General features: G+C 37.1%; 6 protein-coding genes and 2 pseudogenes across 15 annotated transcripts; 5 read left to right on the top strand and 3 right to left on the bottom strand.

Annotated features, from left to right (window-relative positions):
* Positions 1-9441: 9441 nt before the first annotated feature.
* Positions 9442-14734, bottom strand: LOC148823666 (uncharacterized; annotated as a pseudogene).
* A 19328-nt stretch (positions 14735-34062) lies between these two features.
* Positions 34063-40490, top strand: LOC148823665 (cytochrome P450 2J2-like). The gene is made up of 9 exons (XM_088928305.1): positions 34063-34363; positions 34657-34819; positions 35694-35843; positions 36475-36635; positions 37174-37350; positions 38645-38786; positions 39206-39393; positions 39558-39699; positions 39984-40490. Exons 1-9 carry the CDS (start codon positions 34181-34183, stop codon positions 40157-40159), a joined length of 1482 nt encoding a protein of 493 aa, XP_088784431.1. The 5' UTR covers positions 34063-34180; the 3' UTR covers positions 40160-40490.
* Positions 40491-44141: 3651 nt separating this feature from the next.
* Positions 44142-51243, top strand: LOC148823664 (cytochrome P450 2J2-like). Of its 5 annotated transcripts, none has more exons than XM_088928312.1 (10): positions 44142-44333; positions 44582-44744; positions 45046-45195; positions 45299-45459; positions 45782-45799; positions 47258-47404; positions 48984-49125; positions 49853-50040; positions 50378-50519; positions 51068-51243. In XM_088928312.1, exons 1-10 carry the CDS (start codon positions 44142-44144, stop codon positions 51241-51243), a joined length of 1479 nt encoding a protein of 492 aa, XP_088784438.1. The 5 variants fall into 5 exon arrangements, with proteins under 5 accessions (XP_088784438.1, XP_088784436.1, XP_088784437.1 ...); XM_088928310.1 differs by having other exon boundaries at positions 45782-45801; positions 47230-47404; XM_088928311.1 differs by lacking the exon at positions 45782-45799 and adding an exon at positions 45686-45687 and having other exon boundaries at positions 47230-47404.
* hook1 (hook microtubule-tethering protein 1) lies at positions 50429-80443 on the bottom strand. Of its 2 annotated transcripts, none has more exons than XM_088928298.1 (22): positions 80319-80443; positions 77398-77483; positions 75632-75704; positions 75224-75274; positions 74900-75032; positions 73274-73341; positions 73099-73161; positions 72363-72446; positions 69804-69967; positions 67681-67821; positions 67021-67222; positions 66052-66162; positions 65652-65739; positions 64734-64800; positions 64187-64327; positions 63883-63970; positions 63627-63658; positions 62968-63050; positions 62397-62497; positions 60794-60895; positions 60459-60527; positions 50429-50525 (listed from the first exon to the last, which is right to left on the bottom strand). In XM_088928298.1, exons 1-22 carry the CDS (start codon positions 80361-80363, stop codon positions 50487-50489), a joined length of 2031 nt encoding a protein of 676 aa, XP_088784424.1. In that variant the 5' UTR covers positions 80364-80443; the 3' UTR covers positions 50429-50486. The 2 variants fall into 2 exon arrangements, with proteins under 2 accessions (XP_088784424.1, XP_088784423.1); XM_088928297.1 differs by lacking the exon at positions 50429-50525 and adding an exon at positions 56332-59149.
* Positions 80444-86907: 6464 nt separating this feature from the next.
* On the top strand, positions 86908-94331 carry LOC148823662 (E3 ubiquitin-protein ligase RNF170). Of its 2 annotated transcripts, none has more exons than XM_088928313.1 (6): positions 86908-87049; positions 88476-88560; positions 89137-89245; positions 91481-91554; positions 91915-92025; positions 92708-94331. In XM_088928313.1, exons 1-6 carry the CDS (start codon positions 87018-87020, stop codon positions 93014-93016), a joined length of 720 nt encoding a protein of 239 aa, XP_088784439.1. In that variant the 5' UTR covers positions 86908-87017; the 3' UTR covers positions 93017-94331. The 2 variants fall into 2 exon arrangements, with proteins under 2 accessions (XP_088784439.1, XP_088784441.1); XM_088928315.1 differs by lacking the exon at positions 86908-87049 and adding an exon at positions 88339-88377.
* A 96-nt stretch (positions 94332-94427) lies between these two features.
* Positions 94428-194889, bottom strand: fggy (FGGY carbohydrate kinase domain containing). Of its 4 annotated transcripts, none has more exons than XM_088928299.1 (16): positions 194774-194889; positions 193405-193615; positions 189434-189545; positions 181910-182061; positions 178337-178425; positions 159298-159413; positions 148529-148657; positions 132629-132732; positions 121011-121118; positions 120068-120129; positions 116729-116876; positions 111567-111641; positions 110858-110978; positions 103499-103593; positions 95654-95715; positions 94428-95069 (listed from the first exon to the last, which is right to left on the bottom strand). In XM_088928299.1, exons 2-16 carry the CDS (start codon positions 193603-193605, stop codon positions 94991-94993), a joined length of 1653 nt encoding a protein of 550 aa, XP_088784425.1. In that variant the 5' UTR covers positions 193606-193615; positions 194774-194889; the 3' UTR covers positions 94428-94990. The 4 variants fall into 4 exon arrangements, with proteins under 4 accessions (XP_088784425.1, XP_088784426.1, XP_088784427.1 ...); XM_088928300.1 differs by having other exon boundaries at positions 194756-194853; XM_088928301.1 differs by lacking the exon at positions 103499-103593.
* Positions 194890-227790: 32901 nt separating this feature from the next.
* On the top strand, positions 227791-228418 carry LOC148823660 (guanine nucleotide-binding protein subunit beta-like protein 1; annotated as a pseudogene).
* A 53162-nt stretch (positions 228419-281580) lies between these two features.
* Positions 281581-283836, top strand: jun (Jun proto-oncogene, AP-1 transcription factor subunit). The gene has a single exon (XM_088927037.1). The coding sequence runs from the start codon at positions 282123-282125 to the stop codon at positions 283089-283091; it is 969 nt and encodes a 322-aa protein (XP_088783163.1). The 5' UTR covers positions 281581-282122; the 3' UTR covers positions 283092-283836.
* The last annotated feature ends 2856 nt before the right edge of the window (positions 283837-286692 follow it).

The raw sequence follows: 286692 nt of genomic DNA, 5'->3' as shown, positions 1-286692 counted from the left end.
ATTATGAAACGCTCTGTTAAAAGCAAGGGAGTTTTTATGTCCGTTACAGTAAAAGAAAATGCCTGACAAAGTAGGGCTTGGACAGATTCCAAGTGCATTTTTGCAATTTACGTTGCATTGTGCATTGTGCTGCTGTAATACAGTTTAAAATAATTAAAAGTCTAAACAGTATCAGCTTTATTTATGGGTTGCAATTTAAAAAAAGCCAAAAACCGCACTCAAAATGCAATTTAGAGCTTTCTGGCAAGAGGAGACACCCAAATTAATAATGTAACATGCCACTGTTTGTGCATGAATAAGGTTATACTGCTATTTGAATCACGTATAGATACGAAGAAGAAAGAAAACACATTCCATAAGAATCAGTGCTTTTATATATCGCCTTTAAAGGTAGCTTCTCAAAACGCTTTACAGGATAAAAACAACAATAACAACAACAACAATATTGTATTTCATTGCACTTTGACAGATCGTCCTTAAATCAATTGTTGACTCTTCTCTCTTTACTACTTGTTTGGAGTGACTGAGCTCCGCTCTGTACCACACAATGATCCCCCCAGAGTCTCTGCCCCGAGTGATTTGGGGTTTTTTGACAGAGGGCAAAAAACTCTCTCTCGCTTGCCCTCCCCCCTGTGTATTGTCTATTTTTTTTGTGCTGTCCTTTGACAAAACAAGGCTCGCCAGATAATGTGAATCGAAACCTGTTTTTCTAGCTTTTAAAGTCGTGCGATGAGTAAGCAGGAACACATCATTATATCTTACATATGAAAAATACATAATATAGCTCCCAAACAAATGCAAATGTGTTTTTAATAAAATGCTTTTATTCACTCATAATCTGACAATTTCAGGAAGACTAAGGAAGGACTAAGGAAATTGTCATCTGTTGTTGAAGCTCTGTGAGCTCGGTGACTTTGAGACCACTTGTTATCCCAAGTTGTTTGAATCTCCACAATTCAAATAGAGAAAAAAGAGCTGACTGACAAGATTTAAGATGTGGCTGTCAATGTTGGATTAAAAAAAACATGTTGCCCGACGTTAGTTGCATTGCTTGAAAAATAATTTTATTTCGAGAGACTGGATAAGTAATTCAAGTGTTTTTTTAACTTCCTGAAAAACAAGTAATAATTTAACAATATGTGCAAACGTTTTATGATATGTCGCTGTTGTGAATGTCTGTGGAGTGTATCTTATTTGCCTGTCCATCCTGGCTGTGCTCTCTCGCTCGCCCTCCCCCCCCCCCTCTCAATATAATTCAATTCAAGGTGCTTTATTAGCATGACAGATGGGTACAATCAGTGTTGGGTATTTACTTTGCTTTGAGATGCCACTTTTAAAGGTAATATATAAAATCAAGGCTTTAACTTGCTTTAACTCCGCAAGTCTGAGTTCTTGTGTCTGTCCTATCCGAACCCGAAAGTATTACAATATGTATCTTTATAGCAGGTGGTGTACAGCTTTTTAGTATAGATTACACTTTTCTAAAATGTATTTAAAAAATAAAAACGATTACAATCTAATCCTTCCACGTTTGATCCCAAGATCCCAAGAAAAATAAATCTAAACAGGGAGAAAACTATGCTGAAAGTTTATTGAGATACTTAGAAGACAAAGATATCAATTTATGTTGCATTGATTGTGAATCAAAAAACACATATATTTAAACACACGTTTGCGATTTAAATCAAAACGCGATTTAAATCAATATAAATGTTTATATTGTAACCCATAGGTGACTATTTATTGTTATTAAAATGACTTAAATTCAATCATGTTGTGATATTTAGAAATATACATTTGTTTGGTGCGAGTGAAGTTTTATTTAATCTCTGACCCAGAGAAAAGTTTTATTTTTTCAAAGAAATGTTTGTTAAAAAAAAAAGTCATGGTTCTGGCTGGATTCGAACACCCAACATGTGACATGGGAGTCAGGAACCTAACCCACAGCGCCACCAGCAAGGTCACATGAGGAGTGCTGAAAAAGCCCTACAGAAACATTATCAACAGACAATGTACAGCATGTACTATTCTTGTGTTGCGGTACATGAATATAATTATATCGTTATTAATTTCTTTAGATACGCGATTCCATATTATATTCCCTTTTAATCAAATTCTAAAAGTATGCTTGTTGACTCCGGTATCATGTTAGTTAAAGACTTCGATGCTTAAAATGTTTAGGGAGAAATGGAATACTGGTGTGTATTTTTTCTTTAAAGTACCGAGACCAGCCATATACTGTATGTCTATGTTCCAAAATTAATATCGTTTATGGCCTCGCCACGCGTTACAGTATGCTCCTATTCTTTTTATGCTCAGCTACTATGAGTTCCCTTCAGTGGTAAAATTCCATATAAATATTCAATACTAAAACGGGCACAGTAAAGACATTTAAATCTTTCTACGACCGACCAACGGACCACGAGTGCCCCTGTCGGTCAACCAATCACGTACCGCGGTATTTTGCGTCAACGCGCGTCATGATGCGCGAGGCCGTAGCCAATTACCTCCGGTACGTGTCTGTGCCGCGCATTTTGAATGGCTGCATCTGTACCTACCTACCGCGATTTTTTGCAGTGAAACATGGAAAAGAACGTCTCAAATAGCACAGAAACTGAATGTTTTCCAACAGTGGTGCCTGCGAAAAATACTTAACATCACCCACTGCAACCATGTTAAAAATGAAGAAATCATACTGTACAAAGAGCCAACTTACAGAGGTTGCAAGATTTAGTGACAGAACGCATACTCTGGCTGGCAGGCCATATTCTATGCCTATCACACCACCGGCATCCAAAGATCGTAATGAGATGGACTCCACTGGGCTGTAAAAGGAAAAGAGGAAGGCCAATGCAGACTTGACATACAGATGATCTATTCAAAACACATGGGGTATTTCGCGGTACACTGCGGTGGGCGTGTCGCATGAAAACGCAGTATCACGCGGTATATCGCATCATTTGACGTCATGCCGGAAAGTATCCGGAATCACCTTGTAAAACCGCCAGGAGAAGCCAATAAAACTTAACCTCTCATGTACAGCATTTGAGCTTTTACATTTAAACTGTGTATTACAGCATGTTAATCATCAGTCATTAAAAAGTTGGTATATTTTATGAAAGCAAGATTGCTCAGTTGGACAAAAGTACACAACCTACCTTTATCATAAATATTTTAATTATGCAAAAATGACTTTGGACAAGCTGTAAACTCAAAGTATAACGCTGGTCCACATTCTTTCTAACTGTCATTTTAAACGAAAATACTTTTATTTTTTTGTTTGACAAACACCACAGCATTTCGTTGATCTAACTAACGAGGACAGGACATTAGCTAGCCAATATGATAAAGGAATAAATGACTTTTTTTGCTCATTTCTTTAGCACATTTGTACAAGCACTTGGAATCTGTCCAAGCCCTACTTTGTCAGGCATTTTCTTTTACTGTAACGGACATAAAAACTCCCTTGCTTTTAACAGAGCGTTTCATAATTTCTAACAACGAAAATTATTTAAACTGCGACACTTTTATCATTCAACGAGAGCTCAAAATATCACAAGGATCCTCAAGAGATCAACAAAGACAACAGAAAAAGATATGTGTATAAGATACTGTCCATGGGAATCCAAGCTTTTTTATCTACGCTAAGAAGTAGTCTTTAAAATTTCTTCATTACACAGTGAAGTCAAAATTCTGGGATGTGCCTATATTAGTACACTGGGCAAACATTCTTCCAGCACGGGGGTACCTTTAGAGCGGAGACGACTGCACCAACATTTTTTGGCACGCAAAAAAAACAGCAATTCTGTCAGTGAGCCCTAAATGAATTAATAGCAAACATGGTTTCATGGAGGGCTTCTCGGATAGTTGGGCATTCAGGTAGATTGCCAGGTGAAAGGATTTGTAAATATATTTTGTTAAAGCAAGTCAGTTTTTCCGCAACACATAAAATACGTTTTTCCAAGAAAGTTTAGCCTTTGTCACTAATGAAACCACTAAATAAAGACATAAATATACAAAATCTTAAGATTTTTTTTATTCAATGTTGGTAGCAGGATGAACTGTCAGGTTGAGCTAAGTGTATATTTTGTTGCAGAGTTGCTGCAAGATGTTAACAGTGAAAAAAGGTATTTAGAAATGAGTTATTTCAAGAAGAAAATTTTCAGAATAATTGCAAATCTAGCAGGATAGAGAAAGCACAGAAAATAGGCACTTAGATTGATCAGATTAGTATGAAAAGCCATTTAGCAAAGAGGGAATGAGAAGAGTGACAAACTAGTATACTTTAGATCTTTTTTTTCTGAACCAGGGAAAATCTGATCATGTTTCTCTATAACAATAATAAAAAACTTTATTTTATATATCACCTTTAAAAGTGGCATCTCAAAGCAATACAGTAGATATAAAAACAGTTAAAAGGACCACAGATTACAAAGTAAATACATATAAGAAAGACAAGCAGTTAGAGGTGCTACCAAAATTAGAAAATGAAGCAGATACAGACACTAAGTCTTCTGAAAAGAAAGGTTTTGAGGTTAGATTTAAATATACTCAGGGTACATGACTGATATCACTGGGGATACAAATTGAGAGCTCTGGGGTGCAGCTAGAGAAGGTCCTGTCACCCACAGAATGTAGATGTTCTTGAGGACAGCTAGAAGACCAGAGTCAGACGGACAGAGGTGGGGAGTAGACAGATAATAAGCCATATACGGCAGGTACTGAACGAGGATGAGGATTTTGAAGTTGACTCGAAACCTGATAGGAAGCCAGTGCAAGGACTTGAAGACAGGTGTAATGCATCCTTGTTAGGATTCTCGCTGTCATATTCTGAACATATTGAAGATTGCTCAGTGTGGATTTAATTTCCCCAGTGAACAGGATGTGCATTTATTAATTCTAGAAAAAAAGCCTTTCTTGATTTCTCTAGTTCCTAGTTTCTCTAGTTCCCTTTAAAATAAACTATTATTCCACAATGCAGAGTATTACATGGCCAGTATTCACATATGATATTTGTGATTTAAAGAAATTAACACAAGCAGCTTTTGGGGATTTAAGTGTTGGCTGAGTTATTGCAGGATAAAAGACTAGAGATGTTGGTAAGAAAAAGATAATTTTGGGAAAGTTGAGGAATACACTGATAACAAGAACACTTCCTAATGGGGTTAGGCATACTTTTGATGAAGATGATGAAGTTAACAGACTGTATGTTTACATAGATACTGAAATGAGGATTGTATTTTAGATTTTGTGTAGTTGCTAGCATTGAACTGTGTGTTGGATGCACATGAATTGAAGGAATGGGCAAATATAGCTGATGCTTATACACAGCCAGCATATTAAGATATTTATAATTAGAGGCAATTTGTTTAAATAACTAGGTATGGATACTGATGTGCAAGAGAGGTGGAAAGGCTGTTTCCTTAAGCCAGCACTATAAAATATTTTATTCTCAGTGAGATGCTGCCATTTCATAGTGGGTTTCTAACACTGTGTATAGTTCCATCCACACAGTGCCTTTACTTCCATCCATTTTCTAATCTCTTTATCCAGTACAAAGGATTTGGAGCCTATCCCAGTAAGCAATGGACACAAGGCACATTGTTAGCAAAATATTTTGAATTATATTTTACCCTATTTTTTCTTTAGTTTTGTATTTAACTTATTATATGATAGTCAGATTTAATGTATATTTGAACAATGAAAAGATATTTTTACAAGATGCGGGGGAAAGTGCAACAACTTATTACAGTGCTAAATTTAATATTATTGATTACTAATAGTTTATGCTAACACCTAACTTTCTTAATTAGATGTATTTAAAACAGTGAACTAAGTGTAACATAACATTCAGAAATACAATCAAGAATACTTTTGTGGTGTTTGTATAGATGAAACGTTTCTAAAATGTATAACGTAACTAAATTAAAGACGATTAAAATCTGTAATCTTTCCACTTGTAATGTTATTAGAAAGTACAAGAAGTTTCTGCTTTGTCTAAGGTTGGTATCAAAAAGTAGTCTAAGTGGTGAGAAAGCTGTGCTTAATGATAATTAAGTGACTTAAAAGTAAAAAGAGATGCTTCATATTGCTTGATTAATTTTAAAAACTAAGTTATAAATGCAGACGCGATTGGTGCCATTAAGCGCTCCAGGCAGCAGAACGTTCGTTCTGTACTGCTGAGCTCCGCACCTCCTCCCTCTCTCGGTGCTGCGCTGGGTCTAAATATCTAAACATATGTATCTATATAGCAGGTAGTATCACTGTATTCCACTTTCTTTGTAAACACGGAAAAACAGATTCACAACGCGACGCTGTGTCACTGTGTAAAAAAAACGGTTTGAACACCCTATATTGTAATGAGCTGCTGAGCTAAGAATAGGAGTTCCTGCTGTCAGAGGGGGTAGAAAGTGCCCGAAGTCATTTAATTAGTATTACAATTCGCACTGATTCCCTTGCAAAGATATGGACATAAGAATATTCATGTATGGTCAAAAAATGGCATTAAGCACTTAAAATTAATATGGTTAATAATAGTAAACTGTAACATGCTGTAACAAGATCGGCTAAACTGGGAAGAAAATGCTTTCAGAGAAAATGTTTCAGGTGTGAAGAACATAGATCTCCAATGCAATTTCAACCAAACCTGTTCCCACACACCCTGCCCCCACTGCCATTAGAATATATACAAAGCACTCCCCAGACTGTCCGCCTTTTTCACTGTTACCTGGATACCTCTTTATTTAGAACTCACTCTCTCTCACTTCTTTTAATCCTTCTGTGCCCGGATTGCAACTGGTAAGATGTTTTTCCAAGAAAAAAAGAGAAATTAAAAAAAGAGAAATTTCAGCAGAGCCTCTTCTCTTCTTGTGTCTAATTTTTAGTTTAGAAGGATTCAAGCAGGATTTTAGATGAAAGGAAGTGACCTTAATCAAGCCCAAATCATAATTGAACCCATTCAGAGCCAACATTACATTTTAGCGTTTCATTCTGAGCAGAAACCCTCACACCTGAAGAAGGCTTGCGTTTTCTCTCTTCTCTTTTAAGCATGTGTACAATGCTGTAATACAATTTAAAATAAAAGTTTAAACAGTATCAACTAAACTCCATTAATATAAGTATCAAGTGGTATTAAATAAATACAGCTTTTTAGTATAGATTACACTTTTCTAAAATGTATTTAAAAAATAAAAACGATTACAATCTAATCTTTCCACGTTTGATCCCAAAATCTCAAAAAAAATAAATCTAAACGGGGAGAAAGCTATGCTGAAAGTTTATTAAGATAACAATTTATGTTGCATTTGTCTGATTGTGAATCAAAAAATACATACAATTAAACACACGTTTGCGATTTAAATCAAAATGCAATTTAAATCAGTATAAATGTTTATATTGTAACGCATACTGTACAGCCTCCATTTCTCTATAAAAATTTAAAAGATCGTTTGCACAGCCTAAGAGGGGGGGTCTGCTCTCAGTGACAGCTGACAATCCTCCATACACTCAAGTGAAAAATTAATAATGCCAGTGTAAGCGTCGTATTTACAATTTGTTGATAATAGAAATGTTAAGTTCTCTAAAGCTTTGTGATAGTTTACCCAGGCAGCAAAAGATCAGCTACACTGGGAAGATGTGACACCGAAGATATGATTAATAACCTTTTAAATCTGAATTAATAACCCCTCCCCACCCAGAAGCAGGAAGCAGAAGCAGGGACCATTGTCAGAAGGAAAGAAGGTGACTATTCATTGTTATTAAAAATAACTTCAATTTGAACATGTTGTGATATTTAGAAATATAAAAAGTCAATTAATTGTTCATAATATTGCTATTTTATTTTTTTAAAGAAATGTCTGTTAAAAGAAAACTCATGGCACCAGCTAGATTTGAACACACAACCTCTGGTTTACGAGTTGGGAACGTATACCACAGTACCACCCACAAGGTCACATGAGGGGAGGTGAAACAGCCCTACACATACAGAATCAACAGACATTGTAGAGCATGTACTACTGTGTTGCAGTATATGAATATAATTATATCGTTATTAATTTCTTCAGATACGCGATTCCATATTATATTAGCAGAATAGCTTAAAACTACCACTTTTTATACACGCTACTTCACGTTAGTTAAAGACTTCGATGCTTAAAATGTTTAGGGAGAAATGTAATACTGGTGTGTATTTTTTCTTTAAAGTACCGAGACCAGCCATATACTGTAATACTGTATGTTTATGTTCCAAAATTAATATCGTTTATGGCCTTCACACGCGTTATGCTTCTATTCTTTTTATGCTCAGCTACTAAGATTTCCCTTCAGTGGTAAAATTCCATATAAATATTCAATACTAAAACGGGCACAGTAAAAACTTTTAAATCTTTCTACGACGGACCAACGCACCACGAGTGCCCCTGTTGGTCAACCAATCACGTACTGCGGTATTGCGCGTCATTGCGCGAGGACGTAGCCAATTACCCGCGGTACGTGTCTGTGCCACGCACTTTGAATGGCTGCATCTGTAGCATGCTCCGAGAACATCTACAACATGTCAGCATCACGTGGGAAGGGGTAGAAGATGCCGCAGCTAATTGTACACGCTGGCAACAAATCGCTGCCCGCTGTGCTTAGTAGCACAGGAGGACCTAAGCTAAGCCTAAGACCACAAACATTTTGCCACATGTTTATAGTATGATATAGGTACTTTATTACAAACCCCATGCAGGATTGAGATGCATTCTTTACAGTTCCATACAAATCCCCTTTTTGGAGAAAAAATTGAGATACTTGTCACCCATCTCTTTCAAAGTTGCTGTTGTCCTCAAGGTGGCATTCCTAACCAATTATCTCCTTGCCCGGCTGCTCAGTTTGATCTAAGCAGTGTCTGGGTGCCTTCCATTTCTTAATGATTGATTTCACTATGTTCAAAGACATATTAAGGGTATAGTAAAGGGTAGGGTTTAAGGGTATATATTAAGGTCATAGTGAAGTGTTTTTATACCCCTCTCGTGATCTATAACTTTATACATACAACTGTATCTCTAAGGTATTTTGAAAGCTCCTTTATTTTCAGGATTCAGTCATTACTTTCATTACTTTCTGTCTGAGGGACCTAACAGAAGAGTATTTATTCTGAAATAATGTGAAACACTATTATTGCCAACTAATTGTGTAGTTTGTTTTAATAATTTAGTAACTGCCACAGCAGAGTTTGAATATTTGTTTAATCATTCCTTTTCCACTTTTCTTTCATATTGTTGCCTCTGTATCCAACTACGTAAGTATCTCTAGGAATCTAGACATAATGGGTAACACCTGGCTATTGTCAACTTTTCCAGCTTCAAACCAAAGGGGTGTTTGGCTGAAGATGTAGAGGTTGAGATTCAGTGATCAAATCAATGATGAAGTTAAACTTAGTTCAGAGTAGATGATTAAGAATCAATTAACAGTCTAGGAAAAAAAAAGGTAAGACAAGGTTTAAAAAACAAAGAAAATTCTGTAATTTCAGCATTATCCTAACTGTTTAGAATTGTTAACCATTTTTTCTTGTTTCATGTAGGAAGACTTTTTGATCCTCATTTAAAAAATAACATGGCTGTCTTCAACATCATCTGCTCCATGAATCTTGTCTGTAGATTTGAATACAATGATTCACGCTTTCAAGAGCTTCTATGTTTAATTTTGTATGCTTTTTATTTGCAAGGAAGTATTTGGGACAAGGTATAGAAAACTGTTCCTGTACATTCCTTAAACAGCAAAAGCTTCATAAGTAGTTCAGGTGGGTAGCTGCGTCAGCATGCGTAGGCTGCAAAGGAACAAGTAATAAGTTTATTCGATGCTGAAAAAAAGAAGAAAGAAAACACAACGTTTCGGCTGTGGAGCCTTCATCAGGTGTGAGAAAGACAAGGCAGTAAGCAAAGGTAATGTAGCGGGAGAACAAAGGCTGGGAGAGAGGAGGAGCGAGAGGCGGGAGCAGGGGACAGAAAGAGAGGCCAATTAAGGTGTGAAGTCAGAACAGGTGTAGAGAGGTGTGAAATGAAACCTCCAATGAATGGAGAAAATGTAGAAGAAAAGTAGTCTGTCGTTAAGAGAAGGGGGAAGGTGTGATCCTAGCTGCAGGATAATTTTGGTTTCTGTAGTCTTTCTGATGTATGAGTTCGGAAAACCGTCTTTGAGAACACAGACGGAGAGATTAGAGTCGCCATGGCCATCAGAGGTGAAATGGGAAACAATGGGCTTGGAGAGATCTTTAATTTTAACAGCCCTAACATGTTCTCTGAAGCGGTCTCCGAGTCTCCTTCCTGTTTCTCCAATGTAGATGGCTGGGCATTTACTATAAGAGATACAGTGAATAAGGTTGCTGGAGGTAGAAGATGCCATCTGGGTGATCTAGTAGCAGGAATTGTCCTGAGGGGCCTTGAATGAGTGTGGTGTTAGATGTGTACTTGCAGGTGATACAGCGAGTTCTGTTGCAAGGGAAAGTGCCTGGTGTGGATGGTTGCTGAGGGCGGTCAAGGGAGCTGTGAACAAGAAGGTTGTGCAGACTAGGTGGTCGGCGATATGAGACGATGGGCCAGTCAGAAAAGAGGGTCCCAATGGAGGGATCATCCTGTAGGATGGGAAAGTTGTCGTTAATAGTCCTGGGGATAGGAAGCGTGTTGGGGTGGTAGGGAAGCACCAAAGGAATGCGGTTGGTACAGCGGAGGTTCCTGATTGAGTTCATGGTCTGAGGGGTGTTTTTGGCTTGGGCAAGGGCCCTGTCAATAACACTGCTGGGGTATCCTCTGTTGATGAAAAACATCAAAGTACATCTTGAGGGCTTAGTTCTAGAAGTCGATGTTGTCGCTGTATAATCGTCGTAGCTGAAGGAACTGTGAACAAAGGAGAGAGTTTTTAGTGTTTTGGGGTGAAATGAGCTATACAGGAGATAGCTGTGTGAATCTGTGGGTTTGTAATAAACCGAAGTGGAGAGTCGGGGGTAGTTGATGGAGAAGTTGATGTCTAGAAACGGAAGAGTAGTGGAAGTTATGTTAACCGTACATTTGAGAGGAGGGTGGAAGTTAGTGAAATGATGCAGAAAGCACTCAAGCTGGTCGTTGGAGCATGTAGTGGCACCAACGCAGTCGTCAATGCATCGCTTGCAGAGGTCAGGGACATAGCCAGTGTAGGAAGCGATGAAGCGTTCTTCTACCCAGCCAACAAAAATATTGGCATAGCTGGGTCCCATTCTGGTGCCCATGGCATCTCCACTCACCTGTTGGTAAAAGAGGTTATTGAATGAGAATGCATTCGGTGTGAGGACCAATTCTGCAAGGCTTACCAGGGTGTGGGTGGGTGGATCAAGCACTGTGCGTTTGTCCAGCGTGTACTTGAGGGCTGTAAGATCGTCATTATGGGGAATGACGGTGTAAAGAGATGTGATGTCCACAGTAAAAATGTAGCAATCGGGGCCCTGAAATTGGAGATCATTAAAAAGTTGGAGTGCGTGGTTGGTGTCCTTGATGTATGAGTGAAGACCTTTAACCAGCAGTCTCATGAGGCTGTCGAGAAAGGCCAAGATGTAAGTAGTTGGACAGTTGCATGCTGATACGATGGGGCATCCAGGGGTGTCTGGTTTGTGGATTTTGGGGAGGAGGTAAAATTGAGATACCTGCGGATGTTCAATGATGAACCGGTTCGCCTCCTGGGGGAGCTCCTTCCTGCTGATAAGAAGGGAGATGGTGGATACCACATCCTTTTGGTAGTCAGTGGTAGGGTCATGCTGGAGAAGAACGTAGGCAGAAGTGTCAGTTAGTTTTCTAGAGGCTTCAAAGATATATAGGTCCTTACACCACACCACAACAGCGCCTCCTTTGTTTGATGACAATATCATTTCTGTTGCGGAGAGACTGGAGTGCCTGAAATTCTCCTTGGGTGAGGTTGGACCAGTGTTTACTGTGTATAGAGTGTGTCTTGGGAGCTTGATTGTTGCATTGGTTAATGAAATAATCGACTGGTGGAAAACAGCCAGAGGGGGGAGTCCAACAGCTCTGTTTGGGATTAATGTTGTTAATGACATCAATAACCGGATTGTTGTCAGCTGCCTGTGAAGAGGAATTGTCAGCAAAATGTGCTCAGAGACAGATCCTGCGGTAAAAGTTGTTAAGGTCGACATTGGTCTGGGGGATGTGCAGCTTCCTGGGAATTGGTACAAAACTAAGGCCTTTGCTGAGGAGGGGATCGCTCATCCTGTGAAAGGGAAAGGTCAGAAGGTATAGTGACTACAAGATTAGGATTTGTGAAGGTGTTTGGGATGTTGATGGTTTTCTTCTGTAGAAGATGACCGAGTTTTTTTGTCCTTCTCTGTAGTGAGAAACTGGTAGGGTTTAGAGTTGAGAGATCTAATGAGGTTAGTTATAAAGGGAAGACAATGTGGAGCTGTGTGCCGTAGAAATTCCTTAGCCATTTTGATGATGTTGTCGGAAAGGATAATCTGTTTTTTGAGGGAGAAAATGCATTCGTTTCCTAGAAATTTGTTTTATAAGTCTCTGAATGTTACTCTGGGTGGTATCAGAATCTAAAGAAAAGGTATTAAATTTCAGGTGAAATCCTTTAAGGATGATATTAATGTCAACGACATCTGTAAAGGAATAGAAGGTGGTTAGAAAGCCTGGTCTTGGAACAGATTGCTGCGAAGAGACGGAATTATGGTTTAGTGAGAGAAGTGGGCAAGTGGCCCAGGGAGGAAGAAAAGGTATGACAAAGATCTAGAAAAAGATTTGGAGGAAGACATAATGGGTCACAGCAGAAGATTTAATTCAGCTGAGCTTTCTTGTGGATTCCTGAATGGATCAGAGAAGGCAATCTTCTCTGGAGACCAACGTCTCTGGAGAGGACGTCCTGACCATGAGGGGTACTAGCTGGTCAGAAATTCTCAGAGCCCTCCAGCACAAGTATGTGCTGGCACACTCTCACTGGCACCAGCACTACAGTTTCCATGTCCGGGACATCTGCTGTTCAATCAGTGCCGTACCAGGGGAGAAGGGCAGACTGAATATTATTCACACATTTCCCCTAAAGGCACAGCTGCTGCACAGGCAGTGGTCTGCTCTCAGCCATCTTGCACCAACACACCAAGAGACCTGCAAGATGCTGCTGTGGACAAGCACTCCTGGGTTGGGCCACTGATCTTGATCTCTCTCCATTTGTAGACTGACAATGGAGATGTTGATTCTCCAGTCCAGAGCAATAATTTTGCAATCCTTTCCAGAGCAAGGAGCTACACTAACTCTTTCAGGTGGCCTCAGTCATGTTCTTCACTCATGGCATGAGTTGTTTCCACACAACAGGATAGTAAAGACTAATCTCATTTCTTTTCTGCTCTTCATAAAGAGTAGGTCCTTCCAAACTTAGCCCCCACCAGCTAGTCAGCCACTTCATTATTTGCTTAATTGACCTAATAAAACCAGGGGTTCAATTTCTCACATCCACTATACCTTAGTAACACACTGTTTTTCTAAAGACAGGGGTATGGTTACTGGACACTAAAGCGATTACTGGGTGGAATCCTGGTCTGTGCACCAGCACAGACCTGTGTAATGATAGTACCAGTAGGGAAACCTATGAAGAAGGGTGCAGTCCTAAGCTTTAGGAAGGTGGTTCCCAATCCTGGGCCTGGGGGCCCCACACACCCACCTCTCGATTTTTGTTCCAGCCAAGCCCTCAGTTACACAAATCCCTTCATTGATCTAAGAAGGGGAATTGGAACAGTTTGTTCCCAACTCTTAAACATGTAGAAGTTTTAACCATCCCATTTTGCAAGTGAAATAAAACCCTAAACTTGTGACTGGAATCAAATAATGCAAATATTCAATTGAAACCTTACTTGATCTGGTTAAGCTGTGGTGGAATGAAAACCAACAGGTATGTGGGTTGCCAGGAGCAGTGGTTCCCACTCCTGGATTACATGCTGCACCAGACCACCCCTTTCAGATGCCTGCAGGAGGGCAAGCACTTGCAGATCTGGAGTGCAAGTTTCCATCAACCTGGTGTCTGCTCCTGCTTTATGAGCACATATGGTGGCTCAACCTCTCTGCCCAATATGGCTGCACTCCTACCCCTCTGCACTTCTGGCAGATCAAAGCACTGGAAGGTAAGAATTGTAGGGCCTGTGGCAAGGGGGAGTCCACAAGCAAGTACAGAGCTATTTCTAAATGGTCACCATGAGGTAGGTGAGCACACAAAGCTGAACACATTGAATTGGCATCTCAAAGCAATCCAAGACCAGGGATTCACACACAGTCCTTCAGTCACTCCAAGCATTAGAGCAGGAACAGATCACCAGGCCCCTGCAAGAAAGACACAGAATGTTAGGTTATGGCAAGAGAATACAAGTAACAGTGCCACACAAAAATGGAACAATAGTAGAGACGTTCTCAATATTTTCACCTTCCGGATCACCAACATCCCCTTCAGCAGCACAGGGGTCTCCTTCCAGGTCACTAACATCCCCTTCCAGGTATGAAGGGTTTCCTTCCAGGTCACCAACATCCCCTTCCATGGATGAAGGGTTTCCTTCCAGGTCACCAATGTTCCCTTCAGAAGCAGTGGGGTCTCCTTCCAGGTCACCAACGTCCCCTTCCAGGGCAGAGGTGTCTCCTTCCAGGTCACCAACATCCCCTTCCAGGGCTGGATAAGATTCTTCAATCAGTAAAGTAGTAACGTCCAGATAGATACAGCGGGTGACCAGCATGGTAAGGATTCCTTTATTTTTAAATACTTAATCTGTTAGTTTTTCTCTAATAAAAGGTACCTTTGCCTTACACTTTATAAAAACTGAATCAGAAGAAAAAACAAAGATGTAGCATGTAACATGAAAAAATCAGTCACTAACAGAACCATTAATCTGTTTAATCTGTTCAGTAGACGTACAATCAAATAACAATAGTAAATATGTAAATAAATCAATATTTGTTCTGTCAATTATATAGCTGTATGATGCATTTCCAGCTCTGTTGACCACACCAGTTTATTATTTCTAAATACAATTAGTTAACAGAAAAGAGGTTTTTAGAAAAGAGATAGAGAAACACCAACGAGAGAGAGATCCATTAGCCCTGAAGAAAGATACAAGATGCGAAAAAGGGGTTAACTTAAGTCCTTTCTGCCTGAAGATTAGACTTCTAAGCAACAGGAGTTCATGGCAGGAAAGGGAGAACTGATAAGGGTTCCAGATGCTAGCCATGAAACCCCAGAGAGTAACTTAAATCCCTGACCATTTGGCCAAAAGGCTGTAAACTGGCCAAACACCATGACCTCCCCCCTTTACCATATTAATGAGTGACAGCTGCAGGAAAACCCTATATAAACTGAAAGTTTGTACCGGCACTTTGAACAATACTTCGGTTTTGTTGTTTCTTGCGGGAAACAAGACTTCGGCTTTATTGTTCCTTGCATGCAATAAACTCATCTGTTTAACTTCATCTCGGGATTCAGAACTTATTCTTTCTGTTACAACAGCCTCAAGGGACTACATTTACTGCTGCCTTAACAAGATAAATAAGGTTGGCACATGCAATGCACAATGTTGCCAATTAAGCTTATTAATTTGAAACAAATGCGCAAACACCATTACAAGGCATGTCTTCCAGTTTTCATTCCAACTCAGCACTTAGTTGTTTATATCCTTATTTCATCAAGATTAATGTACTATTTCATCAGTTACTTGTAATATCTATAAATCCGTAAGGACTGGGACTGTTCAGGCCCAGGGTCTAATCCTTTAATAAGTTTGACCAATTTAACTCTTGTTTCCAGAATGTAAGCAGACAATGATTTACAGAAGTGAACAAAACTTTTTAGATCATGGCCAAAAATATCCTATACAGTACATAGCTGTTTCAAAGAAAATACAATTTTGCATTATACTTTAGAGGGCCATATACAGTAAACATGTTATACTGTATATACATACTAATGGGCCATTCATGATTGAACAAGGTGAGTTAAAGGTCTCATTAAATAACATCACTTTATTAACCCTTTACAATTTCTTGCATTAGGAATTGTCTTTTCACATACCCCAGCTTGCTCTCCATGAGACACACAGACAGGGAGAGAGCCTGGGGTCAGAACACAGGGTCAGCCATTGTACAGCGCCCCTGGAGCAGTTGGGGTTAAGGGCCTTGCTCAGGAGCCCAACAGAGTAGGATTCCTCTGCCGGCTGTGGGATTTGAACCGGCAGACTTCCAGCCACAGGCACAGATCCTTAGCCACAGAGCCACCACTCTGCCCAATGTGAGCTTGCAGAGCAAAGATGATGCCAAACTTTGTTTTATTAGGAAAATGCTTAATTTTCAAACTGGTACATAATATTGAGATCTTAACATTGAACATTAAAATGAGAATCCCCCCAAAATACATTTCATGGAGTTTAGAACGAAAGTCCGGGAGGGATGACAACAACCAAGTTCAATCAGACTCAGCCGTCAGTAATTAGCAATCGCTCCTGACATCCATTCCTCTCCCAAAATGCTATAAATATCTACGAGATCCCTGTCTCTCTCTCTTGCATGAATCTCACTGTCTCGTGTGCATCCTTGCATAGACTATAACACTGCCTAAATCATACAATTAATATTCCCGTTTGCAGCCCCGATGCACGGTTTGATCTTAGCCAGGAACTGCGGATTTCTTCATTTTCCGCGTACAAGCTAGCCATTGATCTGACTCTTTATCACTTTTCAACATCTGCAGGTCATGCCTTTCCCAAGACCGAGACCCACTGTTGTCAACCCGTCCTTTCGAAACACCTAGCGTTTGACTATCCTGTTACCTCTCCTGTTTTTTTAAAAAAATGGGCTGCTCTCGGCAAGCGCACATTCGCCGCCACGTTCGTAAATCTCCCATTCGAAACCTTTCCTCCCAATATCACCTGGACAGTAGCATGTCACTAAACTACGTTAAAACAGCTTTTATTCAGGACGTACATCTACAGTTGGAATGTTACTCTTTTTCCTATCAAAGATATACTTAACGTATCCTGCGCTCCCAGTAAAATTCCGCATCTCCCAACAACGTCATCAGAAACACTAAACTCCAGTCCGGCTCTAACCCTGAGCTGCCAATGCAGTCAACCTATGGATCTTACCCTCATGCTGTCTAAACCCACCCCTCTGAATCTCAGGCCCTTCTGTTCTTCCTCCGTGTCCTTTTAATCTTGCTTTTCTCCTACGCATTTAACTGCGTCTTGTGTCCCTATCACTGGCATTCAATTCAGCCCTGGATTCATTCATCATGTTTCCGCTGCTACTGAGGCCATCTCCTCAGCCCCAAGTCTGTCTGACGTCCTACCTCCGGCCCAGTCAGCAGTTGTCCTGTGTCTTGTGTCCCTTTCCCCAGCATTCAATTCAGCCCTGGAATCATTCATCCTGTCTCCACTGCTACTGAGGCCATCTCCTCAGCCCCAGGTCTGTCCAGAGTCCTACTTCCACCTCAGTCAGCAGTTGTCCCTTGTCTTGTGTCCCTGTCTCATTCGGACTCCAATCCGGCCCCAGGTTCTTTCTTCTCGTCCTCTGCTGCTACTAACGCCATGTCCTCAGGCACCGGTCTGTCCAGCGTCCTACCTCTGGCTACTCAGCGGTCGTCCTACGACTTAAGTCTCTATCCCCAGCGTCCAATTCGGCCCCGGGTTCATTCCTCTCATTCTGCGCTGCTACTGATGCAAACATCTCAGCTCCAGTTCTGCTCTTGCTTCACTTTCCAAGCCACATCTGCTTCTGGGTCAGTCCAGCATCTTCTCAGTTACAGTACTACAGGGCTGAGTCATACTCCAGAAAATGGTTAGCTGCCTGGAGGGGGGGGGGGCATCCATTTGGGCCAGGACCCCCAGAGGTTTGTTTTTGTTTTCCTCTCCACAGTGCCCATATGGATTCGTTGAGTGGTCAACAGCGCTTTCAGTCCTGTTCCAGAGTCCATAAGAATCCAAGCAGTTAGTCCCTTATACTTAAATCCGATACCAAGAGGTTACACATCAACAGGTTTACATGACTCAGCATTTCCTTTGATCTGGCCTCTCCATTTGCCCAGGAAACCCTTATCAAATTAAATGGTTATAGAAGGCCAAGACGTTGCCGTTTACCTCCATCCCTCATTTTAATCACCGTATGACAAAAGTGAAAGATTCTCCAATTTGCATTGCTGCTTTTGGGGGTACGGTTGGAAACTTGGGCCCTTATCGATTCAGATAGCACCGCCATTTATAGTCAATTTAATAATACCAGTGACTTCCTTTCCTGTTTACAAAGTTCTCACAATTGCAGATGTTTCTTCCAGCTCAAAGCTGCCTCCTTGCTGCTCAATGCAGATTTATTTTAATAAGCAACTTACCCAGGTCATCGGCACTCCCCTCCTTCCTTACATACAGTAAGGCTATACAGCTAACCCTAAACAAACACTTCCCCAGCTGCTATACAACTTCTGCAATGACCAACTGTTCACACCATGAATTATTCTTCTCACCTCCTCCATGCTTTCATAGTACTGCATTGGTGATTTGGGGTCCTGGCCTTTTTGTCCTATGGTCGGGAGGTCAGCCCTCAGCCAAGCGGGTTAAGCCTTTAATCTTGGGTGTTGTCATTCCTAGTGAATACACTTTCTCCCAAGGCCAAGCTCTCAGATCCATTAGTATTGTGCCTTCTGCTTCACAATCTGTATAGGACCCTACATAGCATCCAAGGAAAAGTTAGTGTTTTGTTGCAGTTACCTAGCTTTCATGTTAGCTCTAGTTTCTGCTAATATGGAAAGAATCTTCATATTCTGTTGCTTGTATTACAGAAAGAGTTCATAGTACCTTACAGAGAAGATGGTACATTACAAATTTTAGGCAGGAGAATGTGTCTGGTATCAGTATCCTGTGCCTTGAAGCTTAGTTATTTGCCTTTTTCTCTTGTAGTGTAACAATGTCTATTTTGTAGGCAATTATTATTTTGACAAGATTTTGGCAATGGTAAGTGTGTCTTTTCTCTTAACTTTCCTTGTGTGTAGTTGGTAAATACAAAGAAATGGAACATATTGCTCTCATCACTTTAACATTGCTAATGCCTGTATTACAACAAAATTGCATATATACTTTACTGCAGGTTGGTGCACATTTGCGTCTGGGTGAATTCAGCAACTTCACACTGTTTCTTCCTGTTAGGTGGTGAGCTTTCTATATTCAGTAGAGCCTGATGTATTTAGGTCCCCCAGATGACCATGCAGATCACTTTTAATCTTATTAAACTACTGTTTAATTTAAAAAAGTTTAAGATAAGTTTATGTTTTAGTCTTTGCTTAATCATTTATTTTATTTGGCATCACAGAATCTGAGATCTGAGTCTTGAAAGCATCAGCACAGTGCACATTTAGACGTTTGGTGTTCAATTGGTTGAACGTTGATTTTCAAGTGGAACATAAACATTGCACAAAGGTTGTCATGCAAGAGAAAAACTTTACCCTAATGCTGTAAATCTATCCTCTCCACCACAAGATTTACTGTTCATCAGACTATTATCAATGTATGAAGAAGTAGTGTTAAATTACAAAAAGCAGATAAAAACTACAACCTGATCTCTACCCATTATTATGTCCTTAGCTATATGATGTCATCCCTTCGATTATGAAGTATCTACCTGGACCGCACCAACAGCTTTTTACATACCATAGTGAAGTAAAAGACTTTATCAGAGAAGAGATTAAGAAGTACAAGGAAGATAGTAACCCATCAGTACCCAGAGACTACATTGACAGCTACTTGGCACACATAGAAAAGCTTTGCTTTCCTATACTGTTTACCCTTACTGGGTTCTTAATTGAATATTTTGTTACTGAGATATATTAGTTAGCCATCTCTAGCTATGTTAGCTACAGATGCAGCCATTCAAAATGCGCGGGCGATACCGCATTATTTTCCGGTACGCTGTACGCAGTCTACCACAAGTTACCGTTAAATACCGCAAGTTACCGGTAAATACCGCTAGCAAAATAATAGTATCCGGAATTTCCGCAAGGTGGAGCTAATAAAGCTCAACCTCTCATGTTTGAGCTGTAGCCATCAAAGTCTTTAACGAAGATATTACTAATAGTATTAATAATAAATGACCTTGGACAAGCTGTAAACTCAAAGTATTGCCCTGGTCCACATTCTTTTTTTCATTGACCGTCTTTGTAAAAGTAACACCACAGCATTTCGCAATCACGCATTTTTTTCCAATCATGCAAAGTACAGTAATTTTTGAGAATCGATTCACCATGCCTTACACATGCTCATAAAAGAGATTGATTTAGGAACATAAACATATTACCGTATGCAAACTGTACTGTATACAGTATGTATATGTATATTTAATGTCTTAACTGTGCCCGTTTAAGTATTGAATATTTATATGGAATTTTACCACTGAAGGGAAATCTTAGTGCCTGAGCATAAAAAGAATAGGAGCATACTGCAACGCGTGTGAAGGCCATAAACAATATTAATTTTGGAACATAAACATACAGTATATGGCTGGTCTCGGTACTTTAAAGAAAACATACACGAAACATGGTTTCATTATGACCAGAATCGGTCTTGAGATATTTTTAACTTGATTTACAGTATTTGAGATGTATGTCTTGACACCGATACTACGTAAGTACTGATCACGTACTGTATATGTTTCTAGGTTTATATTATGCATTTCATACGGTCAAATTACTTTTGAGCAACTGATAAGAAGCGCGAAACGGTATGCCCAGGGCGTTTTAGTTTCGTTTTGTGCGGGGACTGCTTTAACTATATCGCCGTGGATTGATTAGAGATATCAAGTACATACAAGTCATTTTTTAAATGTTGTAGTTTGTCTTGTAAAAATGTTACGAGAACATCATCTGTCAACAATTACACAGGTTCTGTTTCCATATTGCGGATTTTGGTTCCGTAATATTATTTTCTAATTTAACGTTGTGAATATATGATTTGGGCAAACAGAGCCGCAAAGAAGTACATTATGGGTTGTTGTTTTTTTTTGCAGTTTTATCTAGAACAAGCGATGCTTAAACCTTTGTCTGATTCTTGTGAAACTATCCACACGACAGTTACCCACAGTAGGAGTTGACTTCAGTGATGTCACTGATGGGATGTTTCTAAAAATCCATCCTCTGTAAAACGTCTTCTCTAGTTGTCCTGCATATGTATTCGCTAATGAAGCTGTGTGTTCTGAGCCTGGATCTCTACATTTCTGTATGAACCAGCTTAGAGGGCTAAAGACAGCTTGTGTTTAAATTGAGTGTAAGGTAATTTATGCTTCTAAAGTCATGGTCAGCATTTATTATTGTACTGTGCTGTAAACTTGTTCTGTGCCTAGTCACATTATTTTATAGCGTTTTTATAGCGTTATCAAATCTGGTGGCACTGTGTGTTAGTTTCCTGACTCCCATGTCACATGGTCTGTGATTGAATCCCGTGGAACTACTGTACAGTATCACTTTATTTTTTAACAAACATTTCTTTGAAAAAATGAAACGTTTCCCTTGGTCAGAGATTAAATAAAACCTCACTCGCACCAAACAAATTTATATTTCTAAATATCACAACATGATCGAATTTAAGTCTTTTTAATAACAATGAATAGTCACCTATGCCTTACAAAATAAACATTTATATTGATTTGAATCGCGTTTTGATTTAAATCGTAAACGCGTGTTTAAATATATGTGTTTAAAGGCGATATACTGTATAAAAGCGCTGATTCTTATGGAGTGTGTTCCGCCGGGGATTAAAAAAAAATATTTTTTTTAATCGCATATCTAAGGAAAATTGCAGTATAACTTTGTTAATGCACAAACAGTGGCATGTTACATTATAATTGGGTGTCTCCCCTTGCCAGAAAGCTCTAAATTGCATTTTGAGTGCGGTTTTTGACTTTTTCTAAATTGCAACCCATAAATAAAGCTGATAAAGCTTAGAGTAACTGTATTCTAAACTGTATTACAACGTAAATTGCAAAAATGCACTTGGAATCTGTCCAAGCCCTCCTACGAAAATTATTTAAACTGCGACACTGATCATTCATCTCTAAATAAACTTTATTTTATATAGCGTTTTAGGCGAATAGGTAATTAGATTGCTCATAAACCTAATCGCTTTTTCTACATAAACACAGCGTGATTGCTCTCTGAAAATGCTTTTCCTTTATATTTAGGCTCAGATTTCAACTATAGATCGCATTATTATAAACTTTCTTGGAAAAATGTATTTTATGTAAACCATGTTTGCTATTAATTCATTTAGGGCTAAAATACGTTCATTGTCTTCCAATCGAGTCGAGTTGACATTAGAAGCTTGCCACTCCCGGACTGTTACACCAACGCATTAGCATGTTAAAGCGACTTAATTGAGGTGCCCAGCTACCAGTTAACACTGTACTTCCTACTTTAAAAATACTTGTGAAACCGGTTTAATTCGTCACAGCCAGCACTCCTGCAGAGAGGGGGTTGTACTCGTAAAGTAGAAGCAGGCGAGATTTCCAGCGAAAGACACCTCCCCCCCTCAAAAACCCAGTAAGCAGCAAGGCTTTATGTTGAAAATTGAGGTGGATTTTGTTTATGATAAAGAGGAGAAACTGGGATGGGAGGAGGGTTTGGTTTTGCATAAGGGGCGGGATTATGATAATTGGAGGAATTTGCGAGAGTATAATGGTTTGATATATTTGATTTTGTATTGTGGTCGTTATCTATGTTTTTGGTTGGTATTATGTTTATATGGTTGTTTTTGTTGGTTGGTTGTTATTATGGTTATTAATAATCCAATCTATAGTTGAAATCTGAGCCTGAATAAAAAGAAAAAGCAAGTGATTAGGTTTATGAGCAATCTAATTACTTATTCGTTTAAAACGCTATATAAAATAAAGTTTATTATTAATTTGCTGGACAGAGCGGTGAACATTATTATGCATAAGACAAAGATAACGATCCTGATCAGTTTAGAAATCTGTGTACGCTGTAAGGTTTTTATTTCTTAAACTTTTAAAATACACGTTTCGAATAGAAAGAAATCCTCTTTCTGGTACAGTCGCATGAAGAGACAGGCGAAACAGCCCTACACAGCCGTCGCAGTACACGAATATAATCATATCGTTATTAAATTCTTTAGATACGCGATTCCATATTATATTAGCAGAAAAGCTTAAACTACCACTTTTTCACACGCTATTTCACGTTAGTTAAATTTAATTTATTTATATATTATATATTTATATCTCTGACCAAGGGAAACGTCTCATTTTTTCAAAGAAATGTTTGTTCACAACGGCGACTGTCAGAAGATAGGACACAGCGGCTCAGGCACCCGCTGAATGGAAAAGGGGCACTTTAATGTTCTGTATGGCTAATACTAAAGCCAATACTAATATTCAATACTTTAATATCCTTTTCTGTATGTTTAACAATAGTGGGTACTGGCCTAATTCGTCCCTGCTCCCGTTGTTAGGTGTTAATGTGTTGTTAAGTGTGAATTTGTAGCTTTTTCCTTGGGGTCTGGCTTTTTTTCTGGAAAACCATAACTGGTCTTGTCCAGATTGACTGTCGGCGCCCAGGTCTGACAGTGCTGCTCCAGCAGTGCCAGGTTCTGGCGCAGCCTCTGTTCTGTGGGCGACAGCGGGACCAGGTCGTCTGCACAGAGCAGGAACTCGATTTCCATAATTAATGCAGATCAGTAAATCAAGGGACAAAACAATTATTGCGCCCGAGTCCTCAATGGGCTTTGACGTGCTAATGCGTTGGTTTAACAGTCCGGGTGTGACAAGCCTCTAATGTCTCCCGACTTTGAAAACCAAGTAATAACTTAACTATATGTGCAAACGTTTCATATGTTGCTGTTGTGGATGCCTGTGGAGTGTATCTTATTTGCCGCGCGCCCTAACCCCCTCTTTCCCTCAATTCAATTCAATTCAAGGTGTTTTATTAGCATGGCAGATGGGTTCAATCAGTGTTGGGTATTTACTTTGCTTTGAGATTCCACTTTTAAAGGTGATATATACATTTTTGACTAAAATAAATTGATATCTTTGTCTTCTAAGCTCTCTGTGTACAGTGGAGCCTCCTGTCCAGCCAGCATATGTCCACAGACATTCACAACAGCGACATATCATAAAACGTTTGCACATATAGTGTGCAAAAATGCACTTTATTTACTAAAAATAAGACAGAGATACTGTATCAATTTATGTTGCATTAGCCTGATTATGATTTAAAAAAACACGTATAATTAAACACGCGTTTGCGATTTAAATCAAAACACGATTTAAATCAATATAAATGTTTATATTGTATCGCATACTGTCCAGCCTCCATTTCTCTATAAAAATTTACTCTATTACACACACACACACAATAGAAGCAGGAAGCAGAAGCAGGGACCGTTGTCAGAAGGGAAGAAGGTGACTATTCATTGTTATCAAAAATGACTTAGAATCGATCATGTTGCGATATTTTGAAATATAAAAGTCAATTGATTGTCCATAATATCGCTATTCTATTTTTTCGAAGAAATGTTTGTTAAAAGAAAAGTCCAGCACCAACTGGATTTGAACACACAACCTGCAAGTTGTTAATCAGGCACGTAGACCAGTAGGCTACAAGACAACTCACATGAACAGGGAGGCGAAACAGCCCTACACAGCCCTGTCGCAGTACACGAATATAATCATATCGTTATTAAATTCTTTAGATACGCGATTATTATGCGATCCATATTATATTAGCGGAAAAGCTTAAAACTACCACTTTTTCACACGCTATTTCACATGCTAGTTAAATACTTCGATGCTTGAAATGTTTAGGGAGAAATGGAATACCGGTGTGTATTTTTCCTTTAAAGTACCGATTCCTGGAATCTGACTGGCTGACACCCTTCTGAAGTGGTTCCATAAAATCTGGTATACGGAAAAGAAAGCATTGATAAAAAAAGCCTGGATTCTCATGTATCTGATACAAGTATCTTTTAATACAGTCTTTGCTGTGCTCTTGAGGATCCTTGTGATGTTTTGAGCTCTAGTTGAATGATAAGTGTCGCATTTTAAATCATTTTCGTAGTTAGAAATTATGAAACGCCCTGTTAAAAGCAAGGGAGTTTTTATGCCCGTTGAAGTAAAACAAAATGCCTGACAAAGTATGGCTTGGACAGATTCCAAGTGCTTGTACAAATGTGCTAAAGAAATTATACTTTGAGTATACAGCTTGTCCAAAGTCATTCATTATTAATACTATTAGTAATATCTTCGGTAAAGGCTTTGATGCATAAATATTTCTGATAAAGGTAGGTTGTGTACTTTTGTCCAGCTGAGCAATCTTGCTTTCATAAAATATATACGCGATTCAATATTATATTCCCTTTTAATCAAATTCTAAAAGTATGCCTGTTGACTCCGGTATCTCTTTAGTTAAAGACTTCGATGCTTAAAATGTTTAGGGAGAAATGGAATACTGGTGTGTATTTTTTCTTTAAAGTACCAAGACCAGCCATATACTGTATGTTTATGTTCCAAAATTAATATCGTTTATGGCCTTCACACGCGTTACAGTATGCTCCTATTCTTTTTATGCTCAGCTACTAAGATTTCCTTTCAGTGGTAAAATTCAATATCTACAACGGGCACAGCAAAGACGTTTACTGTAAGTCTTTCTACGACAGACCAACGGACCACGAGTGCCCCTGTCGGTCAACCAATCACGTACTGCGGTGCCTCGCGTCATCTTGCGTCACAATGCGCGACGCCACCTACAGTACGTGTCTGTAACGCGCACTTTGAATGGCTGCATCTGTAGGTTGAATACCTGCTTGGGGGAAACATACACATTTTATTCTAATTTGTTGGGAGATGTCCTATTACTAATTGGTCCAATTGGATGGGAGACGTTGTCCATGATGGCCTCTAGTTTGGTCAACATTCTCCTCTCAGCCACTACCTCCAGGGGGTCCAGGCCAGACCCAATGACAGAGCTTGCTCTCTTAATGAGCTTGTTCAGCCTGTTAGAATCCACTGCTCTAATCCCAGAGCCCCAGCATACCACCGCGTAGAAAATGGCGCTCGCCACCACCGACTGATAGAACATATGTAGCATCTTACTACACACATTGAAGGACCTGAGCCTCCTAAAGAAGTTAAGTCGGCTCTGACCCTTCTTGTAAATGGCCTCGATGTTCTTAGACCATTCCAGTCTATCGTCGATGTGCACTCCCAGGTACTTGTACGAGTCCACCATCTCCACGCCACTCCCATGGATGTAGACAGGAGTAGGTTTGACCTTTTTCCTCCTGATATCTACCACCAGTTCCTTCATCTTTGTTACATTCAATTGCAGGTGGTTCTCCCCACACCACTCCATAAAGCTGCTGACCAGTCCTCTGTATTCTTCCTCCTGCCCACCCTTGATACATCCCACAATTGCAGAGTCATCGGAGAACTTCTGCAGGTGGCATGACTTTGAGTTGTATCCGAGGTATAGAGGGTGAAGAGGAACGGAGAAAGAACCGTTCCCTGAGGAGCCCCTGTGTTACTTATCTGTTCAGACACACAGTTCTGAAGTCTCACAGACTGTGGTCTGCCTGTCAGGTAGTCAGTGATCCACGAGATCATGGAGGCATCGACTTGCATCTCCTCCAGCTTCCTCCTTAGAAGTAAGGGCTGGATGGTATTGAAGGCACTGGAGAAGTCGAAAAACATAATCCTTACGGTGTTGCCAGCCTTGTCCAGGTGTGAGTAGGCCCTTTACAGCATGTAGATGATTGGATCCTCCACACCAACACTGGGCTGGTAGGCGAACTGTAGGGTGTCCAGTGATGAGCTAACCAGGGGTCTCAGGTGGGATAAGACCAGCCTCTCCAGTGTCTTCATGACGTGAGAAGTCAGTGCAACTGGTCTGTAGTCATTGAGGACAGAGGGGCACCCTTTCTTTGGTACCGGGACCAGGCATGATGTCTTCCAGAGCACAGGGACTTTCTCCAAGCGCAGGCTCAGGTTGAACAGTCACTGGAGCACTCCACTCAGCTGATTAGCACAAGCCCTCAGAACTCTGGGATAGACGTCATCTGGTCCTGTGGCCTTACCCTGGTGCAGCCTCTTCAGCTCCCTCTTCACCTGGTCAACCGTGATGGTCAGCCTGGCCTGGGTGATGGTGCTCATAGTGCTTTCAGTGTTGCAGCTGTTAATGGCGGAGGTGTTGGAGAGTGGCAGCTGTGAGGGATGGGGGGGTGAGTAGCTGTTGGGGTTGTAGCAGTAGGCGGCCATGATTGTGGGGGGATGGAGGAGGTGTTGGGCAGTTGGGCAGTTGGTGGGGATGGTGTCTACGCAGAAGTTAATGTAGTCAGTGACACAGTCCACCATGTTGTCTATGTCGTCCCTATGTGGTTCGCACAGCACATCCCAGTCTGTAGCCTCCATCCCAGTCGGTTATATAGTTATATACATTACAATATACAATATATACAATTTAATGACTATTTTGGGAAGGAAATACTAAACCAATGTCATCAGATCACAATGATGACAAACTTGACCTCAGTGCTCTTTGACAAGACTGAGTGGCAGACACCAAACACTTTCAACCCTGGACAATTCCTGGACTCTGAAGGTAAGTTTGTGAGACGAGAAGCATTCATACCCTTTTCAGCAGGTAAAACACTTTTTTTAAATGATTGATAATTATAAGAGTGGCATGCAGGTCAGTGGTTAGCATTGCTGCCTCACAGCACTCAGGCTCTGGGTTAAATTCTGGATTTGGAGTTCTATCTGCGTGGAGTTTGTATGTTCTCCCCATGTTTGCATGGGTTTCCTGCAGTTGCTCTGGTTTCCTCCCACAGTCCAAAGACATACTGGTACTGTAAGTTAATTGGCTTCTGGAAAAATTGGCCCTGATGTGAGTGTAAGCATGTCTGAGTTTGTGTTTGTCTCCCCTGTGACGGACTAGCACCCTGCCTTGCTCCCATTACTGAAGAAATCCATACGTTCCAGTTCCAGTTCCCATACTGTACAACCCTGAATTGGAAGATAAAGTCGAAGGTACAGTAGCAGCAGCAAACAGCTTTTTGTCCTTATTAGGGCAATAATTACTGTAAGAGGACCAGGGGAAGGGTCATTTATAACCGGTATTTTCGTAACGAAACACTTAAGATACTCGATATAGACCTAGGCAAGATGGCCGCCAAGGATAACCAGCTGACCTGCTGTTGGAAAAGACCTATGCAACGAAACAATGAGACACAGGAGAACTGCATCAGGAAACAGAATATAAATGCCCCAGAAGCAGTGAGCCAGGGCGGAAGCCGATAAGGTGAATGCATTTTGGAGGAAGAAGAGGATTAGGATTGTGCTTGAAAGAAATAAGGAATAATGGACTACGGTTTACGACTACGATTTACGGATTCCGACTTGGTTACGGTACGGATTGGTGTGGACATATTGACTTTGGAATTTGGATTGTTTAAGGGTATTGGAAACAGACTACGGATCGGACTTGGAAAACATACGAACGAAGAACGGAGAAGATCAGTGTGGTGTGAGTAACATCCCTTTTACACCGCTTTTCCCACGGCGACACCACATTACCATGATGCATCATTTCTACCACATTCAATGTGTTATTAGCAAGACATGTAGTAAAACCTATAGTATGCAACCACAAACATGGGTTTGGGATCACCAGAAAAATATATTAGCTTTACTGAAAAACACTTTCCATGCATTACTGCTCTTGATGAACCTCCTTTCCTCAGCTTCTCCTTTTTTCAGTCAATTGAATCTGAACATTACTGTGACTGTTTTGTGTGTGGATGAATGATTATAGAACTAGCTTTTACAGTACTATAGTATAGCTGTCTCTAGGGATAAAACAGCTAAATCACACATATTTAATTGTAAGGTAATGTACGTTGCTATAGATAGCACTCTTGTAGAGGGAACAGGTGAACTGAAGCAGTTTAGGAACAAAAATAGTATTTTCGGGCCTTACAAAGAGCTCTGCCTTGGCTGTTGCACATACCAGCTATATTGCCTAAAGCAAGGTATGTCTTTCAATAAATCTGAATATTAATAACAGATTAAAAGATCTGTCAATCCAAAAAGATTAACGATAATCCAGTTAGATTCATTTTATTTCTTACCCTTAAACTTCTCTTCTCTTTTGTATGCTTGACAAAAGCCTAGGCATTGCTTGCACAGAACCAGCTTGAACATACTGTATCTTTTTGCAGGAATGAGGATGTGTCTGGGAGAGCAATTGGTTCAGATGGAGCTGTTCCTGTTCTTCACTTTCCTTTTACAGAAGTTCACCTAAACTTCCCCTGATGGCAAAGAGCCCAGCGTGGAGTATAAACTTGGAGTCATGCGGAATCCACTTCCATTCAGCTGTTGTGCTGTCTCTCGCTGACCATCCTTCATTTACCTGCAACAGAATGCGTACCTTTCCCTAAACTCATTTAATTGCAAGTGTTCTGTTAATAAATATAATATAATAATATACAGTATATGTAATACAATAAAATACTCTCATAATTATTTTTTATGCTCATTAAACTTGTTTTAGAACCTGTGCCTTACATCTTGTACTTCATGTTTTGATTATTGGAGTACTGAAACAATTCAGTCACACCAGTCACATCTAAAAGTGCGGTGGGCACATGCAGTACACACTAAGGTACACTTAAAAAGAATGTTCTTAAAACACATGTAAACACCAAGTGCATCTGTGAAAGGCAATTATCATCTAGATCTACCAGTACAGTTTTCCAAGATTAAAATGTATGAACTGCTGTGCTATTGTAGGTTTTTAGATGGAGAAAGTAACTTGTAGCAGACTGCATCCCAGTTGGACATTACTGTCAAGCTTGTCTAGTTCTCTCTATGTTTAGTTGGTAAAGTATGGTGGTAAGTGAAAAAATGTTGCTATACAATCCTTAAAGTCTTGCAAGTGTGAAAATCTCAAGTCAATGTAAATATATATACAGTATATTTCTGTTTTCCACGTTTGGAATTTGTTTCTTCTCAAATTTCAAATTGGCCTTGGTCCAAAAAAACACTATGTAGTCTATATACTCAACTTGACAGATTTAGTTATGGGGGGAAAAAAAACTGATGTAACAAGAAGGTCTATGTCAATTAACAATCATTACAATCTTTTACCAGTAACTCCTAGCAATCCATAACATCAGTACTGTACATCACATTTCCTCGCCAGAGACAACAGCTTGTCACCAACAGTTCATCACCACCTTACAACTCATTACCTTGGACTGGGGACAGAATTTTCCATTTAGTGTTTAGAAAGCAGTTGCACTCATGTAATGGGTATATGATTATAATTTAGTATAACCTATTATAATTATATGTAGACTCTAGAAGGTTTTTCCTCCTTAATCACTACAGTATGTCACAGTAGTTTAGGTTCATTAGGAATGACAACACCCAAGATGAAAGCGTGATGAACTACAGTATTATGGAGCAGATATTGGCTTAACCCGCTTGGCTGAGGGCCGACCTCCTGGCCATAGGACAAGGAGGCCAGGACCCCCAAGCAGGGTAACCAAGGGGTAGCTGCAGACGTGGAGTTGGGGTGAAGATGGGATGCAAAAGTCGTACGCGAGGTAGAGTAGGAAATCACGTTGGTATTTACTGTATAGCGTTTGGTGGAGGAAGGATGGCAGAAGCGATTGGTAATTACTGACAGCTGAGTACGATTAAGCTTGGTTGTTGTCATCACTCCTGAACTTTCGTTATAAACTCCATTTATTGCTGTTGATTTTGATATTATTGTTCTACATTTGAATTTCGTTAATTGGTTATGATGATGATCTCAGACTAGGTCATTCCAGCATGAAGGAAGTTCTAAAAACAGATCAGTACAGTATATCTGCATGCATATTTCCAGCTTCCTAATATGACAAAGGAACTTTCCTTTTATGTCTCTGATTTCTGTTTTTTTTAAACATTTAGTTCTTTAAATATTTGTTATAAATGCATTCAAAAAAACTTTTCCGATGTTGAAATTATTATTCTCAGTCCCCGAAAGTGTGACTTTTTGTTATAAAGCAGCACACACAGTTACAGTGTATAAGTTGTAGCTTTTATGTTCATCATTTTCTATCTTTTTCATAATACATCAGAATTGTTTAACACCTACAAAAATGACTTTTACATACTAAAAGAGTTGGAGATAATTTGTTTTTGCACACAAATTCTTTTTTAGAAAACATAACGTGTATTTTATAGTTCCGTTTATTGATTTCATCTCCCATCACATTTACACTTTTCGAAGATTTAATTTTATGTCCTACATGATGAAAATTATAATGATTTTTTTTATTTAACCCGGAAGTCTCTTTGACATCAGGATCTCTTATTCAAGAGAGATCTGTTAAGGCAATTCAGCAGGAATACACTCACAACATATTGAATACTTGAATACTGAAATACATTAAAATAGAATTATTTCATTTTTTTATTTTAAACACATTTTTCAAGAATAAAATCACAATTAAATTATTTTAATGATCTTAAACTTTTCATATATCAAATAGCGTTTACGTGAGATTAAAACATTATAAAGATAAAAGTCTATGTGTGCCACTATAGAACTTGATTTTCTATTAAAAAAAACATTTGTCCATTGAGCACTGGATAGCATGTTAAAATGCAAGAAATATTTTACACATAAAAACACTGAAATATGTAGGGTAATATGTGAAATACATGACGTAGGGGTGTTATCCCGGCGTCCTGGCCAAATTTCCCTTTGGCCTTTATCAATCACGTCCTCGTAATAATCCCCATCTACAGTATGAATTGGCTTCATCACTGTTCTTTTCCCCACTGATAGCTGATGTGTGATGAGCGCACTGGCGCACTGTGACTGCATCATCCAGGTGGTGGTGGAGGGGAGTCTCCATTACCTGTAAAGCGCTTTGAATGGAGTGTCCAAAAAAGTGCTATATAGTGTAAGTGTTATTAATAAAATGTTAATATAATTTATTATTATTAATAATCATTTTAAAAAAGAATGTGTTTATTTTACAACATTCCAATTTATAGTTCTTTGGTTCATCTCAGCAGCAGAAGCTGATGTCATGGCAATCAATTCTCAAGCCGAAGAAGGCTTCATAGCCCTTTTCAGCATGGAATAAACGTTTACTTGTTCCTTTGCAGCCTGAGCATGCCGACACAGCTACCTACTTGGCCTACTTGTTAAAAGCAGGTCAATGTAGTAAGCATCACATGTTTTTGTTCTAATCAGTAATCATTAATCATTTTTTAATAAATGCATACATTGCTAAAAACATAGTTGAAAGGTAAAACTCATGATGCTGAAAAAATCCTTAATTGACACCAATCATTACTGTATGTGTAAAAATGAGTGTTTGCATTTTAAATCTACCTTAATTACCATACTCTTTGATAACCTAGCTATCTTTCCTGAAATGTAGCCTTATCTTTTTCATTTTGGGTTCTGATCAATACATAGTAATTAAACTACTATTGCCAGCGTTACTAACAGCTTTCTTTATAGAATAGAGAGGTTGTTGGTATTACCATAACTTCTTTTAAGGACTTCAATCTTATCTGTCTAATAGAAAACAATTTATTCAATTTGGTGGTTTTAGTACCTATATGCTGCACTAAGTCCGGTTCTTAGTACAGGTCCAGTAGGTATCGTATAAGCTTTCACTTCTACAATGATGACATCCAGATTTATAGTTACACACACCTGCTGTGTTTGTAATCAACCATTTTGGCTATTGATGGTCCTGGTATCAGGTTAGGGATTGGGTCAAAATGACCTGTATTTGGAGTACACATTTACAATGTTGTGAATGTCACGGATGTCGGAAGGGACAAACTGTGGAATGGCAGGAGAGCGGAAAAAGACCCTGTGCGAAGCGGCAGAATGGGGAGTTAGGAGTTAGCCCGGGCTCAGCAGTGCAATGAGTTCTGGAGTGCCATATAGAAACCTGTGCCCTCAGGCCACGGACAGAGCAGCGACCTGGTGCTAGGCTGGTCTCTGGACATCCGAACATCAATGCTGAGCGAAGGTGAATGAGTGACCCGGAAATATATAGCCCCAGAGAGAGAGACACCGGAAGGAGAGCAAAGCACAGGGGACAGAACAGAGTAGGAGCGCCCTCTGGCTGCAGAGGGCGTGACAGTGAAGGTGTTTTTTCATCTTTGTAACATTTCATGTACATATTGTGGCTTGATTATTGTGATGCAGTGCTTGATGGTGTATCCATACATCTTCCAAACAACTAGTGTCTAGCAGGTGTCCAGAACTCACCTGCTTTGAATTTAATCCAAACTAAAATAGTTTATATCACCTGTTTTACATCACCTTTATTGCACTGGCTCCCTGTGTATTTGCAAATAACATTTAAAACACTGCTACTTTGTTTGTTTTATTACATAGTGACTTGAGACAAACCACATTATGTAAAATAAATCTTACCTTGACTTTTGGTATTAACTTGTTGTAATGTGATTTTGATCACTGTAAGTTTAATTATGTCTATGAATCATTGCTGCCCTCTGATGAATTCCCTAACACAATTTTTGTATGTTTGACAGTTTACTAATTGACAGAAAAACTATTTCTTTCATATATGCATACCAAGTAACAGTTTTGTTTATTGATTCTAATCTGGGTGATGACATATAAGTTAATGGAGTACAAATGCAGTTCTAAACCAATAAATAACTGCTATTTATTTTTTAAAGATCTTAGGATAATTAGGTTATGATCTTAGTTTTAATCTTAGGTTATACAGTATGTACTCATGTTTTTATTAAGTCGTTTGAACACCAAGGCTAAAAGGAATTTGTTTAGAGGTACAAAAGAATCAATATAAATAAATAGTACTCAAGACAAGGATCTTATACTTTGCTCTTGAAAATTAATATTCCATTCCATAGAAATCTTATGCCACATAACTTTGCTGCATTATTTCATAACTTTTGTTTGTGCCTTATGGTTTTTCATGCTAATGAACATGCAAAAAAAGGTCTCTTACTTTCTTTCACTGACACTTCTTTAAATTCATGTTGCTACTGTAGGTGGTGCAAAACCCAGTCAGTGCAGCACTCTGACCTTCTTTCCATTTCTGCTTGCTTTGAAGAGAGTTTGAAGTATCCTAGTGACAATGCTGCTGTATTCCTTGCTGGAATATCTGGATATAAAAAGCTGCATTCTCTTCCTCATTGTGTTTCTGTTGATTATTGACATCATGACAAATAATAATTTAAAGAATTTTCCTCCAGGTCCCAAGCCTTTTCCCTTGCTGGGAAATGTTTTCACTGCTATGGACATCAGTGAAATTGATAAGGTAAGATCAGTGATCAAGTAAACTGAAAGGTTTAAATTTTCTAGATTTGCCTATTTTAAACACTTTGTGCCTCAATTGTGAAACATTGGAAAAACATTCCTAAATGTTGTCATGTGTTTCATAACTCTGTAGTTTAAATTCCTCTTCAAATAATTATTTCAGTCTACTCTGTTTACTTTGTTTGTACTTCACTGAGTTATATGAATGTTTCATTATATATATATATGAAAATTTGTTTCATTGTACGTTAGATACCATAAAGTAAATAAAGGGTTTTTAAATATATTCTCTAGCTTGCTGAAAAATACGGCTCTGTCTTCAGTTTGTGGAGGGGAAGAGAAAATACAGTTTTTGTGTCCGGTTACAAAATGGTCAAGGAAGCTCTAGTAAACCAAGCAGAGAATTTTGCAGACCGCCCTGTAGTTCCTTTGTTTGACGAAGTCTACCAAGGACTCGGTAAGGATATTTTCATTTCAAACTATGAAAAATAGCGAGACTTTTTGTCTACCTATCCACATAACTCGGGTTCTATAATACAAGTAAAATTATTGCTTTGTTCAAATCTTTTACAGCTTAAAAGGACTTCAATAAGATAAAGCAACTCAAATTAAGTAAATAAAACATACTGTAGTTAAGAGGTCACAAAGAATTAAAATAATATGAGAATAGGAGTTGTTCCAAAAGAACAACAAATAAGTAAGATAAACAAGAGAAGTTATTCAGCCTGTCTTTCTGTTTTGGTAACTGTAGTTCATTGTAAATTCATAATGTTGCTTATTATGGAAAACTGTAAGGCCATGAAGAATATCATGATTAGAGATCAAAGCGGGATATAAAAAACTTTAACACATTTTCTAGGCTTTTAAGTAAAAAATATATGGTAGTTTCATTAGTTTAAATTTTACGTTCTGAAGTTTTTATGGCCGCACAATTCTACAGACGTGCTGTACTTTTCATAAAATCATTTTACTTTTACTTTATAATAATACTGAATTACTGAATTACTCTGAATTATTTTAATAGCATTGTCCTTTACATCCACTTCTGTGACATTATTATTTCCAAAGAACTGTGTGAAGGGTGTTCCACACTACAAATCTAAGCCCCCCTGCAACTGTTTTTCCTTTCCTAACCATTTTAATTCCACTAACACATTAGACTGGCTTCCAGCAGAAATCTCTTCAAAAGATCATACAGTACAGTACAGTCCTCAGGTCCAGGAAAATAGGGTTTTGGATTATGCCTCTGTACACAAACAACACAGTTAATTAAGTGCATACTCTTTTCAGAGAACAGTTTGTTCTTAAATAAACTGTTTTTTGATGCTTAGGCCTGGCGTTAAGCAATGGGTACCAATGGAAAAAACATAGAAGGTTTGCCCTTACAACCTTAAAGAACTTTGGCATGGGCAAGAATATTCTGGAGTCATTCATCCTCGAGGAGAACAGATTCCTTTATAAGGCCTTCAAGGAAGAGCATGGTAAATATAACTATGAAACTATGAAATCTTTTGACATGGGGAATACGTACTGTACAATATAAGTGTGTACGCGTCATGTTATATCATATGCCTTCCTCAATGAGGGGTTTTGTTTTATCAAAGATTCACAAGTGTTTCTAATAAAGATATATGTCTTAACTGTGTGCCACACATTAATCACTGTGAATCTACAGAATCAGTGATATAAATAAGCAATAAAGCATATTATATTTTGTTAGGATAAAGTACATAAAAGTAATTAAGTCAATATCTATTTCTGAAAATGTATGTTTCTATTTCTGTTCTCCCTACCAGTACTTCTAAAAACAAAAATCTGAAAAGGATATACAAATATTATATTTGAATATGATATATAAATGAAAGGATTATACATATATAAAAAACAGGTTTTTCTAGCAATCCATTTTATATCTTACTTAAGAAACATAATTTTGCAGAAATTGGGATTGTTTTTAAAAACGTGTACTGAGTCGTCAGTAACGAGGGTGATTTTAAATCAGTATTATTAGTAGTGTCTTTCTCAACTTTATGTATTTTGATTTTATTCTGGTAATGACTGTTATGAAATGCTTTCTATAGCTCTGAATGGCTTGTTTCTGTTGTTGATTAGGAAGACCTTTTGACCCGCACTTCTTACTGAACAGCGCCATTTCCAATGTCATCTGCTCTATGGTGTTTGGGCACCGTTTTGAGTACAATGACCCAAGGTTTCAAGATATTCTGCGAAGGACTGATGAGACTTTCCTCCTGATAGGCTCATTAAGAGCCCAGGTATGACAAGAATATCAAAGGAAGTCAAATAAATAGCACTAGACCCACATGCTTACCACTTTAAAATTAGGACTTTGAAATGCAAAAGCATGCCTTTTGTCATACTACCTCTCAAATGATGTGTCAAAATTTCAATTACTACTAAGAAAAAAGAAAGTAGGTGCAGCTTTACACAAAATGAAGAAAAACAATCATTTTTATGGGTGCCAAACAATTTTTGCTGTTGGTCATTCAAGAGCTCAGTGCTGAAAGATTGTAAAACTAAGGACAAACACCTGTTTTCTGAGCACATATAAACTGATATCAGTTTGCAAATGAAAGGATAATGTATATACTGTATATTATAAAATCACTACATTTCAGTATCATACTCTCATGCAGGAATACACTACACTAAATACACTAAAAGAATGGAGACACAAACATCAAGGTCAAAGTGCAAAAACACAATGGAAAACTTTCATAAGGGTCAAAATATATCAAAGATATCTATATATTATTATAGATACAGTATATCTATTCATCTTTTTTTCATCAGCTCTACAATGTCTGCCCCAGTATAATGAAGTTTTTACCTGGACCTCACCAGACTGTTTTTTCAAACTATAAGAAAGTCAAAGCCTTCCTGAAGGAAGAGATCGAAAATCACAGGAAGAACTGGGACCCCTCCAATTCTCGTGATTTCATTGATACCTACTTTGAAGAGATGGAAAAGGTATGAAAGGGTAATTTATACAGGTAAAGAGCCCTAAAGTATTAGAAGGGGTGCCATCAGACCTCAGATAGAGTGCCTGACACCAATGTAGCCATGGCCTCTGGTGTAAATCGGCTTGACTGTATGGTGCACAATACTGCCACTAGCATTACAGTAGATGTTCCTAATATGCAGCAAGATGAAAAACAGCCGTGTCTGACTGAGAGCTCACAAGCAGGTCTCATGCAGCGGTGAGGCGGAGAGCACCACAAAACAACAAAGTAAAAAAAATTAAAGGCACGCAAAACAAACCCAACACTTGGGTGTGAAAAGCGGTAGCAGCTAGGAACAGGAGAAGCACAGCGACAAGGTAGCGAGCACACAGTAGCCCTGAGGAAATGGAACTGATCATGAAATCATTAAACAAATAATAAACTAACTAGAAGATGTGAAATGAAAGTCTGTCTGAATGTCGTCTAACAGCGCTGGATGGTGTGCTGTTCTGTGTGTGCATGCAGGACTGATCAGCAGTCATTCGAGTGTGACACTTCCATTTTACAAGTAGGACTCAGTTTTGGTAACCTATTGTATGTACAGTACATGGCATCCCAAATGCCATCGCCCTAGTGTTCTAGGATACCGTTTCTCAACCTTTTCCACCTACATCACTCTTACATAAATATAAAAACTTTATCACCCATGTTTCCCTTGTCATTCATGCTCACCAGCCAAAGCACATTCTTAAAAATTGTATAAACAGAACTCATGTCAATGTTTAATCTGGCACCTTTGCCACTATGAAAGGCTCAGGTTGAAGTCGCTAAATTAAACCTAAAGCAACGGTTCGTCCAACACAAACTTAAGGTACACCAATCCACAGCAAAAAAAAAAAGTCAAAGCATCATGGACTCATCATCTTCATAAAACATCTAGTTTTCTGTCAAAGTTAGTAAATGCTGTGTTTAGATTTTGAGATGATTGTTTTTTAATATGACATACAGTATGAACCAACCCTAAGATCTTATTTCATTGCTTTGTAAAAATCATTGATGATAGTTATATGCACTTTAGGTATCCCACTTTAAGCAGAATCCCAGTATTGACTGAAATGACATATTTACAGAACTTTTATTAAACATGAAGAAAATGTAATTAGTTGCTCTTTGTTGAAATATTTAATCAAGATGTGAAAAGGTTTTTGAATGAAGTTATTTAATGTAATATAATTTTGCTAGCAGTAGGCAGATTAGCTCCCTGCAAAAATAAGTTTGAAAATAAAGAGATGTTGTCCTAAGGTAATTAGTGTACCTTGCAGAAAAAGGATGACATTCCAGCAGGATTCCATGAGACGAATCTGGCCATATGTACTCTGGACCTGTTAGAAGCGGGGACAGAGACCTCTGCGACAACTCTGCGCTGGAGCCTCCTCTACATGGTCAAATACCCAGAAATTCAAAGTACGAGTTCCTTCGAGTCCCCAATACTACATTATGGAAAACTGTCCATCCACCTACATAAATATTGCAAAACACTTTTGCAGGCACACAAATCAATATTAAGAAACAAACCATGTAGTAAACTATGAGGTTATTGGGTTTTTGGTCAATTCTGTAGACTTCATAATCATAAAAAACTCTAGAAAACTATTCCAGTCTGCATGATCCTCACCACTTTTTTGGTGAAGACTTTTTTGGTAAAGTCTTTACTTTTTGGTAAAGTCACATTACTAACGTTACCAAAACACTAGTAATTAAAATAATGCAATATCTTGAAAAAAAGAAACCTATTTTTGTCAAAGACTTGGGAAGACAGACTGGGTTCCTGTTTCTTGTTTTATACCGTATATTTACATTCTTCATTTGTATTGCATTCAAAGAGAAGGTGCAGGCTGAGATAGACAGAGTGATCGGAAAGGAACGGCAACCTTCAATGGCAGACAGAGTTCATCTTCCCTACACTGATGCTGTGATCCATGAGGTCCAGAGGATGGGCAATATTGTTCCTCTGAATGTGCCCAGGATGACTACTAAAGACACTACACTGGGAGGTTATTTTATTTCTAAGGTGAGAGAAAAAGTAAAAAAATAGAGGGTTGCATCTAATGTTCCGTTTGAGGTGTTTCTCCTATCAGTTCTGTATGAAGCTGACATCATTTTGATTAAAGTTTTTAGTAAGTGCTTTTTATATTTTCTTTCTTATCACTGCTACTGTACTCTATATTTCCATAGGGTACAGCAGTGATAACCAATATATCCTCAGTGCTTTTTGACAAAAATGAGTGGGAAACACCCGACACATTTAATCCCAAGCACTTCCTGGACTCCTATGGAAAATTTCGGAAAAGAGATGCTTTTCTTCCATTTTCAGCAGGTAATGTGCTTCCTTCCCTGTTGTTTTTTTTATCATATGCAGTCTTCTTGCTTCATGCTTATCCCATTCCACTTGCCTTTTAGGCAGTGAACATTTTTTTATAGTTCAGTAATTATTTTAAATGTAAGATTACATTAAATAATACTCAACTCTCTGTTTCATAATGTCATGTGAAATCCCAAATAGACTGATATTCTTTTCAGGTTTATTCTCATAGGTCCATACATCCTTCACAATAAAGACTAGTCAAATTGTCTAAAATATTATCTAATGGTTCTTAACAGGAAAGAGGGTGTGTCTGGGGGAGCAGCTAGCTCGGATGGAGCTGTTCATGTTCTTCACTTCATTTCTGCAAAAGTTCACCTTCTGTGCTCCTCAGGGGGTAGATGTCAGTTTGGAGGCTCAAATGGGATTCACTCTGTCTCCACGACCCTTTAAAATATGTGCCATCCCTCGATAAGCCAATTAATTATTCCTCTGGAGGACAACATCTGGGAACCAATCTAAATGGAAAAACATAAAATATGGAGCCTAATTAAATAGAAGACAGCTCATGTTTTTGTGCTACTTTCTAAATGTAAATCTTTCAATCATTAGGGATCTTTAAAATTTTTTTATGAAAAGCACTATTTAGACAGGCTTACTGAATTCCTAGTTTTTGTAGTAAATGAATAATTAGAACATGAATATGCAGTATTATTTGTCTTGCAATGTTGCATGTGGTGTTACAACCTCTTACATTTGATTGCTATAATATTTCCATGCAAATTAATAAATATGTATCTTCTGAATTAAATGTTTTGTCATTATTAATTCAGTGTGACCCGTGTTGCTCCACTGGTTGACCCCAAAACACATTTTAGCGTAAACAGACACTGCACTGTGGATGAGTTGTATTAAAATACGATACATACAAACATGTTTCCTTGTACTATCACAAGACATTTTTACATGTTCAGTACTGAGAGAAATGATTTTTGAGTTAGGCAGAGTAGCATTATGGAGACATTTTTGTGCATATGATTATTATACATATATTCAGAACTGCAGATTGGTATAAAACATTTCAAATCTTTGAACAAGATTTCATTTTTAAATCTCTGTTCTGGAGGTTTACTTTGTACTACATCTTTAGTGAAAATGCAAACAAAAGGGAAAGAATATTGTACTTTTCAAAACCTATTTTTTTATTTGAAATATACAGTTTATGGTTTGTTAGTCTTTGACAAATCAAACTATTATTTTTATTAGTTATTTTCACTGCTAGCAAAAACTGCTTTAAAGTTCATTCACTCTCAACCATGTGATCATTTGATAAAGCAAGGCAAAAGATTACTTCTTTGTGACACAAATACCCCAACTGTTTTTTTTGTTAGTGTGACCAAGGTCAAAATGCAGATACTGTATATGAAGGTGTATGTCATGAAAAAATAAGAGTGATTTTAAAGTCACAATAAAACCACCCATTTTATTTGTATAGGAATTGTCTTGCTATGGGTTGTTGTAGCTAGGCTCAGTCAAGGATATTCATTTGACTTTTATAATAGTAGTACTGTATATATTCTAAATATGTATATTTATTATAGAATGTATGTAATACTTTCGCAGTAGTCTAATGGTACTTTCACAGCTGTTTTCTTCTCTCTAACTTAATGTGAAAAAAACTAGTTCAGAGTTGGAAATCCATCTATTGTACTGAGAAAGCTTTAGCAATTTCTACTATTTCATTTTCAACTATTAAAATACAGCAGGTGCTTTTTCTTCTAAATCTGAGTACAATTCAGTGCTCCCATGATAACCACTCCTTTATATGTTTCCTGTCTCTCCTATTGCATGTCTATTGTTGTTGTATTAATGACCATCACGGTCTGTTAACCACATTTCAGTGATTTCAATTGCATCATAGTCATCTATTAACACAGTCTTTTCTATTTCTGGTATTTTATTCCTGATACTCTGCATAGTATTTCTTTGGATTACCCCCCCCCCTTTCCTTCTAATCCCTTAAAACACTTAATTTTTGTAGTTTGTTGTGGCAAGCCTACTGGTAAAACCAGTTTTCATTTACTGTAGATGTAATGCACCTAAACAATTCTTGAATAGAAGGGTTGACCTACAACAAAAAATATTCCTTTTGCTTAATTTTCTGCTGTGATAAAGTCATGATTTGCTTTTACATCCTGTATGATGTACTTTTTTCACTTACTATTTTTAATATTTTATACAGAAACAATTCTATGGGGATATTCTATTGAAGATTGAGCCATTTTGTGGAATGTTGCGGGCACACAGGCCACCAGAAATCAGACACAGCCTGCATGTCACATTTTTCATGACAGCCCTTCCTTGATTTGGAACATATCAACCCCTTATCTTCCATCTCAGCCGCTCAGGACAATTCCACTAATAACCAACACTAGTGCTTTCATATTCATTCATATACACAGTTTTTTAACTGAGAAGTTTAACTCTTTATCTGTTGTCAGTGGAGAACTAACTCTAGGTGAGCCATTTGCAAATATTCGCTAAAAATAATCCCTAATTTATTCAAGGCCTCTGGGTCTGTGGACAAACCAGAGGTAATGACATATATCTCTCTCTCTTTCCTAGTGTCAATCCCTCATCAGCAGGGTTTGCTTGTCGGCACACCAGTCTCCATTTGGTGGTTTGAACCAAATCTTTGAGCTGACGTTGCCATTAAATGCAACCGAGAAATACTCCAACCGGCGCGTCGCTCCACCTGCCATCCGAGTGGGGAAGGGGGAGGGGATGGAGAACAAAGTAATGTGTAGACAGGATTAAATTATGTTAATGTTGAGGAACTGAAGAATCTCAAATTAGAATTAATTGAAATTCTAATTTAAAAAATCAGTTTGAAAAAAAATTCCCAAAAATTGTAAGCTTCTTTAGGACCTGGACAATAAGGTAGTGTGTTCATCTTTCGTGAAAACCAAAGGATAGAAATATACATTATCATACTGTAAACCTAAACCTACAACACATCATGTTATTATATACTCATGTACAAAAAAATGATGCGTAAGCAGGACTCTCTGTAGAAGAAAAACAGGATCAACTAAGCCTGGTGCTTAATTCAAAACATTTTTGAATCACCCTTGGTGCAAACAAAAAGAATCTTAGGTTTCTTTTCTAATTTCAAGGATGTGGCAGTGGTTCAATTTACAGTATAAAGAAATACCGAGTGATAAAACCATAATTGTACAGCACAAAAGCATTTGGTTTGATCAGGGTTCTAATAGCAGCTGAGTGAGAGTTTATTTTAAACAAGGACAAGTATTAAAATAAAGCAAAGGGTTTAACCTAAGTCAACTGAAAAAAGCACGCAAATATTTACTTTGTTCTATTATCAGTGTGGCAAAGGCCAATGTTCTCAGTATGAATGTGTTTTAAAATGGAGAAATATGAGACAGAGTTAGAACGAGGTGAATTCAGTTTGATCACTAATAGTGTTTTGTACAAAGCAGTTTTCTTCTTGCAGCAAGATTTACTTAAAGATATACTGTAAATAGTTCAACTTACTCAGTGCTGTAAAAATGTGTCTTTAATAATTACATCTTGGAAAATTTTAACTTGCTAGTACTGTGAAAAGACAATTTTAGGGAAACATTTTAGCATCTGAACCACCTTGGTGACATTCAGCAATGGATCAATATCTGTTAACACTGCTTTTTTTCTGCTCTTTTCTTTTAAAATTTTCACCATGCTTGACTCTCAATGGTTTACATCACCTCGTCACCTGTGCTAAATCAATCTGGCTTTCACTCATGAAGTGATTTTGTGATTATGCAACCAGAGTCATGGTGTGTATCATGATCTTCAGTAAATGATTAATTAATCAAAACGACTCTAGAAACATTTAATCATGTTCAAGTTCCATATTTCATATTTTCTTAAAATGCACATGCATAAATCAGATTATGATTATTTGAATGAAAAGTTATTTTAATGCTTGATACTAATCATGATCATGTTGAACATAAAAAATGTAAAACTGGACAGTTTATTTCTGATTGTGCTGTAATGTGGTTATATATAACATGAGGCCATATGATTTTCTCCTTTCTTTTCAAATGACAAATGAAATGTTCACCTAAATATATTCTCAGCAGTATTTATTTGACCTTCACACAAAAACACTTTTATAAAGGCAAAACCATGTTTTTCCATAATGTGACACTTGAACTAATTTAACTATACACACAGTGTAATTTTACCCATTTAATTGTTTTACCTTTGGCAGAAAAAAACAAGCCTGCCCAAATTGGCTTATTATGTACAAAGTGCATATTTCTTCCTTTTCAAAGTTCATTGAATTGCAGTACAAAACAGTAATCCAACAGGGTTTCAGAAATGAAAATTAGATATTTGTTTTACACTACAAAGTTTTGTTACAAGGACCTGCTAAGCTCACAACTTTTAAAATGTCATTGTATTCTTTTACTGAATGCCTGGATGCCCAAGGTATTCTGATTTTCCTCTTGCTATTTCTGCTGATAACCGACATTGTCAAGAACAAGAAACCCAAGAACTTTCCTCCTGGACCCTGGGGGCTACCCTTCGTGGGGAACATCTTTAATATTGACTTTAAACAGCCCCATATTTACGTGGGAAAGGTCAGTGTTACTGCGCTATTCTTATTTTAATCTTAATTACTCCTCCTGAGATTCATTGTGGTTCAAAATAACTTAAACCTACTGTAAGTCTCATGATGAAAAGACTTATATATTGTATTTATTATTTAATATTAAATTTGACAAAAAAGTACATATTTTCTACAATAGAGTTTTATATTTTGATGTTGATACCTGTTCCTAAACCTAAAACAAAGTGGTGAAAATGCTGAATGTCATTTTTTCCAAAGCTGGCAGAAATCTATGGTAATGTTTTTAGCGTGAGGTTTGGAAGAAATAAAGCTGTGTTTGTGACGGGCTATAAGATGGTGAAGGAGGCTCTGATCAATCAGGCAGAGACCTTTGCGGATCGACCCCAAAGTCCAACAATGGATAGACTTTACAGCAATTATGGTGAGAATTTCTATTCCATATTATTGAAATCTTTTCATATGACATTGCTAAAGTCAACAGAGAATGACTTTTTACATCTTATTTAAGCCAAGTGATTTTTTAACATTCTTAATATCTATTCACATTTCAGTTAAATTCGATACACTATTGAAATGATTCATAATACATATTTTCTAATGCTTTAAATGACACTTTAAAAAGTCAAATTAAAAATTATTTTTAGGTTACATTCTTTTTTTTCAGAGATACAGAATGTGCAGAACCTTTGTTTTAGTGTCTTTTTTTTCTTCCCTGTCCACAGGTTTGATCTTTAGCAATGGATATCTGTGGAAGAAACAGAGAAGATTTGCACTTTCCACCTTGCGGAACTTTGGGCTGGGTAGGAAGACTCTGGAGTCAGTGATTTCTGAGGAGAGTAGGTTTCTCCAGCAGGCTATAGAAGATGAGCAAGGTAATGACAGGAGCTCATGTCCTGAACACAGCTAATAAGTATACTGTACACTGCTCATTAGAAGCAGGGAACAGACTTAATTATGCTCTTGTTTTGCCATTAGGTAAACCTTTCAATCCCCACTTCCTTCTGAACAATGCTGTTTCAAACATCATCTGCTCCATGGTATTTGGAAGCAGATTTGATTACAGTGACAATAGCTTCCAGAGGCTGCTGCACTTACTGTCAGAAACTATACATTTGGAAGGGACGATATGGACACAGGTAGAGAATATTTTCTTACAATTGTCATATGCAGTTAAAACAAAAATAAACTATACACAACTATTTAGGATCACATCGTCTTTAATAGTGATGATGATTGGTGGTGTGATGGTGATGACTTACAAAGGCATGATGCTCATTTAGAAATTTGTTCCATTATTGAGTGAATACTAGTTACATGAAAAATGTAATTATTTCTGCATGAGCACAACATTATTCCTCTCAGCTGTGTATCAGCCTGCTTCAATTTAAGTAATATAAAACATATAAATAAGAAAAGTAATGGAGCTTAAATATCCTTAATCTCTCATTTTGGCTTTAGCTTTATGAAGCCTTCCCTGTGTAATGTTTCATAGCCGTTCAGGGATGCCAAATATGTAAATGTAGTGGCTCTCTGAAGGCACCAGTTCTGTAGGGTTTGGGCATTTACTGTGACAATTATTAATTGTAGCAGTAAATCACAAAGTTGATTCTTTTGATGGCTTTAGAGTCCAACCATGCGACATAACTCAAACAACGCACACACACAGGTACTAATACACGAGGATACATTTATTAATACATAGAATATGCCTTAAACCTAACAGATCTTATCGAGAGGGTTATCAGAATACAAAAGATATATATTCAATCAGTTACGAAGTGTTACACATATCAAGAGGACATACGTTCAGTATATCATTCATTAAGACCGTTTCATAAATGAATTTGGTTATAACTTCTACATTAGATACTCAAAACAAGTACATAACTCTTAGGAATTAAATTGATATCAACTGGTTGGGATAACAATTGAATTCTCGAGCTGTAATGCATTGAAGTTGAATACTCATCCAATTTCTGGGGATTCAGATCTCCTGCAGGCACAAACAATCAGCTGCAGGCTTGTTGCTGTCCAATCCGCGCTCTCTGGCTCCATGCCAGGCTGTGCTGTGCGGCTTGCGACGGTGCGCTGTTGATGCTCACTGACCGGCTAGTTAGTGTTGGCTTTAACTAGCAAAGTTTGTGCACAGGAGAAAAGATGACTGTGGATCCCAGCAAGTCAGGAAGGGGACCGGTTCGTTCCTGGTGAAGCGCTAGTTCTGAATAGTGATTCAGCTGTCCACAGTTCCGACCTGTTCATGAGGCCTGCTGCTGGTTACTCTCTGGCAACCTCCACTCTAGACTCTTAGAACAAAGGAAAGTTCTGGCACTCGGACACACTGGCCGTTCCGTGGTTGTCCGGGCTGAGTCTCAGGATGGTCAGGAGGCGCGCTGCGAGATGTCCTGCCCTTGGGAGCCTTCTGCTCCTGGGCCGTCCTGCCCTGGAATTCTCCTTTGAATTCCCTTTAGAAAAGTCCACAGAAGTCTCCTCCTGAATCTTACTGAATCTCCCGAATCTGAATCTGAATCTCTGTGTTGCCTGTTTTTACCTGGAGGAACTTCAGCTCGTTGATTGGCTGAAAGTTCCATGGGCATCAGAGTCCCACGTGGGTTACTCGGCCCTACCAGTCCCTGATTGGTTGATCAAGGTGAGATATGAGTCACTTACTCCTGACACTTATGCAGTCCAGATGTCCAACTGGCACTCCCTAGACAGATAGGCGCCAATGGATGACCATTGATCATGATACCCAGACTTAGCTAAGTGCATCCCCCTTTGGGAGCTGTCCTAGGACCTTAAATCACCCTGCACTAATGGTCTCTCTGTGGCTGCACCACAGAGATGAACAGAGAAATGGGGCCTCATTTGGGAAGCTCAGAAACACTTAATTCTGCCTTATTATTAAGCCTCGCCGCTACACCTGTGATATTGAAGTATTTACCAGGACCACACAACAGACTCTTTAAGAACTATGAAGAACTTGAAGCCTTTGTGGGGGAAGAAGTTAAGAGGCACAAGGAAGATTGGGACCCATCAGCACCCAGAGACTACATTGACAGCTACTTAGCAGAGATACAAAAGGTTATTGTTTCAAAATCAAATCTGAGCATTCTGAGTTTCTGCATGGGACACTGTTACAAACCCACAATTCCTACTCAAGCATCTACACTAAGTGGCATCCTGGCATTTGCACCACAATCTTGAGTGTGTGGGAGTGTGTAGTCTGCAGGAAAGCACCCCAATGCACCATCACCACCCTTCACTGGACAGAAGTCCTGAGCCTTCTTAACTTAATAGTACAAGACCTTTGATAGCTTATGTCCTTAACACAACTACAGAGTAAAGCATTTTCAGTAGCGAACGGACTCAATCATGCACTTGTATTTCTGTCCTCAGTTAAACCTTATAATACTGTTTCCAGAATTATCTGTACATCAATCCATGTTACACAATGAGGATAAGTTAGTAAAAGCTTTAGGGTTGACTAATTAAATCTACCCGATCAGAGGAAATAGTGCTAAATTTGTACATGCTTTTTGGTATAGAAAACTAAGTTACTGCACTCAGAATGATTGGGTTGAGCTGATTATTGTAAAACTCCATTTTGATTCTATTTTTACCTACAATATATCCACCTCACCTGGTATAAATATCTCTGAACAAGGCCCCAGTCTGTGCTCAGTGTTTTGTGATGTCTGTATAACCTTAAGTAAGTGACAAGACCAACGTACTATAAGGACAAGGTTATTGTTACAAATGGAGGGTTATGAAAATGAAGAATAAGCAGGAATTCACTGAGCGGATTAGTCAATAAATAGTGAAATAAATATTCACAACCCCAACTTGTAAATGATTTCTGACAGAATATACCCAAGCAGTTGGTATACTCAGAGGCACGTGAATTCTGTGTTCTCTGGCACACCTTGGTGAAAAGACTAAGAATTCAGGCACACATGGTTAAATATTTATTAACAATGACAATACAAATGCTACACTACACACAACATACAACACGCAAGTTACTATATATACAGCATGTATAGACAAGGCATTCCGGAGGCCTAACGTCTTGACCCCCAGACTGCTGCCAAGTATTTGACTCTTAAATGATGCCTACAGAGGCCAGAAATCAAACAGAAGCAATACAATCTGCAGTTACTGTAAATCTCTCTCTCTCTCTGCAAAACCAGATGCCAGTAAATGAATGGGAGACTATCTCCCTAAAGCAAGCTTTACCTACCAAGGTTCCGATACTTCAAGATTTGTTTGGATGATCATGAAGCAGGGGCTCTCACCTGGCGTAAGCTTCAAGTTCCAACTCTTCCAGACTCCTCTCTGTCTTGTGGTCTGAATTTCTTTCTCTTCTTTTTTACCTCCTCATATGATGGCATCAGGTGTGTTTCTGGACTGTTGAATGACACTTAATCAGTTTACCCACAACTTAATTAAGGTAAAACAAGGCAAACCATGATGTGGTTTGATCACAGACTCTGGACCTCCTACATGTCAGCAAACAGCCCCTTTGCTTTGAAGCTGGAAATGTTACACACTTTATCTAAACTCTTAGAGACACTTCCTAGTCACCTATACCTGTAACAATATCAAAGGACAGAACCTAATGTTATAAGATGCAACAATTTGCTTATCTTCTACCTGTCAGAATAAAGAGGATACTGAGGCAGGATTCCATGAGAAGAACCTGGTCTTGTGCACTTTGGACCTGTTTACAGCTGGGACTGAGACCACCTCTGCCTCTCTACGCTGGGCTCTTCTCTACATGATCAAACACCCAGAGATACAGAGTTAGTAACTGCATGAAACCGAAGAAGTATTACTAAAACTATTTAAAGACACTGTGGGTGGTATGTCAAAATGTAAAATGTATGATAAACCTAAGAAATATACAGGAAAAAAAACAGCTCCATTATCCTTGTCTTCCAAATTCTACATTTTGACCCCCATTGCAATAAAAACATGTTCATGTAACATTTGATGACTGCTTATGGATTTTTTAACTGTTGAAGCTGCCTCCTGAAGGTAACTGAGGTGTGTAACCCAGATCAATTTGCTTTGTGCCAACATTTTTAAACATGCCCTGACCACGCCATATAATTCATGTAATTATTGGCACAGTGATTTCTGAAAACTATAGTTACTATTCTATGACAAATACCATTGAATAAATTGTCTCCATTTTGTCTGGATAACACAGAATGTGCTGTATTTGTGATGTCCTAGTTAAACACTTTCTTTTGTCACCAGCATTCATGTGAATGTAATGTGTATGGCAGCATATAGAATCAAAGTATCGAAAATAAACTTTTTAATATACTGAATATAGATTATATTCATCATGCAGAGTTTCGTTCTGGGGGCAGTACAATCAACTAAAAAGTATACATTCCAATTGTAATACACTGTTTTTAAACTACTGTACATCTGTGTTGTTTTTACCCTTACCATTTGAGAGGCATAATAAGTGCTCTGTGATGAAGCATGTAATGCCATATCTTGCCTTGCCTCTCTCAGAGAAAGTCCAGGCTGAGATAGAGAGTGTGCTTGGACAGGGACGGCAGCCCTCCATGACAGACAAGCCCAACATGCCCTACACTGATGCTGTTATCCATGAAATCCAGAGGATGAGCAATATTGTTCCTCTGAATGCACCAAGGATGACTACTAAAGATACAACACTGGGGGGACATTTTCTTCCAAAGGTAAATCTAAAAATTGTCGAATAGCTGAAATTTTGAATGCATGTTATTTTATAATGGACAGGAGCTGAAATAAATTCATTTCTCACTCATACGGCAAAAAGCTATTTGGAATGGAATCCAAGTGTTGTCTTAGATCTAAATTATAAGCAAATCTCACCTGTATTTCTTTCAATCTTTATTTTAATATGAGGGTAAAAACATGATATTTCCGTACAATATTCTTATAGTTTTTTCTGTTGATTTTAGCCTAGTGGTATAACTTTTAAAAAATTGTGTTTTATAAATCCCTTTTGAAGAGAATATGACAGCACTGCCAGTGGAAATGTTTATTTTGTAGGGTACACCAGTGATGACAAACCTGACCTCAGTGCTGTTTGACAAGACTGAATGGCAGACACCAGACTCCTTCAATCCCGGGCATTTCTTGGACTCTGAAGGGAAGTTTGTCAGACGAGAAGCTTTTCTTCCATTTTCAGCAGGTACAACTACAATCACAAATCAAGGTCATGCTTAATATTTTCATTTACTATACTTCTGCTACTGGTTACAAAAAACAAGTTAAAATATCAAAAAATAACATGAACACATGGGACATACTGTTCAGTATATTGATATAAGATGTAATGGATCTAACACTACTTATTGGAATAAGGCTAGAAAACATCTGACTCTTCACACTTAAACTCCATTATAATGTTAAGCTTTTAGTAACATTCCCATTTAGTTTTTTTTCTGAGAAAAAGAATGTAAATACAATTATTTTTTCATGTTTTTATTTCTCCATTTTGGAGAACACATTCCTCTGCCACCTATTTCTGTCAAAGCAGTTTGCTGAATAGCATTTTGCAAGCCTGGCTTACAGGAGTGTGATCACTGAATATAGGAGTGGTGTTTCTCCCACTGACATTCCTGTATTATTAGCCACAGAATCGCATGTGCCAGTAAAGTAAGACAAGGATAAAAAAGGACAAGGAAGGAGGATGTGGTTTATAAACTAAAACTTTGTGATATCGCTCATTTCTTTCAGGAAAGAGGGCGTGTCTGGGAGAGCAGCTGGCCCGGATGGAGCTGTTCCTGTTCTTCACTTCCTTTTTACAGAACTTCACATTCAAAGCCCCTGAAGGGGAAGAACCCAGTATGGAATATCAATTAGGGGGGATCCTAACTCCTCGGCCTTTCAAGATCTGTGCCATTCCACGCTGACATCCACATCAGTGTCTTAAATCTAAAGAAAACTGGGGGGCAGGGCATTTACATTTTAGAGGACAATTTGACTGTAAAAGTAAAAGCCAGAACTTCAGAACTCTGCTTTTAAATACAGTACATTCCATGTGAGATCCCAGTTTTGTAATTGAACAAACAGCATGCTAAAATTTGCTTAGAATTTTTCCAAGTTTTAAGCAGATGGTGATTTACACAGTTTTCAGGATTGTGGCATTAAAGGCACCAGGATTTGTCCACACTGACTGTAGAGAAAGGACTGTTTTTTGTGGATTTCCAAAATAGTGGTGCAAAAATAGTAGGCTTTTTCCGTTATCACTACTGTAAATTTTCCGGAAATTTCAAAATTCCCAGTCTTCTACTTCACATGTCAAATTCAGATTCATGACATGTCTGTAACATTGGAATTTTTAATGAATACAATTTAGAGCTTTTACAACCAAAATAGTTTCTTCTAACATAACAAGAAGAGAATAAACTTGATATTATGTAAACAAAGCAATTTTATACAGAAAGAATACCTACAGTATATGCTAAGACATGGTAATACAAATGTGTTTTTTGACTTTTGCCATCCTTTCATTAGACTCTCGACATGCAGCATTCTACCCTTAAAATGGGCACTTCTTGATACTTCATTCATGCATCGCTGACTTTAATCGTTAAAATAATAATCAGGCAAAATGTGATGATTCCTGAAATTTGCAAACAAATTGTATTGCAGTTGTTTTACATTTCATACCACATTTTAATATTAATCTTGAGCACTGATACTGTATTAAAAAAATCACTCTTTTCTGGTTTTTAATGGTATTTATTGTACAGTAGTAAACATAAACAGTTTTACAACAAAATATGTTTTTGAAAATTCAGAACTAGTGCAAAAAATTGGGTCACGCCACCTTACCTCCCACATTGTTTATAACTTTACAAAATCATCGATCTAAGAAGTGTACAGCTTTACAGTAATAACATTCATAAGTTAACAGTTATAAGTTTACAAATTTAAGCTGTTAAGTGCAGAGTACAAGTTTGAAAGATGGGGAGGTTACAGTTAAAATTAACTGTTAGTCACAGTGGAATCAATTCACAGTTTATTGTTTTTTATGTCTATATGATTAATGATCAAAAAAACTTTAATTTCATCAAAGTGAAGTTCTTTAAGGAGTATAACTATTTGCCAGTTTCTCTTCTCTTGTTTTGCATAGCATCACCCTGGATCCCCTGGAAATGTCCAAACGTTCCAATTGCAAAGCCAGACTAATTCAGGAGTCCCCATCATTCAAAATGTACTCTTTAAAACAATCCCTAATCCTCCAAATTGTCTTGGAGCCAGTACAAGAGCCCTGCACTTCCAACAGAACCTTATAGAATGGATCTAGGATGGATAGGCTCTGCTTTTTAAAATAAACTGCAAAATCTTTTTTGATTGTTTTAACATTTAGTAACAAGTGAAAAATGTCAATAAATCATTTAACGTCTAGACTAAAAGACATAATTAAATTAAGAAACTACTTCCTTGAAGCATCTTCAGACAAAACAAGTATAGAAACAAAAACATCTGACCATAACATTTTAAAAAATATAAAACTTGATGAATGCTTAAAATTTTATATTCCTGCAGCTGGAAATTCCCCAGTTCCCAGTATCCTTTTTACAGTTAAATATTTATGCTTTTCAGAATTTCATTTACTGTATATGGAACAGATCTATATTTTCCTATGGAACTATTATAAGTGGAGTGCTCTTGTACAGTATTTCTTTTTGAACATATTCTTAAGCAACTAATAGCACATAAAGCACCATAACTAAATATTATATCATCCATTAAAGCAATGCAAAGAGCTAAGCATTCTGTTTTTTTAAAGTGGATGAAAAGAGCAAAGCAAATATTTTCTTTGCCATTTCACCTTGGGCAGGGGCCAGATTCTAAAAGAAAGAAGATTCATCCCTTGTGATTTGTAGAAGAATATCACTGATATTACAGAGAGAATAACCCCACACTAAATATCATACAATTTGTCCCACTTGTTGCCCCATTATTACAGTTCATTAATAATATCACTATCAGCTACAAAATCAGGCCCACCAACATACAGGCTTAAACTTGATAAACACTGAAAAAGTATATTGTCTCTACAATGTTTTGTATTTTTCCAATTTTAAAAGCATGGCTTTAACTAGAAACTCAATATTTATCTTGTACAACAAACTGATTAGATCATTTAGGTTTATTGTCTTCAGCCTGGGATGATTTATCAGAAGTGTTCTGCACTGTACAGGAAAGAGAGAGCATGGTATTCTTAATCCTCCTTCAGAGGAAATACTTAGTCATATAACAGAGATCCCCAATGCTCCACAGCATCATTGTCAACTGGAATTAAATAGAAAATTTACCAAATTCTGAGTAACTAGCTTTTTAATTAATTTAGGTTTCTGGTCTACTTGAATTTGTGTTTAACCATTAGGAAAGAAAATATTAACTTTGTCTAGTTTATAGTTTTCTGACAGCAGTTTTTCTGAGAATTTTTGTTATTTGATTTTGTTGGCCCTAACTCCACATATCTTCAAAAATGCGTGACATTTGAGAAAGAGACATTAACAGTACATAGTGTACATCAGCTGTTCTGACAAAGTGATGTCCACACATTCTGGCATACAATAAACTAAACGTGTCCGTTAAAAATTAATTTGACAGTATTTTCAAGGAAACCTGAAATAAATGCAATTTGATCCTACAATAGCTTTTGGAAGGAATTCACAAGAAAATAATCATTCAAAACCAATAACTAAGTTAAATTTATTTCAGATTTCCATCAGAACACTATACTTTCACCTTAATTTTTATTAAATAATACAGTTTGCTTATAGATATAAGTAGCATTCAGTCACCTTAACACTATGAATGAACAGTACATGACAGTTCACACTAGTCACAACGAAACAAAAGAGAAAATTATGCAATTTCAATGCTCTGCACATCTTAATGCACTCAATGTAACCATGGCAGCAAGCAAGAATGGTAACATTTACACAGCATAGCAATTTTGCTGATTAAACAGAGATTTAAAATGTTTTTAAAACAGGGATAATTTATCAGATTCTACAAAACACAAACCCAATGACCCAGTTCCATTAAAAGAATATATTTGCTTCCTTATATTTTAATTTCACTGCATTTTTTACTTTTCAATTAAAACTGTCTTACATAAAATCTGGCTGTAAATATATGGAATTAAATGATCACATTAAATAAAAATGGCAACATACTCAAAAACTACAAATGTAGGCAAAATACTTTTTAATGCCTACCTGGTACTTTCCTTCCCAAGCACCTTTAGGATACAACCTCAAACACCTAACCTTGGATAAGTGATAAGCATTATTGTACATAATAAAAAACAAGCTCTGAAACAGGGTCATGTTTAAATTCATAATAAGAGTAAACAAATAAATGAAAATTTAATAATTAACAGTAAAGGCATAATTTAATTCAATAACAGTATGGGCCTAAAAAGAAAGAAATAGGCACCATATTTTTAACAAATTCCATTTACTCTTAGTAAGAATGAAAATATATTATATTAATATAAATATTAATATTTATATTAATATTAATATATTAATATATTTATTAGTGTAAATATATTAATAATGTAAATATTAATATATTTACATTAATTTACTTATACATAACTCAATTAAGAACAGATTTATTAAATAAAGATCATTTTTATTTTCCAGATATTTCAATATTCATACTTTATTAAAAGACAATTTTATTATTTTAAAAAATAATAAATTGAAACTCTGAGGGTTTTCCAATCAGGTCTTGAATCAAAGTCTTGAAAAGAGAAACAATTTGCAATTAAGTTACTGCTGGAAGGTTTAGCTCTCTTGCGGGAGGCCTTGTTGGGTCACAGAAGTTTAGACTTGCATTGCTTTTGAAAATACAGTGTACTCAAATAACATTTACAAAGAAGAGTTCAAAGCGAAGTTTCCTTACAAGATCACAACACTGAACTGCGTGTCTACTACTCAAAAGGACTTCAGTAAAATGCAATCTGAAATTTGAGAACAACAAGCCTTTTTTTTTTCTTGGAACAAACTACTACAACTATTGTGTCATGCTAGGAAGACATTTACAATCCACAGACTGGCTTTAGAGGTAGTTAATATTATGCTTTAAAATACAAATATTTGTGGAATATTTTGACATTTTACAGGTGCTGCACAATTATTATTTAAAATGTACCAACAGTTATTTATGAAGCTCTTACAATAATGACCAGAAAAATACAGATTTAAAAGAGCAATAAAATCTGCTTAATCATTTCAGTGCATATGTTAATGATTGATATGTAGAATTGGTTAAACATTTGCTTTTACATTTCAAAGTAACTCTGAAGAATGTACTGAGGCTGGTTTCTCCCTGATTCTTCTACTACTCTCAATCCTGGATATGCACAGTATTTTATTTGACTATGCGCTGAATTGAATAACTATGAGTGGACAACTAAACCCTAGCAATTCTGGGATCAAATAAAATAATTGAGAATCAAAGAAGAATTGATATAACTTCTCTTTTTAAAACAGAATAATGTAAACAAATCATACTTTAAACTTCTGTGCTATTTCTAGAACAAAACTAAATGCAATGCAAAAAAATCCCACAAAGTTTTTTTAAGAACAGGTATCCTCAAGATTAGTAGATACGTTTTAAAAAGTAATCCAATTGCATTTGAAACCATACACTGTTAACCAGCTGTGATTCCCCAATATACAAGAAGAGTACGAAAATCAAAGTCACAGATGAGACTCTTCAGCAACTCTACCAGCACTTACTGTAGTTGCTGGCTTGCTGATCAAAGATCTCATTCTGCTGCTCTTTATAGATCCCAAATATATATCTTCATAAATCTATTTTTAGAATCAGATTTCACAACATGCAACACAACTGTAATTGAAATCATGCAAGTAGTGTTCATTAAACATAAAACAATGTGTCTGTAGCCATATATTTCTATGAATATGGGGACAAACTTTAAAAAATCACCCCAAAAATTGTAGTTAAATCTTATTTCTGAGTTTTAATTCTTGGAGATTTCGAGAAACTCAAAACACATACAAATATAAAATACAGCAAATGCAACAGAACAGGACAAAAAACATTAAATTTACTTTGTGAAGGTATAACAAAATTGTGCATTAAAAGCTTCAGTGAGAAGAGAGGTCTTTAAAGGAATTAGTAGGAGTACATTGAAAACTTTGTATTTCAATGGGGTCTAAAGCAATTTAAGGAGGACAGGCTTTGCTTTTAGTGTGCACATGAACCACACAATTCTGAAGATGCTGAAGATACAGTACTACAGTAGTTATATAACACACAGTAGTAATTACTGAGAGATGACTTAGGGACATTTTCACAATGTAAATGACTATTTTTAAAATCCTAATGGCTCCTTTGAAATCTGAGAGAGTCAAAAATATGGTTGAATCTATTACCATCGTATTGTATGTGGATTTTGGTGGAGTACAAAACAGTAATTTAACATAGAATCAAAGTCAAAAGGAAGTCCTCTCAAAAATGTCTGCTTGTCTGAGAAGCACGACCTAAAGTCTAGAAATCCTACGTACTTTACACATAAGAAGCAGGTAATTGCATTGTTCCAAATCTCCAAGTGCATGAAAAGTAATTTTTCATTTTTTTAAAAAAGGAAGAGGGTCCTGGTTTATTCTGAAACCTTGAAAAATCAAATTTAACTGAAGTGAAGAGTGTACTGTATAGTACACTGTATAGTGTTACAGAAATACAAATAGAAAATGAAAAGTAAATTATTTACAGTACATTATTTAGTAAATTTACAGTAAATTATACTGAAGACTGCAAAATCAAATATCTAACACCTAGAATGCTTGGGATTTGGTTTAATTCCTTTTTAATGGTACATCTTAGAATCAGGTAGTTAAAAGTAAGCTTCCAATATGTCCCTAGAATTTACTGTATTAGTCGACAGGCCAAATACTAAATAAGACAAAATAAATAATCTTTGTGGATTGGCTAAATTGGCTGTATTTTTGGGGTGTAAACTTTGCTAGTATTCTTTGTTTTTATTTTGCTGGTGATCATAGAAATTAGAATAAAAATACTGATTCCTCAAATCCTAAATCCTCAAATCAAATTTGGAGTATTGTTAAATATAAAAATGGATATTTTTCCTATTGCATTAAAAATAGAAAATTCAATATTGGGTTTCTGTGCGCAATTAAAATTAGGTCACCTGCTCATTATATTTCTCATTTGTGTTAATGGAACTCTAGTGGCACCTAAAGGATTCTAACGGTAATGTTTTCAATGCCTATTAAGAGTGCTATATTTTGATTTGCTTTTCTCATCCTTATCCGACAGGATCTTGAGAATCTATTTGTGAAGACACTCAATTTTAACTAAGACTAAATTATTAAAATGTTAGAGAGGAAAACGATAAAGAACTAAAATAAGCATACATGTACATTTTTATTATTTTAATGCAAGAAATCCATGTCAAATAAAAAATGTAACATTATTTTTTGTAATTTGCTTAAATCAGAAATTAAACTTAATGTTAAATCCTTAACACATTTTAACACTTCACTAACAATAGTTTTATATCTGAAACAAATTCGGAAAGCTTAACTTTATTTATGTACAAATATATATGGGTATGAATTTGAATATAGCTAAAATAGAGGAATTCATAAAAATGGATATACTGTATCGAAAGTTTTTTAAAGTGAAGAAAACAGTTTGTGGACGTACAGTAACTACCAATGGAATGCAAAGAGGCTGTGAGAAAATCACAAACCACTGCAATAATTTTGATAAAGCACAAAAGTTTTTAAACTCTTGCATGGAAGTTCCATTCCTGGTTTGTATTCAGTGTGACTAAAGAAAAAATATTTCTACCTATCTCTTATAAGATATTACATAACACTTTAGAAGACCTCTGATTGTTTTAACAGAGCATGCAGCAGTCAAGAAACATCACATATACATACAAAATAAGTCAATTAATGTTGAAATTACATTTAAGCACCTTGGCTCTGTCAGCAATAAAAGATTTTTGTCAACCATACAAGGCCAGACGATGTAATGTCAGTAACATAGCAATGATTGGTGTTTCACTTTTTCCATTTAATTAGAAGAAACATTTTTAACAGCTACAGTATACTGCATAAAAAGTGAAAGCTTTTGATGTCCAGCATCATTTTACTGTAAGACGTTATCAGTCTATTTAATCTCACAGAAGTAAGTCATGAGCCTGGCTCAGCTGATTTTAGAAACAAGAAGATTGGAGTGAATTCTTCATCACAGTCTTTATGTTACTAAAGACGTTGTTTTTTGGGGGGCTTAAGCAGAAGTCTTGATTTCAGTGACTTGGTCAAAGTTTTTGAAAAACATCACATACTGTAAATAAGCAGCTGTATCAAACTTTCTATTTCTTTTTACAACACAAAGCGTAACCATCTCAAAGTCAAGGTTGAGTCTCTATACTCTTTGAAGTTGAACATGTTTGTTTATTTCCCTGACTGCCTACTAGGACAAGTAAGTGTTAGGATTCAAGTTTTTTTAAAATCTTTCTTACTTAAAAAAACATTAGTGTATCTTTGCATGAAACCTATTTCCCTTTTGCAGGTCATACCCATGTTTAAGGTCACTTATGTGTGTTAATGTCCATGGAAGAGGCCAGGCCTACTTAGAGGGGGTGGCTGGCATGTTCATTGACAGGGTACGCCTGGCGTTGGTCACCTGACGCTGCTGGGCCAAGAAAGACTGTCCTGAAGGCACTCCACTTGCCACCCTCCCTGCCAAGCGGGACTCAATTGCCAGTTTCTGGAAATATAGACTCTGCAACAATATAACAGCCACAGAGACCTTAAATTTAACATCACACACATACAGTATGCAAACATACACACAGAAATGAACACGCCTATACACCTACATGGGGAGGAACAATCCACTTTTCCCATTGTTGTTTTCCATCTGTGACATATTGCATATACAAACCCTCCAAATGAGACACTTTACAACGAATTACAAAAGCCTTGGTACCAGATATAGTAGTTTGCTCCACTGTGAGCTCGATCTATCCAACATAGACTCATTGAAATATGGCAGAGGTTTTGTTTTTATCCATGTATGTTATGCTAAACCATTTCCAAATCTGTTACAGACGAGGTGCATTTCAAATGTCAGGAATCTGTGTCACAGATGGTCACTAATCTTTTGATATTCAATTCATATCTAAAAGAGATAATCGAGGGCAAAGCTAACCTTGGGGGAAATATGTTCAAAAATCGGAATTAAACAAGAATTTCTTTAATGTACAGTAGGCAAAATATTCAACAACTTGCTTTGAAATGCTTCAAAACGTCAACAAATTTCTTGTCCTCTCAGTGCTCTAAGGTCACTTGATTCTAGCCATCTGGCCATGAAAGAAATTAATGGGAAATGAGGTGTTTTTAGCAACAATGCTCCAAGGTGGGGTAATAGATCATAATGGGCTATTAGTGATCGGGCTCCCTTAATGTTTGTCAAGGCAAAAAATGTTTTCCAGACACAAGTTGTAAAGCGTATTCTACATCAGAAATCTGAACATGTTCATGATTATAAAAACAGCATTTTCACTCTTCTACTGCACTGTGCTCTGAGATGTTAACGTCAGAGGATAATGAAGGGCTTAAGACTGAAGATGTGCCTTTTAAAAGGTATTTACAGTATTAACCCATTATGGACAGTTAAGACTTGAAAGTCCCATTACTAAGAAAAGTTTATGAACTTTGACTCTGTGCCTCTGGCATGGCAGGACTGCCAAGTCATGTAGTAAAACAACTATATGCACTCCTTGGTTAAAACGATAATTTGACAATTTAATAACACCAGAATATTCAACATGTGTATATTCAATGGGTGCAGAAATAACTTTTGGGACTTCAAACAAATGAAACAACAAATCATTAATTCATTTAATTTGTACAACAAATGAAAAAAAAATGTTTCAGATGATGCATTCCTTGGAACACTTCCTGTGCTTTTACAAAAAAAATTAAGGCAATAAATAAGGAGTTTGGAAAATAATCAGCCTAAAATATCAGCACTTTATTAGATTTGAAGCAGGGAAGAAATTGCTCTTTCAGAGCCCATTAACACCTACCTTGTTGTACCAAGCTGTTACAATCAGTTTCTCCTCATATTCTCGCAGTTTTGCTTGTTCGCATTCTCGCTGCAGTTTAAAAGAATAGTTACAATATAAAAAATGCTGCCACAATTCTATGATTGTATGTGGCAGGCTGATGAAAATAAAAATAAAAAATGCTTAAATAAGTTTTTAGAAAAACATGAAAGAGGTCATCCCACTATAGACATTGTGCAAAAAATTACAGTGGGCATTACATTGCAAGAAATAAGAACATTTCTAAAGTGAGTGATCACAGTTATCAATCCTAAAAAACCACAAAAGCAAAAAAAGACTGGGCTAAGTAAAGTCACCTCCAAAGCAAGGATACGCTTGTCCTTTTCTGCCAACTGATTCTTCAAGGACTGGATTTCCACTGTTGCTGGGTTGAGCTTAGGATCCAGAGCCCTGATTACCTGTTGGCATAAGCAATGAACCCCACTTAACAACCAACTGGAATACCAGCCTTTTTTAAATAGTATGCAATAATATGGCAAGGTGAATTATTTTATAAATTGGCAGCCAGTGTTCCCCTTGATGATAATTATTGTTAGTCATGGGTAAAGGGATTATTTAAAGCAGGGGTCTCAAACATGCGGTCTGCAATCATTCTCTTGGACTAACAAAAAGTTACCAATAACATTTGGATGTTTTGGTCATTTGATACATTTTTGTTCTATAGTGTTACGTCCCCCTGCGTTTACGTGTTTTTGCTTCTTCCGCTTCCTGTATTCTGTATTCAGTGACCACCCATTGGTCCATCACTACACCATCATTGCAGTTGTGACATCATCATCAATCAACTCCCGACCAATCAGCAACTAGATCTACAGTTTAAATACCGAATAAGTTCCGACCTCGAGAGCTTTCGGCTTCGATCAGCCTTTCGCTCGACTTCAGTTCTGCTCTGCTTGGCTCAGCTTCGGCTTCGTCTTTCTTTGTTTTCATTCGTTTCGCTTCGTGTGTGTTTCCGTATAGCTTTGGCTTTGTTGGTTTGTGTTCGTCTCCTCCTTGTACTATCATTAGTTTGTATTATCCTTTATTTCGTCATTACCTTGCCCAAACATGTTTTATCAACCTCTGTGCTCTTTTGTACCCTATTCCTTGTGTTTACTCTCGTTTTCCCATCGCCCACTTGTGTATTTGTGTGAACTTTTGTTTAAAGGGTTAGTAAAGGTTGTCGGGTACACTTAATTGGTCTTTGTATTAGAAACGCTAGTTTAGGACGGGTGAGTGCCTTTTCTCTTGGGTAAGTGAGTACTTTTGGGTAGTCAGTGGAGGTTAGCTAGGGTGTTAGAAGATGCAGAAGACCGAGTGTTTGGGGTTTTGTTTTGTAGTTAGGTCAGCTTCACTTTATTAGCCAGCTCCATTTTGTTTGTTATTTTCGTTCATTTGGTACTGCTCAAGTTCCTTTTCCCTGTGTGTTTATTGTGTTCTGTATACGTACCAGTCACTTATTCACTTTTAAACTAAGGAAAGGGATCCATTTCAGCCACTATTTAAGTACTGCTCCCTCCTAAGTGACACATGACAGCCATTTTGATCCAGGAGCCCTAAAACATACTGTAGCAGATCAGGTGGAGACTGAGAAACATTTCAGCAATTGATTTAAGGGAGAAAATGAAGGTTGCCCAAATGTGGAAAATGGAATTGAACCCAAACACTGGTAATAACACCCCTGCTAATGTACTATTAACAGTCCCTTAGGATCTTTAATGACCAAGCGGGACCTCAGTTAAACATCTCAGTGTAATTACAAGGAATCTAACCCTATTACTGACCAAGTCCAGCTTGATTGATTACAGTATTCAAGAGTCTAGGAAGCATTTAAGACATACAGTATTTATTGCTCTATAATTAAGTGCTGCCTAAGTTTTCCCCACAACTCCCCTGCTCTAGTCATCCACCCAAACTCACGTTGCGCGCCTTCTCAAGGTACATCTTGTAGCGGTCCTCCATCGCCCGCATGTCCTCATCCTTCTTCCGCAGAGCTGAGTGCAGCTCATCAATCTTTAAAGCTGGCAAGAAATGGACATTTCAGAGTTTTTCGTGACCCAGAGAATTCCAGTTTGCCAGAAACAAATTAATGTGTTTTGCTTTTGGAAAAAAATGAGAGAGATATAACATTTATCATCTTTAAAATATATCTGCATATGCCAGATATAAGAGAGAGAGATAGAACATTTATCATCTTTATAATATATCTGCATATGCCATGATGACACATTAGGGTTTCCTTAATGTTTAAATGGAATAACATGTCTGACTACACTGGTTTCATCAAATGAATGTCTAGCCTAGTACAGTATAAACATCTCAGTATCTGCATAGAAGCCAGAGGCTTAATGGGTCATGATTTAAGCAGTGCCACTGGAAAAACTGTATACAACTAGCACAGCACAAAAAGAAACATACTGGCATCTCATTGTCTCCCATTGTGTAACACATGGTTTCCTTTGCCTTGTTCTTTAGAGATAATGATACTTACAGCTCTGTACAGTTTCTGGCTGGAGATCTTCAATCAGCTCTTTCTTCTTCATGATCTCATCCTTGGCTTCATTGAGCTGTACCCTATAAATTAAAACAAACGCTTTAAAATATCTGAAAATGAAAAGTTCTTTTCCCGTCTATCTTTTTGTTCAACAAAAAGGTGTTCAATTCAGTCAAACAGTTTAACTGTCATAAGACATTTTTCTGAAGAGACCTTTCCACCTGAAGCAAGTGTCAGATCTTAAGCAGAAGGTAAGGACACCACAAGGTCAAATGATATTTCAAACCAAAATAATTTTGTCTAAAAAGTACTGAAGCAAACATAAATATATGCCTTTAAATATATATTTTTAAAAGGCTGTTATAAACAACCATATCTGTTCCCCTGACAAATTCAAAGCTGTGTTCTGAACATGGGTAGTTTGAGCTTTTGTTTTTTCTATAATGTGCTATCAATGTGTTAATTGCTTTTCAGCACAAATGATCTGGAAAATCAATCCCAAGATGTTTTTAGCTTCTAGCAACATTATAAATTATGTTTTTATCAAGGCTTCTAAACTGATCACAAAGGAAAACAAGACTGTACTCAGCAAAGAACATACTTAATTTAATATACATTCAGCAGAAAAATGCAGAAGAAATGTAATATTTACTTACATATGAGCATCTAGTTTCTTCTTCAGATGTGACTGAAAACAAAAGTGCAATAATTAAAACATAAATGTTTTTCCACACCATCATAAATGTAAGCTTTTAAAATATTTTAAACTTTAGAAACATACCAAATCAGTTTTAGGAGGCTTTCCATCTTGTAATTTACAAACGTTAAACTACATTAATAGTGCACAAGCAAATACTGTACATCTTGATTAACATTGAGAAGCAATTTCTCTAAATCTCTAAATCCACCTACATCTTCAGTCTTGGATCCTTGTCCTTGCAAAGCTTTCTGAAGATCTTCAACTTGCAGCTGAAGCTCGCTGATCCTCTCTTGGTTCAGCCTGGAAATGGGAAACAGCACTGTAACCAGCTAACCCACCCACACTGCTGTCCTCCGTGTTCCCACAGTACTCTCCGCTCCTTCTTCACAAGACCTTCCCACCCCTGGATCTCTGACACTTCGGAGGTGTCTGTTTGTTTAAGCGGTTCCATTCCTCCACCTGTCTGCTCAGTTGTGGGGTTCGTGCTCTTGTCACCTTCGCCTATTGGAAGCTCACCTGTTTTCAGTTTCCAGCTCACTCCTGCAACGATGGGCCTCCTCCAGCTGAATCTGCAGCTCCGCAATGCGCTCGTTCTCCGACCCCTCCTGCTGGAGACGCAGCATCTTGTTCTCATGTTGCAGGCGGATAAACTTCTCCCTAAGTTGGCATACAGTAAGGTCAGTGCACAGGACACACAGCAAAAAACACACAGAGCACGTGCAGAGATCATAACACAAGGCAAACAAATAACTGACAGTATACAGGCAAGGAACTGATGATTTAATTTACATCTTAATTTACAGTACTAACGAACAGTGCTTTTTGTAAGATGTGGCCATGGTCAGGGTTTTGCTCTGAACACGTCATATACATTAGGCCAGACACCCATTTTTGTGTCTCATTAGGAAACAGAACTTACCAGAAAAAAAACATTGAGCTTTTTTCTAAAACTAATAATTAGCAATCACTGACTGACTACATACTCTAGGTAGTCAATGTACAGTACTTATGACAACATTTCTTTTAACGATAAAATCTCACAAGAAAGATGACAAAAATATACCTGTATTCAATAGGCAGGATTTCAGCAGCTAAAGTGTCATGGCTAGGACTTCCTGCAGGAAATATACCTAGAAAGCATGTTAAAGTCAGTGAAAATGTTTGAAAACCTCTGAATTTGAGGCAGCATGTTTTCTAGTTATCTCTAACCATTACAATGTACAAGATATGACCAAATGCATTAAATGAGGTATACATTTACATAATCCAAAACATAAAACATGCAATCTTTCTCTATTTTACAAGAACTATTCCTAATTCACTGTAGAAATTCAAATATAAAAGCAAAGACTTCAGAAACTTAACACAAAGAGCACAGATCAGAGATTCGCTGCATAAATAGCATAAAGCAGTCTAAGGACATTTCAGAGCTCTAATACTGCTATTCAGGAGGATACGTCATTTATTAACTCTCCTACTTTCCATGAATTGCAACACGCACATTGGATATCAACGCAATGTTGTTACAGAAGCACTGTAATTAGAAATTATTTTCAGAAATCATCCAGAGCTCTGTAAGGTTATAGAATTTACAAAATCTGTAAGGGCACGGGATGCTTCCTATCAAAAAAAGTCAAATGGTTATTATGTTTAGATGTACAGTACCTGCAATACATATACACGTTTCTATACAGGTGTATAGTATGCATATAATCTCAGGAGCAAAGGCTGAAAATGTCAGTTCAGCACAAAACTCTTCATCTTTTATTGTGTGCGTGGGAGAAAGGATTTTTTACCCTTTCTTTACAACTGGGGGGTTCAGTGTCATCAGACTTTCATTCCAGCTGTGCTTGTAGTGACTTAATTAGAACACATATTTGCATAATTAGGGCAAGTTGACATGCTTCCCAGATCTCCAGCTCCTTTTAAAATCTGGATCTCTGTGAATGCTGCAGGCTTCCTAAATAAACTGACATTTTACCTGCTTGCAGGAGCTGGTCTTGCTGAGCCTGTGTACATTTTAGTTCCTCAGTGGTCTCCTTCAGGGAATCCCGCTCAATGATCAGCCTCTGGTAGTGAAACCATGTCATTGAACTATCATTAACAGAGCATCATTACAGTTCTGTACACACAACACGGCCATTCCTGTAGTTATAACTAAACACCAGTGTGACTATATTATTTACCCTGATTTCTAAAATGGAATTGTGTAAATAAAGGTTACCAAAGATATTATGGAATCAACCTTTTTAAAATGTGTTCTGCATTAATCCTAAACAAACAGGATCCACTGTACGTTTTATGAATTTTATACTATACTTTATGAGAGCATATCTATTGTATAACACACTTGACGCTTCCAATTATGAATACCAGAATACCTCTTTTTCTTTCAGTAGAGTTTCATACTTTTCTTCAAATTTTTTCATTTCAAATGCCAAGTTGTCAGCTCTTCTGGATTCATCAGAAAGTTTCCTGTGCAGTTCTTGCACCTTTCAGACAAAAGTTATGCGTTAGTAAAAAGACCCTGGCTTCAGCTGTCCCGAGTATGTAGCTCTAAAAAACAAGCATGATAAGCAATATGGCACAAAAAACATCACATGGATTTGGTACTAGAGCTTGGTCTTGCCAAACGCAGGCTAGGAAAATTGAATGACTGTGATTTGGGGTGGAACTCTTATTTTCATTACAACATAAGAAACATCACAGAAAAGAAGTGTAACTTGTTTGGTACTTGATAGTTGATATCAGAAGTTAACTCAAAGATCTCAGCCAGCTGTTTCTTGAAAAAAGACAGGATATACAGTAGACTTTAACTACAAGCTGGGTAGTTTGTTACCAACTCCCACAACCCTATGGGAAAGAAGTGCCTCCTGTTCTCAGTTTTAAATGTGTTTCCATAGAGTTTCCACTTCCCTCTTTGTGGCTCACTGTTCATTCTATATAAATGCTCAAAGTTTTTGAGGATTCTGAATAGTGGTATCATGTACCCTTGTAGTCTTCTCTGCTCAAAAGTATAACAATTTCTTCAGTCTATCCGTACAGGATATTTTCTTAAGCCTCGCTGTGCATCTGGTTGCTTTTCTCTGGATTGATTCCAGAGCAGTAACATCTTTTCTATCACAAATGGACAAAATCGTACCTAATGTACTAAATGAGGCCTTATTAGTGCATTATACAATTTCAACATAATATCCCTTGATTTAAATTCTCTTGTTTTAACCATATATCTTTTAGATGGTAAAAGATATATCATTAAGTATTTTATTAATAATAATATCCATATATTTTTAACCTGTTGTCCCCAAGTCCTGCACAGGTGCGCCCTACATCTCTGTCACTGTACCTACCTGCCTCTTATATGTCTCCAGTTGTGCACGAGCAGCATTGGCCTTGCGCAGCTCCTCCTCCAGGCTGACAGTGTTCTGCATGTACGTCATGTTCTTCTCCTCAAGGCTCTTCACCTGTCGCCTCAGATCGCTCAGGCCCTCCAGCTTCTTCCTGTAGGTCTCCACTGAGGCCTCCAGCTTTACTGCTCGGTCAGAGCAGCTCCTGCAGACACCAGTACACACAGCCATCGTTATTCTCCATCCTTCTTCTGTCTTGTCACTTCACCATCTTTAAAATAAGAAGTGTCTCCATGTTTCTTCTTTTATGCCCTCTTTTAAGCTATTGCACTATCAGGTTCAGACTTGTGGTGTATGTGCTAGGCTGAGGAGCCAATGTAGAGAAACTATCACCTGTGGGATTATGACTGAACACTTTAAATCAGAATTACTCTTAAAATGTTGTCTAAAGGAGCAGTAGGTGCTGAAGGAATTTGACTGATGATACAGAAAATACTTTAAATTTTGCATTTAAATTAAGTAAATGCAAAACACCAGAAAGAACAAAAAAGCCATCACCAGGCATTGGTTTATGACACTTGAAATGGACCAAAGCAGCAAGAAGTCTTATCCCTCATTGCTTTCCTGAGCCTTTCCCTCTTGTTACTGAGGTCCCTGTCATACCGCAAGATGTCCAGCTCATCTTTGAGGGCTCGGGACTCCTCTGCCAGACTGGTAAGCTCATCATTACGGTGCTGCACTTCAATTAGCTGTTTCTCCAGCTCCTCGCAGTGGATACGGTAATCATCCTTCGCTGCCTCCAGCCTGCATCACCAGCACATTGACAACAGTCACACTCCCAGCTTACAGTTCTCTACTTAGTACCTCTTTGGAATGTTCTGTACTTTTTGGCATAATTACAATCAATATTATTAGACTTTATGTGTTTCTGCATGTTTTTTTTTGTTATGAGTGCTCAAAAACTGCATTATTTCTATTATAACAACAAGATCCTTTTTCTGGGATCCTTTGAATGCATAAAGTAAGATACCCCTTGCAATAACATTAAATACTGTAAGAACAAAAACAAATCGTCTGATTCCCATAGGGGAAAAAAGATCCAGTTAAGAATTTGATGAATAAAAATATTCTACAAACTTAGTCATGTAATGCATAATGAATTGTATGTGCAAAGATGCCACTTAAAATGTTTCTATTACTGATAGCTAGTCACTTGGAGGAAGATGGTAGTTTTGATAAAATAAATAAGTATTTTGTTCCATTTAGTGATTAAGACATTATTTTACATAGACATTAAAGAAGACATCTTTAATATACATAATGATTCACGGTCTTCCAATTTAGCTAAGTATTTTCTAGCTCTGTTGGGATGCTTTGAGCTAACCCAGTTCCAACAAATAACACAGGACACACCCTTGATTTCATTATTGCAAATCACTCTTTTGTTTCCAATATCTCTTCCCTTGAACTTGACCTGTCTGACCATTTAGCTATTCTTTTCAATCTGGAATTACCTGTTTCTAACACTTCCCTCTCACGCCCTGTAAATTTTCGCAACTGGCGATCAGTTGATCATCCTAGGATCACAAGTTCTGTTATGTCCTCCTTATCTTGTTTCTCTACCTCTGATCCACTAGAGGATTAAATACATTTGCTAAATAGCACTCGCTTATCTAACCTCAAAACCTTAGCCCCTTCGAAAACTTGAACCAACTCTTTTTCTCACTCTTCCCCCTGGTACACCAACCATCTTTGTTCAGTCTCCAGGAAACTTGAACGTAGGTGTCGACTTTCTGGCCTAGACATAGATTATCAGGCTTGGAAAGATTACATGTCTGAATATAAGGATACGTTAAGAGTCTTCTAGATCCAGCTACTTCTCTCACATCATTGAAAATAACTATAACAAACCTGGAGACCTTTTCTCCACCATCAACAGACAGCTAAAGCTTAACTGCCCCACAACAATTACATGCTTCATCACAACTTTGCAATACTGTAACAATACTGAAGTCATGCTTATTGGCACCCCCATCAACTTTGTAAAGCTAATGCTATAACCCTATGTGTGGATGGTACTTTACTTGAGTTTCAGTCAAAATTGAAAAACCTGGGGGTGATGTTTCATTCAAGATTGACATATTGCCAAAACATCATATTTCAAAACATCTTTCAGAAATATCCTCAGACTACATCCTGTTATCACTACCTGTTGCTGAAAAGCTGATCAACTTATTTGTCTTCTCCCAAATTGACTACTGTAATGCTCTACTCGCTGGGGTTTGTCCAAAAATTCAGCAGTCAGAATCCTAAACCAGGACTAGTGCAAGTGATCACAGTACTCCCATCCTGGAGTCCTTGCATTGGCTTCCTCTACACTCTACACACTATGGGTGACAGGGCCTTCTCCTGTTATGCCCCAAAGCTCCGGAACTATATCCCTAAGGATATCAGAGAGTCACCTTCTCTAAACTCCTTCAAATCTAGACTCAAAACCTTCTTCTTTAGAAGGGCCTTTACTTAACTGGTTCTGTTATATACCCGTTTGCTCCTAACATGTTCAGTACTCCATCTAATGTCTCCTAATTGTGTATATCATGTGTATTTTTGTTGTTGTTCTGTAAAGCACTTTGAGAAGCCACCTTTAAAGTTTGTTATTATTATTATTAGTAGTAGTATTAGTATTAATCATCATCCTATTGCAACAAAATCAAGATGAGTAAGGTTCTTGAGGAATGAACTTGTCTGGTCTTGCTAAGACATTAAGGAGTGGTGTGTGAGTTGACCTGAAGTTCTCCTCCTGCAGTTGCTCGAACTGTAGCTGCAGGTGGCAGTACTTCTTCCCTGATGGTGTGTTGGGGTCATCGAAGGAGTCCAGCTGATTGGCCCGGTCAGTCAGGACATCATTCTCGGCCAAGAGGCTGTTCCTCTCCTCTTGCAGCACTGCCACCTATGGAACAGGGGCTCGGAGATTAGAGTATTCTATGATATCCACATTATCTGGAGACTGGGAAGAGCTATCTTCTAAACCCAGCAACAGTTATTATTATACATTTACTTAGCAGACACCCTTACTCAGGGCAATTTACAATACATATATTAAACTAATTTGATTACATAAACTTAAAAAATTATTAACTAAACATTCATACTGGAAACAGAGGTCTCTAAAAAAGCATCTACCATCCCGTTAGTAACTTTCAACCAAGACTTATTTTTTAAATAAAGTTAAAGTTAAAAAAGTTAAATTGAAAAGTTTAAGTAAGTAGCTGCGTCAGCATGAGTAGGCTCCACAGCCGAAATATTGTGTTTCTTTTCTTCTCTTTTCAGCATGGAATAAACCTTTACTTGTTCCTTTAAATTGAAAAGAGTCATTTACATTTCCCCCTTTAAAATAGGACTTAAGACACTTTGTGAATTTTATGAAAAACATCTATACAAAAATGAATAATTACCAATGAAATATTTATATTAATTACTAAAACATCAGGTATGTTTTTAGAAGGAATTTATTTTAAATGTATCTCCTAACTGCTGCACAAACACCATCTCTGGATATAGAGTGCAACATTATTTTCGAATGCTGCTATTCTCCTCGTGACAAATGAAGTACGACCATAAACAATTAAAACAAATATGTTTGTTATGCGGCACGCTGGTATCATTAGCATGATGTTAATATTACAACACGACAGACACATTACTGGCTGTGCCCTTTAGTAGTGTTTCACAATGGGTAAAACCTGAAGAAAGAGCATTCTGGTTGCAGTCTTCTGTAATTTGCATTTTACAATTAAAAATCAAATAAACTATGAATAGCTATTTTAAAATTCATTTGTTCCTACTGTGTATCCAAAGGAAGAGCCAAAAGATTGTAAGGGACTTCTATATACAGTGTAAAAGTATTTGTTAGCACATGCACAGAATGCATGAGAGTTATGGGTGGGTCAAGAATTGCAGAGAACTGAGGTAGAATGTGCCCATGCAAGTTTTACAAAGCCCTGTCAGGTAAACAGCAGTGAACGACAAAGAATTTATGTTCAAAACTCTGCATGATTCTTAACCAGCTTTATCTCTCAGACAATACGGGTAATCCAAACAGGCAGCACGAACAACTGCACAAAAGCCAGTTTGAAACTCCTGGCAAAAAGCACTTCTTGGGTATGGGAGGACAAGCTACAGAATACAGTCTTCAAATTACTTAGTGACCCCTTTCTGTTCTGTATTTCTGTTTCTGATTTCTGTTCTGTAGCACACAAGTAAGGGCTAGAAAAAGGAACCCCAAATCCAAGAAAGACAAGACAATAAGAGGACTAAAACCTGTGTTATCACACAGCGTTTGTCACTCCACTCCATTATTTCAACTTGTATCTGATAAGAGGTTTACATTACAGACAATATTTTGCATACACTAAAAGTACAGCTGCACTCTGCCACCATGCAGAAAATGTACAGTACATAAGGCAAAATGAAAGAGACAAGAGTTGAACAGCCAGTCTTAGTAGTAAGAAACAAATAGTGAAAAGCAGTTCTACTTACAGCTTTTGTGATTCAATTTAAACCAGCTCAGGCATAAACAAATGTAAATGGAGAGCACTGGAAGCTTAAGAGAGAGAAAGGCTAATGTCTTGAAACTCACAGGAACATAAGCCTTACAGTACGAGTTACTCTTGCAGTTTTATTTAACAGATCCTCAAACAAGGTTAGAATTGTTAGTGGCAGGGTAATTTGAGATTAATAGTTTGTTATACTTAATTTCCATGCTGACATTTATGTTTGGGATGGAAACTTACCCTCTCTTTAATCCTGGAATTGTGAATCATTTTTTTGATTTTACAAGTGAATCTGTCAAAAATTAGTCCCAGCAAAATATCTTTTAATCAGCAGAAAAAACAAATAAAATGTAAATAGACTGGATACAAAAAGCTAAGTTTATTTAGCACCTAAATATTCAATTTCACAAACCATATTTAGGGACATCACTTATTGTAATCAAGGCTTATATGGCGATTTACTTAGTTATACAAAACAGTCTGAATCTTTTACCACTTTCCTGGATTTACACATGCTTGTCACACAAAAAAATGTAATGCATTATTTATCATTACTCAAGTTGCTCAACCCCTGACTTTGAAATCTTTTTACACCAGAGCACATTTAGATCCTGAAATTTACTGGAAATCTTTTAACGGACACATAAACGTAGAAAACAGAAACCAAAATTATTGTTTAATTCATGAAACTAACATTATGTTTGGAAATGTATAAAAAGAAGTGAAAGTAAGGAATAAAATCATTTTGAAAATAACCATGTTAGTTCTTAATCAGTAAACTCGATAACATACCTGAATGTCAAGTTCCTGACAACGCTGAGCGAGCTCCTCCTTCTCGGCCATAAGCTCTGCTAGCTCCTCCATTGCCTTCTTGAGCTGAAACCCACATCATTACCACCCACATTACACACTACACACTACAGTGGAGTCCGTTGTGTTATCTTTAGGAATATGCCTATTTTTCTCCAGTGGACTGGGCAGATCTGAGATGAACGTTCACCAGTCTTTACTATACCACTATTAGTTTGTACTGTTTAATTGCATTGTTACACATTTATGCCCAAGCTACTGCTTAGGTACAAGTCTAGAATCATCTTGCATCAACGATGACATTTAAAGAATTGATCACAGCAAGCCTGATTATTAAAATGGGTAAAGTCCCTATGTGGCAGAAATAATGCCCATATGATGTGAAGCACAAACTTCTGGAATCAAGCTGGTCAATCTCTTGCACCTTTGGTGCATACAGTAGCTAAGTAGCAAACATGATTAACACAAAGAGGTTTGTCCCTGCACAAATGAGAAAAATATCAGCCAAGAGCTTACTTTTAGAATTATTAATAAATCAGAAAAAAGACTTAAAAAAGTATACACTTGAAATAAGTTTCTACTTATTTTTTCACTGTACTGCTAAATCAGTCTTCTCTCTTTAAGGGAATAAAATGCTCTTTAAATGAAAATAAAATAAAATGTTCTTGGATTATCAAATTAGATCTTATTTTATTTTAAAAACATCCTTTGCTGTCACCTGTTGTTCAACGTCCCCAAGTGGTTCAGTTCCAAAACTTGACACAGTTTCTTTGCTCATCAGCTGCAACATAAAACATTACAAATTATCACTTTAACACATGTGGTCCACTAATCTTTTCAAATTAAGCAAAGGTGGTAAGAAACAACAGTCTGTACTGAACAAATAAAATCACCTCCTGGATAGCCGTCATCACAACGTGCTGCACCAGTTCCTCCAAGGTCATAATAATCTGAATGTATTCTGGAATTTTGAGAAAAAAAAATATGCTTAACAAATTTTAACTATTTTATGTGCACGTACTGCATACATTGCTATGATAAAGTCTTAGACATAATTAGGAGATACAATACTATAATATGCACATTTTACTCCTACTTTCTATTACTATAAGAAGTGATCACAGCCGGTCTCCCTGCTCTACACTCAGCTTTTAAGATTCCTATATAAACCACTTGTGAACAGAACTAGGTAGAAAAGAAACATAGCTGAACATACAAAGACCTTTTTTGGGATATTACTTGGATTCATTTAAAGTTAGATTTTAAAACCCTGACCGTCAGTTAATCCATTTAATTTTAGCAAAAGAACAAACTTGATTACTCTGAGACACCTGGTTCAAACCCTAGCCCAGGCATACCCAATTCTGGTCCTGGAGAGCTGGTGTGTCAGCATATTTCTCAGGTTTCTTTTAAAGCACTGGTACTGTACCTGAAGAGCTGGAAGAAGCTCCTAAACTTGTTCAATTAGCAGATCCAAGAGACCAGTAGGTCTGAAATCCTATAGACAATGGTCCTCCAGGACTAGTGGACTAGTAAAACTATTGAGGATCCCTTGTCTAGTCACATCTTGTTCCCATCGTAGGTCTTTTATCTGGGTCCATCTGGGTCCATCTGGGTCCATCTGGGTCCATCTGGGTCCATCTGGGAGGTTTATCTCTTTCCTCCCATTCAATCTCAGATTTCCTTCCAGAATTTCTGTTTCCCATTGCCATTCTCAAACTTCCAGAGCCTACTCATTCTCCTCCTTTGCTCCTCGGTAATGGAACAAACGACTCATAGAACTCAGAACTACTCAGAGCTATTTCCATGATGGCCCCAAACTTGCCCATTTTGAGACCACCTGTGGTCACTCAGCTCTCAGTATAGTCTTCAGGCACTCTTACACCATTATGCACTAATGTTCTTAACTCTCAAACTGGCAATGTGATTTGTTTGTTGTCCATATTCAATGTAAACATGATGTACAGATCCTCAGGCTGTTGACATTACTGCTTGGTATCCACAACATCTGTATCCTGTTTTCTTACTATTTCATTTTGCCTAGTGTTACATTTCCTCCTTGTGCTGGCCTTATTATTTTATCATCTTAATGCATACACAGTACATGATTGATTCTGGTATTTACCTACCAGAAATGTCACATGCCTAGTAACTTGCTCTTGATAAGGAAATCTGTTAATCAACTATTAATAAAAAGGGTACACAAAATCTAAGACTTTTCATAGCAGTGTATGAATTACATTTTCTATCAGTATTAAAAAAGGCGTTCTTGTAAACTTGTCACTTGTAAAACGTAAGTGTAGATCTTTAATTGGACTAGTAAAGCACAGACAGGCACAGAGCAAAAGGATGACAGAGAAATATTGGTAATTTCAGATAATGACGGATATTTTTCTGGCCTGTATTTTCAATTATATATTTAAACTTCATGCTGTTAAGTATACTGTAGGAAAGATGAGACATAGGTCTACTGTTTCTCTGATGAGAAGTTGAATATTTCCTGCTGGTGGTCTAGTCACCTTGTTTCCTCTCACACTTCACAGCACAGCCCAGGATGAGCTGCAGGAGTCGGCCCAGCTCCACAGGGTCCGAGTGCTCAGCCACCAGATTCAGATCCGGCAGGGTAAAATCCGAAATCTGCTGTCCCAGCACCTGACACAAAGCAAACAACACTAAACTATACTAGTTTCACAGGAACCATAACTCCCGAATAAACTATACAACAGGCCACTTCAGTCAACTGGCAGAAGAATTATATTCTTGCAGAATGAGCAAGAGATAGCAGTATCCCTCATTACATGTTTATGAACATAGTTTAAAGAAGAGGTTAGAGCAGCAATTACCTCATTGTAGTAATCTACTATCATCTGAAGGACCTTCTTAAGGTTGCTCACCTAAATTAAAAACAGAAAAGCACAACAGTCATGTTTTCTGAATTAAATTTGCTTCTGAATTGCTTCCTGGACTGCAGTTTACTGTGCTGTCTTAAAAAAAAACTGTTCAAACCCCTTACAGGAGCAGTTCATAATATCTTTCATTTTGTGCCATGGTACTGTGCGGACTATTTAAAGGAATTTTCAACTGTTGTTCAACTACAGCCAAAAACTAAGAACATTTTGCTATGAACTTCACCACAAGTGGCAAATGTATTGTACAGTGGTAAAAAGTCTACTAAAGTACCAAGTTATGAGAAAAAATGTTGGACAATGGTCCTGAGCCCATGACCCTGAATGTACAATACCATTTTGTACCTTCAGTCTCCAGTTATCACCCACATCTTCCTTAATACGACTTAACCAGCCCTCACTGAACCATGCAGGGTCTCTGAAATTTAAAACCAGAACCAATTTCAATACTTAAAAAAGGAGTACTTAATAAGTAATATCTACTTAATATACAATTGCAAGAAAAAGGTAACATTATCGACTATAACTATTACATATCACAAAAACAAATATGTCCAAAATAAGTGCATATTTTTCAAACTTCAAATTAAAATTATTCACACCCCAGCAGTCTTTAGTTTGTTGATTCTCTTTTTAGCATTGATAACATAAAGAAGGTGCTTCCTGTAGCTTTCTAATAAGTCAAGCTATTCCTCAGAGGGAATTTTCCATGCAGACAGTTCAGGTTACAGAACTTGCCTTCTTTAGTTCATACCACAACCTTTCTGCTTATTTCTATTTAATTGAGGTATGGAGGTAAGGGCCAATTGTGAATGCTGACTTTACACCCCCTCTACCATTTGGCAGTATAAAGTACATGGCGGTCTCTCTTTCCCACTAGAAAGATCATCTGCAACTAAACCTGAGGTTCTTAGAAGAGGGAAAGTGATTTCTGGATGAAATATCCTAATATATTAAAGAAACCAACTATCCTTGAATTCTAGCAAGGGGACCATAGAATACAAATCAGTATGGAAGAAAAACAGACTGACTTCCATACAAAGAGAACATTTTTTCCCAACATGAGCTTTACCTTGTTCTGTAAATCATACAGCTGTCCATTCAAATCAATTCGTTTCCTCCAACCATATCACTTCACTTCCATTTGACTTTTAGTTGATACAGTACATGACATATTTGTATTTTTATGCTGCCATCTACTGCAGACACCTGAATCGTGACACTGATCTCAAATGTTAGTCTTGGTGATATTATATACTGATGATGCCCTAGTTCTTTTCTAAAGCCTGGGAGTGACATACTGTAGCCTCCCAGATCGAATCTGACTGTATATTATATTAAAACTTTCTTGTGTCCTCTTGTTAGTGTAGTAGCAACCTTTCCTGTAAATACCTGGATGATAAACATATTGTTTCTTTTTTTGAGTGTTTTGTTTCTGTCCTCTGCTTCCTTTGATACCCAATGGCAATCAAACTTCTATAAACTTTTTAAAGCTGTTTGAAAATTAGTTGACCACTAAAAATATAAGAGGACTAATTTCTTAGCATTCATTTTCCATATATTTGCAGGCTATGAAAAAAAATGAACATCAGATATTTAGAAAAATGTACAATTACTTTGTAGACTTTTCATGATGTGCAAATACTACTAGTATTAAGATTATACAATCCATTTACAGTAGACAATAAATACCAAATGTACAACTACTCAAAAATGTAAAAAGGTGCATGCTTTTTTTCAACTTATATGAAAATGGTATTTAATGATTGCAAACTAGGCCCTTTAATTGTCGACTCATTAATCTATCAAAACAAGAACAAATGTACAAAGAAAAAAAAATATTTAAAGTATTTACAATAAATAAATGAGCAACCAAAGTCAATCCAACATTGTGACTTGTGAAGGAAACTGACCAAAAATCCCCAAATTGACCAAGAAAGCTGATGAGCTGAGGCTGTGAACTAAACTCTGCATCTTCCATAGTACAAATGCTCTACCCAACATTTTCGCACTGGAATAAGATTCAAGAAGGAAGTACCTTAATTTCACAGAAAACAATGCAGTAAAATTATACAGCATCTACCTTGATTTAGGAACAGTACAAAACTTACATCTGATGAAGAGCTTGAGACATTGTGACCCCACTGGTGAGGTCCTGCACAGTCTTACATGGGGAGGGAGTGTTAAAGGTCTGCAACTGAGAAAAAACAAAATTGAAAAAAGTGAAATATTATTTATACAGTAGTTCACTCATAGTGGAATTACAAGTTTATAAAAAAGTATTGTGAAATTAAATCTATATACAGTATATATGCAAAAACAAATGGGAAATTTGAAATTTCAACTTAGAGATTAAGCACAAATTCTTTTTTTCATAAAATCCTCTTGTCCTACACAGATAACAGAAGTCAATTTCATCACACTTCCCCTCATGGAACACTTAAAACTACAGTAAAACAGCAATACAAGAAACTTTTAAAACATTGTAAAGATACTGAAATCTTTTTCTCTAGAAACAGCTGTCTCATCCACAGGAATTTATATAAAAAGGATACAGTATAAGGATAAAGTATATGCAAAGCCATCTACAAGATGATTTTATTTAAAATTTCGATAAATATATTGCTTGCCGAGATAGGATCTGGATCTGTGATCCTGAATTGGGTGAATCAGTATAAAATGGATGGATGGGATGAAGAATCTTTTGTTTTCTCATGTAGCTTAGGACATAACCGTAGCCTGCATCTTCAAAAGCTTGTGTCCCAGATCCAAAGACATCAACTGTAATTCAAGATGGCGTCACACAAAGTGAATACACAATGCACTCACTGTGAAAAATAATCAGAGTGCGAATTCGGTTGTGACTGTGCCAAGAAGTGTTTGTAGTGAGTTTCAAGTTCAGTGTGAACTGACAGTTTTCTGCAAGACCTTTTTGACATCAGAGTTCTTTCTACAAAGCTCTCTCAATAATGGAAGATGGATTTAGCCACCAATATCTCCTGGTCTATGCCACGCAACTTTGAATCCATGACCGAAAGATCAAGAATTACAGACCACACATTATGGAGAACATATAGGGCAGTAATTTATTACGTTTATTCAATTTCATCTGACATGCATCAAAATGCATTGTTGCATTTGTTTACTTGTGGAACGTGATTGAAGGAGGGTTTGGATTTTCAGTGTCAAAGCATAATTTCCATACTAATTGGTTGTATCCTTCTGTCCCCATGTACAGTACCCATGAGATATTATAATGTCCATTCTTTGCAAATAGCGTCTAAAGGTCTACTCCATTATTGTAACTCCTGCATTACAATACATTGTTAAAAGGATTTAAGAGGAATGTATTTAATGAAAGCCCTTAATTGAATAAAGAACCTAGGCTCCTTAAAATAACCTTTCTATTTCATTTAGAGATCAATTTATCATTGAATGAAGCTTTAATATTACAGTGTAATTTAGGAGATGACTGCATTAGACATGCTTACAATGTAAGGAACTGTACTGTCTGTCACCAAACTTTTGCTATACGATATACACATTTTTATTTTGATTACACATATGTATAATTTAGACGCAGTATATCTGAGAAGAATAAATTAAAAGTGCTACAGTGTAAACCTATCACCATGCCTGAATAATACAAAAACATTATTTTGTACAAAAGACAAAAGGGGATTTAAAAATATGTAAAGGAACAAGTAAAGGTTTATTCCATGTCGAAAATAGAAGAAACGAAACACAACGTTTCGGCGGTGGAGCCTTCTTCGGGTCAAACCCCGCAATAGGTGTTTACTGGGACATAGTGGCAAAAAATATTGCCACAAAATATACAACTTTATACTATATATTTTATACTACAGAATATTACTACATATCTAAAGCTTCTTTGCGTAACCAAAAAAATAAAAAAAACATTAGAAAGAGACGGACTGACACCACACATTAATAAAATTTTACTTTAACCCTTGTAAAACCTGTTTTAGTCACTAACCCTGAAAGCCATTTAATATACACAGGCGTGGCTAAAAATTGAAATGTAACTTCTGCAGGTTTCAACATAGCTGTGAAACAAACGTATGACACGTTATAGATCTGATCAGAACATTCCCTTTGAACATGCATCAAACAAGAACAAATAGATCCATTTACAAAAAATGGGATATCTTAAAAACAAACAAGGTTTCCATGTACAGACTGGATTCAGAGTTTTTTTTAAGATTTAAGCAACACAGCTGAACTACTTGTACAATACTATACTTCAGCATTGTTCTAATACTAGTAATGCATGAGGGTAATAGACAGTAAAAGCCTTATAAAATACATTAAAAATCAAGGCTTATTAACGAAGGTAGCTTTACAAGACTAGAAATAAGAGTGGCAAATGAGACAGACACATATACAGTACATTCATGGATGGACAGACAAGTTACTTACGCTAATATTCAATTACACACAATCACAATCTGAAGGTAGAGGCCCATGTTGTATTCAAAAAATAAAAACACGAGATTTAGTATTCACTGTGCACCTGTACAAACATCGCAACTGCGGACTGAACCGGAGACGAGATTAAATCGGTTGAAGAAATGAAATCAAGACAGTGGCCATAATAATGAATCTGCGCTATAAGAGTCACCTGGCACCCTCACCAGGATTGCAACAATAAAAAAGAGTGATGAATGCATTACTGCTGCTACACGATTGATAAAATAAAGAAAAGATCCAGTTATCGAAGGAAATACGATTTTCGCTCTATAACTGATGAGATATAGGTACTTGAGGACAGCAAGAAATTAAAAAAAAATATTTAGCTATTTTGGTGTCGCCTTAATCAGCTCTAGTATGGAGAACGCTTATTTTTTCAGCTCTTTCCTAAGGGGTTCAGTCTACTGTTTCATCCTGCTACCTAAGCCAGGTGAATACTACCCACACACCACACACGGCACGGTCATAGGTTGTCACTCTGTCACAGTAACCACAAAATCACCGAGTCAAGTCCCTGCATATACATGCAGAATTAACTTACCCATTTTATAAGGCTTTCGCACAGTACTGTTTTATTTACTTCCATTTCTTCCTGTCGTTATACGACCAAAATTTTCCGTTCACCTGCCAATAGTCCCTTTCCCCTTTACACTGCCTTTGACCTCACCTGAGCGTATTTTTTCCTCAAAGAAAACAACGTAAATTCTCCTCGCTCTCTGGGTACAGGGATCCTGGACTTTCCTACATTGCTTACGGGAATGCACACTGAGCGCAATATGCGTAGTCCCCTGCGGAGAAGGAGAGGGAATGACGGGGTAAAGAACCAATTACAGGGTAAAGAAAAGACCCAATGGTGGCCTGAGTTTCAAGTGCTGAACACCACTCAGTATTTAGTTTCATGGATTGACAGCGCTGTGTTGTTTTGAAGGCCAACCGCGATTCTGTGAAGCCGGGACTGACTTTGTCATTCACGTATAATATACAGTAGGTCCTGCAATAACACAGGTGGCCTCTGGAGTCACGCAATCCGAGGAATTCTCGTTCTCTTCGTCTTCGTGAACTCACTTTAGCTGCTTCTTTGACTTGTCATGTGCGCTGGGCACAGAAATCCCCTATTATTAGTCACGTGTTGCACTGCAGTTATTAAGGTCTAATGCTTAAATCTGGGAGTGCACTTTAAAATGATGCTACGAAATGTAATGTAATTCGTACTGAACAATATTACGAAATAACTCTGAAAGTGTTGAAAAAAGCACAGGCAATTTATGATGCATTTTAGTATATTTTACTGCATTTAATAATAATAATAATAATAATAATAATAATAATAATTAAGTCTAAGGTAAATACAAATCAGAATACAAGACAATTTCATGTTATTTAGAAAGCCAGTTCAGCTGTCTAATCTCAGTTTAGAGATGCAGATCATCAGACTGTTATCACACACTAGAAGTGCTCTCTAACAGTATGGTCAGTACAATATATTACTTAGTGCTGAATACATGCCAAGCCTTTCGCTATCATTTTGGGAAACAGATTATATAAAAACTTTGACCCATACTGTCAAACTCAATACTCAACACATGATGGAAAGTTTCTATCTTATACTGTAGAAACCCAATGCTTCTCAAGAGATACATGTATACTAGGAAATAAAATTTAATTAAATTTGAGGTTTTATGTAAAGTATAAAAATGATGATTAGGTATGAGCCAGAAACCTCTACTCAACATTTGTTCAAAAGGTCTCGTACTGTGCTTTCCATTTTAATCCCTAAATGGATAAACTATAAAAATACTCAGCTGCTCACAGCATGTGGTAAATTTATAGCACTAAGAAATGATTCTAAATAACAAAGGGTCACCAAGGACATTCAAAAACTGTGGTTAGAATGGGACTAAAATGGGACTAAAATTACTGTACTTTTCTATTAAAAGGGGAATTTTTTAATTAGATATAATATTCTTGTATTCTTGTCTTTTTTAGATAAATTTGTGCATATAAGTATACAAAGGTGAGTGAAGAAATTCTCTAATTACAGTAAAAGTTCATAGAATTAAAACATGCCTGGAACTTTACTGAATGATTGACCAGACATGAAAACGTAACTGAACACCTTACTGTCACAGCTTACCAAATATTTGAGCAGCTGATTGGGAGGTACTTCATCAGCCTCTGAAAATCCAGTTAGATAGATTACTAGAACAATAGTTTTAGCCATTTTGTGTTTTTGTTTCTTGTTCTCTTTTACTATCATGCTTATGTTTGTGTTCTGTTGTACACCACGCTCTTTTAGGCTCATGTCTATCGTGTCTTTTGCCTTTTTGGTTTTTAAGGTCTGTGTCCTGTGCAGTGAAAGGAGTCTACATTATTATCTTACAACTCTTTGGACCTGCCTTCTCGTGGAGATGAATAAGTATGCCTTACATTACCATTTATATGCCTTCCCATTAAGCATTATACAACAAGACAGAAAAATGCTATACTGTACATTGAATCTCAAGCAATGAAGTAACTCTTTATTGCAGACATGGTTTGCCATTCTACATCATAAAGACGCTAAATCAGAACCAGGCTAGAATTAGGGAGCTTGACATAAACAGAATTTAGTATTTCTATTAATTACTTGTGTTGCTATATACTGCTTTTATCTCTCCCCATAATATGAAAATGCAGTGCTCAGGTTAAAAAGAGCTAAGAGGCTTAATCCTGGTTAGAGCATGTAGCACATGCATGGCAGAGTACAGGAGTCAGCACAAAGCTGTCTTTTTCATCCAATTAAAAACAGTTTGTGACCACTGATGCATGCCTGACTTTTAAGCAACTCCAAGCTAATGCGTGGCACAAAGTGACTGCTCAGACTCAGCAAAGTAAACAAGGCTTAAGTGCCAAGGCCCTAGAAACCCAGGTGTCTCTAAAAGATTTGTCTCATGTTACTTTACAGTATATATACAGTTTCAAATGGAACATTGCATGGTATAACTTTGATTATGTTGTAAAATCAAATTGCATGAATAAATATAGTTTATGTAAATCTTGCTGTCCATGGCTCATAGTTTCCTTGTACTGTATGTTTGCTATATTATCATGTAGTTGACTACCTTTCTTTTAATCTGTTTTAATCTGATGATTAAAGTAATAATTGTCCAGTTCCTCCAACAATGTGTGCAGTGCAGCAGGAAAAAAATTAAAACTGACAAATCCCTTCAACCCTCAAAGAATAAAAGTCACAATCCAATTCAGGCTTACATACTGTACTGTATAAAGAAATTAACCTGAGGTTTTTGACCAACTGTGCCTACATTAGACAGAAAAAAGAAAGCAGTATTCAAACAATTCAAATAAAAAAAGCAATACAATTACAATCAGGTTACATAATGCAAATTGAAAACCAATCATTTTTCTAAGCTTTCGTCTTAGTTTATTCAGTTTTTTACATCATGTTTCCTTGTCATCCTGTTAGAAATTATTTAACTTATGAAAAGAATGAAAGTATGTCCTTGGAAGATCCAGAAACGGATAGTAAATGTTCATGACTTAGTATATAAAGATTTACACATACTGTACTGTCAGCATGTTCAAAAGAAAGACAGACACTCAGTCACTAGGGAATATAATGACCATGTGTACATTCTTCCATATTACTGTATGTACTTTTCAAAGCTATCAGTCATATTTCAACCTATGAGAAAATTAGTTAGCTGTTAGGGGAGTGATGCAGCTTTTATTGATAACATTGCAAGCTCAAAAGTTTCTGCTGAGTAATCAGAATTACTGTTTTATAAGCCAAAATAAGCCTCAGTAGGCCTTAGGTGATTGCCAATCACTGCTATGGCAGTCTCAATCACAGTTGGTTAATGAGACATCTCATTATGGTTAATATCTAAACCATACATGTCACCCAGCAATTCATATAGGAGCCTCAGTGCTTGAAATGTGACTTGGTTGCAATCATTTAAGATTACAAAATGACAAAAACCTTTTGTCTATCATTTTTTTCAGGTTGCCAGATCTACATAGAGATAGTATATAACAGTATATATTGTGTATAAAAAACAAGTATGCCACACAGAATAGCCAGAATAGCCATCCAATAACATTTAGAAATGTAAAACAAAATTAAATATAGATCTTACTAAAAAGTAGTTTGAATAATAAGGCTAGTCACCTTAAATAGCAACATTCGTTTTAACAACATACATTTTTTATCATAATTTCCCAATTTCAGTGTTGAAGGGGGTGGCGGACCTTTATTGATTCAGGAAAGACAGCAAATTTGATAACCCATATCTTCAATGAACTGTTTATACATAACCTTGATAGTCTGGCCTTGGTTTCTTTCCTATTTTAAATCCAAGCAAAATTGCTAAAAGAAGACACTGTGTGGACATTGGATTAGGTCCATCCAAATTATGCAGTTGCCAGAAAATGCAGTCACCTAGCCTCAGTGCACTATCAGTGTATCAGAAATAGAAAGGTAGTTCATTAAACTTTCTTTCAAGGACTAAAAAGTGTACTACCTTGTACATTGATGCCAAATTTCAAGGCCATGCAAAATATCAGATTTGTATTTAGGTATTGTGACACTTGTCATATATAGTCATATAAGGTATATCATAATCCAACACATATCATAGTTTGATCAAAATATCTCCAAAGATATAAAATATAAATGAGTATTTAAATACATATTAATAGATTAATTCTGCTACAGAATTTAGCAGTTTAGGTAATTAGGAAAAATAAATTAAGCAATATACTGTAGCATTTAATGGAAAATAAATTATGAAGGATTATAAATTATGAAGTTTGTTTGTACACTTTTGCCCTATTGAGATTCTCAAGAGTTATGCTTATCCTCTTTGCTCAAACTGGGCTCTTCAGAGTGCTGTAATGTGGGATGTTTAGCTTTTCAAAGGAAACGCTTGGGGAACAACCTCTGAAATATTAATTAGTCTGAGTCACCACAAACAGCAAATCAAGATGTACAGTAGATCACTGCATTATTCCATCCATCCATCCTCACAAAATACAGTATTTAGACAGTCTAAATTCTGCTTTTCATTATTTTTTACACTGTTCCACTCATAAAACCCTGTTTGAAGAAACCCACAGCAACATTTAGGATGTTCCAAGACCCTATGTTAGCTAAACACAGTGATCTGAGAAAGGAACAAGTAAAGGTTTATTCCATGCTGAAAAGAAAACAGACACAACTTATCAGCTGTGGAGCCTTCCTCACACCATTTGTTCTCTTTGTAATAATAATTCCTTGCACTTATATAGCTCTTTTTTGGACACTCCACTCAAAGCGCTTTAATGGGGTCTCCCCTCCACCACCACCAATGTGCAGCATCCATCTGGATGATGCGACAGCAGCCATAGTGCGCCAGTACACTCCCCACACACCAGCTCTCAGTGGGGAGGAGAACAGAGTGATGAAGCCAATTCATCCAAGCCAATGGATGGGGATTATTAGGAGACCGTAATTGGTAAAGGTTGATGGGAAATTTGGCCAGGATGCCAAAGAAATGCCCTGGGATTTTTAATTACCAAAGAGAGTGAGGACCTCATCTCATCCAAAGGATAGCACCTTTTTACAGTATAGTGTCCCCATCACTATACTGGGACATTAGGATACAGACCGCATGGTGAGCATCTCCCACTGTCCCCACTAACACCTCTTCCAGTAGCAACCTTAGATTTCCCAGGAGGTGTCCCATCCAGGTACTGGCCAGGCTCATACCTGCATAGCTTGAGTGGGCTGCCAGTTGAGTTGCAGGGTGATATACAGTAGCTGCTGGTGAGCTTTACTTGTTCCTTTGTAGACTACACATGCTGACGCAGCTACAGTACCTATGTACATGACCTGAGAAAGTCTAACAATGCTAAGAGATTGGAAGTGCAGATATTTCTATTGTTGGCATTTTATTGAAGAAATGCAGAAATACAATCAAACTGAGAAGATACAAGATTAAGAGAAGTACAGGGATACACAACCTTTATACTGTTTCATTCAATACAGGTGGAGGGATGCAAGAAGGCACAGCACAGTTCAGTACTGTTTTAAGGTAAGTTTAATAAAATAATCCCATTTGGAAAACAAGGCAGAAATAGTGTCATATTCTGCTCTAAAAACTAGAATCACTTCCAGGGAATTTTATAAACCAAGCACAGCCATGGTCAATCTCTTGTGTTGCCATAAAGTTGCATTTAGGACAAGGACACTGAAAAGTTTTGCATTCTGTATTTTAACACAGATTGTAAAGGACATACAAGTACAGGAATGTTTATAACACCAACATAGAATATAAATTCTGATTGCCGGCTGTTTAAAAATGTCACACACTCTTTCTTCTCAGTTAAATAGGAACAGCCTGCTTTATCTGCCTGCATTCTTAATAGAAACAAACTAGAAAAGACTTATAAAACTCAAACACAGTAAAGTGAATTAGTTGTGCCTGACTTGAAATTAATGTATGCTTCCAGGCTTCAGGAGTCTAGCTGCAGAATGACTTTACAGTACAGCAACATATGCAGTGCAGAATATGCCTTTTTGGTATGGTTGAATAAAACTAAATCTTTTGTATAAAAATCATATACTGTACCTTTTAAAACCATAACCTCAAGTTAATGACGTTTGAGACTTTAAATTATTCTATAATCTATTTTTACTGTGCTTTTACCTACTGATTTACTATTGCACCACAAATTAAGTTTTAAAAAAACGATTTTATTTATTGAAAGGGGATAATAGTAAAGATATAAATATGGGGCTGAGAGCTCCATTGTGCAAACTCCCAGTAAATTATTGTCAAGATACATTGATTTCCTGAACCTAACCTACTTTCAAAAGCAGCCAGGTTTTCCCAATCTGATGAGGTGGCCTTGTCTGGGTCACATGACCAAAATAGAGCTTCAAAGGCTTAATGTAGCTAAGATTTGTGTTGGCAGGAGGTGCTATAGCCCTTGGTCATTCATTTACTGAGATATTAACATCATTATTGCTTATCCTCTTTATGTTCTCTTATAAATATGGCAAAATGAGCCTGGTCAGATATGGGAATGTAGAAACTTCATCTGTGTGTCACTACCTAGTTGTTTCCTTAAGAGCCACAGTTTATGAAGACTAGCTAATCATTAACTGAGTGTCAAATGAATTGTGGACAGTGATGCCGTCACTCTGCATTTCCTTGTCAGTCTTAACAGAAGCAAGAGCTCTTTTGTTTCCTCTGGAATTATGTACACCAGCTGTTCAAGTTCAAACCCAAGGTAAGAAATGGCTCACACATTGTTAATATATTGATTGATTTCATGCTTTATAAAAATTTGAGCTGTGTGACGACCACATAAGAACCTAATTCTGTGCTTGCTGGTTGATAGGCAGTAACAACAAAAGACTTTATGCTTGGCTGTTTTGTATTTATACAGTATCTTAATGAACTGTAATTTATGTTTTAATATCCATTAAATTTAGACAAGAGTAGATAAATGCTATTGGTATACTGTAAAAACAATTTTGTACTCTGATTTCGTAACTTTACGGTAAACATAAAAAGGATTAGTGTACACTCACAGGTTTTGCACTGAAGCAGGTAATAGAAACATACATCTTCTTTTTAATCTAACTGGCTCTTTTCTTTACTAAGCAAGCCTGTTCTATAATATCAGACTGAAGTTACAGTAGGTGTACAGAAATTATTTTATTTTCAGCATCTCTACTTAAGAATACGATGGTAATAGTTATAAGTAAAACATATACATTTAAAACTTGATATACTGCATGTTTTTTAAATATTCCAAGTAAAACAAAAAAGTTTTTAAAAAGTAGGTTTAAACTCTTTATAACAATAAACAGACCTCTATAAAACATTATCCATGAAGAAATGTGTATGTGTGGAATACTGGTTGGAGATTTAAAGTACCTGTAATTAAAAGCAGAGACTGTAAAAACATACAGCTGCCAGTGTCAAGTATGCTTTCACTTGTGAAGTCTAAATGAATGACAGAAAAATAGAATTTAGAGAGCTGTTTGTTTTTGGCTTGTCATCTCTTTAAAGAAAAATCAATCTTGGGAAATGGACACAATTACAAAACAGAACAATTAAGGGTTTTCAAACACAATATAATCTGAAATAAAAACATTTGGAGTGTTGATTTCCATTAAAAAATCTTTCTTACACACATTAAAAAATGTGCATGTGACACAACTGGGCTGCAATTTTGCTGCTCAGTTCATGTTATTTACACTCTACAGGTACAATTCCTTGCCAGATGTGGTCAACTCAGCTCAGCTCTGACTGAGAAGCACCAAGTATAAGTCCACACTTCAGCAGAGAATAAAACTGAATTGGCCACACCAGGCACAGTTCACATTCTCAATTACAATACATGGCACGAGAGGCCATTAAATGAATAACAAAGTATTTTAATTAAGGGTTATTATTTAACTATAGAACTCCACGCAGACACACTATGGCTGTTTTTGTTTTTAACTAATAATTCCTTGACAATACCTCTATTTTGTGTCATTATAGACATTGGTAGACAAAGGTTTTATGGTTTTCTTAAAAGGCTGTGCCAGGACCAGTTTGTCTTAGGTAAATCATACTCGTGTCAATTCTATTCTTTGTTTGACAGTAAAACAGAATCAGGATGAAAAATGGTTTTCAATCATGATCGTAACCTTGTCTTTCAGGACCAGACTGAGAGTCCAAAGCAATGCATGCCACAGTCCAGGGTTTCAGAGGGAGAGACGCTGTTTTCCGCATATGAGCTATAAGGTGAAGCAAAAGTCTCAGCCCAACCTCCATATCAATCAGCACTCCCATTTCTTATCACGTGCAGACACTTCACCCCTTTATACTGTGAACTGAAAAACATTTCGAAACTCTGATGGCAAATACGTGTTAATAAACTCTGGTCTTATCTGATTTTAGCAAATATGTGTTAGTCGGTAGGTTTGGTGTCAGACATCTGTATGTGCTCATTTTACACTAGTGCTATACACTAACATTATTTCTATACAGTTATAGCAATCTCATCACTTTTTGTTCTTGTTCTAGAACTGTGGTCACATGTCAGTATGTTTAACAATATTATTATTACTCCTGATGAAGACCGCAAAGCCAGACAGAAAATAATAATTATGGCCAAAAATAGACTACTTCATCCATGGTCAAGATATTTCTGCACAGTACTATCTGAAAGTAAATGCAAAATTAACAATGCTACTCACTAGTATATAACAATGAACATTGTGATTTCATTTTTTCAAGGAATTAGTTTTGCTTTCAAATGTCTTAGCATTATTAGTATTATGTCAACAGCTTTGATGGATTTTTCCAACTCCTATCCAGGAATCTCATGGACAGTGTCGGCCCTGCAGCACCAAAGACCGGCACTGCCCAGTGTGTCTCCAGACTGCTGCATTCCCCGTGGAGACTAACTGCGGGCATCTGTTCTGTGGTATGTCTTTCCAGACTTGAGATTTTATAGCAATAAGGAAAAAGTCAACGCAGATATGGAACTGTGTCTGAAATGTTGTTAGTACTCAAAGTTAAATAGGACAATTTTATGAAGATAAGAGATTAAATAGGAAAGTGCATCAATCATTTTTTATGAGAGCTACTGTATGACTTTGTGTCCATTAGCTTAATCTTTAACCCTTACCATGAGTTCACACGTAACCTTATTAAGAGATTTCCTCAACCTACTACTATACAGCTCAAGAAAAAAAAATAGTCTTTCTGAATCGCTGATGTTGTGTGCAAACGCAGACAATCAATTACAATGAATGGATTTTGTCTGGTTGAGTTAGCTTAGTGACTTATGTGACATTTTCCTTGCTCAAGTGCGACCATGAAGTCTTTTCCTCAGGAACAAATGAAATCAAGCAGTTTAAATGGCCTGTTTTGTAAAGGGATTACAATAGTTACCGAGGATGTTCCTCTCCCGATATAATACTCCTGTATTTGTGAGTAAGGAATCATTTTAGGATTTTAACAAAACCTGCATTGATCTCAGTCTCTTTCACAGTCCAGAATGGCCCTAATATATCTCCTAATACCTACAAGTGTTTTAATGCTTTAAAATTATTTTTACTTAACCCTTACTTGGCAACTATAGAGAGTGCATTTGAAGTTGCTGTCACTTTGAGTAGTCAAGTTTGTACACAGAAGGGTAACTGGTTTAGTACACAGCTTAAAAAAGAAACAGATTGCATTTATTACAACCAAAGACAGACCTTCAGAGTCTAACAACATTACCCTCCCTCCTAACACGCATACATCTGCACATTTTTACTTCTGAACCACCTGTGCTTCTCAATTGGATAAACATGCACAGTGCTCTTAGCTCTTGAGATGGGTGAATAATTAAGAGCTTTCCTGACCTACTTTCTGATATTCAGGGGAAAAGAACAATCACTCTTCCACTGACAGTGACCCCTTTTAAAGAAATGAAATTGCACACCCACTAAAGCTAATTTACCGCTAACCATTTGACGTCAATAGAAGTCAACACAGGAATACTAAATACAGACCCCCTGCCCCAGACATGCAGGTCCAACATGAGAGCTTAGGCAGACATTGTCACATCCACCACTAATCGGAAGCCTCCTCACAAACGAACTCATCCCGATTAAGCACCAGGTGGAGACAATCTCTGCAAACACTGCAAGTCTACCCCTCCATCCAATCCATACACCTCACCTGTTAACACACCCTCTACTTCCAGACCTAGCGCTCGGTATTGTTAGCTCGGTAACAGCGCTCGGTATTGTTAGCTTCCTTGGAACTTCGTGCCTCGCATTACTTACTTCCTTTTGCCTTCTTTGGATACTTGAACCCGGATCTCCCCTTCTGACCTCGACTTCGTCTAACTCTTCGGATTTGTCTGCTTCTCTCTCTTTTCGGATAACCTTTGGTATCGAACCCGGAATTCGCCCTCGACCACATCTCGGTCAAACGTTTTGGACTCTAGAAAGCTCTCCCGCCTTGGCTCCCCAGCTCTGCATAGGGTTCTTCATTTAAACAACAACGCGGCCTGTTACAGACATAGAAGATACACCGAAGGGAAAGGCAACATTGAACACTGAGGAGCACTGATTCTAACAAATCTCCAACTCTCAACAGGAGCACTTCAGAATTTCACCATCTCTACCCTTGAACCAATACCTTACCAATAGAAACTCACTGGCCCAAGGACAGAAGCCTGTAGCCTTGGTCCTGGCAAGCAGTGATTCTATTTTTACTATAGCTTAAAAATGTAAAATTTGCAAATTGGTACTTAAAGGTTTTCCAGGTCACTGTATTAATTATTTAAAACAACCTAAAACATGGGAAACAAACCTGCAGCTCTCCAGGACCAGAAACTGTTAATGTTTTATATGCGTGTATAATATGACTGGATGCAGGGAATGAGTCCTAAAATTACAATAGAAACTCACTGGCCTAGGGTAGGGGTCTAGTCCTCATCCTAGAGATCCCAAATGTTATTCAGTCTTACAGTAGGTGAGCACTTCATACTTGGGAATATTTACTTAAAACTCAAAATATGATTTAACTCTCATTATTTCCTGCATTCTCCACTGTCCTATTGTCATTGCTAGAAGACTATTTCAGTCACCAAAGTACTTGCAGTGATTACTGCTATCTATATCTGTAAACAAGCTCCTGATTTTTTCCATTATCCTTCTTCCAGCTCCTTGCTTGATTGCATACTGGAGACATACCTCTTGGCTTGGAGCTATCAGCTGTCCTCTCTGCAGACAAAAGGTAAAACCAATTAATCAATATATCAATTGGTTGCAATATATGTGTACACATACTGTATAAATCTAAACACCGAATAGGTGATTCAGTTATTTTATCAGTTCCCTCAGCCTCATTGAAGCTCATCAGTGCAGTGTAGTCCAGTCTTAACTGTGAAAATTTTATTTTGTCCTTCCTTTCAGGTGACACCTCCAACCACTAGTGATGGATCAGAACTAGGTTGTATATATAGTCAGAGGGGTTCATTAGTTCCACATTTAGTATGGAAATAACCATACTATGAAACTTAGTAAACTCTTAAATTTAATCTACTTTGACCTCTGGAGGGTTCTTCACAGATGTCTTTCTGTCGTTGTGCTTCAGGTGAGCCAGCTGTGTCATCTGTTCATTGAGAGTCATGCAGACAAGCAGGAACAGCAGGTGCTGCTAGACATCAGAGACTACAACAAGCGCTTCTCCGGGATGCCACGCCGGGTAAATGTTCCTTCTTCCTCACAAGATTTCATTGTCATTACAACTGCCAGTAGTGTGAACCTACGTGTTTTTTAGGATATCTACTGTAGGAGTGGAGTCTGGCATGTTTATTCTCTTAAGGGTACAGTATCTGATTAAACCAGGATATTTAATAGTAGTATCCGTGTCTCAGCAATACCTCTTGCTCAAATCTCACAATTGAGCATCTACATATTCTTCTCAGAATTCTAGCACCACACGATTTATTATAGTGCAACGCAAAGTCAACCTCTAGAAATACCACAGACAAATATACAAAGTATATGCTAGTATTTACAAAGTCAAAGTTAAACTGACTTGGTTAACTGTTTAACTGTCTACCAACAGCAGTTAATCCTTGTACATTAGGCCTTATCAGGAACCATGGATCAATCTTATTTATGGTCACTGTTTAGAGTAATACTATACGGAATGATAAGAATTATCTTTTAGGAATGTAATATATATATATACAGTATAAACTGTGTATAGTTGTATGTGAAATGCCTGTATATGTAATATAATTGTGATGCTATATAATTCAGATGCAATTGGTCAAGATGAAACATCAGTGATAGACTGACAGAGTGTCAGAGCAGAGTAGCTCAGTGCACTGATTCACCACTCTCCCTATCTCTGTGTGTTGGTGTTGTTGCTTTCCCAGGTGGCTGATTACCTGTATGACTTGCCCCTCTTCCTGCACTTGACGCTGCGTGGTCTCTGCACCATGGGTGGCCTGGTATGGGTCTTCTTCCTGAGGGTGGTCGTGTGCTGTTTCGGAGCACTCATGTCTCTAATATCCCCTTTGAAGGGCATCCATGAGCCCTTCTGTGGGGTGTTGGGGGCTCTGGATGACCTGGTGGTGATCTTCTTGCTACTAATATGTGTCATTAACATCAACCAGCAGATCAACCCAGAGAGAGGTGCTATTGCCCACAGTGCCACACAGGGTGTTCTCTCTGACTCTCTGTAGTGCAGCTGTATAGGGGAAAACAACCACACTACTGGACCACACTATTGGAAAACAAGTGATCCCTGCAGCCCAGAGCGATCAGTTGCCGTTCCACTGACTGCCACACTCAGCGCTGTTGGTCATATTACAAAACTGTCTGGAGTCAGCAGGAAATTCAAAAATAGGAATGGTTACAAATGAGAGGTGGCTCTCAGGCCTGTTTTATTAGTTTGTAGTAGCTTATTGATCCAACATCACCATGAAGCAGCTTTCTGAAGGAACACACTGAATAAGCTCTACACCGTGGTAATGTTGTTTGTCCTGAATTTGGATATGTCTCTTGGGGCAACAGAGAAGAAACGAGGACTGAAGCTAGGCACTCTGCAGTAAATGGACCTGACTCAGAGTCTAGCTGTTTTACTCCACCAATTTGTTCTTAAAATGCAGAAAAAATGTATTTCTCAGGTTGACGTTATTTCCTAAAATTTGTATTTGTTAAAAGTGAGAAAACCAACCTGAAATGCACATTGAAAGGAAAAACAATTGAAGGAATAAAGACATTGTTATCTTCATCCAAAAAACACCAATTAGCTGAGTTTCTGCTGCACACCAGCAATATAAAAAAAATCCATACACTATATACAAGGGGGTGGGGGGGGGGGGGGGGGCGGTGCTGAAGTGGTCTGAGGTCCTTTGTTGGAATTGGTCCTTGGCTCTGTCTGTGAGGAGTTTGCATGCTCTCCCCATGTCAATGTGAGTTTTTCTGGATACTCCAGTTTCACCCCACAGTCAAATGGTATTCTATTAAGGTTCACATACATCTCTAAATTACCCCCGATATGCAAGTGTGAGTGAATATGAGTGTGTGCGTCCTTCAATGGACTGCTTTGTCTGCTTTTCCTGTCAGGTTAGGCTCTGGTTCACCAGAACCTCTAAGGATAAAGTGGTGACTGAAAATGGATGGTTGTACAAACATGGGTCTAAAGTGTTTATTCATCAAAAGGGGGAGACTTTAAATTATTAATTAAGCATGCTTTAATTCAGTACTTCAGTACAATACAAAAACAGCACCAAAGGATGAGAGCTCTGAATTATGATCAAATAAATTCAGAAATATTTGAACTTGTTCCTATGATGTATTTGATGGATTTGTAAACACAGCAATACCTGCCATGGTAACTGAAAACTGTAAATATTAAACCTGAAATGTTTTGTATATGTGTAAGCACCTGTACTGTATGTACAGTATAAAAGCTAGATGTTAATACAGTTTACTCTGTGAATAAAAGTTTAAAATGTTGCATTAATGTAAATAAACTACAACTTGTATTTATTATTTCCACCTGTTGGCACTTTCTTTTGAGATTCTTTGAATATAATTCAGTGTAACTAGAATGTTGCAAAGGGGGAAGACAAAGGGAAAGATTGATGTACTTGACTAAAATAATTATTTTATTCTATTATTTGGTATTACATGGTTATATAATGGTTATAATATTGATATTTTATTTTGTTATGCAAAAGAATAATTGTTAATTGATTAATTTGATAAAATATTTAGAGTGCTTTGGGATTCATTTTGAAATACCTACCACAATATTTTATTTCCAAAAAGAAAGGTGGAACCAATGTATTCTACATACAGCACACATTTCAATTTCATATTTATGTATTACAGAACTACAACCAATATAACAGCTTTTTCACAGGAATGTCAGTATTACCATCATAGTACAATGTTATTTACTGTTTTCAAAGTATAATTTTCAAAGGAAGAAATGCTTAAAGAATGAGGTCTCAATGGTATCAAATACTGATTTGTGCAATTTAGAGCTGGTAATTTTTCACCATTGTTGATCAGTTTGTAGTGATTATATAAAACACTTATATACCTTATACATGTACTGTAAGTGTGTTGACATATAGCAGGCCCAGAACAGGTATTAGTGAGTTGTCTATAATCCTACAGGTGCATCTTGCTCTCTGTTTCCTCGGTCAGTCATGCATGAGTGCATTGTACTCCCTCTGATGATCAACAAGCCTGAGAAACACTCTGTACTTCTTGGTATAGAAACTAGCAGGGACGGACAAGAAGAAAGACAAACATGCTTATGTTACTGTCACTTTGTTTATCTTCAGAAGAGTGGAAGTGCAATCCTATTTAAGGGATTATATCTGTCTTTTTCTAAGATAATATTTGCCTGTAAAAGCAATGGGCAGTTGTTGACTACACATTAACAATAAATGTTATCTGTAGATGGCAGTATTTGCTTACAATACACGACTGTGAATTGTAGCCTGCTTTCACAAAAACAGGCTCTTCACCATTATTTTTCAACATTTATATATTACTAGCTATAAAAGAGGACTGTGTACCTAATATAATTGTATTATTAATTTAATAAAATATATAGACAGCATTTATCTACATTTTTCTTTTGCAAATATTGCTTATAATTTTGGCAATTAAGTTCAGTTTTAGAAGTTTACCTAAAAACTCCTATGTCAGTTAGAAAAGATTATATAACGTTTTCCACATTTGTGTGGAGAGATAATAATAGAGAAAATAATAAAATCTATGTTGACAAAGAAAGATGCTCTCAGGGACATACATTTTTGTCTATTCTGACTACTGCAGAAATTTGAGAAAATACTCACCTCTTAAGTTCAATGTTTGGTTGAACAACATTTCCAACTTTGGTCATTTTCTCCATTGCTTCCTGAAAAATGTAAGAAAAGTAAATAAATATCAACCCAGATTTAGCAAAACATTAAACTATTAAATTATATTTATATCAACTATGAAATACAACTCCTTTTCTGGAGTTTCAGAAATATCCTTGGGATCTTATAAAATTACTGTAGACCTTCATTCAGGTCACTGCCAAAAAATATTGGATTTATATTCTAAACCTACAGTGTCTCCAGGACTCTCCCTATGATCCTCATTAGGTAAGGTTTATCTGTTTTCTTAAGATGATTTTTGTTTTTATTTCAGTAGTATATGGTGGAAGACAAATGCAAAACATTAAGTCCATTGAAAAGGTTGTTTGTTCTTCTCATACAGTACTCTTCCAAAAATAATCTGCATGGATTCACATGATGCAAGAAAAAAGTCCTGCTGCGTCTTACAGTGCAAAAGAATGGTAAAAATAAGAAAAAAACCTGAAAAATCTGTCAAGGCCTCTCTACCATAGAACTTTGGTAGAGAGGCCTAGAGAGGTAGAGAGGAACTACTTTGGTAGTTCTCAGAGCTGAGAAAATTGCTCTGAAATCCATGTAAGCTATTTCATCATTCCCCATCACCACTATTAATTACACTAATAACAGCTGTCTGCCCAAACACAGAGTGCAAAGTCTAATGTGTGACTGCATTTCTTCATATTGAAAATCACTAGGATAAAAATACTGAAGTAAACAAACCCAACCCAGGGAGTGTGCTGTACTGCAGGTACCCAACCACAGATGCCTGTGGGCGAGGGCTGGCAGGAAGCATGTATTCAATGGCACCTTTTGCTTTAAATGGCATTCATAGCAGCAAAACAACAACAATTTGGCTTTAACAAAAAGACACACACTCCACCATACAGTACAAGAATATATACCAAGGAAGACAGAGTAAAAACTGCTTTTGTGTTTGATGCAAAAAAAACAAGGAGTGGGAATACACATTTAATAATAATAAACTTGATTTTATATAGCACCTTTAAAAGTGTCTCTCAAAGCGCTTCACAAAGAGAAAACAATGCATAATGAGAGGAGACAGCAGAATTACAGTTACAATTAGGGTTTAGAATACAGTAAGACAGCAAAGGGACAAACAAGGAACCATTTAAATGAGTCTTGATTTGAAAGAGCTCAGGGAAGGTGACTCTGATAAATCTGTTGCTTTTCCCCTATGGCATGTCTATGTGCTGTATTTGACAAAAGCCTGTGAGAATACATACTGAAAGCAAGTACATGTCTATATTTTTAAGCGTTTAATCTGGCAATTGGCATTGTTAGTAGCAGCCAGTTTGGAAAGTCTCAAATGCTGATGGTTATTATGATTGGCGTCATTTTTGTTCTTTTTCTTCTGGCAATTACGTTTGTTTTCGTTATCATGATCATGCTAATAGCTGTCTAACTTTTGGGAAATGTTCTTAGAAAAATCTCCTACAACTTCTGCAGTAGTGTCTGAATACTAAACTGTTCCTTGGGCTAGAGTACTGATGTTATACTGTATATTGTCTTTAAATGATAATACCTATAGCCTATTAAATGGAGGGCTTAGGGCAGTTGTTGTGTTTTATAAGCATTAAACAAGTTGTTTATTTGTCTACAAAAAGACAAGGATTCCCCTTGGTCTAGAAGTCTAGAATGAGGCTGGAATGTCTTTGAATATTGGTTCAGTCTCTCCCTTCTTCAATGCCACATTGTCTAACAAAAGCAGGAGTGGACGGGACTACAAGAAATCCCATCCAAGAATAATAGTGCATAGCATTTGCACTGCAGCCTATAATTAGAGTATTATCCTTGGCCCGCAGGAGATGGCAAGAGACCTAACCACTTGACAAAGTCAAAAATAAATGTCTTTGATAGGACAGGTGCCAGCGCATGCCTCTGTCTTGGAGTGCTTCAGGGAGAACAACAAGAGCCAAAACTGTGCTGGGCAGAGACACTGTGTTCTTACTCACTCCTCTGCTTCTACTCCACTTTGAAGATGTATGATTACAGGGATAATAAGCATTCATGATTTCAGCTTTTGACATCACTATTTTGCTTGCTTGTGAAGGTGTGAAAAAGTACAGCACAGTCTGGTATTATTAGGGTTACTGTTACTACTCTTTTCCATATTAAACTAGACTATTTCCCACAACATGAGACTATTAAAAAGATGAAAATGCATGAGTGGATTTACTGCACCATATATACAAATATACCAAATACACAACTTGATTCAAATGAGCATTAATATATGAATCAATCCCATTACTTTGGACTTCAATAAGTCTTTATCGTTAAAAAAGCAAGATGTACTGAAAGAAAATCAGTTTGACATTATAGCATATACTGTAATACTGGGGATAAGTGGCCCAAACCCTACTTAAGTGATATACTGATTAAAGTTAATTCATCATTCAAATGAAAAGAGAGAGCATAAAATTGTTTTAAACTGATCTGTAATTTTATTTCTGCAATACTCATCACTCCCACTAGATGGCTGTATATTATTATTTGCATACTGTCAGCTTAGTGAGCACCAGTATATTACTGGATATACAAGTGATGTGTGATTAGCACTGACATTTGTACTTAGAAAATGTATAGATGTATAAACCAAAACAATACAAATAAGGATTCATCAAGTAAATATTTAAATAAAATACTGGTATCAGCTTTCTAGAAACATATTTTCATTTATTTTAACATGTTTTGGAGAAGCCAGTGGGAATGTTTGCTCAGGTCCTGTAACTTACCCCTAAGTTATATGATATGTTACCCCTAAGTCACTCTATTATTAACACACTCCAGGATAAAGAAAAAGATGAACAGAAATTGATTTGATCCTGAGATTGCACTGTCACACATCTGTATTCTGTCCTGTTGGGTGCACCGTAACAGCACATTTGCACCAGAGGCTTTTAGACTCTCTCTGAATGATGTATTTCACAACATCAAATATTTATTTCAGTGAATCAGTATGTTTAGAACTTGGTTATAAACTCCCGTGTCTACAGAACAGTACATGATGCCAGCAAGGGGAACAACTACAATGAGCACTGGTACAGTACAATCACTTGTCTAATATCTCACCATAAGCATGATCACCTGGTTAAAGTGCTGACAATCCCCAGTAAGACATAAGAAAGTGCCCTGAGAACCACTGGCCAGTCTTGGTCAACACCTAACCAGCCAATTTTAAGTTCTTAGTTAAGACTTAAAGTTCCATGCTGGGCCATGGCTATATCATGAAAGATTGATGCGGTACATACTGAAACAATGCTGTAAGGAGCATTCTGATTTACAGCATTCTATATCTCTTCAGACAGAGTGTAGCTGTATCTGAACCAGTTGTATCTGCCTATTTTAAAATAAGACTGGAGTATCACTGCAGTGAGTTTATATTGGAATATGGTATTGCTATAGCTATTCTGAATCCTCATGTGTACATGTACCTGAAGACATATTTTCTGTAGACTAACAGAACTGCTTAGTTGAAAAACAGTGAAATTGGTCTTCCTCTACTTACTGATCAGGTAGAACACCATATGAAGAAAAATATATGAGTATATCAGATTGTAACACAAATTACCTAACTGGTGAATTTCAACTGATTTCAATGCTGGAAAATGAATATCAAAATGAAATTTTAATCTACACTCTGCACAATGTATTTCATAGAGAAAAGCTAATAAATTACAATTCATGTTTTTAAACTATGACAGATTGCATTAGTCATGTCAAAAACCTTAAGTTATTAAAGTTTAAATTGCAGTTCATCTGGCATGTTTTATTTCAAGTTCGGAAGGAATACATGAAGGGAAAGGAATCTAATTCTACATTTCTTCTTTTTTAGTTTGGCTATTTTATTATTACTGCACAATACAATTATGCTCTTTTTATGCTCTCAATTTTAATTACTGTAGGTGTTGTGATCAAAACAAAAAGAAGTGTTATTAAACCAACGATCTTTACATGTACAAAACAGACACAAGGTTCAATCTAACACAAACATCTTATTAGTAACACGATTAGTATCCATCACTCTGGCCTGTTAACAGATGCAACTGGCGTTGTCTTGCTGGAACCCTCATGGATCAAACACATTCTGTGCATACCGAGCCAGAATGGCAACTGACAGGAAGCATGAAGCGTTAAATGTGTGAAATGTGCCTGTGTTATTGTGGTGCAGGCAAGCTTCCTTGCAGGAGTTCCTTCTCCAAACACATGGAGATATCCAGCAGAGTTTTTTCTTGTTCTCTTTTTTCCAAGAGATTAATTGAAACTGATTTCAAAGGAGGCTTCTTGAGGGAGAAATGAAAAGCAAGCTGATTTATTTTCGCTTTTCACTAATAATTCCTAAAAAAAACAAAAGAGATGTTCACAAATATGCAAATGTCATATTCAAAGGAATGCCACAGATGTGAATGGCGACATTTCTAAATGAACTTTGTTCTATGGTTTCCTGATACATTATATTGAGTTTGAAGCCTTCATCAAATACTGTAATTGTCCTTTTTTTTAGAAAATACTTAATATTTTACTAAATATAGAATTATTATTGTTGTTATACCAACCTGATTCAGAATGATCAATTGTGTACTTTTTATGTTTCAGCTCACTGTTATGACCCCCACTACCTGCACACAGAGTCCCTCCAACTAGCCAGAGTTTAATTTTTTTAACATGTCACAGGAAACACCTACTACACATCATCAACAGCACTGCGTGCCTGCAAGTATCCGGGAGACTGCAGGGATCACTGTGTCACTGAGACCCAAGAGAGCCCTGGACAACTAGCCTGCTTTATCCTTGGTGGGACTCAACTAGATCTTGACAGTCCTCAAGTGAGTGCCTTTAAAGATTTAACCACTTGGTATGAATCTATCATGGCATTATCCTACAACCTTGCTGCAGACACCACTGATAAAATTACCCATATGTAGTGTACTGTATGTACACATCAACACTGACATGACTACAAAGACCGACAGACATGCCAGTCTACTGTGTAAATATTCTGGTTAATGCAAGGTACAGTAGATTTCTGCCCTCTGCAGCCTGTCTGAAATCTGCTGAGTCATCACTCAGTTCTATGCCCAGTGTAGGCCACACTGTAGTCACATTGGAATACAGTGAGTGAGGCCTGTCACCAATCAGAAGCACACAGCCTGCAGTGCCCACATTCTGCTGACAGAGAGTTTACTACTCTCTGATTTATTACTACTGTATTATCTGTCAAAACCAAGATGAATGCTACCCTAAAATGTACCCCACTACAGCATTATTTCTGTAATAAAACAAAGATCACATGAAAACGAATCTAGCTATCCTACTGAAAACAAGATACATCTAATGCAGCTATAACAATGCTCAAGCTTTAAATAAATAAATACAATCATCATAACTAAGAAATAACACATGAGCTTCATCTGATCTCTTGAGCTTCACAAAATCATCATGTGACTACCACTTTAATTTTGGGGGGTATAGTGAGAATGGGGCGAAGATGTTTACAGTGAACAGCAGCCAGCAGCAGGGATAAATGATGAACACTTTCCGGGAAGACATGAAAAAACCAATAAAGAGAGGAAAGCATTTTTCAGACATATCCATATGCTTATGTCTGATGTGTTAGTATTAACAAATGCAAAACTGATATAACAACAGTTACTTCCACTTTCATGCATGACTTGAATAATCTAATAACTAATGCTGAGAGGCTTCACAACACAATCTTCATAATCGATTCCTTTAAACACCTTCTACTAAAACAGACATTAAAATTCTCATTTTGTGCAGTTTTAGTTGGCTGACAGTGCTGCTTGGCCAGGGCTGAGTCTATAACAGGCTGCTAGGCAGGGGTAAGGAGAGCAGATTTAAGAATCAGTGTTAGTGCCGACAGATGTCAGACTCCATGGCTTTTAGGATGATCTGTGGTAGCAGGAGGGGGCTGTAGTGCAGTGTTTATAATTGTAGTAACACAGGGCAAATGCAGGTTTTAAAACTGGACTCAGGCACTGAGAAGGGCAACAGATGGCGGCTGGTATCATATGTCAGTAAACAGGCAAAACACAGGGGAGCTTGGGGTTGTGAGCAATGAGTGGTGCCTCAGCGGAAACACAACAGTAATAATAAAGTTATTTTATATAGCACCTTTAAAAATCAATTTACACTGACCCATCTCCCTTCCAAACACTAGCAGAACACCCATGGAAACTTACAATGCTATAATTATAATAATTCCATGCATGGTCGCCTCTTCCCCATCTGAAACCCTTGGGCTGGCGTGGCTGGCCCAGAAACTGGATGCTACAGTGCCTGATCTAGAAGGGAGGCGAAGGCAAACTGGTGGCAGAACCAGACATTTCCCTGGGTGCCTCCGGGTTCCATGTCCGGCCTGGGACTTGAGTAGAGAGTGAAAAGGATTTCACGCCAGAACACCTCAGGATACAGAGTAGTGCAGATATGTTCAGATTAAGTTCCTTAATTAATCTGGTCAAAGTCCTGTGTAAATAGTTAAAGTCAGTGAAACTCCTCACACAAAGGTTTTTCTGAGTCCTTTTCATATCCTCACACTATAATATGGCAACTTTCAACCCAACAGATCTCAAAATGCTTCACATACAGGAAGTGGCCCAGTTTATCCACTACTAAGGTTCAGCACCAACATCCCCGCTACACTAGAAGATCAGGTAGAGAGGTGAAAAGTTGCTTCACTGATTGAATTAAGGGGGCACTTCAGAGAATCCAGTTTGTATAAGTCCAGAGGGAAATTTAGCCAGGACTCTGGGATTAACACCCTTACTCTTTTAAAAAGTGCCATGTGATCTTCAAAATTTTTTAAACCTACTGAGGGCTCAGTTTAATGTGTCATCATAACAGGATTTTTTTTTTACCAACTACACCACTGTACTTTACTATGCTCTTCCCCCGATTTGTCTTATTTGTCTTATACTTATTTGTTACAATAAGTAAACTGTCATAAGGGCACAGTTAGGATGAGACACTTAGGGGATTACTTAACTAGTTAACATGGCACTTAGTTACAGTACCCCTTATTTTCACTGATTAATATTGTAACTCCACAGCATCAGATAGAACAGCAACAGATAGATTAGTCTATCATATGATTAATGTAATAATTATTTCACTGATTATCTAATGTCAATTAGTTAGTACCCATGTGCTATTAAGTAGCTGGTTCAGTGCAGCTCAGACATGTGGGAATTGTCGGATGCTTTGAAGATGTAACGATGTCAGTTATTTAAATTCTACCCTGATGCCTTCTCTTAGGATCCCTGACAGTAGGATGGCTGCGACTCTGACACATTCATAGTGTCTTCATCTGCTACACTGCAGACATCAGGGGCAGCTGACGTCTGATCACAGACAGAAGATTCTTCTAAAAGAATAACTTAAACACCACAATAATTCACTGGGTAAAGATGCAGGAATAAATCATTGCACAACTTTAGTTTTGTATGTAATGCAATATTATTTAATGCTCATAGTAGTGAAATGTTAAGTAGTGATACTAAGCTAATACCACATAGGAAGAGTAGTCAGATAATGGAAAAACTCCATACAATACAATGCAGATCTCTTACTGTATATAAACACTTCCTTCATTATGGTAACTGAACTGATTTTCGATCAACAAAATGTGAAGGGCTGCTTCTAGGAAATCCCTGCAATGAAATTGATTAATAGGTCTAGTTCTTGACTGTAGTGACTACTTGTAGCAGTCAAGTGTATTGGAAGAGCTGTCCATCTGTGCTGGGCTGCTCTGTACTATACCTGAAGTGAGCTACAATCATGGGAGGCACAGGCTCCAAGAATAGCTGCTCCTACCAGCACTGCCTCTGGTTCCTTGGGCAATACTACCGGCAAGCCTGGTGAGAGACACACCACACAATAAGCTATCGTGAGACTCAAAACAGCAAATTGTTGATCCTGGAGACCTGCAATCATGGAGGATAAAAGAACACCGCAAAGGCAATTACAAACTTAAAGTGGAAAAATTTGTGAGAGGCACAAGAGTTTGAAAAATAAACCCTGATAGACACAAACAGGAGAGAATGGCTTGGCCAGTCAGATACACTGAGCTAGAAGCTTTAATTTCTCATGAAAGGATACCCACAGAAAAACATGCTGAAATTAATAATAGTTAACTTAAAAGTGTTAAAAGGGAGCTCATACTAAATATTGAATACTATATTAGTTCAAGTACAGTAGGTAGCTGCGTCAGCATGCGTAGGCTACAAAGGAACAGGTAACAGGTTTATTCCATGCTGAAAAGAAAAGAAAGGAAACACAACATTCCACATCTGAAGAAGGCTCCACGGCTGAAACATTGCGTTTCCTTTTTTTTTTCAACCTGTTCCGTTGAATACTATATAACAGCTTATATATACAATATACAATAATAATAATAAACCTTATTTTATATAGCACCTTTAAAGGTGGCTTCTCAAAGCGCTTTACAGGATGACAACAACAATAAATAAGAAGAATACACAAGATAAAACACAATTATAATATATAGAGGAGACCGTGGATGGTGGTACTAAGAAAAGCAGAGGGGTGAAGAATGGAACCGGTTAAGTAAAGGCTTTTCTGAAGAAGAGTGTTTTGAGTCAGGATTTGAAGTTTAGAGAAGGTGACTCTCTGATATCCTTGGGGAGAGTGTTCCAGAGCTTGATATACAGATGCAGCCATTCAAAGTGAGCGGTACAGACACGTACCGGAGGTAATTGGCTACGGTGTCGCGCATTGTGACGCACGATGACGCGCGGTACCGCGGTACGTGATTGGTTGACTGACAGGGGCACTCGTGGTCCGTTGGTCTGTCGTAGAAAGATTTACAGTAAACGTCTTTACTGTGCCCGTTGTAGTATTGAATATTTATATGGAATTTTACCACTGAAGGGAAATCTTAATAGCTGAGCATAAAAAGAATAGGAGCATACTGTAATGCGTGTGAAGGCCATAAACGATATTAATTTTGGAACATAAACATACAGTATATGGCTGGTCTTGGTACTTTAAAGAAAAAATATACACCAGTATTCCATTTCTCCCTAAACATTTTAAGCATCGAAGTCTTTAACAAACGTGATACCGGAGTCAACAAGCATACTTTTAGAATTTGATTAAAAGGGAATATAATATGGAATCGCGTATCTAAAGAAATTAATAACGATATAATTATATTCATGTACCGCAACACAAGAATAGTACACGCTGTACATTGTCTGTTGATAATGTTTCTGTAGTGCTTTTTCAGCACTCTGCATGTGACCTTGCCGGTGGCGCTGTGGGTTAGGTTCCTGACTCCCATGTCACACGGTCTGTGATCGAATCCCACTGTGGAACCATGACTTTTTTTTTTAACAAACATTTCTTTGAAAAAATGAAACGTTTCCCTTGGTCAGAGATTAAATAAAACCTCACTCGCACCAAACAAATTTATATTTCTAAATATCACAACATGATCGAATTTAAGTCATTTTAATAACAATGAATAGTCACCTAGGCGTTACAATATAAACATTTATATTGATTTAAATCGCGTTTTGATTTAAATCGCAAACGCGGGTTTAAATATATGTGTTTTTTGATTCACAATCAGACAAATGCAACATAAATTGATATCTTTGTTCATGCACAAACAGTGGCATGTTACATTATTAATTTGGGTGTCTCCTCTTGCCAGAAAGCTCTAAATTGCATTTTGAGTGCGGTTTTTGACTTTTTCTAAATTGCAACCCATAAATAAAGCTGATACAGTTTAGACTTATTTTAAACTGTATTACAGCAGCACAATGGACAAAAAAATGCACTTGGAATCTGTCCAAGCCCTACTTGTCAGGCATTTTCTTTTACTGCAACGGACATAAAAACTCCCTTGCTTTTAACAGAGCGTTTCATAATTTCTAACTAGGAAAATTATTTAAACTGCGACACTTATCATTCATTCCATTCCATTCCATTATCAGTCTTCCATTTCTCCCTAAACATTTTAAGCATGAAAGTTTTATGAAACGGTACCCAAATATGCGATTGCTGTATGGAATGAATTTTAATTAAAAAAAATTATTTAACACGAAAATTAAGCTGTTTACATCTTCCGCCTGAGAACAGTCACCCGTTGCTACCCAACGCAGAAACACAGCCACTAACTAGCAAAGAGAGGACATTAGCTAGCCAATATGATAAAGAAATAAATGATTATTTTATTTCTTTTGCACATTTATTTCAACATTTCCATCGATTGTACAAGCACTTGGAGACTGTCCAATCCCTAGTTCATCAGGCATTTTCTTTTACGCTGCGGGCATTCTCCTGGTCTGGCGCCGATCTGTGTCTTCTAGGCAGTGAAGTCTTGTTTTTATGTCCACTATAACAGACGAATCTCCTTTGCTTTTAACCGAGCGTCTAACCCCTCTGATTGGAGAAAAAAGACGTGCTGGTTTGCTATACATACTGTACCAGGAAGATGATTTCTTTCTATTCGAAACGTGTATTTTAAAAGTTTAAGAAGTAAAAACCTTACAGCGTACACAGATTTCTAAACTGATCAGGATCGTTATCTTTGTCTTATCCATAATAATGTTCACCGCTCTGTCCAGCAAATTAATAATAAACTTTATTTTATATAGCGTTTTAAACGAATAAGTAATTAGATTGCTCATAAACCTAATCGCTTTTTCTACATAAACACAGCGTGATTGCTCTCTGAAAATGCTTTTTCTTTTTATTTAGGCTCAGATTTCAACTATAGATCGTATTATTATAAACTTTCTTGGAAAAATGTCTTTTATGTAAACCATGTTTGCTATTAATTCATTTAGGGCTAGAATATGTTCATTGTCTTCCAATCGAGTCGAGTTGACATTAGAAGCTTGCCACGCCCGGACTGTTACACCACCGCATTAGCATGTTAAAGCGATTTCATTAAGGAGCCTAGCTTTCTTAACTAGTAAGTACTGAACTTCCTTGGCTTTGGAGGGGGAGGTGTCTTTTGCTGGAAATCTCACCCCCTTCTACTTTGAAAATACCTGTGAAACTGGTTTAATTTGTCACAGCCAGCACTCCCGCAGAGAGGGGGGTTGTACTCGTTAATGTCTTAGCCGGAACACATCATTATATCTCATTTTGTATTTCTATAAAAAAATCGTTTGCCCAGCTTAACACTATTGCTGTTGTTTTTATCCTGTAAAGCGCTTTGAGGAGCACAGCTTTCTCACCACTTAGATTACTTTTTGATACGATCCTTACACAAAGCAGAAACTTCTTGTATTTTCCGATGACATACAAGTGGAAAGATTACAGATTTTAATCGTCTTTTTTCTGAACTAGGAAAAATCTGATCATGTTTCTCTATTACAATAATAAAAAACTTTATTTTACATATCACCTTTAAAAGTGGCATCTCAAAGCAATACAGTAGATGTAAACCACAGATTACAAAGTAAATACCCAGACAAATGCAAACGCGTTTTTAATAAAATGCTTTTATTCATTCAGCAGAGAGAGAGCGTAAAACCTGGGCGTAACAGCTGTTCCTTTTTCTGATCACTCGCTCTCTGGATAAACGTCTCACCTGTCCTGTTCTTTGTTTTCCTAATTTGCTGATTATGCCTTCTGCGATCCACTCCTGCCCTCACACCTAAAGAAGACTATTTTAAATTTCTTTGCGCGGTCCATTGTGCAATTAACCCTTGTATGTGCTGTCCTTAAGGTGATATCACATAAAGGTGATATGTAAATAATGTTTTTATTATTGTTATAGAGAAACATGATCAGATTTTCCCCGGTTCAGAAAAAATATCTAAAGTATACTAGTTTGTCACTAGTATACTTTTAATACAGTCTTTGCTGTGCTCTAGAGGATCCCTGTGATATTTCGAGCTCTGGTTGAATGATAAGTGTCGCAGTTTAAATAAATTTCGTAGTTAGAAATTATGAAACACTCTGTTAAAAGCAAGGGAGTTTTTATGTCCGTTGCAGTAAAAGAAAATGCCTGACAAAGTAGGGTTTGAACAGATTCCAAGTGCATTTTTGCAATTTACGTTGCAACAGACAATGTACAGCGTGTACTATTCTTGTGTTGCGGTACATGAATATAATTATATCGTTATTAATTTCTTTAGATACGCGATTCCATATTATATTCCCTTTTAATCAAATTCTAAAAAGTATGCTTGTTGACTCCGGTATCACGTTAGTTAAAGACTTCGATGCTTAAAATGTTAGGGAGAAATGGAATACTGGTGTGTATGTTTTCTTTAAAGTACCGAGACCAGCCATATACTGTATGTTTAAGTTCCAAAATTAATATCGTTTATGGCCTTCACACACGTTACAGTATGCTCCTATTCTTTTTATGCTCAGCTATTAAGATTTCCCTTCAGTGGTAAAATTCCATATAAATATTCAATACTTAAACGGGCACAGTTAAGACATTAAATATACATATACATACTGTATACAGTACAGTTTGCATACGGTAATATGTTTATGTTCCTAAATCAATCTCTTTTATGAGCATGTGAAAGGCATGGTGAATCGATTCTCAAACATTACTGTACTTTGCACGATTGGAAACAAATGCGTGATTGCGAAATGCTGTGGTGTTACTTTTACAAAGACGGTCAATGAAAAAAATAATGTGGACCAAGGCAATACTTTGAGTTTACAGCTTGTCCAAGGTCATTCATTATTAATACTATTAGTAATATCTTCGTTAAAGACTTTGATGGCGACAGCTCAAACATGAGAGGTTGAGCTTTATTAGCTCCACCTTGTGGAAATTCCGGATACTATTATTTTGCTTGCGGTATTATAGGAGAATTTACGGTAACTAGCGGTATTTTCCGGTAACTCGCGGTAGACTGCGTAAAGCGCACCGGAAAATAATGCGGTATCGCCCGCGCATTTTGAATGGCTGCATCTGTATTCAGCTTTGAACAGCTACTTTATGTAACAGTACAAGAATACAGGCAAAAGGTAAGGAGTGATAATGTCAAGAATAACTATTTTATTTTCTTTCCTGGGACTAGAAACAACCCTACATTAAATCCCACTTATTGGTTTCTACCACATCTCTCTCCCATTTTGTGAATGGTTCAGGCCAGTGTCAGCTGATCTTTTGCTCTGGATCCCCCTCTCCCCCCTCAGGAATCAAAAGAATACCTAAAGGAGGGGGGTTTTCGTGCTCTCTGCCAGGTATCAGTTCAATCACCTGAAACTAGCTGTGCTAGCTACACATGCAGGAGAGAGAAACCAAAACTATTTCGCAAACAAACAGCACTGTTTCGATCACAAGTACCTTCTCGGCCTCTCCCTCTTTTTCTAACACCACTCTTATCTTTCCTTTCATTCACTTCCCTCTCCCTTTCACGCTGAAATAAAAGGGCTGATTTTTTTAGGTTCATGGAATTATTTAACTTTGTCAGAGGTCAGCAGTTAACAACGCAAAATGTATATTAATGCTGTTTTGTGGACAGCATTACTTGATTTTTTCAATACAGCAATCAGGTAATTAACCCCCAAAACTTCACACTGACCTGCCCTCTACCTTTTCCGTATTGGTCACTGCAACAAGCTGCCTGCTTTTGTGAAATTCTGCGTAAAACAGCTTTTGCGAAATTCTGCAGCACATCCATTTAAAGCAGAAGTTTAAACAAGCAGTAGCAAACCATAAAAAGATAGTTATACAGTTATGTATATGAGGTACACTATTCTATATATTCTATCAATGTATTCAATTTGGAGATTAAGGAAGATCAGCTCTGAAATTCAGTGTTATGCAAATACATACAGTATAGATAAAAGAACAACCTTTACATACACTCTTATTTCAACACACTCATAGTTAAACTGATCCAAGTATTTAACAAATATCAGCCAGGCCAGTTTTAGCCACATGATCTTTGCCCTTTTGATGACTACAGGCTTCCACTCAGGGGAATTCCAGCATTGGACACTAATCCCTTTGTCCCTGTGTTTAGATAAGTGCCTGCTCTCAGGATTATCTACAGGTCCTGGCTGAACTTTAAACCACATTAACAGCTCCTTAATGCAGATTCCTGTAAAACACAGCTCACCTCCTGAAATCCACAATACACCCCCTCACACACACACTTCTCCAGCTCAGCTCTCTCCCTTTGGGTGCTAGCAGGAGTGTATTGAAACTGAAAACACTCTTCAACTGACCTTACCCTGAGTATTCCTGTGCCACTTGTTCCAAGGGCATATAATTCTCTGTATTTTTCCTGGGGTTTTGAACTAATTAGCTGTTTGGATGTTTTTTTCAGCAGCAGCATAAGACCTTCCTTCACCATGTCAACCTGTATCAGAAATTACTTTAAAATCTCAGCACAGGAAAATATTGCATCCCTCACTAGTAACTTTTGTTGCTTCAAAAAAGTTAAAATTTATGGAAGAATAAAAGATTATACTTTTTTATTTAAATGCTTTCTCATGCTCCTCTGAAAGAAGCAGGGGTTTATTTCTTTAAAAAAGGAAACTAAAGGATTAATTCTTTAGCTAACATTACAAACAAAATGTTTAAACTTCAATCCATCCATTTCCTAACTGCTTCATTCAGTACAGGGCCACAGGGGAGACAGAGCATATCCTGGCAAGCATGTTTAAACTTAATTCATAAAATAATACTAATAGTGTATATAGAAGTTTTTACAAGATTTCCAAAGTGTAGCACAAAAAAAATTAACAAACATATTAAAAAAAAAAATAAACAAAAAATATCTATTCTAAATTAAGCATTATGATAGAAAAGCATGGGCAAACAAAATCATAAAATCAACCTAACATAAATACACAACATGGACACTGTAAATCCCTTTTAGAAAAACAATATTCTAAGTTGAAATAGTAATGTATTGTGCAACATTTGATGCTAAGACCTTAAATGAAATATTGTTAAACTCTAGTTCTCCATGGTCACAGGATCTTGGGGGCTTTCCTCAACTTTCAGTTACTTAATTGATTTAATTATTTGCTGAGCTACACAAATCAGACCATAATGTCCGGGTCTTAAGCACTTAAAGATTTATGGGACCTATGAGAGCTTTGTCCCTCACAAAGTCTACTTTTGTGAACCTGATTAAGAGTGATGCCTCTACACACCTGTGATGTCAGCGTGTGCCTGTATGAAGAGAGGGTTCTTACTGAGTCCACCACACAGGAACAGCGTGTTGATGTCATACCCTGCCCCTTGCATAGTTTCCAGGATGTGTCTTGTTCCCAGCTACAGGTGAGAAGATGTACTGTAATCACATATACTGTATATATATAAGATTTAAGACAAAACCCTGCAAATAAACACACACAAATATTTGTAAAGTAAGTTTTCTTCACAAATATTGAAGAAGTCTTCTTTCAGAAAAGTAATTTAAAATTAAAATATTTTTATTAGTTCACAGTTGTAGCACCTCATTGCAGGTGACCAAAATCTGTATACACATTAAAGTAAGCAATCTACAGCACATACTAGTTTAGCACTCCAACTGCAGAGCTAAAACAGCTCCATTGCAAGAAACTATGTTAATTGCTAAGTTCCATTTTGTCTTGAAAATAAAATTTGACATTAAAAGCTTATAAATACAGTTGCTGATCTCCTGAGCATACCGCAGAATCAGGACTGTCACAGAATGCTACATGATCTGAGGCTGAGATCTGAAAGCCAGTACCCACACATAAAAAAATCAAGGAGGTCAAGTGACCTCTGGTAGACAGCTACTGTAGGTATTTATTATTATGAAAGAAAATGATCAATAAGGACATTTCAAAAAGGACATGATTTCAGGACATGAGGAGTTGTGGATGTTGTACTCACTGCGATGGACTGCACTGTGGCCAGATACAGAAGAGCTAAGTCATCAAGATTTTGAGAGAGAGAAAGGCCAACAACCTACACAGAAGAACACAGTCACACACTGAGATTCATTACCACGGTGTTTCCAAACTAGTCCTCAGGACCCGTTAAAGGCCAAAGACGATGTTGATGGTGATGATAATAATAAGAACAATAACAATTCACTGAAGTTGCATAGTGTTTTCAGTGGATTCAATTTATTTACCACTGTGCAACAGCCATTATGTGTCAAGAGTCCCACTATGCGGCAGATCAGGTGAAGGATTAAAGTAATTTAAGACACTGAATTAAAGGGAAATTTAGGCAGAACAGACTGTGCAAACCCAAGGTGGAATTTAGGTCATCAGAATTAACACCCTATCTCTTATGAACAGTGCCAGGTCCTTTAATGTAACTATCTTTTAAGGTTTAATCCAAAGGATAGCACCTCCTACAACAGTGTCCCCATTCACCACATGGTGGCATTGGTTTGGAAATCATGTCTCAGAAGAAAAAGTGCCACTTATGCAACATCACATTCAGGATCAACCTGGTTTTTCTGTAGACATTTCCTAACCCAGTACTGACCAGGCTTTACTACTGAGATCTGAAGAGATCAGGCTACAAGGTGGTAGGACTGCTTTAAATGGCATCTACTGTACAGTACATAAGTCTCTCTCCTGAAGCAGGAGAAGTAATACATATTAACACAGATAAAGAATATTTATGAAAATTTGGAAACAATGCAAATAACACCTTTAGATCAAGACAAGAATTGGAAAACAACTACTTCAGCAGTCAAGATGAAAGGAAATGTTTGTAATTGCAAAATTCTTAAATCTGTTGCTATTCATGGTATTAAATATGCATTTACAACTGAAAACACTCCTAATCTGTTTTGACCCCGTGGTTAGGAAAATTTAAGTAAACATTTTTATAAAGACCATTTTCCAGCAACAGTAACACAACAGCTACTCTACTGAAAAATGTTTAAATGATAAATATTATACAGACTAGCAGGGGCAGCATCCTTAAGAACACACCCTACAAGTAGAAAGATGTTGAAAATTTAAAAGTGAAAAAAAAGAGCAGGGAGGACACACACACAAAATTAAAACCAGAACCAGGAAACTTCTGGGCGATGCAATACCAGTTATATTACTGTGGCAAGAACTTGGGGTTGGGCACCACTAGTGATCTAATTACATGCATTTGGTACTGAGCCAGCAGTAGTCCAATTTACTGTATAGTAGAGTAAGTCCTACAAGGACTCTGTTCCTACTTGATAAGTTGCCTATTTTGTATTTGGAAATGTAAAGATTTCCTTTTCATTGTGCTGGATGCGAGTACACTTTCCTACCCTTGCTCTGGTTTCTATTTAAAAAAAGGTTTGATAAGGAATACAGACATGGATCAGCACCAATTACAATAGGAGAACCAGATGGTGTTGTTGCTTTAGTTCTCATTCCTCCATTCTTTCACAGACTAAACAGGCTCTTTTCCAGACCACAAAAACTATTCAGTATACAAATAATGCAGAATGGTATAAATGTTTTACATTGTGCATATCGAAGGTAATGTAATTTGCCTTGATTAATGACTATGGGACTCCTCATTAAAAACACATTATTTCAGAGTTAAACACAATTTAAAGCATGTCTCTGTCAGTGTTGCAGATGATTTCTGTGATCCCTGTAATCAAAGAGAGGATGAAAGTGATACCCCATTCCTATTTCACAGAGGCTATGAAGTTTACTTATGCCTCCAGGACAACAGACTGATCTGCACACCTGACTATGTTAGTCACTGCAAATGGTGAAGTTACGACTGTTACCATTCCTCTGTTGAAAGGAAATATATTAATACAAAATGTTAAACATGTAACTATTAATAAGTTTATACCAATAAAGGGAGCTTGACACACAGAGGGAAGTAATACATTTTTAGGGGAATCCATCATGAATCATCAAGATAGGATGCATGATAATAAAACTTTGAACATAAGAATAAAAAGAATCAAAAAATGAATTCTTGTGGTGTGATTATTTGGCAGAACTTTTAAAAGTGTCTTTTCTACTTCTAGACAAAATAGGTGCACATTTTGCATTACATACTGGAAATTCAAGGGACTGTATTTCACCCGTGTAGTCAGAAAAGGCCTTCAGAATTTTAAGCGCCATTAAGGAAAATTAAATTTAATGTCTGTGAGATGACAATGTAAATTAGTGTACTTAAAAATAATAAAAGGTCATTTGCAATTAAGAAGATATGAGAGGCAATAGCCAACAATGTAGAAGCCATAAGCCAGCCAAATGAATGAAATACTTTTGCATAAGTCTGTAAAAGCTATTTGTAACATACATGAGCAACAGGTGTTTCAAATTACAACCTCGAAGCTCATTAACTTGATCAGGAAAAATTGCATGTATAGGAAAATGTGGATTCACTGAAAAGGATTCTTTATCTTGAAAAAAAGGCTTTGTAAATCAGGAACTTTAGAGATGTAGCATTAGGGACTAATATGAAAGGGTATAAAGAGAAATTTAAAGCAGACCCACTTACTGTAAATGACAGAAAAAGGAAAAGTGGAAGCACAACAGGAGAATGAGAGAAAAAGGCAGTGAGAAGAAAGACAATGAAAAAGACACTATTCTTAACATCATTCATCCATCATGCAGCACTGAGGTTCTCTGTCAACAACTTTCAAACATACATTACATGCATTAAATAAACACCTTGTGCATATTATCAAAAATTCGTAGACTGTACAGCATGTAGGAACCTTTTACACGTGTACTGAGAGAGGAAAGAAAAACTATACTACAGCACTGCTTGAAAGTATGTTAATCCTTCATCTTTCACGTGTCTAAGACAAATTATCTTTATAATATATAAATATAACAGAATATTTAATATTTTACAATATTTAATGAAGATAACCCAAATAATGGACACAGGTACAAACATATATATATTATTTATTAAATAAATCATGTTTATTTAACAAAAACTCAAGGACACTGTGTGCAACAGCAAGTGAACCTTTTAATTCAATAAGTGGTGGCAAATCCTTTAACAGCTATGACAGTAACCAAACATTTCTGATAGTTAGTATTCAGTCTCTCACATCTGCTTTGAGGAAGTTTTGTCCATTCTTCCTTATAAAAACTGCTTCAACTGCTCCAGATTTGATAGCTTTCTTGCATGAACAGCCAACTTCAGGTCTTTCCACAACATTTCTATTGTTGAGACCTGGATTTTAAATTGACCATTCCAAACACAAAATTTCTTCCTCTTAGTCCATTCTCTGGCAGATTTGCTGGAATGTTAATGGTCATTGTCATGCAGGTGGACCCTTTTTCTGGCTCAGCTTCAACTCACAGACAGAGGGCCTGACATTCTCTTCCAGAATATTTTGATATGAGATGAAATCATAGTTCCATCAATGATGGCAAGTTGTCCAGGTCCATGGGCAGAAAAGCAGCCCCAAACCATTATACTCCTTTCATCATGCTTGACTGTGGGGATAAGGTTATTTTAGTGGTAGGATTTACACCAAACAGAGCATTTTTTGTTATGGCCAAAAAGATCCTTTTAGGTTCATTGGTCCAGAAACATTCTTTCAAAAATCTACAGGATCATCCAGATGGTCTTTTGCAAACTTAAGACAAGTACTGATGGGAGGTTTCCCTCCCATGAACGCCATTGCTATTAAGCTTGTGTTGTATTGGTGAGGTATGAACATGGACATCAGCTGCAGCAAGAGAGGTACAGTATGGAGATCCTTAGGTGTAGTCCTAGGGTTCTTTTGGAAATCTTGGATGAGTTTTCTTGTTGCTTTGTAGGACAATTTTGTAGGACATCCACATCTAGGTAAAGTGGCTATTTCTCCATTTGAAGACTATCTGTCTTACAGTAGACTGACAAATTCCAAAAGATTTTGCAATGGTTTTATAATATTCTACAGACTGATGAGAACTTACAACACTCTTTCCGTGGTTGTCTGAGGTCTTTGTAGATTGTGGCACGGTGCATTACACTTAATTGTTTGTGTAAGACGAAGCTGACTAGATTTCTTACCTTTATATAGTAGACGGCCTCCTAAACCTCGATTGGCTCTTTGATTGGTTAACTTGGTACCCAATTATTTTAGCACCTGGTTATACTGACCTAGTTGACCAATCTAATGAACCATGTGGTTCACTTACTTTTGCACATGCGCTTATAAAAGTAAGGACTAATTTTCAATAAACAAGGATTTCATAATGAAAATGTAACATTTGTAGAACTAAGTAGGGATTCACAAACTTTCAAGCAGCACTGTACAGGTCTCTGTAGTACACTCACCGACCAAAATACTGGGAACCCCAGCTGTATAATATTTGACCTCTGTGAGAAGGAAGAACAGCCAAAGACCATCATACACTGCAGCTCGAGAGGGGTAGCCTTTGACTGAGGATATGATAAGGGCAATAAACTGCAAGTTTCACCAGTTTCCAGGAGGTCAGAGATCTGGCGATTGTTCAGGCCAGGTAGAGAGATGGAGGACTGTCTCATGCTCCTCAAGTAAACCATGGATTTGCTGCAACTGAAAGTGTCTACTCATTTGATGTGGGGGCATTACAGTGATTTTGGTGAAGGAGTATAGTTTTGTATTGTAAATCCTACCACAGTGCTGATCCAGTTGATCAAGGGCATTCCCAGCATCCCCAGATCATGACAAGACATGTTTTATTTTAAGTCAAGTTATTATAATGTTTCCATATATAAACTAAGGTTAAATTTACAATCCCAAAATGCCAAATATCTGTAAGAGTTAAAACAGCAAGTCAACCACCATAACATGTCTTAAATATCCCATTCAGTGAATTGTATGCTCACACATCTAAAAGCGCCTTCATTTCAGACTGCTTTGAAGGTAGCTCACATGTCAAGACATTTGAGAATCACTAAATTCAAGACAGTGTACAACAGGGTACAACTATCTAAACTAGTTAAGGGCAGGGTTTTTAATCACACAGATCTCTAAACATTTTTATGAATAAATAACTAATTAATTAAATAAAAGCTAGTTGTGTCAAATTCCTGAAATGGAGTTGATCATATTGTCATACTTTATATACAGAAAAACTGTTTCTTTTTACCATTCCTTTCAGAGTGGGATCTGCCAACGGAGACCGGTTGCCATGGAAATCTGGCCAGATGTGCAGGTGAGCAGTGAGCACGTCCAGGGGTGTGTCAACACTCATCGTGTGCAGGTGACTATTTAGGTAAGTATAGATATTCACCCCACTACATAGTGCAAAAAGAAGAGAAAAGAGATATGATAGTTTAACAAAAAAAGAGTACTCAAATACAGTGAACTTATAGAGTACAAAATAAATTGTAACTCACGTACCTTAAATGTAATATTTATACCAACAAATTAGTGGCATCATTAATGTGCAGTTAAAACAAAGGGATTAAACATCTAATTATAAAAGTTAAAAGAAACTTTTACTGTCTGCAGTGCACTGTCTATATTTAAAACATAATAACCATGTGGACTTTAATAACTGCTTTTGTATAAGGTTGGGTAGCGAGAGTAGCAACTTAAAAGAGGACAGTTAACAAAATAAATGAAGAAGGTTGCCGGTTCAAATCCCGCAGCTGGCAGAGGAATCCTACTTCGTTGGGCTCCTGAGCAAGGCCCTTAACCCCAACTGCTCCAGGGGCGCTGTACAATGGCTGACCCTTGCTCTGACCCCAGGCTCTCTCCCTGTCTGTGTATCTATGTGTCTCATGGAGAGCAAGCTGGGGTATGCGAAAAGATTAATTCCTAATGCAAGAAATTGTATAGGGCTAATAAAGTGATGTTATGTTATGTTAAGTATCATTACCTGATAATACCTTTTAATTCATCCTTCATGTGTGCGGTTGTTAATAAACACTTGGAAGATAGCTGTTTCTAAAGAACTGGTTTCAAAGGAAAGAACATAATATCTAACTTTAAAATGGAACTTTATTTCCTACCTAATGGTAAAATAGTGTAGCGCCTTACCACTGTGAAAACCCAGACTGAAAGGAACTTTACCCGAATCAGATAACTGTGTTTAAGTCTCACTAATTCATAACTTTTCTTGTTATCCTGTTTGAAGCTGGATTTGCTGATGCAGTCAATGAATTAGTCTGGGTACTGTAATTCAGAGCTAGACGATCTCACAAGGGTCACCTTTGTCTGTTTTATTATGATTGCTGGGGAATAGCAAGGCAATCTTGTAAAAATATCAAGCCATTCTCCTGCATTTCCCATCACCCCTTAATTTCAGGGCTTGATACACAAAAAAGTGATAGAGAGCAGAACAGTGGGGTGTGCAGGAGGAGGGGGAGTGGGTTGCCATGGACAGTATTTAGGTTTTGGCTTGAATTCATAACCAAAGCCAGGCTACGTGGTCCATAAAGACAGAGGGCACTAATTAAAACAACATGGGCTTCCTGGATTCCTGCTTCAGACTGGGTCACGTGCAAAGCCCTGTGCCGGCTCACAGTTCACTTTGGGAAAGCAAAACACATGTTTTACTTTATTAGTTGTTTATTTATAAAGGCAATAGAGGAGGAAGATTTAAGGGAATAATCAATTACTTCCATCATAAAAATGAAGTCTGGTAAACAAGTGCTTTAACAAATATTCCTCAGAAAAGGATTTGTTGATGATCTCCTGAAGTTAAAAAACATGCTAGTTTCTCCAACTTACCAGTCTTTTAGCTGCTGAGAAACAACTTCATACAACTTCATACACCATTTCTTTTGACATTCTTTAAAAAAAAAACTACTATTCCATCAATGAGCATTTATGTTTTGTAAAATTTAAAAAATATTTAAAAAGAAATATGTCTAGGTGCAATTAATACTTTTTAAAAAAACAAAATTCTACACAGCAGTCATTTCAGCACATTACATTTTTTTTCCTTGAAAACCCTTAAACTGCCCAGAGAAGGTTTGGTTTTTAAATTGCTGTACCAGATTCCAGCTGCAAACTTAGATGTCTATAAAGCACAAGTGTGGATGACACCAAGGATGTCTGCTGCTTGTGGGCCTGCTGAAGCTCTAGGCACTGCTGGTCTGCAGGGCATGCTTGTATCAATTAATTAACCTATATATCCATTTCATTTTCCTGGTGAGGTTCACCTCAATGGGCCATGGTATAAAAATGCATAATGTAAGTGAAGTACAAGGGCTGTGCACTGCATACAGAAGGTTCTCTGTTTCAAACAACACATTATGGAAATGATTTAAAGGTCCTCAACACCTTCAAATGCAGTTTATGGTCTTGTGGTCTGTAGTTAGAAGTAAAAACAGGTCTGAGAAAAAAACGTAAGAAAACTAGAATCGCAGTAGTTTCAGTCAAAGAATTACAATCCAACATAATTTTTAGTTGCTGCTAGAAAAGGTAAATTCTGTTATATTATATGACTTTACTCAAAACAGTTTTCTTAATATCCAAGATCCTAGAAGTGCATTCTATAAGAGTGTAAAAAGACAAATATAGAGGCTCCTGTGCTATCCATGTGCCATTCTGCTGTTCATGTGCTTAATGCAATAGAAATGCAAGAGAAAAACAGTTTTTACCAGCTGTGAAGAACAATCAAGTGTGAAACTGTAGACTTAATAAAAAGGTACCATACCAGGTTTGTCAGAAACTGGCTGACTAATGAAGTTCGTCTTTACCTGAACCACAGTCAAGCCCTCAGGTTTTACAAGCCTTCATTATTGAAAAGTCCAGCTTGCCATAATAATTCACCGGCTCTTAATGTCTCCCCTGTCAGGCTCTAATGAGGTCCCTGGGGACACTCACATGTGCTTACAGCTTTAACCCCTGACTTCTCAGCAGATGTTTGTTTTGTTTAGAATCTCAGCCAGGCCACCAAAAGGTATGTTTTTTCAAGAATGCTCTCAGCATGCCAATGTGTCATTCTTGGTGCGTTGTGAACATGTTAGTGCTGACACTACATCATGTTCAGTAAATCAAGCTGGGAGCTGATTGTTTGGTGTTTTTCTTTAGCGTGTTACTTGTTAAAACATTCACTCGACTGCCACCCAACATCTCAAATTACAATAATTACCACATGACACAACATGATAGAGAACGCTAAATATTGGCTCCAATTAACAACATATGTACTTTATATGAAGCCATAATGTCGTAAGTTTGCTCAAAAGAAAGGAATTTATTGCAAAAAGTAGTGTCTGCTTGTTAATAAATGATTTAACTACACAATTCAGAGATCTATCCAACCACTTTACATAACAGAAATAATGAAACAAGGAGCTATAGAAAATTAAAATGAACGTCACCACTGAAGATCTTTTATGTTCCTTAAAGATAAGTTATTAAACTAGAGATGCCATATGTGGTGCTATCAGCACCATGCACAGTTTACTTTAACCAAACAGTCCCTGAGTGGTAACTAAGATGTGGAGCTGACAGGGAAGAACATACAAACCTTTCTTTAGCTTTTTCCTTTAGCTCAGGGAAGGCAGCATGCCCTTTAATCATATGGTCCATCTACAACACAATATAAACCATTAAGTGAAGCTGGAAAACAATCAAGGAAAAAAGTGTGACCAAAGTCTTTCTGTTTCAGCTGTGCTTTAGCTAATTTCTCTTTACTGTTGGAAAGTTGAAACCCATCACACTGCAGTGAAAGGTTGCTCCTGAACCGTGAAATTCAGATCATCCATTGGATTTCAGCGGGAACTAGGTGCTACAGATCTGCTCACAGTAATGGTCAGTCAATGTTAAAATGAATTCCAAAGCTTTTCGCACACATCTGGCACCATCAAAAGAGAACAAGAATACCCACATTAACATGCAAAAATAAACCAGCATAGTGTATATTCATCCAACTAACCATCCATATATTTTCAAACTGCTTTATCCAATTCAGGGTCACAGGAGATTCGGGGTCTGTGTGCATCTCGGAACCTTGTGCATCTTGGCAAGCAACATGCGCAAGGCAAGATACAACCTGGACTGGATGCCAGTCCATAGCAGGGCACACATAGACACAGACATAGGCACATTTTCAACTAAGGCCAGTTTTCCAAGAAGTAAATTAATCTACCAGTATGTTATTGGACTGTGGGAAGAAACCAGAGCATCCAGAGGAAACCTCAGGTTATAACTAGGGGAACATCCAAACTCCACACACATATTACCCCAGGTCCAGAATTGAACTGGGGGCCATAGTGCTAAGAGGCAGCAATGATAACCAATGTGCCACCATGCTGTGCTTACTGTATCCTAATTGAGTAAAAATATCTAAATAATTAAATGAACTAAAATGATTAAGAAAGAAATTACAAACACAGTATATCAGGACTAATTTGATGGTCCATTACAGTTCCAGTTCATGGATATTCTAGGAAGAACCTATTCCAACTCACCAGTTTACCTGTGGCACTTTGTCCTGCTTCATTCAACCAAAATGCTGGAACCATTGCAGAGTAATATGGACCCCACACACCTGGTACAAAGACGGGCTGCTTGCTGATCTGAAAATAAAATGACATCATAAGCTATAGAAAAAAGAAAAATGCAATATTAACTAAAATAAAAATAACTGATTTCATACTGTGTACTAAAACATTTTTCAGACTTCATATATACAATATCTTTTTATCTGTAAAGTACTCTTATGTCAACTTTCTTAAAGTTGTTTTTTGTAAGTATAATGTATAGGTTCTCAAATAACCCTAAGAGATACATACCAAATGCATATCATCAAACATCACACATCACATTTGGAGTAAAAAATGTTAGAATTATCATAATTATTTTTTAAATAATCTCCAACATTATTGTATTGAAATTACAATGATTTGTCTAATAGTATAATTAATATGGCTGGAGAGTACCCTGACCTAAATGAGTACATATTTTACAGTTACCATAAAATAAATATTTTTCATTGGTTTGGTAGCTTTTTTGCATAAGATCTACATGGCATTTTATGTGTTCAATACAGCAGCTTCTTATATTAAGTGAATGACAGCTATGTTGGGCTAACTTCAACACTCATTGCAGATCTTGCTTAAGACACTAAATCTAAACATTCATTTTAGACTGGCAGTGTTCTATTAAAAGATGTTCGAAGTGCTTAACTGAACTGCAACATCAGCAGTAGAGAGATTTTCCTCTCTGTGTGCCACAAAGATGGAGCCTCTATTATTTGCCATCTAAGTGACACAGATTCAAAACCCTCACTTCTGCTCTTCTAGTCTTCAAAACTAATTTACAATCTGCATAAGAATGTCTGACAATCTTAGGCCATAACAATATTACAAAACTCCTTAATACTCTAGTCAAACCTGCTTCTACACAAAGAACCAACAGAATAATCCACTGACAGTAAATTATTCTTTTTGTTTAACAATTTTGTTTTATTAAACTATCACAAAAAAACTCCAACAATTCCAGCAACAATCTGTGGTGACTAGTCAACAGATTTCCACAGTAGGTTAATGAAATTTGTGATTGTCGAGCCTTACTGTGTTAGACTGTCGTTATATCTAGACATAAACTGCCCCTATATGAAAAATACAGGATGTAATAAAGGGAAGAGACAACCAAGTGCAGAAAACATTAACTTTCATACTTTTACAGGAGACTTGCTTGTCTTTCTTCCCTTTATTTACCATTTCACCATGGACAACGTTAGACAACCCCCCTGAGCTGCAGTTTGATCTCCTCTGCTTAATGCACAACATTCCGATACTAATGTATTTCTACTTCACCTTTTGTTAAGTTTCCTAATGCAAAAATCTCTTCAGCTGATTTTATACATAAGTGCACACCATGTGAGTTTTTTTTCTTTACGACTTATGCTTCAGCTGCAGAACCAAAAATATATACTGTAAGTATTGTAGGCAGTATTTATAATTGTAGGTTAGTAACTCTGAAGTGCCACTTACAATGCTCTGCTTCCTGGCATTCAGTTCAACAATAAAACTTTCTGTAGCTCTGAACTTTATCTGTCCCTGTACATTAATGCAACTATAACTCCTTCCAAAAAGTATTTTCTATATTGTTGTGTCCTGGCTCTACTGTCTCTGTTGAGTGTTAGCTACAGAAAGAGGAGGTCACTGGTTCATTTCTCTGCTTCGTGTTTCAATAACACACTATTCATACTGACATGTCCCTCTCTGCAGACATCTCCATACAGATGCGACCAGGGTAGGCTGAACCTATGGATAATGCACCAGCTTCACACCTCAGGGTCAAACCACTACAAAGCCAAAGCAAACCAAGCTGCAGTGAGGTACCCTGCTCTTACTGGAAAAGCTGTGGGTTTATTTGTTTAAAGGAATTTACACAGGCAACTCTCTGAAGACGGTCTACATTGATTTCACTACAGGACCTCTCGACATGGGGAAGAAATTTGCTGGGTCAGAAGGGTCAGCCTGCTGCACTCTTCACCAGGTTCACCTCACTGGAAGGGTCAGTTAAAAATAACATCTCACCTGACACAGGGCAGAAAAAATAGACACTTTCAGTAACTGCCCTGAAGGATTTTCACCTCTTCTATTAAGGTGTCATTTGTACGAAACCTTCAAATGTAAACTTAAAACATTTACACAATGAATCTGGTTTAATCAAGTAGCATCGTTAGTTATTATATCATGCATTGTTTTCTCTTGATAATTTCAAAAAAAGAAAGTTGCTGTTGAAGAGAATTTAATACAGTATCAACATTGGTATCAACATTGCCTTTACTGTACATGTGAATTAATTTTCAAACAAATAATAATGAAATAAAAATAAAACTATCAGAAAAAGCAGTGGGTCAGAAAGGCATAATTTCTGAGCACTTTGTGTCTTAACTAATGTACAGAATAAGGAAACTTTTTTTCTAATATTTCTCTACCATTTTTATCAGATTAAAATCTTACAGTAAACAGACATATTTTGCTTGTGTCACTACATTAACAGAATTATATTTCTGTTTCCTTCTGGGAAGAAAAGCATTACAATTGTTAAAAAGTGTTTACACACAAAATACAGTGTGTAACATCCTATCTTCAACCTGAGTTCCTCTCAACAGGGACAAATGCTGCAAAGCTGTCACATAGCCAGGAAAAAAATCATAAGAAAATGTTGTTGTGAAAATGTGACTGGCTTCAGCATAATTTGCAAAATGTCTTTCTTTGCAAAGAGGTCTGCGCTATACTTGTAAATGATATTGGTATTTACTAAGAAGAGTAATAGTGCAAAGTATCGAAAAATACTTCCAGCATAGAACAACCAGGAAGTCTTTTGATAGAAAAGTTTTTGGAATTTCTGGCCCAGGTCTAAATTTAAAGCTCATTTGTGGTTACACGAGGATCTACAGTAGAGCAATTAAAAGCTGAGGCATTTGTGTTTTCCCACAGCCACACTTCTACAAATCAACGCTAAGACTTGGCACAGAGACCTGTCATCTGCTTGGCCTTCCACAGGCCCAGAGCACAGATGCCTTGGGAAACCTGTGGCACACAAGAGCTTCCAGGGTCACAACAGGCCTGCAGGGCTTATTTATGTTCCTCTTTAAAATGTTCCACCAGCCAGCCAGACTGAATTCCATTTGCCTCGGTGCAGGAGCTTTAGCAAGCAGACACTGGTTTTAACCCTTCCTGCTACCACACACACAAAGATAGATAGATACTTTATTGATCCCGTGAGGGAAATTGCAGTGCAACAGCAGCTTAACACACACAACACAGCCACAGTGTAACGAATTATATAATAATAGTACAATACATACAATACAAGAGTTACTCACAGTCCGGACGCACAAGAACAAACTAGAACAGAACAGTACACAGAAAATCGTATCACACTCATATCACACATATGAGTATAAATATAGATGTAACTATAGATATAAATATAATGTATTGCACAGGTCCCTGGCATATATTGCACAAAAAGTGGTTGTAAACGGGAAAAAGAAAAAGAAAAAGAAAGAGAACAGATGTAGCAGTAGATGTGTAGATGCGTTTAGTCCAGAAACAGGTCACTGTCGATGTTGCCTCTGCCAAGACGCAAGGTGGATGCGTTGTACAGTCTTATGGCAGACGGCAAGAATGACCTCCTGTAGCGCTCCCTGTCGCACCGTGGATGAATCAGTCTATTGCTGAACGTGCTCTTCATTCCTGCAAGCCTGTCATAGAGGGGATGGGAGAAGTTGTCCATGATGGCCTCTAGTTTGGACATCATTCTCCTCTCAGCCACTACCTCCAAGGAGTCCAGGTCAAACCCAATGACAGAGCTTGCTCTCCTGATGAGCTTGTTCAGCCTTTTGGAATCTACTGCTCTAATCCCAGAGCCCCAGCACACCACTGCGTAGAAAATGGCACTCGCTACCACCGACTGATAGAACATGTGTAGCATCTTACTACACACATTGAAGGACCTGAGCCTCCTCAAGAAGTAGAGTCGGCTCTGTCCCTTCTTATAGATGGCCTCGATGTTCTTAGACCATTCCAGTCTATCGTCGATGTGCACTCCCAGGTACTTGTACGAGTCCACCATCTCCACGCCACTCCCATGGATGTAGACAGGAGTAGGTTTGACCTTTTTCCTCCTGAAATCTACTACCAGTTCCTTTGTCTTTGTAACATTCAGTTCCAAGTGGTTCACCCCACACCACTCCACAAAGCTGCTGACCAGTCCTCTGTACTCCTCCTCCTGCTCACCCTTGATACATCCCATAATTGCAGAGTCATCTGAGAACTTCTGCAGGTGGCATGACTTTGAGTTGTACTTAAAGTCCGAAGTATAGAGGGTGAAGAGGAATGGAGAAAGAACTGTCCCTTGAGGTGCCCCTGTGTTACTCACTACCTGTTCAGACACACAGTTCTGAAGTCTCACAGACTGTGGTCTGCCTGTCAGGTAGTCAGTGATCCACGAGACTACAAAGCACTCTTACATTTTTTTTTTCTTCAGAGTTATCTCTCTCCTGATTGATGATTATATTTATGCACAGTGACTACATAGATTAGTCATTTTTTTAAAACATTACAGGTAACAATTTAAAAGGCTTTTATCTGCCTATCTGCCATTTGTCTGCTGTTATTTTACTACCTTCTACAAGTCAAATAATGCCTTACAACAGCAGTTAAATCCTAAATGGCCTGAAAGGACCTAAACCCATATATGTCTTAACATTCAAAAAGTAAGAGGTCATTCTGAAATATTCCACCTCCAAGGGCCACTATATTACAGGTAAATGTGCTGTTTTTTCAGGTCACTAAGCATTACTGACATCATACTTTAAAATTAAAATTATGTTCTTTTAACTTAAAACATTCTGCAACTTCTCTGAAAAGAACTTTGAAAAGGAACACAGTTGATTTAAGAGGCTTTGACTCCAGGAGAAAAAGAGAAACTGAGAAAGAAACAGAGGAGCTGGCTCATCTGTTCCTGAGGATCAGCGGCAAACATTATGGGGCTAATCAGAGGCCTAAGACGAAAAAAGCCGGAGATGACTCTGCAATCTGTTATTAGTTTAAAAAAGAAAGGGCGGGCGGCTGGGTTAAGCATGGACCAGCTTAGCCAGGAATCAACAGTGTTTGTGAACCCCAGGGCCATGAACCTCGAGTGTGGGCCAATAGGGTGTAACCGAAGCCAATAACAAGCAGATGTTACAGATTGACAGAAACACAAAGATTTGAAAGCTTCTCTGAAGAAAAATAGCTGAAACGCCCTGCATGAGAGATACAGTAATGATGCCCCCACCCTTTTAAAACTAATGAAAAACCGCTGTCCAAATAGTCCATTATTGCCTAGAGACATAAGAAAATATATCCACAGGCTACGCTGACAGGCTGTAGGGCCCGATCAGCATATTAAGTTCCCCCACAATGGAGAGTTCAAGTGCTCAATTACTTGTGTTCTAGTAACATTTAAACTGACAACTGACAATTGCAAGACAATGAAACACTCCACTGCTGGCCTGTTCATAAGCAAAGACACATTTATAGGTTCTCAAAGAATCTACGCAGTTAAAATGCAAAATGAATGGAAAATATTTTTAAATACTTTGCAACACTGCACTTATTTTATAATAAGTGTAATTGAAAATAAAACCCAACTTCACCCCACCTTAACAAGGCATTCACACATTTCTAGTTCAGTCTTAAGCACTTGCCAGTTAGTGTCTTAAGTGCTTAGAAATAATAAAACAAGCTGAGGGACAAATTTACTCTCTATACTGATAAGCTCCCAGCAGGGATTTATTGAAGTGTTTTATATGACTAGGGAATTCTCTAGTTTTGCTCACACTTACTTTCTGTCGTTACACAAGGATCAGCCCAATTAATATGCACTTCACACAATGCAAAGAGTTAATGTATTGCAAAATTTCAAAGAAATTTCAATTTCTTTCTTTTCATCACTCCTTGAAGTTGTAGTCTTCAATTTACTGTCTCCTGAATTATTTATTAAAAGCTTTCTGGTGTTTTTGTATGCCCTTATTCATACATAGTTTTTCTCAGTATGACATCATCAAATGCGCTCACTCCTTAACACCCAGAACATTTAGCTTTGCACGACTTGAATACAAAGCTATAAAACAGAATCCCTGAACATTTTAACTTTTCTCCTATGAAAAAAAATAAAGCCACATATTCGAAGCTATAACGATGTGCAGAAATTATCACTATATATATATACTAGACTTAAGAAAATCTTGTGTAACTTTGATGTCTGAAAAATATCCATGTATTATTTGTTCAAAAGCAGCAAAAAATGGTGATATCTTACTATCTAAAAATGCTAATCAAACATTTTATCAAACAGTCTTCTTCAGTTTTACTTCACTTGGTTGGAGAAGTTATTATTGCTTGGAAAGGTTTCCAGCTGGCAGCAAATGACAAAAAACTTTTCAAAGTCTGAAACACTGCCCACAAATTAAGCTTCTCATGGCTCCATAAAACACAGGCCCAGAACTGGCTTATGATGAGTACTCCTTAATGTTACTGAAACAGTATGCAGCTGTTGTTAAAGGCACAGAGACCCTTTGTTGCTGACGTTTTAAAAGAGGGAATAGCGCAGAAGGCGTGTAGGGGAGTCAGCTTCAGTCTGTGTCCAACTGGAAACCTGTAGAGTCTACTACAGGTCTCACACAAGACACTGTGATCGATCCCAGGTTATTTGCAGGTAGGCAAACAGCCATTGAAGACAGATATTAAAACATGCAATCAAACCCAACTGTTTCAAGAAGCAGTATGAAACAGTGTTAGTACCGCAATGCAAACTACACTATTTAATGTGGACATAACTGAGCCTAGTTTTTAAAATTTAAAAAACTGCAATTATTTTTTATTATGTGCCTACATAATTTCGGTGTCACGAATAGCATTTTTACATCTTGGCTCAGAGCGACGTCTTTACCCGTTTAAGGAAGAATGAGCAAGTGAAGACAGACTCCTTTGTCCCCATCCACCAATTGAACTAATCATCTTTTTACATGAGCCCTGCAGCAATCTTCAGGAGATTCAGCAGATCCATCTATGGCGTTACTGTGAGCATGCTGGCACCCAGGCCACTGACAGACTCCTAGCATGTCTAAACATCAGAGAAATTAGGAGAATATTCGGTAAACAATAACAAAATTAGCCAAGTGAATTATAAAAGATCATGAAGCTTGAGGAGAAAGTAACCGTTAATGACCCACAGAACATTTAAAAGTAATGTTCTCAGTCTTTGGGTAGAGTAAGTGCTTCTATATAATACTTTAAGGTACTGTAAATGTAAATTTCGGGATAAAAGCTGAGTGACACAAGACATTTAACTTCAATGTATCCAGCCTTTTTTCTCAAACATATGCCAAGATTTACAGATAAGACAGACAATGCATCCCTTTCACTTTGAAAGACTTAACTGTTCCAGATAGTGCTACATTGTTGTTTTCATTGGTTTAGAAGTTGTCATGTCCTGTAAAGAACTTTCATTTATCTTTATTAGGTTGGAGCAGGAAATACTATCTACTACAGTATGTCAGTTTAATTACATTGTCTATTTTTGAATTCTATATACATTTTTATTTTGTTGGAGGAAAAAATTCAATTAATTGCCTGGTCGTAATGAAAAATAACTACATTTCTAGAGAGCATTGTTATTTTTTAAGAGAAGGGTTCTAATTTGCCATTTAAGAACAAGCTGGTTCATGTTGACAATTGCTGACTTTTTAGATTCAAATGTGACTTGGATAAAAGTTTATTTATTCTAAAGTTTCTTGGCTTTTGGTAACATGCTACTTGAACACAACCTTTTCCCTCCACATTTCTCCTCAATTATATAGTAGGATAACACAGATGATTTTTTTATCCGAGGAATTCTTTTAAAACTACACCTGAATTTCAATACATATGTCAGTACATACTGTAAATGTATCAAATCAAGAAAGAGCTTATTTATATTAAATAAGCATCCATTGCTAATTCAGCATATATATTTTCATTTAATGGATTGGATTGAAGCAACGGAAAATGTACTCAATTTGTAAAACCCACCCATAGCACCTTGAATCTGACATAAAATGCTTCCCACCAGCAACAAACTTCAATCACAGAGATGAATTTCACTTAATTATGTGAATTTTTCCTTTTTATTTCTATAACTGTCATCTAAATTAACAGACTGATGAAATGATCAGCGTGATTTGATTGTAAGCATCATCCTTGTAATACATCATAGACAACACATGCTAAAAATAAAATGTTATCAGTAGGATTATCTGCACATCCCATATCATCACACCACTGAAAAAACTAAATACACTGAAGAGCAATGAGCAGACAAAAGTCAGCTACAAATTCAAATCCGGAATTATGGAAACTAAGTTAGGGTAAGAGAGAGTCTGATATGAAATATACCTTTTCTTTGTATGTTGCCAAGTTTCGAGATTTCCAGGCTGGGTGTTCATTCTTGATTAATCATTTTATGATTTCATGAATACTATCCATTAGGCTAAATGATTATCTCTATGCTTATCTCTAATTATGAACAAATGACACTGTAAAGAACAAAACAAAGCAATAAAAGTTTCTTTTTTAGTCAGAAGCAGGATAGCTTGTCCTTCTAAAGCATCTCAAACGATAACAGCAGTCCAATCAATGAATAAACTATACCAGGCAAGAAAGCTAAATATAGGTGCCTCTGTGTGTCAACAATGTGAGTACACAATGATATATTGGATCTGACTTTGTAAGAGAATATTGTCACAGAAGACTCTGTTTCAACCTTCTCATCACTATCTAGGAAAAGAGCACTTATTTCCTTGCAAGACTTCTGGCAAACAAAGTTGTTAAGTAGAAAAACCACTAGTGGATCTACAAAATCACACATAAGGAAACATATATACAAAACTGAAAGTGAGGAGTACATACATTTTAGCACCTGCTTTCATTTTTTCCCAGTAAAATCGGAATGGCCAAGAATAATCCTCAAGAGAATGCACAGGGTACATAATAAAGCATGCATTCATTATTTTCTGTCCTTTAATAAGCACGTTTTTGTACATAAAAAAACATCAGACATAAAAACTGGCATTTGCATAAGCATTTGCACATAGTCATTCAACTCCGGTGCTTGATTTATCAAAAGTGGGATTAGTTTGCCTGTAATGAACATCTCCTGTTGATGCATTAAGAAGCAAATTGCTCCAAGAGAGCCAGCAAAAGTCAGCATCTCCTTAAGAAATTACACATCCCGAGGTTCTCACAAGAGATCAAACAAAACGGTCTCCTGTGTGACTCACAGCACTATCACAAAGTGCATCATGCATGGAAGAGTTTTTAAAGTGCCGACAGACGCTGTCTCTGAGGATCGTCTTTCTCTCATTAGACACATTCCGTTAAACCTTCTATCTTATGCTACTAAAAAAAATAATTTCTTTTTATTCTTTTTCCTTTCCCAACCAGCAGCTGTGTGTGCCAAAACCACAACACAGGATGACCTTCAGCTCTCTTGTGGAAGACATTTATCTGCAGGGATCAACTTTCAAAGGTGTTTGTGCTGGCAGTGGTCCACGGCAGGTACACATGATGAGGATCAAAGAGGGCATCTGGACAACCCTTCAGTGTTGATTAGGTGAACTGAGCCATTAAACGTTTCTGCACTGAGGGCACTGATAGAGAGGCACTTCAGAGAAATACTAACTATAGCCAGGCTTGCCATCTCTCCTCATTTTACTTAAGAGTTCCTGTATTTACTCCATTACTTACAACACTCAATAACAACACGTACATAACTGTAAAAGCAGTTAAAAGCATAATAAGGAACCTGTGTACCAGACAGATGCTATGTTTATATCTGTCATATCACATTTCTGAATTCCTAGGTGTAATGTTCATGCACTTTAAAAGACTCACAAAGTTACCTGATACAAAATGAAATCCTAATATTAAGTTTCCTAGTAGTTTTATATGATATTGTAACTGAGATTTATCATTCCCCATTGTGTATTTAAGCTTTGATTCTTATTTTCTCAGATTACAGGTTTACCTAACCAAATTTTTAAAGAAAAACACATGTAAATGTACAGTAATTATGAAAGCATTCACAATTTATTTACAATATTACAATAATGACAATTATAAGGAAAGTGACTGTATGTGCTGGTGTTATTTATTTAAGAGTGGAGAATGAAGAATAAACATTTTTGTTTCAGGAGCTCTGGACAGGATATGAATTATAACCTACTACTTTTTGTTTTGGTTAAAATGTCTGGAAATTGATCGAAAAGCAATAGGAACTGTAACTTAGAAGAAATTCTTCTTGGATTTATTAGAAGGTTAAGGAGACAAACTTGAATATTTCAGTTAGTAAACATTTAAACAAAAACATTCATCAGTAACTGCCATCTGAAGACTTCTTTTGAAAATGAAAGCTACAGTGTTTATACATATACTGTAAGTTTAATTACGCTTGGGCAGCTCTGATTAACAAGGGTATATTGCTTCCTGTTGGCACCTAGGGTTAAACTTTGGGCCAGGATAAATCAATGAGATAAGCTTAATAAAAGTGTACTGCAATGTCTTGGTTGAAGAACAGTAGCCACTTGTGTGTGCAGATATATACACACAAAGAATTGGTTTACTTCCAAGTTTGAATACACTAGTCTCATTATTGGAAGGCTGTCTTAAAAACTACCCCTGAATTTACTGTAATATCTTTTTCCCTGGAGAGTTACATTCTTATGGTTGTCAGTAATAATTTATCCACTTAATAGGTTAATGAATAAAACTTAATGTGATCATTTGAAGATACCTATAAACTTGGAAGATTTGGGGCTTTCCAAGTCATGATTCTTGTGTAATACTAAACAACACTCTATCATGACATTGTTAACACAGTACAGTAATTTACTACAGAACGTCATTGTACTGCATCAATAAGTCAAAACTGTTTTAAAAAAAAACTGCAAAGCTGATCACACAATTTATAGTTTAACAAACTATAGCTGTTTTTTTACTGGATTATTTGATGTGGATTTCTCTCAACAATTCCCAGGACAGACAAGATAAAAAGGTGTTGTAAATAAAATCCAGCAACAACTGAATGAAGGACTGCCCTTTTTTTTTTTAGTAAAAAAACAAACTGAGGCTTTAATGGCAGTCCACAAAAATGTAGTGCAGGGGGGCAAAATTAATGTGTTGTAATTACTTCTCATATATTATTTAATATAGAAAAAAATATTTTGCTAATGGTTACCAGGATACTAGTTCTTACTCTTGGATGGTCTTGGATGGTCTTCACACATTTTCACATACAGTACATTGTACAAGATTCCTTATTCTTTCCTTTTCTTCATCCCTTTTTAGATGCTGTTAGATGTTTTCATCTAACAGCATAAAAACAGTAGCACAATTATGCAGATGAGGACATTTCATTGGGAAACTCAGGGAAGAGAGTCTATAAGGACAATAACATGAAATGATGGTACACACAATATAGGGGTCTAAAGGGTAAAGTGTCAGGTTGTGAGACAGTCTGGTTGTCATCATGTCACAACACTTACCCCCATGTGACAGGAAGAGGTTCCACAGATCAAGGCTAAGCGAGATGTGATTGGTTGTTTCTCACAAGGCAGGTTATACCCTTTCACATCTGCTCCAATCACACCTGACAGATAAAAAAAATGAACATCTTTAGGGAGTCATGCCCTTTCTTGATAGGACCAATGAAAAACTAAGTCTAAGTAATAAATTTATTTTTTTCTACAAAAAATAAAAAAGACAATGTAAAAGAGATAACAATGTGTACTTACAGTATATCAGTCTAAGTAATCCTTCAGATTCTTCAAATTTATTTTAGCTAATTTATTCCAAAAGAAAAAAAATAAAAAATCAACATGATTTAACGCTGTTAGAGGCACAAATGATTACAACTGTCACGAAAGCAAAAGGAGAAATAAATAAACTGATATACTCAATTTAATTAAAAATTATACACAAAACTTAGAGAAGTTTCATTGGCTGAAGCTGATAGGGATGGTTCAGTTCCATGTTCCAGGGATTTGAAGATAAAATTAAAACAAAAATTCAAGCCAGATATACTGTATATTATTTCTTTCCTCTAAAATTTAGAAATAAAATACAATATGCTAAATTAAGAAGCTAATGCCTCTTTCAAACATTCTAAAATAAAGCAACCTTATGTCTGTTATTTAAACACACTGCAGGAACCCAGATGAAAATAATTACTCCTGTTTATTTATTAGCACTTAAGGGCTGTTGTTGGAGAGGGGAAATGGAAACTAATTTATTCTTTCCTCAAAGACTACAGCTTAATCAAATCCTTGACGGAGGAAAAAAGACCCTTTCCTTTCTGTTACTTAAAATCATGCATGGACGATTTAATGGTTTTTGCTGGAAAAAAACAATGTAATTTCAGAAACAGGTAATTTATTCTTGAACTCATCAAAGCTTTGGTTTCCATATTTATAGCATTTTCAAGCTCTGTCTATGACATGCACAGTTTAAACTTCTGAACAAATTGCATATCGACAGGCCTAAGAGCTTTCAATTAGAACAGCTAACACTAGGCCGGATTAAATAATTACCCATACACTTTAATAAAGTGAGGGCTAGGAAAAGTACTGATCAAGAGATATTACTGTATGCACTACAGGAGACTATTTCAAGGATTGCCACTGAAATGGCTGACCATAATAATATACTGTATATAGCACATACAGGACATGCACATGCATAGTAAATAGTATACAGTATATAGTGGACATGCACATGTGTACAGTAGCTATATAACCCACCCCAAAGCCTAGTTTCCACTGCTTCATTTTGGTAGAAGGGGATCAAGGAGTGCTCAGAAAGATGTACCATGAGATAATTGGATCGTGGTAGGTGGGACCATTTTGTGAAAGCTTTTTAATTGCCAGCAGTCATATCACCCTGCAACTCGCAACTGGTAACCCACTGAAGCTAAGCAGGTGTGAGCCTGGTCAGTACCTGGATGGAAGACCTCCTGGGAAAAACTAAGGTTGCTGCTGGAAGAGGTGTTAGAGTTGCCAGTAGGGGAACACCTGCGGTCTGTGTGGGTCCTAATGCTCAAGACAGGGACACTATACTGTAAAAAGGTGTTGTCCTTCAGATGAGACATGAAACCAAGGTCCTGACTCTCTGTGGTAATTAAAAATCCCAGGGCATTTCTCAAAAGGATAGGGTGTAACCTGGCCAAATTTCCCATTGGCCTTTACCAGTCATGGCCTAATAATCCCCATCTATAAATTGGCTTCGTCACTCTGTTCTCCTCCCCACTGATAGCAGGTGTTTGGCGAGTGTACTGGCTCACTATGGCTGCCGTCACATCATCCAGGTGGATGCTGCACATTGGTGGTGGTGGAGGGGAGTCCCCATTACCCATAAAGCACTTTGAGTGGAGTGTCCACAAAAGCATTATGTAAGTGTTAGGAATTATTATTAATATTAATATAATTGGTATTAATATTATGAATTAATTTATTATTATTCCAATTAGGAATGAATATTATTACTATAATGGCTCTCTTCCTCTTCCTGGCTAAAGTGGAAGTGGGTCAGCTACACCTACTACCAACACCTCTGTGTTCAAATCACCCAAGATGCAATAACAAAAAAAAAAATCTGACTTCATCCACGGAAGGATGGATCTCTCCTGACCAAGACAACTGATGGAAGTAACTGTACACAAGGATAGAGAGAGCTACAGTAAATTACAGGTATAAAGCTCTAGACAACAACAGGACACTGTCCCAAGCTACATACAGAATAGTAGAATAATATAGTATAAGATTAAATAACCAGGATATTTAAGTGGGCTATTGTGGGACTAAATGATATAAGACTCAAAGCAGAACTGAAACTGTTCAATTGCTGAAAAAAATGCTGTGAATGACCAGCAGTCGACAGGTTTATCTGTTATGAGACACTGAAAAATAACATTGTAGATATAGCATGTTTCAGATAGGGTGGCAAAACTTAAGACTAACTACAAACAAATATAAACAATAGATCATTCACATACTGTATGTAGTCCAAAAATAAATATAGCTGACAGCACCCATGACTAGGGGCCAAGACAACTTACACCATGTTGACCTCTGCCAAACTGTGAAGATTTATGAGTGTACAGCCTTCAGTCAAAAGGTAAACACTATAATAAATGCAAATTGATCTTAGCTGATATCAGATTAGTTTGTGGTAGCCATGCTTTTTCAGGGTCATGTTTGTTTCACATCAATCAACATAACAATTTCAGAGGTGTTCCAATATGGCTGTCCAACCTTGTGACCTATGACCTTCATTGTACATGTGGCACAACTTCCCAAAAGTATCCTTTACAATTAAATGGTTTTTCACACAACATTTGATTTTATGGTCATCTGAACATCTGGCAGAATAACAAAAAATACTGGAGTCAGAGGTCACACCTTTTTTGACAGAGTGTATACAGATTCCTATGTGTGTTCCATAGTAACTATTAGGTTTGTGTTTGATGTTCAAAAAAGGTCACATGCAGTGATAATGCACTGATAGGGGACATTTATTATTTCATATCATCCAATGTATTCAATGGTAACCAAGACACTATCTGCACTCTATAACTAATTCTAACAAAAATTTGCTTTTGGCCTTTAGGATAGGTTATATCTCAGAGACATGATCATTGATACAGCATAATGTATATGGGTTTCGATATGTGTTTTAATGGGAGTCTCTATCTGCACTCTGTTAAGAATTATAAAGCTGTTTTACATACTACCTTAAGGAGATGTCAAAAGTCACCATCAAGGACATTCCAATCAGCGGAATAATCTTAATAATTACAGGGTTTCAGCAATATTTTTGAAGTCAGAGAGTGAAAAAAACTGGCAAGAACGTCTTCTATCATAACCATCACCAGAATAAGAAGTTTGAAACAAGGTAATTGCATGCATTCCTTTTCCTTCCAGAAGCCTAAAAGGTAATAGACATGGATGGGCTCCAATGGAATGAACAGTGACACTGACTATATACCAACGACTACAAACACACAATTCAGTATCATTACGTAACATCTTCAACACAGAGAGTGACCACTAACTTTCTCCATTTGAATGTTGTGACTGAGAAAACATTCTGGAGAAATATTCTGAAATTCAAAACATATTACTTGAGAAAGCAAGCATCTTTGCAACAATCTGGTGCACTTCAACACCTAGGAGATAAAAGACCAGACATTAATTAAATGTGTGACAGTGTCATTAAACACCAGAGCCACAGCAAATGACATTGCAAAGAAAAGAGATAACTGAGAACAAAATCCTAATAAAGAAAACAAGAAACAGTAAGAAAATCAATGGACAGTAAGTTCAAAATCAAGAAATGTGCTTATTATCTCCAAAGCTCTTTCTAGTCACATTGGAAAACCTTTTTTTATGACAAAGGATTACAAAGAGATGTAAGGATTCTAAAATATATAGATATAAGTCTCTTTTGAATTACTGATAAAACTTATTTGCAACAAATCCAGTAATATACCTATCACAAGTCCAAGAACTTCACAAAGATAGCACCAAAGCAGATCTTAAAACCAACTTAACCAAAAAAATCTAAATGATGGGAATATGTTCTTCCACAGCAAACTGAAGAGGTAAAAAAGTTGTGTACTTGGATCAATTAATATTAATATCATATTAATATTAGCATACAGGTGTGACAGCTAACCCTGAATACAAAAAAAGTTACCCTAACTGCAGGTGTTTGCAAAGAAACATTGTAAAACGTACGCTTGGCATGACAAGAAGAGACAAAAAAGGTCTTTCTTCAGAAGACAGTTAACAGACTACAGAATGATAGAGCTTATGACCAAACAGTAACATTTTTGGAAGAGTGAAGTAACTAAAATGGCACAGGGCTGAACACACAGCAAGAAAAACAGATCACTGTTGGACCAAGTCAATGCTGGGCTGAATGACCAAGAAGAAGATCTCTTATGAGATGGGAAGACAAAATCAGTTATGCTGCACGTGCAAAAAGGATAACCTTTTATATACAAGAATAACCAAAACAGAATTTTATGGAAGAATCTTAAAGATTCCCAAAACCTAATAAAGGCTAAAGATTATATACAGTATATACATATACAGTATGTATATATTATATTATAGTATAGTATATACAGTATTGTACATTGTAGCAAAGTTATTCACAGACTGTCAGTGTTCAGGGAACAGATGACTTCTTTATTTCTATTAACAATTTGCAGAAGGCTTAGGCCCAAACAGACCTAAGAACTGTATCTGTAGTTTTGCTCTGGACACTGTCCTGAGGAGTATGAGAGTGAACATTCATCCACCAAGCTATTCATGGGGAGAGGTGGAGTCCCTGTGCTGTGGAGGAAATGTCTGGTTCCACCACTGAATTTCCTACACTTCTTTCTCTCTACCATGCCCAAAGCAGGAAAAGCAACAGTTGGTTTAGGAGACAGCCATTTTAGTGCTGGAGTGTCTGACTGTCAAATCTCAGTGTAGGGAAAAGGTGACCCCCTATTTTATATACCAAATTCTAGAAACTTATAAATCAAATAAGAAATGCAATTACTCCATGTGTGGATTACAAATCTCAATACTAATTGGAATAAGTAAAGTAAATTGGAAGAGTAAACTAGTAACTTAATGTAACTCTTATAACTTTACTGTGTTTATCAAGTTTTTCTCTAGAGTTCACTTGAGATTTGTTATTATCCCATGTGTAGACAACATGAGGGTATCTCATATTTATCAGCCTGAAATACTGAAAAATATTATGAAAAATCTAAGACCTATTTGTTAATGACAGTGGAAATGGAAGTCAAACTGTAGGATGGTAAAACCTTTCAATAAAGAAAATAAACCATGCTCATTTTAGAAGAACATCCATATTTCAAAGAGGACTTAGGTAAATGTTTGCCCCTCATCACCTCCCTCATCCTGTGAGGCGCCAGTATTATCCTGTAGTGATCTCTAGAGGTGAGCAATAACATCTTTACACAGATGCCTCCGTGTTTCTCCACATAATCCATATAATCTTCTTGTCACAGGGGAGTTAACAGTAATTCATTTACAACCTCCCTTATGTCCAACACAACCAATCCTCCTCTGATCATGATGGAACATAAGAGCCTGTCCCTGACAAGCCACGCTGTTTCAAACCTTTATTTTGTCTGTTTTTTTAGTCAGTCTGTTTTGATAATATAAACTTGCTATCTTTGTTGTAAGTTTTATTTTTAAATAGAACTCTTGCCTATGCTGACCCTTCAAGAGATGTGCAGCATCTTCCAAAGCCTGACTGAGCATTGCTGAAAAGATCAACGTGGCTTAGTTTAGGACTGCAGGTCATCTTTAAACCACCTAGACTAATAGCAATGCCTAAAAGAGTGATGCATTTACAGATGTGTGCATTCCTTTGGCTATAAAACAACAGGGTTCAAAAGGTCCACCCCCTCTTCCTCACCATGGTAACTGGACACTGAGTAATGTTGGTCAGCATTAACAGAGTGAAATATGGAAGGTCTCCTTCAGTCCTGAAGTCCCTTTGGTTACTGTGAAGGCCTGTTAGGAATCCTGTACCCTCCATACTCGGCAAACAAGCCCACAATGGAATAACAGACAAAAAAAATTTACTAGCTGTGTTATCTCAGGGGCTGTTCTGGAAGATGAAAGCTGTAGCAAAGTGAGACCTCCAATCATTGTTGTATCCATGTCACTGGATCAAGGTCACATTTTGTCATGATGTGTGTGCAACAATTTCTCCACCATAAAAAAGTCACACACAGTCCTAAGGCAACCAGTTAATGGTGGCATGAGCAGGGCGGTGATGGAGAGAAGCTGCTAGTCATGGACTGGTGGCGAGGAGGTGGCTGTTAGAAGAGGAGCATCAAGCTCTTGGGCTGATGCAAAACCCACTGCATCTCTTTAACATGAATCAGATAATTGTGCTTCCAGAAATTTATATGAATCAACCTCAGTAGAATTAATATAACTCGATTACATCACTTATTTACCCAAAGAGAGATCTGTTTTTTCATGGAAGATTTTTTTCCCCTGTATCAAGTTTAGATTTTAAATATAACTTCCTACAAGCAGTTCTGTATAGAAAATGAGTCTTGTTCATGCATCATTCTTTCAACGTAAGGATGAAAGAAAGCATATATGTGGTTTAGGGCAGTGACAGATTGGTATATAGTATTTCATATTACCAGATGCCTTTGGTATGCATAACATTAGCTTTAATTGATTCTATAATAACTGTCATTTATATAGCTTGGAATGGTAGATAAATGGACATTGTAAGGTACACTGGTATGAATTAGATAGGAATTAGAAGACTCCTGATAAATGGACATTGTAAGGTACACTGGTATGAATTAGATAGGAATTAGAAGACTCTTGATAAATGGACATTGTAAGGTACACTGGTATGAATTAGATAGGAATTAGAAGACTCCTATCTGTAACAAAAAGAAAGCTACAGTATACTGTACCTGTGTTTTGGAAAACAGAACTTGGATCCAATTTTGTTCTCTGGTACTCTATCTGGAAACGCTCACATGAACATAACGCCTCTTCAGTTTTACAAATCTCATGTGAAACCGTATGCCTGTACTCATTTGTGGTACCTTGAAAATAAATCTACTCCTGGCACCTTTTTTCTCATACTTTCCTTTCTGCTGCTTACTTTAACCTTGTCCACAGCACCTCAGCTAATGAAAATGCCATTCAAGAACTGCTATTTTATGTCCCTTCAAAGTTCAGCTGTTGTTTTCTTTTTGACATGTTTAGGGATGTTGTAGTACTGCAAAGTGAAATTACAACCGATCAGTCTGTAAGCAGATGATATTGTGAGGTCTGGGTGCTTTTAAGCAATATTCAATAAAACCATACACTATTAAAAGAATACAGAATCATTATGGGTCCACCTTCTTGTTTAACAGTAGATACAAAGCCTTTTTTCTTTAAATTCTATGCACTTTTTCTATTAAACTTGTTCTGGTTCTTGGTTGTTAGTTCTCTCTTACTAACACTGCACCAAAGGATGTTGAAAAAAAACTTGTAAGGCACATTTTTAAGTATTTTTATAGGTTTGCATCCATAAAATTGTTTCTTAGTGTACTAATTTCTTCCTGTTTGGTTACGCACACTCATTCCAGAACGTTCCAGTTTGGATTCAGATCCTCAGATGTTGTTTAGTGCTTTCTTTTGGCTTTTGGTAGAATTCTTCAACCATTTTTAGGAATAATCATATTTCATATCCATTAAGAGTTTAAGCAGAGTTTAATTTGAATTATGGGAATGAATATCAATTAACTCTCACTCTTTACATGATAGAATAAAGCCAGTTTTACTGTAAGTATAGATTGATAAAGTTAGCAGCCTTTCTTGGGACTCATCAATGCAGCACAGTGAGCTTTGATCAGTGAAAACAGGTATACTGTACATATGTGCAATATCTTAAAAGGAACATATTTCAAGGTCATGATGTATTTTAAGAGCAAGCAGTTACTATGCATTCTAGGAGTGAGGAAAGATTAATTGTTTCTTACTGTGTCACAACACTGTGAGGAAGAAACATCTGCTATATACAGTATCCATCTCAGGTTTTGAAATATTCCACAGTGCCTTCCTTAGTTCAGAAGAGTCTCTCGATAATCTTAAATCTTAATCTTACCTTTCCAGGTAATTATTTAAAGATGATGATCATTTAATTTCCAAAGTAGTTATGAGTACTGAATAATTAATGAATAGCCACAGTCATATTCAAGAAAACAGTATTACTAATTGTTTCTTATTAAAATACAGTGTTGTTCATTGTATTGTTAATCACAACAGATTTTAAATTTTATTATGGTCCAAATAATAACTAATAATAATAATAATGTGTGAAATAAAATATATGTACCACTAGTTCTGTCTGTGTGTATACAGAGAGAGACATATAGAGAGATATTAAAAGAATCATTACTGAGACTTTCTTTTGCTAGTGATTTCTTGCATATCTGAGATAATCACATCTCTTTTTACATTTTTACTGGATTTCTGTGTGAACTGGTTTGAACCCCTTAGTTCTGAGTAATACACAAGGCACAAAAATGACTTGCAAATCACACCAATCTTGTGTGGCACATATTTAGAGGCTTAGTACAAGAATTGCAGCAAAGTGAAAACTTTATTAAAGCTCATCTTCTTTGTTAAGGATGGTCATAAACTCTCAGAGTTTATATTCAGAAATCACAGCAAAAAACGTAATCATCTAATGTTCCCACACTCTACATTTGCTGATGCTAGGCTGCAGTAAGATAACTCCAGTAACACATTTAATTGCTTATTTCCTTAGGGGCTGTTCAAATTTAGTACCATAATTAAGCCAACAGTTTTAATTACTGCACTACACCTGTTGCTTTAATTACAACCCTTGTTTCAAATTACTCTTTTTGCTTAGCTGTGTATGTTTTATTTTTCATCACAGAAATTGGAAAGAAAGGACTGCAAAGCCAGTATCACCTTGAACAATTTACTGTAATTACCTGTAATTAACTGTAATTATGTTTACTTCTCCTTCTAACTAAAATAAGCTATTCACCTTCTTCAGTTTTATGTACTATGGAAAACTGCTTGTATTTTTCCCCCAACCAAACATTTTTTTCTATGAACTGCATTGCAAACTAGGTCACAATGCTGACATAGTAAATTAATAATTATTCTAATCTGATGTTATGAAATGCAGCACCATTTCCTTTTGGGTTTGTGTGGCACATGGCCGCGCATGTAAGCACTGCCAGGAGAAAGGCGAAATACAGAGCTCCATCATCTGCAGACTGCTGCAAAAAAGGACAGCACCATTTTGTACCATAGCTTTCTCCCTGCCAGCCACACAGTTTCATTTTCAAGCCACAAGATGGGGGAATGGACCCCCAGCCATTGCAATAATTTCACTAAAATTATAACTTTTTGGTCAAAGCACATTCCTTACCAAAGCAGATTCCTTACCTCCCCAATTGTAATGAAAAAGTAGGTAATCTACCACCATGCTCTATATAACTAGTTATTTTATTAGAGGCTGTTTAATCCCAAAATGTTCCTAAAATTTACTTCCTTAAATGAACCATGCCAGCATCAGAATATTCCATTAAATTAAGGCAAAACAGTTAAGCATGTATGGTTGTAACAGAACTATTTTTTTACTCTTTCTCCACTTATTTTCCATATTCACCAACAGCATTTTTAAAATAATAGCCTTTGATATTCTGAACAAATTTGAGTTGTTTCATTGTCAGCACACTTATATCTTATTCAAGACTTTTTAGTTGAACAAAACCATATTCTAATATGTGTGTATAAAAATGCTTGTTGCACTGTAGTCAGAACTGAAAAAGATCTAAGCCAAGTCTTTACTGTACAATCCCTTGAGTTATTGAAAGTGATCCTAGGAAGATGAAGCTATCTCCAGGAGAAGAGTAAGATGCCAGACTGCTGTGATGCTAATGAGAGGTACTAAAAGCACTGTGTTATGGGCCTATTAGCTGATAATGAAACCTGTGGATGACTGGTGACAGCTGCGCCCTTGCCATGCAGTCTACAAAGTGGGGTTGTAGCTCTCCCTGCAGAAAAAACTGTAAAAGCCCTTTATTACTCAAGCAGGGGGCTTTGGGTATCAGCAGATCCTGAGGGTAAAAGGGTCAAGGAGTCTCATTTTTCATTCAAACTAATTACCACCCCCACCCCCCCTTTACCCCTTTCTTCAGCCTATTCAAACACATACTTGTAAGAATTCCTTTAGTTAACCCAACACAGACACTAGGTTTGATCTCTGACTGTTAACTGCAAGCTAAAACAGAAAAGGCTTTTATTTCTAAAAATAAAAATAAAAAAAAATCCATCTGGAATTCTTCTTTATCAAGTATGTCTTGTTATTAAGCATTGTTAGATATTTTTTTGTCACTGAAGCATTTTTGTGTGTGGTTAATCTGTTTTCTATTTGCAGTGCCATGGTATCAAATGCGGTTTCAATACTGCTTGAGGCTAGGGCTGACCTTTCTTGTGGACTGGTATGCAAATAATGTGCTGGGTATTTCATTGAAGGTCTTGCCACATAAAGATCTGATTGTTGATCAGACCATGTCATGCTGTATAATTGGATATAATCAAGAGTGTAGCTAAGCATCCCATAAGAAGATAGCGTGGGTCTTTACCTTGAATGAGCCCAAAGTTCATATACAGATTCAGTACAAAAAGACTGCATTCTCCAATTAAAATTAACCACACACTTTGTTGCCATATGTTTCTTGTGGAAATCTAAGGGCTTGCCACAGCAGTCCCTACAGGAATCAAATGGAATGAGGGGGTGTATAGCATGGCACAAATGTTGAGTTTGGATGTTATTTATCAATCTCCATTTGAGTATTTTTTTAGTTTAGCAATGGGTTTGAGCTTCCCTCTTTTGGGTTTTAGTTTTAAAGACACTAGTCAGTATACAGTATTGTGAGTCGTGAGCTACAGTACTTGTAATGAACAAAGAACAGACAGGAATGGGGTGTGAAGTCTGAGTTACTGCTCTTTGTTTTAGTTTCTAATAATAAGAAAAAAAATATGTTAAGAAGGGGAAATCTCATAAAACCCACCAATACTTCATATACCAATATGAAAAAGACTCAAAATATTAACTCTGTATTACAAAACAAAGAAAGATGATATTGAAAGGTTTGTATTATTGTATATGGTCCCTGCTTTTGTATCAAAGTTTATCAATTTAATTTATTTAAATTGAACATATTAAAAAGGAAATGTTTATATTGCACTAGCCTATAAATCCCTATTGTTTTAAAAATCATCTAGATTGGAAATATAGTTGAGCTTTTACCCAACATAATTTAAATACACTTAAATTGCATAATTTTGACTCTTTCTAAAATTAAGAACTCCCTTCTCCTGTTGATATCATTAAATGCAGCTATAATTGATGATGGAGGATGCGATCATCTACATGCTGCAAAGGGCCTACTCACACCTGGACAGGGCTAGCAACACTGTAAGGATCATGTTTTTCGACTTCTCCAGTGCCTTCAATACCATCCAGCCCTTACTTCTAAGGAGGAAGCTGGAGGAGATGCAAGTCGATGCCTCCACGACCTCGTGGATCACTGACTACCTGACAGGCAGACCACAGTCTGTGAGACTTCAGAACTGTGTGTCTGAACAGGTAGTGAGTAACACAGGGGCACCTCAAGGGACAGTTCTTTCTCCATTCCTCTTCACCCTCTATACTTCGGACTTTAAGTACAACTCAAAGTCATGCCACCTGCAGAAGTTCTCAGATGACTCTGCAATTGTGGGATGTATCAAGGGTGAGCAGGAGGAGGAGTACAGAGGACTGGTCAGCAGCTTTGTGGAGTGGTGTGGGGTGAACCACTTGGAACTGAATGTGACGAAGACAAAGGAACTGGTGGTAGATTTCAGGAGGAAAAAGGTCAAACCTACTCCTGTCTACATCCATGGGAGTGGCGTGGAGATGGTGGACTCGTACAAGTACCTGGGAGTGCACATCGACGATAGACTGGAATGGTCTAAGAACATCGAGGCCATCTATAAGAAGGGACAGAGCCGACTCTACTTCTTGAGGAGGCTCAGGTCCTTCAATGTGTGTAGTAAGATGCTACACATGTTCTATCAGTCGGTGGTAGCGAGTGCCATTTTCTACGCAGTGGTGTGCTGGGGCTCTGGGATTAGAGCAGTAGATTCCAAAAGGCTGAACAAGCTCATCAGGAGAGCAAGCTCTGTCATTGGGTTTGACCTGGACTCCTTGGAGGTAGTGGCTGAGAGGAGAATGAGGTCCAAACTAGAGGCCATCATGGACAACTTCTCCCATCCCCTCTTTGACAGGCTGGCAGGAATGAAGAGCACGTTCAGCAATAGACTGATTCATCCACGGTGCGACAGGGAGCGCTACAGGAGGTCATTCTTGCCGTCTGCCATAAGACTGTACAACGCATCCACCTTGCGTCTTGGCAGAGGCAACATCGACAGTGACCTGTTTCTGGACTAAACGCATCTACACATCTACTGCTACATCTGTTCTCTTTCTTTTTCTTTTTCTTTTTCCCGTTTACAACCACTTTTTGTGCAATATATGCCAGGGACCTGTGCAATACATTTATATTTATATCTATAGTTACATCTATATTTATATTCATATGTGTGATATGAGTGTGATACGATTTTCTGTGTACTGTTCTGTTCTAGTTTGTTCTTGTGCGTCCGGACTGTGAGTAACTCTTGTATTGTATTGTATGTATTGTACTATTATTATATAATTCGTTACACTGTGGCTGTGTTGTGTGTGTTAAGCTGCTGTTGCACTGCAATTTCCCTCACGGGATCAATAAAGTATCTATCTATCTAATTAAACCATTGTAATTAAGAGTGAAACACAAATACAGTCTGAAGAGGAAAAACCAACTTAAAATGATTAAAGACAACAAACAGTATCTGATGAAGAAATCTGATGTAATCCTGATGTAAACTAATCTTTAAAAAAACAAATCCTGCATTTCTTTTATACTTGGTAAAACCTGCCTGTATTGTTTTTCAGTTTTTTGGTTTTGTACAATTCAACAGAAGAAATACGCAAAGAGCATTAAGACTTAAATTCACTTTAAACAATGTCCCCACTGGCTTGGAAAGCACATATAAGAAGGGTTCTTTTCTGAGTGATAATAAAGTCCATTTTTTATAAAGTACCGGGAGAGCAGGCTGGATCTGTTGTATGTACAGAATTTCTGATGGTGTCCCATGTGTAATATGCAGCACATGCTTATTATTGCCAGCAATCAAAGCAATCAAAGACTCTGCCGAGGTTGTGCTCACTGTGCTAAAGCTGCAAGGATGAGAGACTGAAAACATCACGGCTTTGGTCAGCGGTACTGGGGCAGCCACCTCCTTGGTGGGGGAGCAGGTGTGGCTCCCATGGGAGCAGGGGGAGCCCCTTTGCAAGAGGATGCTGACTCACCAAGGTGGGGGTATCTGAGCGCAGTGAAGGTTATTGGGAGAGAACATCCTAGTGGAAGTAGCAGCTCGTTGACTCAGCCTACATTACTAAAACCATGACTGTAACCACAGCACCAATGGTGCCGTTGCTGCTAAAATGTACATTGGATTCTAGTGAAATTGAAACACAGATTAGGTGCTAGCTCTCTCTTTGTGAAACCTTTGCAACATGCAATGATATTTTGTGGGAGAGGGAACTGTATGATAAAAGCAAGAATGAGATGCATATACTTAAAGATAAAAAAGAACCATTTAGGGATTTAGGGACTCTATGTATATATATATATTACCTTAACAGCAGCTCCCAACCCTGGTCCTGGAGGAGAACTGTGTCTACTAGTTTTCTTTCTAGCTGAACTCTAAATCTCTAGTGCTAATTGATTACTTAATTGATCCACTTGTTTGTTTAGACTTTTATTTAACTTATTTCTTCGGTCAGTTGTGTCAAAATACCCTACTTCAATAACTGTTTCCAATAACTCCAGCACACAGGATTTAAGATTCTCCTCAACTTTCCTACCTTTATTTCTGATTAAAGAGCTTACTAGTTAAATAATTAACACTCTCACAATGAGGCTTTTTTCAACTAATTGGTTACATTTCAAATAGCACATCTGAATGAGGACAGTTCTGAAACTCAGAAATTGGTACAGGGTTGATAACCAATTATAAATTGCTTTTAGCTTTTAAGAAGTCAGCTGAGCAAAACCCAGAAGACATGGTATTCCTACAGGACCAGGGCTGGGACCAACTGGACTAGACCACACTGTCCAAACATGTTTAATTGATGTACAGTATTTGTTTTATATAAGGTTTTTGTATATATATATATTATATTATATGCAGTGCTTTGTATATAAAAATGCAAAGTTCTGATAAATACATTAGATATTAAACTATCTATAACAGTGATACTTTAACCTACATATACATCTCCTTTTATATACTAGTTTAAATCTTTTATATTGTAACTAAAAGGAGAGGCGCAGCAGCAGCTGCCACCTCACATCTCTTGAGTCCAGGGTTCACTTCTGGACTGGGGCATGTTCTGTATGGAGCTTATGTGGGTTTTGTCTAGGTGGTCTATCCAGTATATTTGGCATCTATGATTCGCCCTGATGTGTGTGCACTTTAATGGCTTCATTTCCATCTATGTGTAGACCCACCATTTGCCTGCAAGGTTAGGCTCTGCCCCACACTGATGAACAATAAAGTATTTACAGAAAGTTGACTGATGCAACATTTCAACATCTCAGTATATTTTGACTGTAGTATCAAAGGGACAAACTCCCATTGATCCAGGAAAGTTTCCTTGTGTTTCTCCATGTGGCTTCCCTTTGCAGATGTCGGGCTCCACATGGCTGCCAATAAGCCACCTTTAAGGTTTCCCATGTCTGCCGCGACGGCATTTCCAATACTGCAGCAGTCTAACCAACAGAAACTGGCAAACACAGCACTATGTCAACCCATCCATTAACATGCGCAAAAGAAAAGTACCTTATATAAGCCCTTATATAGTCCTTTAAAATGTCCTTATATAAGCAATTATATATGTTATCACTCTGCTTTAGCCACACTACTGAATTGAATGGAAATCCCTTGTTGGTACAAAGCCATAGCACTTTGGGGCTGGCACCTAAAGTATAATTTCAAGCCCCTGATACATTCTGATGGCGACATTTAAGCCTCCAAGGCATGATTGTAAAATCTAATCAAACACAGAGCTGTAAATGATTTTTGGTACTCTCCCAAGCTGTTGTTTCAAACCAGTGAACAAAATATGCTAATACAATACTTTACCAATAAACATCTATTGATTTTAAATCTACTGCATTATTGAAAGTTTTCTGCATTTACAGTCCATACTCTCCACACTGTCAAAAAAATATTTGTAAAGGCCCTAGAACTTAGCATGAAATACTATTTACCACCATTTAAAACTGAAATTACAAAGCAGTGTTGAAGATGTTGCTTTGAGCTGTAATATGAGCTGTACAAAGCCTGTAATCCTATTCTCCACTCTTTGGTTGAAACCCAATAAGAAACACGTACTCATTCTCCCTGTATCTAAAACCTTTTCTCAAACAATTGCAACAGACTAAGGGGCTATAAAAAACAAATGTATTTAAATGTTAAAGAAATCTCTAATGAAAAATTATGAAAATTCTTAAAACATCTAAGAATGTAAAAGAGTATCTCCAGCCTTGCCTTGTATTAACCCCTACCTTTTGTACAGTACAGATCAGTTTCATCTTTGGTGCCTAGAGACATGAAGAGATGCCATTTATGCCAGGCTGATTAAACTGAGCCAGGTAATGATCCCCCACAGCCTCAGGCCAGTGGGACTGGCTCTCCGGTTACCTAATCCTCCTGCATGAGCGTCGATGAGAGAGGCAGCCACAGCTGTGCCCGCCTCCAGACCCATTTCTTGCGCTGCCTGATCTGTCAGCCCCTGTCCCAGAGGACTACCCGGGCAGCTGGTGTCCCTTCCTATAAAAAAAACAATGAAGAGAACCATGACTTTGGAAACAACTGAGCAACCTGTTTGGTGACCAGGCATGAACATCTGACAAAAATTAAACAAAAATGAGCAAGTCATGGTACAAAGGCAATATTATATATGTCAAAGTTTGACAAAACTGAGCAGACACAAACACAGTAATACTGTATATGCTGAAACAGGTATGCTTTGTGCATTATGAAGAGCAAGATTCAAACTATAGGTGATATTCTTATTTTGGATATGGACATAAAAGATAATTAACTAGATGAAAAACTAGATGATTCTTCTATTTTTCTGGAGAGTGTTTTTGGTAGATTTTACTATTAGAAGACCTTACCACATTAAGACAACAGATGTCTTATATATGATTGCCCATGTAGGTCTAACCACTGAAAGAAGGCATTATGTAGGTGATCCTGGCACTGGTAGAAACCATTAAACAAACCCTTTAGGTTTTTAACATTGAAGAACAATATAGGAAACCAGACTGAATTCAGCAAAAATGTGTTATGTACACAAAAATGTCCACAAAATTCATGTCAGAATACAAACACAGGAAGCAGGGAGAAATCTAATTGACTTGTGTTAAAGTGCCTTGAGACACAAATAAAGTACTGCCTATACAGATAAACAGAACTCCACAGAAATATGGCTTTGATAGATTGATAGTTCAAGAATGAACAATTACTGTGAAAAACACAAATTAATTTTCAATAGTTTCTGTCACCACTTATGCTATTTTAACAAAAGCATTTGTAGGAAAAAAAAAATGTTGTAGCTGTAAAAGTTAAAATACAGAAAAAATACTGCCTTCCAAGTTAAAATAAAAAAGGCACAATAATCAAGCGCTGTTACTAGCTTGTTCTTTAGATTAAATACCCTGAGCTCATAATATGTGCCTATTTCATTGCATTCTAGAATTTTGCACTTTCAGTTATAAGGGAGATTGAAGTCTTGAAAGAAAAAAAAAAGAATGAAAATGGATTACTTTCAAAACTAATTAGATTATTCTTTATGGATAGAACCAACATAGACAAATGCTAAAACTGCTGAGACCACAGTCTCTACAAACTGTTATTATTTTTTCTAACTGCAGTTAAAACTCTGTTTTGCCTTATGGTACTGCAAAATTAAAGAGCACTATACTTGTTGTAAATAGAACCATCCTTTGCATTTTAAGCAGAAAGCTAACATACAGTACTTCCCTTTAGAAAACAAAGGAAAGGCAAATTTTGGTATTTCTGTAAAATATTAACATGGACCTTGTTGAAAATATCTGAAAATCAAAAGACCTAAAAAAGAATGATTGTCATCTCTTGTTTTACGCTTACATTGTAAACATTTCATACACAAAATAGGCGTCATAAAAAAAAATACAAACATGCCATATGCTCACAATCAGGTGATTTAGAATAAATGATAGCTCACGTGAAACCGCGCCCAGCAAACAGATTATGTGAATTAGAATAAACCACCCTGACATTCCAGGCGTCTCTGGGCAATTCAGAAGACCTTGCTCCAAATACTCTCACCACTAATGAGGAGCAGAAAGCTTAAGTTTATCGCTCACTTGGGGAGGTAATGGAAACTAGACTGAAGCTTTTGTGAACAGGAACAGCAGATGGTAACTCAGGGACACTGGTTCTCAAAATACTACTGCCAAAATTGATATAGCTTTGGGCTGACGTACTTAGCCCTTCAAACATTTTTTCTGCAAATCAAACTTTTCAAAAGTATTTTAATTAGTGATACCATGCAACTTAATGTATCTGAATTGATGTTATTGTCATTGCTGTACTCTTCTTAGTCTCTTCCACGTGTGCAAGCTTGCACTGCCCAATCTAAAAAGCCAAAGTGAAACTGTGCTGGGCCATTGCTAATGGCTTCTTATACCAAGAAAAGAGTTTGGATGTTGGCTGGAACTAGATGCTTGTCATGATTAACAAGAGTCTTTGTATGCAGTATGAATAACTTATATTGTCTATATATAAGACTCCATCCATTCAGCAGATATGGAGGAAAGCCAGCAGTGGCAAGGGGCTTGGTATGGTAATTGCAGTGTGGTACAGTAAGTCACTAGTTTTTTTCACTGTTTTTCATCTTTTCACACTTGCCCGCTATTTCCCCCAAAGGAATGCAGCATCTTGACCTCTGAACCCACATAAATGCAGGAACAGCCATGGCCTTTTGGGCCTAGAAGAAGCCCTTGGACTTCCCTCTCCGCAGCAGGTTCCTCTCAGTCTGTATTTCTTCTTTTCGCCTCATACTGCTGCTTTTGCACTGATGAGAAACAAATGTCAGGAAATTCTGTGAACCGTTCGATTTTGCTTTTTTTCTTGTTTTTGTGCAGTTTTAAGCAGAGCTATTTGTGCAACCAGCTGTGCACACTGCCTTGCAGACCTCCTTTCATCTGCATGGGTGATTCATGGGGGGAAACCACTGCAACTTACAGCCAGGGCACTCAAAGAGGAACTCCTGTGCTGGGGGAGCAGAGGTGGGGGGAGCAAACACATTTCCTGACAGAACCACTGTTCTGAAACCTCAATAATACTGCCTGACATACCATTTCAAATTGTTTATCAGACATGGTAATTGCACGTTAATAAATCAGTATTTACCAGGGGCCTCATTCTTTAATGATATAATCAGCCAGTCTTATGAAATTCTGTTATTTCATTATGTGGTGTTATTGCATATTAATGGCACTGTTTTAATTCCCTTTCCATTTGACTATAGCATACATAAACAACCCCTAACATTAAATGAAGGCAAATCACTGGGAATTTATATTATATACTTTAATTTTCTATATTGAAATCTTTCAAACTTTGTTGACGCATTCTAGTATTTAAAAAATGTAGAAAAGGTCTACCTGCAATATACTGCTAATTAGAGCTGGGTACATTGGTGAGAAATAATGGTAGAGATGTGCACAGTTTGTGAAAAGTTTACTAATAAGATCCTGTTCACTTCAAGCAAAAAAGGAAAGGCGATCAACGTTTGGTAACTTAATCATTTCCTTTGTGTGTACAGTACATTCAGGTTAATTAATACCACGGTTCATTAGATAATGATTACGTTGCTTACACATCTGCCCTTTACTAAATTAGAAAAGTGAATGCTAAATCATTATGTAACCGACCTTTGTGTATACTCTCTGTATAAACACTGAAATGCCTACTTCAGACAGCAAAATTTAATGAGATCAGATTCCTAGCAATGCATTGAACACCTTACAAAATCTAAAATTATACAGTAGCACAAAGAAGAACCAGAGGCTTGGGGTATAAGAAATATCTTCAAAAAACCAAAATAAAAAGGTAATTTTATAATAAAACCTTCTGATTAAACTTAACTTGCAGTTTGCAACATAATAATTATTAGCTCATATGTGCTCAAATTATTATTCAAATTGGCCTCAAATATATTCCATATCTACCCATAATTACAACCCATGACTTTTTCATATTTAATAATATCATGTTATGTTTTTTTTCCCCTCAAATCATTCTTTTTCCGAACAGAACTGGAATTATTCCTCTCTTACAAGACATATCTTTTGTTCTAGAAAAACTTCAGATATGCCAGACAAAAGTAGAGTATGCTGCTACCCAGGAATGCATTTCTGTGCCTAACGCCTCTTGATCTATTTTTTAAAGTACGTTTCTCACCAACAAGGTATTCTGTATGTACCTAGTGCTAACGGCAAGAACAGCACATCTCTCACTGCCAGCCTGGAGGTACACTGCAGATACCAGAAGCTGCATTTCTGTAAGGTACTCCTGGACAGCTAAAGCCTCGTGCACCACCTCTTGGGTAATCCTATCTTTATAATAATAATAATAATAATAATAATAATAATAATAGTAATAATTGCTTACCCTTATATAGCGCTTTTCTGGACACTCCACTCAAAGCGTTTTATAGGTAATGGGGACTCCCCTCAACCACCACCAATGCGCAGCATCCACAAGGATGATGCGACGGCAGCCATAGTGCCAGAACGCTCACCACACATCAGCTATCAGTGGGGAGGAGAGCAGAGTATCTCTTTATCTTTATCTTTATCTCTTCTATTTTCCATTCTGAACCTTTCCTAACAATTAGCTGAAGGCATTTTTTCCACATTCTTTGGAAAAGTCCCTGATAATCCTCAACATGGAACTAACCCTCTCTCAGGTTCCTATTATGCCTCCAAGTTCTTCTTTCATTACCTCAGCATGAAAAGTCAATGTATCCTCTTAAAAAAGTCCATCACACTGGCATATATATCAAAAGCAGAGGACTGAACTATAGCTTCTGTCTTAATAATTTAGCCACTGCTTCATTTCTCTGTTTACCCCGATGGGGTGCCTGCCACAGGTTGTTCAGGGCCATAATTAACAGGAGGTATAATTTCTCCTGGTGTGTCATTAGATCAAGAGCACATGTCCCTCACAGGCTCCATGAGCAGTAAAGCAAACCGACACAGCGGCACCTGACATGGTCCCATTCCACTCTGGTGAAGGTTCTCAGGGCATCCAGGCCCTCCATCTGTCTGTTCCTGTTATCTTTAGTTGGATTTGTTCAGTATTAACTAATAAATTAATTACCATAATCGCAAAGGAGAATATGAATAGTACAAAGAAGCAATAGTTGTTATTATTATTGTACAACACAATGAGGTGGTTTAAAGTCATGTGTTCCCAGCTATTCTTGTTACAGCAGCTAGCAGAGCCTCGGCAACCGGCTACTGTACTGTTAACCCGTTATCCTGTGCCAAATTCCATGGAAACCAATGACCTGGAGACTTGGAGCACCTGATGACCATGCCTTTTCCAGGTGTTTATCAACATATATACTCATACCGTGTTTGCCTTCACGACTTTGTCACCTCTCCTTGTGGTTTTTCCCTTGATATGAACTGTTCTATTGAATTTCCCACCTTTGATCTTCACCTGCCTGACCATGGTTTTGAGTTTCCTCCCTGCATGTACAGCTCTGCTGCACCTCTGAGTCCCAGGTTAGGCACAGCACCATGTCTACCTTCATGATTGGTTCACTCAGCTTGCCTGTCAGCAAGCAGCTTGCACCTCATCTTCAAAGTGCATGCTCCCCGCTCAGCCTGGTTCTTATGATCAAGCAGGTCTGTGCAGTTCCCTGTGTGCTGACTGCAGATCCCTCACTCTGCTGCCTCTCGCCCAGCGCTTGGGTTCTCTGACTTTCTCTTACTTGCAAAACACCAATCACTTGGGATCGTGCTACCAGTCCCATCACAGTATTGTGGCATTACAATTCCTAGCAAATTACAGAGGCAAATAAAAAAACAAAAAAGCCAGAAAAATTGCCAAAGCACTTCCTCCAAGTGTTGGATTTCAACACGAACGTTCTAATAGTTCCATGACAGTAGCACATTACCAAATGACAAAGTCAAGTATGAACCCAGTGAACAAAGAACTGCTCCATAACCCAGCCTGGCAGACTGAAGCCCAGGAAGCTGAGCAGCCTAATCCGAAAGCTCTGCCTAGGTCTCTGTCACGGAGGTGCTGTACAGCTTCTACTGATTCTGCTACCACAGACACCCTACCTCCACTCTTACAGCTCCGCCCTAAGGTCCTGAATTTGCCCTGGATGACCAGTGTCAAATCACTCTGCCCAGGACTCAGGACTGGTCTGCTTTGAACCCTGTCCGCACTGAAGCACTACAAACTGGAGTTGCTGCAAGGCTCACCTCAGAACAGCAACCTGCCGTTATAACGGAAAGCACTCAGGAAGTTCAGGAGCCCCAGATTTATGGGGTATGCGAAAAAGACGAATTCCTACTGCAAGAAATTGTATATGGCTAATAAAGTGATCTTATCTTATTTTATCTATCCCTGCCCTTTTCCCTGCAAATCAACACTAGAAGTTTCACCTGCCAGAGACTTCTCAGTTGCTCCCCTAGCAGAAGTTGCTTTTCCTGAGATTCCCTCTTTTGCTCAGCTTGTTACTAGTGACCCCCCAAGAATTACTGCCAGAGACTACATCTCCCCAAGTGCACCTGTGGGCCAACCCTATCCTGAGAGACTCCTGAAGTCTCTACAGTTGATCTTGTGCCTCTTGTCCTGCTCATCCTCATTGTCTTGGCTCTTTTTCTGGTGGTAGTGGGGGCCCCTCTTTGTGCAGGGCTCCCTAGACTGGCTCTCAGTTACGGTGTTTTGCATAGCCTAGAGTTCGACGTTGGAGAAGGTGTACTGTTCTACCCGCCCCCAGTGCCGAGCAGCGAGGCGAGTTACAAGGAAGTGCTCTGGTAATTTTTTGGCATTTTCATTTTTTAATTTTATTGCACTGTAGACAGTTACTTCACAGTTTCCATGGATCCAATCACCTGAAGTTGGCTTTCGACTTTTCTCAACTTCAAGTGATTTTCAACATAAGTACTCTGACCTGACACTGCTCGGGGCTCTATCATTGAGTTTCAACTCTGAACTTCTCAAGTCCTGAGCTTATTCTTATGTTCCTAAGTGCTGCCTTTCTTGGATTCCTGACCTCTGCTTTGTTTTGTGACTTTGTTCCCGGTTTCCCCCTTGGCTTGAACTCTTGATTAGCTTAGTTTTGGACACTGCTTGCCTTTATGACTTTCCAGTGTCACATATCCAGAGTGCAGCTCCCTGTACAGTTCCCAGTGTGCAGCCTGTGGGTTCCCTGACTCAGCTGCCTCTCGCCCAGCACTTGGGTTCTTTTACATGCCAGGATCACACTACTAGTCCCATCACAGTAGTGTGGCATTACAATTCTCAGCTATGTATTAAAGGGATAAATAAAAAACTGAAAATGCCAAAAAATTACCAGAGCACTTCCTCCAAGTGTTGGATTTCAACATGACTTCATCCAAGACCTTAGATTTTTTTTGTCTATACAAAATTTTGGAAAATATTTTTGGTCTGTTTCAAATTAAAACACAAGCCTTTAAATGCCTGAACTAATTTGCCTTAGATCACTAATAACAGCAATTCTTGAAGAGAGACACAATAGCAGTGAAGGAATTGGGCAGAAAGATTCTCCATAATAAAAATAATCTTTCTTTATTTACTACTTTTTTATCTCTAAAAAATAACATAATATGTACCAATTTTGAAAAGCCACGAGGAATATCCTACACTTTTCACCCAAATACTTAACAAAACCACTATGTTGGGTTTTCTTACAAAAGGGTAGCTTGTTCTAGGAAGGAAGCCTGAAAAGTGGAGGATTAGTAAAGGAAAATAGAGAAGAAAAAATGATAAAGCTAAAACTAAAACACATTTGAAACAAATTTACAAGGCAAAAGAGTGGGATAAAATACCATTATGAAAGCGAGAAAAGATTATTTCCTTCGGCGTTAAATCAAACAAAAGTAAAATTTGAAACAGATTTTAAATCCCCACGTGAAACCTGCACTCAGTCTTTCCAGCTTTCTTATTCATTCTGTAAGATTTCATCATTTGGCTTCTCTGAGCCAGGGGAGACCCTAGTAAAGAAACTCTGTCTCTTACTTAAGTCATTGAAGGCTAAATATGTTTTCTTCAATCCAAAGATTTAGCTTATACTGTGGATTCATAATAGAAACAAGAACAGTGACTAAAGTTTCTCTTTTGTCCTCTTCATCCAGACTTAATTTAACCAAAAATAAATTCTGCAGCCCCACATTAATGGGAATTTCAGGTGTGCATGTGATAGAAGGGATTAATTTTACATTTTAAGCACTCTCCCCCTGTTTCTTTTACCTCATTGTTTTTTTCAAAACTCCTTGTCAGTTAGGCACATGCATGTGGTTTCTGGATGCGTAAGTGATTAATTCAACTAAATGAACCACACGCTCCTTATGAATAGTCCGTTTGGGTGTTCTGGTGAAGAAGTCACGTTAAAATGTCATTAGCCGTGCTAATACAGTGCCATAGAGTGTAGGTGTCATTGTGAAGAGCGGCTCTCCCCGTCCCACACAGACAGCCCCCGCATCTCCTCTCAGGCGAGAACTCTCAATGTTTGAAGTGGCAAGAAAGCAGCAGGCCTCCTTGTGCGCAATCACAAGCCCTGTGACAGATCCAGTAAAACAGCAAACACAGCTCAGCAGGCCTTTTAAGTATGTGTCAAAGTGAATACAGCTTTACTTTATTTTTGAAAATGAACATGAATATGTAACAAATACATCTGAAGGAAAAAAGAAAATAATGTCATATTTGAATGGAACACTACAGTCTACACAACTTTTCATCCAAAAGACTTTACACATTTCATCCACCACTCAAGTGTAGCAAATTGCTCAGTAAAAGAAAACAAACATTGAAAAATTTGGCAACTAATAAAATGAGTGTCCAAATAAGGCTTAAACTCATTACTTTCTTATTTGTGGTTTTTGAAATATATATATTTTATATTTTTTTAATTTTAATGCATCTCTGCCTTGGTTAGCTAAGAGTCCGTTTCCAAACAGATCTTTGCAGTTCCAAGAGGAGCACATGACATAAAACAAACAGATATGTAAACAAGTGTTACTAACTAACTGTAAAAGGCAAGTACTGTTAGGCTGTGTTGTTTCAAGTCACTGAGCACTGATGACTTCAAGCTCTCTAAAGACACACCCTATCGTCCTTCTCTCTTTTTCTCTGGAAAGACACAAGAAAAATGAGCGGTTTGGCAGAAAATATTTATACTCAAACTGCCAGACAGAAAGGAATCTGCAATACCAGTTTTTGAGTGGAACAGCACTCCAATCTAGCATTCAGAGCCATAGAACATCCCACAAGGCATATGATGGCAATTCCGTGGTGATTGAATAATGGGCACCACACGCCTTAAAGCTAACTTCCTCCATTCACAACATATGTAGTGTCGGTCAAAGGCCTACCTTCTGGAGAACAGCACTTCTTAAACTACACAGTACATCTGGCATTGTTACAATGTACCATATTCTGTGAGGCAATAAGTTGCAGCAATTTTCTATCTAGTAGCATAAAACGAAAAAAACGGTAGTATGCTGCAGATACTAAGTAACCCCTAGCAGACTTAGCCAATCACTTTACTTTTCTAACACTGGAAGAAACAAGAGGGACCAGTTTCTTTTAGTATTCATTATTCACCAAATAGATTGAGGTTTTGTGAAATAAGCAGCATTTTGTATCTTATATGACTGAATGCATTATTTCTCAGAAAAAAATCAGGACACACTGAGATGATTTTTTTAACTCAACTGTGAGGATGTTGTTCTTCAAATAGTGAAGAAAAAACAGAGTGCTGGCTTTATGTACCACAAATACACATTTTAAAAAAGTGATCTCTGTTTTACAGCTCTTTTCAATAAGACTAATAACCTAATATTGAGAAATACAGAGAGGATGCAGGAAAGCAAGTCTTAAATAATACCATCAAAAACAAACTTTAAATGATAAGGATCATTTACCAAAGTCATTGCAAAAACAATATTTAACAGAAACTTGCAATAATGTCACAAAGTTGCCTGGCTTTCTAGGTTTCCATTTACTGCAGAGATAAAGCTCTGATATCTAACCACACTTGAGTGCTCTGCAGTAATGTATGTCACTTCATTGTGGTGTGTGTGTAGGATCTGGGAGGCATATGAGTGTGTCAGCATGATGAGGTGTGGTTTTTAATGCAAGCATGTACGCTTGCCAGGCAGGGTCTTCTCATCTGGAGCTCCAAAAGGTCACAAAACCATCAAGCGCTGGATCCCAAAACCACTATGATTAATTCACGGCTGGTGTGATGGAGCTGCAACCTAAACAAGCAGTACAAACCACAAGAAAAGGTGCAGTCACTATTGCTGCAAAAGTACACGTGTGGTTCTGTTTCCTGGTGTTTTGTCTGGGAAACCCGAAGACCCAAAAGCGCCACATAGGGGTGGGCAGCATGAGGGGTTTTTACACGTATCTTCCTGAGCAACTCTAAAGGTCACTACTCAGGGGGGTTTTCACAAGCGATGCTATCAGATAAGCCAAAAAGGTATCGCAAGTCTCATTCAAATCCAAATAACCACAAGCACTTAAATACATTTTTAGAAGGGATTCAATTTTACATTGTTTTCAAGCCGTGACGTCCAGTCATGGACCTGGAGGGCCAGCATATCTGACAGTTTTCCTGGTCCTGTTAATCCAGTATCCAGGTGGTTTAACTCAAATGAATACCTGTAGACACACCAGTCTTCCAGGTCCAGAATTGGGCACCCCTGTTTTAAAGATTTAATATTTCAGCAAAAACCCTGATGCCAAATTGATTATATATATTTAAATTTCTTATCTAGTGCTGTACTGAATGTTTTTACTTTATCTCCTTTTAAAATGATAAAAAGCACAAAACTTTTTTTTTTCCAATAAGCCAGAGCCAGCAGTAATTTTAAACCTGGCTCTAATCTTAAACAATGGTAGAAAGCCAATTCTCAGAAAAGTGGTTGGACACTGGATGCAAAATCATTCCTAAACAAGACACAAAAACAAAACAAGAAGAAAGAAAAGTTTCTATTGGTTCAGGTCTGTAAATAAACTAAATCTGGATGAGACATTCATACACTATCATATCTAAGCCAGTAGATCAAAAGGTTAAAAAGTGGATATTTCAAAGACCAGTCCACAGGTATAAATGATAATCAACTGATTCCTCCCAATCTGTTCCTTACCTATTTTGAAATAATTATCAACCAGCAGATCCTCCAGACCAATGGCTGACCAGAAGCTGTGGTCCCAGCCACTTTCTGAGGAGTAGGTCCATTTACAGATCAATGTACAGAGAGACCTGCAGGAAAACCAGAAAATGTTAAAACATTGACAGAAACATCTCATATCACAAAGAACTAATTAATGGACTGCATTAATCACAAATGTAGAAAACACTAGTACTGTACACTGTAGTACTAATGCTGTAGGGTAACGTAGCTGTTCCACATTTTGGTAATTTCTGAGTAACAAATGTTGAATACAAAAATTATTAAGCTCTTAAAGTTTGATCCAGTGCAGTATTTCTTCAACATGTTCCATTTCCCATCATATATTTGCATTGTCAAACGTTCACAGTCATTTTTAGAGTCACCTATTCAAAATTTATTTTCATCAGGGTGTTAACAAACATAAAAGAAAATGATACTGCTTTAAAACATTGCAACTTATACTCAAACACTGGAGGAAGAATGACTGTACTTGTATACTGGCATGCTTCAGAAAAGAATAAACATATTATACTGTACAATAAAGCTGCTTAAGGCTGTGATAAAGTTCATATTTTATAAACAAGTCTCTGACGTGAAAGTTTTGGAAGTCACATCAGGTATAGCACATCTCCATTTTGTATATTCAAGTACGACAACTCTGTAAGAATGACAGTTGGTTTGTTAGTGGCTGGATGGTTTGTCCTTTACTTATTCAAACACAAGCCTGGTAGACTGGCAATGACTGAAAAAGAGTAAAATTCAGGGATTATGATGATGTTTCTATAAAACTGGGTGGAGTCTAGGCCTCAAAATGTAGTGAACATAACATAAACCTGAGCAGTGAGATTATGATCAACAACAGTGAGCCTGCTCCTATAGCCTGCATTAACAGCCCATCAACTCATGATGCTATTAGGACAAAAATGCTGCTGTTCTTTTAAGTAGCTCTCACTAAACACCTTGTCTCTCATTTACATGTGCCTTACCATACACAGAAATGGGATTCATTAAAAAACACCAACCCTTTGTCAAAATTCAAGAAACTGCCATCCACATTTATTTACAAATTCCAGTTGTGCTAAAAATCTTGCAGATGTAGAATCACTAATATGTGAGTAAACGCCTAGTGGTATCTGTGCTTTTGATGGAATTTTCAACACAAGGTGAGATGTTTTAAAGTTGCCATGTTAAAAAATCATTTCACCAGACAACAACTCATTTAGAAATCAGAGATCAGCCCACAGTTGTAAGAAGTGACTGGGGTTTAAGCTGAAGTGAAAGCAATTCTGTAAAGTAGTCTTGTAGAGGGCACCAAATATATTCCACAAAGAACGCTTGGTGTCATTTCACCCTTTAGTTTAATATTTAAGTTTAAGCTTGCCAACCCCTGTATAAAAGAAGCCACACACTTCCAAATGTTAGTATATTGGCATTACTGTAATAATAACATGTTTATCCATTCATCCTTTTTCTAACTGCTTCTTTCAATTCAATTTCCGGGGAACCGGAGCCTATACCGGCAAGCAACTGGCGCAAGGCAGAATACACCCAGGATGGGACAACAGCCCATCACAGGGTTCTCACAGGGCCAATTTATGTTATTATATGTGTTATTATTTATGGGACATGTTATGGACTGTGAGAGGAAGTCCAGAACACTCAGAGGAAACCAACACAAACACAGGGAGAACATACAAACTCCACACAGATGGTACTCCAGATCCGGAATTGAACCCTGGGCCCCAGCACAGTGAGGCAGCAATGCTAACCACTCTGCTATGGTTGCTGCTGGAAGTGGTGTTAGTGGGACCAATGGGGGGCACCCACCCTGCGGTCTGTGTGGGTCCTAATGCCATAGCATAGTGGCGGGGACACTATACTGAAGTGGGCGCCGTCTTTCGGATGAGACGTTAAACCAAGGTCCTGACTCCCAGTGGTCATTAAAGATCCCCAGGCATTTCTCAATAAGAGTAGGGTGTTATCACGGTGTCCGGGCCTAATTTCCCCCCTCGGCCTTTACCGTGGCCTCCAAATTGTCCCCATGTATGACTGGCTTGCACTTGCCCTGCGATGGACTGGCGCCCCGTCCAGGGTGTACCCTGCCTTGCGCTCATTGCTTGCTTGGTAGGCTCCAGCTTCCTTAGACACCGTATGGTATAAAGCGGTTTGCAAATGACATGACATGACATTTATAAATTGATATTTATCTCATTACTATGCCAGACTGGTAAAAGGGATTAACAGGTGACACTCAGATCTAAAATAAAGGTTTTGTCAGAGTTATTTCTCCCAGTGCTAAAAAGTAAATGTTAAAAAGCAGCAAATTTGATTGCAAAGGAGTTTTTAACACTGCTACAAACTTGAAAGAACATTTACAAATTTATTCTGGAAAATATAAAAATGGACTTGTTGATGATCTTTTTCCTGGCAAACATTTTGCCGACATCTGATTTACAGATCAATGTGGAAACTTTGTTGTACAGATGACCTTTATAGGAGTATACTATTTCTTAACGGTTCATGTGTATTCTTTTTACACATTTCAGCTAGATTGCTGAGTGAGACATGAAGCCAAACAGTTACAGTTACAGAGGGAAAAATAAATGAGCATGAGAGCTCCAAAGACGGTACTCATTAATTCCCAAAATTTACCTCACCTCTGTGGTCACACTCCTGTTTATAGAACAAAAACTTTCATTGGATTCTTCTCCTTTGAGAACCTTTGCCAACAGTCTTCCTTTGCAAACTGACATACAGGAGATTGGGCAAATACTGCACAAATTCCCATTGCACTGAGTTTCTTCTTTTTCAGGATTTTAAGACTATTTGGCCCATCTGCAATACAGAAGCGGTTGCTATTAGTTAAGATTCTCATCTAGCCATTTCCTGAAAAAAGCTAGAATTATCAGCTTTGACAATATACTGTAGCAGGTTATACTGTTCCAGACTCTCACAATACTTTCTGTAAATAGCATCTCCTAGTTCAGTGCACTTCCCCATATTTTCCAATGGTGTCCTCTGTTTCGCATTTCACTGTTGATTCTTTCTCAGCATCTTTAAAGACTCTGAATACTTGAATCAGATCCCCCCACAGTCTTCATTGTTCAAGAATTAAAAAGACTTTTACCCTGTAAGTGCACTACACTCCTTTATGCCCAGTAAAAAAGAGTGGCCGCACGTCTCTGGACAGAGCAACAATATTTTTCTAATGTGTTAAACAAGACTGTATATTCTAAATGAGGTCTTACTATTTCAAAATGAAATTTAACATAATATTCATCAATTAAGCTTTTACACATTTAACTAAATGTTCTAATATTCTGTTTGACTTTTTATCGCGTCTTCATGTTTTCATTAAATGTGAATGATGTACTGTATAAAAACAATGTTTTTTTAAAAGTAACTTCTTCAAACTCAGTTTTGTTTTTATTTTAATAACTTATGTTTCTGCAGTCTGCACTTGACAAAATTAAATTGTCCACCTAAGGTGACTGCCCAGTTTTTTGTGTTAAAATTAAGTTTTTGGAAATCTTTTTACATTTTTAAAAGTATTAACAGTATTTGCTAATCCTCCTATTTTTGGTTTCATCTGAACCCACTAGATACTGTACTATACTGTACTAGATACATAGATATTGTACTACATCAGAATGTAGGTCACTGATGTACATTATGAAGATTGGTGATCTTAATACAGATCCTTGTGGCACTCCACTTAAAACATCTGAGCATTCACCTTGAACTCTTTACTCTCTGTTCTCTATCCATCAACCAGTACTCTGTATGTAAATACAATAAATGCATCAATTTGAATGTTCAACCCTGAAGTCTGACAAATAATATTTTATGAGAAACCATCTAAAGTCATCTGAAAATCTACATTTGCCAAATGATATACTGTTTATATTCATGAGTACTGCTGCTTAAACCTGAACTCTTGACCTAACTTTTCTAGACCCATGTTGAGTATACCCAAGATCCCTTCTGCTATAAAGATGATTACATAGTTTGTGATCTGATTATTGAGTAACTTAAGCAATATTAAACAGTGAGGTTAAGCAGTGTTTGTGGCTCAGCATGTGACCCTCTTCCCACTGAACCTGAATTTCCGAAACCCAGTATGCTCTAATATGGTGACTGATGGTGATGTAGGAGGTGCCATCTTTTGGACAGGATATTAAATTGAGGCCTTGACTGTCACACCCCACATTCTCCCTCGCAAACGCTGTTACATTCCCAAACCCACTGTTTCACAATCTCATTCCTAATTGAACCCATCACATTCCCACATGCACTGGATTCCACAAATTCTCACTCCCGGACCAATTATCCAACCACATCCCTTTCCCACATCCCCTTCCCTCATATGCCAACCCATTCCCAGTATTGAGAAGCCTCCTGTAGAATTCTTTTGTGTGTTTTTCTAGGCCTTTTGACTGACCTCCTTTTACCAAATCTTTACTCTTGCCTTTTCGCCATGCCTTTTGGATTTTGTTTTTGGATTATCTTTTGGATTTCCCTGGTTACCGGACTCATTACCTCTCTAATTGACCAAGTCCCTGGATTACGTCTTTGGATTGTCCCTGTGCTACTCCACATTCCATGGGATTCATGGTTATGCATAAGGATCCTCCTATTCTACCAATCAGTTTTGTGACATTGACTACCTAGACATTAAAGATCCTAAGACACCTTTGGAAAAAGTTAAAATTGAAATGTTACCCCCAGTGAAATATCACTGTGTTTGAACAATCTGGCCTATCTAAAACTCCTTCTTAATTCAAGAGGCTACAGCAAATACTCCACATGATTTAACGTAATATATACTGGGACTGGATCATAATGGCTGCTATGCATCACATACTGTACATGGTAGATTAAGTTGTTTCTCTTCCTACCGTATAAGTGAAGCACAGAGATCCTTTGGAATTAAAAGCACTATTCACCTAAGTATGTTTTAGGGTGTCATTCAAGACAAGTGTATTGTGGGGGAGATGGGTGAGTGCAGACGATTGATTTTAAAGGGCGGGGGCTGCATTTCAGTGCTAGATAAAATCAACCTCCTATGGCAAACAGTTTTAGGATAAAAAGCACTACAGTAATGCAAGGACTTTTTAAATTTTTGTCATAGAATGCTATGGTTCAGTCACCATGGATTTAGAAAAGGTCTTGCTTAAGAAACTACTTAAGAGTTTTTTAAGACGGCAATAACAGATATACAGTATTCAGAACACAAATATGCACTTAAGGTTATCAGAAGGTTTAAAAAAAGTTCCACATAAAATATTAAATTTAAGGCATTAGAAATGTAAGGTATGGTAAGCTAGATAAAGAGATGTAATGAACGGAGTGACTCAGGGATCTGTATTAGGACCACAGCTTTTCCAGATGTATAACTCCAATAAAGACTAGGAATCTCCAATGTTGGTCCTAGATAGCCACAGTCCAGCAGGATTTATAAGTCACCATTAAAAAGTTGGTTTCCAAACAACTAGCACAATTTCATTATAAGCACTGAAGCAGGTAATTTGCTCAATTATGTAATTTAAAGCTCATTTGAAAAAAATAAATAGCAAACACTATAGAAGCAGCAAATAAAATTGAGAGATGAAAACTGAAGACTAGACAACCACAAACAGATTACATTTATTGTAAACAACATGTCCAGAGTTGAAAGTAGCAAAACCATAAAGTGTACATTTAAGATGGGGAAAAAACCAGTAGGAGCTACTTATAAAACAGACATAAATGTGCATGTTGACAAATCTGAAAGAAAGGTAAACAATGTTGCAATATACTGTACAGACAATAGTGAATATTAAACTTATATTTAAATTCATATTTAAGAAGGTTACATTAAAATTTTACAATGCACTAACAAAAGTTCACCTAAAACATTGTTAGTTTGTTAATAATGTTATAAAAAAAGGCACTGCTGTTCTGGAAACAGTCTGAAAAAGAACAACACAGTACATTCTTGCATTCAAAAGAATGCTCTGCACTGGCAAGTTAAAAGAATTGACACTTCTTTATAGTCTTGAATAGGGAAGACTACAATGGGGTCTGATTTCAGAAATCTCAAAATACTCATTGCTGTTCAGTCATCGACAAACTCAAGCCAGTTGATGTCTTCAAATTCATCATAGGATAAACAAACCATAGGATACAAACAGAAATTATAGGGAAGTGTATTTAAAAGAACAGGAGGCACAAACTCATTAAGCTTTCAGTTGCAGTATCTTATTTAGTGTATTTGCCCTTTATTTATTACTGCAATTTCCTATGTCTGATATTATAAGATTGAGAGGCTAGATTATTTGCAGTTCTGACGTTTTAGGTTTTGTATTCTGTATGTGTATGTTAGGCTTCTCAGAATTTAATGATAAAAGAGGACCTAATCAGATAAGCATCCTTTTGCGTGACTGGGAATTCGGACTGCGGATAAAATTAGCAAACGCATGCTACTTTAAATTTGTCACAGTATGTATTTGAAAAATGTTAAGACAGATGAGTAATAGCATGTTAAAACATGCACAATAAGTACAATAAAAAAGCTATAGGACTGAATATACATCCAGTATTATTGACTAACACACTTATAGGCCCATTCACAAACATGAGGACACAGCACTGTGATGTGAGCAACAGTGTAATCTGCCATGTCAAATTTACAGACTTTACACACAAAGATACTTTTGTGGTTAAATTTATCTCCCACAGTAGCTTTTAATATACTGTATAACCACTCACAGTGAAAAGTAATCATTGGATTCCTCTGTGGTGATTTACATCAATGCATTAAGGTTGGTATTTCAACAGGATCTTTATAAAGTACTTGAAAAGATGTTATGTAAAGGAAACTGTATATTGTCAAAACTGATGTAGTTTGTAATTGAAATGAAGGATTATTTCAACAGAATTTGTGTATAAACAAAATAGTGATTAAATATAATATTAGAAATATAATATTTCTAATAATACAGATATAGTGTCTTCCAAATGTATTCATACCCAAATGAAATATGAACAAAAACACCAAATAGCAGAAAGGGATTTACATAATGTGTCTCACTTAAACAATTCTAAGAATGTTATACTCATAATCAAAATACTGTAGCACTGCACACAGCAAAGTCATATTTGTCATTGAATAAGTTGCAGAAAACAAGAGTGTCACATTTATTTACACCTCTAAGCTTTCCGTTAAATACAATTCAACAAGAAATATACAGTAACATTCTGTGATTTGAAGTGTAAATGAAGCCTTTGGAACTATATAGAGGCCTCTTTAAGTCTCCTGCTTCCCTGGAGAATAAAAAAAGGAAATTAATGGAAAACATTCAGTTGCAGCACACAACATCATGGTCAGACAAATCTTCAAGGACTGTAAGCAAATGGTCACTGTATGTCATTAGTTGGGGGATGGCTATAAAAAATCCTTACAAAGATGAATCTACAACTTTCTATTGTAGTGTCTATTATTATGAAATTGAAGGCTACTCTCATAGTAGCCATCCTGCTAAAAAAAACACACACATACAGTATATCTTTGCCACTATGGGCTGGCTGACAGGTGGTTTTGGAGGCAACTGTAACTCTAAAGGCTACAGTTGGTGTTCTCAAACTGTTGAGAACTGTCTCACATTGGCATGTTTAGGATACAAAGTGTCAAAAACTAAAAAGAAATGTAAATAAAAAGCAAGTTTTAGTGCTTTTGTATTAAAAACAAAAAGATGTGACTCAAACTTGCCAGACAACAGAAACAATGTATTTTGGTTAGGTGAAATGAAGATTATACTTTTTGGTCATGTTCATTAGCACTATGAATGGCATAAAGGATAGGGGAAAACTCCACAAACTCCAACACAAAGCAGGACATTTTGGCCAGACACCTGGTTCTTTCTGCCAGGAAGCTCAAGCTTGGCAGAAAATTGACATTCCAGAATGACAATGATCCAAAGCAAACATGAAAATTGACAAAGGAATGGTTAACTGCACACAAAATAAATGTTTTCAACTGGCCACCCCAATCTCCAGACTTCAATCCAATTGAACATTTGTGATACAATGTATTCTGTGATTCTAACAAGATGGCAGTGCCATTTAATAAAATCAAAGGATCTTGAGGACTCTATATGAAGAAATGTTTATCAATTTCTTAAGTGCTTGAACAAAGTGCTTGAACCTCATAGCAAACTGAAGGAGGTATCTATCCAAGATAATGCCTGCCAGAGAAAAAAATACAAAGTACTGTCTATAGAGATGTGAATAAATGTGACATTTGTGTTTTCTAGACTTAAATCATTTATGATAAATATGACTGCTTTGAGCAATGCTACTAAAGTTACTGTATAGCACCGACAGAAGATGTCGGTGTTTTAAGGAAGAAAAATTATCCAATAATTAAGTCTTTCTCTCATTTGATGTTTATTGTTCCTATTGCATTAGGGGTATGTATAAATGTAGATGGAAGTGTATATACTGTATATACAGTATTGATGAAAAAAAGAAACGCAACATTTTCTGGAATGAGAATACTATAGTTATAGCTTATGTACTTTCACAAAAAGTTGTCAATGTGTTTTAAGCCCTCTGACCTGCAATACAGCATGTGCAGTGAGGCATTGCAACTTGCTAATCACTCGAAAGCTCGTTAGGTGCACTTTTACCCAACAAGGTCCAGGTGGAACAATGCCTGATCTGGTCACCTTTACAAGGGTCTTAATTCAAAGCTTAGGAAAAAGGCCACACGTAGTCAGTTTTCTGTGCATTTCATAATGCCTCGAATGTCACCAGAAGCAAGGGAGAGGGCCATTGGCATGCTGCAGGCAGGCATGTCATGTGCCAGCGTTGCCAGACACTATGGAGTAAGCCACTCTACTGAGTCCTGACTGCAGAGAAGGTTTCAGCAGACCAGCAGGACAGATGACTGACCAAGATCCGATCGTCCTCGAGTGACCACACCAGAGCAGGACCGACACATCAGACTGGTCCATCTGCGAGATCGTTTCAGATCTGCACCCGTTGTGCTGCTGAAACTGCCAGCAGACACAATGTCCGCATCAGTGACAGGACAGTGAGGCTCCATGCTGCTGGCCTTAGAGCAAGGCAACCTGTCAGAGACCCTCTGCTCACACCTCCTAGACGTCACACCTAACTGGTTTGGGTCAGACAGAGGCTGCGATCAGCAGTGGCATTCGGTCCTCTTCATGGATGAGTAACTCTTCAGCCTGTTCCACGCAGACGGGAAGGCCAAGTTTGAAGGAGGAGGTGTCACATTTCTTTTTTCAATCAGTATATTTATCAGATGTAACAAATTATTAAAAGAATATTTTTTGTTTCATTTTTTTCAGCCTTAGGCTAGATGCCCATCTTTACTCTCTGTAGACAATGGCTTCTTTTGTCCTCTCAGTGTAGCCTTTTGAGCCAGAAATAATGCCTTCCACTGGTACAAGAGGGAGACATACTGTACTTGTACTGATACAGCCTGATGCATCAAGTCCATTACAGCATCCATCTGCACACTTAAACATAATTTGGCACATCTATCAATTCATTATTCTTGAGTTAATTTGCAGAGATATGGTTATATTGCTGTATCATAGGAAATTTCAGAACTCCTTTAGAATCTGTGTTATGTGCAAGAGCTACCTTTTCTAACATAATGTACTATGAGCTATTATTATGTTACTGCTAGCTATTACTTAACAAACATCGACTGCGGGAGAAATAATCAAAGAATTACCAATAAATATATGCATTCTTGCATTTCGCATTTTAGACCAATAACCTATGGGATGATTTTTGGAGTACTTGCATTAACTTTGTGTTATGTGAATATTTCCTTCCAAAATTATACAGTATGTTTGAAAAACTAGAGAGCTTCTTTAGTTACAGGTTCATCATTGTGACCAACACCTGCAAGCTGTGCTAATTAGATACAATTCAAATTAAAAAATAATTTCAGGAACAGTTTATTTTAATGTTAATCAGCTGTTCTGTATACTTCCTCTCTTCTTCCATCCTTCATTGATAATTATAGTATCTTTAACTATCTTTAGCTCAGGTACATCTACATACATATAATATAAATAACAAATAAAGTAATTGATCAGTACAATAAGAAACCAGATGAATAAAACATTGGTAGATAATGCAGTCAATATATAATGGGGTACAATTAATGTATGAGTATCAGACATACACTAATATGTGACCACATCAGCATGCAAACAGCATTAAGAATATCTGTGCTGTTTTAGACCATAACATATGCTGGACATAAACATATGTTCTAAACATGCACTTACTTCACTCATAGTTTGGCATTGTATTAACATCATGCATGTGAACACTTTTGTTACTGATACGTTACTTATCATGTTACAGATGATTAATTCACTATCTAGAAATAGAACTACAGAGACACAACATAAAAACACTTAAACTCTCAAATGCAGAATAGGCCCATGTTAATTCCTTCCATGCTAGTTAAAACCTTTGAATGTTGAGATATTTAACCATAATTAACCATAAATAACAACAATTGTTCAGTTACCCGTATTGGTATATGAAGTTATTGTGTTTGGCACCTTGAGCCCTTTCAAATCAGAGTCTCTCAAACTCTGGATACAATCTTTAATACTTGTTTAGACATAGTCTCTATGATTTGTGTTCCAAGACAGTCTACCCTCAGGATGCCTTTTGGGGACTCTCAGACCTAAGTTCTCTTTCATGTGAAATAGAGTTTTGTACACTTTATACATTTTGTAATCCATATTTATACTCCGTATTTATACATATATAATACATTTTTCTAAACACATCAGTCATAAAATCACATTTTATAAACAAGCATCAGTGTGAAATCAGTAAATCCTATTTTAAACTGTACTGTACAGTATATACTGTAGAAGAGCAATGCAGGGAAGAGGGAAAAGAAGGTAAGAGAAAATGTAGACATGACAATTGCAACAGTAGCAGCACACCTTCTCAGGGAGCCTGAATGAACACTGAATGAGTGTTTTTTGCAGGATATATTATCTATGGTTACTGCACTAAATTTTGGATAGCTAAGCATTTAGAAATTCAAAAGTATCAGTCAGTATGTCTGTGTTCTGACATGTAACAAGACAATATTTTGGCATATTTGGCGATGGAATTGATGAGTATGGAATACTGCTGCAGATTGCACACAGATCCATTTGTGCCCTGGAATGTTCATATGCCAAAGATTTGGTTGTTTCCCCCCATACATTTCAGTCTTTCAAGTATCTCCCCTTCTCGTGTTAACAATAGGAATATTTCTTGACTTAGGAGGCTGTATCTTCCTCATTAATATAGTGGTGAGTATCCCCGCCTGTCACGCGGGAGACCGGGGTTCGATTCCCCGACGGGGAGTCGCTCTTTTGTGCGGAGCGGTGGCACTGTGGCTAAGAATCTGTGCCTGTGGCCGGAAGGTTGTTCGTTCAAATCCCGCGGCCGGCAGAGGAATCCTACTTCGTTGGGCCCCTGAGCAAGGCCATTAACCCCAACTGCTCCAGGGGCGCTGTACAATGGCTGACTCTGCGCTCTGACCCCAAGCTTCTCTCCCTGTCTGTGTGTCTGTGTTTCATGGAGAGCAGGCTGGGGTACGCAAAAAGACAAATTCCTAATGCAATTGTATACGAATAATAAAGTTATCTTATCTTATCAATAAGTGAACTGCTGTCTGATAGAGGCAGGAAACCATTATTACACAGTGACTGAATACATTTAAAACTGTAGTTTGCATGATAATTGTCTGATTTGCATTTGGTGCATTTGGTCTTCTGTGGTATTTATTTCTTTTCAGCACTAAAGGCTCTACAGCTGCTGTACACAATTCTAATGTCAGGACTCTATATAACAGCTACTGTATGTATCACCTTTGCGCCCACACCATACATAACATACAGAGCATACGATTATTATACAGTAATCTACGACATTTGAGACTATGCTTTGTATGATTTATATCTCATTTTTGTTTTGAATTTCCCATTTAAACACTGTGGTTAACTGATTTTATGTTTACATTGTCAACTACAAGATAAACTTTTGTTTTGATTTTTTAGAACACAGTGACAGCTGCACAGTCAATTTGTTCAACAACAATACTGTTTAATTGACCTCAATAAGGTGTGATCTTCACATGGGTTCTAATAAGTGAATCAACACTCCATTCCTTATGTGCTCTGTAAACATATACAGTACAGTCATAAAACCATTTTTATTAGTTCAAAGTTAAGAACTGAAGTTTCTTTTTTAATTGTTTTGTTCAGCTTACACTGTTTCCCCAAGGAGGGAAAAGTGACTTACTAGCCACAGACACCCCCGACTGAATGTTTTCAATTATCTGCAGCTAACAGAACAGTCTGGGAGAAGCAGGAGAAAACCTTTCTGACAAGTGTGAGTGAAAGGGAAAACCCAGACAGCAACAAAAATAGAACCTGCCATCTTTCAGACACACCAGGACGCTTTAATAACTGCTGTCTACGACTCACCCCCCTAACACCCCCTCCCCTCCCCACATCAATGTACTTAAAAATATTTAAAATAAAAAGTAAAACAAAATGTTCGTTTTCTCAGGTTCTAAAATCATTAACATCATAGGACAGAATCTGTTAAAATAATTCTGTGAATAATTCTGATTATTCAAATTTTATACTAGCAGACTTTAACAAGTGTGTAGACTTATACAATAAAACACTTGAAAAGCAAAAATATTTTTATATCCATTTAAAGTGACAAAACAAAATTAGAGGCACAAAGTGTGCTGGTTTCTGTTTTCTTCAGAAAGGATTTTCAAAGTAGTACCAGGAACGGATGAATCTCAAAAGCCTAAAGGGTCAGACCTTCTTGACCCCATAAATACAGCTGGTCTGTCAGTCAGCACTGCAGGGGTATTTTTTATGACGAATTACACAGAAATGATTCTGCATGTCAGAAAGAGAGTTTCCTCCCCATTCTTAGATAGTGTGCAATGACAAAGCCATTCTACAGTGGCAAAATCTGACAAAGTGGTTAAAAACCCTTCTGGTAAATGAGTGACCAGCTAACAACAACAGCAGATTATTAACATAATATTGTTTGATGTAAGAGTTCTTTAAACCCCTTGCATGATTACCATTTTTAATGTTATAATTAAGTAAGCTGTGAAGAGTCTGAAGCAAAGCAGAAATCTCCAATCACCCATTAGGTCCAGTCTAAATGCACCATAGCCACAAGCATATTGGAGTAGAAAACTACCCTGTGCAATAGACAGGGTTATGATCCACATGTACTGAGAACACACATGTGCAGTTTGCTGATATTTCTAAGACTTAAGCATGCAGCACACCTCTAGAGCAAAACTTCCCATTTTAGATTTTTTGTAGAAAAATGTGTTTATTTTTAAGCCATTATAATTTTACAAAAACATAAATATATATTCTAAAAGAATGTATTAACGTCAATATCATATTTATCATTTATCAGCTTTGAAAAACTACTTATACCACACATTAAGGCCAGCATCCCCAAAACACTTGATCCTCACCAGTTTGCACAAACATCGCACAAACCGCTCCACAGAGGATGCAGTCTCTATAGCTTTACACACCACACTAACCCACCTAAATAAAAGGAACACCTATATAAGAACAATTAATAGGTTTATTCCATGCTGAAAAAAGAAGGAAGAAAACACAACAATTCGGCCGTGGAGCCTTCTTCAGGTGTCAGCCTTCTTCAGGTGGAGCCTTCAGCCTTCTTCAGGCTCCACGGCCGAAACGTTGTGTTTTCTTTCTTCTTTTTTTCTTTCTTCGCAGCTACCCACCTGAACTACTACAACCTATACAAGAATGTTGTTCATTGACTTTAGTTCAGCATTTAACACCATCATACCCATAAAACGTGCTACCAAGCTCAGGGCTCTGGGTCTAGATACCACCCTCTGTAGCTGGATCCTAGACTTCTTCACCAGTAGACCCCAGACTGTCAGAATTGGCAACCTTACCTCCAACACACTCACCCTTAACACTGGTGCCCCTCAAGACTGTGTGCTCAGCCCACTGCTATACTCCCTGTTCACCCACGACTGTACTGCCAAGTTCAGCACAAACACCATCATCAAGTATGCTGACGATACCACAGTCGTGGGCCTGAACACTGACAACGATGAGACTGCCTACAGGGAGGAGATAAAACAACTAGCGGATTGGTGCAGAATCAACAACCTATGGCTCAATATCAGCAAAACCAAAGAGCTGATCGTTGATTTCAAGAGACAAGGAAAAGTCCACTCCCCCATCCAAATCGAAGGGCCTGCGGTGGAGAGGGTGAACAACTTCAAATTTCTAGGTGTTCACATCTCTAAGGACCTCACAAGGGCCCTCAACACCTCCAGTCTCATCAAGAAGGCACAACAGCGGCTGTACGTTCTGAGAAGGCTGAAGAAAATACGCCTGCATCCACAGATCCTCACCAACTTCTACAGATGTACAGTGGAGAGCATACTGACCAGCTGCATCACAGTCTGATATGGCAACTGCACCTCATCCAACCGCAAGGCCCTGCAGCGGGTGGTCAAAACTACCCAACACATCATCGGCAATGCCTTACCATCCTTCCAGGAAATCTACAACACCAGGTGTCTGAAAAAAGCCACCAAAATTATGACTGACCCCACTCATTCCAGTTACAATTTGTTTGTCCCCCTACCATACAGTAGAAGGTTCCGGACGTTCCAGTCGCACACAACAAGACTCCAAAATAGCTTCTTCCCCAGAGCCGTCAAGCTGGTGACCCCCCCCACTCCCACCCACCAATCCATTATCTCTCCTCACTTCTTCATGTACCCACAACGAATGTACTCCTTGTACTATTTGATAATCGCCGTATTATTTTGCACTATTTTGCTCTGTTTGTGTACTTTGCTCTGTTTGTGTACCTTTGCACAGTTTTTAACAGATATGGGTACTGTCGATCTGGTACCATACGGTTGTTTACACTGTTATTGTTATTGTATTTTCTGTCTATTGTCTTGTCTGCTGTTCTATATATATACTGCACATGGGAGACTAATGAGAAAGACTTTTCATTATACTATGCACCTGTGTAAATATAATGAGAAATAAAGTCAACGTGAATTGAATTGAATTGAACTAAATTGTGGTACTCCACTAACTACAGCACTCCAACAAGAACATTCACCCCTTCTCCATACTCTTCCATTCTCCATCCAGGCACTCATATTACCTTGAATTGCCTACAATTTGAAAATTAGCCTCTTACGATCACCTTTATCAAATTCCTTGTGAAAATCTATATAAATTCCAATTGTATAATTTACTGGTGTATCTTGTTTAAAGACTCTTACATTAATCAAGACCACAATTAAAGCCATTCTATCCCCAAGAATCCTGCTGCCATATAAGTGTTCCACTTACTGTATATTGTTGCCTGACCAGTTCCATTAACCTAGTACCCCACAAATCATAATTTTTTCCTAGAATATCTTAACCCTCTGATATGTAACCTCCTCTGTACGCATAAGATAAGTCATTGTGTTCTCTAAACGCCTTACTCACAGTGGTCCTGCTATGTGCACTTCTGTTTACCACTAGACACCTCCTCCAGGACTTCACTCTCTATTAGCAACTGGGGCTATAACTTCAGCCCCTAACCCCCTCCCCCCTGCAAAGCTGACTGGAGCACAGGCTTCCACTGATCTCACATCCCAGAGACTTGCATTTTTTCTTTGTGTAATTCTGTTTGTGAGTGTGTTAGCAATGCTTTTCTTTATTGTTGCTGGTTGTCTGCATGGAGCAGTGCAAATGAGTGTATGGAGCGTTGAATGAGAGAAAGATCTGCTATGTGCATCAAAGCAACCGTGTTTGTGCACCTATGACATTTCACTTCCACAACTTCGCTATCTGAGAACCTTTTTTCTTAATCTCCTTTCCGGATCAGGAAGAAGAAATGCAGAAAATACAGAGAAGCAGTGAAAGTCATCAAAGAATAGAAACAGAAAGAAGAAACTTCACTCTTACCCTTAAAGGAAAAAAAAACAAAAACATTAAACAGTTTAAAAAAATAATTTACTATGCGGTACCAAACAGAATAAAAGAAAGCAGAATTCATGCTTATCTCACACACTTGACAGTGATACCGCAGTCATCATTTACAACAGACCAATTCACAAGGAACCTACATGCAGTTCTGAGAAAGCACATAAGTCGATTGAAACACAGGAAAAACTCAGAAGCACCTATAGCCCTGATTGATCCTTTATTTCTAGTCCTTCAATAAGAGTCTTTATAGAGGGTGTTTTGCTAATTCCTGTTATGCTACACGAAACAAAACAAGAGCACAGCTCAGCCTGCACAGCCAACAGAAACACATTTGCCTGCCTGAGATCACTTTCCTGAAATAGTAAACGGCATCTACTTCTCAGATTTCACATTAAGCTGCCAAGCTCACCGCCGGCCAGGGCTGACAGCTGCAGAGGGAAGGGGCTGAGAAGGGGAGGGTATGGGGGGGGGGGGGAGGTCTGCTGGTGTGAGTCAAATCTCTCCTGTCGCCATCCCTTCTTGGAGAAAAACGAGGAGACTCCTCAAAACGGCCATTTGCAGACATACGGTAAATCACCACTGGTCCAAACTAATGGCTGTGAAATTCAAAACTATTTGTGGTGCCTGCATCATACAAGCCAGCTCTTTAACAGCTTAACCACTGTCCTCAATGTCAAGAAGTGCCTGGGAAAGTTCTGTTAAGTGGGGCTGGCCACTGATAAATGATTGTATGCATTTCCCACATTGACGACTCAGAAGTTGCAATCTGAATACAACTTCATAATAGCAGCACTGATAAGATAACATTCAGAATATACTGGGATAGCAGCAGGGCAGGCCTGGTCTTTACAGCAGAGAGAGGTATGTGAACACATGTTACTCCCCCTCACAGTACTTCACCAAAACCAGAAACACCTGTCCAGGGTGTCAATACACACACTTGTAAATTATCCATTTAACCCTTTCCTTCATTGAAATATTCTAAAATAACCTTGAGAATCAACAATGTCATCTGAAATAATGACTACATGTACTACTGTATATACAGCTAGATACTGCAAGAACTAGGTTCCTTCCACTGTCCGCTATAAAAAAGTCCAGACTTTTCAAGCCTTCTCATGCATGAAATTAAAATTAGAGCCTTTTTATTCTATGACAATTTTGAAGTAATACATAGTTACCGTATATTGTAAGACAGTCTTATACTGAGACAGTAGTTACGTTGTCACTGTGATTTTCAAATTTTCAGTCATACTATGGATTGCACGATTAACAAATTAAAACACACTATTTGACAAAAGTGCAATAAAATTATGATTTAATAACACTAAAGCAAACTATATTTCACACAAATACATATAAAATAATAAAATATCTACACTATGACATTCCTACATCTACATAAAGTTCATAACATCTTAAGCACAACTTTCTGCCTTGCTTTCCATTCTAGCTGCTGTTGTGCACTGATTGACATAATTTTAAAAATTTTACGTGGACTGTGTCTCTTATTATTCTAGATCTAGTTTGCCAGAGATGAGACGTGAAAGAAGGAACTTAGTTGACTATCATACATTCCCAAATGCAGGGCAGATTAAAAATAAATTTAAACAGCATTTGTTAAAAAATAGTGTGTTTATTTCCACTCTCTGCATTAGAAAAGGCTCATATAAAGACCACATGGACCTTTGTTTATACATACTCACAGTGTTACACTGACCAGCTGTGAGAGACGGAGAGGGAGGGGCAGAGACAGCAAGGAAGATAGGGAGGGCCAAATACACAGCGGGCAGACCTTATCAGCAGCCTCCCCAAGAGACCAGCAAACACACACTGGTGTTAGTTCCTATCTCCTGGTTCCCAGCCCTGAGTTTGAACCTTGAGGACTCCCTGCCTGATAGCACTCCAGTACTACCTTATCAAGGGGTCTTTGCTTTGTCAAATTAAGGCGCACTGTCAAGGATTAATGTGTCTCCTTAAGATATAGATGACTTCATGCTTGGCTCAGCCTTGCAGGGCTGTAATGGCAATCTGCCAATACTACATCTGCAAGCACTCCTCTTCCCTCCCTCTTTACTCAGTGAGGATGTGATCCAGATTATTCCCAGGGGTCTGTATCTTCTGACAGTTCTGCTGTCCACACAGAAGTGTGCAGGTACCCCCCCCCCCCACCAAAGCTCTATGCAGGGGCAGTGACAAAGCTGGTTCTAGTGCTAAATAAATTTAGCACCAGGTTTTCTGAAATATCCCCTACACAGGCAGCAAATCTTAAAATAAATTTTCAAGGGGCATCCCTCAAGGGCTTTCATGTGTTTTATTTTTGCAGTTCAGTGTTGCTTTGATTTAGCCCAGCTGAGTTCCATCATAAACCTCTTCCTTCAGACTTCTCCCTGCTCTTCTAGTGCTGCCATACTATGCAGCCAATCTCAGAGTCAAATGTCCCTGTCCAATTTTTAAATAAGTAAGCTGTCAGGCAGATGAACCTCTATTAGCCCATAAAATGCCTTTTAGTTATAAAAAAAATAGCAAGAAAGGTTTTTGTTTTTATTTACCAGAGTGTTTTTTAATTAATTCTTTCCAGCATCATGACTACTCAACTGAAGGTATCCAGACAAGAACATAGTTTAAATGTACTTCCTTTTAGTTTCTATTTGGATTCACTGGTTTGTGTTTCACTATTCATTCTAAAAATGTTCACTAGGTTGACTTTGTCAAAGCCTTTGAGAATTTTGAAAACAATCAGTTCCCTTCATTGTTTTATCTGCTGAAAACTAACAGTCAGGCTTTAACCATATTTATAATAGCATTTTAATTAAATGAATTACACCACATGAACCTAGATACATATTTTAAGCTCTAATGTGCTTATTCACTCAAGGTGGCAGTGAAGCCTGGCTCTTGCATTACTCTTGAAAGTCAAAGCTCTCAGAAAGTCTTACCTTGCAAATGACCCTGTGGCCTTCCAGGACAGAAAGTCAGGGAGATCAAAGAAGTGTGCGGCTTTCTCCCAGCAGGAATGTCGCAGGTTCTGAGAGCAGCCAGTGATCAACAGCCATGGAACGTGACAACACAAGAAAAGCAAGAAAATGGAAGCAGATTATACACCAACTGAAAGCAATACATTCAGATCCATATAGAAAAGTTTTAGAGGTACTGTACATTCGACCAAATCTGAAGGAGATAGCACTCAGGTGCCAATGCCCAAAAAAAAGATACATTAAACTAGCATAAAATACATCAATTTCCGTTAAAATGGGCTGTTCATGGCAATGAAAATGTATAGTCATCCATCGGTTGACAAATAAAACTCATTCCATGAAAACTGTACATCCAAAAGTTTTCAACATATGGATTCTAAGTTTTTCTTTTGGGAAAATTGATTCCCAAAAGAAATGTAAATATAATGTAAATTACTCAGGTTAACAGGTTCCTGAATCCCAGAAAAAAACACAATGATTTTCAAATTTCAGTGTAATACGAAAACATTACATCAAAAGTACACTGAGTGATACCCACCACCGCGGTTTACCCTCCCCCCCAGCATGGTTTTTCCATTTTACTTCATAAAAAATATGACCAAAAATTGAGTGGAATTTCAACTTCAAGGCGGTCAATTCCTGAAATGGCTTCCCTTATGCTGCAGCTCCCAGCAGTTCCTAGCATCCTAGTCTAGACTACACTTATCTTGTGTTTCACACTGTTTACACTGCACCTGCACATATCTGTGTTTTTTTTTATGATTTGCTGTGTATCATCCCTGCATTATGTCCGTTTAACATAAAGCTAAGCAACTTACAACTGGCAACCCACTGAAGCTAAGCAGGTGTGAGCCTGGATGAGAGACCTCCTGGGAAAAACTAAGGTTGCTGCTGGAAGAGGTGTTAGTGGGGCCAGCAGAAAGCGCTCACCCTGCGGTCCAGGTGGGTCCTAATGCCCCAGTATAGTGACGGGGACACTATACTGTAAACAGGTGCCATCCTTTGGATGAAACGTAAAACCGAGGTCCTGACTTTCTGTGGTCATTAAAAATCCCAGGGCGTTTCTCGAAAAGGGTAGGGGTGTAACCCCGGCGTCCTGGCCAAGTTTCCCATTGGCCCTTACCAATCATGCCCTCCTAATAATCCCCATCTATGAATTGGCTTCATTACTCTGCTCTCCTCCCCACTGATAGCTGGTGTGTGGTGAGTGTTCTGGCGCACTATGGCTGCCGTCGCATCATCCAGGTAGATGCTGCACATTGGTGGAGGTGGTGGAGGGAAGTCCCCATTACCCGTAAAGCACTTTGAGTGGAGTGTCCAGAAAAGCGCTATATAAGTGTAAGCAATTATTATTATTATTATTATTATTATTATTATTATTATTATTATTAATTCTAAAGTGCCAATCAGTCATGATGTTGAAAGTAAAAAAAAAAATAGGAAAGTGATGACTTTAATATTGAAAATCACAGTTTTAGATAGACTGAAAGCTGGGGCATTTTGCTTCACTCACCCAGGGGCATCAGTGAATCTTCTATCCATACAATTAGGAAAAATGAAGAGAAAAACCATTCTAGCATTAAAGCTTTGGCTTCTGTGAGGGTTAAAAAAGCCCATGTGTCTCAGAGAACACTTTATATTGAAAGAAATAGAACAGTAATTGAATGTGTGGAAAAGTGAGCATGGCATGGTGGCACAGTGTGTAGTATTGCTGCCTCATACAGCACTGGGGCCCTGGGTCCAATTTCCAGAGTGCTACCTACATGGAGTTTGTATGTTCTCCCCATGTTCACATGGATTTCCTGTGGGTGCTCTAGTTTCCTTTCAAAATCCAAAGACTAGTTAATGAATGATGCTCTGGGAAAATTAGCCGTGATATTAGTGTTTGTGTGTGCCCTGCGATGGACTGGCATCCTGTCCAGGGTATATTCTAATGTTTCTTTATTAGCAAAGAAAAACATCCACTTTACTGGATGATATTACAAATATTGCATGTGCCACCACTCCTAAATCTTAACTTGCAGATGCCCTTCATCAAATCATTGAAATCCATATAATAATCTTTAACATTCTGACATCCTGCTCACTTGACCTGTTTTAGCATACAGCACCCTCCAGGTTTATTCATACCTCTAATGAACCAGGAACAAAAAAATCACCATAATTCAGAATGAGTTACATGTTGGGTAAAGCATTTCACTTAAAAATCCAATAATATTATGCTGTAAACATAATGTATGCATAATAAAATAATTGTTTTGCAGAAAACAAGAGGATTACATTTATTTACATGCTTGGTATTCTTTTAAATAAATTTGTGCCAAAAATATCTGTAATAACATTCTAATCTTTGGAAGTGCAATGGAAGCCAGTGGAAATATAGAGACCCTTGAAGGTCTCCTGCTGTTTCCCTACAGGGAGGTAATACACAGAAAACATTAAGTATTTGCATACATCATCGTGATTAAGGTCAGACAGCTCTTAAAAACCATAGGATAATAGTCATTGACCTCCACAAGTTAGGGGATGGCTATGAAAGAATCCACAAAAAGCTGATTTTGTATGTTTTCGCCATATGTTTTGAGCTTTTTGCTGGGTGTTCCAGCTTCCTTCCACCTCCTGAACACAGCCTTGCATCTCAACGGTATGAGCAGTTTTCTGATACATGATGGCTGGTTTACACTCCATATTTTTGTGGATGATTCCATTATCTAAGGTTATTTAAATGGGTTAGAGAAAATGTACTACATAATAAATACAAATAAATTAATTAAAATTAGAGAACTGTAACAATCCCAAAGGATTTTTCTAATGATACAAATCACACAGCCCTTAGACTATTCAACACATACAAAACTACACATAAAAACTTAGAATCCATATGTTGAAAATCAGATATCAAATAAGGCAAACAGGCATTATTTATTAACAGAATTAATAAAACATTATTATTGGGGCATTTTTTTTGCATTAAGTTAAAATTGCTAATAAAACAATATTAAATATATTCATACAACAAAGAGCACAAAAGGTACTTCTGAAAAACATTCTCTACTATACTCCAACAAATAAACAACACTCACACTTTTACAGCAAAGTTGTACACATTTACAACAAAGTTTAAATGCATTAATGTGTCCACATAAAGCTCTCCTCCTGCCCTAGGTAGGATTAACAACTGTACTTGACCTTGGGTGGTCTGCACCTTGTTACAGCTCCCTGGGCCGTGAATGTGAGGTCAACTAGAGCCAGCTGTTCAGAGGCGACAGAGTGAAATGCACAAATGATGCCCTATATAATGACAGTCAGATACTTTGATCAGGTTGTGGTGGTGAGGAAGAATAACTACAGTTCAACCCCAGGATAATTCCTAAGTAACTCAGTGTAAACAGTTTCAGTATGAAGATAATTCATGATTTTATATTAGTGAAAGGCATAATGTAAGAGATGGGATTATAATGGTAGTGGACAATGAACCACACCAAGTTTATAAGTATAATGTTAAATGTGAGGAATCACAAGAGGGCTACTCACTTCTTTGAGCCACAACAGTTTGGGGGGCTGCATTTCTGGGGACATCACCCCTCCCACTGACTGTAGGACCTTGTGTTGTGTCCTAGTGATCCGGGCTGCCTGTTCGGATGCTCTGTGATCCATCCACATAATGATATTCTTGTCATTCTCTCCTTCAGGTAAAAGAAAAGACGGTGGGTAGTCATCAAAAATCTGTCTAACAAAACTTTTTAGTATTATTTGCAAAATAATGATTTAAAGGTTCTGCTCCAGTCTGAGTTGAGTTGAGTGCACAAAACTTTTGGAATTCAAGAAATTAGACCATTAAGATATTTACAGCTTTTGTAATGAAAAGTTATGAAAAATGTCCGCATTCAAGAGAAATGCAAAACAATAGAATAACACTTGCTCACTTCAGTCCTGCCTTATCGAAGATGGTGCTATCGGAGGCCCAATGTCTTCTTCATCCAGAAGCCCTCAGCATTTTGCCCCAAGGTACTTTCAAACTGGCGTAGCTGTGCTCAGACACAGACAGCAGGGTCCACAAGCACTGCTCCCTTCATCTCCCTTCAACACTTTCCAAGCCCCAGTTCCCTATATTACGAGGTTTCCTAATTAGTCTTACCTGTGACTGAATCCTAAGATCCTTGGTCATTCCAGATATTACCCACACCTTCCATGACTTCACCCAACTCAACTCAATAAATCTTACAACAACCAAACCTAATCAGACAACAGATCAGGGAAACACTAAAAATAGTGTAATAAATACACATATAATGCACATACTATACTCATAGTAATAGATACAGATTCTCAAAGTATTAATTTATTTTAATCTTTTAATTAGCTTACAACTCTTGACAGAAATTTGTTGCCACAGCTCCAAGATTTTGGTCCAAATTTGGTCTGACAAAAAATTGTTTATACAAAACAGTGACAAAATGAATAGTGTGATAATAAATACTGTTGTGCTATGTTTGAGCTTATCCCTGTTTTGTTGTCTGATTGGTTTTTTTTTACCACCTTACTGCATCCTGGAGCTAATTTTCTGATACAATCCTTGAAAACTGCAGCATGGAGCGGTTCAAGTGACTATATCCATATATAACCAATATAACAATATCACAAAACAAATCAACAGTTTTGCACTTTAACTTAGTTCTCTCCAGTGCATTTACTTTGCCTTTTTATATTTTTTATTACACAATACTGTGTCTTACTACTGTGACTTTCTCTCACTGCTGTGTTTTTAACAGAATACCCCAAAGGAAATATGCTCTTTAGAAAGCAAAGGTGGGAAGTTTTTATTTTTTCCTGCATTAATGTGCAATGACAAATTGATACCACACTTCTCCCTGCCTAGCCCTAATTGAGTAGAAAGCTTACTTTGTTTAATATGACACTGTTTCTTTTAGTTACAGTACGCAGTTCTGTACCCTACACCAGTCTTTATAAGGTAGCAAAAGAGCAGAGCTCGTGAAGTGTACATTATTGAAGTGATTTCTCTTCCTGGTGCTTCTGAAGGTCAGGAGTAGGGCTTTGCCTGCCAGACAGTCTCTTGACCTTCTCTGCAGTACACAAGACCAGTCTTTCAAAAACACCACCTGGTATGGCGAGAAATAGGAATAGTTGGCAATCCAAGAGAAGAGGAAACTTGAATCACGTCTGCCTGCAACAGGGTAAAAAACAAAACAAATGCAAGACAAAAAGTGGGAATTAAGCCCTCATAATGTTCTCATATTCAGTGCACTTCTTAACTAACCTATTTTAATGTCAAAACATTTGTTTTTAAATTTTAACTGTTCTAATTATAAATGTGAATTCACTATTGTACCATTCCATTAACTAAAAAGACATCATAAAATTAGCAGACTATGTTGACATCGGCTGCTGGTTAAAACAGTTGTGGAGTGCAGGTGTCAACATATCTCTTTGCAGTTTGAATGCCGCAACCACCAACAATAAGGCCACTATCCATGTCCCCAACACCATTAAGTTAACCTTTTTCTCACAGTGTCCTCCAAAAGTAGTGGGTTACTTAGGTCAAAACTGTTATTTCTGATTTACAGTCAAATAATTTGTACTTGTGCTAATGAGATTAATATGAATGATAAGAACAATATAAAATATATAATAATATATATTTTAAGTGATTCCTTGTATACATTTGATCACATTAGAACAACATACTGTACAGGACTAGTTAGTCATTGCTGAAGGTGGCATCAGCAGTTACCTAACTGAAGGGTTGACATACTTATATACAAAGTATAATTTGTTACTGTAACTACTGTAGGATAATTTTGTATTAAATAATTCAAAAATATATTCAATGTCTTAATGTTATACATCTCATTAACTTAAAGTTTTTATTAAGACGTTCACATAATTCCAATTTGGGTCTAAAATATACAAGAATATGGACCATTATGGAGGGTTCACAAACCTTTTCTTGGCACTGTGCATGCATGTTCTGTTGGTTTTGACTTTTTAGAGACTAATTTAGCCAGTCAAAGATTTTCCACTTTATTCTCCTGCAAAACACCTTATAGCATTGGCTATATGTGTTGGGTCAGTATCATGCTGCAAGGTGAAGCACTACCCAATAAGTATGAAAGCATTTTCTTTTCTGTAAACTTCAGAATTCATTCTGGTGCCATCATTTGTTATATCAATAAAGATGAGTTAGCCAGTTCCAGAGACAACTATATATGTACACAATGGAAATTAATCTGAGCTGGGATTCAGGCCTCTAATTTTGATTCATTAACATTATAGGGGCACTTGATGGCCAAGTCCCATAGGGTCTTTCACTATGGTCAGCTATGTTAGCAGTTGTAGCTTTTCCTGTATTGAAGTTTTCCAACAGTTGGTTCCACTGAATAAAGCACAGATGGCCAGTTCCAGGCCAATAAAGGATGCTTCCATCAGCTGGAAGTGTTCTTAGAGATTAGTGATGGTTGATTCAGGGGGGCTGAATTCCAGAGACTGCACAGCACGATGTTCAAGCTGGCAACATTCTTAAACAGCATTCCCTATTTTCCACTGCACTGACACATCATTACACTATGAACAAATAACCTACTGTAGATGCTTTTCATGTGTGCACACAATACAATTGCATATGTAAATGCACACATATATTTTTTATACTCAGGAGTAAAGAGGAGTACAAAATACATATGTGAGCTCTAATATTTTCAATAGGTAAATTGTAACATCTCATAATACTGTATACACATACAGATTAACTGGTTAGAATTGCCATCAAGGCTAGTAATACATCTTGTATTATTAAAGTGTTTCAGTACATAAAATATGTAGATACACAATGGATACAGATTTTAATGCGGAAAATCTTGATTCCAGCTTCCTAAGACTAACAATTCTGATTGAAACTACTTTTAATATGGTAAAAGAAAACAAAACCACACTTTGATTATGTGGATCTGCTCTGAATTAGCACAAACATTGATAAATCCAAAGACTTCCCTTGCAATACTATTTCTGAGGTTTGTCTCTCAAGTGACGGGGAAGAATCGTGAAATGTATGATTCCTGGTGGCTTGGCTGTTAAATCTGGCATACTTCCACAGCTCACTCTAAGTAATTTTACAAATAGCAGAATGCCAGTTTTTATAGCCAGCATGACTAATTCTTGGCAGAACTGTAACTGTGTTTACCAAGTCAGCACAGACAAAAGAAATAGCAGTGATATTTATAGATGTATATTTTTTTTAAATACCTCTTCCAAATCCCATTCGATCTTTAAAAAAACACTAAACAATACTAGGCAACAGCTGAACATTTTTGGCAGGACTGTTAAGTGTCACCACTTCTACTTTTGGCACAGCTGCTCATGGATCGCCAAGTCCTGCAGTATCACTGATATACAGCAAACTATAAAGATGACACAGAGCATGAAAGACACTGACAATTGACTGGGACCTTAACCAGTATGTGACAGAAATAAACAAGTAAGTAAATAACTTTAATGATACAAGTAAATAAACCCCATTAGTGCAATTATATTGGCTTACTGGAAGGTACTCTAAATTATTTTTTACATTCCTCTAAATTTAGTTAATGTTTAATTAAAACAAAGATGTATTGACAATCAGTCACCTAATCTACTCGGTTCCACTGAATCCTAATTATGAGAATTACTGTTAACTTCAAACACTGCCTTAAAATAGCCAAGACATGCAAAGAACATCACCAAGAGCACACAGGCAGGAGCTATGCATCTTCAAAATACACATACATATTTTGTAGTATGTACTGTATATATTATGCTATGAAAATATACTGTATTTTATATTTTCACATTTGTGACACTTTAAAGTAGCAATTTTATATTTGCAAACTACTCCACACATTTAAAGCAAATAAGAGGTGCTGTGGCACACCTAAATACAGGTGCATGAAATTAGCTTAACGAGTCAAGCAATTAGTTGAATGGCCCTTGTGTGCAATAATAGTGGTTCACATGATTTATTCTAAACAGCACTTATGAGAATCTAAGGCCTCCCAGTCAGGTAGTGAATTTCCAGCAAAGTTTTAATCATGAAGACTAAGGAGATTTCAAAACAACCCAGGGTTAAACTAGTATAAAAGCACAGACCAGGAGAATGAAAATATTGCAAAGCCTTAATGTCTCTTTAAGCATAATGAAGCAAACCATTAAGAAGTGGAAGGCACCCAGATGGTGGATGGACTCAGTTTGTCCATCCAATCTGAGCTGCCAGACAAGAAGGAAACTGATGGGATAGGGATGCCAGCATTCAGAAACACAATTAATTAAAGAGTAGCATTGTTCAATGGTTGAGATGGGAGATAATGTCCATGGGTGACCAATAAACCGATCCCTCTACAATGGAGGTTTTTATGGAACTGAAAAATTACTTCAGACTCTGCATGAGGTTTGAAAGCAAGCACCTAAATGACATGTGGAAAACATTTTGTGGTCAGACAAAATTCAAAGGTTAAAATTTTAACTCTCAAACAGTAACAGTGGTGGCATTATTTTACAGTTCTGCTTCTGAACAACAGGGACTGGGATGCTTGTCAAGACTGATGGCACCATAGATAGTGCAAAATATTGGTAAACCCAGAAAATCTGCTTCAGACCTAAAACTGGGGCAAAAATGAACCTTTCAGCAGGACAATGATCCAATACAAAGGCCAAAGATGCACCGGAGTAAATGTCCTTGAGTGGCCCACTTGAAGTCCTGAATTAAATCAGAAATGAGAATCTGTGGAAAACCTATGTCCATCAGCAATTACAGTACCAAGCATCTTGAGACAGCTTGCACAAACTGTCATGTCAGTGTGCAAAGATGGTATAGACTTATCCAAAAACACTTGTGGCTACGATTGCTGAAAAAGGTTCTTCCACCATATATTGAATTCACGGGCCTGAATACTTATGCAAGTTTAAAAAATGTGTATACAGTAGGTCTATGGGAACTTGCAGCAAAGCATTCAAAATTTGTGTCACCTCATTACTAACCTTTTTAAGACTTTGACCTTGTGAAAAGTTCAACTACAACAGAATTTCAACCTATGGAAAAACAGAAGCATATTAAGCTCAGATATTTCCTTTGCTTATCCACAGAACTACTTCCAAATTCTTAAATCACTTAATGAAGAATATAAATAAATGGTAAGATAAAATACTAAACTATCACTATGTTATATCCTTTCTATTAGATTCTAGTTCTTAAGCAAAAATTAAATTGCAACTTTTTCATTACAATGACTAATTTCAACAAGACAATGATACCTATGTCTTTTCATGAATCCAAATGTTTAATATTTTTTTTCATTAACTGTGAAATAAACCATAATGAAGCATTAATTTTTTTCTTGCTAACATACCCAAAAGAGAAATACGAAAGCTTTTGCATCTTAAAAAGATTTAAAAAAGGAATTCTGAAATGGCTCCCCTGTCCTCAATTCAACAGTACACAGAAAAACTGCCTCAGAAAAACATTTTGGCCTCATTCAAGATTTCTTAGTATGTAAATGTACAATTATTTTCATAAAACCCACTTTAGTTATCAACATCAAAAAGTCAATGTTTTAACCTAATTCAGATTTTCATGTTTTTGGGTTTAAAATAAATTAGTGTAAAAGCCTAAAGGGTTTTCCCCAGTCATAAAGGTGCCTCTCCATGGGGGAAACCCCAATTTATTTTCTTATTTATATATGTATTTCAAAGCAAATAAATCAACTTCAGTTTTGCCATTTTCACTAAACATTTTAAGTTAAATTTAAATTTTTCTTCATCCCACTTGTACAGTGCATGAAGCCTAACACAAATTAGATGATGGGACCCAGTGAGGGGAGAGTTTGGCTTGGATGACCTCTGACCTCACAACAGCTCTGGCCATCATCTGATCAAGATGGATTTTTGGTCTTCATTGCTACTAAGCACTTCATTGAATCAATTTAACCCCTCCTATAAATATTTTTGACCCCTCCTATCTCAGGTAGTAATTTTTTAAGACATAAATTGCCAGACTGCAGGCCTCGTGCACTGGAGCTGATGAATACTGCCATAGACTGCTGAACACACTGAAATTCACTGATTTTTAATAATCATGAATATCAATTTCATTGGAAACCTCCTTTGTGATTTGAAATACACTGCAACAAAGGGGCATTCTATCTTTAGTTCTAACCATTTTTTTGTTTACTTAAAGGGAAAAATTGATCCAGAATAAAAGTGAATCAAACTGCAATCCCAAACATTATTAGCTCACTGTATAATAATAAAATAGTCAAAAACATCTCTGTAATGTCACACTACAGTATCTCAATGAACACTACTCTCAAGGTAGCCTCTAAAGTTCAAAATGACAAGCTTTGTGACTAAAGAAGAGATTCTTTATATATTAGCATTCTAACACATAGTGCCCATTGCAATATCTGTGAATACAAAACATGTCCAAGGAGAAACCAATCAAAGTTTATGCTGAAAACAACACTGGGAAAAAAATTATCTCACATAATACTGTAGGCAGCAGCACTGCAGTACTGGACCATTTGTCTTCTTAACTGGTTTAATTATTACAGTAAAAAAATATTCTTTATTCTATACCTCAGGTAGTTTAGCTATTGTACCTGAATTAAAGCATTTAAATTATCAGCTTTAACATAATCCAAAAAACATTACATGGGTCCATGAACCAATATTTAAGATTAATTAAGTTAATAGGGGAGTCAGAATGTAAATTAGGAGACCTCTTTGTCCTCCCAATCTGACACCTGTGTTCTAGACCTTGTCAGTAAAAATGCTCCCAAAGTTACACATTTTAAACTTCCCACCACAAACTAAAAATTACAAATCCAGTGCTTGATGGTAGGCAGAAGCAATAATCTTCTGCTAAACAAAAAGCAGATATAAGGTACCAGATTTCTAATTGGTGATAGTGTGGGTCAAAGGTTTGATTTAATCCAGGCCTTAATCCCTATAGTAACCTTTGACCTCCAAAATAACCATGGATTCCACTTCAGAGCAGCTCCTGTTAATACCTACCATCTTTATTTACAGCTAACGGCTGGAACTGCTTCTCAAGTACCACTAGAGAACAGGTGGCATCAAAGCCAATTCCCCGAATCTGTGTCTTCTGGACACCTTCTGTTACCCTCTGCAAAACAGAAGCATGTAACCTCCTCAGTTATCTTCAGCAGGTACAGAACAAAACAAAATATTGGCAGATATTCACATTATAATATGAATTTACTATTAGATCTTCCAAGAACATACTTGGTTTTAAATACAAATGGCCTCAAAATAATGTTTTAAATTATGTCAGAATTGTATGCTATACAGCATATTTCAAAATAAAATAACATTTAAAACATGAAAATATGACATTAATTCCTCATTATAAAATCAATCTAATCAAATCTAAATAGAAAAAAAAATCCAATTAAAATACATCCAAAACATTACTATAAGAACACACTGACCATGTTAAACTGCCAAAAATGTTTTAAGATTTAAAAAAAGAGGTTGAAGAGAGGTGAATAAACCAATGTTTTACATTTGCATACAAATGGTGAAACCTACAATGGTAACAGTTAAATCATAGCTGATTTGCTTCCCTCTGTTAGTCATGACAATATTCAACTGAACAATATCTGCATGTGGCCTGCTATGTTTCCTTCACAGATACTTGAATATTCTGACATCATTATTAATAATGCAATCTGAGAAAGGCTCAAAAAGAGAAATTACCACTGCAATCTTTTTCTCTGGCTGCACAGAAGTCAAATGTTTAGAAAGGTTATATTTAAAATAAGCATTTGCCTTTGGGTGGAACTGAAACGTAAGTAAACATTAAGAGATCAAGTTAAAGTTATTTTAAAATGGTTTCACAACACCACCAGCCTGGCTAACTTTTCAAGCAGTATATGATTTTTATAATTACTAATGTAGGCACATGGGACAAGGATAGTTTACCTAAGATTGAAAGGACTGGAAAAAAGATTGGAGTGTTTGAACTGCTTTATTCCCTAACACAAAATTACCAATTAATATAATCTTAAAACACCATTATTTTATTCTTATCCCATAATCACAAAAATGTATATGTCACAGCACAAGCAAAAGTTTAAGTTAAGACACATTTTTGAGGACCTACACCTATTCAAAAGCATGCTTAATTGCCCATTTTTAAAGGTGCTGCAATGGAGTGCTTTTCTCTGTGCCAAAACAATTTTTTGCACTGTTTCAATGGAGTTTTGCAGCTCTCTGATTGAATTTTAGTACTGTGACATTTCTGTGGCTGTTTTCCGCAGTCTTGTCCTTACACATCTCTGGGGAGACTGTTAACCAACCTAACAGAGTATCAGGACCAGATATCCAACTTTTTTTCAAGCTTAAGGTGTAACCATTGGAGAGAACCTGCCTGAAGTTTATTAACCTCCTCCCAGATTGCTTGGTGTTAAATAATTCCCCTCCTCTGGGACTCTCAGCTACCACTGATGTCAGGATCCTGAGTCACTGTGTATCTCCAACCAGGAAAGATTCCTTTGTAACCATATCTAACCATAACCATATCTCCACCTGAACCTGCTGGGTAAGAGTTTAGTCCAGTGGTTCTCAATCCTGGTCCTGATGACCCACACACCTGCTTGTTTTAATTCCATCCCATCATAATTAGATAATTGAAGCCCTACTTGATCTAAGAAGTTGCTTCAATTGAATACTTGCATTTTGTTTTTTGCCACAAGATTGGGATTTTACTTCACTTACAAAACACAACAGTTAAAGCTCCAACATGTTAAAGAGCTAGGAACAAACACTTCAAAATAATCTTATTAGTAAGTCAATGAAGGGTTTCATTGTGTGACTGAGGACTCCAGTGGAACAAAAACCAACAGGTCTGCGAGTCACCAAGACCAGACTGGGAACCACTGGTTCAGTCTCTATCGCTACCCAAACCAGGAGTGTTCAAATGCAACCACCTCACGCTACACGAAGACTTACACTCTGCAGCATCCCTAACCCTTCACTCACTGTTTCAGAGCTTTGGGATGCTGACAGCTGCCTCCACTGTGTAGAGGATTTACAGTATGAGGAAACCAATCCCCTTCCTCAGTGTGCCTAAAGATCTCTCCTGTCTCTAACTCCCTACATCAGTGTTTCTCATCCAGTGGTCGGTGGACCATTGGTGTTCAGGGGGTTCGTTATGGGTGGTCTGCAAAGGATACAAATATTAGTGATATAATCAACAAGTAACATGTAAATCCTGTCTATGTTATATGCAAAAATCCTTCACTTTCAAGAAATTTGTAATAAACTGAAAATATAATTACAGTCTGTGGGTGACTTACTCTGCCTTTGTATCTTGACGCTGCGTCTTTCAGGAAGTGGCATCTAAATGCCATATCATTTGCAAAACAGCTTCTGCAGTTATGATACTCATTATGTCCACCTCAGTCTGTCACAATTCTTAGTTAGTCTAATTACACAATGCAACTGAATGTCTAGTTGTTTATTTGTGGAGTAATTTTTATGTTCTCATGATAAGCATAGCATGTAAGAATGAGTTTAATACAATATTTGGTAACATTAAATCCAATATCAATCAATATGTATAAGTGGCTTCACACTGGATCTTTGAAACAAAAAACAATGCTAATTTTGAAGTGAATTTTAGTAAGAAATCAGCAATGTTGAAATGGAAAGACCTACTACAAGTTCTGAAAGAACAAACAGAGTGAAGAAAAAGAAGACAGGCAGGAAGTATGATGACAGATTGAAAGTGAACCTAAACCCCAATGTGTTTTGTGCTACTAAGTTTTGGCAAATTATCTTGCTCGATCTTGTCCCTCCGTCCCTCCCACAGCTGAGCCAAGGCTTTTTGCTGTTGTGTCAGTAAAGGAATAATTAAGGTGGTCTATGGTGACAAAAGATTGACAACCACTGGCCTACAGATTTTGGAACCCTACTGATCTTAACCTCCACTTTTGGCAAATGGAGTGAAGTATCGGTCTCATTTCACAGTTCTGTGAGTCTGACTACTCACTATTCAGCCTGTCTCAGAGTCCAGAGAAAACATCTAACCCAGCGGCACTAAGACGGCTTCTTCTAGGTAGCCGTTTCCCCTTTGCTCTTGGGCCACCATCCGTATTGCTTATCCAACCAGAGTCCTGGGGAGAGCCAACCATTGCTCCTCCCCTTCTTCTTCAAGATATACTCTAGTCTTTCATCCCGGATGCCCTATCAAATCTGTCCATCCTTTGTACCAAGACAACAGAACCTCTGCCCCCAAGCATATTAACTGAGACCTTACTGTATTCTGCTTCTTTCTTACACAACCTCCCTCCGGAAGTCTTGGTCTTCCTGATCCCCAAAAAGAGAACCTTGTTCTTACCATTCCCCTCTCAGAGAACCTACAGTGTTCCACCTCCAGGTAATATTTAAATTTCCTCTTGGATGTACAGTATAACTGTAAGATCTCCTGGCAAACGAACCCTCCTGGCATTCGGACAGTTATAGAAAACTAATGGTGCAATTATGATCACAGTCAGCTAATGATATGACTCAGATGTGTTCCAGATGCTATCTGATTAAGTATCTTTACTAGTTTAGCCACTCTGTAGCCCATTTGTGGCCATGTGCAGCTTGCCCTCTACAAGGATTTGACTGCCACCTGCCAGGCACCTCCCAGCCCTGAGCTACACAGTGCTTCCATTGACAGTGGTGAATTTCACTGAACCAACAGGCCAGCCACCCGTCACACAAGAATACAAGATTAATGAGCTCCTTAGGAAATGAATGGCATCACTAAAACTCAAGGACAGAATGAATCTATTTCTCAATTAACATTTTTCTTCAAAAGAACAAATGATTAGAAATCCAGATGGAAAATCGTGTGTGTACTAGTTAGCCCTAAGCTTATATAATAATGGTTCTCATTAGACTTCACCACAAAAAGAGCCACTGGTCTCAGGCACGCTAGGAATCACAGGAAATGAAATAAAAATTGAACACACTCTGATGGTGCTGCAGCACTTAGCCCAGATGTCAGTGGAGGACTGGACATAGTGGTCTGTCTGGGGCTCCCAGATGTGGATAGGTTCTTCAGCAGTTGTCTTCACCAGCCCTTCCTTACTAACGAGAGCTGCCCGTACACTGGCTGTCCCCACATCCACACCGATGTAGTAATGTTCCAGGGAGAGTTCAGGATTAGACATCACAACCGATCTGCAAATTGATGAACAACTTTTTAAAATCTAATTCTAAAATAAAAAGTGTATGACAGGTATGACATGTTAGAAAGAGAAACTAATAAATAATGGTTAGATTTGCACAAATACTGTTTAAGTACAGTAATATCGGTCATCTGCAATGTTATCATGTCACACTGCCTATGACCTAATAGATTTACAAGAGGGGGACCTTCAGTCGCTCTTGTTGTACTATCTATACAAATTCTGTGTTTGCACTGTTGGTTTATTCATACAGTACTGTAAATCATAACTATGTACTCTACCACCTTCCAAACACTTGCTAGAAATATTGTCACTTTGATCAGAGGTTATGTGTAAATCTAAGATAGCGTAACCATATTTGGACATGGCTTGCTTATTGTCATCAAATACTCAGCTTAAATTCTGACCACAAACCAAAAGCATTGTAATGGGACAGGCTTTCAACAAGTGAAGTCATAGTACAGTAGTTCAGTTTAACGTCTTCTAAATTTTATTTGACTCCTATTTGGGCTTACCTAAAAATTGGCTTGATAAAATATCAATCTCGATTTGCAAAACGTTAAGTCTGTAAAAACAACTCGGTATAAATTTGACAAGCCACTGCTAAGGCTAATTAACACGCGAGTAAAAATGTTTCATTTAAACTATAACGTAAGACAGTGCTTAATAGGAAAAATGTTTGAGTTGCCTTCACTCAATGTCCACAAACACCACACTCAACCTTAGTTTCATCACCTTGTATGGCTGTTACAAACTGCCTGTGGTATGTATTCTAACCTTTATTCGCAGAACCGTTTCTCATTACGGCAGTAAAAGCCTGTCTATGGGCTGCCTTCAGGAGCAAATTACACAGCAATTTATCATAAGCAATAACAAGTTCATCGAATCTGTTCAACTTCTTTTACAAGCAAAGAATAAGAGGGATATCAACTCTTAAGAAACAGCTTTTAAAACCTTACAAATAAACTCTCAATGCTCTTAACAAATATTTTAGGGATGTTTAGCGGTCCGTGTTAAAAAAACAATCGTTTAGATGGCAATTTTATTAAGCACAGATTTTTCTTATTATTGATATTGTTAAAATAATGCATTTAAAACGTAAAACGTAAACCATTGACCTTCGAACACTTACTTATTTGCAATTGCTTACCATAAACACTTTATCAATAAAAAGCTAAATCCCAGTCTACAAACTGCAGTAGAAGAGCAGAACTTCTGCGTACGGTAAGCCGAGAGGGTCACAATGCCCACAAACTGTAAGTGAAGCAATGTGTATTTCTGCAGCAACATTAATGAAATATTTTTTTCTCTCAATTTTGATTTATTTGAAACACTTTTACAGCAACAGAAGTATGCATACCACAGTCAAGGACAAATAAAATAAATATAGAAAGTACAATATAAATGTAATGTATGGAATGTAAAGGGATAGAATTATGTTTTTGCAATTATGACTACTCAAATATTTTCTTTTAGCAGGTCCGATATATGAGTTTAGGTACTAAAAATACTCTTTTCCTAAGCCATGTCTGTCCTGTTTTACATATTGAAACCTAAAAGTATAAAAGTCTCAATGCAGTAATTTGTTTGGATTAATAAAGCCTGTGTTTTTCTTGGTTCAGACCTTCAGAAAGTAAATTGCATTATAATCACATTACATGGAAACTACAGCCTTCAGCCAGCCTACACCAATACTGAACTGTTATGTTGACATTTTGACATAGCTATAGCATGGAATGTGTCCAAAATGACAAGGCTTATGTAAGTATTCACACAGCTATGCCTTATTATAAAAGAAAATGCTTAGCTTAATTTACAATATATCCCATTACAATCAAATCAAACTAACTCTGGGGTCAAATAGACTATTTCTATTTCATTAATATGTTTTTTTAAACAAATCTTACAAACAAATAAAAAACGAAATATTGCTTTGCAAAACACCCTAAATAATAAAAATTAACACCCAAAATAATAGTTCTTGATGGGCAAGAAACAATGTGTATTTTAAATATAGCTTTCTGATAAAGAAATACATGATGGTTTAGTATTTTAAAAAATACCAAATAAACTCAAAACTCTAGAAATAGTGCAACAAGACAGCATTTCTTAATGCACATGTTATGTCAAATAACACCTCTATGCTTCTCCCAATGCTTTCTTTCCAGGACTTTTTTTACTTAAAAGCTAACTCATAAAAGCTAATAGATTTAATGATCTTTAATGCTTACGTTCAAACCATTGTGAAGGAGTGGTTAGAGCCCTGGAATCATTATTAGAAGGTTTTGGATCACTGCTGTTGTACTCTTGAGCAAGGTACTTTACACAGAGGGCTTCAGTAAAATGCCCAGCTGCATGAATGGGTACAAATGTGTCTTTGGATAAAAGGATGAGACAAATAAATGAACAAAAATATTGTCAGAGGTGACAGACCATGTCTATAATTCATTGGATCTCTCCCAAGCCAGCAGTCACAGGGGAGGGCTTTGGGCCTCCCTTAGTATCCACAATGACGCACATCCTGTTTCAATATGGTCGAGGGTTTTCCTAAAAACCCTTGCCAAGTATTCCCCACAATATGTAAAAACAAGAAGAAAGAAAAATGCCAACAGGGATATTGAAATACTATCACAATATTATATAATTGCACTTCCCCAACAGCTATATGAATCATGCCTAACTTAAATAAAAACTTATTTTATGTTTTTGGGAGCTTCTGTGATCGTTAAAGCCACAAGGGGATGTTTTCTGTCTTCGTGGAGGAGAAATAATGTGTGTGTTTCTTTTTTTTATATAGTGAAGCACTAAAAGACTGGTCCTTTTTCCCACTGTAAGCATTTGTACCAATTCCATGGATTTTGTTAAGCAATTTTTGTTGCTGTGCTTGGCATCAAGCCTCATCTTTGAAGTAGAGTACAGTCCAGAAAAACAATACTGGAGGAAGTTTTAACTGCTTCTGGCCTTTCTTTCATAGCTTGCATAAACAGCCTTCTCCAGACTTAGTACTGAAATGAACCATAGTGCTTGTTAATTGTCCAGTCAATAGTATGAGATGTAGGAGTGTGTTTAAGATGCAACCATTCATTTGGTTCCTTTCTCAAGCTTTTAGAGAATGTTCTCCTATTTCCAAATCTTAGCTGATGTTATGATAAGAGACTTTGAAGAAAGAATCTGAGACTGAATTAGGCTTAATGCTGGTGTACTGTACATTTGAGATGTGCTTTTGTCTTTTGGAGCTTCACAAAGAACTGTGGATATTTAGGTAATCCAGGTGTTTTTTTAAGTGAATAGAATGGGAATCTGCATCTGATAATTTAAATGCTAAAAGATAACATTAACGAATGTATATCTATAAAAATAAAATATGCCTAGGGTACTGATGTCTTCTTTGGAGAGTCTCTCTTGCGTGGACAATGGTAAAAGGGTCTGAATGAATCTGGGTCAGTTCCTTTGGATCTATCTTTCTTTGCTCAACTAAAAATGTTTTTGGGATATTTATACTTCAGAAATGATTTATGAAAGAGGTGTGCTGCAGAAAATGGGAAGGAACAATATTGTTTCATGGTTTTACTAGGAAATTGCAACAGGAATACAGAGTGATAACATGTTATCTTAGGGTGACAAGTGTTATTTGAAATTTCCCACATAAAAGGCAGACATGTTTATATCTTTCTGTTGCAGCTCCTGATTTTTTTTAAGGAATCTTCATAGCTGCCTTTTGGAAGTGTTTCTCCTCAGCTGTTTTGCACATTGTCCTATTAAACAGTTTGCTTTTTGGCAAAGGGTAACTGTGTTCACTGCAGATGAATGCTGCCATTTAGAGAAATCCAGTGAAACAAACCTGTGAAACTGAAAATCTTCCAATTATTATTCTTCAGAAAACTGGAGGATTATTTTTATAGCTCTGAAATACAGCTTTTTCCTTCAGAAAACTTTAAGAAATTATTTTCATTTTCCACTTATGCTTTTGAATTAGTTAAATTTTGCAAAACATAGGATTTATGATCTAGCCTGTCCGAGGCTGTGTTTTTATATACCAATAAAAAGAACAATCACAAATGTATGTATCAATAACTGATTTATTCTGTCTGAGATGTATCACTTTTTTCAGCTGTCAAGTGAATTTATCACACTTTAGCAGCAATTGTGTTCAAGGCGTGTAGGGAAATCAGGAGGAGATTGGATGAACTAAATTCCAGTGTCCAGGTTTTAACCTGGGTTTTAAGACAACTAAATTAATACAACACCTGCACAAAGAGTGGGAGCACAAAATCTGTTTTTTTTCACACAGATATAGTTTAATAACATTGGTTTTACTTAAGCTCAAACTTTAAGCATTTACACTTGAATAAAAAAATGTGAAAGTCATCCTGACTGAGGTAAAAAAAAGATGTCAAAAAGTTCTCTCATATTTCTTTTAATTACTTTTATTAGATTTTTAAATGGAACAAGACAAAGAAAAAATTACAACAAATACCAAAAAAGCTCTCAAGAATGAAAACAAAAGGAAAAGGATATTAACACCACAATGGAAGGAGAACCACAATCTTGTGGAATCTTGGACATAGTCAGCTAATGACATTACCCAAGCTCTAATCCCTTGAAGTCTCAATTGAAGAGTTTGGCATGCCATCCGGCAAGCTCCATCACTGACTGAATCACTGAGGAGGCTCAGGCATGCTCATGATTTTCTCTTGATTATTACAGGCTCATTTCTCTGGTATTTGTAGCAGTTGCAGTGCTCAATGTTTTCTCATTGGTTAGGTTTTCAAATGTTAGCAAATGTACAGCCACAGTCCATGTTTTTAAATTGTAATATGATGTAGAAGAAGTGCACAGTGTGGTTTAGGGTTATGGCTTCGAATCCCAGCTGAAACACTGCCATTATAGCTGTGAGCAAGGTACTTCACACAACTTATTCAAGTAAAATGTCCTTCTGTATAAATCGGTGCATGTTAAAGATTCTTTGGATAAAAGCGTCAGCTAAATTAATTAGTATTAGTGAGCCACTGACTATGTGGTTAATAATAATAAAAAAAATCATTATCATCATCATCATCCTTACACTTATATAGCACTTTTCTGGGGAATCCCCCCCCAGCATCACAAATGCGCAGCACCCACCTAGATAATGCAATGGCAACCAAAGTATACTAGTACGCTCACCACACATTAGCTATCATTGGGGAGAACAGAGTGATGAAGCCAATTAAGAGATGGGGATTATTGAGGACCTCAGTTTTAACGTCTCATTCACCGGACAACATGTTTTTCACAGTATAGTATCCCCATCTGTCTTCTGGGACATTAGAACCCACACAGACTGCAGGGTGAGCAATCTCTACTGGTCCCACTAACACCTCTTCCAGCAGTAACCTTACTTTTTCCCAGGATGTCTCATATCCATGTACTGGCCAGGCTCATATCTGCTTACCTTCAGATGGTTGCTAGTTGTGACTTGCAGAGTGATGTAGATGCTGTTAGACTCTTCCATATCCATGGTAGCACACATTCCAGTGCAAAAGAAAAAAATGTGTTGTTGTAACAATTGGAAATTGTTGTTGGTTTTACAAATAGCTCTGTGTTAAGCTCAACAATAATCTGTTTTTACAATTTTTGATCAGTAATATTTCTTCATACTCTTATTTACACCAAATCCCATAGGATGTATCAAATATGAAGACCACAAATCACACAGAAAATGAGAACCACTCTTTGGTTCTTAACCACTCTTATTGCTCCATAAGCAAAGATGGAGATTCATAATTTTTGCCAGCTGATAACAATCTCATCTGTCATCTGTACATTCGCTGAGCTGATATAATTGAGCAGCTCTTTACTGGAATCCTTTGAAAAGCACGTGCATTGTTTTGGCTTTCTACTCATAAACAGTGGATGTTTGTCATTTCAATCCATTGTTGGCACAAATGCCACAGTTACTGTGTCCTTTGAAGTCTACCCTCCTAGCTTTTCAAAGTTAAATTAAAAGTTCAATTTCATCAGCATTGTAGATGCTTCACCCAAGAAAACCTTTAAGAATGTGAGCTGTTTTTGGGTTTTTTTTGGACTGCCCTACTGGTGTTTTGAACACCAACTGTTTGTTGTCAAACTGTTTTTTCTAAGTGGCATTGAAGTAAGTTGTACATCTGGAAAACCAGTCAACCGTTTCTTTAAAATTGTTCAATCCAAGTGAAGCATCAAGTTGAAGGACTCTTTTATGACTGTGGGTCCCTCCCAGCAGTGCTTGTGGCTACAAGCTACTGACCTCCCTTGCTACACCATTGTACCTGAAAGAGTTTCAGTCACACCTGAATGTTTGGATTCTCCAGGTAAATATTCTCTGTGCAGAATAGAATCCACATTTTTTGCTGTTTCTGCTAAAACAGTTGGAGAAATCTATACATGACTAATTTGAATTACAGACCCTGCCCTTTTCCATCTTTTGCATCATTTTGGTTGGAAAGCTAGCCTGCTTTGGGAAAACTAAGTCAAACCCATGGATTTATTTAGCCTCTAATTAAATGGTTAAAGTATGATTAAAACAGGAATTGTTGCCATTAAGCATTGTTGTCACGATCGTAAATCCCTCCTCTTAAGGGCGCTCCGGCTCTTTCTTGTTTCTGTTCATTTTTTGCACCTGCCTCCTGTTCCAGCCCCTCCATATCAAAGCCAATCTGGGCTCAGCTTTGGAAGATGGACGGCCGGAAGCCCGCCTACCAGCGAGTCCAGAAGTGGCTCGACGGCATCGGCTTCGCAACGGCGTCTGATCATCTGGGTCCAGGGCTTGGAGCGCCTGGCCCCGTCACCCCTTTTTATTTCCCCATCCCTGCACCGGATCCCGCTCCAGTTTTTAACTTTTGTCATGTCTATCAAGGATGGATTACATGGCTCTGGACTTTTGCTCACCCTGGATTTCCTTACGGACTCCCTTTGGACTTGTTTGCGCTCGTGACAATTGTGGCTTCCCAGGCACTCAAAAACTTATGGTGTTATGAGTGAGAGTTGTATTAGTCCATCATAAGGCTCCTTCAGTCTGTCTGTTATACTTTAGGTTTTTGTGTTCAAAAGAAAAAGATGGACTTACAGTACAACTCAGAAAATATGTCCACATGGTCATCATCTCTGCTATGCACAGAGATGGGTGGTTTTGGTGAGAGAAGATTATTTTCAAACTAATTAACATTAAAAGAAAGAAAAATAACATGAGAATTAATATTGAAAAAAAATATAATCTTCAGTAGTCGATTATATTTACCCAGTAGACACAGTGAATATTGCACTGACATTTGTTACATCTGTGACCTACAGTATATTAAGAAATCCAATAACAAGCAGGAATTATATGGTAATTATAAAGGAAATGACCTGTAATCCTGTGTTTCCTGACAACACCTTTAATTAAACTGTAAGGTTTATGCTAGTGCCAAGATTAGAAAGAAATTCACAACAAGATAAAAAGACTGACTTTTTAACATTGGTCTTTTTCCAGGGTATATCAAGGCTGTGACCTTGTAAGTTATTAAAAAAAAGAACATTTAAAAGAACATAAATTAAAAATTAAATTAAATTAAAAAAAGAACATACATTTCTGAAAGAAATATGCTTTAAAAGGTATTGAATATTTTGTCTACACACAATTGATTACTAAGGGAAAAAGTGGCTTACAGGAAATTGTGATCATTGAACAATCATAAAAAAGAATAGATGCTAAAGATTAGGTATTAAACATTAAACATAAGATAAAATTATTGTTCTTCAGCTTTGCCATTGAGAATACCCGTCAGTCCTGCTTTGGAAACCAAAAGTATGATACATGAAGTATCAGCCCTGCATACAATATTAGGCCATAAACAAAGATGGTGTCAGAGGTTGGGGTACAAATACAAAGGTATAACACTGCTAGAAAGGTACACAATTTTTGTCTTTTTTTTTCTTTTTCTTATGGGTTGTTGCTAAGCTTAATGTAGCATTAGTGATAATAAAGAGTTTTTCATGTCTGGGCCTGCTGTTCTGCTCGCTATGTAGTTATTGCAAGAGGAGAAACCGGTTGGGCCATTTCAGGTGAGATATACTAAACAGTTTGAAACAGGTAAGATCCTGTCTTTTACCACCACTATTCTTGTAGGAGTAGTTGGCACAGTTAAATTGTTAGCGTGATTAGCCCCTTGGAGCAAAGACCATTCTCTATATCTCCTTTGACCCTGTCTCTTTTACAAGCATATTATAAACTAATATGATGGGTGGGGCTCCTGTTTCAGAGAAAGTCATTTTTTCCAGATATGGGTATTTGTTGGATCTTGACCAGTCTGTATAATCTGAATGCTTTACAGCCCTTTATCCCTGTTGATATAATATACAGTACGTCTGAATCAACAGCTCCTGAGATGTCTTCGTTACATGTTTTCAAGTGGCTTTGAGCTCTTCTGATGAATAGGCTGTAAGAAAGCACAGGCTTAACTATACTGTATGCTCAGTTTTAAATACATAAGGTTTAATATTTACCATGTTATCAGTCTCTCTGCATCTTAAGCTGTTGTGATGTACTCTCAGCAGTTTCAAATTCGATTCCCTTTTTTTAAAGAAAATTACATACAGATGGTAATGCACACAATCCTGGAGTTACTTCTGAAGGAAGGGATTTCCTTTCTTTTGTTGGAAATAGCAGCTCGCCTGAACATTGAACATTTTCTTTTCTTTAACTCTCTTTTACATTCTTGATAACAAAACAATATATGGGTAGATTAAAGAGCCCAAATGAATTGTCCTTCGCATTCAAATAATCCTAGCAAAGGGCCTCTGAATATTTCTAGAACTTTTGCATTTGTTGTTTGAGACAGGAAATTAGACATCTCATAGGGTTGTTATTAATTTAGGAGATCTATATTGCACAATTCTAGGTTCCATTTTAGCTGTATTCCCATGAAGCACAGTAACATTGGAGGATAGTATGAATAACCTTGATCTTTGCTGAGATTTACTTGTTTGGTGCCTTTGCAATCTGCCTTCTGGAGATAAAATTAAACAGTGAATTAATTTTACCCATACTGACAACTCTTTCAGAAGAAATTCATTTTAATTGCCCTACCTCACTTGCAGACAGTTTTTATGTCCTGATCTAGACATTAACACATAGTCTTGTACAATTAAGTGTGCAGCAGTCTTACAGCAGCACTTATGCTTAATTTATTTAATGTCCTTTTTGGTGTCATTTGAGGATGTGTGATTAATCTTGCACACTATTGTAAATAGTTATTTCTCTTTTTGTGTCAGATCCCCGGTGGTTTAATTAAATGAGTTTTGTTAATTCCACACTGCAAGGATTGGTGTCCTTAAACAGCCATAAAGTAATCCATCCCATCACTGTGTAAGAAGTAAAGGTTAAAATTAAAGTGTCGAAAAGGTGCCAGGTTTGAATTTCACTGGAATTTATTATATAACAAGGGGCTGAAAGATGTTGCCATTACTGCTGAACACTGAATTATTTTCTGAATAATATGAATAATCCACTGCTGGGTTTAGAAGATATAAAGGTATTATTGTCTTTGTCTAACTGGTTAACCATTTAACTGGATCCCTTGAACACATAGAGAGTGAATAAATGAAGAATGCAGAAAAAGTTTATAAAAATGGCTCTCTCAAACAGAGCAAATGTATACATGAATTCAGAGATACTGTACATGTACAAATGTGTGAAAAATGATATTTTTGACTGCGGCATGTTATGATGGTTGGAAGTGAGTAGGCAGTTACATTGACAAAATTAGTATTTCCTGAATTCATTTAACTACTGTAATATAGCCAAATGTGTGGGTTGTATAAATATTGAGCACTGCCATTTTAGTTGTCTCCAGTGAAATAAAGAATTATCCCAGTCCCCCACACCAGTTCTGCAGCTCAGGTGTAAACATCATAAGATTAGAAGAGAGGTTACATACAAGAGCACTCCTCTTAGCCCATGTACCTGTAGCTCCTCTGTCTGATTTGGCTGCTCATGGTTAATTGAAAGAAGATGTCATCCAGCTAGTTCTTGAAACAAGGCACTGCATTGGCTTCAAGAAAATGGCTGTATAGCTTGTTCCAGACGCCTACGACCCTCAGTGTAAAAACAGAAACCCCTTTTTACTTTTTTTACTCAATTTTAAAATACTCTTTTCCATGACTATATGCACCAGGCTTTACATGACGTACACTACAGATGCTATGTTTTGTCAGGCCTTATTTGTTTATAAAATAATCAATAATGATAGTAACAGTAGTTGTGCTAGTAGTAATAGTATTAGTAGTAGAAGTAGTTGTAGTAGGAAAACTAATCTTTTCCATTTCTTTCTTTTTTCCTTGAGCCAGTCTGGTACAATTTAGCTTGCTGAGATCTTGACACATTCTCCCTGCACAAACACATTAATAAAGGTCTTAATATTCCAGCCCTATAAAATAATACGAGAAGCAAAAACTCAATTGCTTCTTTAGTGTAGTGCAGCAGGCAGAAATATTAAGGCCTGTTTAAAATCAAGTCTTGGATTGGGTGTCTAGGGAATTAGAGCTCGAGAACGCCGGTATGTACTTACCATGTCTCCAGCTCTGGCCCCACATTATATAAAAATACCTGCAACCTATCTACAGAATTGTGCTTGTTTACCCAAACCTACACCCATAATCACATATTTGCAAGCCTATGTTTCTGGTGTCTTTCCATTCACTTTTGAATCATTGTTATTTTTGATTCCACTGAAATGGAAATCCACACAGTGCGACAGGTTTATGACAGACTTACATTTTGAAGTTGCCATTTGATTTAGACAAATGTCCTTTACATTATGGGGACATCCCCACATTTTCTGTAAGAAGTTATTATCTTTGTGGAGACATACAGTAAACTCAGATTTGTCCCATTGTTCTTTATATATGTCCACTGAGTTGCTCATGCCTTCAGTTTTTGAATAACATTTTGCACTTTGGTTGCACTAAAGAAACACATTTCTAAAATGTTCATATCATTACTTAAATGGGTAAACTGTTTGGCACTTTGGGCCATTGGATACTGGGGGAGGAGCAGTGGCTCTGTGGCTGGAAGGTTGCCTGTTCAAATCCCACAGCTGGCAGGGGAATCCTACTCTGTTGGGCCCCTGAGCAAGGCCCTTAACCCCAGCTGCTCCAGGGGTGCTGTATAAATGGTTGACCCTCTGCTCTGACCCCAAGCTTCTCTCTCCCTGTCTGTGTGCTTGTGTGTCATGGAGAGCAAGCTGGGGTATGTGAAAAGATAAATTCCTTGCAAGAAATTGTATATGGCTAATAAAGTGATCTTATCTTTTTTTAAGATCAGCATCAAACAGTGCTTTTAAAGTGTAAATCTTCCAGCTGCGCCATTTCAAAAAGACCATTCCAACTAAACTTTCGTGTCCTAGCATCTGTTGCACAGAAATGTGAAAATAAGAGTATGTTTCACTGGAGCTTAATGCATATGTTTTGCCTTTTTTAAACTCTGTTTGGTGTAATTTATAAGTCTGATTGTCCAGATAGCCGCCACATGATTTGCAAGACCTTAGAAATTCCAAACAACTGTCAATTATCAGTATAGCACTTTCTTTGTTTTACTTTCTATGACTGTAAATGGAACAATGAAAATGGTTTTCACATCCAAATAAGACCCTGAAAACACTCAACACAAAATATCAGCTAATTGCTGCGTTTTTGCACTGTAGCAAGAGTAAGCTGTGGTTTTTACTTCCTTCTGCATGGGTATTTTTATTTTTTTCTTCAGAATGCAGATATTTTTAGCAAAATTTATTTCCTGTCTGATACAGACAGAGTTTAAAAATAATCAACTCCCTTTTGTGAATATATTGAGAAATCAAAAAGTTTACTTGACCTTAGTGTTTAATAATGGAGATCCTTTATGATGTTTGTTGATGCTGTGTAAATATAATTTCTTGATAAATACCTAAAGGCCATTAGATGCTTAAATAACATCTCACAATGTCAAGGTATAAATCTGAAGTCTATAATGACAACAATAAGAATCAGTATGGTTGTAATGATGGTGATTATGTAAAGAAGCTTAAATCAGAAAAACAAAATAAAGTCTTTATTTCATCATTACCACTGAGTCTAATTAAAACATTTATACCATATTCAGTTTTGAGTTAATAATTTGTGGCAATATACATACCCTTCTGTTGACAGAAAACACATACAAGCATTCTTACAAAAGTACAAGTGCTACAGTTCAAATCTCTGACAGAAGATTTTCACATCTTTCATTAGTTACAGACTATACAATCTTTATTTCACATGCTGGAATGTACTTGTTATTAATGCTTTAGATAATTCAACCTTAAAATAGAAATGATAAAATGAGATTGCAGAATGGAAAGAAATTTTTTTACTTTTTATATATCAGTTGCTTTTTTTTGACAAATTGAATATAAATGTGAATTGTCATTTTATTTAATTTTGTATTGAATTTTATGCTAGCAGTCTTTGCAAACAAAAAACAACAACTGTGCAGTATATTGCAATACCAGTATCTGCTTTCCACCTTTCTGGGAATGGTATGGTTCAGACAATAAAAGAAAACCACAGACATTTCAGATTGAGAAACTGCAACCAGAAGCTCTACACAAGATGGTACAAAAAAGCAGTGCAAGACTATACCATGCACCAATATTCAGAGCAAGGACTTGCGCCCAGTAATACTGGGAGCAATTGTGAGAAAACATTGTTTTTAGAAGTGCATTATGAAACCTCTGCTTTTAAAACTAGTAATTTTGTATCAGAAACAAAACCTAAGCTGTTCTGAAGTTTAAAATTAAGTTTATTTTTCTCTAAGGACTTTTGTGCCACATATGACAGTCTAAAGTTTATTTAGGGACAGGAATGTATACTTTAAAATGGAAACATAGATACAAAGAAACAGTCAAACAGTTCCTTACACCTGTTCTTTTGGAACCTGGGGCAAGTGGAATGAACAAACTTGTGAGTTTGAGAAACACCCCTTTTAATTTTCTGACTGGGGCCTGTTACATCTGCCTTAAATCTTGAACAACTTAATTAACCCCTTGTATTATTAATGGTAAGAAATGAGAGATGGGCTCGAAACATGTCTTGCAGGTGTAATCAGACACCTCTTAGCTTGTGCAGGCAGACCTGCAATTTTGTTTCAAAGGCCTCACGCTTAACTATGGTGGTGATCTTTTTCACCTAAACATGAAATCCCATTGATGGCTGCTGCATAAAATATATTTCACATTACATCTAAGCTGATGATATAAACACAGGTCTATTGCTATAAAGGTTCAGGGAAAGACACAAAAATAAATACTATACCGTATTTTCATATAGATTAACATAATGCTTCTTAAAAAAGACACTATTTAAATACAGTGAAATACTCAAAATATCTGGTTCTTCTTTTCCTAGCCAAACCTAAGAGGCAAAAATGCAAAAATTATTATTCAGCTTATAAAAGCATTACTCTTATAAAAGCATGTTACGGCATGTATGTTTCCCGAGTATACTGTAGGTGCAACATAACTGCGACAAACCAATCAATTTTTGCCAAAGTAATAAACATTCATTTAAGACTTTTTGACGTATTAATAATATAAAATCTAAAATTTAATTTAATAATTGATTTCTGTCAAGTACACTCATTGTTTGCAGTCATGTGTACATGAAATCTCAGAAAATGTATTTAAATGTTATTCAAAAAGATAAAAACAAATACACATACAGAAGCCTTGCCAGTTCTAGTAATATGTTTTTAAAAGAATGTAATTCAATAAAAACACTAAGCCATGAATTGAATGTTTGAAATTTATAGCGTGCAACAATGGTCTTGCTGTTCAGATTTTCCACTGGTGCTCTATCAAGATGTGAAATATAACTTTCAGGCTGAGACTTGAAACCAGTCTCTTCTCTAATATGATGATTAAAAACTGGATGTGAATCACAACATTGTGAAAGAAGTGCAGTAGTGAAAACGTTTGTGAGTGTGAAACTACAAACATGTCCTATGCCACCTATTTTTTTCGATTAAGAGAAAAATTGGTCTCACAGCCTTTTAACAGAAACCAACAAAAGAAGTCCTGTATGATTTGAACAACCTAATTTTTCCTTCCTTAAATATGAACTAAGATTTTAAATAGCAATAACAAGGGCCATAATAATACAACATATAATATAATAATGAGATCTCTCCTCACAAACCTGTGTTTCTCACTTTCTCCTCTGGATTACTTAGTGTATGCAGTATATAGACAAAAGGAAGATCAGCATTTCTTTCCCAAATTCCAAATACAAACCACTTTACCTGCTTAATCTCAAACTACTACTAAATAAACAAAAACTAATCAATTTAGACTGTTACCACCCATATTTGTAAATCATGTATACTTCTATACATTTTAGGATTCCTGAAAGAAAGAACCAATTCAGATTCTAACAATAGTTCTGCACAACTTGCACTTCATTGTAACTCAGCAGTCAACAACAGGTCTTATGGAAAACATTCTTCTCTGTAAAACAAATTTAACCTTTTTTCGCAACATGGTGTTTCAGTAAAAGGCAATTAATCTCAGTTGAATTTGTTCATCCTTCTTGAATTCTAGCGCAGAACTTTCCACAATCCATTGTCAATAATATGTGACTACAATGTAGCATGAACATATTCTTTTATATCTCTTAGGAATTCATGAAGGGGAAAAGAGAATGTGTGGTTTGTAAAATGAGAGTTTAATTTGTAAGTAGTACTGTATGTGAAAACCTACATATACCCTTAGGATCCTTCGTGCCCATTATCACTACTGCTACTACTGATCAGTAATAAGTGACAAACACATCATATTGCTGTTTGTAGACCAAAGTATTAGTATTTCTGTAAGAAAGTTGCCTACTAATTTATTAAATGTGATAATTGCTGTTTAGCCATATGTATTTATCAGTTATAATACTTAAGTACTGGCACTCATGTTTTAAATTGGCTGATTCAATGTGCCAATGCTTAAGTCAGCAACTTATATAACAGATATATCCATGGATAGATCAATAAGTCTAATGCAAGTTAATCTTTTTTTTTCCTTTTTGAGAGTGCAGTCTTTGTGACCTCCCCCTTCTTCTGGCAACAATTACCAATCCAAGGCACAGAATGTCTACAGTTGCTGCCAGAAACAGGACCAGTAAATTAGAGTGAGACTTTGTGGGCTGGTGCCAACAAGAAAGGAGGACCTCTCCTAACTGGGAGTCAGCACCTCAACGACAGGCCTCCTTTCCTGTATGTACAGGGGCCCCTGGCTCTCAAAGTCAATACTCAAGCCTTGCAGATAGGACATTTAGAGAAAGTGTACAGTATATTACTTATGTAGTAAATTATAACATAAAAGACCTAGCAGACGTATTTACTAAAATACATTTGAAAGATTCTAGACATAAATCAATTTCTACTTAATTATACATAAACCATCATTGATGTGTGTCAAATGAAGAAACAAAATGTATAGATAACATTATACACATATACTCCACATAATACACTATATAGTATATACAATTCTGAAAAGGGCACGCAAAAAAGAACACACCAAGCATGAAAGAACTAGATGCTGAAATCTCAGCAAAAGTAATCCTTCTTAGCATGAAAGACAAATTGGCAAAGAACACTGCTAAATTACTTACATCGACATGCTAGATGAACTGCTTCTGGTGAGAATGTTGTTTCCTTGTTTGGTAAGATTGGTCTGTGCAAAAAGTTGCCTGGAGAATGTGTTTTAACAATCAGCAGAATAGCTTCCCTTATATGTTTTAAATTTTTTGTTTTAATTTATTTAATGAGCTGTTTTTTTTATTATAAAGAGGAAATATAGCTTTAATTTTTATTTCCCAACTATGCTATTTGGAAATTACATGAATTACTTGTTTTGTTTTTAAATGTTCAGTTTTTGTCTGATTGCATATGTGTCTGCATAACTATGATGAAAATAACTTAGATTGTTTTTATAATTATAAAAATAATGAATAATGATTTGGCATTGATATTTATAATGTGCAATTCCAAGAAACATGGAGTCAATGAAACAGTAACAATTTATATTTATAGATCAGTTTTCACTATAATGTTTTCAATGCTTGCTACACTGGAAGGAATTATTTGAAAGCAAAATAAAAAAAGTAACACAACAACAGCTCCAGAAAATTGCAAGAAATATGAATAACATTGAAAACAATAATTAAAACAATTTTCTTTTAAAACTTGGTTTGATTATCTAAAAGTGTTTTCAGGCAAGTTTTGCAAGTGAAAGCACAGTATGGAGAGTTCACCAGCAGAGTTTAACTGACCAAGATCTTCCATTCAGTTGAAATAAACCAGGCTCATACAGAGTAGTTAACAGCTGAATAAAGGTCTGAAAACACACTTTACTTTTAAATAAAAAGCCATGTGTATGCATGGAAAGGGTACTATAATAAACCTATTTATTCATTTTAATCCTAATAATTCACTTTTTCAATCCTGCTAATTCACTTAAAAGCATATCACTGCAAAATGACTTAAAACTTAATAGAAAATATGAAGATGGACTCAGAGATGCTATCTGTAGACTTGCGTCTTGCAAAGATTTTTCAGGTTACACTTGAGCTTTTTCAAATTATTATAAAACAAGAATAGTACCTTATTTGTAGAATTAACAGGCATGTAAGGTTGTTTTTAATTCCCAGCTGCTGAAATGTAGAAAAGAAATATAGTTTCCTGCAGCAAAAAGGGTTACAACTGAAATTCTTATCCTGACAAGGATGAGAAACATAAAGAGACATATACTGAAAGTATATGTAAGACATAGATTGCAACATTAAAAAATAATTATCTAGAAATATATTTCAATACATAACAATGGGTTTTAAAATACAGTACATTTATTTAAATGTAAATCAATGTTTAAATGCATTTTGATATATTTTCTGATTTATGATGATAACAAGACTTTGAAATGTTATTTTCCAAAAGTTTTTTAAATTTGGTGAATAGATCGGTGAAGGTTTTACTTTGACCTGTCTCATATGGAGACCCTGTGTGGAAGTCTCAAAGAGGTGCAAAATGGATTCAGAAATCCATCTCAGGGAGGGCAGTTCAAAAATAGACTCAACTTCCAGAGGATTACTGGAGTGTCTATAAGGCTCAATGCACGCCAGTGCTGCCATATCAGTGCAGACATTTATTTTGCCCACTCATGCACTTCTTTTGAAGACCATTTGTTGTGTTGCATATCTTACATTAAGGAACTTTCATTATCTCAAATGAAGAGAACCACCAAAATAATTTCTTCTTCAAAGTCCTTGTCTACCCCCTCAATAATTTAATTCAGGTGGTAGTTATCTCTGCTTAAGGTTTTATAGCTGCACAATGGTGCTGATAATAACAACATCTAATGCTCACTCATCGTTTATTCCCTTGAGTACTGCAGTGTCATTCAATTCCCCTCGGTTTGGTTAACCGTTTGATTTCCAGTTTCATATTCATTTTTTGCATGTTAAACCACGGCCGTACATGTTGAGTTAAGTTTAAAATCCACAGCTTGTATTGATGTAGACACAGGTTTTACCAGAATTACACACTATTTAATATTTCTGATTCCAGTCCAGTTGAGACAAAATGTGGGGAGATGTTCTGCTCATATCTTCTTGGAGTTTATAGTTCATCTCTGTTTCAGGAGTATCAGTTTCAAGAACATATTCTACTATATGTTGTAAATGAATGGGTGCTTCATACACCATGCAAAAATAAATTAAATAGAATTAGAAGGTATACAGAAATATTCCTAAAAAGCACAATCGGTAGCGATATACTATCTCAAAGGAGTGTGCAGTTATATACAGTACCAGTCTCTCACATGGGGCAGCTGTAACAGCCATCAGGACCCCATTTCTGGGAATCAGCACTTGGCAGGAGAGGACGATTCCAGTTACTCATGTGACTCAGGCTACTGTGCAGGGATCTCCCGGTGGTCACATGACAATACGCTGATTCATGCCACACAGACCTGAGGGTGGGGTGGGGGGTTGCTGCAGACCTCCAGCTTCTCTCCTCATTTGTCAGAAACAGAAACAAAATCCCCCAGAGACAGCTTCCCCCCACCTTTGTTCCAGTGCCTTCTCTTAATGTTAACTAAATAATTCAGCGTGTCTTTGAGTGGATGCAGACAGCGGTCTGCATGATAGCTTCAGGTTGTGAGAGTGTGTGCAGTTGTCTGACTTTGGAGTGTGTGTATGGACTGCTTAAGGAACAGAGGGTATTTGCAGCACAATGCAGAGCCTGCAGCCGTCAGACTGTTTAAGATAGGATAAGATCACTAGCCATAGCCATATTCAACTGAATTTCTTGCATTAGGGATTTTACTTTTCACAAATCCCAGCTTCTCCATGAGACACACAGGCAGACAGACAGGAAGAGAGAAGCTTGGGATCAGAGCGCAGGGTCAGCCATTTATACGGCGCCCCTGGAGCAGCTAGGGTTAAAGGCCTTGCTCAGGGGCCAAACAGAGTAGGATTCCTCTGCCGGCCATGGAATTTAAACCAGCAACCTTCCAGCCACAGGCGCAGATCCTTAGCCACAGTGCCACCAGTCCACCCTTTTACTGTGTTTAATGTGTGCTATGGTGACTTTGTGTTGAATATAAAATCATTTTAATTTCAGAAACCATTTAATTTCAGACTGTTTCAACTGAAAGTTAATAATGTTCCACTGCTTATAATTTTCAAAGTATTTTATTTGCAGTGAACAAATAACCTGAAGAACGCTTTGTAAAATTTCCTAATCAAGTTTTAACTGGGTTTTCCCCTCAGTTCTCATGGGTACCTTCAGTTCATAAGAGCCACAGGTGTTCATAAACATTCTCAGCACAGTTCTTCCCAGGGAATTTCATTATCATCCTGCTGACCAATATGAAAATAATATCTGGATTTCAGTTCACAGGATTTTCACAAGAAAACATTTACTATCACCCTTTAGGCACCGAGCAGATGTACCTATCCAATGTTTTATGTATAGGAAACAAATGATGACTAAATACAAATACAACTTCTTTTAAAAAATAAATACAGCTTCTTTTAACTAGTGAATAACTTTCTCCAACAAGTTACATCAAGTGATAATCAGTGTACCCAGACTGAATACTAATAAGAAAGACAAGCATTTTCCAGTAAATTAAAACTATAAGGCAAACTGTCTAACTGTCTCATTATGTGGAACTTCCCAGTAATGTACAGAATGCAAATATAAGTAGTGGGGAGAATCATTCAATTGAAAATTGAATGACAGACTGACAGAAAAGCATACAGAAATTGAAGCATTGTCCTGAATGCAGTATTGTGGTTTCCTAAAAATACAATCGGTGATCCCTGACAAGAGATTAATGTCTCTCTCCCTCTAATCCTGCTAATTGTTTTCAACTACAAAAAATCCACAAATAGTACCACTTTTTATCTTAAGCAGTTACAGGAGAAAGAGAGAGTGTTAAATTGCATATACTGAGATAAGTTCCATAGCAGCTCTATAACAATCTGCAGTATGGGATATTGTGGTTACACGAAACAAATGCAAAGAGTTTAAATATTTATCATTACATACATGCAATACAGAGCCATAGGTCACAAATGGCTTAACTTATATTTCAGAGAGTGCAGGTGCTTCTGTGAACTCAGAGCAGTAAAGTGAGAGTTAGAGGATGTGGGAAGGTATTACCAACTGCCCTTTTGGAAATCCTGTGGCCTTTTACACTAGGCCAAACTATCTTTCATTTCATTTAAAAGCAACAGGGTTTTTTGTATATTTTCAGTAATCAGAAAAACACAATATTCATCCAAGATGACTTACAGAGAAATGTGAGAAGTGTGTGACCAAAGAGTTAATTATACGCAAAGGTTAACCACACACTTTCAGCTAACACCCATTCATTTATTGAAAGTATATATGGACTGGAACCCTGCTGTTTCAACCATGGTATGGTAGATGACCTTCTGCTGAGAAGTGGAAGCTAAAATGTTCTGCCTTTCAGAGGGGAAAGGATTCTTTTGGTATCAGTCACTCTGGGTGGAGTTTAGAAACTAGCTACTGTAGAAGTGCAGAGAAGGCCAGCAGCTACAAAGAGCCTTTCTGGTCCTTTACTGCACTCTCACAAATTGCTATAGATTAACTCATTTCTCCACCTGGGAGGAAGCAAATGTTAAGAAAACAGTATAAATGAGTAATGGGAATAGTCGTATAAAACATAATTGAAACAAACCACTACCCAGCATTTAGAAAACAAATATACCTACTGTATATGTCCAGAATCAAATATGCACTTTGTTCACTCAAGTGTACCATGTAGAATATTGCTTACACTTATATAACGCTTTTCTGGACACTCCACTCAAAGCGCTTTACAGGTAATGGGGACTCCCCTCCACCACTACCAATGTGCAGTATCCACCTGGATGATGCGACAGCAGCTATAGTGCGCCAGAATGCTCACCACACATCAGTTATCACTGGGGAGGAGAGCAGAGTAATAAAGCCAATTCATAGATAGGGATTATTAGGAGGCCATGATTGGTAAGGGCCAATGGAAAATTTGGCCAGGATGCCGGGGTTACACCCCTACTCTTTTCGAGAAATGACCACAGAGAGTCAGGACCTCGGTTTTACGTGTCATCCGAAGGACGGCGCCTGTTTACAGTATAGTGTCCCCGTCACTATACTAGGGCATTAGGACCCACATGGACTGCAGGGTGAGCGCCCCCTGTTGGCCCCACTAACACCTCTTCAAGCAGCAACCTTAGTTTTTCCCAGGAGGTCTCCTATCCAAGTACCTGCTTAGCTTCAGTGGGCTGCCAGTTGTGAGTTGCAGCGTGATATGGCTGCTGCTAACCAACCAAGATAACCAAGATGCAAAAGTTAACTGAGCTACAGTATATAGTATAAGAGATTTTCCATGGTGGCAGAGTTGTAAGTATTGTGTCACAGCACTGGGGCCCTGTGTTCAATACCTAGAGTGTGTTCAATACCTATCTGTGTCACGCTCGTAAAGGACGCTCCAGCTCTTCCTTGTTTTCTACTGATCTCCTGCACCTGCCTCTGGTTCCTGCCCCCTGTCTTATAAAAGCCAGATGTTCCTGCCCATCTGGGCTCGGCTTTGGAAGATGGACACCCGGAAGCCTGTCTATCCACGAGTCCAGGAGCGACTCAGTGGCACAGGCTTCATCACGGCGTCCTGACCTTCAGAGTCCGGGATTAGGGACCATCTGGTCCCGTGACCCCCCTTTTATTACCCCGTCCCTCCGCCGGATCCCGCTCCAGCTTTTAACTTTGTTCGTCTTCGTCAGGATAGATCACCCAGTCTTGGACTATTGCCATTTATGGATTTGACTCGGACTCCCTTGGACTGTTTGCCTTGGCCACACCTCCCCCGAACACCAGCGCACCATGGACATGCCCCCCTGTTTTCCTTCCAGCCCCTTGCATGCCTTTTTCCCCGTGTTTTCCTCACTCCTCCCCTGATTGTGTTGTCCGTATAGGGTCCTGAAAGAACGCTTCGTTACAATCCGCATAGAGTTTGTTTGTTCTCCCATTGTTCATATGGGTTTTCTCTGCGTGCTCTGGTTTCCTCTCACAGTCCAAAGAGTGGTAGATTAATTGGCTTCTGGGAAAATTGGCCCTGGTGTGAGTGTGTGACTGTGTGTGCCTTCCTTGAAATGGACTGCCATCCCGTCCAGGGTGCCCTGTCTTGCTCCTGTTGCTTTCTGGGATAGGAACTGTCTCCCCCATGACCCTGTATTGGATAAAGTGGTTTGTAAATGGATGGATGGAACTGTTTAAATTAAATCTGTTAAAAGAAAAAAGCATTCTGCCCATTCTAACAGATGTCCTCTGTTATTTTTTGTAAACATGTGAGTTTAAAAGGGCAATGCTGTAAAAAATAAAATGTAAAATAGAGACTGTTTGACTTTGCAAATCCATTATACAAATTAAATTCTGCAGCCCGACAGATCGGCCTTTAAATGCTTTTCACTTGTTTTCTTTAAACAGACACAAAAATTTCCACTGACCAAGGGCAGAAGAAGTTTTATCTAATCTTTCACCAGCCATTCTCTCCCGTGAGACATATCCCCACTTACTACTTCTTCAGCCTGCTCCATAATCTTTAACCTTTCCCACAGCAAAAACAGCCCTACAGTACCTATCTTCTCTATCTTACTGCTTTTTTCAAGCATTGTCTCGTCTTTTTCACTTTAATAAATGAGATACTCATGTACAGTTTATACAGTATTTGTTCAGAGTGATTTACTGCTTACAGATGCACTGCAGAATATGGTTTTCAGTCACTCTTAGCTGATGTTTAATGATTAGATAAATAAATTAACTCTCCGAAGATTAGGCTTTTGTTGCTGTTGGCATTGTTTGAAAAAAACTCATCAGTTTTGGAACAGCCATGGGTACTGGGTTCTGTAACTTAATGTTAATAGAGGCATTCCTTTTATGTAAATGGATGTTTATTCCTGTGTTAATATGATGATATTCATAATTTCCTATTGCATTAATGTGTTACTGTTTTCTGTCAGTTGTGTAATATCACTGTATTGGAAACTACTTAGACTTCTTTGGAGAAGGGATAAGCTAGACACTGATACTGATGGACATTGCTACAGTATGGTTTCTCCCAACATTGTTAAGAGTCCAACATCATCCGGGACCCAGGGGGCAATTAATGGGTCAATCTTCCCCCTTTTCATGAAAACTGGGATTAGCTTCTGTTGGTGCATGTTACTGTTTCTATTGTATTTTCCTTTCTTTCCTGGTAAAATTGGCACACTAAAGTTAAGTTGTTTTGTGTCTCTATCCACACAATTAATAGTTTAGTTACAGCATTTATTTGATGTTTTTAAAATATTATTTTTGTTTTATGTTTCAGAAGACATGTCTGGTCTCAGATTTTCTGAGACCACTGTTTTAGCTCTATTAGCTGAAAAAACCCATCCAAAAAAGCAGCTAAGCATTTTTTCCATTATCAGTGGGGCCATGGTGGGGCCATGTCTCTAAGTATGAACAAGCTTAGTCTAATTTTTCTTAATTTGCATTGATCTAGGATGTCATCATTCTCTTTTTTCCTCTCCCCAGGGAGAGTGCAGACTGGCAGGAGGCACTTGTTGAAGTAAAAGCCCTAGGGAGATATCTGGCAGTTGCAAGGCTCAGTGAAATAGTTCTTTACAAAGGTGCATTGACTGCCGCTGAGGAAGCTTGCTTGAACTTGAAGAGGTACTTCTTTGTCCTTGTACCACCTACCTTCTATTCCAAAGCTTGGCTTAAGGACTCCACCTGACACTCTTTGAGAAGGAACTCTAAACTCAAACCCACTCTCAGGCACAAAGGGAAATCACGGGGTCTGGAAATTATGCACAGACTTGATTTAGAGAGGGGCTTAACCTTGAAAGATATAAACCAGGCATTCAGCCTGCAGCCCCTGAGGCAGCGTATTTTTTCCTTCTCTCTTAGACTGGCCATTAAGTTTTTCTGTATAGAGAACAGTAATGGAAGATGTTTTTATGAAGCTAAAAAGTCAGGATTTCATCAGTACTGCCTCATGCGTACCCCCAACTACACCACTATCTCATACCTTTCAGTTCTGCTCTGATATTTCACATCTAACAACGCAGGTTTTCACAGCCCCTGTGCCATGAAAAAGGCACACCAAAACATTATATTATGGACAAAGCTCATGTCTGAAGACAAGAGGTCTTCTTTTAGCAGTTGTGTTAAATTACTTCAGCTTCAAGATCATGTTCTCCCTATCTCGATGAGTCATGGCTACACAGTGTGTATCCATCATGTTCCACTGCAGTCTCACTGGGCGCAAGGCACTGTGAGTAGAAATGTACTGTAACTGATGCTTATAAAAAACCATACCAGATAAGCAAGAAAAACAAGGAAACATTTTATTGATTATACTTTGGCTAAGAGCTTGCAAAATTATGTTGTCATAATGCATAATGCATCCTTAATTTACTATAAATGGTAGGTCTAGAGTGTTATGTTATGGACTCTAAAAAATCTAGATTCCATAGATGGAAGCCAACATGAAGGAGCAGATCTACATATATGTTTTGTGAAAACTGAACAAGGCGTATGACAGGAGGGTACAGAGGATACATGTGGACAAGAAGTAGCAGGTTAATTGTAATGAAACAATACCTTGATATTTATATCAGAGTAATTGTTTTAAGAAGGAAGTTGTAATATGAATATAATATTTTTCAGAAAAACACCTGTGATAAGGCTTAGAAAACATCAATGTAAAATATTATGTCTTACCAGTCATTTCAAAGCTCAAAGTTCTCAAGAAACTATATACTGTACTATTATTTTTTTCCCAGAACCTCATCCAAATTCCACAGCCTTAAGGTAAATGCACCATCGTCATGACAGCTTTATCTATAAATAGAAAGCGTTGCTAAGAAGAGAACTCTTGTTTTCCATCATTTTCCTAACAGCAATTCTTACACCTGGCCAAAATTATGAACTCCTTTACTGTACATGTCAAAGCAAATACAGACACGAGCTTTGTTGTGGTACATGTCTGAAGCTATTCAAGATTTATATCAGATAAACCACTTCAGCAGACTGAAGAAGGGTCTGTTGAAGTTAAGAAGAGGTTATGGACCCCATTTGTGAAACATCCTTTGGCTAATTACATCCAGCATAAGGTTAAACCACATAATTACGAGTCAGTGTGGCTTGAGGTACGATTCTCATTTTCTCAACTAAGAACAAGATCTATCAGCCCAACGCTAAAGGGAGCAATTAATGACTTCAAAGGGTGAACAGTGCATATCAGAAAGTCTGGGTAAATTTCTGATATGGTGAACAAGGGGCAAAGCAGAGCACCCAAGCTAACATTGTGAATACTGTACTTCTTTGTTTGTTTTGTGTAAAAAATATATCATACAGTATTTACACCATATATTCACAATTTATTGAATCAACATTTATTGAATTCATACTAAATATTCTTCTGAACTTTATTGTGCCACTTTCTCTAGTAACAGTGAGCGTTTTTTGGACAAAAGAATGTACAAAACTGGTTGCAGACCCACATAATGCTTTATATATCTGTCAAGGAAGGAAAGGGCATCAATCTAATTATATCTATTGAAATTTCATCTAAGGTTCTTAGACTACAAATTATCCAAATTTAATGTATTCAATTTATCTAGCAAGACTGTATCTCATTTAAATGGATGCAACATACCCTTTTAGTGTTCATGATTCGGTCAGCACCTCATTATCTTTGGATATGCTTTCTATTCATTATTGGAAATTGTGTTATGTACCAAATCATGGATGTGAACTTTCACCAGAGTTATTCTGAATACATCTCAACCCTAAAAAATATTCTGGATATTTGCAGTATCACAACATTGATGGACAACTGCTAAAACTGTCAAGTTGCAAACCTGAAAATATTTAAACTAAAACTAGTTTTTTTTTAAGGACAATCAATACTGAAGAATGGGGTGTACAAAACCAGATTTAGTAAGTAAACAGCTGAAGGAACAGATTAATGATCTTAAAACAAAATATAATTTTTATAACTGCAACAAATTGACAAGGTTATTATCAGACAAATGGCAAATACATTTTAGCAGATGCACTGACTTGAAGATCTATGAACAATTTACATGTGTCTTAAGCAGGGATTATCAATATTGGAGCAGATGCAAAAGTTAACTTTGTACCAGTGTGTAGTGATGCTTTGTGAGATTCTATCCCATTCATCTTATATAGACTAGACAATGTGCCTGTTTGCTGGTCTCTGAACCTTAGATAACTCCATGTTGTCCTACTCAACCCACAAATGCTGAAGACTGGTGAGTAGGACATTTGTAACAAAACTGTTAAATTCTCATCACACAGCAATGTTGTTACATGAGCAGTATGAGGAAGTATGTTGTTGCTCACACCACCTGTGTTACTTGATTAACATTGATGAGCGCTGAACCCCTATGAATGTTAAGTAATAATAAAATAGCTGTCACCTTCCATGAGCCCTGTTGTTTGCATATCAACTACTGTATGTGCTAAACAGGATCCCTGCTATCAGTGGAGTAGCATGGAGAAAGAAAAGGACTGGTCTTTTTTTTGCTTCTCGATACCACATATCCCACTGGACCAAGTCACCCACCAAGGGTCTCCTATTTGGGGCTATTGTTTGTCAATTAATTGATGTTAACCAGCAGTGAACAGTGTGCAAAACCCTTCAGTTCCTTTTGCAAAGGGATGCAGTTAAACCACTTGCCTTTTGCTTTTTTTCGTGTGGCATTTGTATTTTCATCAACCAAGTTACAATAAAAAAGGTTTTACACAATTCTTTCTCTAATATGAAAGCACCATGTCAAATTTTTCTTCTGTGTCTGAGAAAAACACACACCATGGATCTTTATTTCTGGGCCTACACATACCATTGTCTGTACAAACAACTGATGAAAGTGTTTGTCTTATCTGGGATTTTTGGACTTCATTACAGAGACAAACATTGTATCTTCTAAGAATATTGCTATCCTGATGCCAGTATTAACTTTGTGTAGTTAAATATTATTCACTTAGCAAAGTCCCCATGGCCAGCAGCCAGCACTTAAAAAAACAAGAGGTTTCCAGGAAAACAAAGAGTCCTAGTTCCAGGCAAGAAAATTCCTAAGACATATTCTACAAGTGGATGGGGCTAGGATAAACACCAGTGAAAGCATTTAAGGCTACAGAAATATGACAAAATCTGGGAAATGGAAATCTAAGATTGTAAGACTCAGAATTTTCTGAGTTTTTAATGTAAGTTTAATAAAAATATATGATAAAATGGTGTAATTGTACACAGAGATAATAAAAACATTTTGTCCTGAAAAAAACGATGTAGTATATGTTAAAAAGTAGAATAAATAATAATTATTTGCATTACTATTTTTCATTTTAAATGAAAGATCCCAAAGTGCTTTGCATGCAGGATGGATCCTAGTCTGTCCACCAATGATGTTCAGCACCCATGTGACAGTCATTTAAAATTTAGAGATGTGACCATTTGGAGATGTGAGACATTGCTTCCTCATTTGAATTAAAGGGCAAACTTTGGGACGCAAGATCAAATTTGTTTTTGTTTTGAGTGGGATTTAACCAGGACAACAGACTTAAATCAACAGTACCAGGATTTTTAATGACCAAATAATTAAATTAAATTTATTTTTATATAGTGCCTTTCACAACAAGGTTGCCCCAAGGCACTTGACAAAGAAAGTGACCATACATGTTGTGAATACAGAACAGAAAAGACCAGAAGACAACAGAGAAGAGGAACCAAAAACTCCTTTGTAAGGAGAAAAAAACCTCTAGGGGTCCAAGGTCAACTGGCTGCCCAACCCCTTTGGGCATGCTAACATTATACAATTAAAAAAAGGAATATGTGAATAAGGGTATTAATCCATCCATCTTGTCTTCTGTATGTCAATACTCCATGCAGATCTCTGTAGATCCTCCAAAACGATAGCTATATCCACGATGTTCCTCGTGGGTACTGTATAATCACGATTTAATGTCTTGGTTCAAAGTCTCATCAGAAAGCTACTTCCCCTTCTACAGTAGTGTCCCCAGGCCCTTAAATGGGGCTTTGGATTTTGAAAATTTTGGTCAAGAAGGAAGAGTTTACCCTACTTGTTCACTAGCATCATTTGCTGTGACAACCTTGTAATATACAAATGCAGTACATTTGCAAAGGAAACACACTGTAAAATCACTTTACAGAAAACAACCCAATTCTGTAGTATATCTTGCACACTGTATGTTCATGTCTCTAGTTCATGTTCTTTGTTCCCACCTCTGAAAAGATTTAATTACAGAGGTCAATGAGACAAGAACATATTCACAGAGATACTATTGGTAGTAAATGACCAAGCAGGTATCAAATAGTGATTCCGAACCTCTGTTTGTTACACATTTGAAACAATAATTGACAGTATAATAGAAGTCTGGCACTATAAGACACAATTAAACCTTTTCTGAAAGAGAAATAATAAGCACTTCGAGTCATGCAAACTGTTATCCTCTTAGAGAGAAAACAAGCAAAACTAAAAGCCATAAAATCAATCAGCCGTTTACAGCTTAATAGCAATCCTGAGAGCAGAGGTCTGAGGTGAAAACTTTGATGTGTTTTAGCATCTGAAGTGTAACTAGTCACAAAGCATAAATAAGTTCCCCACCACACCACACCCTATTCAACATTCATCACTGAACTCTGATGGAAAAGGCAAGACATGGATTGTTTTCAACACAATCTTTGCAATAAAATCACGATATTGTGACGCATGACTTGTATTCTTCCTAGATTAAGTAGATTGGAATTTACTGGAAAGAATCAGTAAATATCTGAGTGATACACCCATGCATGAATTAATATCAAATAGGCAGCCCTTAAAGAGTAATTCAAAGTAATTCAAAGTTAGTTGCTAGGCTAACATTGTGATAAAAATTATATGTGAAACTTTTTAAACACTAAAATCCTTTATCCTTTATGTATATTCTGTGGAAAATATCAATTCAATTAACTGAAGTTATCTGAGCTAATTACTGGAAGCATACCTAAAAAATACTTCTTGAGTATGAGGGTGGCATGGTGTGGCAGTGTTTAGCATTGCTGCCTTGCAGTGCTGGTGCCCTGGGTTCAGTCCTGGACTTGGTGTGCTATCTGTGTGGAGTCTGTATGTTCTCCCTGTGTTCATGGGGGTTTCCTTCTACAGTCCAAAGATATACTGGTAACCAGTAACCGGTAGGTTACTTGGCTTCTGGGAAAACTGGCCCTGGTGTGAGTGTGTGCCTGCCCTGCGATGAACTGGCTTCCCGTCTAGGATGTAGCCTGCCTTACTCTTATTGTTTGCTGGGATAGACCTTTGCTTCCCTCTGACCTTGATTTACATGAATCTGTAGGAAAAAAGATGGTCTTGTGATAGCCATTTAAAAACACTTTTTTAATAACAACATGCTTTGGAAAAACCTTTAAGTTAATCATTTTCACTGCAACTATAATAATTTCCAACAAGTACATAGCTGGAAAGTTTTTTTTGTCTATGCTTTTAATGTGGTAGGTTTAAAAAATTAGTTTTTCATTGAGAAAAACATCTCCTCACCATCCAAATTTTTCTCTGAATTTGTTTTTCTCCATAATACAAAGCAAAACCTGCTCTGTCAGTTAGGCCTTGACTTGTTTTGTTATTTGCACTGCCTAGCAACAGGCTGTGTTTTTACTCCCCCCAAAGGCTGTTTCACCACACATTGTAATATAGACAGAGTTTTCTCACACATCTGGTTTAGATTCAGAAAACTCAGGATTGTGCTGCAAGCTGTGAGATTCTATTTCACAGAAAGGAAAAGAAGAAAAAAAGACAGTTCCAACTCCTAAACACCATACCAGGGCTCCAGCACATGCAGCAGAAATGTGACTTGTGAAAAAATGCTGCATTTTATTAATGTAAACCTTTGCAGTGTTTCATTTTATAACCCTGGTTCCATCTTTTCCAATTGCTCAGCTGCTAAGCTCTCAGAGCCAACTGAAGCCCAGCTGGACTGAAGCAAATCAGACTGTAGACCATAATTTTTTTTCATGCTCTTGCTGTTGGGATCCTCTTTCAGAGGTCACAGGGTTTATTAGGTTGGGTAAGCCTGTTCAACAGCTGCAAAAGAAATGCTGTTTTAAAAGTATGTTTTTATTTCAATGCTATTTTCCACTTTTTTTAAATTTTTGATCATCTTTTGTTGTTGTAATTTTCTCACATAACTCACACTTACTGTAAGCAATGTTTAAGACAGTTTGGAAAACATTAGTTTAGTCTTAAATAAAATAATCTATCCACCCATTAACAGAAACCCACTTGTCCTGATGATGCTGTGAAGGACCCAGAGACTATAAAGGAAATGTAGGCAGAAGGCAGGAGTGAGACTGACTGTTCTAGACCTTGGGAGTCTAGCCCATCACAGGGATATGGGGAAAGGGAACATTTACAGTTAGACCTAGCCAGCATATTCTTGAGAGATGGGAGGAATCTGCAACACTGATGGGACACTCAATCCTAATAGTTATCTTCTGCTGAAAAACATTAGCTTTAGTTAACATTATTTGTGCAATGATTATGAAAAATGCATAGCAGTGGCCCTGGGGGAAAAATACATAATTGTATGACATTAGGTTGTGCTTAACATACAGTATGTGAAGCTCTCTTGGAGGTATGATTATCTAAAACGTTGGTGTGCAATACATTGATCCACTTCCCATGAATTCACCTCTGCTGAAGGGACACCTTTTTAAGAAATAAGTGTTAATGTTACAGTTCATATGCATTATATATTAAACATCTCATGACATCTCATACATTTATGAGTGTGTTATAAAGAGTGTGAGACAGACTAACTTATTTTTCGCTGTAGACATCCAGTTAGGATGAGTCAGACTAAGACCCCCAGCAGCGGAGGTAACTAAATCATAATTATGTGATTCAGCTGATTACAACTTACATGTGCAAGACAAGGTCTGGTAAAGGGCAATGAATAATATTACCTTACCTAAGGACTCTGTGGCCATTCAGCATCTTTATCTGTCATTCTGATTCTTCCAACAAAAACATTGCCCAAATGGTGGCACACAACTGTCAGCTTTATGGCTGTGTTCTGTCTGGGATTAATCAGGCAGAACTCTCTCAGCTTCTTTATAATAGAGACTGCTGCGATATCCTGAGCCCCTGCAGGACTGAGAGATGCACTGCTCTTCCAATTGATGTCGACTCTCTGATCATGCTTGTGGCTTTTCACGATGCATGGCTGCCCTTCCTCCTTCTCCCTGCAGTGAGCTGAAATGAATTGTTGGGCGAGTAATTTGTTACTGTTTATATTATTTAAATTGAGTTTAGATAAAGTGAACTTTAAAAGGCTCAAGAAACATGGTAAAGACCTTTGGTTGGCATACACGTGGTACAATGCAGTCAGAAAACTATGTAGTTTTAGTTAAGACTTTCGGAAATTAGTTCCTGAATGAAATAACTAGAACACAACTTGCTCTGGTTTGTAATATCCCACCATATCTGGTCTTTTTCCAGTCTTGCAGGTTTTCTCAGCTATGCCCAGGGTGTGTGAACTACAGTACGTATCATGTTCTCTACTCTCTTATGAATCAATTCTATACACTGCTTTGATGCACCACTAAGTCAGGTGTTTATCCTCCTTATCAACAGATTCTAAACATTCTAAACTCTTTGCAGGCACCAATTTTACAAAATTATGTCTGCTCCTGGACCTGGCCACTGCTTTTGTAAACTCTTATGTTAAGATAACAGGAGTTCACATCTGTACAATCTCATTAGCCATCTGTGACTGTGATTCCTATAGCAGCACTGCCTGGGGAGCAGTATGTCCACCGAGGGCCAGGGTGTCCTCAGTCTGACACATAGAAGTGACCCTCTGACTTGCCTGGTGTTTGTGAGCTCGTACTGTTATATGACAGCTGCACCTGCATCCCTCCACTTTTCCCATGTCTGACTCTATAGAAGTCTGAAAAAAGAAGCGGACAGCAAAGATTTGCTGAATTCTCAAGAATTAGTGATTCCAGATTTGGGAGCATTAGTTAAATTTGGGTCTGCAGTGAATATTTCCATCAACAGGAATTAAAAAAATTAAATTCATGTTATTTGCCTTGTTTTTCTTTCTGAATTAACACTACCTCCACAGACAACATTCCTTCAACAGGTTAGTACTGTATCTAAAGGGAGAGAATGCCTATTTTGTAGTCATCTTGTACACAGTGAACAGTATTAATAGTACCTGCTTCAACATTGCTTTATGCTTGAAACATAACAAGTGTATTCCAGCAACTCTTCAACAAGCTGAAACCTGTATTTGCTAGGTCATGTGTAGGAGTGTAAGATAAAAATAGCAGCTCTTATTTCTGATATCTTAATTGTGAGTTAAGAACGCTTATGACGTGAAGCAGTACTGAATATAAGACTAATGCAGTTGCTTTGTCGCACTTCTAAGATACAAACTGAAACAACACCCTTCTATTGCTGGGAAACACTACTTGCACTGCATTCGCATTTTTGCACTTCCATATTTCAAGATCCCAGATTGTAAATCTCGTCTTCATCACAGGAAACCTTCTATCCTATTAGAACTGTTTTTGTTTGCTGGTTTGGTTTTCAAATTATCCTTTTATTCTGTTGCTGTGTGCTCATTTCATTTTTTTATTTTCAAGAACAAAAGAATGTAAAATTATAAACATTCCAAAAAAAGTTTTAGCACCATAGCAAAATGAACATTGATATACTGTATCTCTGCTTTCATATAGACCGTTCTCTGGAAGTGGTACTTGACACCTTTAAAATTCAATTGGGAACCATGTGCTCTGAATTAGGAGTGTTAATGTGACCTCTTTCACTCCCCCCCCCCCCCCCCATGACCTTTCTTTTCTGCCAGATCACTGGGATTCTTAGACAGAACTGTCTAATCAGTCAGACAGCCTGAGACAGTTTTGTTTTGATATCGCACTATGACAATGTATACAGTTACCAGAAAAGTACACCTACTCCTTCAAAGAGGGCCTGTAAACCAATGGCTTTGACCTAGGTTGTATGGCACTTATGGGAAATGAGAGAAACACTTGCAACGTCGGGGCGGCTAACCGCTAACCTGTTAATGCAAACGCAGCCAGACTGAGTATGTTATCGTTATCAGAGTATGTTATCGTCTCCTACTAAATCCCATCATTAAATACAGATTATATATTCTGACTTGTGACTGAATGTTCACATCATGTCAGTATGTATCTGTATGTACTTTGTTCTGTTGTAGCAGTGCAGATCATCTTCCTCTGTGAAGACAAAGCACAGATAGCATTAAGGCTTTTTTATATTAAATCACAAAATAATGTCAAACGTGTACTGATTTAACTTGTTTCTGTAGTCATTTTTAATACATTACAAGCCTTTGAACTGTGGAAGACATTTTGTAAAGTAAAATATTACATGTGAAATCCCATATTATTTAGAAAAACAGAAAGAAACCTAAGGTTTAGAAATGGCAGAAAAAAGCTTAATGATGCTTATTCATTTTAATAAAAGCTCTAATACCAATTTAGACAAGGTTTGGCAATAGGTCTTCAGTACACAATTCTTTAGTTTTGAAATAACCCTTAAAACCATTTGTCTCAATGATTACTGGGGTATATAGTTACTTTACTAAACACTGATTCCATAACCATGAATGACAAACAAAGCATTGTGTGCAAAGAGACAATTTAATGCCTTCCTCAAAGTTCAATCCTTTCCAGCCGTTCATATTGTCAATCAGCAATACAGACCTACAACAGGGACCGTTCACCGATGGGTTTTAAAGAAGCACTTTAGGTAAAGGCCAGAAAGATCAGGAGACGAGCGCTCAATAAATTCTTTATTAATACATTACTGTGCATTTGGCTAAATTAATCTCAGTGAACTAGTCCCCATGGGAAAACTGTAATACCTTCAATCAATAAGCTAAATGGAAAATCTCTCATTTATTGAATGCAAAGACAGATACAGTACCACAAAAATATTTTTTTTCCAGAACCCAAAACATATATTACTTGCAAACTAGATGAGTGACTATTTGGGTTAATTTATAGCATTGCAAATAATGTTTTACTTACTGGAAGTATATATTTGCTAATTCTTTTCAGAACAAACAAATTTCAGTTTCTGGGAACTTCGAAAAAAGCCAGTTAAATGCCTAGAAGAGCTCATGAATCATGTGTAGCTGCACATCTCAAGAAAGGACTCCTGGCAGGTCTGTGCAGCTTAGAATTCTTGCATTCAGACCAACAGAAAAATAAATGTTTAGCTGTGACATCTGACATCCATACCACATATGGATTATCACATAATTTCATTACCATTTAATAAACACTTGCTTAAAGGTTGCACAGAATGATATGCTATGTTTGCCATGTTTGTACCTTTCTTTTTGAAAGCCGTCTAGAAAAAATGTGACCAAAACATTTCATTAGACATTAAGACTCTCCGGTTGGTTTGGAGCCGAGGGACTGGAGTGACTCTCCGGATGTGCTGAAGCCAGGGCTGGTACATGCACATATGCAGCCAGAGCGACTCTCCAGCCGGGGCCTGGACATGCGTGTGTACATGTGGGTACTGAGCAAGGGGAGGGGGCAGTGGACCAGCTTCCTCTTCATAGGGAACATGGGCTTCTGCCAGGGATCTGTGCTGAAGTAGGAGATAGGGCACTGGCTGCTCGCGCTCACGGAGCAGATTTGGCCAATGTGCGTGACCCCCAGCAGGTGCCACTCTGCAGCCCAAACCCAGAGGCTTGGCTGGGCATGCCCATGTGTCCGAGGCTCTGGCAGTCTGACTCCGGCTGCAGTCCCTGGCTACTTGAAGGCCACGAGGATGGCTCGGTCACCCTGCGGATTTCTCCATACAGAGGCTGTAGAGCCGTCTGTCTGCCTTTGCACAGCTGGTTACGTGCCTTGACTTTAACCAGGGGAAGCTGAGAGGTGGTGCGGGCTCTGCAACCACCATCGGGGCCTGGTCACCTGGTGAAGTGCAAACACTCCAGCTGCAGGTGTCAGTAGAGATTTTCTATTTGTCTATTTGGGAGGACCAGAGGAACTTGGCTTCGGCATGACCACCCTAGGCTAGCCAGAGGCTAGTGGTCGCTGGATCGAAAGAACAGCGCATTAGCGTGTGGTAGATATATACCTAGAACTACCGCCCCTAGAGAGCAGTGGTAATGCCTGGCAGGGCTGGGCACCGCTGCAGAGCTCAGACACGTAGATCACCCCTGTCTTTGCTCACGGAGTGGACTGGGTTCACGGGCTTGTGTGTTTTCAGTACTGGATTCTGGAACATCATTGCATAGCAAGGTGGCAAAGGAAATCCGACACTGCCTTTTAAGCAATTTTGTTCTTTCCTTGGATTTGAGGCTGGTAGAAAGCAGTCTACATTATGTTTCAGAAACACATTATCCTGTTCCAGGTCCTGACAGCAATCAAGAGGGACTGAGTAAAAATGATATTTCTGTTAAAGGAGTGATGTTATTTTGAACAAGAGAGATTTTTCTATATATGTTTTCTATATATGATATCTGTGCTTATGTGGTAAAAATTGAAGAATCTTGAAGATGCTTTTATTTATTTATTTTTTTACCTTGGCTTCATTTATAAGCCTTCTAAAGGTATTTAAATATTAATAGTTGAGTACTTTTTTCTGTGTCAGTGGATGTCTTTTTTCCTCTCTTTGTATGCATATTTGTGTGTCTTTGTTTTTTCCTGATATTTAATAAAAAAAGAAAAAAAAGACATTAAGACTGTGGAAATACACTGTAAATTAATCACAGAGCTTTTACATTCCCTTATCGTGGTTTAGGTTCAAACTATCTCAAAGTCAATGACCCTGAAAATTGACATTAGTCATGCTGACCATGGCATGGCATTTAAAAAGTAAATTACACAGACAGGCAACTTGACATGGTAATCTCACAAACGGGCAGGTTCTGATCTCCATTGTCACAATGCTTAAATTAGTATCAGCAGAGGCAGATCCCCGTCACAAAGAGGATTAGACTAATATTTCCTTGCTAGACAGCATTCATCAGGATTAACATGAGTGGCAAGGGCTCAGGGTGCATGTGTCATTAGCCCAGACTTAAGGTAACCTGAGGATGCTGACCGACACATTGCCCTTTCAAGACAGATCTGCAGAGTCTGGCTCCTAGGCAACGCAGCTGAGCTGGGAAATGTTGTTCATGAAGACCTGAATTATTGTGGGTACCACAACAGTGCCGTAAGTGGGTGCCATTCACAACACCCCACAAGATGTTTGGAATAATAAATGGCTATTTAAGCATAAACAATATGTTACTGTTGTTATTAGTTGAGTATTTAGAGTCAAGAATCGGTGGCACTGGATAATGGTTATATTTCCCATGTCTTTATGTTTTTTATGATTTCTGCATTGGGATACTTTTGAAGAAAGTAGAAGATAGCTGAAATAAGTTTAAAACCTGATCCCTTTGTGTCTCAATTTCAAAAGCATTCTTTGGCTCTGTATGTATTTAAAATGTAATTTTAGAAAAGTGACTTGCACAAAAAAAACCTTTCCTTGTTCTGTTTAGAAGAGGGTAGTTCAGTACACTAAGTGTCTAAAGCGAAAGTGAAACATGACTGGAGCAGTTCTTCTTATGTGGGTTTCAACAGAATGTTTATTTTAAGCTTCTCAAGATAAAAATACTGAGAACATAGGATCTTTCAAAAGACACTGTATTCTGACTGTGTGTTTTCCCTGTGCTATGGAATTACCAAAAAGTCCTTCAAAAGGAAGGGATTTTTTCTGGTAGTTCTTCAAAATACATGCCAATTTCGTATTCCAAACAATTTTGACAGCCCATTTAAAAGTGAAGTTATTATACCAGTACAGCTGCTAACAATGTCAAGTTGTGCAAACCAGCTGAGAATCTTTAATCTGGGCAGTACCATTTATTGACCTCCTCATTGTGTGTATGTTGTCTGCAGAAGAGATTATGTCACTCTGTGGGTTCCTGGTTATGTTCCAAGACCAGCCTTGGTCATTGTTGAAGCGCGTGGGAGAGACTAGAAAAAAGAAGGCCTTTCTGCACAGAGACAGAGAGTGCAGAATGGAAAGGCTAGGCAGGGTTGAGTCCGCACTGCAGAAGCAGGGATTGGAACCTGGTACCACTGATGCACATGCTGTATTTCCTTGCCTGAGAAACTGATGCCTTTCACTTTCTAGTGCTGTCACTCAGACCCATTTCACAAGTGTCTAATTCATCAGCTTGGCCCCTAGCCATACCAGACTGGGTTGCTTTTCTCTCACAGCTTAGAGGCTGAGCAGTTTTGACTGTGCAGTGCAAACCCCAAAGAGACCTCCAAAGATCTCAAGCGTTAATGTCTGGTTTTACAGATTGTTTTGACTTTTTGTTCACATACAGAGCCAATTTTATGTTGCACGGAATGTCAAGGTGCATGAATTGTTTTATGTGTTTTTATTATTATGTTGCATTTGAGTACCCTTTATTTACTGACTTAAAATTTTAGATATACAAAGAAAACAAAATATGTACAGTTATTTGTTTGTTCTGTATACTGTAGAAGGCTACTTCTACACATGTTTACAGTCTGAGATTTTTTTTGTTTAATTGCATGAGAAATGTGGTCTGTGATGTGTTAACACCCAGCAGATGTAGCAGATCTGCTTTGGTTTAGGAGCCTGCATCTAACTTGGAAACAAGAAACAGAAACAGAATAAATAGCAGCATGCCAGCTAATGTTCTTCCTTATAAAGAAACAAAGTTCAGATAGGAGCACCCAGGAACCAAACACTTGTGGTTGGCCAACTGGAAATAGCAGGATACAATGAACTTCATATGTTTTCTTACAGATAATATGTATTTGGAGCCCTATTCCCTATGACAGTCCACCAATTCATCCCAAACCAGACCCCTCCCTGACTGCAAAAATGAAGCTAAATTTGTTATTTATGATTTAGGAAAAAAGTGCTGATGTGATTTATACATAATGACTTCCATTGCCAATAAGTTGAGAGTAACAGGTATGTTTGAAGTTGCAGAGTCTGCCAGATGTCCTGATGTGAGGAGGAGCTTGGAGCAGACCTATTATAATTGCTAACCTTATTTTCATTTAAATTAAGCGGATGATCCAATTAATTACATATACTACTGATCCATAGAGACATTAATAATAATGATTAAAAACTCCCAGAAAGTCTAGCTCCCAGCCTAGCTCGTAGCATTCAAACCTCATCTGATTGTCATGTGAACAACATTACTGAGAGGCTCACTATTGTGCAATATTCAGTTTGAGAGTGTGAACTGGGCAACAGGCAAGCATATGAAGCTGCCCTATGACAAACAAAGAGAGAAGTAGGGCCAGTTCTGAGATTTGAACACAGGTCACAAGAATTGCTTTCCAGCTACTTAGTTCATAATGTGACCAGAGACCTGCACTGTCAGAGCCACAAAACAGAACTTTGATGTAGGAGACTTGATGAAAAATCATCTTTTCACATTTTCATTGTGTCCACACTAGTCAGGAAGACCACTTAGTCACAGAAAATAAGAATTTCTTGTGTCAAAAGTTATTTTCTTTTAATGTATCATACTAGATAGTGCACCAACACAAATACTTCTGGGATTTTGGAGGCAGATTCCTTCAAGAAATACAACTTGGGAATCATGTAGGATGCTTTTCAGAAGAAATACAGATTTTGTTTGAGTGTAGCCCCAGATCTCACAGGATCCCACAGGATTTCTGCAAAGAGTTCTTTGCAGGCATCTATTATTTGCTTAAACTTTGTGTGGAAGATACAGTATTCTACAGCTATGAATGAGAACTGTCTCTGAAAATCAGCAATAGTTCTTATTGTATCGCAACCGGTTCAGAGTTCTGTTTGGGATATTTTAAATAAATATGTACATATTTAACAAGTGGCAGAATATTTGTTTCTTCATTATTACATACAGTACATCATGCTACTAATGAGTTAAAGGATTGTTGGTTCAATGTTTATATTTTTGGTATACACAAATACTGTAATAAAACAGTGATCTGTTAAAGTTCTGAATTACTTGTGATAATTGGTTTATATTAGCGTGTTTCATTTTGAAAACATCTGAGGGCTTTGCAATTTAGAATATTATTCACATTTGAAAACTAATAGCACAGTCATGATGCATTGACATAGCCTAAATATTTTATAAAGCAAATAACAGCAAATCATGTGTTAGTTATTATTTTACAGTATTGCCTAGACTAGGCTGTTGGTTCAAATCCTAGGAGAGACACTTATGCTATAGCCCTGAGCAAGGTACTTCAGCTGAATAGTTCCAGTAAAATATTCACCTGTGTAAATGGGTGCAGATATACAGTAAATTAATTTGGATAAAAGCATCATATATATAATATATACAGTATATAAACTGTATAAATGAAACCCATTGCTAACAGACCTAACAGGTGCCTAGCACTCTTAAATAGTTTGGAGTTTTATCTTAGGCATCAAATGACAAATTCAGTCCTGATCTTCAAAGGAAGTAATTTCATGTGATATTCTCAAATGGGGCTTTCAAAACCTATATCCTTAACATGTTGAAATAGAGAAGTTAGTCAATTTGATTTTTTTTTACAAAATAAAACAAAACTAAAGGAAGCAGCTGGAGTGGAGGGGAGGGTGAAAGATCTAAAGATAACTCACTAACTGCACTGACTACAAGACAGGAAACAAAGAGAGGATTGCAAGGACATCTTGAGCAGACCTCACATGGAAATAAAATTTAATCTTAACAATGGTGATATACAGTAAGCATCATATACCAAATGTTATATATTTAAAATTCCAGTCTGCGCATGTGAGCAACCTGTAGTCAGCACCCACCTGGCCCCGTTAACTGTATTAGTCACCATCTGTGTTAATACAAGCAATAGTCATAATGTCTTATACCTGATAGAACATACCTAACCATGTTTTCATCAGTTATCATTGCACATCCTATTGCAAAATGCCACTCTTGGCTAAATTGCAAATTGTAAATAAATGCATTAATTTTAAAATTCAATTACGTTTTATCACATTAATATTTAACGTTTCCCTGAGTTTTCCCTCATATATCAGATTTACAACTGAAAAACTCAGCTTAACACAATGCTAATAGTAAAATATTACTATTAGCTGTTATTAGTTAATACTATTGAAACTTCAAACAGAAAAGTGCTTTGAAAAGTGTATTATCTCATGTCAATTCAATTATTTATTTTATTTTACTGTAAAATAATGCATTTCCCTTAGCTAATACAGTGAAAAATAGAATTGCAACAATCTTATAGACATCCTACATTTAAAGTCAAGTTTGCATAGCTACAGCCCCCCTAGAATGGCCACATCACAGATTTTTGTGAAAGAACTGGTACCTCAGTTCCGCAAACAAAAATGATCATGTCAAATTCAAACAGTAGTCTTTCACATGATGTCGAGAAAATTTCTGACCAAAAGAGTTCTGACCAAGCTTGGATTTCACAACAATCTAAATGTGTGCATTTCAGCTTTCCTTTCTTTTATTCAGTAATTCACAATTAGAAAAAAACTGACGTATTTAAGTCACTGTCCATTAAATCGAGAAATACTCTGAGCTCTGAGAACAGACTTTAAAGTATCCATTTTGAAAAATCTATCTGTGAATAAACACATTTTAAATAGCCGTTCCAAAACAAGTGTTTGATTTGTGCTAACAGAAGCATTTTTTATTAAAATAACCAAACAACTTTAGATTTACTTAGAATTTTCTTCTGAAAGGCCTGATTTTATTTTAGCTGCAGGAATGAATGTAGCCTGGAATGAATCCACGTCTTCTTGTTTTTAAACATGATACAAGAGAACTAAGAATCTAGATTGTGGCTAAAAAATACAACCTAAGCATTATGGACAGGAAGCAGACATTTCCCAGTATTTAGACAGATACTTTGCTTATGGTTGGGGAACTTTATTTTTCTTCTTCATTTCTTCTTCTTTTTCAGATTCTTTCTAGGTAGTTTAACTATTAAAGATTTGATCGTAATAACAGCTATGATGTATGAAAACCTTCCCTTTTCTCTGTAAGAAATGCATTATATTTACCAGAAAGTAATGGGGAAAAATTCATGTATTTATTTAGTCCTTGTCATTTAACCAAACACCCTGACTTCTTGTCCAGTTCAACATCATAAATTAATAACTTAAAACAGTGTATTGAATGTCAGTCAAGAATTTAATGATTATGTTAAATTTTAGAGTGATATTTACCATTTTCTATTGTATACAGATTATGAGGTTAAATAGAAATTATTACATATTGCAATTTAAACTTATTTTGGAAATGGCTTTGTAGGATATATAGATACGAACACAATTCTGGCGTAAGATGGGTGAAATCCCCTCAGATTCGCTAGCTGTGATAAAGAGGTCTAGAGGCTTAATTTTTTATGCGTTTTTCAGGTTCTGGTCTCAGAGCCCATGTGGGCAGAGTTCTCCATTCCGAACTGTGTGGGACGACGTTTGAATACGTCACTTTTTACAAGTACGCCTTCAAAAGGCATCCCACTTACTAGGGGTCATGAGCTTCCATCCAGCGAACGCAGTGCTGCAGTGGGATGAGAGGTCGCCCTGCAGTGCGTCTCACAAAGGTCACGTAACCACATATGGCTAGACAGGCTGTTACTGAAACAAATTTGAAGCCAAGTGTAAAATCCTATACAAAAGCAGAAAAAAATATCAGTCATACACTTTTAATGTGTGACATAACAACAAAACAATAAAATCATAAAAAAATCTAATTTCTTATAGCACTGCTTTAAGTAATGGTGAAAAATATGAGAAGCCCATAATATCAATTTATATTTATATGGTGAAATTGGCATCTGTGTGAAAGATGCATTAAATTAACTAATTATTCTTTGTGGTTGTTCACTGTGTCATGGAATTGTCATGTCCATTGCCAAAAGAGAAACAAATTCAGCAAATAATAAAACATATTTTTTTCAAAGTTATGCATATGCATAGCTCAAAACTAAACGAAGGGCTCTGGAAAACGAATCTCAAGAAATCCAAAACATCTCTGCTGATGGTTGCTCTGCAGAGAGCTACAGTAGTTTAATGTAAGGAATTATTCCTTCTCTATTTTCCTTTTGAAAACAGAGGGAAAATAGAAAAGGACAGACTGCACTGTGACAATTCCCAAACACTTGGTACAGAACATATTGTTCTAAACATCTTAGGGCAAATAGGATTTTTTTATTATTTACCCAAAGAAAAAAAACCAATTTAAACCAAACTAATGGACTTCCAAAAATACTGTATATACTGAAGATCATTTGGAGGATGAAAGTGTGTGTTTGGACATAATCCAATCCAAAACAGTTTTAACACACAAACAAAACTGAGTTTCATCCAAGTTACCTGCTTTCAAAAACTCCCTGCTGTTTATCAAGGATCAATGGACTATAAGCTACAAGGTTTCCAAGTTATTTCATGTGGAAGTGTCTTTAACCTTTGTTACTGCCATCACGCAAAATAGAGACAGAGCAAAACTGCCCTTCTACAGGATGGATGCATAATTGAATGTTTTTGCATTCAAATTCTCCTATTATAAAGTATGAGAAAGTTTATTCAATATAATTAAAGTGGCAGTAACAGTAGCTGAGTTCTAAAATATATATTCAGTAGAAGACAAGTTTGAAGAAGACACATTTTTCACTAAATAAGATAACAAGACCTCTCAGAATCAGACATGAGAGATGTGAATTGAGGCAGGTACAGTGCCTTTGTAATGGCAGTATAACATTGAAGACCAGCAGTGACCTGGACACTGAAGCACCTCCTCCAAGAATGAAAGTGTTATCTACATTGAAGCAATGATTTTAGAAGACAGGTACACTATACCTGTTGTCACAGCAAATGAACTCAGCGTTTCCTTGGGGACCATAAATAGATGGTACATAAATGGAGTATTGAAAAGTGTGTACTTCTTAGGGTGTAAAAATAACTCAGAGCTGTTCACAAATACATCCAGATGGGGATCTCTCTTTACTGCATTTAACACTAAACCATGGAGGGGCAATATCTGCAGTGGAAATCAAGAGATAAGTGTAACTCTGGTGCCAAAACCTCATCCCAAACATGGAAACGTGCATCCCCAAATGTTTGTGGAATCACCGGTGAGAGGTGTTGCACCTCCCACATCACAGCCGAGTGATCTCCATCTTCAGTTTTTTAAAGAAGTGTCTAGTGGACAGTTCATTTTTTGGCTCTAGGAACTTGACATGCATTTCTATTAAAGTGGATGCAATGTGTTCATGACATGGTGAAACAGATGCCTTGAGGGGTTTGGATACTGTGGAAAATGACATGTACCATAAATGTATCATTGGTTATACTATGTACATATAACTTCTTTACCATGATAACTCTTATTTTTACCTTACTTTATATTACCTTATAATTACCTTTTTTATTGAAACAGCCTCACATAACCACATCAAAAACCAATATGATTGATCTTTTTTTGTTTTAATCAGTTATTAATTTTTTATTATGAAGAAGCATGTTATTAATAATTTATGATTTATAAATAGGCATTTACATTGGTATATAAATATGATATGTACACTGTCTAACATCTATACCAATTACAATTACCCTTAATGTTTATCTAAAAGGCAGGTGAGGGGCATTAAAACATGACATGATCTGCAAAATCACAGAGATGACAGCTACATTTTCGCAAAGGTAATAACTAGGGCAAAGCATTTCAATGTATTTTTGACAAACAGTCTTGACTGTGCAATTCATCAGTTCCCTGGTGCATGCAGCCCTTCTCAGGCTAAACCACAAAGCCACCCACGACAAAAAGTGTGGGTGGCATTCTGACATCAGTCAAGTGGAATCCCTCAGCCTGTGATGTCACAGGCACAGCTGACCCCACTGCAGGAGGCTGCTGTGTGGCAGAGTGGAGAGCGGGCGTCTGTACACGCCATTCAGCTCCTCGCAGGCCGCTGACGTCTGTCTCTGCCTCATCCTCCCTCTTACACTCTCTCTTTCTCTTCCTCCCTCTCGCTCTGTCTCAGAGGCCCACACGCTAGACATTCCACCTCACGGTGAGTAGCATAAGTAATCAATATGCACCAGTTTTTTCTAACAGACTTTCATATAAAAACGGCATAATGAAGAATTTTAACTGTTAAATAATACATTGTGCTGTCTTTATTATTGATTCATATCAGAGTTTACTCATAACTTTAAACCATTTCAGTTTGTGTAGTAAGTGTCACTTTAATGGAAAAAGAATCCATGTGCATTATACAAGCATATACAAATTTAAATATAATTTATTTTCTGCTAATTGTCACAGGATTGTTCTAGCGGTGACATTAAAATAGTGATTCTCCTCAAGCTTAAAAATCTGTTCTCTTCACTTTGATGACTAAGTATAATGCAGAAAGCAGATTCCTAGGGATATTCAGTTATTAGTCAATCATTAATTATTAGTGCCATAAATAGGTACTTTGCTGTCTTTGTGCATGTTACTTCTTTTTCATGTCTTCATCCACTTGTACTTCAAAAACCTGGAATCACTAACTGCATGAAATTGTATAAGCCCAAATAATTCTAGATGTCTCACTCACTTGAAGATCATGTAAACATATTGTAGGTTTTAGCTCACTGTAGAAATGAACTAGTATTGTCATCTTAATGATGAGAAATTCCAAGAAGTGGGACTGGCAATAGTCGTCATAAAATTCAAATATAGTTTAAAAAAAGTTAAAACTGGGCTCTGTCTTACAATCATACAAACATTCAAAGTCAAATTAATTTCTATTATAGTCAGAAGAAGCTGGGGGTGTCTAGCTAGATTCAATGTGTAAAAGATTTACTGAGGCATTTTCTGTTAACTTCAGAGTTTCCCCACTCACACCCACACCAAGCAGTGGGAGGAATTACTTCTTCTGACATCACAAATGACACCTTCCTGTGACATCACATTCTATAACCTGCCTCTGTTCAAACCTTCACATTCATACCTCTGCACCTACATTCTGCAACCTACATACTCCTGGCCATTATACTAGTTTTAATTTCTAGCTTTTTAAGCTTAGTTTAAAAAAGACAGAAAACAAACATTAAACTAAAAACAAAACAAAGTGTGAACATATAAGTTTATTTTTGCTTCAAAAATATAATACAGTCAAAGTTTCAAAAGAGATGGGACAAAAAAAAGACAACACTGACACAAGTTAGTTGTAACATAATTAACAAAGTTAATTATGCATTATTCTCTATGAAAATCAGTGTGAAATATCAGTTAAACTGATGTCTTTTACTAGCATTTGTCTCATTTGTCTAACATTTGTAGAATGGCACCACATTAAAGAATATTGGCTGAAATGTATAATTATCATTGCAAGTGGACATACTGTACTGTAGCTCACAGGCCAGGGCAAAGTATTTTCAACAACCACAGTAAAAATACTCTTCTCTTCAGTTTATGGACAAATACACTAAGGAACCAAGATAATTTAGACTAGTCTTCAAATGAGATGGCATTTTGAATAATTAAAAAAACAGAAATGAGGGGATTTCCTTATTTTGGAGTTACAGTAAGAGTATTTGGAGTTTTGTGGCTTATAAGACAGCCACAAATGTTTCAGGTGCAAGTAGTGAAACTTTTTCATGCATGAAAATACACATAAATAAAACACCTCCTCTGTTTGAGAAATATTCTTTCGAGATGTACTGAAAATTATGTACTACAAACCCACACTGGGTTCAAATTTAAAATAGTATTTACCTCCAAAAAAATAATTTTCAACATATTCTAAATTATTCATTATTTGCTTATGTTATATAAACAAGGAAATTCATGATATAGTTAACATGAACAAGACATTTTCAATGTCACTGACTCATTAGTGTTTGAAAACAACTTTAATATAAAAATCATAATCTGCAAGACTGAAAAATAAACCTTAAAGATATTAAAGTGTCTTAAACATTCATATTTAATAGCTGCTTAGTAAATATGTTCCAAACAACTATTAAAACATTCTCCATACCACAAAGGACAATTCTTGCATGAAATAGATGTTTATTACTAAATTTTTATCATCTGTACACACTGCTGTGTTGTAACATCTGTTTTCATCTAATATTTCTCCCTTTACTCACTATTAAAATCCATGTTTTTATTTAAATTACTGTATTATTGAGTTACACTAATCTAGCAATGAAAAAATATTGTGAAGTAGCAGATGTACCTACTGGCAGTATGTATTCAAATTAAGGTTATTCACTTAATTATTACCTGAAAAATGCATGTTGTTAAATGATATAGATTTGTCAATGGTATCTCTTCACTTATTCATCTACTGTTTGTAGCTTTTTGTAGCTGTTGGTTCACATGCTTGTGAAAATGGTAAAAGGAAGTCTAGCTCTTCTTAACACCATTATTTTTGTTTTCACACCTCTATTAATGTCACATACAGTTTAGGGGGAACATAATTCCTTTTTAGCACACTTTTGTATTTGTGAATATTAAAAAGATGTTTCACAGCAAAATTGATAGTAAACCACAAAAGAAACTCAAATACTCTATACATAATTTTGACTGAAAAGATATGAAGGACACTGATGTGAAGTTTATGTTTCAAACAGTGAGATTGAGATTTTAGTTTGAAAGATTCAGTCATATACAATTTTCAAGAAGGTAATTTTAAAATTCCTTCATGCCTGTACAACATGTCTCTCTGTAGCACAATAATTGTTTTTCTTTGATGTCAGAAATACTATTAATACCCATGAAATGTTGTTAAATAGTGTAAAAATGCATAATATAGAGTGAGTTAAAGAAATCAGTATACACAACAATATCGTACAGTGCATTTACCAAACAAGTTTCAAAACTTAAAAAAGACAGAGCTATGAAGAACAGTCTGCTTATACATAAACAATACAAGAAATAGATAGGAGAGAGTGATTCCTGTAGACATTTTTAGAAAAAAAGATAACAACTTGTTAGGGAAGGAGTATGTTGTACATGTATGTTGTAGTGATCAAATGTAAAGCCAAGGCTCTTGACAGTGGAGGAGATTGAAAGACTGTTAAAATAAAGAGAAAAAGATGGAAATATCAGAAGTGGAAGCTGGAGAAATAACACATACAAGTCTTATTCCATTATTGTCTTTATGTGTATTTACGATTTCCTGTGTATACAGCTGGATGAAAGAAATTTAACAGTGAGGTCTAATGGGCTTAATTAAAGAATACCACAGAAAAACAAAAGAAAATCACAGATAAGGTGAAGAAACATGATACAATGGCAAAATGAAAAAAAACTGAGTGACTCCTTAAGCATAACAAAATACGATTAACTCTCATGCATATGCCTGTCACTGTTCACCTACAGTTTACTGGCAAAGCCAGTCATGGTTGTTTGTCTCCTCTTGATAGAATAAATAAGCAAGTACGTTAGTCACAGAGATGTTGTATTAGACTTGTCAGGAGAAAAAGAATAACTACAACAATACCTCAGCATTTTTCCTGAAGTCATTCCGTTGTATTCCTAGTCCTATGTGATCTTGCAATGTCCTGCTCAAAAATCAACACTTCAGACACAAAGGGTAAAGATGTTGACTCAAGGAGTCTTGATAAATGTATTACTGAGCAGTTAGGCTGCCCTCAATGTGCACCAAAAACTTTCTCATGCTAAAAGAAATTCCTCAACACAACATTCTACTTCCATCATTTCACCAGTTGGCTTAAACATCACAACAGTCGGCATAACATAGTACACAGAATAAAACACTGCACTACTCTCTGTCACCATCTCAGTTGCACTCTGGCTTACAGAAGGAGGCAATTGTGTCTCTCAACTGTCAATATTAATCCCGAAAGGCCCACAAGTATGCATTTTCATGCAGATGGTGAATTGCAGTCAACTATCGCTGATGCTGGAATTTCTTGTGCTGTAGCCATTGCTATATGAAGATGATTTTAAAGATGTATCAGGCAGTGAGGTGGCTCCCTGCTTTAATGACATGGCCTGTTCCTGACAGAGTAGGCTTCCTAGTGTCATTGGAAGAGCGTTCTCATAGTTCTTATTCTCTACACAACTTCTCTCAGACAGGTTACCTTCAATTAAGCTCATGTCTTTTTGAATTTCTGTTTGTACAGATCCTGAATCACTTCTTTGCACTTCTGCTGCCAAAAACTAAACACTTGTAATTTCTATGAAACTGTATAATTTGAGTTCAGTATTCTTTCTTAAGTAACTTATCCACTTCCTATTTAGAAGTTTAAAAACATTACGTATCTTCGCAGTATTGATGTTAAATTTCAGTTAAATGTCTGGTCTAAAACTTTAACATTTTCAATAGTTTGGTCAAATTCTAATTAACGTTATGAGATGATGCATATAAAGGCTATAGGTACATAATATTTTCTATTTTTCATTAACTTTCCTGGCCACAGGGTGAAGGCTGACAAAATCCCCTTCACTTGTGAGGAATGAACCAGGAAGGCTACTGCACGGACAAAGATGGGTTTAGTAAAGACAAAAACATACACAATACAGTAGTAATAGCGCTCCTACTATTTGTATTATTAGGAATGGAATTTCCTTAACAATGAGCTTAAATGTTAATAATAATGTTAATTGCATATCATCTTATAAAAAGTGTGAAATATATTTTTATGTTGACAAGATACAGTATATCCATCTATCTGTAATCAACTTGCCTGGTAAATACATTTTATTGTTTTTCAATGCTTACTGTTTTCATGTAAGATGCTTATTTAATATAAAATGTGATGTTTTCAACCCATCTTCCTAAGACAGTTGAAGAAGGCTAAGATATGTCCCCAGATGCTCACTAACTTTTATAGATGCACTACAGAAAGCATACTGAAAGGTTACATCACAGTGTCGTACGGCAACTGCAGTATTGCGAACCGCAAAGCCCTACAGCGGTTGGTGAAAACTGCCCAGTCCATTACTGGGGTTGCTCTCCCATCCATCCAGGACATTTGGAAAGCTCCAAGCATCGTCAAAGACCCCACACACCCCAGCTACAGACTGTTTGACACTCTACCGTCTGGAAAACGGTACTGGAGCACCCGGGAATGGACTACCAGACTCAGAGACAGTTTTTACCCCCGCACTATCAAACTATTAAACTCCCAGCCTTTCTCACCCACGATCTGAACCCTTACAGTGCCTTCTCTCTTTACAAAAACTCAAACACACATTGAAATCTACCTCTACCTCACATGTCAAGAGGTTCAATCCCCATAATTTTCTATCCTTTATTTCATTCTGTTGCTGTATGATTTTGCAAAACTGATGTTGTTTTGCACATTACCTGTCTCCTGTTGTTGTTTTGCACGTTATGTGTTGTTGTTTTGCACAGCGCCTGTTGTCTCTGTCTTTCTTTTCTTATACAATTGTATTGTTGTTGTTTTTTAGTACTACTTACAGTCTGAGAGCTAGCTAAATAGCATTTCATTATACCATATACCTGTGTATGAGTATGACAATAAACTTTAACTTTAACTTATCATTTAATGAATGGTATTAATAGCATTTCAAGGGAGTAGTCAATTTTAAACAGATGTTGAAGGACTGAAGATGGTATTGCATGTGTAATTGTAATTGTAACTTAATTCCATTGTCCTGCCAATATTGTTGCCCTACCAGACTTTTTTACACTGTAATCAATTGTACTTACTAATGAACTACAGATTATACTTTCCAGTAACTTTACTATGCTTATTTAGTGAGACATTTTCTGAAAATCCATAATCACCTATGGCTGCCAGTGGCATTCAATCAGTCAGTTTTTTACAGCACAGGAACTGGGATAAAAAGAGTCAACTACTCTAAATTCTATATTTGCAGGAGTAGGAGATGAAAGAATAAGCTTGCATTGTGAGGTCAATGCGCCTCATCAATCTTAATAGGTACTGATCGAGCCTTTAGATATGATTACAAGACATGCAGATGCACGTTACAGTAAAACAAAGCTGAAGGGCTAATCATCCCAGTAGATAAGCTGACCTCATGTTTCCAGAAAACTATGATCTCTAGAGAGAGTTTACATCTCTGGCAATGATGATTGTTTTAAGAGTGTTATAAAAAAAGAATAATAAAATGTTTTTCACATTTTAGAGAATGCATTTATCCTGACGCTGTTTATGTAATTTAAGCAAATACTGAGAACCCTAACATGTATGAAACAATGGCATTGATTTTGAATACTCATATATTTTATCTATTCATCCAGTTTTAGTTACCTTTTTATTCTTAGACAGTCCATAGTGATGTATTTCAACAAGCTTGCTTATATGTTTGCATATTTGCAGTACTACTGTATACTAACTTTATTGTATTTATTTAGTTGCCTTTACCACTATGAAAAACATTTGAATGACAAATTCTGAAACATTTCACTTTATGTTGTGTTTATGTCACCTGGTGATTCCAATCCAAGTAAACACAAAAAAGAGAACTAGAGTCCATTTTCAGCTCTAACCCATTGCAATTATAACTGCAGGATATTTATCAAAAACACAACATACTGTACATGATTGCAATTTCACATATGCAACACATCTTTTTCAAATAGCTCAACAAGCTTTTTTCCTATTGCCCTGATGCTGGTGCTCATTTTGAAGCAATGTAAAAGAAATTACAAAATACATGAATACTTGAAGACATGTTTCTCAAGTCACAAAGACCCAATAACTTAAGGGTCAAACTGATAAAAACTGCTAGAGGCAGCACAATGTAAAAATCAGCCAAACCACAAAACAGAAATAAACTATCCTCCCCTTCTGAAAAACAGAAACTGCAGTAGAATAAGAATATCTTCTCTGTGTTTCGCCAGTGTGGTTTGACTGGTTTGTCAAAGGAAAAGAATAAATAATAAACAAAAAGACGAAACTGGCCTATAGCACATGTCAGTCATGGTCAAATACATTAAGAGTGACTACAGTTCTCAAACACTGGGCTAGTAGCAAACATTAGGGTATTATTTTCATGGGCTTAAGCATTCTTTAGCTAATCCATAAGCAGGCACAACATTTTGTACTTTTAAAATGCATGACAATTATTTCAGGAAAATGTAAAATAAATACAGTTAGACCTATGACATTTGTAACACTGCAGAGTTTTTCTAGCTATTAGAAATGGTACGTAGTGCATTGTCTGGAGCTTTTCTTTCTTCCCTGTCTGTCATGTTTCATTGTTGTAGAGAATTCAGAAATACAGTATGGGTTAGATACAGTCATCTGGACACAAACTCCCTGAGACTAGATGCAATTCAAATAAAATTGCCTTCAAACTACAAGAAAAAATTGAAATAAATTAATCATTGAAGTTGTATATTTCCCAAACTGTTATAATAATAAATAGTGCTGATCATCTATTTTTGTATTGTGTATTGTGTGATGAATAAAGATGGGAGTAAAGAGGTTTCCTTGCTAACAAACATGGGCTCAAACTTGTGCTGCATTACACTTTCTTTACTTGGACACAACTTGACTAAAAACTAGCAAAATCAGTTTATACTATGCTACTTTATACAAAAAAAAGAGCTCCCTCTAAACTTTAATATGTTGCCAGAATAAATGCATATAAACTTTATAGAGTTTTCATATTGGTTTATTTGCCTATAAAATATACTAACTTGGTTTTGCTACAGTTTGCACCATACTTTAACATTTGTTTCACTTTACTATGTTTTTACCATGGTGTACCACTACAAACTTTCACAAATGCAATAAACAAGAAAATAAGTTAAAGTGGTACACTTTAAGATATTTAAGAATAGTTGTTATTCTAAATTAAAAACAACACCAGAGCAATGCTGGCAGCTATTCCCCGAAACCACTGTTGCACAGGAAAATATTTTTGTTGTGTTGCACTGGAAACAAAGAACATTGCTGCAGCAGTAAAAAAAGACTTTGCTATTAACAGGAGTTTGTTGGCTGCCTGCATGCACCTTTGTATGTTTCTTTTTAGATAACAATAGAAGCTGTAAAAGAGAAAAGAGACTTAGAATCACTACGAAATAATGACAACAGAACATTACAGATGCTTATTTTCTGAGAGATGTTTGGTGTTTATTGTCATCCTGGTGATTCTAACTGGCTCGCGTTGCTGCACTTGGCTGGCAGTTCACAGGGTCGGGATGCACCTGTGATGGCTGCTGTTGCTCCTCAGGGCCAGAGTCTTTAAGACAACTTCAAAAGCAAGTAGGTGCTTTGGGACTGGCAGGATGTTAAAGCCATAATGATGTGTCACTGCCTAGAAACACAGTGCTTTTCAATGATGAACTAAACAGACTCAAAAACAAAATAATCAGCATACAGTATGGCCTTCTTCAAATTTCTGTAGCCTTTTTTTGGTTCATGAACAGCAAGTATGACCAAGAAAAGTCAAACTACTGTAGAAGGCAGAACGTTACAAAATCTTTAATATGCATTGTATCTTCCAAAAACATTGTTTTCAATAAAATCATTAGAGACCAAGGGTTTCTGACAATCAATGTGTACTTAATCTAATTATTTTCTTATGTATAAATATATAGGATTCTTCTTAAGTTAATTCCTTCGCAGGTAATTACTTAGAACATTCACTTCATTAAAAGCACAATTACTGTAATTAATTAATTACACTAACTCTGCAACCAAAAGCTCAGATGGAACAAAATTCTCAGTTTTGCAAAGCAGACAGTGTGTTAAATTACCCGGAAATTGTAGAAATTGACAAATCAGATATAAATTAATTTAAAAATGTTCATGTTTTGCATGAAAATTAGGATCACTAAATCTATAGCTAAAGAAAGCTTACATAATACACATATATTTTATTGAGATTCCTTACACATTTTTACTCAGCTCATTCATACTATTAAAACAAACTTTAAATTAGGATAAGCATAAATTATGTCCAATTAAGATTACATTTCAGCCAAAGGGTTGTGAAGCTGAGTTGAAAGTCAAAGTAGGTAAGGTCACAGAAGAAGGTCTAAAAATAGGTTGTACAACCTTTCTAATAATAAAACCTGTAAGATTTTGATACCATCTAGATTGGTTTTTCAAAGGTGCAAAAAGCAATACACTGAATTCAGGAAGTGGTTTCTATGCTGCCTTTTTTGCTGATTGTCTTTTAAAAAAATGTGAGGTCAGAACAGGTATAAATACAGTATTTTAGCTGCAGCCCTACACTTAAACATAACGTGTAGTACTGTATTTCTTTTATAAAACAGCACGACGCCAAGATCATTGTTCTTTATATTGGTGTGGTACAGTATGGAATGTCATTTTGGATACAGGTCATTTGCAGGTCTGGCGGTTCAGCCCTTTGTCTCAGATCAATGTGTTTATACAAGCCTTTCCAAGTTTTGGTCACTGGTGCTCTTGTTATATTCCAAGTGCATACTCTTCATCCTCAAGGAGTCACATTTATAAATGTGAAACAGTGTTCAAGTAGACACCACACGGTGCAGTCCTTATTCAAAAGCAGCAGGTAAGATACTGTAGCATTGTGCTAGAATTCAACACTATACAGAGGAAAGGTGCCTTAAATCTAATGCATTCCATGATGGATACTGTTTTTTCCTTTCTAAGTTTGAATTTGCTTACTTTTTTATCTGGTCACAATTATCATATTTTTAGGACTTTAGCGGGTGATGGACTGAAGAGACAAAACCCACAGGATCCTACCATCCTGGACCAGATTTAGTGCAGCACAGCTCTGATACAGAAGATCACCTTGGGGTGGTAATCCTGTGATTTGCCGACTTTTGGTTTGTCCAAGAAAACATTTTTTAAATCACACTTTAAAACAGAATACTGGGTGGTCTAGTGATACTTATATTGTGCAGGGATGCTATCATTTTTATTTAGATCATTTTCACAGTTTTCCTATTAATCATTTGGCAGGCTGTTCCTGGACAGCAGGGATTCAAGCTGCCTACTGCAGCTTTCCATTGTTTGCAACTGTGCAGTGGAGAGGTGTTTCTTTAAGAGGTCATTGGATGCCAGGACAAAGCTGTGAGGCAGATGGTCTAGAATCTGTAAGACCTGTAACAGAGTAAATGTGTAACTGGAAGTGTGTGACCATGCAACAAGATGATGTCTTGATCTTGTTTCAGGCTTTTCTCCAACGAATGTCTTACCAGAACCAGTCCCATGTGTGACAGTAGCTTTCAGTATCTGACCACATTAATAGTTTCCAACCATCTTTAAACTGATGCTAACTTTACCCCAGAGAGTCACTGTGTTACCATGGGTTCACAATAAAGCATACAGTGGTTTTACAGTGTTCTATCTAATCATCCCAGATGATTTCAACTCCTTTGAGGTAACTCATTTTCAACTACAATAGGTTTTCCTACCTTATTTACTGAAGCATCATCATAAGTTTAAAATGTAAAAGGCACATGATAATATAAGATGTATAATCTACCAATGTAACTGTAAGATTTATCTTAAAAGTAAGATTTAAAGTCTCTTGAATATGTGTGAATATATCCTTAATTGTTATGTAATGTAAGACAACTAGTAAGTGAAAGCACAGTTGAAGGAAATCCTTTTTTTCACAAGAGGTACTTTGAACTGTTTTGGTATTTAGAGTCATACTTACTGTTACACTAGATCATACCAGTAATAACAGTGAAGGAGACTGAGAGCTCAGCCCACACCATATAATAAGGCCAACGATAAAGAAGCCAGTCAAGCACTGGGCATTCTCACTTGTACTCTAATCTCAGGAAGGAGAAAGCACCTACCACCACTCCCACACAAACAAACTCTGGCTGCTTGTAAGGCTTGCCTGTGGAATACAAGGAAAGTCCCACCAGCTGTTTGCTGAAAAGCTACACATAAATTTACACCCACAAGCCAGTGGTGGGCTGCCTGAGAAAGACAGACAGAGAAACAAACGTAGTTGGGATTTCTTGAGCCTCTCACACACATTGCTTTCGCATGGGGAAAGTGATAGCACATGTGGCAGCCCAACTGAGCAGCTGTCTGTGGGACACATTTTCAGTTTCCAGGGACTTCTGGTTACTCAAGCTGTTTCAAGCTTTTTCTTCCCAGTCTGAGACTAAATTCATAGCTCCTATTTAATGATATGCAGTGGAATATAAAGATGCAGATAAAGCAAAATAGAAAGTAATTGTTAGTAATTCACTCTGTAGGTGAACGTTCCTTGAGGTCATAGTTGAAAACATTAGATGGGCTAGAAATGTGTGATTTAATAAGTCAGCAGTTTGTCAGGAGCCTGTGAGAAAGAAGAACTTGGAATACTGTGTGGAGAGAAAGGCCATATGATCGTGATGAAAGAATCATCAGAATGAAAGAATAGAAAAAAGAGTTGAGGCACAGAACAGAATTTTCCAACCATGCTGAAGTGGAGACAGACAAGAGTGAAAAATTAAACAAAAAGAAAGGTGTACCACTGTGCCTCATGACCTCCAGGATGGGCTAACCCTATTTAATCGGGTCCAGCCTGGGGAAAAAACGAACTGCTAGCACAGTGGTGACCAGACTGGACTTACCCAATTTAGTGGGGTCCAGTCTAGTAGAGCAGGGCATGTAAGGCAAAAACTAAACAAAATCTTAGTGCGTGAAAAAGGTGTGCCTGCCCTGGTGAAAATACGTGATGGGAAAAGAACAAGAAAAAATAAAGAACGCCTTACACGGGTGCAATCCCCCCTGGACTGTCGATGTGAAAACTCCTCCTTCCGGGGGGTTGGCCCTGCTCATCCTTTCGGGGGGTGTCCAGTGTGCCTTTATAGGACCTGCACAGCTGTGGCCCATCATCTAGAAGCTGGGACAGCTGTGACTACAAAGGCGAGGGGTCACCCTATCCACCAGGGCTCCGCCTCCACACTGGACACGCCCCCACATCATGCCACAAGTCAAACATGACTCTTTAAAAAGCAATTTCTTTGAATTGTTTTCCATGTTAATTATTTGAGATACTGTAGGTACGCCAGCGGAATAATTCAATTATTTATTCCTTTTCTTGTTCCTGAAATGGCATGGATTTATTGCGCAATTGATTTGTAAAGATTTATAAATTAATTCTGCAAAAGAGTCTTGGGGAGGCCATCTTTCAGTACTTGATTAATAAAAGCTGTTGTGGATGACTGTTTCGTCATACAGACAAGCATTACATAAATAAGATATATGCTATCATATATAGATACCAGAGACAGAGAAGAAGAAAACTGAGACACAGCAATCTAATCAAAAACTACACAGTTTTTTTCATGCACCTTTAGTTCCCTGAAATAGACAGAAAGAAACATTTGCTTTGGTTAATACATTCTTGCAATGCAGAAAGTCAACATACCAAAGAAATAATTAGAGAAAAAAACAACAAAATATAATTTTTTAATGTATTTAAATACAGTAGAAATATATTATATTTAATCATCTTCTGTGTTCTGGCTTGAGAATGATAACCATAAGCGACTGCAACTGTTCTGCAGGTACAGTAGCACCTGGCATTTAATGTTAAAGCACACTGGCAGTGACAGCATCAATTAGATGAAATGAACAAGGAGATTATGTACTGATGTACTTATTGATAAAAAAAATTGATTTAGTCTCATATATTAAATTGAATTATTAATGTAAAAAGTGGCACTGTGTACTTTTTAAAAAAAAAGAAAAAAGAACTCCCCATCTTATCTTACATGAGTTAGCCAGGGTAAGCAGATTTCAGCCATTTCAGCTAAAGCAAACACCCCCTCTAGTATGACGAAAGGAGTACCCTCAATAAGGGCAATAAACACATGTGTTGGCTATATTTTAATAACATAAGATTGAACTATTTCTATAGCTTTAAATACTCACATATCAAATTTGAGCCAAGGGTTTGAGAATGTGTCATTTAGCATTGAATGATAATTAGTTTATAATGCATCAGCTGAAGGGAACATAGAGCACTGAAAACATCTATAGAAAGTGGGTACATAATAAAAAAGAGACTTGACACAATATCTTCTGAGTTAAAATCAAATATTACCCAATAAAATATTGTGTTGACATTGCAAGATGTGATTCATTGCGTGAAAATAAATCTCATTGGGCCAAAACCAGCAAAATTTGTGATGTGATGAACATCTTAGCAGCTGTGAAGGAAATCACACACTCAAAACATATAACCCTTTGCATCTTAACTGGATGTGATTGTTAGTTACTTAGGGTGAAAGTGTCTGCCATATAAATAAATGTACAGTAAATATGGTATATCAAATGTTTAAAAGAATTTCACTCCTTTCACCAGGCCATGGCCTGAATTCATATTTCAGCCATATGCAATACTCTTTAGAGGGTTTCAGCTGTGAAACTGGTACTGCTGGCAATGGGAATGGCTGAGAATCTATCTAAAATAATGCACAGGTGGACAGGTAACAGTCCAGGAGTGATCTTACAAATGGCCTGGCTTTCAGTATAGTTGTTAATGTTTTCTTCAAGACCAACTGTTCTTGAAGAAAATGTGAAATGTGAAAAGTTACACATTTCTGTAAAATGGACCAAATGAGTGTGCAGCTGCTGGGAAATCTTTCTTAGAAGAGACAACAAAACAAACATGCTGAAATGGGGTGATAAAATATGAAGATGATCAAACCCCAAAAAAGTGCACAGATAAAACCAGGTTTTAAGCCATAATCAATCTCAGTTTGTTTGATGCTGCACTGCAGAGAGGTATAGTCAATACAACAGCAGCAGTAAAGTGTGAGAAAGGGTGGATAAAATTCTTAGATCTATCTCAGTCCAATATGTTGAGAAAAATCAACAACCAACAGAAACAAAACTACTGTGTAATTCAATTGAACAGGATGCATATAATGTTTACTTACTTCCTGCTATAATATCAATGGGATGGTTTTAGAGTGGTTAGTACTGTTGCTTATTGTTGGGGACTATTTTATATTTAGGTGATTACAGAGTAGTTCTTTAAAATGCATTTCACTTTAAGTGGCTTTATTAACAATAGGAAAGGTGACAGATTATGGGGTGAAATTGTAGGGCTAGTCTATTGTAGGCCTAGGTTCTGGCATAGTCTCTACTGCCCTAACTTCTACCCCATATTTTATTGGTAATAGAAAAAGCTAATCAAAAAGTATTCATTAAGGCTAATTGTAGGTCTTTCCTGAGCACAAGTGTTGTTAATAGAAGTCCTGCCATTTGTGTACGTAAATGTGTGGCAGACTGGAGTGAGCTATCTGTTTAAGACGAAAACTGGAAGTGATAAGAAAACAAGATATTTCTGTTTTGTATGAGAATATTATTCTGAGGAACAAAGACAGGTATTTTTTTGGGTTTAAGATTTGTGGAAAAGTTAAGCCTCCAAATGAAGGAGTGTTTGTGAGGAACCTCTGTTTTTGTACTAGCAGACTACAATCTCACAATATGCTAGTGGATAAGCCAGGAAAAGCCCAACTGTAGTGACCAGAAAACCCGAAAGGTGTCATAGAAGCTTTGCACTGGAAAAGGAGACAGGACTTTTTAAATGACCTATGAATTCTGCACCAGCTCACCTACGAACTAGTTAACTGGTAGTGTTTATCAGCTGGAAAGGGCTGTACCGCTGGCTGTGGTTTGCTGCCACTGTGTGCTGAGGGAGTGATGGCTTCATTCTCCTCAGCACTATTTTTTTCAAGTTCAGTTCCAGGAGACAAAGAGCTCATTGAACTGGCAGGAGGGAGAGATTAGTGACAAGGGAACTTTCCAAAATATTCTTGTCTGGAATTTTGGTGGAAGGTGTTGCATATCTCTAAATATTTGTTGTCATGTAGTCTAGGAAACGTCAGTCAAGCAGTTTAATAATGAAACCAAACGTCGATACTGTGAGTGCCACAGTAGCCTACTGCTATTGGGCGATGGTCTGCCAGTAATGGCTTTATTTTCTTTTCTGTCTCTGTTGACTTATGGAAGTCTATTGTTGTGAAACACGCTGAGAAGAAAGTGTTAGGTTTCCTTCATGTTGAAATACCTGTTAAAATGAAATAGAAATCAGAATACTACCTATTACTGCTCAATTTTAGTTATTAATTGAATAAACAAAGCTACATCATCTAGTTTATACCACCCAGATAGACTACTGCAATAATCCAGAGCAGAATTCTTTAAATTTTCTTTGCAGTTCTTATTTCTTTATTTTAAGAAGCATTAAATATGTCATGTCATTTGCCAAACTGCTTTACAACATATGGTGTCATGGAAAGGCGGAGCCTACCTGGCAAGCAACGAGCCCAAGGTAGGGTATACCCCGGATGGGGCGCCAGTCCATTGCAGGGCAAGTGCAAGCCAATTATACATGTTGACAAGTTGGAGGCCACGGTAAAGGCCGAGGGGAGGGAATTTGGCTGGGGATTTTGACAGGGGATCGAGAAATGTCTGGGGATCTTTAATGACCACTGAGAGTCATAACCTCAGTTTAATGTCTCATCCGAAAGACTGCGCCCACTACAGTATAGTGACCCCGCCACTATACTGGGGCATTAGGACCCACAAAAACCACAGGGTGGGCACCCCCCGCTGGTCCCACTAACACCACTTCCAGCAGCAACCATAGCTTCCCAGGTGGTCTCCCATCCAGGTACTGACCAGGCTCAACCCTGCTGGGCTGCCAGTTCAGACCTGCAGGGTGATATACTATAGCTGGCAGCATTAAATATTCTATCCATTTATATTTTGTCATTATTAATATTTGATGGAACTACTGAATTGCCCTTTACTTTACAAACAGGGTTGTTATTTTAATTTGAACCAAAACAACTCTTATGATATCATAAATTTGAAGAAGACCCAGGTAGATACACATTACCCCAGAATGACCTGTTTTCCTTCCCAGGTGTGCTTGGACATGGGAAGTGTCCTTTGGTAGAACAGGAGAGACAAACTTAGCTAATCTGGGAGGTCAAAATAAAAAATATATATATATAATTTGATTAATATGAGCATCTTTACAAACCAAAAAAAACTTAAGTAACTTAACTTCATTTGAATTTGAATTAAACTGTTTCTTTTTGGATTTGATCATATTTTAATATTCAACCTTCAGCACCATGTACCACATTGTCAATCTAAAAGAGTATTGTGTTCCACTGTTTAAAAATACAAATGCTGTGACGTTTTAATTTTCAGACTTCATCTCTAGTGAATAACAACTTGAAATGCATTCCTTAAAAGTCAGATAATACCAAGATCAGTCCTTCAGATACAAAGATTCTATGAGTGAAACTCAATCACAAGTCAATACCTTTGGGTCAAGAGACTAAGCTTCCCTTTTGAACAGCAATTGGCATTGAGCCCTCAGGTCACATCAGTAATCCTGCCGCAGGCAATGCTGTCCATAAGGCTGTACATGACAGCTGTCAGCATTGTTTACTCTGCTGAAGGACGGAATGTGAGTTATGGCATGAAAGATTATAGCAATTCGAGTCACAGCCAAAGAAGGAAGACATATTGTTACTTTAAGACTTGCTCATTCTGTCTCAAAAGGACATGTTCTGTATGTAAGCAACAAAATTATTATCTTGCACTACTACAATTCCTCGTTCTGTACTGTTGCTTCAGATAATAAAGAGATCTACAGATAAAAGTTTCATTTGCTTGTCTTTAACCTGTTTCAGGTTCTCCATGTGGAAGAGAATCTACTAATGCATGTCAGCAGATATCTTTTTCCCAGACTTCACACTGTAAAAGGTAGGCTTGTTGGCAACACTGGAATTCCTCTTGTCACACTCTTTCTGTAGTGGCTTCTGCATTTTGCAAAGATATTGCAAACTAAAAGTGAATTTATAAATGAAGGCTGTTTACTTTTGTGCTGTTTTTTTTATCCTTTTATGTTTAACTGCCTTGAAAAAGTCCCAGAATTAACCACAAAAAAACTAACAGGCATGGGTTCTTCTGAAAGCTAGAGAGGCAGGCTGCCAGTATCCAGAGCTAAATGATCTGGAACAGGTTCACATCACTAGCAATATTTTTGTGCACCTGTGCAAACAGCCGCCACATCTGTACCCAGTTGTGGAACAGCATTTAATAACTATCGATCATTTTCCCAGGCACACATGACTCGTTGTTTGGGACTGACAGAATCCTTTGAAAAACGAACAAATCCCCTCAAAAAAGCTTTTGGGTGATGCCTGTCACATTAAATAATAACAGAGTTTTTGCCATTTTCCAGGGCCAGACCCGCTTTCACAGAGCTTAAGACGCTTTCTCTGTGCCAGTATCAAGGCACCCATTCAAACCCTTAAAAGGATTCCAGTTCACCTGTAGTTTGAAGACATTATGGTGAGCTCGCAAGTGGGCCATGGCAGTGCTCTGTGTTCTCACAAAGCTCCACAGTATGCAGACGAGACACTAGTTGAAACATGAGAGGCTGTCGGTTGTGTGACATATACAACCCACTGAGCAGAAAAGAACGCCACTTTCATATTATGTGGATGGCCAATGCAAATGTGTTAAAGTAATGTTATTTTCATGTGGTCTCATGTCATTGGGGTGGGTTTTGATGTTAAAGTACAAGCTGTAGGTTTGATTTTCCATAAATAAAATACATGTTGTATGTTGTGTGCATTACAAGTTATATAGATGTTGGAAAATCCATAGCCACCTTAGAGATAAAACATGTACAGTATATGAGAAAGAAACAAGTAATAGGTTTATTCCATGCTGAAAAAAAGAAGAAAGAAAACATAACGTTTCGACCGTGGAGCTGAAGAAGGCTCCACGGCCGAAACAATGTGTTTTCTTTCTTCTTTTTTTCAACATGGATTAAACCTATTACTTGTTCCTTTGCAGCCTATGCATGCTGACGCAGCTACCTATCTGAACTACTACAATTTTCTAGGAAACTAATGCTTTCTACCATTTTCTCCCTCAAAAAACAGATTTTCCTTTCCGACACACACCTGAAGAAGGCTCCATGGCCGAAACGTTGTGTTTTCTTTCTTCTGTTTTTCAGCATGGAATAAACCTATTACTTGTTCCTTTGCAGCCTACACATGCTGACGCAGCTGCCCACCTGAACTACTATATGGGAAAGAAGTCTAAATGCTGTTCCAGTTAAAGCCCTGAGCATTCTTCCCAAACAGTTCTTACCTTCATAGAAGTGGAATTTTGAATACAGTGTTAAAACATAATAATCTTAAGTTGGTTGAAGCAGTTTTGATTTCTTATTTGTCCAGGTGGTCCTTTGTAAATTTGGCAACTAAAATTCACTTTTTTACTTTTCTTCTTATTATTATTTCAAGAAATCAAAGTTGTGCTAATTGTGAGAGAGTTATAAATGTTCATTTTCATTTTAATGCCTGTGGGTGAGGTCTGAATGTTTTATCACTTCCGCTTCAGCTGTGTCAACCCAGAAAGCTGAAGAAATATTAAATGTTCCAGAACCTCTGTGACAATGGTTTGTCTCAATGAATACAAAGGTCTTTTAGTATCTCATGTGAAAATCAAAACTACATTTTCCAGATGACAGTTTATTGATATTAAGCAATATAAATAAGACAACATTAAACTGCATTTTCTTATTTTTAGGTTTACAGTTTTATTGATACTGTTTTGAAGAAATGCAACAAGCAGGTCTAATGGATTAATTAATATTTTTAACATAGATATCATCCAAAATCACTGAAAATCTCAACCAAAAAGTAGATCAAGGATTCATAATATTCATAATATAATTTCTTATAATTTTCAGAATGACATGTGATGTACTGTCAGGATAAAAACATTCCATAGTTAGTATTGAGTACAACCTCCCGGTTGCCTCCTGTAGCTTAAACAGTCCTGGTAAAAATGACCTAAGATGTTCTTCCTCTTCCTGTGCAAATTCTGCCAGTTGGGAAAGTTGGCGTTGTTGCAGTTATCACCTTTGATGGCATTGTTGGGTGAGTCCCAAAAAAGTACCATTGGATGTAAGCCATGAGAAAAGGCTGCCCATGGCAAGACCTCAAAATTCTAATTCTAGCCCTGTGTGCAGTCTTGTATTGTTCTGCCAGAAAATCACCACTTCCAGACTAGCTTGCAGGAATGGAAAAATGTATCACTGAGCAGTAACATGTGGCCCTCAACTCTACCAAAGGCATAATTGGGTTAAAGGTGATTCCTCCTCACATTATTACATTTTTTGTCTTCTGCCAGGTCTGTCAAGGGCAAATCAGCATTCACCGGTGATTAAAATATACCACCAATCTCTCTCCCACCACCTCAGATGTTGTCTATCCCACAGAAAATGTCCATTCTTATCTGTCAAAGCTAACTTTGAATGGCATGCATAAGAAAAAGGACTACAGACTTTTGGCTGATGCATAGGTTATTTCTTCCTTTAATTTCCTATACTATAGCAATTGCAGTTTGAAAATAATTGCACAGACAGATATGATGTCCTAGGTGAGTGTGATGACCACTGATCTTCGAGGATGTGGCCATTGACTCCTGAATAGCCTCCAAGAATGCAGATAATTGTGAAGCTGATAATAAACTAAAGTAATTCTGCTGATTTTAGAACTTCTGCACTTTTGTAGCGTGATCAGACTGTGTGGTGACCCTCAGCCTTTCAGGACATGGCTTGTCCCTCACACAACCAGTTTTCTCATTTCCTTGTCATCTGATGGTTGAAGCAGAACATTTCACTCACCCGGGTACTTCTTTCACGTACAAGCTACCTCTAATAATGCTGATAGCAACCAGGTAATCGCCATTACTCAAGAAAAACAGAGTTGTATCTTTTAATATTCTTGTTTTAATTAAAACTTTATAATCTTTATGAACTGCTGTTTATACAGATAGATTCTTAATGTGATAAACACTTGCTATTTTTATTAACCAAAATTATGGAGTGTTTTATGAGAGTGACTATGACTAGAAAATGTCGTTTTTTGACAATTTTCTTTAATGCTTGGGTAGTTACTGCAATGCTTTAGGTGGGGCAAGGCTATTTTGGAATAGCTGACTTAGAACACACGTGACTGGGAGGGCCTGCATCAAGTCAAGGCACCGTTAGATTGCTTCACAACCTCTAGGCTTGTCGGCCACCTGAGAGTTTGCAGTGACATTAATCTATCAACAGTGATGTCACCTCTTGATGCAAGGTCTCTTGTTAGATTCTGTGGAGCCCACAGAGCATCAAATAAACACGAGAGAAGAGTTTGTGCAAGGCCTTCATTCACCCTGAGCTTTTTATTAACAATGGATGATTTCAGATTTGTATGGCATAGAAAAACAAAAGGTTGTTCTTCGGAATTTGCAGATAGTTTTCACTTTTGATTTATTCTGGGTTGTAGCCACCAAAAAGGTTCCACCCAGTGTTCTAATACGATTAGGCAAGGAGGCTAACTGCCCGAGAGAGGACCTCGGCATTACATTCCCAGCACCTGACAAATAAGGGGATAGAGATGCTTTCTGAAAATTGTTGTGAGGGATTCAATTTGAACTTTCTTCAGAATTCTTTCTTTAAAAGCATCAGGCCTTGGGTACATTGACCACGTAGGTTTGGAGATTACCATATTAATTTGGAAGAAGTAAAGTTTATTTAGACTGTCTCTTTTAGCCCTCGGAATGCTGGAAGATTTAAACCAGATGTTATACAGCTAAAAGCTGCATCAACCTCCAGAATTATTTCAATTGACTTATGGTGACTCAGGAGTCTAAGTCAGTTTGAAAGATGACACTAATTGAAAGAGCCAACAGTTTCTTAAAAATCAACGAATCACTTTATGAGAAGTATAATATTTCTCCATTTTGAAGGTGAACTGAAAGACAATTTTCTGATCTGTGAAAATATGTTCTGATTGTCTGTGAATTGCAGCTTTGTGCTGTGCTGCAAATTGCACCTGTCCTGATGTCTGTTAATGGTAATTACTCGAGGTCAAAATGACCCATATTAAATATGAACACATGTTCATGTTGCTAGCGTATGAGATAGCTGCACAACAGACAGCTGCCTTAGTTTCTACCCATACGTAGTGCATGGTTCTCTAAGCAACCAACATATAATATTTACTTCTTCCTCACACTGAAAATGAGATGTAAATGCAGAATGAATTTTGGGGGTACAGGCAGATTTTAACATCAATTTTATGTTTCCTCTGGGAAATCTTTCTTTATTGTGAAGCATTTTAGAGTTCCAATGCTGCAGACCTTGTTCTTCTTATTTCATTTTTAAAAGGACATTATGTACCACACCCTTCATAACTGAAGAAAGAGAGCTGCATTTTCTAAAATCACACTGTCTATGGGCTCATGCAATCTATAACCTACTAAGCAATCTACTCGAGCAATCTACTGTCACAGCTTCTGATTCTCTGAATATAAAGGTCACTTAGCTATGGGAAAAAAATAATTTCCCCCAGTATCCTAAAGAACATGATGATTTTCTTCTTCATCGAAGAGCTGGCAGTATATGACATCGCAAAACCATATCTACTGGAACAAAGCTTGTTCAGCAAACAGGACTTTTTTTCTTCAACAGCTGAAATAACATCTGTGCATGGGGGGAAGGCCTTTGTGTAATTGGCAATAACTTTGACATCCTGCCAACAAAAAGAAACTGTGTTCTCTGTTAAGAAGCTTGTAATAAACAGACAATTAAACAAACCTTTATATTCACAATTTATCTTTGAAGTCATCCTCTCATAACCCACAAAGAGGAAGCAAATGCCCATTAATTAATAAGTCATTGCTAATGATCTGTTAATTTTTGTATTGTATGGGGATTTTTTTTGTTTTATTGCTGCTCACTATCCTTTGTTCTCAGTCATGCACAAATGTTTAGACATCATTAGAAAATGTCATGAGTGTGGCATGTGCAAAATATATTAATTAACAAATTTTGACAAATAGTGAAAACAATTTTAACAAATTAGAATACACATCAGACTGACAAACTCCATCCATCCATTATCAGAAAGCCATGTAATCCTGGTAAGGTTTATGGAAACCTGTAGTCTATTCCTGAAACACAAGATATGAAGAACATGCACATACTGGACAAGACAGCAGTCCATTATGGGGACATACACTGGAATCACTTTGGCTAACTGTGGCACCCAGGGAAAACATGTAAAGAACATGCAAACTCCATATAGAATGTATCCATCCTAATCCCAGGATTCACTAGGTAGCACTGTTAATTGACACACCACCATGCTTTCCAATAACCAAAATTATATGGTACTAAGAGTATGTAAACATTTATGTTTATACTTATTGTATTCTTTAATTCTAATCATACCATATGAATGTTTTTCCATCCATATGTGTTTTCATGAAAATATATTCTACACAGATATCTAGGAATTTACAAATGGGTACAAAATAGCTGGATGAATAAACTGCACTCGGTGGATCATCTATCCAAATCTAAAAAATTCTCATACACAAACTGCAGATGTACAGTATATCTATAAAAAAAACACAGGAATTCTACAGTAATTTATTATTTATAATTTTGCATGATCAGCTGTTTACAGAAACATTTTTAGCACAGCAAAGAAAAAAGCTTAATTCATTCCTCACCTTGTAATATCTGGATTATTAATATGTTGTAATGTTTTGCATTAGGTCAATTTTTGTGCATTGCAGTCTTTTCAGAATTTTCTCACTCTGTGAACAAGAGAGATGGTCTGTTCATGTTCCATTTTGTGTATATATGGATTCCTGAGTTTTCAGCAAGCATGCAAGTTTTCCCGTATAAAAATTCCCTTACTAAATATTAGACTCTGTACCTTTGAATACTCTTCTCTCGCATTTGATTAATTGTCTTAATTCTTACATTTCCTCATGGGCCTACCATGTTTTACTCAATATTCTGTGCACACCAAATTATCATACCCAAGTAAACATATCTCAGTGTGTTACGCCAGTAAACACTTAGTGACAATGAAGGTAAATTAATATAAAATGTTGAGGAAAATTTTAGTCAAAATGCAAAATTCCTGAGGATATTTACTATGGAACATTTTCATAAATGGTTGTAGAGAATTGGGTCAGTGTATTTCTGCAAGTGCGCTTTCCTGTATGCATGGCATGTATTTGTGCACATGTAGGAAATCACTGTTTTATTAGCAGCATGACCCCGATTAGGAGCTGTGTTTCACTCCTTTCAGTGTTTTGTGTGGGTTCCTGTTCTGTTGTAGGTTTGGTCTGTGAATTTACATCAGGTCAGAACAAAACCAGAGCGAACACAGGAAGAATCACATCTTATGTGCACTTGGGACTTCTGGAAAAGAAATACAAAAAAACAATAGAAAGCAGCAGAGGGGTTGTTTTGAATGGAGCGGATATCCTGTCTGTTGTGGCAGTGATAAGTTTCACATTAAGCTGTGAGTGGCTGGCAAGCAGATCAGCTAGGGCTAGGAGAATTTGCGCAGGATGTGCTAAACGTTACATCTTGACAGGAAAACAGCTGACCCCCCCAAAACAAGTAAAAGACTAAAACACAACAGTGGGTGCAGGAAAGGAAAAAGAGAAAGTCTGACTGTGTACTCCAGCACAGAGTGTTCCTGTGTTGAGCAAAACAACAGGGTTAGGAGTGTTTATCATGATAATCCCACAAGCAGAGTTACCAGACTTAAGTCTTTGCTGAAGCCTGTTTGGAACAGATATGCTGGAACACTGGAACAGCAGCAGCCATGGTGTTGTTGCTGTTGCTCTCACCAACATGAAAGCAGTGGGTTTGAGGCATGGTCTTCTGTCACTCACCTGCTTATGACTTAAGGTAATAGGATGCCAGCCAGCAAAAAAAAGTGAACAATATCGGTTAGGGCTTGTTCTGCCCATGCACAAAGTGCTTCATGGCCATACAGACATGTACAAGACCAGGGACAGCACCCTTTTAAAGCTCCAAGGAACAAAACCCTAGGGCCATGTCTGCAAATTTCTATTTTAAACAGAAAATTATAATAAAGTCATTTGTTCAATCTACAATAATCACTGTTTGACTGGAGAATCCTGATTAATCTCTAGTTAAATTAGCACATCAAAATGCTGTAGGCCAGCCATAGTCTAAATCCTAGTAAAAGGTATAATAACCAATAAATGGACAATACTGTGGGGCACTGGTTATCATTGCTGTCTCGCAGAACTGGGGCCTTAGGTTCAATACAGACCAGGGTGTACCTAGTCTTGCGCCCGTTGCTGGTCAGGATGGGCTACTGCTCTCCCCGCGACCCTGTATTGTCTAAAGAGGTTAGAAAAAGCATGAATGAATGGATGGGACATACTAATGTATCAGTAGTTTTTCTTCACTGTTCATTCTTTTTAATATTATTTCTGTTAGTATCTTTAATCAGAAATAACCACATAAACATAAAAAATGATTTTCTCTGTATGGTCTTGTGGCCCAAATTAAGCAAAGGAGACTGTAAACTCTTTGGGAATACAGAAGAATTGTCCTTACCGAACCTTGTTAAATATTACTTGGCAACTGTGGATTTTATTTTTAAGATGTGTGAGAATACTTTTCACATTGATGCCTCAGGGACCCAAAAGGATTATTCATTAAATACCAAGTGCACTCTTTCACAAATATTTTTTATTATATACTTAATCCTGGGTACAAATGTGTTATGTTCCATTGAATAGAATCCATAGAAGGGTGAAGGTAATACAATACATTCTCAGTACTATACTTTATATCAGATGAGTTCTACTCCATTATTTTCTGATTCAAACTCACTGAAATACACACTAAAAGGCATACATCTGCAGAAGATATATTTCCACCACATGCTTATCCATATCACACATTGTAATATTGAAAACATTTCAGAAGTTTTTTCAATCACTATGCAAAAAAAAAACACAAAAATATAGAAAAGTATAGAAGGTTTTTCAGATAATGGATGAAAATGTTTTAATGCTGCCTGAATTTCCCCCACGTAAATGCATTCAATTCTTAAACTGTTCGTTACAGCCCAACACCTTAAGTCTTCAAATAACATTTTTCATTGGGTTTATAACAATAATCCTATTTAAAATAATAAGCATAGTTAATACTGTAAGCATGACGACACAATATGTTTGGAAAAACAGTTATTATATTATTACTTTGGTAAAGGGTAATTAGGACATCAATATAAGGAGGCTTTTGATTATAAAATGGATCATGAAGGAATGCTCTGCATTAGCATTGGATGCAGAAAAAGCACTTGATAGAGTAGAATAGAATTATTTATTTGTCGTTTTCAAAATTCACAGGTTTTTTATCAAGGTTCATAAGGTGAATAGGGATTCTAATATGAAGGGACATTGCTGTGAATCTTGCTAATAGGTTTATATAAAAACAGTTTATGCTGTAAAGAGGAATTAGTTAAGGCTGTCCTTCACCTCCATTATTATTTGTACATGGTATCAACATAGCAGATGTCTCGCACTAAATTGCTGATGAAGTCATATTTTTCCTACCAAACTAGGAAGATCAATAAATGGATGAATTCTCTATCTTTTCTGGACACATTATAAAATGGCTTAAGACTGAACTGTATCTATTCTTGAATGTGGGAACACAAGCCACTTCTAAAAAATATGATATACGAGCACCACAATGAGGTATAAAGAATTTGGGTAATTCCACATAATAAAACAAAACTAATGGAAGTGATAACATTCAGCCAATACTAGGTTAAATATGAGATGACTGGAAAAATGGAGTGTTTTAAATCTTTCATGAAGGACAAACACCACCTCAGTTAAGTTGATGCTTAAGATTTTCATGTGTATAATATGAAACCAAAAACTAAAGTATAAACTAAATTTGTTCAGCTAATCTGGGACAAATGCAAAGTAATTAAAGCAAATATTTTATAGATGCCTAAAAATGAGAGTTTTAAGCTTCCTAAGTTAACATTTTACTATTGGGAATTTATTTAGGAAAATTATGTGCAACATATCATCATTATTACTTTGCAGCCTAACCTGGAGAAATCTCAGAAATTAAGATGTTTTGACAATAATCCCCATACTTTTTATTTTATTTTTTAGATGGTTTCAAACTAGACCTTCTCAGTAGTCCACCATTTGTTTAAAGAATCGGACGCAATCCAAAGACTAAAAATACACACTGTAAAATGACTGGCTATACAGTATATCAAATAAAAAAATTAATTGAGCCCAGGGATTTGGATGGATTGTTTCCAAACCAAGAGCAATCATTTTTTATGCTTTTTGATTCATGTAGTACTTCAATAGAAGTTTCTACTGTGAATGTTCATCATCTGGTTTTCTAAAGAACCATATGACATTTTACTATATGCTATCTTCTAATAACAGACTCACCCAGAGCTCTAAATCATACAGTATATACAAGATTTTAGAATTTACGTGTGGAATTGCTGAATAATCGTCATCTAGGAAAGTTTGCGCTTTACATTTCAAAATGGTAAATTATTATTAATACCATAACATATTCTTATTTTTTACTGGTTTGATACACATATATGTATAATTTTTGGATTAAAGTATTTTTTTTTAAATACGACATTTTCCAGACTAAAGAAAACACACAGAAAAAAACAGATTATGTTTAAAACAAGTATAAACATACACAATCAATATTAAATATATAAAATATATATTACAGTATGTACAGTATGTGAACAAAGATCATATCTGAATTCCCACAGTTAACAATTTTGATGAGTTTGTCAAACTAGAAATGTTATTTCATTTTATTTAAATCGTTCCGTTTAATCCTAGAGTTTATTTGATCTTTTGTAATTGTAGAGAAAATTGGTTTCCCAACTCTTAATCTACCACAGGGTGACATTATCTGATGAAACTCTAGGCTGAAGAGGGAGTGTGTGTGGGAAAGGTGGCATTTATCTACATTGTTAAAAAGCTTTGTGTGTGACAATCTGCCTGGAGATTAAGAGGCAGGTAGGGGAGGATTACAAATCCACAGGACAATTACTGACACATCAGGCAACCTGTGTTACAGTAAGAGGTATGTATCAAAGAGGATCCTTATCTCAGTCACAGAGTCATTGTTAATATTAATAATAATTTGCTATTATCACTATTATAACAATATTTTTAAAAATTAAAAAAATGGGTTTGGGTTATTCTTGTGATACACATCCATCTTTGTTAACAAAACCTTTGACCTTGGAATTCTTTAAAAGAGATACTCTCATATATGAGGGAAATGATTGGTTTGGCCATTTAAGTAAACTGATCTGAATGTATGTGATTTCTACCTGTTGGTGATCAGGTGATCAAGTATTCAAAGCTAATCAGTGCACCTTTGAAGTAACAAGTAAACAAGAAAGATAATAAATCACACCTGTCTCTTCTGAGAGTGCTGTAGAATTTGACTTTTTGTATGGAGAGTGTGACTGAATATAGGGCAGGACATGCTGAACGTGATTTGAGATTTACATTTACAGTGTTTAAGAACAGGTTGTATACTAAATTGACATATGTTAAATAAGTAATTTCAAATATTATATTTGTAAAGTTCAAAAGCATAGAAATTGCTCTGTAAGAGACATATTTATCATTTGTGTCTTGATTTTTCCTTATCAAATAGGTATGCGATTAAGAAAACAAAACTCTTTATAACACTGGTTATAAACACAAAGAACACCCAGTTCAGATACTTGACACCAGTGACCTGGACACATACCAGATGGCTATAAAATGCTACTAACATTTCAATATTCCACTGGGGCAGTGGTTCTCAAACTTTTTGGACCAAGTACCACCCCTAATCCAACCAAAGCATCCAAGTACCACCTACAAGTCATCATCTCATAGGAACCCCAGAAATTCTCAATGACCAACATGAGTGTGCTTGCACACACACTCACACATACATATAATAAATATTATAATAATAAACTTTATTCGATAAAGCGCCTTTAAAGGTGGCTTCTCAAAGTGTTTTACAGAAAAAAAACATTAACAACAACTAATAAAAAAACACCATTTCAGTGAGAGTGGTGAGCCTGTTTAGTTGAGCAAAGCAGATGTGAATTAATTTTTCGAGCCTTGATACAATTCACAACAGAGTCTGACAGATTTTAAATCGTCAGGCATTTTCTTGACGGCAAAGGTCACGCGGTGGATGCTGTAATGCGTACATTAATTTCTGGAGCAACCTATCTAATTCGTGCAACTACACCGTTATGTCGGCTTGTCATTGCTCTAGCACCGTCTGTACAAACTCAGACGCATTTTATCCAGTCGAGGCCATTCTCTACGATAAATTCATTCAGAAGCTGAAATATGTGCTCTCCTGTAGTTCCTGTTGGTAGCGGTTTACAGAACAGAAAGTCTTCATGGGACATACCCTCAAACTCGTATCTAACGTTAATGAGCAAATTGGCCAAATCTACTACAGACTCATCTAATTGCAGTGAAAAACATCTGCTCATCTTAACGCGCTCTATCAGTGTACTTTTGATATAATCCTTCATTTCAATAATTCTATGAATGACTGTGTCTTTCAGGGGGGGGCAGCAGGTCGAGCTGTTTAGCAGCTTTTTCTCTACACATAATACGTGTCAGCTTTTTTTGCCAACGGTAAATAAGGTTCTTCAAAAATAGTGTAGCTTACCTGCTTTAGCAATACGCAAGCTTGCATTTTTCCGCGTTTTCCGTTTTTATTTCCGTATTTATTTAAAGTTTTTATTTCATGCGCATGGGAGCGAAACACAGAGACGCTCGGTGTATTTTTCTCAAATAAGAACAGTTCTTAAATATTTTTCTGTTATTACGCTTTCGTGTGCTCACAAGATTACCTGTGTTCGTAGCACGTATTTCTATGCATTCCTGTGTTTACAACGTTGGCATTGTTCCAAAATCACGCACATTCTCCTTTCTCCCTATTTGCTGGAGATACAGTAGCTTTTCTTAAATACAATTAGTCACTTGCATCCGTAGCACGCATTCCTATAGAGTGGTATAGAATTACAGAGTATCTCTTGTGTCCACTGAAGTATTAGCGCGCACTGTATCGTAGTACGTAGGCTGCATTTTCGACACGTATTAAAATACAAAATATGAAAACCCGTCCCGATTTTTCAGCGCACACGACACAGTTCCAGGGTCATTTGGCGTACCACTTGGCGGCACTCCACGTACCACTGCCGGTACGCGTACCACAGTTTGAGAACCACTGCACTGGGGGAATATACTGCCCAAAATTGCATAAGATTTCTTTCATAAAGTAGGCCAAGCGATGACTGCTGCCAAAGGTATACCAACATCCTAGACTTAATCATCTGGTATACTTTCTTGCGGTTATCTGATGTCTATAGTGGATTTAAATATTTGTGATTATTTCTGTATTTTTGATAGGTTTGTCCCCTGTGCAGCACTGAGGAAAATGATCCCTTTCCATTTTTTTTTATGTGTAACGACACATACTTTAGATACTTCTACTCTTTTTTAATGCAAATAGATTGAGGCTTCTGCCACTCTTCCATATATTGGTTTTACTCCTATTTTATGAACATAACAATGGAAGAAAACTTGCAAATGAGAGGCCGCAATTATCCCATTGTGGCTATTTTGTTTTCTGAAAACCTCTTGATCTAAGGATCTCACATCTTTAAAACATCTTTTAAAACATCTCTGAAGTATTGCTTTAAGGAACTACCACCTTTATTCGGTTCTCATAAAAAGAGGACAATACTTGGTTTTAGCTAGCAACCTTGCTAAAGTATGAAGTCGTTTTGTTAATACATCCAAATGCTAAGCACATACAGCACCTTGCCATATTAAGACAAGAAGTCTAGAAATAAAGATCCATCAGTTATGAAATTTTCATTAGCAAGGACTAATGTAGATTTTCATATAGAAGGCTGACATTTCTTTCATTTTAATTTGACAGAACTTTAAAGTACAAACAGATTCATAAGCAAATCCCATTAAAATGAAAACAAATCACAGCCCCAAAATCTTCAGATCAACAAGGTTCTGAGCTTCTGTGGGGTACATTGGGCCTTGAGAGTATGATGAAGAAGGATGCACGTTATCAACAAGCATTTTGCAACCTCTGCTACCTATCTTTGACTCATACTTCAAGCGCACAGTCCACAGCCCTACTAATATTCTTGCTGACATAATTGATTTACAACTCATGCTTCTTATTGCCTCAGGTAAATATGCAGTAAACATAGTGATAAATGAAAGACATTCATGCCAAAAGCCACTGACACATGCACAAACATTAAGAGATTAACTGCTCTCTGTCCCCATCAGTTATACCAGAGTGCTTCAAGAAAACCACAATTGTGTCACTGCCCAGATACACCAAGGTAACTTTTTTGAACAATTACTGTCCAGTGGCACTCACTTCAGTGGTCATGAAGTGCCTGGAAAGCCTAGTATTGTCATATATAAACTGCTCTATCCCAGACTCCCTTGACCCACTTCAGTTTGCATACTGTCCAGGTCAGTTGATGATGCCATATATCTAGCACTACATATTGCCCTAGAACACCTAGACAGATGGAGCACCTATGTTAGGAAGCTGTTCATAGATTACAGCTTGGCCTTTAAAACAATTATTCCCGCCATGTCCCAAAAATCAGGAATATGGGCTTATGCAATTCTATCTGCAACTGGATATTGGATTTCCTGATGGGCAGACCTCAGGTGGCAACAATATCTGCTCTACAGTGATCCTAAACACTGGAGCTCCCCAAGTCCTTGTTCACCTACGATTGTAGAAGCCACTTACTTAACAATCTGACCCTGAATGTCAAAAAGACAAAAGAACTCATTGTGGACTTCACTGTGGACCCAGAGGGAGTCATGTCCCAATCAGCATTAATGGCACTGTCATGCCCTCTGCAGCCAGAGGGTGCTCCTACTCTGTCCTGTCTCTAGTTTCCTGTGCTTTGCTGTCCTTCCGGTGTCTCTCTCTCTGGGACTATATATTTCCAGGTCTCTCATTCACCTTGGGTCAGCATTGACATTCGGATGTCCTGAGACCCACCTAGCACCAGGTCGCCCCATGTCCGCTACCTGAGGGCATAGGTTTCTATATGGCATTTCCTGAACAGCTGAGCCCGGGCTAACCCCTGTCTCGCCGCTACACATAGGGTCTTTTTCGCTCTCTTGCCATTCCACAGTTCGTCCCTTCCGACATCCATGACAGGCACAGCAGTGGAAATTGTCAGCTGCTTCAGGTTCTTCGAACTGCAGATCTCCACCAATCTGGCTGGGCCTCACAATACTGTTGGCATTCTGAAAAAGGCAAAACAGCACTTGCACTTCCTGCGGTCCTTAAAGAAATGTGGTATGGGAAAGCAGTTCCTCATGAACTTTTACCACAGCACCATAGAAAGAGTCCTCACTAGTGGTATCACTGTATGGTACTGTACAGTAATACTACCATGCATGACAGAGATGCACTATAAAGGGTTGTGGCAATGGCACAGAGGATTATAGGATGTGATTTACCATCAATCGGTGAGATTCAAAGCATCCGCTGTCACAATCCATCATTCAGGATCCTAACCATCCAGGCCACAAACTGTTCTCCCCCCTGGGCTCTGGCAAGTGATACCACAATATTAAAACATAGACCACTGGACTCAACAACTTCTATCCTACTGTAGTGCACATTCTCAGCAGCTAACTGCAATTACTCAGACAAAATACACATCTACATTCTGCACTTTTTGCATGGTCCATTTTTTGTTTTCTTTCACTACTACATATTTATTGTCACACAACATATGTATTGTTCCTGTTGTTCTTATTTATTATGTTTGTAATGTACAGTACTGTCTACATTATGTGGTGTTATCTGTTGTACTGTGTATGTCCCAAGAGATCAGCACAAATAAGAATTCCAAATGTACATACAGTATGGCAATAACCTCCTCTACTCTACTACTCTACCACTATTTATGCATAATATTTTGTTTTGCATAACAAACGAAAATATTTTAATAGACGCTTGTATTAATTTTATGACACATCCACAAAAGTGTATGAGAACAGTTCACTGTCATATGTGATGAGTTTTCCTAAAACCTTTGTAAGAGTATATTCTTCCAAAGAAATCAAGTACTTCTAAATAAATTATTGTTTTTCCCATCTTTTTTCGACTATGTAAAAAAAATAATGTCAAAGTATAACTCCTTATTCTTTTGAAATCCAAAGTATCCTAGAATTCAGTTTTGGACAGCATAATTCTCAGTCTGGCAATGAAAATTGTGTGGAAACCGGCAGACCTTTCAAAAATGATGTCACTGTGTCCTTATCTTTGCCCTGGATTGAACAAAGCACTGTAGAAATATCAAGAGATGGATATAGTATTCTATTTATAAAAAAATAATGAGGGAATATTTTAACAGTAAACATATACAGTAATTATTAAGTAAGCAAGACAAAAAGAAATTTAAATAGACAATAAATTGAAGATGTTGCACTGTGTTACACTATGCAGGTGGTCAAGTTTAGTTCTTGAGTGGAACAGTCCAACAGGTAGGTGCCCTTAAATCATTGGCAACTTCAGACCAGTTCATGAGGGATACATTTATCCAATTAAACCTTAATTGACCTAATTTATTACCCTTCCTGAGGTTTTGGCCCTGATTAAACTACAAATTTGACCCACTCACAAATCCCAAATTTGAAACCCACCACTTGATTGTGATTGTGGTTTCTTCCTTGCCAGATGTTTCTGGCCTCTGTTTAAGAGAATCCTGACACAACTATCAGGTAGGCCTTAATGCAGTTCCATGCAAAAGAAAATATTTTGTTTTTAGGTGCTTTCTTTCCAAATACTCTTAGGTTTATTTTTAAAACTGTAAAACAGTTCTGGAAAAAGGCACAACCTTCAGAAACAAGCATCTGACTTTGAAAGTCTCCACAAATGTTCTTCTATCTGTCATGACATCAATAAAAGAAGCACCTTGGGCACTGGAAGATGTCCATGGCAGAGTTTTAGTGTATGCCCATAAAAGTGCCCATAAAAGTCAGCACCCAGTTAGGACAGCAGTGGTATTTTCTTAGTCTCTCGTGTGGATGTTCAATAAATATTCATATTCTCATTGCTACGGTAGGGGGACATTTTTCTAAGCACTGTTTACCATATGTCTGACCTGAAGGTAATAAATTGGGCAATTAAATCCAAAACCCCCAAACTATTTTTTTTTTCTGTTAAAAAAACAAAACACTAACATAATTGATACATTCAGAGTGGGACTATTCAGAAATAAAGTGAGCCAGTTCCTAGAGATTTTACTTGACTTAAAAGTCAGAATCTGCTGTTTTGAATCCATGCATAGATTATAGTAAAGATGTTGTCTGAGTAACCTTTTGTAACACAGTAGTTATAAAAACAAATGTTTCATCTGATGGGCTTTCTGATAAATACTCATTATATGATCTAGAATGCATCGCTGTTGTATTTTACCTTGCTATTCTTCTATTCTTCTTGCTCATATTTTCACTGTGAAATCTTATTTGCTTCTTACTGAACTATGTAGACTTCATAAACAGATATTGAAGACAAATGAATGAACTGACCAAAATGAATACTTAATTTTGTGCTTAGTGTGCAAAGACATTGCATTGAGTGCTGTGCTTGTCCCACTTCTTAACCGAAGTGAATGAATAAGCCTGAAAATAAGACTTCTTCCACAAAGGTCTACCGCAGAACACGAGCCTTTATGAAAACTTAACAGGTGTTTTTACAGTTATCCTGTGGTTTTACTGCAATTATACTGTGCATTTATTTTCTCTTCCCATGCTTTGTTTTTACCACAACCACCAAAGTATTAACACCACTCAATTGTGGACCCCAACCATGAGTGGTAAGAAAATATAATGAGATGCATTAAAAACGCAACAAATGCTATTGTTCCAACACTCACTTGTTGCATTTTTAATGTATCTCAGTATTAAAAAATGTCCTGATACAAAATAAAATATCATCATGATGAACTGTTTTACAATTCAGATGAAAAAATATAGCAGTACCTCAGACAAGATAAAAAAGGACATCACATAATTCTGCCAGAAACCCACTACTGCACATAGAAATTAACCAGTACTGTAAGTCATAATAACTTATCAAAATTGCCCTAGCACTACTTCAGATAAGAAAATGGCATTGTTTTCACACCAAGGTCATATTGCAAAGGCACGTCTCACGATTCAGTAGCAGCTTTGCGACAGATTTACACATCAAAAGCTTTAGAAAGTTGTAAAACAAAGGGAAAGTCAGTCTGACCAAAACCATAAAGTAAAGCAGAAATGCTGGATTAGTCATTGGCTGTTACTTTCCCCATTAAAGCCAGAGTGATTACTGATGATAATCCCCCAGGCTATAAACTACACAAGTTATTACAGTCCCTTATCCAAGACCCAGAAAAAAAAATAAATAAAATGGGAAGAAAAAAGCATCCTTTTTGTGTGTAAAGTAAAATGGTATTTTACAACTACTAACAAATAAATATGAATGAAAAGAAGAAAAGGCAAATCTTACATAAAAAATAATCTTTCTCTTGTCATGAAAATGTTGTAAAAATAATTATACTTAAAAATATAAGAGACAATGGAAAAATAGGACATTAAATTAACTCTATATAACTCACAAAATGGGAGATCACAAGAGGATTTTTTTTTCTAAAAAGAAAATATATTTTTAAATGTAAAAGTCGTTTTCGGTTCATCGTCAGTGTTAAGGATAACTGCTTGGGATTGGAAAGCCGTGTTGCTTTTTAGTCATCCATCCCTCTATTTTCTGAAGTTTCATCCAATTCAGGGTCATGGAGAACTGGAACTCTTGACAAGCAAAGAGTGCAGGGCGTGGTACACCCTGGCAATCAAAGTTGAGGAAACAAAAACAGTATAAACATCCTTTTGATGTGTTGTTGTTTTCGTACTTAGCAAATGATAGGCAGAGACGTTTTGTCCAAATCTCTCTTAGAGTGTACTCCATGAGGAAAAATGACACTGAAGATTTTAGATGCATCTGAGGATGTTTATTGGGCACAGGATGAATATGCTGGGACCTCCTTCCACAGTTAAGAGTGAACCAAAGGGAACCTGCAAAGGTTGATTAATCATGCACGAGACGAGATGTGAAAGAGAGGGATTATAATGTGATATACATAGCTTTGACAAATGATGTTGGGAATGATGATGATTTAAAAGAAACAAAACAAAAGTGGTTTGGTTATCGTCACTCCTTCCGGACTTCCATTTATCACAATATGGAGTGTTCTAACATGCATCCAAATGAGCAGAATAACAACATAAGCCTATAAGTATACAGGGTTAGTCCAAATGTTGTCGACAAGCATAAATACCAATTATTTTACTAAAGCTTTGTTTTCTCCTCCATGTATGGTGAAGGATTGTAAGGTAACTGTTAGAAACTTTGATATTTACGCTTTTCTTTGAAACCTTTTTTGTCACGGTAACCCATGTAATTAATTTGTAATAAACTTTGTCGACAGCATTTTGACTAACCTTGTACACTATAAGGCATAAGGAAAAGCCACTTGCAGGCTCCAACCTGATCTAACACATCATCTCCAGCTCTGGAGATGTAGAGAAGACTTTTTAAAATCTCTTCAGTTCCACAGTTTTCCATTGCCCAGCAACAACTGGAAGGACACTGACTGGCTCCTGGAAACCATTTCCCCTACATTTCAACTGATGAAACCTTCCATCAATCCCAATCCTTCGCTCTCCTAGAGCTCTTAGGAGGTCCATCCTTTGAAGACAAATGGCCCTAACAAACTGCGTCTCTATAAAAAAACAATATATGCATATAGGTTAGTATGGAAAATTAAAGCCACCAATACAGCATGAAATTAACAATACAGCATGAAATTATGGTATGGAATAAAAGTTATTTTTATAAATATTTTGCAGCCATCTTTTTATCGTTTCAGTTTATCATACACATAAATAGAAAGCATTTTTGCTAGACTTACCACAGCCAGACCACCAGGGTGATATTCCCAGCTGCTGTGAATCAGTCTTTATCTTATGAAACCCCACTACTCTGACACAAAAGCTTGAACATGCTACATAGAATATATATGCATTCTCACATGTGTGATCTCACCAATATAATGTCACCTTTATATAATCAGAAAAATATATAAGGGTCTGCAATTTCACTTTTCTATCTGTACTTTGGCATGATCGCTTTACCGAAACAATTTGAAACACCAGTGCTGCCAAAGGCACCAGTCCACTGGGTTGAAACACATTTCTCAGTCTTGAGCACGGACAATCGATTGGGTTTTCCAGTGGTACAGTAGTTACAGAAGTATGATGTTTCGCTTTCCATTCTGATACTAAGGATAATTCAGTGTTCCTCTTTTACTAATTCCTGAATTCAGGGAAATCAACAGTACGGGGCACAGTCACCTTCAGCACTTGCTAGTTTTGTATCTGGTATTGGAAAGAGTTTTACATCCCATGAATGTAATAGAAAAAGGTAGAATTACATCAGTCAAGAATTACATCGGTGTAGGTGCTGACTCTAGAAGTGCACTAAAGCTGTATTCCCAAAATGTCATTTTCTGTTTTCAGTATTTCGTATAATTAACATATTGTAAAGCCACCATGGGCTGGTTTCCATGAGGGGATTTGAGCCCTGTAATCACGATGTGACCCTGAAGCTCCTGTCAGCCTCCCAGTTATGGTCATAAGTGAGTTAAAGGTGCGGTATATCAGGGGAAAGGCACCACCCTCAATGGACCCAGCCCAAGGTGGCTTCACAAATATAGAAAAGCATTACAAAAGAATACAGCTGACAACATTCTGTATGATTAATGTCTGTTTTTTTACAAATAATTGCGAAAAAATAATGCATTGAACAGTTATGCAAAGAAAAATAAGGAATAAAATAAATTTCAAGAAGAGCCTCCTGTTCACTTTATCCACTTAATGTTAAAAGTTTATTTCTGATTTACGAACACCTTAAAAAACTTCAGTTGTCTTAGGAGTTTTTATTTTATGCAGTTATGTTGTGAAGAACCACAGTCACAGGACACATAACTACTACGGATGCATGCAATACAATTGATTTGATTCTGTTCTTACCAAGTGGTTTCAAAATACAAATCTAGACACCACTTTCATGCACAGCTTTAGCCTTTTACCTGATATACGGTACATTTATAGTGAGAGAGGCTAACCGTGAGCAACTACAAAGAAAAGAAAAGCCCAGAGTAGATATTTTATTACTCAAGTATTATTTGACCCTGAATTATTTGCCATTAAACTGAAGTATATATTGAAACATGTTGGATTGCCAATACCCTCAGGAAAAATAAAGGAATTGCTTTTGTTTTGTTTATCTCTATCAGAAAGAAACTACAACCATTCTGCCTGAAATCTCCAAGAAGGGGAGTACATGAATCACTGCTGGAAAAGAAGACATACTGTTCAATGTTTGTATGTGTTTGTATTCAACAGTGATAATATGGTTGTCTATTTAACATACTTGACTTTAATACTTTTGGGGAAATCAAGTTAGGAAAACACAGAATTATGTAATCTAATGTGTTTTTGCAAAAGCTGGAATTCAGTATTTGAGATTTTCTGTACATTTACTCCACGGCATTAACATTTTTCTCTCTTTCTTTAGAGATATTCATTTAAATTTCAAATTTTAGTCTTCATGAAAAGTGCAAGAACAGCATTAAGCACTGAAGAGTATTGTAAAATTTGGGTGCTTTCTACAACTATAAGAACATACAGTAAAATAGGGGTTTTGGAGGAGGATACCAGGAACTAAAAATGAGAGAAGACAATTTGGCCCATCTAGATTTTATCTAGTTATATCATCCATTAAATTTTAAAGAAGCCTAAAGAGTCACTTCCAACAACATGGTTTTTTCCAAACACCCACAACTCTTTAGTAAAAATATCATTATGCAGTAATCATAATTAAAATGTTTCCTGCCATTTTTTGTGTGCTACTCCGGTTAGACTCCACCCATCATCCCCAGCCTTTTAACTTTAAACTTCTTCATTCTTTATTTGTTTATTGCTATTTGATAAGGTCAGGTTATATAACTGTCCGATCACTTCAAATAATTTCTGTAACAACTCATTTATGTCAAGCAGCTTATTTTATTAATAGCATAAAAACACAATTTGAAAGCTTATATGTATAAACAACATGCTGAACGACTCCCTCTTATAAATCTGTATATAAGACAGGATAGGTTAAGATATTTTGAACTTGATCTTTACAGGAATCCACAACAACAGACAGAACTGTGCCCTGCAGTGTGTATGTATCATTATATAGAATGAAATGTCTATTGCTGGCTATTCTTATCCTTAGAGAAAGGAGTCTATGAACCAGCAACTACAAAAACATGTATAATTAAAAGCATATCTATAATTAAATGCAGCCAAAGTAGCTGCCCAAACTTAAACTGTCATCTAAATAAAGAATGAAAAACATGTGTTACCTAAATTCCAACAATGACAATGGAACCATGAGCTTTTAAAAAAGGACTTCCTTTGAAGGACTTGAAGGTATTGAAACACTTTTTGGAGATTCCACTATTATTCTCTCTTTTCTGTATAGTTAAAAACCTGTACTACCCAAAAACCTATAACTATAATTTCAAACCATTATATTTTATTTAGATGCCTATCTGCTTGGAAATGTGTAATTTATAATACCACAATTGCTCACCCATTAGTAAATCTGCCTCATGTAAACCAATATAGTTATATATTCTATTTCAGTTTGATCTTTAATATATTATGGCAGAACACTACAGTTCTTATTGCAAGTGACTTTCCCCTTTATGTCTGAATAATGATATGTCAATGCCATAAAATTGTTCATCGGTATTTTGGTTGATTATAAATATAAGAGACAATTATTTTTAATATTTTTTATTACATTATGAAAATGGGACATTACAATAACTACATATAACTCACAAAACAGGAGATCACAAGAGGATTTTTTTCTGAAAAGAAATTTATTTTTAAATGTAAAAGTCCTTGTTCGGTTCATTGTCAGTGTTAAGGATCACTCCTTGGGATTGGAAAGCCATATTGCTTTTTAGTCATCCATCCCTCCATTTTCTAAAGTTTCATCCAATTCGGGGTCATGGAGGACTGGAACCTATCTTGCCAAGCAAAGAGTGCAGGGCAGGGTACACATTGGATGGGATGCCAGTCCATTGCAGGATACACACACAGACATGCACACTCTCTCCAGGGCTAATTTTCTCAGAAGGCAATTAAGCAATTACTACTATTAGCTGCACTGTGGGAGGAAATTGGAACACCCAGAGGAAACCCACACGGACACAAGGAGAACATACAAACTCCACACAGCACCTCAGGTCTGGAATTGAACCCAGAGCCCCAGGGCAGCCATGCTAACAAATACACCACTCTGCCACCCACTTTTTACTCATAAATAAAAAATGCAAATAATGAAAAAAATGTAATGCACCATAGTTCTGTTCCTAGAATCAATTTAAGAGATATAAAAATCAACATAAGGTGAAAAACAGAAGTATGTCAAATTAATAAAGTCAGATGACAAAATGCTGTGTTTTGAGAAGAGCACTTTATTATATTAAAAGAAAAACTTCTTGGGTGTTTGTTGCTCATATTCTGTAAACAGTAAATATTTGTCTGCAAAAGAGTAACATTTCAGAACTAAATACAGAACAAACAAAGAAAGCCTTGTGGAATGTGTGGTTCCTTCATTATCTGATCTTGAAAGTTTAAACTGCTTGTTCTTTGCAAGAAAGATGGCTTGTGTGTAGCCACTTCTCCTGCGTTCAAAAATAACAGGTCTTGTCTAAGCTCTGTTTAAGCATTACACAACGGGAACAAACTGAGTACAAAACAGCAGTACATGTTATTAGTTCACAAGCAAGGACATATTACTTAGAAAATGAAAGATTGTAGGGTTTGTCACACAATTAAGCTTTTCAACACATCAATGTTAAGAAAATGAATCTCTGTGTGTTGACCAGGCTGACAGATTTCATATAATGCAGAATTTATGCGTATGCAAAGGCAAAACAGTTTATCAGAAATGTTTATGAGTAATGAGCAAAATTTAATAAATTAAATTAGGCATTTATAGAACCATGTTAAGGTATTAGGTATTAATTTTACTTTAGCACAGAATATCAGAATAACATAATATCTATACTGCTGCTGAAGTAACCTTTTCCACATTGTACACTCCTGTTTTCCTTGCTACATTAACCATCAAATCTTTGCAAGATTTTTACCATAAAACTCCAGGATGTTGGTGATGTTGTTCTAACTATAAGAAAGCCTTCTATGCTTCAGTGTTCCTCTGTAGTTCAATATTACTTGGTTTTGCAGTAGAAATGTTAGATATTTCTATTCACTTGTATAAATGGAAGCTACAGAACATATCACAAACATGGAGAACTCAGCAGCAATGTAACAAGACATGGGAGACATCAACAAAGACATTAAGAATGGATCCAATTATAGACAAGTACTAATACTTTGCATCAATCATGGAAAGCCACCTTAGTTAATGCTACTTGTTATACATTGTAGTAAGCTCAAAGAGTGCAAGATTGCTGATATTTTATTCATGTAATAGCTCTCTTAGTCGGGCTCTTAGTTTGATAAATACTGGATGGCCAAGCTGTTATTTATTATCCACTGAAAGGTTTACTGCTGGAGCTCATATGATTTTGGGAGAGGTCCCAGCCGTAAAATGAGCTTTCAAATAAGAGGAAAATACATTTTAAATTGTTCATCATTGCGAATTCAAATGTCATGAGCAAAAAACTTTCAGGAGCAAATCTGTTAAAAAGACAGAAACAAAGAAACGCGTTCTTCTACATTATTGTATCGCCATGTCTCATTTATTTCTTGCGTGTCCGTGAGCCAGAATACAACCTTGTAAACGATTAGGGACAGTTAAAACCCGGAGTAGCAACTTAGACCACTAAATAAACGCAGTAGGATGGCACAGTGGCGTGGGGGGTTAGCGCAGCTCAGCTTCTGTGCTGCTTGACCCCCTGTGTGGAGACCCCCGAGTCTGTGTGGGTTTTCTCCGGTCCAAAACCATACTGTCCTAGTTAACTGTCATCTCTGACATTACCCCGCGTGCGTGTTCAAGAGAATGTGTATGTGCATTTCCTGCGAAGGACTGAGTAGGGGTAGCCTACCTTGAAAGGACAAATCGATTACGGATAATGGAAGGACCCAGACTCTGGGATTTAATATGCGCAGTGTTGAGTTTCTGAATTGCTCTTTAAAAAAATAAATTCACGAACGCGCCCTTGTATTCAACCGCTAGCACAAGCAGTCCCTTTACACTCTGAAAACCTGCGATCATTTTTTAACCCATTATATGTATTTTATTTTCGTAATTTGCAATTCTTTTGTATTATTTGGCCTCTTATATTAAAACATTTTCTACAGTTAAAGGTGTCTGAGATTTCTCTAAATGTAGACTATACACATTAATCTAGAAATCTATTTTCCACAGTTCGGGTAAAACGCTGCTCTCTTCTTGAGGAACTTTGCGATCGCTGTGTTACAGCAACAAAAAACCGGGGGTGGGAACAAGTGAATTTTAAAACGCGGTATCCTTTAATTACCATTTTCCAGAAATCAGATCTACTCAGGCGTATCGACCAAGTGCAGTGTCATGTTTACGTGATGTACAGAGACCGAGCTCAGGCTGTTGCAACAATGTGAAACTTATTAGGGACATACTCAAAAAACACAGTAAAACTAAAGCCGAACAAGTACTTCTAGGTGATCCCTATCGTTAAGCAACTATGTATTGTTTTGGCATGAAGAAATTACTTTTCGTTTCTTTTAATATATCCACTTCTGATTACCTCCAATTATTTAAAAACAGATTTTTACAATTATTGATATTAACCTATTTTATTCAAACCGTATACCTCTCTGTAACCTTTCTCTAGATCAAAACACTCCATTTGAATCCGGAGAGTCTTTACCGAGATACAGAACCATATTAAAGCAGAGAATTAATCTATTTCCTCTGATAAATCTCCCGGCTGTGTGTGGTGGGGCGGAGACTTACATCTAAGAGGCTGAACAACAGTGTTTGTTCAAAATCTCCACATATCCGCAGATGTCTAACATGAATGATTAAAAAAGTAATTATATAAAAACTAGAGTCGGATAAACTCGCAATGGAACAGGCATACATAACATAGTGTGTATGCCATTTATGTGTGCTGGAGAGCTTCACCCTTCGTATTTATTAAGTCTTTTCATCACACCTAAACAGAAAAAGCACTGCTTCTGATGGTTATTTCATTAAATTAAAGTATCAGGTTATTTCTATATATATATAATCTTAATTTTTCACTTACGGTTTATTTATATCGGGTGTTATGTAGTGTGCATCAGCGATTAGTTAAAATAAATGTAAATACTACACCCGTTTATGAAGATTAGACGCAGCATAACAACGACGAAATATAACAAACGCATACTATACATATAAATATACGACAATGTAAACTTTTATCTTTCAAAAAATTGCTCCATACTTGAGTACACAAATGAACATTCATTTGCTATCTGCTTCTTTCGATGAGAGTTCCAGAACATCAAAACTTGGACAAAGTACCTTAAGCAACGTGTCAGTTATAACAACCCTTAAAGATATTTAAACTCTGAACGCAAACATGTTTCAAGAAGAAATACAAGACGACAGAAGTATTTGATAAATGGCACAAGAATGAACTTGACAGAGGTACAGTACTGGGATAATCGTTTTCAACAGAATAGAACAGAATACGCGTTTTGTAGTCTTTGTATCACAGACGATTCAGCACAATATGGAATAGTAAGCAACTGTTTTCTTCAAAGGATAACACACATGCGATAGCACAAACAACATTTTGAAGCTTTATAATACTGTTAAATTTGAAACGAAACTTCACTAATTGGTGTGTCTTTAAAACAAGATGAATTGGGATAAGAGAACAAGATGCTACCCGTCCTAATCTAAACAATTAATCATTAAACTGATATTCGCTAAAACAGTTGCATTTTAATAATCCTACTAAAGCTCAAAAAGCAGGAAGTATTAGTACTGGAGTCCAAGGCTTGAAAACACCTTACATAACGGTATCCCCAACATTGTTACTATCTACAAAGTAGGAAAAATGTACAGCGAAGTAAAGTCTACACCTTTGTGTTTTCATGGTATAGAAAAACATGTGAGTCACTACAGTACCTGTACCTAGTAAAGACTGAAAATATTTTAATAAAAAAGTTATCTTCCCGTGTTTGGATGAATTTTGTAGTTTCGAGAGCATCCCTTATGCTACGTCCCACAGACGTTTGAGAGACCCCTGCTGTAACTTTACCTTAAACCCGCCTCCTGCTTTAACTCGATTGGCGGGCGACGCTCGGACAACTGGACGTGTATCATGTCAATATCACAACAGACGACCTAATCCATCGATTGACCCCGTTGTGACCAGCGCGCTAAACCTTACCGAGACATGTCCCTGCATGTAATACAGACTCGCAAAACATTCATAATTCCACTGGTGAGATCAATTATTTTTCACAAGGTTTAAAATTAATAATTCATATTATGATGTAGTGTGTTCTTACTTTAACATTTTTATATTTAAATTAACATTGTTTTTACAAGCCAAAACAAAGTTTGACAAATGGTTTCTCAAAAATGTATTATTTTCACATGTGATTCCATTGCTGCATCAACAGCTGTAATGAATTTGTAAAATAATCGTATTTTAGTATTTAATAGTTTTAATGTATCGTAGTGTATCGTACCTTGCACCATCGTCAGCCCTTATTAGGTCTGTTCCCAATAATAAAGTGTCATTAAACAGAGATACAGGTAATTCTTTCAAATGCATACATGTCCCAAGATTTAAACTTTCAGGTGCGTTTTACCAGCTTTAACATAAAAATGTTGTGTTAATCATACACCAATAATTATCTTTAAAACTAAAAATTCTCTAAAAAAATTAATACATTTAAAAAACAAAATTAAAATTATATTCCTTTAACAATTAAATATATTCAACCGCTGTCTGTGGAACTAAGCGGGTAACCAGATATTCAAAAACAATACGTAATCCCATAATGCACAGTACTTCGAATTACCTCATCCCATCAGCCACCGCGAAAAGTAGAATCTTCTGGGTGGTCGTCTAGGCAACGCACCTTATCTGAAAATAAGGGCACGCCCAGTGTATTGCACGCAGCCAATAAGAAACTTCACGCATTACATCATTGCTATTTTTAGTGAGGCAGTACCAGCAGATAAGGTTTGCCTCCACGCTGGAACAGCTCAGAGTATACAGACTTTAGCAGAGTTCAACACCCAAGTCTAAAGAGGTGTATAAGCCCCCTAGCAACTTCAGCACTTAACACGTTTCTTCAGAAGACAACTGAAGAGTACCACAAAAGGCACTTTTAACAGACACTGCTTCAGTTCCACCCCGAGACTGCGTGTCATTGAGCAAGCTGACTCAGAGAAGTGTCGCTAATAAGGAAGAAAACTTTTTTTCCCCATTTGACTGGACTTCGGGGAGTTCAACTTAAACATCCAAGTTCGAAGAAGCTGACAAACCCCCGAGTAGCAACAGACGTTAAAGACGGGCTACACTGGACAAGTACTTCTACAACAACTTTGAAATTGAAGAAAAAAGGGCTTTCTTCTATAAAGAACGGGACATTTTTTCATTGCTGAAAAGTCGAGGACGACTGACAAGTCGAACTTTGGCCGAGGTGGACTTTCAATAACTACAGGTAAAACAAGGGAAACTTTTTTGTCTCCTGTGTGAAAAATATTTGAACTGAGGTTTGGTCAAACTTCTATGTCTACCAAGATGGAACCTACTTTCTACGATGACTCGCTGAATGCTGCCTTCTCTCAGCACGAAACAACCGGCTACGGATATAACCCTAAAGCCCTGAAACAAAACATGACCCTGAATCTCTCCGATCCAACGGTCTCTCTCAAACCTCACCTGCGGGCAAAAGCCAATGACATCCTGACGTCTCCGGATGTCGGACTGCTCAAGTTAGCCTCCCCGGAGTTGGAGCGGCTTATCATTCAGTCCAGCAACGGTCTCATCACCACCACCCCGACTCCGACACAGTTCCTGTGCCCGAAAAATGTCACGGACGAGCAAGAAGGGTTCGCCGAAGGGTTCGTCAGGGCACTGGCTGAGTTGCACCACCAGAACATGCCCGGTGTGCCCAGCGTCACCTCGGCACCGCAGAGCAACATTAACAACGCGATGGCACCTGTTTCCTCTATGGCTGGTAATACAGTTTTCAATTCCAGCATGCGTTCCGATCCGCCCGTGTACGCCGACCTCAGCACGTTCAATCCCACCATGAGCACCGCGGCGGCGCCCAGCTACAGCAATGCCAACACAAACATGACCTACCCACCTCCGCCGCACCAGCACCCCATGAACTCGCAGTTGCCAGTTCAGCACCCGCGGCTCCAAGCTTTGAAAGAGGAGCCGCAGACTGTGCCCGAGATGCCCGGCGAGACCCCTCCCCTCTCCCCCATAGACATGGAGAGCCAGGAGAGGATCAAGGCCGAGAGAAAGCGCATGAGGAACAGGATCGCTGCTTCTAAGTGCCGGAAGAGGAAGCTAGAGAGGATTTCCAGGCTGGAGGAAAAAGTGAAGACGCTCAAATCTCAGAACTCTGAACTGGCCTCCACCGCGAACATGCTCCGGGAGCAAGTGGCCCAGCTGAAACAGAAGGTCATGAATCATGTCAACAGCGGGTGCCAGCTCATGTTGACGCAGCAGCTGCAAACCTTCTGAAGGAGAACGTGCGAGCGAGTTAAAGACTAATTGCAAAGAAATCAAGGACGAAACTTAAAAGGCTATACGAGCTATAGCAGCGGTCAGTTAGTATGCAGCAGTGAGAGAAAGAAACGGACTGAGAGAAAGACGAGAGACTGAGAGGAAGGAGGCTGCCTGACTGCCTGAGCCCCGCGCGCACAGGAGTTCCGACTTGACTGAAGTCCGAAACTTCAGAAGCCGAGTTTGTCGGTAGCAAAAGACAAGGCCACAAACAGCACAGCTTTGTAAATGTTCTGTTTCATGCTTTTTTACCTGAAAGAACGAAAAGAGAGAGACCACGTTGACCAAGTTTTGCATGGACCTTACCTTCGAAGATCATTCAGTATTAAAAGATTTAAGTAAAACAAAATACACTGCAATAGAAACAGTAGGTTGCCTGTATGTAACGCCATGGAAAGGCGTGTACTGTGATGAAAGAAGGCTGAATACTTTTGAAAAAGTATGGGTTATGTACGTAAGGTTTTTTTTCGTTACTTTTATGGCAACTCACGTACTTTCAATACAAAAAGCTTCAAGCCTTTGTAATTTTTTTATGTTGCTTAATGGGGTTTAACCCATTGTTATTTGTAAATAAGATTAAATTTTGAGGACTTATGTTTACCATTTGTAATAAATATATAATTTTTTATGTTGGTTTTCTGAAGGTTTCAGAAACTAATCGATTATATTTAAGGACCGTGTAAATAAAGTATTATAAAACGAATGTCTGTAATGTATTTCTTTTCTATGTTTTGGGTGGTGGGTTTGTAGTTGTACGTCTGGATAAGAGTTTATAAGGAAAATGGTTTTCTTCCCTAAACGTTTCCCCCCACTTCTTTCATATAAGAGCAAGTTAAAATGTTCTAAAACTGATCCGTCACTAACTGCAGGCATTCTTCTGTGCTCTCCACATCCTACGCAAAATTCCCTCCCTCCCGTTTTCAGAAGTGGTAGGTACTGCACTGCCTCTTTCAAGTTTGAAAGCTCAAGAGGAAAATCTTGTTCTTTCATACACTAGGGTTCTTTATACCACAAAAGCAATAGTTGATTGCCTAGCTGACCAGACTTTTGAAAACTGAGATTGATATTAATTGGATCTGGTGTAAAAAAAAAAAGTTCCTATGTCAATTTTAAACAGGCATTTGAAAAGTCCTAGCCTTTTTTGTATTGAAAACAAATCATGAGTGAATCACATCTTTTATTATGTGTAATTGAGCTTGATTTCAGGTGGTCTTCAGGTGACAAAGTTTCAAGCAAAATTAGTTGCCTCATTTTGCAGTTAGGGCTATTTGAACTGAATGGTAACCCTTTAGAAGTACCTGAAAACTGGTGTCTTGGAGTTGTGTAACACTGAAGTGGTCATATACAGGTGATTAGGAATAGAAGATCAAGGAGGTGGCTCTTCACCTGAAGTCATGATTGCAGTGACTGCAGTTGTGAACCTGAATACTATTCTTACTGACCCCTGAAAGCAGGTGCCTGGTGTCCTGGACTCATGCAACTTTAAAATGGGCTAAAACTTTATATTACTGTCAGAACGAGGCATTGTCTCAAAGGCTTTCTTCATTTGTCACAGATCAATAATCAAATAGATTAAATATGAGCTAATAAAGTGCTTTAAATAAAAAATATAAAGATTTAAATTCTTAATTAATAAATGCATACAGCTTTGTCTAATCATAACCTACAAATTTTTCAAACCGGCAAGGCAATCAAACCATTTCAGTTACAGCTTATAGGCATACATAAGAGTGATTCACAGATGGTAGGTGGGATGAAACCAAAGTACCCTGAGGAAACCCTAGCGAACAGGAGATAACATACAAGCTCCACACAGTCAGACCCTTGATCTGTGAAGCTGCTGTGTGAAACTTAAGTGTGAGGTGACGTTACTGCCTTTGCTGCCTTGCCTTCAAAGTAGCAACAGTTCACTAAACTAGTTTTCATCAAATTAAAACGCAAATGTGAAGTAATAATACTAGATTGGAAGTATCGTTAACAACTGTGGTGGCAGCCACACAAAGAAATTGAGTTATTGCAGTAATGGATTTATAATTCAATTCGAGTAAGCCTTTTATATAAATCAGATGTCTAAATTATTTTAGTTTAGCCCGATTTTATGTAGAATACTTCACAGTTAATTGAAGTGCAACGGCTTCAATAGCAGGATGTCACCACAAGAGGGCGTCATTGCTCTTTAAACCGTCATTTGCTTTACCCGTTTTGGCACTGAACTAAAACTACAAAAAAATAAATGCACAATTTCCTTTTGTAAGAAGCAGTCAGCCAACTCTAGCTCTGATTTAAGGAATAGTAACAGTACAGGTATCGTCGTTGCTCTGATTAAAATGTTGAACGATATTTCACATTGTAGGTAATATAGAGTCGTTGCATTGTGTTTTGGATCTATTTGGACGAAATTCATTTTTTAAATATCTGCTATTAAGATCAAAGTATCATGTACATTTGCCTGTTTCTAATAAAATACATTTGTAAACAAAAGTTAACAGAACGACACAGAAAAGTTCAGTACTATACTTAGCTTTTGTCATTTATGATGATATTGATTTATTATGAATCCATTTACCGACGTAATAATACGACTTATTTTGTTCTGACAGCTTGATACTGGGCTAGGGGACGGCAATAATCTACAGAGAATGTTACATTATGTTTACAAATACTGCAAAAGAATACAAAGCATCAAGAAATTGTAGATTTAAGACTTTCTCTAGTGGAGCGATACAATGACATCATACCGGAAAGGGGGCATCTACCTGCCCATATTAGGCAAAGGAACGGTCGGAAGAGGTACGTCATCCCCACAGATAGTGGGCGTGCATTACTGGAACTGGAACTCATCACTTCAGCTTTTCAGAACTAATGAGAAGAGCAGTTTACAAGACCAAGCTGTCAGATTCCCAAGCAGCAGTGTGCAGAATAGACAATACAGCCTCTAGAACTGTAACATGCAATAAGGATTACTATGGCTACAGAACTGTATTCGTTGAGCAATACAAGCCTAACTAATATGAATTAAATATGTAGATTAGTGTTAAAAGTAGGGTAGAAATTCCTTCTGTTCCCCCCAAAATATTTTTTATTGTACATCTTTATAATTCACTGAGCCTTCTCAAACAGAATAAAAGGGGTATTCACCTATTGATAAAACAGACCAGACATTCAACAAGCATACTGTTCATAAAAATACTCTCTAGCAGTATAATTGGACCTTTAACTCCTTTGTATTTTATTCAAACTGGATACATTTATATAGTTAAATGTAAGCACAAGCATACTGCTATTGTATTCTTACATTAATTTTCAGACTTTTCCAATCCTTTTGTGTACTGCACAGTGACATCATTAGCACTATGAAAGATAGTAAGTTCCACCTTCTGACTGTCCAAAACAGCATTAGGAATTTCATAGGATGTACTGTATATCTGGAATTTAAGTGATAATATTTGAAATAATGTTATCAAACATTATTTAAAATATTATCAAAATATTTAAAAGTTGGTTTACTACTAATCTTTAAGTTGGCGATAGGTACTGTATACATTTTTAAATTATAATT

The sequence above is a fragment of the Atractosteus spatula genome, chromosome 11, assembly GCF_055471065.1.
Source record: "Atractosteus spatula isolate fAtrSpa1 chromosome 11, fAtrSpa1.hap1, whole genome shotgun sequence".
Classification (NCBI taxonomy): Eukaryota; Metazoa; Chordata; class Actinopteri; order Semionotiformes; family Lepisosteidae; genus Atractosteus; species Atractosteus spatula.
The sequence above is the reverse complement of the archived record's forward strand: the minus strand, read 5'-3'. Positions and strand labels throughout refer to the sequence as shown.

Excerpts from the sequence above, each read along its gene's own strand:
- hook1 (XM_088928297.1), bottom strand. The coding sequence starts at position 80,363 with ATGGAAGTAAATAAAACAGTACTGTGCGAAAGCCTTATAAAATGG. Across the intron at positions 75,275-75,631 it reads GTGATAACTGGAGACTGAAG|GTGAGCAACCTTAAGAAGGT; the intron begins GTACAAAATGGT and ends TTTTTAATTTAG. Across the intron at positions 64,801-65,651 it reads AGACCAGCTCCTGCAAGCAG|GTATATTTCCTGCAGGAAGT; the intron begins GTAAAATGTCAG and ends CATGCTTTCTAG.
- LOC148823662 (XM_088928313.1), top strand. The coding sequence starts at position 87,018 with ATGTACACCAGCTGTTCAAGTTCAAACCCAAG. Across the intron at positions 89,246-91,480 it reads CTGCGGGCATCTGTTCTGTG|CTCCTTGCTTGATTGCATAC; the intron begins GTATGTCTTTCC and ends TCCTTCTTCCAG. Across the intron at positions 91,555-91,914 it reads GTCCTCTCTGCAGACAAAAG|GTGAGCCAGCTGTGTCATCT; the intron begins GTAAAACCAATT and ends GTTGTGCTTCAG.
- LOC148823664 (XM_088928308.1), top strand. The coding sequence starts at position 44,142 with ATGTCATTGTATTCTTTTACTGAATGCCTGGATGCCCAAGGTATTCTG. Across the intron at positions 45,196-45,298 it reads GGCTATAGAAGATGAGCAAG|GTAAACCTTTCAATCCCCAC; the intron begins GTAATGACAGGA and ends TTTTGCCATTAG. Across the intron at positions 50,041-50,377 it reads GGGGACATTTTCTTCCAAAG|GGTACACCAGTGATGACAAA; the intron begins GTAAATCTAAAA and ends TTTATTTTGTAG.
- fggy (XM_088928299.1), bottom strand. The coding sequence starts at position 193,605 with ATGTCTAATCCTGAACTCTCCCTGGAACATTACTACATCGGTGTGGAT. Across the intron at positions 103,594-110,857 it reads GGCACACGCTGACATCACAG|GCTTGCCGGTAGTATTGCCC; the intron begins GTGTGTAGAGGC and ends GTCTCTCACCAG. Across the intron at positions 95,716-103,498 it reads ATGATTGTAGCTCACTTCAG|GAAGCAATGGAGAAAATGAC; the intron begins GTATAGTACAGA and ends TACATTTTTCAG.
- jun (XM_088927037.1), top strand. The coding sequence starts at position 282,123 with ATGTCTACCAAGATGGAACCTACTTTCTACGATGACTCGCTGAATGCT.
- LOC148823665 (XM_088928305.1), top strand. The coding sequence starts at position 34,181 with ATGCTGCTGTATTCCTTGCTGGAATATCTGGATATAAAAAGCTGCATT. Across the intron at positions 35,844-36,474 it reads GGCCTTCAAGGAAGAGCATG|GAAGACCTTTTGACCCGCAC; the intron begins GTAAATATAACT and ends GTTGTTGATTAG. Across the intron at positions 37,351-38,644 it reads ACTTTGAAGAGATGGAAAAG|AAAAAGGATGACATTCCAGC; the intron begins GTATGAAAGGGT and ends TGTACCTTGCAG.